This window comes from Cupressus sempervirens, chromosome 7 (assembly GCF_028749045.1).
Source record: "Cupressus sempervirens isolate cs-2001-9-10 chromosome 7, ASM2874904v1, whole genome shotgun sequence".
Lineage (NCBI taxonomy): Eukaryota > Viridiplantae > Streptophyta > Pinopsida > Cupressales > Cupressaceae > Cupressus > Cupressus sempervirens.
Window position 1 is genome coordinate 559,442,151 of NC_143124.1, and position 288,358 is coordinate 559,730,508.

Consider the following 288,358-nt stretch of genomic DNA (forward strand, 5'->3'; position numbering starts at 1 on the left):
TTTGAGCTACACTTGCCTAGGTTTTGCAGAGCCTGGAGTAGAAGAAGGGTCTAGCCTTATGGTTGGCCCAGTGTCTAAAAGGATATGTTAAAGATGAGAAGTAGCTACCCCTAGATGTATCTTATTCTCATTGGGGTGATTTGAAAGCATGTTTTTACAAAACACCAACAAGATGAAATTTTTCTCTTGACTCTAATTTTTGTGCCAAGACACCTGTTTGCCAAGTTTTCATCAAGGCATCCATTTTCTCATGACTTTTTTTCACTTTTTTCTTTTCTTTTTTCATGACTTTTTTCTATTTTTAAAATATTTTTTTAGGACTTTAGATGGAATCATGAAATGTTGTTGATGAATGTTGAGAAGAAATCTATTGTTGGTATTGCTAGCTAACAATCTCTGGATCCATGACTAATCATAACTACATAGGATTTGTTCTAAGTCTATAGCTAAAATCAAACCACTTGAAAGGCCTTGAGATATACCATCATGTATTGTATGTGAGATAGTGTCTACTTCTTATGAATCAGGGCATCTCAGGATAATTGGGTCAAAGGATTCTTTGTATGGGATTTCATTGATGATGATGTTTGTAAAGGCTTTTTGGATATAGGTTGTATTCTAGGTGTTGGAAAAGTTAAGTAGTTGGACTTAGGGATAAACAACTAGATATAAGGAAGGATTGGGAGAATCAAGACCAACATCTTCCCACTTGAAGGTTGATCAAGAGAGATCAAAAATATGTCATGGAATGTTGAGCATTGGAACATTGACATTCACGACATCATATTTTTCATTTTGTATCTTTGCGAGATGCTTGGCTTTTTCATTTTCAATGTCTAATGGTGCCTTTCAATTTTCATCAAGAGACCTATGCATGCTATTTTTTTCCTTATTTTCAATTTTGCATCTAAAAGATGGGGTGACTCCCCAAAATATGCCAATTGTTCACTTAAGGATAAATTTTTTCTTTATGATTGTGAATTATAATGCCTTCATAGATTTCAAAGTCTATTACAAGAGCATCATCATTTTTGAATCGATAAAAAATTGGTGTTACATGCTGGTTTCAATCGAATAGTTTTGTATAACTTGAGGGGATGTCATCATCAATATGGAATGGGCTCTAATTGAAGGTATATATGTGGATAAATTTTTTCTTTATGATTTTGAATTATAATGCCTTCATAGATTTCAAATTCTATTACAAGAGCATCATCATTTTTGAATCGATAAAAAATTGGTGTTACACACTGGTTTGAATTGAATAGTTTAGTATAACTTGAGGGGATGTCATCATCAATATGGAATGGGCTCTGATTGAAGGCATATATGTGGATATCAAATTTAGTTATATTATTGGGGTAAGTAAAGATATGGTTAAGTGCATAAGGATTATTGATTTTAGGTTGGGTTTCCTGGGATGCATTTTCATCATTCAAAATATTCATACTCTCACATGTAGTTACCTTAGTACTAGGAGGACCTATTCATGAAGAATGGTTTGAATCCAAGCCCCAAAATAGGAAGTTGTCCTTTTTTAATGATAGGTTCAAGTATTCCTTGTTTCTAAGATCCAAGACCACTATGTTCAGCATAGCCTTGTTTCTACATTATAGTAAACCCAAGTCCGTACTTGTTAGGAGATATCAAAGTGGGTTCTTGTTCTGCTTTTGCTTTCTCAATATATACAGATGTATTCTCATTGATAGAAGTATCATTTTATGTACTAATACCATAATTTTGTTCTTACAATGGTTGTGATTTACCATAAAATTGGGGAGAAAGTGGTGACTCCCTAATGTGGGATTTTTGAGACATAAAGTATTCCTCACACATGTTGTCTTCAATCTTCAGCTTTTGCTTGTCCTTACTGAGGAGTATATCAATGTCCACATATTTGGAGGAATCTATGGGCTATGCTTCATTATTAGTTGGGACTTGGTATGTAGTAGAATCTCTCAAATTAGCTCATAACTAGAAAGGACCTAGATCCCTAGGGATGGTAACCTCCACATTATTGTAGGCAAACTTTAGACATTGATGAAATGTAGATGGCACCACTTTCATAGCATGGATCCAAGGGCCTCCTAGTATCATGTTACAATTTATTTAGATATCTAGGACATGGAATAACTTGTCTTCAATAGCTGGACCAATTCTTATGGGTAATATGATAATGCCCTTGGAGAAGTGTCCACCATTATCATAGGCTTTTATTGTGATTTTGTGAGAGGGATCTACATATTCTTTAGAATAACCTAGACCCTTCACAACTTTAAGGGTTCAAATATTTAGTCCTACCCTGCCATCTATCAAGACTCATCTTACCTTGGCATTATGGATAAAGACTTTGAGGTAAAGGGGGTCATTTTGGTTGGGTTTTTCCTTAGGAATATCCTAAGGGGAAAAGGTGATATGTTGTAATGTGGATAGGTTGCCAACCATGCCCTAGAACTTGGCAACATCAATGTTACCTAAGACTACTAACTCTTTGAGGGATCGATCCAAGATGTTTTGATGTTGAGGGGATATATGTAGTAGGTCCAAGATGGATATTTGTGTAGGGGTCTTGCTAAGTTGTTAAACAAGGCTATAATAAGATGAAGTAGGAGAATTAGGTCTACTAGGAGGTGCAAGTCTAGTAGAGGAAGTAGGTTTAGAAGGAGCTCTAGGTAGGGTGATCTTGATATGATGCATAGTGATAGCTCAATTAGGATCTTTAGCATTTAAGGTGAATTTGGATATATGGGAGTTAGACTCATTGAAACAATTGATGGTGTAGTCATATCTAGTGTGTGTGTAATTGGCCTATGAGTTAGATTTTGAACTAGAGGATTTCACTTTGTCATGATTACCCAAAGGATCTTTAAAGATGGTATGTTTAGCATTGGATGCTAGCAAAGAAGGATCTATAGTAATTATACCATGATCAATGAGGCCTTGGATTTCATGTTTGAGCTAAAAAAATGAGGTACTCTTGTGTCCTTTAGTATGGTGATAATCATAGAATTTCTTTTAATCCCACAATTCTAATTTTGTTGGTGGCTCATCCTTGATTGGGGATAATTACAAGAAGTTATTATTTAGTAATTTTTGAAATGAAGTGTCGAGAGGTATCACCAAGGGTGTGAATTTATTGTCCTTGGTTCTAGGACATCTTCAAGATTTTTCTTGTGTGGAATCCATAGTTCTATGTTGTGGAGGTGGTGTTTGATTGAGAGTTTGTGAATTTGTAGGTTTTTCACCTTTCAAAGTTAGTTGAGGTTTTGCTATGCTAATTTTTCATGCATCCACAATACCATTTTTTGTTACATTCTTGTTTTTGGAAAAAAAATTTTCCTTTTCATTAGATGAGTTGGTGTTTTTTTTTCCTTGTTAATTTTGGGTATTCCATTACAAACAAAAGCATATTCAATACTAGCCCCTTTTTTCATTAGTTTGGAAATGGTGCTTGGAATTTTGATCTTGAGTTCATACATTAAGTTAGGGACTAGATTTTCAATGCATAGATTAACTCGTTCAGGAATGTTTAGTGAGCATTGATTGACTAAGTTTCTCTAGCATAATAAGAATGTGATAAATGGTTCTCCTATATTCTATTTAGTTGAGAACATATTAAAAATTGTCACCTCATTTGTAGTGTTGAACACAAAGTGGGAGATGAATTTCTCTGCTAGTTTTGACCAAGATTTTATGGTACCAGGAAGTTTGGAGTACCATTTAGTTATGGGCAAACCTAGAGAATGAGGGAATAGTTTCATAAGGTAAGTGGGCTCATCACTAAGTTTGGTACAAGAGGCACAAAATTCCATTATGTGATCAATGGGGTTGTCTTTTTCCTTAGTATTTTTCAAATCTAGGTGCCTCAAAGTATTTTGGGAATGGAGGCATATACAAACATTTATCAAATGGATTAGGATATAAGTCTAGTTATGTATATAGATTCTATTTCTTCTAGACTCCCAATTCCTCAACTTGTTTTGAAATTTGTTTGAATTATTGTAGTAACTCTTCAATAGGGTTTTGCATGATATTCTTATGTTCAAGTCTTTTATTTCTATGAGTAGATCGTTTTCTATGGCCAGAACTATGTCTACTTGGTTCTAAATTTTTTTGTGTCTGAAGAGTCATGTGATGTGTCACTATGTGGTAGAGGTATGTTAGTACCTTGAAGACAAAAAGGTCCTTGTTGTGGTATATGTTGGGGTACTTGTTGTGATATTTGTTGTGGTGCTTGTTGTAGTATCAACTATAATTTTTGTACCATGTGTTGTTGGTGCATCACTTGTTGTGGAAGTTGTTGTGCCATTTTATGTGGTTGTTGTTGAGAAACCTTTGTTGGTTGCATGTGACACCATGTATGTGATTGTTATTGTAGAGGGATCTATTAAGGTTGTTGTGGCAGATGTTGTTTCTGTAACAAGTGTTGTTGATAGGGAATTTTCTGCTCAAGGCATCTTTGGTATTCCAACTATTGTTTTAGTTTCTCTTCTTGTTTAACAAACAAGGCTTGTTGCTGTTTGAATTGTTGTTAGTATATTATGTGAAAGTCAAGTGGATTTACATTGGGTTGGGTGCTAGGGATGTTGGATCCTTGCACCACTTGAGGTTTTTATTGTGGTTGATGTTGTTATTGATATGTTGAATTTGTGTTAAGTGGATTTTGACTTGGTTGTGTGCTAGAAATGTTAAGTCCTTGTGCACTAGAATGGGGTAAAATATGATTTAGGAAATTGTAAATTTCCATGGTTTGTGAATGATGAATCAATTAATTAATAAAATTAATTAATTGAGGATGCTAATTAGGAAGAATAGATAGTAAAATGACATAGGATTAAAGTATGGGTTATTTAATCTTATAGAGAAAATTAGTAGATGATTGGCCAATTTGATGAAAATGCAATGATTATGTAGATTGACAAGGTTTGATGATGATGGATAGACAAAAGGTATGGTGAAATAGATAGATTGATTAAAATTGATAACACTCCAAAGACACATGACATAAATTAAGGACATGTAACATTTAACCGATATCATAAATGTTATAGGATCAAGATTGATTGATATGGTTAATCATAATAACATTTACAAACATTGTCAATGCTACCAAAATGGTTTGATGATGTCATTATTTCACACTAAGGGACTTGAAAATGTCAATGATCGAATGAAAAGAATGTCAATTTGACCTAGCACTAAGAGCCATGACAGTACTAAAGTCAAATTGATAAGTTTGATAGATTGATAGGTTTATAAGGTACAAAAAGCCACAATAATGCCTAGGATTGGACAAATGATGATTCATTTAAGGTATTTGACATGTTTTAGGTTGATTCCAAGTGAGTATGGGTAGATTTGGTGTGATTCCATGTTGATTTGATATGATTTTTGATGATTTTGAAATAGTTTGAAATGATCTACAATTGATGTGAAAGAGGATACGAATGTTAATAGAAACTATTGAGATATAATCAAGTTGCCCAAAAGATTATAATTAGTGGAATGAGAAAATGGGATGAGTTAGTATGAAAATGTGATAAAACCATAGACATGAGCAATTTTTTAGTGTCTACAAATCCCTCTCATAGAATCACAATAAAGGCCTATGATGATGGTGAATGCTTCTCCATGGGTGTCATCATATTACTCATCAGAGTTGGTCTAGCTATTGAGAATACATCATTCCAAGTCCTAGATATCAAAATGAATTGTAACATGATATTAGGATGCCCTTGGATCCATCCTATGAAAGAAATACACCATTAATGTCTAACATTTTCCTACAAAAATATGGAGGTTACCATCCCTGGTGACCCAAATCCTTTCGAGTTTTGTGGTAATATGAGAGATGATATTGCATACCAAGTCCTAACAAACAATGAAGAATAACCAATAGATTCCTCTAAATATGTGGACACTGATATACTCCTCAGTAAGGCCAAGAAAAAGTTGAAGATTGAAGACAAATAGTGTGGAGAATAGTTTATGTCTCAAGTATCCCACATTAGGGAGTCACCACTTTCTCCAAAATCTTATGGTAAATTGCAACTATTACAAGCACAACATTTTGTGATCAATGCACAAAATTTCACCTTTATCAATTTTCTTAGTAGCGGTGGCCTACATAAAGAACATGTCTAAGAGAATACATCTATTTTTATTGAGAAAGAAAAACTATAACAAGATCCCACTTTGATATCTCCTAACAAGTATGGACCTAGGTTTACTATCATGTAGAAACAAGGCTATGATAGATACAGTTGTCTTGTATCTCAGAAACAAGGAATAATTGAACCTATCACTACAAAAGGATGACCTCCTAGTTTGGAGCTTGGATTCAAGCCAATGTAAATATGTCCACCTAGTACTAAGGTACCTACGTGTGAGACTATGAATGTTTTGAATGGTGAAAAGGCATTTGAGAAAACCTAACCTAAAATCAATAATCCTTATGCACTTAACCATATCTTTATTGACCCCAATAATACAACTAAATCTGATATGCACATCTATACCTTCAATTAGATCCCATTCCACATTGATGATGACTTCCCCTAAAGTTATCTTGAACTATTGGATTGGGACCAATGTGGACCACTAATTTTTGATTGATTCAACAATGATGATGCTCTTGTAATGGACTTTGAAATATATGAAGGCATTATGATTCACAATCTTAAAGAAATAAATTCTCCTAAAATGAATACATTTGTATATTTTAGGGAGTCAAATCAATCTTCTAGATGCAATATTGAAAACAAGGAAAGAAGTAACAAGCATAGATATCATGGTGAAAAATGAAAGGTGCCATTAGACAGTGAAAAAGAAAAGGCTAAGAATCTCCCAAAGATACAAAATGTAAAAGATGATGCCATGAATATCAGTGTTCCAATGCTCAACATGCCACAACATATTTTTGAGTTCTCTCAATCAACCTTCATGTGGAAAGATGTTGGTCTCAATCCTCCCAATCCTTCCTTATATCCATCTATTTATCCCCAAATCCATCTACCTAACTTGTCCAACACCCAGAATACAACCTTTATCTAGCAAGCCTTTACAAATGTCATCATCAATGACATCCCATCAGAAATATCATTTGGTCCAACTATCCTCTGTGTCTTGATTTGTGAGAGGTAGACACTATCTTACATACAATAAATGATGGTATATCTCAAAGCCTTTCTAGTGGTTTGATTTTAGCTATAGACTCAGAATGAATCCTACATAGTTATGGTTAGTCATAGATCCAAAGATTATCAACTAGTAGCACCAACAATAATTTCTTCTCAACATTTTTCAACAATATCGATGATTACATCTAAAAGTCCTAAAAAAATAGGGAAAAAATGGTAAAAAGTCCTTAAAAAAAAGAGAGAGTAAAAAGTAAAAAAAGTCATGAAAAAATTGATGCCTTGATGAAAACTAGAAAACAAGCATCTTGGCATCAAAATTTGAGTCAAGAGAAAAATTCTATCCAAAAGTGAAAACCTAGGAAACATTCACTTTGGGCAAGTACCATGGTGAAAACTTGGAAAATAAGCACTTTGTGTAATCAATTTTTTCTCCTTCATCTATCGAGATTCCATCTAGTTTTTTCCCTTTTGTCATTCCCTAATCATGTCCTTCATATTGCAAGACATCCCTAGTCCTTGATCATGGCCCACAAACTAGTTAATATCCACTATTATCTTTTCAAAGTGTCACAACTCTATACATACTCTTTTTTTGGCCTTTATACATTGTCTATGTCTTGTCTAGGGGCATATTACCTACATGGTGTGTGAGTTTGAACTTAAACTAGGGGTATCTTTGTAGTGCCTCTCCCATTTGACTTCTGTAATTCATCCTGATGGATGCAACCTTGTTGATCTTTTGTTGTGATGGGATCATGATTGTGACCCTGGGTGGTCTACACCATAGAGGTGTTTGGATTTATGTTTCTGTATTAGTTGCTTTGTTTATGCTTTTGACTGATCTATGAGATTATGTTGTGATTTTTGGTTCTCTAAGGTTTATACCAGTGGTTACCAAGATCAATGTGGTATCATGAGGTTGTTCCGTGATTACCCTGAGATGTGTGCAGAGATTGCACTATGTTCTATTACCATGCTACACTAGACTACGTTCGTGTAGCAGTGGTTAGTCATGTTTATGACTATGTTTTCTTATGTGTTTTAATTTTTGTTGATTATGTAATCAATCATTATTAAATGCTTAAGTAATTAGAAATGGATTGTTCATGTGGGATTATTTGGTTATGTGCTACGGACATTTACCTTGTTATATTTTGATCTGAGAGATATCTGTTCTTATGTGATGCTTTATATTTGAGAGAACTTTAGGGTCAGATGTTACACCTTGAGCCCAGTATCATAGATTTTAGACTACTATGCTATTTAGTTAATCATATTGCATGATGATGCCTTTTTGAGATGACAGTGTGTTTTATGATGATATCTAGTTATTTGATATTTGGACATACCTCTAATTATGTTATGTGATGGATTTAATGCTATGGTTATTTACTTCATTCTTGCGTTGTTATGCTTTATGCGAACGTGAGTGATGTAAATAGATTATTTAATATAATTAATTAAATGGTTAAATTAGGTGATTTAATGCATTTATTGCTTTGGCTATGTTATTAAATACAATTGCACTTGATCGTGTTGTTTAGTGTGTAGGATTTATATCCCTGGTAGTGGCACATGGAGTTAGTGATTCAACCATTCATATTTTACCAATGTCATCCTTATATGGTCAATGTATCCTTTATTAAAATATTTAAATTAAACCTTTCGATGATTATTAAATTTGAAATCATTTGCATTATGTGATTAGACTAGTAAGCATGTTTGTGCATTTAGAAGTTTGCATTGTGGCGAAAGTTATTAAGGAGATTTATGTGTTTTTGGGTTTTCGAGCTTTTTAATTGATTTATTTTAATTTTTGGCAGCTTTGTCATAGATGAATTCCTATTTATAGGAATAGCCTATTTTTTGTTTGGGTTGATTTGGGGTTTAACTAGATTGGCTGGTTAAATGCCCTAATCGATTATTCACCCAAAAAGTGAATAAGTATCCAAAAAGGAATTTAATTCCTCACTTCTCACTTTCAAATTGGAAAGTTGGAGAGTAAAACCCAAAATCCTCTTCATGAGGATTTACTATTTTTTTCATTGTGGGAGCTATGGGTGTGAGATCGTTGCAAGGTTGAGCTCATTGGATCCAGCATGGGGAAACCTTGGATTGCTGCAATTTTTAGCTACTTCTATGAGAAATTTGTTTTATGGTTCAGATTCCCGTTTTGCCCTTTTGGTTGTGAGGTAGGACTTTCTCATTTTATTGTTTTGGCTTCGTTTCTACTTTTTTTTTAAGTAGCCATTTGTTTGGAGGTTGAGAACTAGTGTTCCCTCCATTTTTGTATGCTAGTTCTACCTGGTTGGGTGTGTATGAATATTTCCCTATTTTTTAGGATGACGGTTTAGGTTTTTGGGCTGTTATGCTGGCCATTTTTGCATACAGTGTCTGATTCCTTTTATTTTTGAATTTTTGGGGTTTTTCAACCCAAAGGCCAAATGGGTTTTAATCTTGAAATTTTTCTAAAATTTGGGGTTTTTACCTCATTTTGCGTACTGCCCTATTTTCTTGGGTTTTCTTGGCACAATGTGGGTCGTGGACTTGGATGATCCATTTGGATATCAGTCAGACCACTTCTGCACTTTTATGTTGCATTGGGATACATTTTGCATTGATACTCTCGACGTTGTGTTCAATTGAGTGATTTTATACATGTTGTTATAGTTTGTTTTGGACCTTTGCTTTGTTTCATGGACACTAGGATTCGTGTAGAATCCATACTCTTGGATTGAGGCTAGTTGAGTAAGTTCATGACTTTTGGTCTTGTTACATTATTGGAATTCGTGTAGAATCCATACTCTCAGGTTGAGGCCGGTTGAGTGATTTTATGATGTATGGTTTTATTGGCTTTGGGATTCATGTAGAATCCATCTTCTTGAGTTGCTTTCAGTTGGGTGTTTTGTTTTGCATTGTGTTCTCATTCCTGTCCTTGTGTTATAATCTTCATGATGGTGGTGCTCCAAACATGAGTATGTGCACATACATTTGTTGGGTGACTTGCGAGGCCCGATCTTCTATGGATTTGTTGGAAGTTATGATCATTGGGGTTGGGATGGGAGTATGCATGCCCACAGAAACTTGTCATAGAATGAGCATGGGTAGGATAGGGTAGAATATGGAGGGGGCTTCTATCTCGCAGCCCAATGATCATGATGCCATGGGTATGGCTAAGAGGATCTTGATTACGTGGTAACTAAAGAAAATGTGTGAATGGTAATAAAACTTAAGATAATAAAACTTTGTGTGATGGTTCCAAGGGAGTACCTCAAGAGGGAAGTACCTTGTGAGAGTTTCCACATGTAATTTGAGCTTGGGCTTGTCGATGCCAAGTGACTCTCCATTATGTCAGCCCCTACTTAGTAGCCTTTGGTGTGTCTGACTAGGACCTGTACTCCTTGCATTGTCTTAGGTTCTTGGTTGCAACTATCATACTGTCTGGCGTGAGTGTTAGCCTTGAATGTTGTGCTTTATGTGTGTTTGTGGTTGGATCATTATCTCCATCAGCACAGTGGGTGTGGACCTATGGGTGCCATGTGGTTGGGAGACGTAGCTACTTTCACCACTGCTAGGGATCAGTGTATAGAGATGATCTTTTGTCCTAGTATGACTGTTGCTAGATGCCTTCACTTGATACTTCAGGTTTTGAAGTATGCTTTCTTATGATTTGTGCTTTCATTGGGATGCTTTTATATCATGTTTATATGATGTTAATTTATTTGATGCATTCCCTTATCATGATGTTTAGCATATAATTAGATGATGTTATTTAATTTAGTAGTATATATGTTGCTTACTATTGTTTAGCATGTGATAGGTGATGTTATCTAGTGTAGGATTATCTTATGCGTTATCACTAGCATGTTAGATTTCCTTATGCTGATATTGTGCATATTTTTAGTAGTGACATCCCTATTATGATAGTATCAACAATTTGGTCAGTGGCTTGGGATGTTACGCGCGGGGGATGGCTAGGACCCATGATGGTCTTATGGTGCTATTGATGGATGGGAGGATCTGTATACTTAGTTTGGTTATTTTGTTCCTGAGATGTATTTGTGTACATTGCAATGTTCCTTTTGTTCTCTTCGATGTTTATTTCAGTATGTTCTTTGCTATTGTAGTTTAGATGGATAGATGTTCATCATTTTGTGTTTTTCTTGCACTCAAGTGTTCATTCCGTGAGCCTTTTTGGATTCAGTACTCCCTAGTGTGGAGGTTCTTCGCTCTATTTGGGTCAGTTGTTGGTCTTTTGTGTTTTTGTTTTCTTTGGGTGACATTTGTTCAGCATGGCATGACATTAAAAATGTATCGCATTCCCATGCAAACTATGTCATATGATACTATAAAGTATCACATGCCTTTTTGAGAAATATCGTACGACATTGGAAGAGTGTCGCACGCCTTCTTGAGAAATGTCATATGACATTGGAAGAGTGATGGGGACACAACCCAAGAACAAAATGGACACAACAGAAAGGGAAAATTATATTAACTGAGAAAATAAGCTAGTACAACAGTACAGAGAAAATAAACTTCAAAAAAAAGCCCTAAGGGCTTACAATAGTATAAATCTGGAGATAATTTCTCCTTACAGTACCTCCTCTCAAACCCCACTCTGAACTACCTTTTACAATGCCAGGAATCTCCTTAATTAGACCCCAGAGGGTTAAGGACTAGGAGTACATTCTAGAAAGTGCTAGTAGGCATCCACCGACCAAATAGAAGGTTCCAAAAGCTACATTAGAAGTCGGTGCAAATCTAGAAGAATCTAGAAACAGTAACTGAACTTTCGGGAGGCATAACTTTTGAACCGTAGCTCTGATTGATGAACTGTTTACATTTTTGGAAAGCTCTCAAAGTGTTCTATAGCCCTATGGACCAGCTTCACTTGTCCCCCAATTTTGGCCCTATACAAGATCATTTAATGCCCCTAACCTGTCTTTGAAGCATTCTTAGGAGGTCTCCAAAACTTGAAAAACTGCAATAACTTTCAAACCGTGGGGCCTTTTGACCTGATTCTTTTTCTGGAATGCTTTAAATCACAATCACATTCATCTGGCCAATTCACACCTTCTAGGTCACCAAAATGATGGCCAAATTGCATGCTCCTATTTTTTCAAGATTTTCAAACACACTTATAGTGGAACTGTGAGAGTTGGAACCTTTATTTGACCCAAATGGGTATCCAAAAATGAAAATACATGAAATAGAAACTAAGTCTAAGTACATTTTTTTGGGTGACACAGGATTGCCCTTATACCTCTGGATGCTCCTGCATCAAAGAGTGTCACACACCTTCTTGAGAAATGTCGTATGACACTAATAAAGTGTCGCATGCCTTAAGGAGAAGTGTCACCCTCCCTAAGTAAGAAGTGTTGCATGATTTTTTGTAAAAACCTGCGCGGGTAGACATTTAATTTCTTATACTTAAGATATATTTTAATATATGAAATGAATCTTTTGAGATAGGTTTCAGACCTCTTGGAGATAAGTTAAGGATTTTAAAAAATTTTAGGCCTTCATAAATCCAGACTTAGCCAATTTTTAAGGCTTCAGGATTTCAGGCTTAGCCAAATTTCAAGATTTTGCATTTTACCCCAGCTCGGTGTTTTGTTGATGAGTGGTCATTTCTTGAGCCCTCATCTTGTTGTGGTGGTTGTTGGCTTTTGTTCATGTGTGTTAGTTGGTAGTGGTATTTGGAGATCTGTTGGTTGCCGAGATTGTGGTGAAGTCTTTCATTGCGATCATTGTGATCTTTGTATGATGTTGTCATGTTTATTCATACTAGTAAAAAAAAAATTATTGGCTTGTATTTCATCCTTGTTTCCAAGGACCTCCGGGTGGGGCATTAAAATCTCCTTTAGCACATCTTATCCATTGGATTTAACACATATCAGATTGGAGATAACACTTGTGAATAGTTTATGATCCTAAAAAATCCTAAAAATTCAAATACAACCCTAGGAAAATCTTACAAATCAAAAAATGATCGTGAAGAAATCACTGAAAAATTAAACATCCTAAAGTAAATTACTAAAAATCATATAATATCCTAAAAGGACAATAAAAAAAATAAAATGGCATGAATAAACTAGTCACACAAAAACATAAAATATTCTAAAAAATCCCTAAAAATCATAACAATAAAAAACATAAAATGGCATGAATAAACTAGTCACACAAAAACATAAAATATTCTCAAAGATCCCTAAAAATCATAAAATCCATCATAAATTGTAATAAATCTTGTAAACAATCACTATGAATAATCACCACTTTTTCTTAAACACTTGCATTTTCACAAACTGAAACTCAAAGCACTGCACTTCAATGACAAATCACACTATTTGAGCAATGTGAACAAATAATCAATCCAACATATCACCATGAACCTATCAACCTGAACCAATAATCAGACCTATCACATTGTCAACCTATCAAACACTATCTATAAACCTAAAACACTAAAAGACAAGTAATAATGGACAAGAATAGCTATTGGCTCATGTTGTTTAGGGAGTGATTTATTTTTTCTTTATTTTTCTTTGATCACGTTCCTATGCCACTCGATGATATAAATTGATCTAAGAGAGTGGTCAGGATAGTTCATGATCATCTTTTATTTTTTCTTTATGTTAAACATGTACCTTTGAGAGTCTCGGGCATGTATCTATGCCTTAGGAAGGACAAGGTCATTTTCTATCTACGTCATGCTTTTTTACACAAAAGGGTTGCATTTTCATTCTAAACCTTTATGCCATGATACATTGCATTCCATCTGCCATATCAAAATAAATCTCCTTTGACATATAGTGCATTGTTTGAAAACAAAATTCTTCACATCATACTAAATATTCCTCATCTCATCTCCTCTATCATTCGTGTCTCCTTCATCTGTTGCCTTGGTCTCATACTCTGATACATCAAAAGCATTGTTATCCTACATTCTTCCATATGTCAAAAGTCTAGAACAATCTAAAGTAATACATCTATGAATAAACATGACACTTATATTATTTCACAATTCATTTGCATTCATTCCATATCATTTTACATTTCATTCACATTCATTCCATATCACTTACATTTCATCAAGAATTTATTCATGAGAAAAACATGTGGCAACAATAAAGATGTCATTTTTAAAGCATAACATGTGATAAATTAGTGCATGATGTCATATATAAAAGTCCACAAAGAAAAGCATAAATGCATCCATATAAAACATATGCATAATCTATCTAATACAGTCATCATAACATAGTTGCATCTCATAAATGTCTCACAAAAGTATTAGAGTACATGGCCATGGTTTACATCAATACTAACTACCTATAGGCACGAACCATGAAAGATCATAATAGAAAACAAAAAAAAAATAGAGAAGCCACTCTATGCATGAGAATACTTATGTCAACCGATGCTATCCCTAGCCTTGGAGCCTCTATCCGACCTTGAGGATGATCCTACTACTATCTATGGTGGCCTCATCAGTCCCATCACCCCTACTCTACTCTATGTCCTATGTGTCCAATGTGAGTGAGATCTTGATGTATGAAAGCTCTCTACCCTCCTCTCATTTTTGGTCCTCCAAGTCCTCTAATCCTAGATCCTAACTTCTTAGTCTCTTTATGCTTCAAATAAATTCTTCTAATACTCTCATATCATTATCATTATCATAGAATTTTTCTTCCTAATTGTTTGCACTATATGCAATTGGAGCTACATCAAATGGAGAAGAAAGAAGGACATGGGAGATACAAATGAAAGAGGGGTTTTTAAATTTGTGTTGCTTTCTTTATTTATTTGGCTTTCATGGTAGACTAGAGGGTATCAATGTATATTCATTGAGTTTGTGATTTTCTCATAGTATGTTAGATATTAAACTATTCTCAGGTCCTATAGAGGGATGCATAATGAGGACTAAAATGATGCAATATGAGGCCTACAAAATAAAAGTATGAGTTTGAAAGGATGATAAATGCAAGTGGATTGTATGCAAAGGTAGAATCTAGGTCATGCAAAGAACTTCTAGGGTTACAAGTTGCCATGTTTTCCAAGTTTCAAGTATTTTTGAAAAAGTTTGCAATGTTTTGACAAGAGGTGTAATGTTGGACAATGTTTAATGTTTTGAAAAGGTTTGAATAGTATCCAAGGTGTAAGTTTTCAAGTTGGCTTTACCTTGATTAATGTTTTACATACACACAAGACATAATAAGAAATAATAATTATTGCTAAAGTGAAAAGATACACCATAACCTCAGCTTTAATACTTTATCCACTGAATTCCACTTGAACCTAAGTTTAGCTACATTTATCTAGAGTAGACAACCTAGAATCTTTGCACCATAGGCTCTCCCTTACAGTGCACTCACTTCTCAAGGATAATAAGATTCACTTCCCAAGGGGCATGACTTCTAAATAGACTATTGTCTCTACTAAGGACTACAAGAATGTGGGATATCTTCATAGGCATGGATGAACCCCTAAGCTAGTGGATAGAAAGGTTTTTGACCTCTAAAACAAGGTATTTAGTGTGGGCATTCTATTCGACAAGTGAATTTTAAACTTCCTCAAAAGGTCTCTGAACCCTAAGAATTAAGGTTTAACACACCAAAATGGTATTGGAGGAGAGCTACCATGCAACAATACCATCGACACACCATTAAAGGTATCAAGTTTGTTATAGAAGCTAGAATGTTGACCTAGCTTTGGCCCATTATTTCTTTGAGGTCATCTCCTATGACTCATCAAGTTGTGAGTCTTGGGTCCAAGGTAGGCCTCTGTATAGAAGTCACACAAATTTCTCTTACACCCAAGATCCATAAATGGAAAGGGAAGATGATACATCCATGTAGCACCTAGGGTTTGAAAATATGCATGGACACTAAGTAGAATAGAAAGATCTTTTTGGAGAACCAAATGAAGTGTTATCTAATCTACAAAAACTACACATAGAGTTTGGACAAGTACATAGGTCTTTAGCAACGTCTTGCAAATAGGAACTAGTAGTTTTTTAATGAATGTCTTCTCCCAATGAACACCACATGCTACAAATAGATCATCAATAACATGAAATCATCTACTCTGGGTTCTAACATGAAATAAAAACTCTAGATGTAGATTCTAATCAAACTAGGTGCTTTCTATGAACCAACTATGTTGTGAGAGAGCAAACTGCACCTCGTAAGGCTAGAATTACTTAGGAGACTCTTGAGTGATCTTAGATATTGTAGACTACACCCATGCTACACTTGGGGCCTAGAAGGGCATAGTTGGTAGTATCTAGGTGTAGTTGGGAGAGTAGAAGCAGATTATGGGGAAATAGTGCCTAAACAATACCCAAAAATTGAAATTTTGAAATCTATTTGACCAAGTGTGCCCAAAAAGTATAGATTATGCCCATGGTGAAATTGGGGCCTAGAAGGGCACAATTGGTTTTTTTGAAGCATATTTGGTAATCTATGAACAACATATGGGGGTTATGGTGACTCCTAGGGCCCTCAAACTACTTCCTAGAGGTATCAAGTGTGCCCAGAAAGAGCATAGTGCACCCCAAGATAACAAGCTAAAAAAATGTATAAATGAGAGCTTAAAATCATATTACTGGGCTTCCTAATTAATCTAGGTGTGATAAGTAAGTGCAAAAAGCCATTATACCCTTCCCAGTGAGCTCTACCTTGCACGTACAAGCACAGACACAAGGAAACCCAACTTAGTTAAGCATGATCTTCACATCAAGTTCACCAATTATAGGACAATAAAATGGGTTAATGCTTAGCATACTATGAGAAAATCACAAACTCAATCAACACATACTAAAAACCATCTAGTCTACTATGAAAGCCAAATAAATGAAGAAAGAAACACAAAGCAAAACTGCCTCTTTCATTTGTAGCTCCCATGGCCTTCTTTCTTCTTCATATAAAGTAGCTCCAATTACATATAATGCAAACAATTGAAAAGAAAATGCCTATGATATGATAATGCTATGAGAGTACTAGAAGAATGATTTGAAGTTTGACAATTATGGAATTATGCATTAGGACCAAGTACTTGAAGGACTTGAGGCACTAAGAATCAAGGGAATTCAACCACCACAAATGAGAGGAATAATGCTTAATTTACATCCATCATGCAAGAGGAGAGAATTGGGCTTGTCACCTTAGATATGCAACTTGGCAAGAGATTCCTTTTGGAAATCCATGACCCATATGACACAAGATGCCAAATGTAAGATTATATGACACATGGAAGTCAACATGGAAAAAAAGGTGGAGGATCTATGATGCATCATGTGACACCTCAAATCCACTTAAAGCATGGAATCTATGAAGATGATGACTAAATATAGATATTCATAAGGAATAAGAATATATAGATTATGACATATCCTAGCCAAGCATAAGGATAGAATCCATGATGTAAGATCTCCATGTGTCATGATGATGCCAAGATTATGTCAAGATTATGAGGAATATTTGAATTAAAAATCCATTTATTGACACAAATAGAAATTAGTAATTTGGAAATTAGAGGTGGAATATTAGATAGGAAATTGAGAATTTTCATAGTTTTGTAAATGATGAATCAATTAATTAATAAAATTAATTAATTGAGGATGATAGTTAGAAAGAATAGTTAGTGGAATGACACAAGATTAAATTATGGGTTATTTAATCCTATAAGAGAAAATTAATAGGCGAGCGGCCTATTTGATTAGATAAGTGCAACAATATCCTTTGATTAAATGTGATGAGTATGCAGATCAACTAGAATGATGATGGGTAGACCAAAGCCATGGTCAAATTGAATGATGGATTCAGATTGATAACATACCAAGGACATATGACATGGATTAAGGAAATGTAACATTTAATTGACTTTGTAAATGCTACAGGATCAAGATTGATTAATAGGGTTGATCATAATAACATCAATGGAAACTATCAATGTTATTAAATTAATATAATAATGTCACAATCTAACACTGAGAGACTTGACAATGTCAAACGTTGGATGATGTAAATGTTAGTTTTGACCTAGCACTAAGAGCCATGATAGTACTAAGGTTAGATTGATAGATTTCCAAGGCATTGAGAGACATGAAAATGCCTATGGTTGGAAAAATGATGGTAAATTTGGGATGTTTGACACATTCCAAGTTGATTAGGACTATTCTAGGTGATTCCAAGTTGATTTGAGGTGATTTCAAGTAGATTTGATATGATTCCAGGTTGATTTGAATGTTTTTGAAATGATATACAAATGATACGAAAAGGGGATATGAATGATGGAGGATATATTCAAATGATAATCAAGTTAGCAAAAGGATTAGAATTAGTGAAATGAGAAAATGGGATGAGTTAGTAGGAAAATGTGATTAAATAGTAGACATAAACCAATTTTGTGCATCTACACCTGATACAAGACACTTGACTATGGAGACTGCTAAGCCCTCTAAGAAGGGAGAATTGAAGAAATGTTTGGAAAAGACTTCACATTGGATTCTATAGACCTTAGAGAAGTTTGACATGACACCAAGGTGGGCCTTTGGAAATCAAGAAATGATGTGTTAGAAGGACAACTTGAAAGCCTCAAACTAGGTAAAGTCAGAATAAAGGCAAAGAATCATGAACATAATTTCTTCATTAGGAAACTAGTCACCCCACTAGAAAGCATCTCAGGAATGTGATTCACCAGTGATCCTATGGCCACTAACATTCAAGCTATCATCTCTAGTTACAAGAAGACAACCACTTTGGGAAAATTGGTAAGGAGTGGACTAGAAAACTAAAGTCTGAGGGACTTGTAATCATAAGGAAACTCGGTAATGTAGTACTAAGGCTCAAAATGGAGAAAGATATTATCTTGGCTAAATAGGCTACCCTATCAGTAAAGAAAGCCAAGAGTGAAGATTATGTTTCCTTATTGAAAATGATCATCCACATGAAGGGTAAGGAAGCTGTAGAGGCAAATATTCTACCTAAGGGAGAAGAACCCTTATTTGAATGGCTATAGAGCATGAAATTAAAATCTAAAATGATCCTAGTGGCAAAAGAAAGATTAAAGGAAACTAAGATTAAATTTTAAGGAGGATCAAGATAGAGACTATGAATTACTAAGAGGTCTAGATACAAATTCCCAATCGAGTGAAAAAGGGAAGGGGATAGTTTGAGTTTGTATCATTCAAGAGAATTTATCTAATTATTTGGTTAGCCTAACAGATAAGTCTTTTGATCATCAAAATAGAGTGTCAAAGCTTCAAAAGCTTGGTAGGTGTATACACATGGCTATCTAAGAAATAAAGGAGTGATTGAATGCCATCAAAAATCTAGCTAGAGAGCACTCCAAGTGGCTCTTAAGATACAATAACTATTGGAAATTATTGAAAAGCTCATGAGGGAGGTTGTTGGAAATGACTAAAGAGATCATACATAAAAAGTAATGGAACTGGTAAAGAATGTTCTCAATCATTATTTTGTCATTGATCTCAAACTTGCTACTTGCAGGAATGACAATTGCTTTAGTGATCCAAATACTATCAATTGGTTGATTGATAAGGAGGAGGAAATCAATAAGATGTAACTAGAACACCTAGAGAAAGGTTGAAGTTATGATGTTGTAATGAAGTAGAAGGATCAGCTAAGCCATTGATGAAAAAGTGTATTGATGACATACTCTAAGACATAGAGAATGGGCACATTGAAACATATCAAACATGTAAGGTTTTAGCTAAGTCATTTGTAAAACTTAACTAAGTTCATTAGAAAGAGAGAGCCAAGTAAATACAAATGCTGAGCAGAAACAAGTGCCAAGCAGATACAAATGTCGAGCAGATACAAGTGCCGAGCAGATACAAGTGCCGAGCATAAACAAGTGCCAAGCAAGAAATAAGTGCTAAGAAAATACAAGTTCCAAGTAACATAGAGGTTCCAAGCATTAGTAAACCAATAGTGCCGAGTTGTTGCATTATTTCAAAAATTGAAGATTCGTTAGATCTAACCAGACAAGGTTATTATCTTGAATTCTATGAATTAAAAAGAAGATAAGAATGATGAACTGGTGGCACAAAACACCATGTAGAGCATTTTTGTAGAATACAACTAGACTATAGATGAAGTTTCTAGATAAGAGCAAGATATGGGGTAGATACATTGTATCCTACCTAATCCATTTGAAACCCTAAAATTGGAGAGGGAGAATCGAGTGGCAAAGACAATCTAGATTTCTATTTAAGGAGTCATAAGGTCATGAAGCAAAGAAAAAAAGAGAGGAGGTCAAGCATGAAAGCATAAAGTGTTGAAGGAGGTGCTAAGGAGTAAGAAAGCACAGTTGCTCTACTTCAATAGATGACCACAGATATGGTTGCATTGGTATGATGAGTAAGAAGACACAAGGAGGTGAATCATGAGATGAAAAGTTGTTAGAGCTGAAGTGATCAAAGCCAAGAAAAAGGATTGAACTAAAGTGTGATCTGAAATCTGCAAATTATGTTGTAAGTTGTATTAGATCAACAAGCCATTATTGTTACTTTCTAGCAATTGTAACAGATAGTTTAAATCCTATGGACTTAGGTTGGTTTAATAGCCATGTTGTAAATATTTTAACAGGGTGATAGTCCAAGTGAATGTTCTAAATTCCTTTGATCAAGCCCATTCCTAACAGTATGGTGAAATCCTCTAACAAGGTCACATTTAATAGTGTACTGTAAGCCTTTAATAGGGCAAGATTTTAATAGGGCATCACTTTAGAAGAGTGTGAATTAAGTAGCATGTTACTGGTGGTTTTTTCAAAATTGGGTTTCCACATAAATCACTCTGTCATGTGTTGATCTTTCTTGTTTTATCTCTGCATATTGATTTACTATAATTTGCTAGGATGATTGATTTAAGCTTGGATGGATGAAAAGTTTATGGATTCACTATAATTTGTGAAAAAGTATTATTAGGACATTTGGACCTTGGATAACTAATTCACCCCCCTCTTAGTTATTCTAAAGAATTCTAACAATTGGTATCAGAGCCAAACTGTTGATTCAGTTTAAAGGGACTATAAGAAAAAAAGATCAGAATGCCTAAGAGAGAAGTTCTGAAGCTCAAAAAAGACAACTTTGTTGCATGGAAAAGTTTGATGAAGCTACATCTTGGATCTGTAGGAGATTATGCCCAAAATTCAATTGTTACTAAACATGTTGATACAACTGGTACTCTTACTGCAAAAGATTTGAAAAAAAAAACAAGAACACAATCAAACAATGTTGGAGATTGCTTCTACACTCAACTATGCTGAATTTGATGATATCAAAGGATGTGACACCACATTCAAAATGTGGAAAGCCCTATCAGACATCTATGGAGGAGATTAGAATGTCCAAAGAGAAAAAAGAGAAAGCCTGAGAGGAAAGTTTGATGATATGAAAATGGAGGAAAGTGAGAATGCTGCTCAGTATGGTGCTAGAATAAAGGAAGTGGTAAGTGCAATAAGATGTTTGAGTGGTCAATTGGATGAAGATACTATTAATAGTAAGTTCTTAAGAACCTTTCTCCCTATCTATGCTATTAGAGTATCAGCAATACAAGAACTGAGATGTGTGCCAAGAAACAATCTAAGTTTTGAAGGTACAGTGGGAAGACTAACTGCATTTGAGTTATCCAACTTTGATAACTATAGACCTAAGAATGTTGAGTTTACTTTTAAGGCCAAGCTATCATTGAAAGATGTTGAACAGGTGAAATCAAAGAAGGGAAGAAAAATGAAATATGTATCTAGTGATAGTAAAATTGATGAGGAAGATGTGGAACAATTGGAAACATTGCTAGCTAGAAGATTTCATAGAGGCAAAGGAAAATTCAAAGGTAAGATGTCTATCATTTGTTTCAATTGCAATGAAGTAGGACATATTTCTGCAAGGTGTACACAAAAAAAGGATTACAAGGAAGGCAACAAGCACAAATATAGAAGAGAAGATGATAAGAAAGATTACAAAGACAAAGGCAAGAAGTGTTATATAGTTGAAGAGAATTCTGATGAAGTTGTTTATGTAGCCATGAAGGATTAGTCTGATGAAGAAGAACCTATAGCACTAGTAACATGTATGAACAAAAATGACAGATGGATCATAGATAGTGGATGCTCACATCACATGATAGGAGACAAAAGTAAGTTTGTTAACTTTACTTTGTATGATGGAAATAGTGTTAGATTTGATAATGATGCTCCATGTAAAATAAAAGGAAAAGGCTCCATTAAGCTCACAGAAAAAATTTCATGTGATAATGCATACTATGTTGAAGGATTAAACTACAATTTGTTGAGTGTCTCACAGTTAGGCAATGTAGGATGCAAAGTAGAATTTGGAAACAAAACTACAAAAATCTATGGTACTGATTGTAAATTGATAGGAAAAGGAGATCAAAAAAGAAGTAATCTGTTTTATCTTTATATGGATGATGTTTATTGTTTTGTTGCAAAATTTGATGATGAATGGTTATGGCATAAAAGGCTATGTCATGTCGACTTTGACAATCTACTCAATATCAGTAAAATGAAGAAAGTCAGAGGTTTACCAAAATTGAAGAAACTTGATCATATCATGTGCAAACAATGTCAGCTAGGAAAGATGACAAAGTCAAGTTTCAAAAGAAAAAACTATACATCTAAAGAAGTACTTGAGTTAGTTCATACTGACTTATGTGGTCCAATGGAAGTACAAAGCTATAAAGGAGATAAATAGATAATGTTATTTATTGATGACTATTCCAAGATGATGACTGTTATGTTCTTAAAGAAAAAATTTGATGCTTTTCAAATGTTTAAGTGGTATGTGGCTAGAGTTGAAAAGGAAATACAAAAAAGTTTGAAATGCTTGAGATCAGACAGAGGTGGTGACTTCACATCAAATGAATTTGAGATATTTTGTAATGAAAAAGGAATCAAAAGAAAAATGTTAGCTCCTAGAGCTGCCCCACAGAATGGAATTGTTGAGAGAAGAAATAGATCTATGATTGACTGTACCAAAACATTAATGATGGAAAAGATTGTTGCTCTAAAATACTGGAGAGAAGCTGTAAGTGTAGCTATTCATACACTAAACTGAGTACAAGTTAAGCAAGGTACTAATACAATACCTTCTGAATTATGGTATGGTCACTTACCCAATGTAAAACATTTCAAAGTATTTGGTTGCAAATTCTTTATCCTTAAAGATGTTAGAAATGGAAAATTTGACGCAAAAAGTGATGAAGGTATATTCCTTGTTTACTCCACTAGAAGTAAGTCATACAAGTGTTTAAATACTAACACTAACAAAATTGTGAAAAGTGCAAATGTAAACTTTGATGAGCATACAGAAGTCCAAGCTGAAGAACCAAAGAGAATGAATGAATACAAAGCCTTTGTGTATTCTTATGAAGGAATGCCTGTTGATGAGGATGTTGTCAATCAAATTGGGATTCATCAACAAATTTTAGTTTCAACCGAGTCACAACCAATGAATGTCGAGTTACATTTAGAAGCTAAGTTACAGAATGAAAGAAATGCACAATCTGATCCTAAAGTCAATACACATGAAAGAGATGAGGAACAATCTAACAACTCAGTGCATAGTGACCCTAAATTTGAAAGATCAGACATGGAAGCAAGGATAAAACCAAGATTATCCAAACATGTAAAAAGACATCACCTTGCTGAACAAATAATTGGTGATAAAGATGCAAGACCAATGACAAGGAATAGACTAAGACATGAATCATGTCTAATCAGAAAATCTAAACCTAAGACAGTATATGGTGCATTACAAGATGATGACTGGTATAAAGCTATGGAAGAAGAGATTGATCAAATAAAGAAGAATAAAGCTTGGAGTTTGGTTGCCAAACTAGTTGACAAGAACGTGATGGACACCAAGTGGGTATTTAGAAACAAGTTAGATGAGAATGGTGAGATTACTAGAAACAAAGCTAGACTAGTATGCAAAGGTTATGCTCAAGAAGAAGGATTAGACTATGGGGAAACATTTTCCCTTGTTGCTAGAATGGAAGGAGTAAGAACTTTACTTGCATATGCTACATATAAAGGTTTTAAAGTCTATCAGATGGATGTAAAGTCTACTTTTTAAAATGGTATACTAGAAGAAGAAGTCTATATTGAACAACTAGATGGATTTGTTGATGAGAACAATAGGGATATAGTTTGTGAATTACATAAAGCACTCTGTGGTCTGATATAAGTACCCAAAGCATGGTATGAGAGACTTCACAAGTATCTAGTGCAAATAGGATTTGAAAGAATTGATGATAATATCAACATGTACATCAAATCAGAAGAAGGTAAGAATATTATTGTATCTGAAATCTTTGTGGATGACATAGTTTTTGGAGGAAAGGAAGTGCTTTGCAAAGGCTTTGCTGACAAAATGAAACATGAGTTTGAGATGTCTATGTTTGGAGAGATCAATTTTTTTGTTGGATTGCAAGTACATCAACTAAAATATGATATATTTGTGACACAATCAAAGTACATCAAAGAGATACTTAAAATGTTTGGATTGGAGGAGTCCAAACCAGTCAGCACACCAATGGCAATAGGAAATAAGCTATCCAAAAATGATGTATCAGCTAAAGTCAATCAAACAATGTATAGATCCATGATTGAAAAACTACAATATGGTGTACATAGCAGACCAGACATAGCATTAGTAGTTGGAATAGTGGCTAGATTCTTTGCTAATCCCAAATAAAATCATCTCATAGCAGTAAAAAGAATAATGAGGTATCTCAAAGGAACTGATAACTTTGTTCTATATTACAAAAAGAATGAGAAGTTTGAGCTCAATGCATATATAGATGCAAATTGGGGAGGCAACATTGATGACAGAAAAAGCACAAGTGGAGGTGCATTATTTTTAGGTAAAAGGCTAGTTACTTGGACTAGCAAGAAAGAAACATGCACATCCCAGTCTATTGCAGAATCAGAATATGTGGCAGTAGTAGTTAATTGCACAAACATTGTGTGGCTCACACATCTATTGAAAAGAATGAAAGAAGAGGTAACTAAACCTATGATATTGTATTGTGATAACACAAGTGCTATAAACATATCCAAAAATCTAGTAATGCATGCAAAAACCAAGCATATTGTAATCAAGTATCATTATGTCAGAGAATTGGTAGAAGACAAACAAGTGAAGTTGGAGTACATTCACACAAAGGAAAAAACTGCAGATATCTTCACCAAACCATTGCCCAAGGATTCTTATGAATATCTTAGAGGCAAGTTGGGGGTAATACCCCTAACTCAAGCAATATAAAATAACAAGGAAGCTGCCTTGCATCGATAGGAATAAATCATTGAAATATCTGAAGAATGATGTAGAGGATGACAGTAGGAGCAAAAACTCCAAATCAGTCACAAGCATGGTAACCTAGGGAGAAGACATCATAGCCAAAGCTTATATTGTGTATATTAAAGATGCTACATCTTTTTCATTTATGTCAAAGAGGGAGAAATATGCAAAAAACTAATCAATACAAAGAAAGAGGGAGATATATGAGATTAGTAGTAAGGATGCAGCAATCAAGAAAGTAGCAAACAATGTATACAATCTTGGTGGTAACTAAGTTAATCCATTGATCAGTTTGGTTTGCCATCAATGCCAAAGAGGGAGATTGTTGGAAATGATTGAAAAGCTCATGAAGGAGATTGTTGGGAATGACTAAAGAGATCATACATAAAAAGTAATGGAACTGGTAAAGAATGTTCTCAATCATTGTTTTGTCACTAATGTCAAACTTGCTACTTGTAGGAATGACAATTGCTTTAATGATCCAAATACTATCAATTGGTTGATTGACAAGGAGGAGGCAATCAATAAGATGTAACTAGAACACCTAGAGAAAGGTTGAATTTATGATGTTGTAATGAAGTAGAAGGATCAGCTAGGCTATTGATGAAAAAATGTATTGATGACATACTCTAAGACACAAAGAATGGGCACACTGAAACATATCAAAGATGTAAGGTTTTAGCTAAGTCATTTGTAAAGCCTAACTAAGTTCATTATAAAGAGAGAGTTGAGCAAATACAAGTGTCGAGAAAAAACAAGTGCCAAGCAGATACAAGTGTCGAGCAGATACAAGTAACGAGCAGAAACAAGTGCCGAGTAGATACAAGTGCCAAGCAAATACAAGTGTTGAACAACAACAAGTGTCAAGCAAGAAACAAGTGCCAAGAAAATACAAGTGTCGAGTAACACAGAGGTGCCGAGCATCAGTAAAATAATAGTGTCAAGTTGCTGCATTGTTTAAAAAATTTGAAGATTCATCAGATCTAAGCTAACAAGGTTGTTATCTTGAATTCTATGAATTAAAAAGAAGATAAGAATGATGAGCTGGTGGCACAGAACACCATGTAGAACATTTTTGGAGAATACAACTGGACTATAGACAAAGTTTCTAGATAAGAGCAAGATATGGGGTAGATACATTGTATCCTACCTAATCCATTTGAAACCCTAGAATTGGAGAGGGAGAATTGAGCAGCAAAGACAATCTAGATTTCTATTTAAGTAGTCATAAGGTCATGAAGCAAAAAAAAAAGAGAGGAGGTCAAGCATGAAAGCATAAAGTGTTGAAGGAGGTGCTAAGGAGTAAGAAAGCATAGTTACTCTGCTTCAATAGATGACCATAGATATGGTTACATTGGTATGATGAGTAAGAAGACTCAAGGAGGTGAAGCTTGAGATGACAAGTTGTTAGAGCTGAAGTGATCAAAGCCAAGAAAAAGGACTAAACTGAAGTGTGATCTGAAATCTACAAATTATGTTGTAAGTTGTATCAGATCAACAAGCCATTATTGTTACTCTCTAGCAATTGTAACAGATAGTTTAAATCCTATGGACTTAGGCTGGTTTAATAGCCATGTTGTAAATCCTTTAACAAGGTGACATTCCAAGTGAATGTTCTAAAGTCCTTTGATCAGGCCCATTCCTAACAGTATGGTGAAATCCTCTAACAAGGTCACATTTAACAATGTGTTGTAAGCCTTGAATAGGGCATCACTTTAGAAGAGTGAGAATTAGGTAGCATGTTACTGGTGGTTTTTCCCAAATTGGGTTTCCACATAAATCACTATGTCATGTGTTGATCTTGCATGTTTTATCTCTACATATTGATTTAAGCTTGGATGGATGAAAAGTTTATGGATTCACTATAATTTGTGAAAAAGTATTATTAGGGCATTTGGACCTTGGATAACTGATTCACCCCCCCGCCCCCACCCCCTCTCAGTTATTCTAAAGAATTCTAACACTAATATTCATGTTCATAGACATGAGGATTTTATCCCAATCATTGGTATTGCAAAAGCCTACAAGGTGAAGTCAGAAAAAGGAAAGAAGGAAAAGTGATTCTTATCCCACCCTTTCATATTTTCATGTAATGATTGTAACTGAGAATTGGCTCATTTCCATTTGTCAATTTTGAGGAGATGAATCAATTTAAGGGTCATCTTAGAATCCTATATTTATCTAATTGAAAGATTAATAGAAGGGCAACTAATTTTGGGGATAAAATACTTCATGGTGTAGAGACAAATTGAATGTATTTTGTGTCAATTATTTACTATTCCATTGTTCTATGATATCTTAGGATATCTATTTCTATTTAATTGAGTTAAGGAATAAATAGAGCTTTTTTCTCCTATTCAATGCAATAAGCTATATATAGTAGTAGTCTTATTGAGAGTTTAAAGATATTTTGTTTTGTGTTTTTCTTCAAGTTAGTCTTTTCCTTAGTGGAGTTAGAAGTTTTTGATTAAGTGGTTGATTCATAAATAGAATCCATTAACATTTCATAAATTTATATGAGTGCATAAGATGTGTGAGTTCATAGCCTTGATTAGTTTTAAGACCCAAATATTCACCTAAGTTTGTTTCTATTTCGGCCTAACTTGGTAACCTTTCCTATTCTCTTGTCAAGAACAAACCCCATTTAGATTTAGGAATAAATATGACTCATTGCAAATCACAAAATTTGAGGGAGTTGTGCTTAAGAATTCAATGGGAAGTCAATCAATTAGCTATGATTTCCCAACTATTGTAACTAGATATTTTGAAGAATACTGGGCATTCGAAGAGTAGAATAAAAGAACAATTTGTTTACCAAAATATTTTTGGTGACTCTGCTAGGGAGTTAAATAGTCACTAGACCAATAGACCTATAACATGATGAAAGATGGTGTTACCTCATGAGAACATAGTCCCAATACTCCAACCCAATCTTGGATTCCAAGAAAATCAGGAAGACATAATTGGATCCTTGAATACATTTGTTTGGAGGAATATGAGAAATATAGAGCACTAAAAAAATGCTAGCTAGGTGTTAGAAGAAGAAGAAGCTAGGGCCAAAGCATTGGAAAAGCTATTCAAAGGAGAGAACTCTAAAGAACATAAATGCAAGTAGATTGTGAAGCTTGGAGGAAAAATTAACTCACAACCCTAGAATAATCAAGATTTCTTAGAAGCATGAAAGATCAAGATGGGCAAGACCCAATTTTTGAAAAGCTTACAAAACTTGGTTTCCCTATCCTAGAAGTACCTTAGTGAAAGGGTGATAAGAAGAGTAGGATTAGGCCACCTTCACCACCCATAAAAAAAAATTCATTAGACAACACTTGCCAAGTATTAGCCTTACATGGAGTAGTTTCTCCTCTTGTTGTCAATTTTACACCATACCTTGCTAGGACAATTATGGCTGCCCCCTAGGCCACAATGACTGGTCTACTAGCACTTACGACATATCATCCACTCCCATCTAGTTCAAGAAATAAATTTCCCAAATTCTTAGGTGATGGAAGTGTCACCACTAATGAAAATATCAAAGCATTTTTCCCACCAAGTCATATCCTAGGAGTGGCATATGAAGATGTAGCCATAAGACTATTTGTAGAGACTTTGATAGAGAATGTAGTAGATTGGTTTTATCATCTAGTTGATGCCTCAATCATAGACTAGGATATGATGAGGACAATGTTTGAAACAAGATTCAACACTACAAAATATGAGCATGTCCTACTAACATAATTGACATCTATAAAGAAGCAACCTAATGTAAGTATGAGGGATTTTGTTGCTAATTTCAATAATATCAATAATACAATCTGTACTACTTATATACCTATTGTGGGTAATTTGAAAATATTCTTCATAAGCTCAATGCCACCAAATATCAACTATGACCTAAGGAGATCCCATTCCATGAACTATAATAAGCAAAAAATATAACTAAACTAAGATTGAATTTAATTGTCTTATGTTTTGGCTGAATTAATTTCAATAAGTCAAAGAAAAAAAGTTTTATAATTTAAGTGGACAATATATTTAGTAAAAGTAAGCTTTCCTATTTCTAAAATGATTATATATTGTATCTCTCATATAGAGCACTTAAATTTTTTTACTTGATAGTTTGGGTGTATATATAGATAGATTTAATTATTAAATTATATTTATATTTTAATTTTTTAGTTAAATTTATTAATTCATAGTCTATTATTTACATAAATCTATATTTTTTGTGATTTATTTTTCTAATATATATTGCATTCAATTTATATTTATAAAGGTGAAATATTTTCTTATAATGGCTTGCACATGATGTGTCATGCTCTAATAACTGGATATTGATTACAACTGGTTACTTTTCTTCTAGATCATCAATTTGAGTACCCACATCCACTATTGTAATTGGTTGTTCTTGTGCCACATCACTCATTTGAGTAGCCATGTCAACTATCATAGTTGGTTGCTCCCTTTTTCTTTCTTCTATTCAAACTAGTGCATCAATTATTTGTAACTCATCCTGGTCCACATCCATTTTTTTAACTTCTTCTAGTAACAACTAATTTGTTAAGGAATATTCTACCATCCACGTATTAAAAAGTTTGTTATCTAGACTATTCTTTATGTCTTTTCATCTTATTTTCATGTTTAATCCTCTTTTGTACTTCCTTATTGTAGGTATCTAGGACTTTTTCATAGTTCTCATGTAGCTCTTGTATAAACATTTTCTCTTTCCTCACAATAGCTAATTTAAGAGTCATTATTTCAACATTTAATTATGTTGCCTCTTCATTTGGAGTATCCTCCACTCTTTTGACAATCAAGTTCTCCATTAATTTAGAATCATTAGTTTCAGAATAACTAGCTCTAAATCCTCTTTTTAAGGACCAAATAACAAAGGAAGCATGGTCTTCACTATATTTAGCACAACTGAGTGTCCTTTTATTTTTCTCCTAAGTACTCAACTTCTTGGTAATAATATTAAAAAGCATTGCATCTACAATGTCCCAATTTGGAAGAAGTAAAACTCTAGCTGATCTAATCATTTTTCTTCCCTCTTCAGGAGTCACACTACTAAATTCTTGCATCATTTCTTCCTTGATCTCATCTTGTATGATTGAATCTTCTTTTTCTGGCTACTCAACTTTAACTTTACAACATCTTTCCTCAAAGTTTTCAATATTTATTCTACATGCAAATTGGTAAAAGGCCCTTAACTTTATAAAAATATCATCAAATAAGAATTGATGGATAGCCAAGTCATTGTGAAGGTTCATTATACTTCTCTTAGTCAAGTGACCACATGACTGAGGCATTACTAACTATGTCACTCAGTCCCAGGCTAAAAGGTATTTAAGTAATTAACTGATGTGACTCAGCAACCAGGGAAACTTTACTACTTCACTAGGTTGTGCTACAAAATGTTGTTGTCTTTTGATAAGCTCTATGTGATCAACTTGTTTGCAAGGTCATACACTTAAAATATTTGAGCTTAGATCAATAATCCTAACCCTTGGAGATTTTATTTCATTGAATACTAATTATTTTAAGACCAAGAATGGGTATATCCCCACATTATGAAGTTGCACAAGGTTTAAACAAAGTGGAGATGTGAGGTTGTGACACATGGATGTGTGGGTCCCTTTTTCTTAGTTTTAAAGTATTGTATATCATGCAAGTTCTTGATCATCGATCAAATGATGATTGACAATTATTTCTTCCCTAGATTCTAAATATGTGCAAAGTTTAAGGAAAGAAGGGAAGAAAGAAGTTTCCATGTGGACAAAGTGGGATCAAGTTTAGTATGTGGGCAACAAAAGGAAAACTATTAGAGCAATTGATGGATTGGCATCTTCCTATTGGTTGAATGTTTCTTACTAGGATAGTGGAGTGTCATTTTTGTAGAACCATCAATCAAATGATGATTGAACATCATCGCTTCCCTACATTTTGAAAGTGCATATAGTTTAACCAAAGTGGGGAGGCAAGGTTGTGATACATGGATTTGGTTGGGTCAGCTATGTCATTAGTTGTTAGATGACACTGAGTTGGATAATATGCTAAATGTTTTGTTCTAATTCACCAAAGATAATGTGTAGGAAAAGGTGGATGTTGAGTTGGAATTAGTGGGCCTGATGTCTTTTAAGTGAATGTAGTAATAATTGGAATCACTCAGGATCATCTATCAAATGATAATCGATGATTATCACTTCCTTGGATTTTGAAGATGAACGAACTTTAATTAAAGAGGGGAAGAAACACATTGACATGTGGCCAACTTTTGAAAAACATAATGCATCTTTTAATAGTTTTAAAAGGAATCATCCAATTTGGCATAGTTTTAAAAGGAGTTGTTCAATTTGACATTAGGTTTCAGCTCTTATGGTGCAACTTGAAATATGACTATTACAACATTAATTTTGATCAATGGAAGTTCATGTGATGCCAATTGCCATAAAATTTAGGATTCCTCTCATTATCGAGTACCAAGTAGATTAAAATTTTTAGAGTGCAAAACTATTTAGAATTTCAAATTACATTTCCTCAAAGCAATGAATTATTGCAAAAAAAATTCGCAGTGGAGAAAACAAGTTTATATGGGTGAGTACTAAAAATATTTGGTTAGTTGAGAATTCATAGTTGTAATTGAGATAATATAGATTAAATACCTCCATGATGGAATTTCTTAGGATAGGTAGATTACCAGTTGGGAATTGTGCATGACAATGTTTGGAACAATTACCACAATCAACTAATAAGTCTTCCAAAGGAAGATAACTAGTACCTAAAAACCCAAGATTGCTGGTCAATGAGGGTTTCTATGAAAAGGCCAATTGGATAAAAGATTTTGAAACATCTTGTGGGGGTTTATAGCTTCTCCACAAATTATTTTCAAAGAGAAAACTTGATACTCCTCTAAATAATGTATGAGAGTTCAACATTGGTAAGATAGATGTCCTAGGTATTTTCTTTGATGATGATTTATTAGGCATGATAGAAAAGAGATATGACCTAGTATGAAGGATGGTCAAGAATCATAGTGGAGAAAATCTCTTTAGGGTTTCACCAGAGCTAATTAGGGATGTTTTTAGGTTAAAATCTAATCATGCAGTACATAAAAAAATGGACATGGAGGAATTTTAAGAAAGATATGATGCAAAATGGGTATACCTAAGGAGATAACTATTGCAGGAAGACTTTGTTAAAATAGGTCAATTACCATTGGTGACTGGGAATACCCTAGAGTCATTGTTAAGGAAATATTTCAATCCTAGGGCTCAAGAACTATATTTTTCTCTCTATAAAATATATGGCATGGATGAGGATCACATCCAAGGATCAATTTTTTTATCATTTCTTAGACATTGCAATATGGCATGGGCTCAATTTTTTCTTTCACTGCATATTTATTAGAAAAAATCCATGATGGATTAATAGGCATAAATAAAGCTAAAGTTGTAAAACCATTCTATTGGTACTCGATGTTGATGTACATATGTTGGTACAAGGGTGTTACCTTTTTCTACAAAGAGATGAAGTTAGAGATAGAGAAGGATGCATAGAAATTATTATTGATCTTAGATTGGTTTTGACAATTGAGTGTCAACACACTTAAGACATTTACTAAGTTCATGCAAAACTAGTAACACATGCTAAGTATAATATGTATAGATTCCAAGTTTCAATGAGTACCGAGTCACTCATGTGCTAACTGAATAGTTGATGTCAAGCAAGTTCAAGTGCCAAGCAATACATAATTATAGTAAGTGCTAAGCATCAATATTATCAAGTCCTAAGTAACACATAATGGACCTAGTTATTTGTGATGGCACAAAAAATTATGTAAACCATTTTAAAGCTGACTTATGGATAGCTCTCAAAAATTTCAAGATAAGATTGAATCTATTTGGATTCCCTATGTGATCAACAAGCAACCAATCAGAAAAATGGAAGGAATTGAGTAGAAAAAATGAATGAATCTTAATCATAGATTCATACCTAACCCTAAGCCAAATTTTTTTTTTTAAAGGATATGAAGCCCCATAATTCAATATGAATGAGGAAGTTATGCGAGAAAATATTTGAAGGAAGTGAAAGGGGTGGATTATCCAAGGTGACTTAGAAGTGTGAAAGAATTGTAGAATTAGTTTGTAGAATAGAAGAGAAAACTATACAACATTGATATAACTTATCAAGAGGATCAAGATGGATAGAACTATGATCTAAAATCTGCAAGGAAAAAGTTGTAAGTGTATTAGATCAAAAATTCTACTATTAATTTCTAACAACTATATCAATAGGGTGAAATCCTTTGGACTAAGGTTGATTTAATAGTCATTGCAAAATCCTTTAGCAAGGTGACATTCCAAGTGAGTGTTCTAAAGTCCTTTAGCTAGGCACACTTTTAGCATGGTGTTAGAATTGTTTAACAAGGTGGGATCTAACAATCCTTTGTAAGGCTTTAACATGGTAGGCCTTTCATAGGGTAGATCATGAAAATGGTCAAACTATATAACCTTAACAGGTGAACTTTATTGCTATAGTAGTGAAGAATTGTGCACATCATCCACACCCCAATTTTACCTTCTCATTGGAGGGTTTCAAGGTAATCATATCTAGTGTCAAGTGTTTATGTGGATGCATTTACTTTACATGTTATTTCAATATATTCATGCATGTATTATTTTAAGTTAAAAGTTTAATTAGTTAAAGACGTGTACTTCTAATTCACCCCCCCCCCCCCCCCCCTCTCAGGTATACATTTCCCATTTGTATTTCCAAAAATTGGTATCAGAGCTGAGTTCTCATCAGGATAAGCATTATGGCATGGAGAAAAGATCTTGAAATGGAAGTTTACAACTTTTGAAAGACCATTGAGAATCAAGAGATTGAGATACATCTCTTACTAAAAAAACTAAATGGAGCTAGAGATGCCCTAAGAAGTTCACTAAAGAGAAGGAAAGAGATTACTATGGAAGAAAATGACACACAATACAAAGAGATTGACACTAAAAAGTTATTTATAGATGGTAACTCCTATGAATTTGATGAGCAATTGTAGATCTCATGGACAAGAACAGAGCACAAGCTAAGGAAATTAGAAATCTCAAATTGGAACAAGAATCACAAGCTATACTACTATGTGAGGTGATTGAACAAAAGAAGAAAGCTATAGAAGACAAGGCCATGATTGGAGAAGACAAAAGAGTTTTGGCAAACAAATTGGAAGAAAAGTCAATAGAGCTATCTAGGATCTCAAACATGCAATTGGACGCCTTAAGCCAAATGATGAATGCTCATCATGAGTTGAATGTAAAGGACATTGAAATAACTACATTGAAGTTGCAAAATGAACAACTACAGAATGACCTCAAAAGAGAAAAGGAATTTGCTGAAAGTTTCAACAAGCCAAATGAAGCCATCAAATAATTTGAGCAACTACTAAAATATCCTAGATCTAGTAAAGACACATAAAGATTAGTCTACATAAGCACTGAAGAAGGAGAATTGTCCAAAGCTACTGAGGAAAGAAACAATAAAGGTAAGAATTCTAAACCTACTTGTCATCATTGTGGTACGAAGGGACATCCAACTAATGTTTGCAGGAACAAGAATGTTAGTCAAAATGTTAAGTCTAAGAATATGACTCATCGTCACAAGTGCAATGAACAAGGTCATCAGGCACATGAATGTAGAACTAGAACCATGCATGCACCAAAATTTGAGAGACACTACTACAATTGTTAGAAATTTGGACATAGAGCCTTTGAATGCAGATCCAAGTCCACATTATCATCAAACAAGGCAACAAAGGGAAGAAGCTATGAAAATTCCTATAGCTGGGATTACAATACAAGACATAGTTTCATTATTGTCAAGAATATGGACATATCCTTGAAAATTGCATAAGAACACACTTTAGTGATAACTACAACAGATGGTTGAGTCAAACTACATGCTTTAGCTATTTGAAGATAGGTCATATCAGCAAGCACTACCCAACAAGGAAAAAGGCACCTAACTTAGAGTTCAACAAAGGAAAAGGCAAGGTAGATGTTGAAAACATGAAAGGAGAGATGAAAAAAACATGGAGAAAGAAAAATGGATGCAATACATCAAATGAAGGGATCACTTCACTTGATAGGTCAAGTGATCACATCTCATCAAACTAAGCAAAGGAAGGTATGTGGGACTGATACTTTAAAATGTTTTATCATATGTTAGTTCCAAAAGAAGTTAGTACTGGAATATATATATATTAGCATGAAGAAAGATGCAAGATAATAAGTAAATTTCATGGTTAAATCATTAAGTTTTCACATTACTTCCAAGTGTAAAAAGTCCTCTTCAATTGCCAAGTAAAGCACTAGTATGTGTCATGTTGTCAGCCAAAGTTAGTTGAAGTTGAGCCAATAGGAGCTATCAAGTCAAGGAAATTTCTATTGGTGCTGAGTAAGGGTAATTCTTATAGCTGTCAAGTGATGATAGAACCAATGAATGTGGAGTGAAATAGAAATTTCTTTGAAGCTAAGTTTAGAGCTATACATGTACCATAAAATAAATGCTACTACTTGAAAGGGTATAAGGGAAAATTTCACATATTTTTTTGTCATTATGAACATAGATCAAGAGCAAGTAGAGTGAAGAAGTTATTTACAAGAAAGGGAAAAGCATTTGCATGGATCATAGTGGAGATCAAGCATCAGTTCATCAATTTTTAAGGTATTCTTCATCTACTGAGCTACATAGTTTTCATATTTGCTAAACCCTATCTTACACAATGGCCTCTAGTTCAAAGAACATAAAGGAGAAGGAACCTTTTGAAGTTCAATTAGTTAGCAACAAGGTCAAACTACTAGATTTTAGGGCAATACTAGAAGTTGCATACAAGAATGATCCAGTGGGTGCATTATCTATTATTATGCATAAGGTTGTTATGGTTCAAGATGTGAGGAAGTGTTATAATTGCAAGTTAGGAGGGATTGGAGATATGAAAATTAGACAAGCATATGATAAATTATGTGAAAATGGGGTATTGAAGGAAGAATTCAAAATTGTAGAGAGGAATGGCTTAACCCATGCACTAGATTTTCCAACTATCTCCAAAACTGAATGGATCAGAATTGTCTTGAGAAAAATACATGACAATTGTCTATGGCTGGATGGTGGAAACATCAAAATTTCAAAGAGAATTGTACATAGGGTTACTAGATACCCAACCCTAGATCAGCCCAAAACTTTGAGGAGTGACTCTAAAGAGGTGATTGAGAGAAATATAGGAGCCAAGTGGAATAAGCAAGGTATGACTATTGACACTATCAAAGATTCACTTCTTGAATTTTTAGTTAGAGTCATATCACACAAATTCTATTAGTCAAGCCAACTAAATAGTGTTCCATGTATAGCAGTTAATGTAGGCTATGAGATAGTCAAGAAAGATCACACCTGTGATCTCGCAGAACTCCAGTTGCAACAAATAATTGAAAACCTAGGAGCAATAATGAAATCTAAAAGTGCTCAATGTAAGTTTGGTTCCATACTAATTTGTATATTTTTCTATGTTCAAAATGAATTCCCATATTTTGGTAGAGTAGGATGGAAGACAAATAAGTTAGTTGGTATATAAATCAATGGGTATATTGTGCAAATGGGTGTGAATTTTGAGTCAATAATGACTAGTTATTTTGAAGATTTCAAGTAGTCCATGAAACAAAGGTTGAGAATTCCCATTTCCCTAGTTGAGAAATATTATAATGATATTTTATTTTTAGTAGACATTGACTATACCTTCATCCAAGCTACAATACCTAGAGTTAGATGGTTAAGGCCTCTAGGTTATGAAATAAATATTGATGAAGCTTCAAATACAATCACTGTACTTCTTGCTGAAAAAGTTGATAAAACTGGTAAATTTTTGGTAACTATGATGTTGTTAAATCAAAGGTGGAAATGGAACTAAAGACCACATCAACCTTGAAGAAGAAAGACAAACTAGTGAAGAAGCTAAAAGCTAAGTTTGGGGAAGGTGCAGAAGGCAATGATGGAGAAGATGATGCAGAAGAAGAAGATGAAGAAGAAGAACAAGGTCAAGAACCTCTTGCTTTGACCCAAGGAATGAGTGAGGATCAAGAAGAAGAAGGTGAAAAGGGAGGAGATTTTAATGAAGCATCATCTGAGCCTCAAGAAAAGAAGAGAAAAGCAAAGACATAGCTAGATGTACAACCTAAGGCAAAGAAGATGGAAAATCCTAGTGCAATAGAGCCTATAGCTCCAACACCTACAGTGACTACAAGGGAAACCACTCAAAAGGCCAAGGAGCAAGCAAAAGAGAAAACCAAGGCAACTAAGTAGACTGGTCCTATGTAGAAGAAACTAAGAAGAAAATATGTAGCACAACTAGAGTCAAATGATGAGAAGATGAAGTTAGAGGACACAAGCCAATTCAGAATGGTAAGTCATTCTCCCAAATCTAATCTAGAAAAAGTTTTTGATAATGTTAGAGATAATGCATATTTGATTGGTTTAAAAAACATTGAATTTGATAAACTGAGTAGAGAAGATCAGAATATGGTTGAAGAATCTGTATATGCCATGATAGAAAAATTCAAGAATACCCTCTTAAATTTGATAACACAATGGCCAAAGATTTATATACAATTGTTGAGAATAAATGTCACTATTTCCTAAATATGGAGAAAGAAATAAGAGAATCTACATTGACATAAGTGATGCTAGAATTGTCAAAAGGACAATAACCAAAGCTAATAAGAAATATGGTAGGAGATTTGAATGAAAACATAGGGCGTTTAGCATTTTATTGAATAAAATTGAAGATGTTGTGAAGAAGTCCACATAAATGTGGAGATTAATATATGGATTAACAATTATCAAAGAAGGAGAGGCAGATCCCTTTAAGGGAAGGAATAATGAGGAAGAAGGTGAGGAAAAGGAGGAAGAAATAGAAAAAGACAAATAAAACACTACTGTGGAGGAGATGAAACAAAAAGAAAGTTGAGATGGAAATAGCTGAGGAGCAACAAGCAAAATAGAGTATTGAAGACTCCCAATTGCTACCCATGAGCCCTCCACATGACACAAACACAACTATAGAGAATATAATAGTGAAAGATGTTCCTAAAAAATCACCTTAGAACATCAATCCATTAACTATAGAATATTTTAAAAAGATATTAGACCAATCCACATTACAAGCAAGGCTACGTGAAAATCTTGTATTGGTCAATATGGATGAACTACAAAAGGTTGTCACTAACATAACAATGGAAAAGATGAACACACAAGAACCACCTATTGCCATCCCTATAGCTACTAGTGTTCAACCATTAATAAAAATAGAGGAAAAATCCTCAAAGTTTGACACTTGTAAAAGTTGATGAAGTTCAAACTGCAGAAGCAAAGGAGCCTACAAGAGAACAAGTAGGATAGATAGATGTTTCTATACCAACTACAAAAACACAAGGTGCACCACAATTGGTCATAATTGATCAAGGAAAATCTGATGAAGGGAAAGACATGCCCAAGGAGAAGGAGCAAGAAGCCATTTAGACATAGGTAAACTTACCAACAACTAGCACTCCTACTAAAGTCCTTTAGATACCAAGAACCCATTGCATATTTTAGCAACAAGCTCTAGCTCAACAAAGGTTGCTAAGGTATTCCACTATGGTGATGCATTGTAAGATGAAGAAATAGTGATACCAAAATATGATTATGCAACCATGAACTTAGAGTAGATTAATATCATGCAAGAGGCATTGGAAAGAAATAAGAATCAAGTAATACTTAGGAAGGAGTATAAATAGAGGCAAGCACTTTAGGAGATCAAAGACATCTTTTTAGATGCTTTTAGCTTGCAAACACCTAATGAATCAAAATGTATATTAGAAAAACTATTAGATATTGTTGAATAGGTGACAAATGAAGACCAAGAAACCAATGTTAAACTCAAGGAATGATTTGAAAAGAAATTTCAAGAAAAAGTCAATGAGAAGATATTTAGTGAGATAACACTATCAAAAGTTGAGTTGGCTAATAAAATTGAGAAAGTGAAGAAGGTACTTGAAAACATATTCTCATTGTAAACAAAATTGTGTGACCCTACACTCTTCACACAAGAAATGAGCCACATGATTTTGGTCTAGAAATGAATTTGAAGATTTCAAGTATGGGACTGCCTCAAAATCTAACTCAAGGTGAGAAGCACTTTCATTTAGTGCTTCATACACAAAATCAACTAGCTATATTAACATTAGAAGAGTCTAGCATAAGAGCCAAGTTTATTAATATACAAGCCTCCCTTACCCTCCATATGGAAATGCTTCAAAAAGAACTAGTCTATGCAAAAACAATAAAGAACGACCCTAATCTTTCAACATTGGATGATTTAATTCATCTTGCAGCAGAGACAACCATCTAGATAAAATCCTTAAATGTTGCATTAGACAATTGGGATGCTACTTTGAAGATCATCATGGAAGTCCACAAGAATTTTTTTGACAAAAACATAATCAATGTATAGACCCTTTGATATCAGTGTCAAAAAGGGGGAGATAATAGAAGGGGGAGAAGTATATGAAAGGGGGAGATAATAGAGGAGGAGATAACCCAAAAATGGGGGGAGAAAACTTTAGGGGAGCAACTAGCCAATGAAAAAACAAAGTATATCAGATAGAAATAGAGTATTAGTAATTTTAAAGATAAAGAGTATAAGCATGAAGCAAATCTTCTTTGAGAAGAGAAGAAATTATGGAAACATAATGGGAAAATAAACTCAAGAGGAGTTAAAAAAATTTGAGGTATATGAGTCTATTATAGAGTTTTTAAAATTTTGAAGTTTTGTACATATGTCAAACTATATGTATATATACTTGAGGATATTAGATCTATTATGCACGATTAAGTGTTTTTTCCACTCATGTCAAAGGGGGAGATTATTGATCTTAGATTGGTTTTTACAATTGAGTGTCAACACACTTAAGACATTTACTAATTTCATGTCAAACTAGTAATACATACCAATTATAATATGTATAGATGTCAAGCTACAATGAGTTTTGAGTCACTCATGTGCTGAGCAATTCAAATGCCAAGTGAATAGTTGATGCTGAGCAAGTTCAAGTGTCGAGCATTAGTATTATCAAGTGTTGAGTAACATAGAATGGACCTAGTTGTTTGTTATGGCACAAACAATTATTTAAACCATTTTAAAGCTCACTTATGCAACCAATTAGAAAAATGGAAGGAATTGGGCAAGAAAAATGAATGAATCTCAATCGTAGACTCATACCTGACCCTAATCCACCAAAGTCTTTTTAAAAGGAGAGAAAGCCCCATAATTAAATATGAATGAGGAAGTGATGTGAGTGAAGATTTGAAGGAAGTGAAAGGGGTGGATTATCCAAGGTGACTTAGAAGTGTGAAACAATTGTAGAATTAGTTTGTAAAATAGAGGAGAAAACTATACAACATTGATATAACTGATGAAGAGGATCAAGATGGACAAAACTATGATTTGAAATTAGAAAGAAAAATTTTGTAAGTGTATTAGATCAAACATTCTACTATTACTTTCTTACAACTATATCAGTAGGGTGAAATCCTTTGGACTAAGGTTGATTTAACAATCATTGTAAAATCCTTTAATAGGGTGACATTCCAAGTGATTGTTCTAAAGTCCTTTAGCCAGATACACTTTTAGTAGGGTGTTAAAATCCTTTAACAAGGTGGGATCTAACAATCCTTTGTAATCCTTTAATAGGGTAGGCCTTTCACAGGGCAGATCATGAAAATGGTCAAACTATGTAACCTTAATAGGTGAACTTTATTGTTGTAGTAGTGAAGAATTGTGGATGTCATCCCAACCCCACTTTTACCTTCTCATTGGAGGGTTTTTGGGAAATCATATCTTCTGTCAAGTGTTTATATGGATGCATTTACTTTACATGTTATTTCAATATGTTCATGCATGTATTGTTTTAAGTTAAAAGTTTTATTGGTTAAAGACTTGTACTTTTGATTCACCCACCCCCCCCCCCCCTCAAAAGTATACATTTCCCATTTGTATTTCCAACAATTACTAGTCCAGATGTGGAGCATTGATATGACTTGGGAGGTCATTAATGCAATTTTCATAAGATTTGATAGGTATTTAGCTTCCAAGCTAAGAATTATATTGATTGGAGATAACCCTAGAATACCTCAGTCATTTCTCAAATTGATTAGACCAAGGCATCATGCCAAAGGACTAAAGATGAGGCATAATTGGGGAGACATTATCCCATATTCAGTTTCTACTATGTTAAGAGTGTATCATTTCCTAGGGAAACTACATGTGTTTCCATATCAAGTACCTTTGAAGGTGGGGATTGAAGAATTCTTATAGCAAGTAAGAGGGTTAGAAGAAAAGGAACTATTAGGCAGATCTAAAGGTACTTTCTTCCCTCATATTATTGTTGTCTACAATTTTGTTTCTATCAAGAAGGGTAGAGTCAATTAGAATTTAAAAAAAAAAATACCAAATGGCCCAGTCCCATTCTTGTTTTATAGATCTTGAAGGTTTCTATATTTTTTTAAGGAGAGGGCAAGAACCAAATCACATGAACATATTGTTTATTTTCCTGAAGATATAATTAGAAATCAATTTTCACTACAAGAGAAAGATGTTAGAAAAGAGAAATGCAAAGTGTATAGTAGGGTGCTTGAATTTGTTAATGCCTTTGAGGCAAAGTATAATCCCCTTGCTGATAAAAAAAAATCGGGGTGCCAAAATAGATATGCTTATGAACAATTTTTCTTGGTTTATGAAAACCTTAAATGAAAAGAAAGAAATTTTCACTCAAAATTATCTAGACAAGGCTATTGAAGTAGAAAATAGGTTTGCTAGCATAGTATTCATAAACTTGGGCTAGTACACAATGTAGAAGAGAGCTAGTTATATTATGGCAAGAAATATTCGATGTGTGCCTCTTTATAAGAGACAACTATCAGAGAGTCCTCCCACTGCACCTAGTGCAAAGAAGTAGAAATTAGAATAGGGTTACTCTTCCAAGATTTAAGAGTGTTCTTCTTTACAAACCCCTATCCAAATAAATGTTGAAGACTCCTTAAGGGAGAAACTAAAATAAATGGGAGATGATAGGAATATTGTTATAACTATAATTGAGATAGAGGAAGGAGCACCTAAAGAGCCTCCCATGCCATCATTAGCTCTTACTATAGGAGAATTTCAAGGTAGAGAAATTGACCATATGGTGGAATAGGCATCTAAGAAGTTTTTTGATGATGAAATGTTTGTAAAGTAAAGAGCATTTACTCAATTTTTGTGGAGGAGAAATATTAGCAATTTTGAGGCAAGGTGCAAGAAAATTAAAATACATCAATGTGATAAGAACAACTCTAAAATTGAAGAAGAGGTCAAGGCTAGCCTCATAGAATATTTTGAGAAAATAACCACTAAGGGGGGGAGGTAACTACTAAAGGACTCAGGGATCATGATACTTCCTAAATGGGATATTGCTAATGCAATTATATTTGATGTAGTTAGAAAAGAAAAAGACACCTAGTTCAAAACTAAGGAGGAAGTTTTGCATGCCCATAAAGGGTTTAAATATAGTGATGACCATCAAGCCTTGGTCATATAGTCTATTAAAAAGAGAGACAAAGCCAAAATTGAATAGGTCTCAAATTTTGAGCACATAGGCAGTCTCATGGTTTATAGGGTAGAAGGGGTAGATAGTGACAAAGTGGCTTGAATGACTAAAAAAATGGCTGATTTTGGAGTTGTGGTTGTTGCTAAAGACAAGAATAAATTAAGAGTTAAATAATAAATTTTAAAAGGTATTGGATGCCTACAAAGAAAGAGGAAAGAAGATCAACCAATTGGAAAGCATGATTGCACAAATGGATAAATAGTTTGGGAAAATAAAGGTAGGTACACAATTTGGTCAGCTCAATATTGCTTATCCTCTTCCTCTAGTACCACCTTTTAATACCATCCCAATTGTAGAGATTCCTAGTACTCCTTAAGAGCTAGAAATGAATACAAAAGAGGATCTTGATGAGGATAAGGAAAAAATATGGTCATTGCATGTGGAATTGGGCATTAAGCATGTAGATAAGAGATACAATTTTTTATGTAGTGGATAGAGTTGGTTGGCCTTCATTTTATTTAGAATTGTGAAAACTAGTAGAGATACGGAATGAATTAATTAATAATGAGGAAACTTTAAGGAAAATTTTGTACGAATGGATTAGTAGGGATGATATCATCACAACTCTTTGTTGTCATGTGATTGAGTTTTCTAATGAACAAGTTGATAAAACTTTTGACTAGGCTATTGATCTCTTCGATTTTGATTGTAAGAGAAAGTTTTAATCAAAGAATAATAAATAATTATTTCCCAAAATACCTTGGTAAAAAATTTAATCTCTTTCCACATGTACTTAAAGGTATAGGCTAGATAAGAGAAAAGGAGGAATGGGCTAAATAATTGAATGAATTAATGAGCATCAAGCTTAATATAGTTGTAAATTATAGAAAGTATATTTAGTTTGCCAAAACTATAGAGGAAGTGGTAAAAGTACAATTTTATTTTTATTCTTTTAAACAAGATTTTGAAGAAATAAGGACAATTGGAGGAAATTTCTTGAGAAAAGAGCAAGAAATATTGAGTTTCAATTAGTCTGATGATAAACTATTTGACAAGTGGGTAGTTGATTATGTTTTATCATTAACACAATGATTGAAAGAGGGAGTTGAAGGAGAAAATGTGGATAAGTCTACTGCTATAGAAAAGGTGTAGTTAATTGAAGTATTGGTGCAAATAGAGAGATTAGATAATAAAAAACCAATTGCAACTATGGACATGGCAATTCAAAATGATGGTATGGCAAGGGATCAACTAATTGTGATAAATATCTAGTTCACTGAGCCTGATACATCAAGTATAAGCCAAGTGGTTCCATAGTTGGAAGAGCAACACATGCAACAAAGCCAATCACTAGATGTAGTAGATCAACAATCAATTGCTACAATAGAATTGGTCCCACCACAAGACGATTAGTGATAAAGACATTCTATTGTAAAGTTGCAAGAGAGCACCAAATTTTTTCTTTTTTTGATAGCAACAACTTTTTTCCTTTTTTCTTTCTTTTTTTCTAAGGAAAACTATCCTTTTCCCTCTATGATCATAGCTTGTTGTATCTCACACTATATAAGTGAGTTCCCAAGGCTAGAGGAGGGCCTGAAGTCTATATAACTTATAGTGTTTATGCTATTGTTTGTAGCTGGTCAAATTTTATTTGTGTTAATTATATGATGTATTTGATTTTGTAAGTCTAAGAATATTGAATAATAAGTCTATCATATCTAGAGTTGTTATTGAATTTATACTAGTAATGTACTAGTTTCAAAGAATATTACTACAAGGAGGGAGTTGATTTTGTAATTCTAAGAATATTGAATAATAAGTCTATCATATCTAGAGTTGTTATTGAGTTTATACTAGTAATGTACTAGTTTCAAAGAATATTACTACAAGAAGGGAGTCTTCAATATCTATGTCTCTAAATTTTTTCTCCATTTTCATATGCTTGTTACTTTGGGATTGAGTAATCAAAATTCATGCAATTTAACACAGCTTATATGGATTGTACGTCAATTTATTGTTTCTTTTTATTCAAGGAATTAAGTAGTTGCTTCCATAAATAGGGTTTCAAAGCATTTGAGAGGGATATCATAAGTATGGGGTTTAGGGTTAACAACTAATAATTTTAATTGTAAGGAAATTACATAGGTCAAGTATTTACTGATGTGACTTTATACAACAAATGGATAAGGCACTAAGCATAAGTTGTTATGCAAATTGATGTAATTGTTTGGTTGCACAAAGCAGATATAAATCAATTCAATCTTACTTTTATGTAATGAAGAATAAAATTGTTGGTCTTCATTTATTTGAAATAATATTTCTCTACAATATAGGTAGCTACAATAATCAAGGAGTTATTACAAATCTAAGAAGAACTGCAACCAATATGTTCTATAAGGGATAGATCTAGATAGATTAGTGTGAATGAATGAACTGTGGAAAAGAATATTAGAAAATATCCAGTCATTCTCATCCCTAAGATCCACCTACCTTGGTCCTATAGAGCCTAAAGTGTAGAGAGTCCATATGATTTTTTTGAATTTGGTCTAGATCTGAAGAGAATTCAATTGAATATAGGAAGTAGCTAACCCTTAAACTGAGTCTTCATTTATTACCATGCAAACTTGATAGGGGTACATAAAAACCTAATTCATTCCTTATATCCCTAAGTCCTTTTCCTTTGCATTAAATGAAGGATTTGAATATGTGACAATATGATTATCTTTTTTCACTCTGTTAGGGGTTGTGAAGGCACAACATAGTCATGTCACTAGTCAGCACAACTTCATAGATTAGAAGGATATCATCTAGTTTCAAATAGTGAATTTGTGACTAAGCATACATCACATGGTCACAAGTCAAGTTTTACCTTAAGAATACCTTAAGGGGCCCAAAATTTTCATAACTATCATATCTTGTTAGTTCAATGGTTGGTGTGTTCATGCTTTCTGAAGATGTGAAAAGTTTATATAGGAATAAAATATTTCAACACATGTCTTTGTGGGCTAGGTGCATATGAGATCCTCATCGAATCACCACAAGGTTTAACAACAAGTTAGGACTTAAAAAAAATGGGCGAGAAAACTCTCGCACATTCTTAAAAATGTGAACAACGTAAACAATGTGAAAAACCAAGCGAACATCCTAAATATGGATGACCTTTGAATGCACCTTGCATCCATATTTTATTCCATGATAACCAATATACCTTTTGTCAAAACTCCTTGCAATTGACAACCTCTAAACTCACCTTCAATTAAATCTATACATACATACATACATACATACATACATACATACATACATACATATATATACATCAAATAATTTCATATAACCAGCTAAATTTTGTATCTAAATAATGTAGGGAGCCATGACAAGATTTTTTGGATTCACAAATAGTGTTCTTGCAAGCCCTATAAAGAAATTTTCAATGCGTAGTCCTGTTTCTTATCTAGATCATGTTACTTCTCCCATATCAAGAACTACAATAATAATCAACCTTGATCAGGTACCTTTTTGTAATTATTTGTTAACTACATTTCTATACTTTAATTTTGATTTATACCAACATTCTTTAATACATGCCATTTTTACTAACATGTATACTTGTCTCTAGGCATCTATGAATACAATACATCAATGTAAGTTGCATTATCATCTATTTAATACCAATACAAATTTATTAATACAATACAATAAAAATTTATGAATATCAATATTTCATTTTATATTCTCTCTTTTACATTGATTTAATAATTCCTTAAATCAATGTTGGGATTTTCCATTTATTTTATGGGAAGTAGTAGCTAGGGATTTGAGGCTAAGGATCTACAGATTCTTCCAGGAATTCAAAAGATGTTGATCTTTAATAATTGGTGAGCATATAATAATTTTTGATATATGTTTCTTTGTCTTTTAGATTACATATGTCTAAGCTTATGAGTGCACTACTTCATAGGCTGGGAAGCTAATAGGTGGGAGCCAAAGGGAAGAGTGATTGAAATTTATTATCTTTTCTCATTCTTTGTAAAAAAATCATTTGAAAAATACTTTTTTTGTGCATAACTTTTATTTGATGTATGGTTGTAGCACTATTGAAGAGCCACCTTAACTTAGCAATCATTGAGATTATCTTAATTTGAGATAGCTACATTACTTGGTTATTAGAAAAGGTTTTCATATTCAATTTTCGAAGGAGTATCCCTTTGATAGATGCAGACTAGTTAATATACAATTTTCAAAGGAGTATCCCTTTGATAGATGTAGACTAATTCATATTCAATTTTTGAAGGAGTATCTCTTTTATAGATTTAGACTAGTTCATAGTTAGTTTGTGAAGGAGTATCCCATCGATAGATGTAGACTAATTTTGATTGATACATTCCATTGAAATGAGCTATAATCAAGTTGGCCAAAAGATCAAAATTAGTGGAATGAGAAAATGGGATAAGTTAGTATGAAAATGTGTTTAAACCATAGACATGACCTATTTTTTAGTGTCTATAATATGAATATATACCACCATTATTGGGGCATGCTCTTTTGTCCTTTTCATCAGGGTTATTTGACACAACACTCTAAATCACATTGTATCAAAGAGGGGGAAAATGTAGACCCTAAAAAATGGACTAAAAGAAGTGATTTAAAGCTTAAAGAGACTAAGAAGTTTAGAATTGAAGGATTTAGGACCAGAAATAAGAGGAAGAATGCTCACTTTATACTCAACATTCAAGATGAGAGCATTGGACTTGTCACCTTGGATATGTAACACATGAAAGGACCAGATTGACAACATATCCAATTGTAGGACCAAAAAATAGGCTAATATCTAACATACTATGAGGAAATAAAAAACTCAATAAACATACATTGATACCCTCTCATCTACCATGAAAGCCAAATAAAAAAAATAAAGCAACACAAACTTAAAGCCCCCTCTTTAATTTGTAGTTCTCATGTCATTCTTTCTTCTCTATATGATGTAGCTCCAATTTCCTATAATGCACACATTTGGGAAAGAAAAGTATATGATAATGATAATGATATGAGAGTACTAGAAGAAGTGATTTGAATCATAAAGAGACTAAGAATTTAGGACTTTAAAGACTTAGGACTGGAAATAAGAGGAATAATGCTCAATTTATAATCAACATGCAAGATGAGAGCATTGGACTAGTCACCTTGGATATGCAACTTGGCAAGAGTTTCCTTTGAGAATCTAACACATATGCCACAAGATGCCAAATGTAGGATTGTATGACACTTGGAAGTCAAACATGGCTTAAAATGGTGGAAGATATATGATTCGTCATATGACACCTCAAACCCACTTCAAGAAGAGTCTATGACAATGGAAGCCCAATTATAGATATGCATAAGGAATAAGAATGTATTAATTATGAAAATTCTTAGCCAAGTATAGATAGAGAATGCATGATGTGGCATGCCCTTGTGTCATGAAAATGTCAAGATTATGTGAATATTATGTGAAATAATTGAATTAAAAATCCATCTGTCCACACAAATGTAAACTAGTAAAATGGAATTTAATGGTGGAAAATATGACTTAGGAAATCATCAATTTCCATGGTTTGTGAATGATGAATCAATTAATTAACAAAATCAATTAATTGAGGATGTTAGTTAGGAAGAGTAAATAATGAAATGACATAGGATTAAATTATGGGTTATTTAATCCTTATAGAGAACATTAGCAAATGATTGGCCAATTTGATTGAATAAGTATGACAATATCCTTTTATGAAAATGTGATGATTATGAAAATTTCTTAGGATGATGATGAGTATACCAAAGCCATGGTCAAATTGAATGACTCTTTAGATTGATAACATGCCAAGGACACATGACATGAATTAAGGACATGTAACATTTAACTGACATTATAAATGTTATGGGATATAGATTAATTGATAGGGTCAATTATAATAACATCAGTGGACACTGTCAATGCTATTAAATTGATATGATAATGTAATGATCTAATAGTGAGAGACTTGAAAATGTTAAAGATTAGATGATGTGAATGATAATTTGACATAGCACTAAGAGCCATGATAGTACTAAGGTTAGATTGATAGGTTTCCAAGGTATTAAGAGATGTAAAGGAATGGACAAATGATAGTTGATTTAAGGTATTTGACATGTTTTAGGTTGATTATGGTTGATTTTAGCTAATTCTAAGTTGATTTGGGGTGATTTTAATGATGTTGAAATGCTTCCAAAATGATCTACAATTGATGTGAAAGAGGATGTGAATGATGACATACACTATTGAGATATAATCAAGTTGGCCAAAAGATTAGAATTAGTGGAATGATAAAATGGGATGAGTTAGTATGAAAATGTGATTAAACTGTATATGTAAACCATTTATGAGCATCTACATTTTCCCCCTCTTTGATACAATGTGATTTAGAGCGTTGTGTTAAAGAATGACTAATGAGAAAATCATAACAACATGCCCTAGTAGGAATGATATATATGTGTTCCCCCTTAAGAAATTGACTAAGATATGCATATGATAGGTAAATTTTTGGGCAATGAGACAAAAAAGCCATAGCAACTAATGGATTACAAATTAGAGTTCAAATGCAAAAGTTATGGGGTCCAGAGTGCAAAGTAGGGTTAATTGGGCCCTCGAGAGTAGCTTCACATGTTACCACTAAATAAAGTGACCAAATGATGAAAATTATAGGTCAATTTTTTCATAATGAAGATATGAATCCAATGCAATTGATGGATTGAAAATTAGAGTTTAAATGCAAAAGTAATGTGCTCTGGAGTGCAATATAGGGGTTCTAGGAGTAGTTCTGGGCATCTAACTACCCCAAGCGCACCCAAAATGCTCTTATGTGTGCCTAGGGAACATTTTTCAATGTCAAAAAAACTAAAAAATTAGCAAGTTCACCCTAAGCATACTTGGGAAGCCCAACTATTCTTTGATAGTGCAGACTATGCCCTAGAAGGCTTTGGGGGCCAAAATCAACTCGACTAGACTTGAAATAACTTGAAAGTTTGTGTACATGCCCAAAATGATAGAAAGAGGTTATAACATGGGTGAAATTAGTTGAAAATAGTCAAATATGGTCAAACTTGGTCAAGAAAAGGTCATATGTGGTGGAAAGCCATAAAAGGTTGACATATAGTTTATGAAGTTGCAGGAATGCATGAATGCAAGATGAAGATGATTTGGCATATCGGAATACATGATCATGGTGGTTGATGAAGAGATGAATGAAAGAAGACTAAGGAGATGAGATGAGTACTAGTTAGAATTAGGTGAGGACTTTTGCTTTTAAAAAGTGCACTATATGTTAAATGGAGCATTATTTTAATATGGTGGATGGAATGCAACAAATCATGGCATAAAGGGCAATAGTGCAAATACAAACCTTTGGTGTAAAAAAGCACAGCGCAGATAGAAAAATGACCTTGTCCTTCTTGGGGCATATATACATGACTCACACTGTCAAAGGTACTTTTTAATAGATAGAAAATAAAATATGACCATGAACCATCCTAGCCACTCTCATAGATTAGTTGATATCATTGAGTGGCACAAGAACATGATCAAAGAAAAATAAAGAAAAAATAAGTCACTCACTAAATAGCATGAGACAAAAACTATTCTTGTTTATTATTACTTTCTTTTACTATTTGAGTTCTTCATAGAGTGTTTGATAAGTTGATCATGTGGTAGGTTTGATTGTTGATTTAGTTGATAGGTTCATAATGATACATTGGATTTTGAGTATTTGTTCACATTGCTTAGATAGTGTGATTGTCATGGAAGTGTACTTTGAGTTTTAGTCTATGAAAGTGCAAGGGTTTAAGAAAAAGGGATTATTATCCATAGTAACTATTTACAAGGTTTATTACAAACATTTGGTGGGTTTTATCATTTTTAGGGTTTTTTAAGGATATGTGATGTTTTTTTGTTGCTCATTTCTTCAGGACATTTTACAATTTTTAGGATTTACTTTAAGACATTTTATGATGTTTAGTATTTTTTTTGGGACATTATATGATGTTTAACTATTTTTTCAAGATATTTTATGATTTTTATGAATTTGTTCAGGGCATTTTATGATTTTTGCGATTTTTTTAGGATCATATTTAAATCTTTAGGATTTTTTCAGGATCACATTTGAATTTTTAGGATTTTTTTAGGATCCTAAAAGCATATACAAGTGTTAGCTTCAATCCATTATGTGATAAGTATGGTGGATAAAAAGTTCTTAGGGATATGCCCCCAATTTAAGTTCAAACTCGTGCACCATGTAGGTAATATGCCCCCAAACAAGACACAAACTATGTACAAAGGCCAGAGATAGAGTATGTACATGCTGGTGACACTTGGGTAAGATAACAATGGACATTAACCAGTTCATGGGCCATGATAAGGGACTAGGAATGTCTTGTAATATGAAGGATATGATTAGGGAATCACAAAAGAGGTAAAAACTAGATGGAATCCTAATATATTGAGGAGCAATAACTAATTATGCGTGGCACCTATTTGCCACTTTTCAACCATGGTACTTATCCAAAGAACCTATTTTCTAGGTGTTCACTATTGGATGAAATTTTTCTCTTGACTCAAATTGTTGTGCCAAGACTCCTATTTGCCAGGTTTTCGTCATGGCATCCATTTTTTCATGATTTTTTTCATTTTTTCTTCTTTTCTTTCTTTTCATGACTTTTTGCCATTTTTTCTTTTCTTTTTCATGACTTTATCTTCTTTTTTTAAATATTTCTTTAGGACTTTTTTCCATTTTTTATATATTTTTAGGACTTTTAGATAGAATCAAGAATGTTGTTGACGAATGCTGAGAAGAAATTTGTTGTCAATGTTATTAGCTAATATCCTCTAAATTCATGACCAATCATAACTACATATGATTTATTTAGAGACTATAGCTAAAATCCAACCACCAGAAAGACCTCTAGATATACCATCATGTACCATATGTAAGACAGTGTCTGCTTCTTGCAAATAAAGGCATCTAAGGATAATTGGTTGAAACGAGTTGTTGTATGAAATACCATTGATGATGATATATTCAAAGGCTTGTTATATAGAGGTTTGATTTTGGGTATGGGATTAGTTGGGTAGCTAGATTTGAGGATAGACAATTGGATATAAGCAAGGATTGGGAGGATTGAGACCAATGACTTCCCACATGAAAACTGATTGAGAGAGCTCAAGAATACTTTGTGGCATGTTGAACACTGGAAAACTTATATTCATAGCATAGAATTGTTCATTTTGTGTCCTTGGGAGATGCTTAACTTTTTCTTTTTCACTGTCTAATGCCACTTTTCAGTTTTCACCAAGAGACCTATGCTTTTTATACTTTCCTTACTTTTAGTTTTGCATCTGGAAGATGGAGTTGACTTCCCAAAATATGCCAATGTGTTCTCTTTAGGATAAATTTCTTCTTTGTGATTGCCAATCATAACACCTTCATAGATTTTGAAGTCTAGTACAAGACCATCATCATTGTGGAATCGATAAAAAATTGGCAGTCCACGCTAGTCCCAATCCAATAGTTCAAGATAACTTGAGGGGATGTCATCATTAGTATTGAATGAGCTTTGGTCAAAGGTATAAATATGGATATTAGATTCAATTGTATTATTGGGGTCAAAAAATATATGGTCAAGTGTATAAGGATTATTTATTTTTGGTTGGGTGTCCTCAAATGCCTTTTCATCATTCAAAACATTCACAGTCTCACATGTAGGTACCTTAGTACTAGAAGGACCTATTTGCAATGTTTTGAATCCAAGCACCAAACTAGGAGGTCATCCTTTTGTAGTGATATGTTCAAATATTTATTGTTTCTAAGATCCAAGACCACTACATCTATCATAGCCTTATTTTTGCATGATACTAAACCTAGGTCCATACTTGTTAGGAGATATAAGAGGGGATTCTTATTCTACTTTTTCTTTCTTACTAAAAAAAAATGTATTCTCATAGACATGCTCTTCAGGTAGGCCACTTCCACTAATGAAATTTATGAGTGTGTCTTTTTTTGTATTGATATTGGATTTTTGTGCTTGCAATAGTTGTGATTTATCATAAGATTGGGGAGAAACTGGTGACTCCCTAGTGTGGGATACTTGAGACATAAAGTATGTTGCACACCCATTGTCTTTAATCTTCAACTTTTCCTTGGCCTTATTGATGAGTATATCAGTGTCCACATATTTAGAGGAATCTATGGGGTGTACTTCATTATTTTTTGGGACTTGGTACGTAGTAGCATCTCTTAGATTAGTGTGAAAATGGAAATGATTTGGATCACCAAGGATAGTAACCTCTACATTGGTGTACAAAAAATTTAGAAATTGATGATATGTAGATGGCACTACTTGCATAGCATGAATCCAAGGCTATCCTAGTATCATGTAGCAATTCATGTCAATATATAGGACCTAGAATAATGTATTCATAGTAGCCAGACCAACTATGATGGGTAATATGAGAATGCCCATGGAGAAGCATTCACCATCATCAAAGAGCTTTATTGTGATTCTACAAGAGGGATCTACATTTTCTTTAGAGTAACCCAAACCCTTGAAAACTTTAAGGTATAGATGTGTAGTTTATCTCCACCATCTAACAAGACACATCTAATTTTGGCATTATGGATAAGATTCTTGAGGTGAAGGGGGTCATTGTGGTTGGGTTTGTCCTTAGGAATATCTCAAGGGAAAAAGGTGATATGATATACTGTGGATAGGTTCCCAACCATACCCTAGAACATCAATGTTATCTGGTACTACTAAATCTTTGAGGGCTTGATCCAAGATCTTCTAATGTTGGGGAGATGTATGTAGGAGGTCCAAGATGGATATTTGCATAGGGGTCTAGCCAAGCTATTCAACAAGGCTATACTAAGATGAAGTAGGAGCATTAGGTCTACTAGGGGGTGCAAGTCTAGTAGAGGAAATAGGTCTAGAAGGAGCTCCAAGTAGGGTGATCTTGGTAAAACAAATAGTGACAATATAATGAAGATCCTCACCCTTTAAGGTGAATGTGTATATGGGAGAGTTAGATTCATTGAAAAAATTAATGGTGTAGTCATAACTAGTTCATGTGTAGTTAGCCTATGAGTCAGAGTTTGAACTAGAGGTTTTCCCTTTGTCATGATTACCTAAAGGATCTTTAAAAATAGTGTGATCAAAATTGGATGCTAGTAGTGATGGATCAATTATGATCACACCATGATCAATGAGGTCTTATATTGCATATTTTAGCTAGAAACATGAGGAGCTCTTATATCCTTTGGTGCAATGGTAATCACAAAATTTGTTGGCATCCCATGAAGAGGCCTTAGTTAATGGTTCATCTCTGATTGAGGGTAATTGCAAGAAGTTATTACTAAGTAATTGTTGAAGTGTAGTCTCAAGATTTGTCCCCAAGGGTGTGAATTTCCTGTAATTGGTTTGAGGATATCTTCGAGGTCTATCTTGCATGGAAGTCTCAATTTTCTATTGTTGAGGTCAAGGTATTTTTAATTGGCTAATATTCACAAATTGGCCAATTTTAGATTTTTTGGGCTAGTAATTTGGATAATAATTTAAGATTTGATACAACCTAAATCACCACAATTTTATAAAATTTAGTTCTAGAATATTTGAAATCACTCAATAATTTATTTTACTAAGAAATTTAAACTCAAATATTCGCCACAATATTTGTTACATGATTAGATTTTAGTCACCTTAATATAATATATTATTGGAGAAACTAAATTGAATTGTCCAATAATTATCATAATTATTAGTTACTTTAAGGAGATATCACCAATATTTAGTTTTCACTATTGATTTAAAGTATATGTAATGATCCTCATAATATTCCATGAGGTAAAAAAATGTTCAATTTTGATTTGTAATATTCCATGGTGATTGATGGACTTCCTATTATTATTGAGATTTGTCAATATTTTATACCAAAAACAAAATGATTCGAAAATAATTGCCAATCTTAACCATATTTAGAATACAAAATTGAGAGATTTAGGAATATAAATAATTTTGTTTTTTTCAAAATAATGAAAGATTCACCAATATTTTATATCTTTTTTTGGAGGCAGCTCTCTTAAAGTTTACCTTGGTTGAGGTTTTGTTTGATTGGGAGTTTGTGAACTTGTAGGGTTTGCACCTTTTAGAGTTAGTTGAGGTTGTACTGCATTGATTGTTCATGCATCTACAATTCCATCATTGGTCACATTATTGTTTTTGGAGAAAAAATTCACCTTGTCATTAGATAAGTTTGTGTTTGTGTTTTCCTTGTTCATTTTGAGGATTCCTTTATGGATAAGAGTGTCTTCAATACTAGCCCCTTTTTTCATCAGCTTGGAAATGGTGCTTGGAATTTTGATCTTTAGTTCATACATAAAGTTGGGGACTAGGTTTTCAATGTATAGATTAACTTGTTGTTCTTTAGGAATGTTTAGTGAACATTGATTGACCAAGTTTCTCCAACATAATAAGAATGTGATAAATGGTTCTCCTATCTTCTATTTAGTTGAGCACAAATCAAAAAGTGTCACTTCATTTATAATGTTGAAGGAAAAGTGGGAGATGAATTTTTCTTCTAGTTCTAACCAAGATTTGATGTTTCTAGGATTTCTTGAGTAACATTTGAATGCGGGCCCACCTAGAGAATGAGGGAACAATCTCATGAGGTAGGTGGGCTCATTATCGAGTTTGTTACAAGAGGCACAAAACTCCCTGATCTGATCAATGGGGTTGCCTTTTCCTTGATATTTTAAAAATCTAGGTGCCTCAAAATGTTTTGGGAATGATGGCATATACAAACTTTTATCTACCTTTCTGTGTATAGGTCCTATTTCTTCTGGACTCCCAATGCCTCGACTTGTTTGGAAAGTTGTTTGAATTATTGTAATAACTCTTCATTAGGGTTTTTTATGATATTATTCTCTTCAAGTCTTTTTTTTCTATGAGTATATCATTTTCTATGGTAAGAACTATGTCTACTCAGTTCCAACATTTTTGTGTCTAAAGAGTTAGGTGATGTGTCACTAGGAGGTGGAGGTATTTTAGTACCTCAAAGACAATAGGGTATTTGTTATAGTACATGTTGGGGTACTTGCTATGGTACATGTCATGGTATTGATTGTAATTGTTGTATCATGTGTTGTTCTTGTTTCACTTGTTGTGGTTGTTGTTGTGTCATTTTGTTGTAGTTGTTGTTGAGATACCTTTGTTGGTTTCATGTGAGACCATGTATGTGATTGTTGTTGTAGAGGTATCTTTCGAGGTTGTTGTGGCATATGTTGTTGTTGTAATAAGTGTTGTTGATAGGAAACTTTTTCCTTAAGGCATATTTAGTATTCCAATTGTTATTTGAGTTGCACTTGTTGTTTAGCAAACATGCCTTGCTATTGTTAGATTTTTTGTTAGTACATTGCATGTAAGTCAAGTGGAGTTACATTGGATTTCATTTTAGGGACATTGGATACTTGTACCACTTGAGGTTTTTGTTATGGTGGATGTTGTTGTTGATATTTTATATTCATGTTAAGTGGATTTAGACTTGGTTTTGCATTGTAAATGTTATGTTCTTATACCACTATAGGTTGTTGTTATCTCCGAAGTTGGTTATGCCCTCTAGAGTTGAACATCATGTTTGGGTTGTTTTTTCGATACCTTTGTGTGTTATATGTTTCTCTTTGGGACATCATATTAATTTGGAAATGATATGTGTTCCTTTTGGGAATGGGTGAAATGTCAATAAGGCTCTTCCTTTGTATGTCAACAGGGGTTTTCATGATTGATGTTTCACATGATATACTCATGGGAGGATCCATAACATTTGATGTCATAACATTTGGTAAAGTTAGGAGCAAGGGTACACTTTGTTCATTTTCCTCCAACGGATGTATGTTTGGCATAACTATAGTACAAGCCCCTTTAGGAACATCATGTTGTTGCATTATGTGATTGAGATCAAGTCTTAACATCATTTTTGGATATTTAGGAAGACTTTTCTTTTTGTTGATAGATGGTGTGATGTAGAAGCAACGGGGCCAAGAACAAGGGTCTATGAGGAAACTAGGGTCATTGAATAGATCCTAGGGGAATAAAGGACAAGCATGACCTTGAGAGTTCATTGGAATTGTAACAATACCTTAATGGTCATTTAATCATGTTTTGAATAAGTTTTTGATCACTTTGTAAAAAGACCAATATTGCAAGCCTTAATAGCATTTGGGGGGATAGTATAGGTTTAAATATGAGGATTGAATTCCTAAGAGGATATTCAGAAGGCATTTAAATAATGATAAAATTTAAATATACCATGTATGGGTTGAATTGACAAGGGTAGTTGGCAACTTGACAACTTTTATAAACTTGCAAATTGTAAATAGACAGGTTTAGACTCTTGTAGGGAGTTGGGAGTTTGTTATTTGGGTTGCTATCAATTTTTGGGAGTATAAAGTATCCATTTAATGAGGATCCACATGAGTATGAAGGTAGGAATATTGGAAGGGAGTTTGAGAGATTGTTTGTGTTGAGGAAAGAAATGTAAAACAAAGTTTTGAATAAATGGAAATCAAGTTTGTATTGATTGTTCTAGATTAACCTTGTGTGCAATCAAAAAATTATTTTGAGCATTATATGATGCCCTAGGCTCTCCCACTTTTTGTTATAGATGATCCTTGTGGGGGATACCTATTAAAATTTATTATATGTTCTATTAGATGTTTGTATGTAGGAAAAGCCAGATTCAGAAGAAGATGATTATTGATTGAGCAAGTGTGAATGAAGGACTTTCTCAAAATAAAATAGTCCCAATACAGGGGCCATATCTCCCTAATGAACTATTAGATTAGGGAAAATTTGAAATATGTTGGAGAGGGAAAAGTTGTGCCAAATATAACTAGAGAAATTGATGAAATTTTATTGGAGTCAAAAGTTATGAGTGACTATATTTAGGTCTATGTAAGGGACAACAACATGGTAGTTTGTGGTGAATTTCCTTCATGAACATATTGGGGAAGCTTTATGAAGGGATTAGGTATTGTGTGGGGATGAGATGAAACTATTGATTATTTGGGGGGACAATGGTGATGTTAATAAGATGCATCAAGCCTATGGTGGCACAAGACATTGCATGTACACTTTGATAAAGAAGTAGTTGAAGGGATCAATGACAAGGATCCTAATGAAGATGCTTGATAGTTGTTGTAGAAACACTTGGGTAGTCCCTTATAGTATGAATGGTTGTATGTCCACCTAGGGTCTCTTAATCAAGTGATATTAGAGGGAGAGAAAGGTTTATGATTTGGAGGATTAAAATCCCTTTGTTAATGCTTGAAGTTGAAATATCCTCCTTGAGTGTTTCAAAGTGGTGGCTAGAGATCTAATTAATCCTAGATTGGTGAGAAGAGATGGCTTTGATGAGGAGTGAAAGAGAATTTGTTAAGGCATTGAAGGAGTACCTATATGGTGATAAGAAGGGTAGAGAAGATAAAGAAAGAAAGAAGAAGGAAGAAAAAAATAGAATAGAAGAGGCAAGAAGAGTTGAGAATTCTAAGAAGGGTTTTGGAAGAGCAAGAAGAAGAGAGAAAAGAGAGGGAAGAAAAGATAAAGATTGTAGAGAAAGCCTTAGATAAAGGTAAAGAAATATTGGAGAGACTTGAGGAGATACTCAAAGAAGCTACAAGTTGGCACTTAAGGTTCAAGAGGAAGAAGATATGATGGCCTATTAGAGACTAGTTGCAGCAGCAAGGATGAAGAGATAGGAAGAGGGTACTAGGATGGGTACTCTTTTAGTAGAAGATGCACCTATTATGAGAGGTATAGAAACTTGTGAAGAAGTCTTGGTAGATGCTAGAGGAGGTAGCATAGAGGAAGGCCTAGAAGGTCTTGAAGATGAGTTGGATTTATGGAATGAGTTTGTTGCTATAGTTGAAGAATGACAAGGTTATGGATGTAGTTTATAGGCACATAAGGGAGAAGCCTTCAAAGAGGACACTATGTTTGTAGAGATGGGCCATGAGGAGGCCCAAAACATGAATTTTTTTTCTCCTAGAATGGAGTTAAGACAAGATGAATCAAAAATATTGATTGACATGATGGTGAGTATGAAGATGTAACGTGGACAAATGTTGATGATAGAGATCAAGCCAAGATGTAAGATGAAGTTGCATAGAATTACATGGGTCCATGAGGATCTATATTTTCCAAAGGTTAAGATGAAGACCTCAATTTTTTATTGACATGTGTTTCTTTGTAGGTGTCCATGAGGACTTGGCAATGTTTTAAAGTTGTGGATTATGGTGTAGGAGCACCAGGGCCAAGCACAAGAGCCTATGAGGAAAATAGGGTCATTGAATAGATCCTAGGGGAATAAAGGATAGAAATGATCTTGAGAGGTCATTGGAATTGTAATAAGACCTTAATGGTCAGTTAATCATGTTTTGAATATGTTTTTGATCACTTTGTAAAAAGATCAATATTGCAAGCCTTAATGGCATTTGGGGGGATACTATAGGTCTAAATATAAGGATTGAATTCCTAAGAGGATATTTAGAAGGAATTTAAGTAATAAAAGAATGCAAATATACCATGTATGGGTTGAGTTGACAAGGGTAGTTGGCAACTTAACAACTTTTATAAACTCAAAAATTGTGAACAAACATTTTTAGACTATTGTAGGGAGTCATGAGTTGGTTATTTGGGTTGGTATCAGTTTGTGGGAGTGTAGAGGATACATTTAATGAGGATCCACATGAGTATGAAGATAGGAAGATTGGAAGGCAGTTTGAGAGATTGTTTGTGTTGAGGAAAGAAATGTAAAAAAAAGTTTTGAATCAATGAAATTAAATTCCTTACAAAGTGGTTATTTGCTGCCATAAGGAATAGTCATCCTTCTTGGCATATTTAAAATCTATTTTCAATACAAATTTGATTATAAATAGAGTGAAATGTTATTAGTTTAAGTTTTTTATCATTTCCATACAAGTTTGTGTGTTTTTATGAAGTTTTGAATCAAGGGAAGTCAAGTTTGTATTGACTATTCTAGATTAACTTTGTGTGCAATCAAAAAATTATTTTGAGGATTATATGATGCCCTATGCTCTCCCACTTTTTGTTATAGATGCTTGTGGGAGATACCTAATATGATGTATCATATGTTCTATTAGATGTTTGTATGCATGGAAAGTTAGATTGAGAAGAAGATGATTATTGATTGAGCATGTGTGAATGAAGGACTGTCGTAGAATTAAAAAATCCCAATACGGGTGCCATATCTCCCTAATGAACAATTCGATCAAGCCAAAGTTGAAATATGTTGGAGAGGGCCAAGTTGCACCAAATTTGACTAAAGCGATTGACAAAATTTGATTAGAGTTAAAAGTTATGAATGATTGTATTTTTAGTGTAAATAATTAATTATTATTTACAATTTACTTAAGTTTACTTAGGTCAATGTATTATTTTATTATTTATTAGTTAGACACTTAGGAGTATGCATACTTATATGAGTTTTCATGTTGTAAACATAAGAGTTAGTAGCTCTATTTTAGCACATGGTGTCTACAACATAATTTTACATGACACACCTTTATAGGCTTATCCTCTCATCATCACACTAACTATTGTGCCTAATGGAGGATAATAGTTTTAAGTCTTATCATATTGCTAACTCCTAGACATTCTAGAAAAATTCTAGAGGTTTTTATATCTAGGAACTCCTAGTGTACTTTTACATCAATATAATTTCATACTGTTATTCTGATCATACTCTATTGGTCTATTTTGTGCTAGTTATTGAGCTTCTTGTTCTTGGGTGATTTTTCCCTAAGGCAAATTCTTACATTGTATCAGAGCCATACGAGTGTTATTTCATATCCATTGGAGACCATTCTTGTTTCACCTCTCTAAGGACACCTCAATTTAGATTCAAAGTATCCACAACTATTAGGAGCATCTAGAGCCAAAGCGAACCTCACCATTGCATTCAAAGCATTGATTCAGTAAAATTTGACTATAAATTTGCCTATGTTGGGCCATACTCAAAATTGAGGATTTTTTTTTTTGAAAATTGCCACCTAAAGGCCCAATTTGTAAATTTGGTATGATCTATGAGATCTGCACATTTATTTTATTTTAGATCTGAATTTAACTTTCTTTACATTATTGCATTTTTTCAGATTCTATTTTTGAAAATTTTCTTTGGCCTATCAGGCTTGCAAAGAATTTTATTTTTTGTAGGAACTGGGTGGTCAAATCCTAGCCCTTGTAGGATATTTAGTAGCATCTACAACTAGTCAACCACTTTACAAATCAGGTGTTACCACCATACGAGCATGACATATCCACTAGTGGCAGTCTCTTCACAAACCTTTGACAACCATTGCATTTTCTTTAGTGATTGTGGCCAAGTGTTTTTATACACTTCTTTAACCCACAACATAGCATATGTGGGATAAAAAGTCCCACATCCCTCATGCAAGTTTTCAAATCTAGCACCACTCATAACACCAACCATTACTCTAACTCCCACTAGTGGTGACTCAGTACCCGACATCTTTCTTACCAACAATTTCTCAAAACACTACCACCAATGCCTGTTCTTCTTTGAAACCACCTATGTAAGCCTCCAGTCCACCATGTGGAGTCATATTTTCCATAATCTTCCCACTTAGCAACAACTCTATGATGCCCTATCAATAACAGTGAACAAAACATTAGCAAGGACATAGAGCCTCTACGTTAGTGCCAATGAAGTAGTCATACCTAGCATGATGTCATTACCATGTAGACTATTTCTACATGAAATGTCACACATCTGTATAGTATGCATATGGTGACATCACCTACCATGTCACCCAGGGCAGCTTTTTTCATTGACATCAGTCGATCACTAGTTTAAAATTGATGGTCATTTGATTGTCATTAGCAAGCCATATTGCACTACTATGATAGCCATTTGGATATCAAATTTAACATAGTGTTTTGATACTAAGGCCCCTCTTCGTATTCCATTTTGATTTGACAATCCAACTTTGGGAGGCCATATCTTAGTCATCCAAACTCCAAATTAGGTGCAATTTTTTTTTTGGTTAAAATTTCCTAAACATTTTAGTGGTGCTATTATTTTATAGTTTTGATACACAAATTTGTCATAAATTGTAGTTTTTAGTGACTATACCTATCTAATCCTGCATTTTGCAACTTTAAACACTCCATATGGGCTCATTTGGACTCCAAATCAAGTTCTATTTTTTTTGAAAGTGAATAATTTTCTATCTACTTTCTAGATCTGCAAACAGATTATAGACTTGTGTGGATACAAATATTACTTTTAGAATTAGGTCCTTTTTTATATTGTAATGCTTTGATAAAACTTCAAAATTGTGTATTTCTAAGTTGCATTGTAAATTTTTAGAATTGAACTATTAGAAGAGGTTGTAAATAGAAAAATTAGAAGTCCACTAAGTCCATTTTGACAAAGTGGCCTATTGTAATTACACAACGTATGAAGTGCCAAATCATGCATTAGGGGGGTTGATTAATTATTTTTGCATTTTGCAGGGTGCATATATTCATTAATCTCATGGATTTTTGTTTCACATGTTAGTTTTGTGTTAGACCAAGGTTGACAAAAAGGAACTATCACAAATGGAGTGTTTTAATAATTTATCATCTAAGAAGAGAGCATAAGGAAGTATTTCCTTATCTATGTTCCAAATAACTACCCTCTTCCATTGGTTTGCCACCTATTAAAATAATTTTAGATTTCATTTTTTTCAGTCTCAAATCTCATGGTTTATCTATCATTGGTAACAAAATTGAACCTTATGACATTTGGATGCATCTTTGGAAAGCATATGGAGATCCTATAGTTCCTCCATTTCCAAAGGACATTCTATCTTTAGTCACTCCAGTTATAGTATCTTCAACTCCTGTTGCTACTACTAAATGATTTCCAACCACAGATGCTCTTGATTCAATGCAACATGATATATCATGTCTCCCTACTTCAACTTCATGGGATGACTTGCTTCCTTAACATTGCAGGGTTGTCCATGGAGTCTCACATTGTAGATATGGGAGACATCATCAATAACATCAATCTTCTCTTTGTTGAGGAGACTTCTTCTTCACTCATTATGAGGACACACTCTAAACCTCAACCACTTGATCAATTTGACATAATTGTTAACATTTCTTTACAATAGATGGAGAATGATTCTTTCACTTTAGAGGAGACATATCAATCTTTGGATATTGTATTCTAGTTTCCTCAGACATCATATTTTTGGAGGGTTTTTCCTACTAGTTGGGGAGCATTCTCTACTCCATCTATGGTACACTTCTTCCTACAAGGAGGAACTTCATTCAACTTTCATGGTGTAGTTTCTTCAGTCATCAAGGAGCTTCTATCATGGGTGTGTATATGTCATTGAGTGGAGCAAAATTGCTTCTCTTCCTACATCTTCTTTTTAGGATGCTTCATCCTCTTTGGAGATTGATTCAACATCATATCTAGACATCTTACCTTTCTTGCCACTTTCTTTTGGGTAACCACTAGATTGGTTCATGGCATCTACATTCATCAAGGACTTTTTGACATATGAGTAGACTTTAGAGGCAACATCCACACCATACTACATATGGATCCCTCTTCCATCTTCCTATCGATAGTGGGAAGCATATTTGCACCTATACTCGTATCTTCTTCCTAAAGGGAGAAATGTTGTTTTTTGGCATTGGATTCTCTTTTGTCTTCAAGCACTCATCATTAGGATATCCTTCACTAAGGGGGTGATTTAATGGAGGAATTATCTTCTACATATGCATGATGTATGTCACAATGGGAGGGTCTTTATTACTCCATCCATACATGCATCTTTCTTTATTTTACTTATCTCTCTTTTTGGGGGAGGGTTTTTCCCATGAGGTTTTCCCTCTTTCTCCATTTTTAGAGAGATTGCATTTTCTTGCATTGTATGTACATCGTTACATTTGTACTTGGGTACCTAACATGGTCTAGTAGTTGGGACCCATTATGCATTTCATCATAGCTTTTGTAAGCTTAAGTGCATTCCCCTAAGTTTTACTTAAGGGGGTGTTAGTGTAAATTATTTATTGTTATTTACACTTTACTTAGGTTTGGTTAGGTTAATGCATTATTTTATTATTTATTAGTTAGACAACTAGGAGTATGTATACTCAAATGAGTTGTCATGTTGAAAACATAGGAATTAGCAACTCTATTTTAGCACATGGTATCTACAACACTGGAGTTTTCATATTTATCTAAGTTGTCATGTAGACAACACAATTATTTGCACTCTTAATTAGTGTCTACAACATAATTTTATGTGACACACCTTTGTAGGTTTATCCTCTCATCATCATACTAACTCCTATGCTCAATGGGGGATAATCCACTCTTGGTGGACATGTGCTTAGTTGTGAAGATTATCATATTGCTAACTCCTAGACATTCTAGAATCATTCTAGAGGCCTTTATATTCAGGTTCTCCTGGTGTACTTGTACATCAGTGGAATTTCATATTGTTATTTTGATCATACTCTATTGGTCTATTTTGTGCTAGTTATTGAGCTTCTTTATCTTGGGTGATTTTTTACTAAGGAAAATTCTAACATATATTTGGGTCTATTTAAGAGACAGTGACATGGTAGTTTTTGGTGAATTTCCTTCATGAACATGTTGGGGAAATTTTATGAAGGGATTAGGTATTGTGTGGGATGAGATGAAACTAGTGATTAGTTGCAGGGACAATGGTGATGTTAATAAGATGCATTAAGCATATGGTAGCACAAGACATTGTATGTGCACTCTGATAGAGAAGGAGTTGAAAGGATCAATGAGAAGGATCCTTATGAAGATGCTTGATGGTTTTTGTAGAAACACTTGAGAAGTCCCTCATAGTATTAATGGTTGAACGTCCACTTAGGGCCTCTGTAACATGGTTGTTTGTCAAACAAGGGATTGATGTTGATGTGTTCAAATGTACTTTGGAGGATTTCAATGATTGATTCTTTAAGGGATCTTATAGGTTTCATCATTGTGTTTGGAAATTCCAAAGGTTTTTTCCCTTGTCCAATTCTAAATTAATCATGGGTTGTATGTTTTCAAGTGTTGGGTTGCTTTGATGTTTGGCCTTCAGTCCCTCCAAGTGTGGATTCAATTTGACAATTTCTTGGGCTATCAAAAGTTAGAAGTTTTTGTGGATAGTCTTATCATGGCAAGCCCTGGCCATTTCTTCATCATTGATGCCATAATTTGTGTTGAAATCATTAGTTAGGTATAAAGTACCTTGTATGTTTAGAGGATTAAAGGTACTTATTTTATGTTTATTAAATTTGAATGGGTGAGTCTCTTCATCTTCAAGAGTTGTAGGTACACTTCCACATTAGGGTGTTTTAAGTATGAACATGGGTTCAAAATTGGGACTACATTGAACCATTCCATGTGCTTGAAGGAAACCTCATAAGAGGTGTGTTATTTTGAGTTTTTGGTATTAGTCCTTGGTGGCTATGATCTTGTAGATACATGCTTAAAGGGTCCATAAGTAAAGATTGTGATGCTATAATTTGGTCTTTGTCAAACATTTATTTGGGCTTCTTGTGCTTCTTTGGTCTTGTAAAAGGTTTTGGTTGTGTTTTTACCTCAAAAAAAAGTGTTGATATAGTTCTTCATGTCTCTAAGTTAATTGTGTCATTGTAGGTGTTGGCATGATACCTAAGGATGTAGTTGCAATGGATGAAAACCTAAATGGACTCTTTGCCTCCCAAATGCACACCTAAAATATCAATATGTTCCAATAGTACCAAGTGCATCATTGGTGCACTTGGTGACCTTAAGATAAGTAGTTGGTAAGAAAAAGGTATGCAGTTGATAAAAAGAGGTGTTAGGCTGACCAATATGTTGAATGTGAATGATCTAAGTACTTTTCAGTGTTTTCTAAGGTATAAGGATGTAATGCAAGCTATGGAAGTGCTAATTAGGGTTTCAAAACCTAGAATAAAATCCCTAATTACCAAGTGCACTCTGAAGCTACCAACTATACACTTGAAGTGTGCAATTAGTAAAATAGGGAAATACTTAGAAATCTAGAAGTGGGTATGCAAGATATGAGTGTTTTTTGGATTTTTAGGTGTTCAGGAGTGTTATGCAACTTAAGGAACTAAAAAATGATCTAGGGTTTTTATATGCAAGGTGAAAATGTCATAGAGAAACTATGAAAATGTAAATGTAAAGTGATGTTTTGGTTTTTGACTAAATGAGATGAAAATAACTCTATGGTATGAAAAATGAAGATTAGGATCAAATCTTGGACTTGATAATGATGTTAGAGGTGGATGTATGTAGGTTGGATTATGCAAAAGATCTTATGCTAAGATTGATAATGATGTTTAGGACATGAAAAGTGGTGATATGAGATCATTGAGACAAATTGATTGATAGGAAAGTTAATGGGCTTTGCTATTAGAAATGATGCTAGGGTTTTGAAAAATGCAAGATGAAGGGGACATGAAACTAAGGTAAGTCAAAATGAAATTTATGGAGACTAGGAATGTAATAATGCTATGAAAAGGGTGTATGCAAGGTTTTGAACTTAGGGACAATGGATCTTGACCAAAAAGAGATAAAAGACAAAAAGATCATGTTGATAAAGACAACAAGGTCAAATCCATCAAGACATAGATAGATTTTGACCAAAGAAAAATGATAAAATGGAAAAATGTTGGTGTAAATACTTATTTACTATTTACACTTACTTAAGTTTAGTTAGGTTAATGCATTTTTTTATTATTTTACATTATTTTATTATTTTATTTTGTGAGACACTTAGTAGTTTGTGTACCTTTTTGAGTTGTCATGTTGACAACACAAAAGTATGCAACTCTATTTCAGCACATGGTGTGTACAACATTAGAGTTTGGATCATTCACTAAGTTTTCATGTAGACAACATAGTTATTTGCACTCCCTTTTTAGCACATGTTGTCTACAACATTGATTTGTGTGTTACACCCATGTAGGCTTATCCTCTCATCATCACACTTACTTCCGTGCTTAATGGAGGATAACCCATATCTAGTGGACATGTTCCTAGTTGTATGACTTATCATGTAGCTGATTTCAAGGCATTCTAGATGTGCCTTAGAGGCCTTTATATATAGGCACTTCTAGTGTACTTTAATAAATTAATATTGAATGAATATATTGTCATTATGATCATACTCTCTCTTTTTGGTCTACAGTTGTGCTTGTGTTTGAGTTCATAGTTCCTAGGTGAATTTTTCCCTAAGGAAAATTCTTACATGGTATTAGAGCTCTTGGAGATTTTCTCATCTCATAGCCATTCAAGACCATTATCACATCAACACCATAGCCCAAATCTAGAGTACTACATAAATTGGGAGTGTCTAGAGCTAGATCTGACCTTGACATTGCATTTGAAATGTTGATTCGGTGAAGATCAACTATAAACTTAGCTACCCTAGGAAAAAGTTGACTGTGAGGAAATTTTTGTTTGCAAATCATCACTTGGAGGCCCTCATTTGCAATTTAGGTATGGTCATTTGTAGATCTATTTGATTCATTTTTGGATTTGTAATTTATTTTTTCTCTGCATTTTTTTTTTCAAATTTCTTTTAGGCTAGGTAGCCTTGCATAGAATTTTTTTTTGGTATAAGGACTAGGCTATTAGATCCTAGCCCTACACTTGTCACAGAGAATATCCTACATAGAGGAATATTTAATTCGCAGCCGCATAATACAAATTCCAAATAAATTCACTAAATTCTAACTTCAACAAATACACCAACCATAGCCCTTTCAAATTCGAAAAATTATAGTTGCCACATTCTGATTACATCCTCCAACTGCCAACCAAATAAGCCTCACTATTTGGCTGCTCAACTACACTAGGGTCTTGTGTTTGTTGAACATCTCACAGGTTATTCCATTTAAATTGTCTACAGACCCTTTCCAGAGCACATGTGGGATTATTTCCCACAATAGCAATGTGGTTTAAACATTCATTGGCATGTGGTAAAAGAAACATAGTGGTAAATATAGTCAACCCATGTAATTCTAATGATCACAACAATTAACCCTGATAGCAATTGAGGATTTTTGACCAAGGTTTCACCATTTTCTAGCCACACAGTTTTAAAGAGCAGCCCGCATTTATCATCCCAACAATGCAACATATTCCCTCATTGAATGAAGATTCCATATCAAGTTTGAAACTCTAGTGAGCTTTGAATTCAGCCTGTGGACCACTACATTCACCATGTAGCACATAGAGATGTTGCCAAGTGTCACTCCCATCTCATAGTGCCATGCAAGAGTATAGTGCCAATAGTGCCATGCGTCAATAGAAGATTCACCCAGTGCCACATCCTCTACACTTGCAACAATGTCCACATGGCACCCCCATAAGCCACCTCACCAATAGTTGGTAGAGACACCCAATCCCCACATCAATGCCAAACATTATGTCATCCACATACACGTGAATGTTCGAGTCAGTGCCTGTGTCAATGGACACATCAGCATGCATCACCTGCATGTAAGTAGCCAGTTGTACCGATTTCATACCAACACATCATCTATCACATCTACAACCTTCAATAAAATTTTGTATGACATATCATATGTACATTCATACAACCCTACTACATCAGCCTAGGGGACTATTTTTTCACTAACATTAGCCAGTCACTAGGTTAAATTTGATAGTCATCTGTCCATCATTCCTAGTATTTTTGAATTGCTATGATGGCCATTTGATTGTCAAATTTAAGATAGAAGTTTTCCTACCAGAACCCTCTCCAGATTTCTTTTCGATTTGGCAACTTGACTTTGCGAGCCCATAACTTGGTCATTCGGACTCTGATTTAGATGCAATTTTTTTTGAAATTGGGTAGAATTTCGTAAATTTTCTAGTGGTGGTGTTCTTTTCTAGCTGTGGTGAAATGATTTTTCAAAATTTGTGTTTTTTGGTGACTGTACCTACTTAATCCTACATTTTGCAACTTAAAATGCTCCGTATAGGTACATCTGGCCATTTTTTCAAATTTTTTTTTGAAATTGTGTACTTCTTCATCTATTTTCTAGATCTCTATTCATATTTTAGGGTTGTGTTGACAAAATTTTCACTCTTAGAACTAGGGCTTTTTCTGCATTGTAAAGCTTTGATTACTTTTTAGAATTGTTGAACATTTGAGCTACAATGCTTAGTGAAAAATTTAGGCCTCAAAAGGAAATTATAAATGCAAAATCAAAAAGTTCACTTTGTTCATTTTGACAAGTGGCCCATTGTACATGCACTAGTTATAAAATGTCAACAACATCTTTTTGGGTGGGGGTCTTTTGATTAAGTGAAAGGTGGGGAGGGGGGGGGGGGGGGGGGGGGTGGGTGGGGTTGTACTATGTTCTTGTGTCTCTTTTTTGTGCTCTTTTCAATTTTGGCATCATGGGTTCATTTAAATGTCCACCTCTAACTTCATGCAATTATTCTATATGGAAAGATATTGCAAGGAGTAGATTAATGAAAAAAGGTTATAGCCTTTATTTTGATGGTACAATTACCAAACTTATTGATGCTAAAGAACTCATTGAATGTAAAAAACAAGACCAATAGGCTTTAGGAATTATTAGGATTTATGTACATAGAGATCTCTTCTTTCACATTACTAGTTTCATAGAATCCAAACCAGCTTGGGATAAACTTGAATCATTATATGATAAGGTGGATGAAGAAAAGGGATTTTAGATTGAGGATGACCTACTTCTCTTAGATCCAAAGAACTTTGACTCAATTCAAGATTACATCAACAAAGCCAATGAGTATAGGGAACTTCTTAAAGATTTTGGAGATCCCATGAAAGTTGACAAGTTGATTCATCACATCCTAAAGAGGCTACCTTCAGAGTATGCTTCATTTGTTTCAAGTTTTAATACTCACAAGTTAACCATGGGATCTACTTACTAGAAGCCTACATTTTATGCATTTGCAAAGATGTTGATTGTTGAAAAATCTCACTTGATGGATTTAGGACTTCTTATGACATCAAAGACCAAAGCCTTGGTGGCTAGTGATGAGCACCAATCAAGTCAAGGAGGGAAAAGTTCTAGAATCAACAAGAAGAACTAGTGGAAGCATAAATCAAAAATTGAAATACAACACTCCTCCTCAAAAAAAAACAATTCTTCTTCTAAAAATAAGGGAAGAAATGAAAATAAGGACAAAAATTTTTGTTCATACTACAAAAGAAAAATCATGATGAGCATCATTGCAAGACTAAAAGAATCAATGAGTTGGAAAACCTACTCAGGAAGAACAAGATTCAACTGCTAGGTACTTCCAAGGATTCAACTCCAACCTCTTCAAATGGAAAAGGGCAAGCACTTATGGTAAACACAAGTTCTTCTTTGAAATGGATACTTGACTCAAGTGCCTTCTACCATATGGGTTGTTCAAAGGAAGACTTTTCTTCATTGAAGTAGTCATAGGTACCAAACATCTTCATGGGAGATGATACCAAAATGGAAGTTGAAGGAAAAGGACATGTGGAAATAGAAAATGAGGAATTAAAAGATGTTCTCTACCTTCCAAAACTTAGCTCCAATCACCTATTAGTTTACCAAATTTCTCACCTTGGAGATGGTCATAAAGTTGAGTTCTTTCCAAATTTTGTGATGGTGCCTAGTCTTAGAAATGTTTCGTTGGTTGTAGTGGGGAAATTAAATGATGATGAGAGGCTTTATTCTTTATCCCACTTTGTGCCTAAGTATCCTTCTCAATCCTTGTTGACTCACTCTACTTCACATTCTAATCTATGGCATGAGTGTTTTGGTCATCTTGACTTCCACTCTCTTCAACAACTTTTCTCAAAACACATGGTCAAAGGTCTACAAAATATCAAATTTTATAAGGAAGAGTGTTAATCATGTTTAGTGGATATGCATCTTGAGGAGAAGTATGAAAAAGCCAAGTCTTCATGAGCACCAGTTTTCTCTAGTTGGTTCACATGGTTTTAATAGGTCCTTTTGCAGTGTTTTTAGTCAGCCAAGGCTACTACATCCTTACTTTTGTTGATGACTTTTCAAGATTCACTTGGGTCTACTTCCTTAATCATAAGAGTGAAGTGGTTCATAAGCTTCAAGCCTTTAAGACTTATGTTGAACATAAATTGAGGAAAGCCATCAAGGTTCTATGGGTGGACAATGAGAATAGATATGTGAATAGAAGACATAGGGACTTTTGTAAATTTGAGGGGATTGATCTTTAGAACCCACCAACATTTAGTCCACACAAGATAGATTTTGTAGCACTGAGGATTAAGAATCTGAAATCCATGACAAGTTGCATGATAAAAGACAAGTCTCTTGATCCTACATTAGAAATTGAAGCCATTAGTAGTGCCACTCACATACTTAATAGGTCTCCTCATAATGAATTAGATAGAAAAAATCCTTTTGAGGCATGGTGCAGAAGAAAAAAAGTTGTGAGTCACTTCAAAGTCTTCAATTGTCTAGCATCAAAAAATCTATCTTACAAGGGATGCAAGGCATAGTCACCTAGGCCTTGTACTTTCATTAGGTATGAAGAAAATGTTAAGGATTATAGACTTATGGATCCAAAGACTCTTTGTGGAGAAGGATGTTCACTTTGAGGGAAGTTCACCCAACTTATCCTCTACTCTTTGCACTTCATACACTATGGAAACTGATAGTAACACTAGTGATGGTACTTCAATAGATTCATACACATGGGTTCTATTGATAGTTGCAGTGAGAGGTCACATCATCAGTATAGTCCACATGCTTATATTACTAGAGTTAAAGGTCCATCATATTAAGTTACATGTTGTCTTCTGGTTATAGCTTTAGTTGATGACTACATGGTAGACACTATAGGTTTGTTCATGGAGCCACATACCATAGACTTACAAGATAGCCTTGATGATTTTGATCTTCTCTTTGATGAAGGTGATCCTTCTACAATTGTTGTGAGGGCTCACTCTGACCCTCATGCCCATTCTCTACATGATCAATCTTTGTAGGTTGGCATGATTATGGATCCTTAGGAAGAACAATTGTTGGAGGTCTCTTTGTCAGTTGAGGAGATAGATGGTTCATTGGAACAAGTTCAACAGACATCCTTGCTACATTTGCATTCATTCTTTTCAGCACAATTGAAAGGGGCAAACATTATTATTAGCACATGGATACTTGAGCAAGTTTCAGGGCCCCATACATCTTCAGGATTGTACCTTTGCCATTGTTTCTTCCAAAGGGGAGGAAGATCATTCTGCACTCTTGGACTAGCTTCTTCCTTGGAGTGGCTTTCACTACAGGCATTCTTCATTTTGGGGGGGGGGGGGCGGGACTACCTTGTCTCTCTTCCTCTTCTTTCTTATGGGGGGTGGGACTTTTTCCTCTTGTGAGTTTTTGTTCTTCTCCTTCTTCACTTTGTATATACTAATTTTTTTTCATAATGGGGGGGTCTTGATTACTCCATCCATCCATGCATCCCTATTTATCTCTTTTTTTGGGGCAGGGTTTTTCCCATGATGTTTTTTGCCTTTCTCCACTTTATGAGAGATTTCATTTTCATTATGTACATGCATACCTAACATGGCCTAGTAGCCAGGACACATCTTGCATTTCATCCTATTTTTCCTAAGCTTAAGGGTATTCCCCTAAGTTGTACTTAAGGGGGTGTGTTGGTGTAAATACGTATTCACTATTTACACTTACTTAAGTTTACATAGGTTAATGCATTATTTTATTATTTTATTTTGTGAGACACTTAGGAGTTTGTGTACCTTTTTGAGTTGTCATGTTGACAACATAGAAGTATTTAACTCTATTTCAGCACATGGTGTCTACAACACTAGAGTTTGCATCATTCACTAAGTTGTCATGTACAACATAGTTATTCGCACTCTCCTTTTAGTACATATTGTCTACAACATAGTTTTGCATGTTACACCCTTGTAGGCTTATCCTCTCATCATTGCACTTACTTCCATGCTTGATGGAGGATAACCCATATCTAGTGGACATGTTCCTAGTTGTATCACTTATCATGTAGCTTATTCGAAGGAATTCTAGATGTATCATAGAGGCCTTTATATATAGGCACTCCTAGTATACTTTAATAAATGCATATTGATGAATATATCGTCATTCTAATCATACTCTCTCTTTTTTGTCTATATTTGTGCTTGTGTTTGAGTTCTTAGTTCCTAGGTGAATTTTTCCCTAAGGCCAATTCTTATAGGACTAGTTAAGATCCTTCATCCATCAGAAATAGGAGATACTCTTGGACTCATACTTTGTTTTAATTTTTGACTAAAGTCAAAGGTTTTTGGTTCAAAATGATGTTTAGGGTGATCAAAATTATGGTTATGTCAATTAGATATGTAATATGGAAAGGTCCTAGGATGAAAAATGAATTTTTGGGTGCAAGATGACCTTTTGAGTCATGTGTAGGATGAGGACCTACAAAGATTTCTAGATAGAGTTTTGGGGTCCCAGAATGTAGTTTGGAGGCCCAAAATGGTCTTGCTACTCACCAAGATTTATTTGAAAGCCCCAAGTGTGCTCTAGTAGTACCAAATATGTCTATGGTGAACTTGGGGGTAGTTTGACTGTAGTTGGTAGTTTCATGGAACAGTTGGGAGACTGGGTTGAATGTTTGCTAATTCTAAGTTGGGTGATTGCTAAGTTGTTATACTAGAGAGCTAGGATACTGGGGATGATATTATGATTAGATAGGAGATGTATAATTAAGGATATGACCTAAGGAATGAATTCTTAAGTGAAGAAAATGATGGTTAGGACATGCAGAATGTAGATCAAGACATACTAAGACAGGGGTGTCTATCTAGGTATCTAAGGACACTCCTAAAATCCAAAAATGTTACCTTAAAGTCTAAACTAGGCTCTTAGACTACCAAGTGTACTTAGAAAATACCAAATATACCCATGGTGAAATTGGGGATAGTTAGAGTGTAGTTGATAGTTTCAGAGTGTATTTGGTAAGCTAGGTTGAAACTAAGGTGATTTTGAGTTCTGTTATTTCTGGATTGATGTTCCAAGGAGCCAAATGGTAGAGGCCAATGTTAAGACTAGAATAAAGGTGAAAAATTATGGTTAGGACACATGAAATAAGGGTTTTATTGTGAAAAATTAAGGTTGGGTACACAAGGATGCAAGATGGAAGATCTAAGATGCAAATTTTGATGTTCAAATACAAAGACTAAGGGATGCAAAGTAAACCCTAATGAATGCAATATGAAAGATGTGGGATTCATAATGAGGACCAAAAATATGCAATATGAGGCTTAGATGATGCAAGAATGAGGCTTAAGCTATGGTGAATGCGTGTATGCTATGAAAGAGTAGAATCTAAGCTATGCCAAGCACTTCTAGGGTTACAAGTTGCCATGTTATCAAAGTCTTAAATATTTTTGGACAAAGCTTGTAATGTTTTGACAAGATTTTTTATGTTTTGGTAACGTGTAATTTTTTGGCAAGGTTTGAATAGTAGCTAAGGTGTAAATTTGAAATTTTTCTTTATCTTGATTAATTTTTTACACACACAATACATAATAAGAAAGAATAGTTGTTGTTAAAGTGAAAAGACACACCAAAACCTAGGCTTTAAGACTGTATCCACTAAATTCCCACTTGAATCAAAGTTTAGTTTTTCTTATCCAAAGTAGACAAATTAGAATTTTGGCACCATAGGATCCCCCTTGCAATGCACTCACTTCTCAGGGCTACCAAGATTTTCTTCCCAAGGGGCATAACTTCCTAAGGGACTATTGTCTCTATTAAGGACCACAAGAATGTGGGATGTCTTCATATGCATGGATGACCCCATGAGCTAGTGGATAGAAAGGTTTTTGGCCTCTAAAACAAGGTACTTAGTGTAGGAATTCCATTTGGCAAGTGACTAATAAACTTCCTTAGAAGATCTCCTAGCCCCAAGAACTAGGGTCTGATTCACCACAAGGGTACTAGAGGAGAGCTATCACATAGAAATACCACCGACATGACATTAAAAATATCAAATTTTTTATAGTGGTTGGAATATTGACCTACATTTGGCCCATTACCACTTTGATGTTGTCCTTTAGGGCTTGCCAAGTGGTGAGTTTTGGGTCCAAGGTAGGCCTCTCTATAGAAGTCACAAGGATTTCTCTTACACCCAAGATCGACAAATGGTGAAGGGAGAGGATATGTTGACATATCTCCTAGGGTTCTAAACAATGCAAGGATACCAAGTAGCATAGAAAGTTCATTTTAGTGCACCAAATGAAGTGTTATTTAATCTAGAAAAACCACACATAGAGTTTGGACAAGCACATAGGTGGTCAACAACATCCTACAAACAAGCATTAGTAGTTTTTCATTGAATTTCTTCTCCCAAAAATAACCACATTTTTGAAGTAGATCATCAATAACATAAAATAATCTACTCTAGGTCCTAACATGAAATTAAGCCCCTTGATGAAGATTTTGATCAAACTAGGTGCTTTATGTTAACCAATTGCACTCTAACAAAATAGACTACACTCTAGAAGGCTTGAATGACTCAAGAGACTCCAAAGTTCACTTAAATAGTGCTAACTATGCCCTTGGGTCCCATTAGGTTGTAGTTGGTATTTTCTAGGTGTAGTTGGGAGAGTGGAAGTAGAGTGTGGGGAAATTGTGCCTAAACAAGATCCAAAACTAAATTTTTTGAAACCTAGCTAATCAAGTGCACCGAAATAGTATAGACTATAGCCATGGTGCATTTGGGGTCCAAAAGGGCTTAGTTGGTTTCTTCTAAGCATATTTGGTCAAGTGTGAAAATAAGATGAGGGTTGTGGGGACTCCTAGGCCCCTAAAACTACTTTCTAGAGGTTCCATGTGTGTTCTAATAGAGTAGAGTGCACCCTAGCACAAGCTAAAAAAACGCATAAATGAGAGCTTAAAATAATACCAAAGTGCAATCTAGATGTGATAAGGAACTATAGATAGCCATTATACCCTTCCAAGTGAGCTCCTTCCTTACACTTACAAGAAAAAACACTAGAAAAACCAAGTTAGTTAAGCGTGATCTTCATGTTAGGTTCACCAATTGTAGGACCAAAAAAATGCTAATATCTAATATACTATGAGAAAATCACAAGCTCAATAAAGATACATTGATACCATCAGTGTACCATGAAATCCAAATAAACAAAGAAAGCAACACAAAGTTAAAACCCCCTCTTTCAATTGTAGTTCTCATATCCTTCTTTCTTCTCCATATGATGTAGCTCAAATTTCCTATAATGCACAATTAGGAAGCAAAAGTCTATGATAATGATAATGATATGAGAGTACTAGAAGAAGTGATTTGAAGCATAAAGAGACTATAAAGTTAGGACTTGAAGGACTTAAGACCTGAAATGGGAGGAAGAATGCTTAATTTATAATCAACATGCAAGATGAGAGCATTGCCCTTATCACCTTGGATATGCAACTTGGCAAGAGATTCCTTTGAGAATCCATGACACATATGACACAAGATGCCGAATTTAGGATTGCATGACACTTGGAAGTCAAACATGGCTAAAAATGGTAGAATATCTATGATGCGTCATATGACACCTCAAACCCACTTAAAGAAAAGAATCTATGACAATGGAGGCCCAAATATAGATATGCATAAGGAATAAGAATATATGAATTATAAAAATTCTTAGCCAAGTGTAGATGGAGAATCCATGATGTGTCATGCCCATGTGTAATGAAGATGTCAAGATTATTTCAATATTATGCATAATATTTGAATTAAAAATCTATATATCTAGACAAATAGAAATTAGTAAAATGGATATTTAATGGTGGAAAATATGACATAAGAAATTGTGAATTTCCATGGTTTGTAAATGATAAAAAAATTAATTAATAAAATTAGTTAATTAAGGATGTTAATTAGGAAGAATAATTAGCAATGTGATATGAAAATGATTGTGATGACCTAGGATCAAATTATGGGTCATTGAATCCTATAGAGAACATTAGGAAGAATAATGATGCGTCATATGACACCTCAAACCCACTTAAAGAAAAGAATCTATGACAATGGAGGCCCAAATATAGATATGCATAAGGAATAAGAATATATGAATTATAAAAATTCTTAGCCAAGTGTAGATGGAGAATCCATGATGTGTCATGCCCATGTGTAATGAAGATGTCAAGATTATTTCAATATTATGCATAATATTTGAATTAAAAATCTATATATCTAGACAAATAGAAATTAGTAAAATGGATATTTAATGGTGGAAAATATGACATAAGAAATTGTGAATTTCCATGGTTTGTAAATGATAAAAAAATTAATTAATAAAATTAGTTAATTAAGGATGTTAATTAGGAAGAATAATTAGCAATGTGATATGAAAATGATTGTGATGACCTAGGATCAAATTATGGGTCATTGAATCCTATAGAGAACATTAATAAATGATTGGCTAATTTGATTAGATAAGTGGGACAATATCCTTTGATAAAAATGCAACAATTATGTAGATTGACTAGGATGATTATGGGCAGACCAAAGCCATCTCAAATTGATTGACTTAGTAAAATTGATAACATGCCAAGGACACATGACATGGATTAAGGACACGTAACAATTAACTAATACCATAAATGCTACAGGATCAAGACTAATTGATAGGGTTGATCATAATAACATTGATGGACACTATCAATGTTATTAAATTGATATGATACTGCAATGATTTGAGATTGAGAGACTCGATATTTTCAAAAATCAAATGATGTAAATGGCACTTTGACCTAGCACTAAGAGCCATGACAGTACTAAGGTTAGATTGATAGGTTTCCTAGGCACTAATAGACATGAAAATGCCTAGGACTAGAAAAATGATGGTTGATTTAAGGTATTTGACATGTTTTAGGTTGATTATGGTTGATTCTGGGTGATTTCAAGTTGATTTGGGGTGATTTTGATGATGGAAAAATGGTTCCAAAATGATTTGCAATTGATGTGAAAGAGGATATTAATGATGAAAGACACTGTTGAGATATAATCAAGTTATCCAAAAGATTAGAGTTAGTAAAATGAGAAAATGGGATGAGTTAGTATGATAATGTGATTAAATTGTAGATGTGAACCATTTTTGAGCATCTACATTTTTCCCCTCTTTGATACAAGGAAGTTGGTGTAATATTATAAAGGCTAAATATCTTGGAAGATTGTCTCCTTACCAATTCCCTTGGAAACATGCTCTCCCCCAAGGCTCCAAGATCTAGAAGAATTTGGTTAACTCTTGAAAGATCCTAAAAATGAGGTGTCATTGTATTATCAGGAATGATATTTCTATTGACTTCTGGAAAGATCAATAGATTCATGATAACCCCCTCATGCATATTAAGCTCTTACCTCTACATGAGATGTGTACTAGATTATATGGCCGTTGGACTTGAAACTTTATAACCCCTAATAGATAATGGATAAATTTCTAGAATCTTGAGCGTATGGAGTTGGGGCTTGCTAGGGAGTTTCAGCTTCTTCTCCATAACTATAGGATTCCTATCACCCCAATTGAGGACTCCTTGGTGTGGAAACTCACACCCTTGGGGGAGTTAATAGTTAAGTTTTCTTATCTCTTTTTTGTAGGGGAGGATTTTTCCTAGGCTGATTGGAGAAAATCCTAGCATCCTTGGATCCTAGCAAAGATAAACTTCTTTTGGTGGATGACTTTACATGGGTCGATCATCACTATTGATGACCTCCAGCATAGAGGGTGCCAACTTAGTAACTATTGCATTTTATGTCTTTAAGAGGCTGAATCTATTCCAGACCTAATTATCAACTACCCCTTTGCCACAAATTTTTGGAGGGAATTCCTTTCCTTATGGGAGGTCTAGTGGGGTATGGAGAGTGAGTTGAAGTAATTTATTCATTGGGACAATCTAACTCCTCAACCATACCTCTGAAAATTATGGTCAATTATGCCCCCATACATTACATGGAAAATTTGGAAGGAGAGGAATAGTAGGATTTTTAGTAAACAAGCCACTACTAACTTGGGGGTGGCCCAATAGGTTATTAGGCTCCTAAAAGAATACAACAAGATCTAGCATTAGAAGCCCACCTCACTCCCTCCTCTTTGAACCTCCTGAGTGGACTACATATGAAATGTGAATTGGCTTGGAATGTTGGCTCAATTATGGTACAATTTGATAATTCCAAATTCTTGTCTAAAAAGAAGATGGTGTTGCACCCCCCCAAGTCTTCAATCAAGTTAAATTTCAATGGCTCATCCATGATGTCTAGCACTATGGTGGAGGTTTCATTTGTAATAGTATGGAAAATATGGTGGTCGCCAATATTGGAAACTATAGAGGAGGCTCAAAAAATGAAGTTGAAGCACTGACACACTTGTGGGATTTTAGGATTGGGAGAGCTCATGGAATTAGTAAGCTTTCCATTAAGGGGGCCTCTATGTTAATCGTTAAGGTTGCTAAGGGTGAGGGCTATTACAATTGGTCGATTAAACTTATAATATATGAAATCCAAAGGTTTATGGAAGATTACCATGAGATCCATGTCGCCCACATATATTCGGAAGGGAATGATGTGGTGGATGAGTTGGCTAAATTTGGCCATGGTGCCATGTGATTAGTTGAATTGGAGGACATTAGATTGTTGTCATCATCAACACAAGTTACAATGGAAAGGGAGTGTACCTTCAATAAGGCCATATGAATAATCAAAATAAGTGGTAGGCCTTCAATTTTCCACATGGTTGTGAGGACAAGGTGCTCCATAAAGGGATTATTTGGAAATATTATATGATGATATTCCTTAATGTTTCAATTTCCATGCATATCGATTACTATAGAAAAAGGATGTAGAGGGTGGATTTAGCGAGATGTAGAGAATGTTCTACTAATGATCAAAATGACAAGTTGTTGAATTTCTACACAAATTATAGCTGGTAACAACCATTTATGGATGGAAAGAGATTGCTTGCATGTGTCACAAAGGGTGGATTTTTTTTAGGAAATCTTGGGGAATTATGATGGTTATGCACTTCCTTTTCATTTTAATCATTGAGGCTTTTCATTTTATATTTAGTAACTACCTACCTTGCAACAAGGCTATGTCTTATGAAAAATTGGTGGTTAAAATGGGTGATGACATGAGCACTAGTGATTTTATTGAAGTAGTGGGTGTGGAGTAATGTATCTATAGAAGTAAGGTGGTAATGTTTTACTTGTAGGAGGGTATACTCTTACTATATATGGAGGGTATGGTGAAGCATGATGAGAATGTCTTGATGTAGTTGTTCCAGAATTGGAAGGATAAAAAGGTTACTATCAATAGAATGAGATTTGAAATCTCTATAGAAACCTTTACAAGGGTTGGAGAATTTACTATGAAAGGAAAGAATTAGTGGAGTCAGGCCAAGGCTAATGAGGAGCCCAGTTTGTGGAAAGTTTTCAAATTCAAGGAGGAACCGATGTGAATGTGCAAAGGGTTTTCATGGGAAGCCCTTCCTAAGCCTTGAGACTCCATATTCTATGTGATTATGCAGTATATCACCTTGGAGGACTACTTTTAGGCACTCTATTATTACCATTTCCCTATTCTAAATCAGTTCAAGAATCTAGACCACATTTCTTTCTCATTTTTTTTGTTGCATTTTGCTAGAAGATTGTATAAAAATGAGGGTAAAAATTTCTACCTTATCCATCAAGGGCTTATGAACAAATTGTATATCCAACATCTAGCCCAAAATCCATCACTCTTGGTTAAACCTCTGGCCTCTATCACCCCCTAAGTCTCCTTGGACCTTGGCCCTAGCCCTAGCCATAAGAAATTCAAGAAAATCCTTGGCCCTAAGGTCAAATTGACCCTAAGGTTAAAATTAACCTCATAGATTTGGATTCAAATACTAGGAAGGGTACACAAATTGCTAGGAGAACTAGTAAATGTCTCTAGTTGGAAAAATTTAACCCCCCCAAGTATGACTCCACCTCTAATTCTTTTGAAAGTGATGTCAAACCTGGAAGAAAGAAGAGACTACCTTAGGACACCAAGCTTCCCCTCAACCTGCTAAGCCCCTCCCATATGTTTGACACTCTCAGGGCTACCCTGGATAGAAGTGAGTGGGAAGATATCACATCCCCAAGGAAAGAAACCAAAAAAGGTGTTGAGAAGAAAGGAAGACATAGCCATAGTAATGCAAGACTGGAAATGCTTGAGTAGTCTATGAGGGACTTGATAGATAATCAAATTGGTATCTACTAGAGAATTGAAACTTTGATAGAGTTTTTCACCAAAGTCATGCACTCCATGGCCATTACCCTCTACTTTTCTAAAGTGAACAAAGAGGAGAAGGACCTAGGCAAGGCTACCGAGATAACCAAATCCATCTATGGGTTTCTAGCATAGGACTAGCTAAAGACCATCTTGGACAAACTAGTTAAGTTGGAGGGGGAGGATCTAGATAAGGATGCACTTGAGGAAAAGAAGGAGGACAACCATGGGTAGGAAGAGGGCAAAAAGCCCTAAATTTGGTTTTTATTTTTGTTGTTTTTATGCTTGCACCTATGAACTTGGTACCCCATGGTGTTGGAAATATAAGAGGAGTTAATGAGAGGGGGGGTGAATTGGTAACCACTAAAATATTTCCCAAATCCCTTAGATGTCAACTATAAAATTCAGATTGATAAAATAGATTACTATTGATACTTGGTAAACACACAGAGATTGTTGTAACTCAATAAATGCGTAGTGTGAATTACTTAAGCAAATCTCAAGATGTTATCAGTAATTTCTTGCAAGCATGAAGGAATTAAAATGAACACATGAGAAATCAAGATTTAATGTGGAAACCTAATATGGGAAAAACCACCAATGTAACTAGTTACTATTTTTTATTCTTTTCAAGTAAGCCCTATTAGGAGCCAACCCTGTTAAAGGTTACAAAACACACTGTTAGGTGTGATCCTGATTGTGATGTAACTAAATTGCTGATTATAGATCTCTGCTCTAGTTCATACTTGATCCTTCTTGATTGAATGATACTTTTTATGCTCCACAAGGATATCTACTTATCCTTCAAGTTCACTTCCTTTCTTATCTCTTTCAACTCATTCAACTTGCATATGCCACATGCATTTGAAATCATAACTTGACCTTTTACTTATACCTTTTAGATTGTTAAGTCATCTCAACTAAAAATTAGAATAATCAATATTCATCACCTTAGTTGGCTAGAATCAATAGGTAAAATAATTAAGCTTTACATGCCAAAAAATAAAAATCCTTTGCTAGCCGACTTGGCTCGGTAGAAATTGATTCTAAAGCAATTTCTTGTGTTAACCAACAAAGCTCAGTTAACACTACAAACTTTTAAAATTCCTTTGCATAACTGAGTGAAATCAGTTAACACTAACTCTAATCAATTTTCCTTTTGTTAACCAAGTGAGATTAGTTGACACTCTTTTCTATGTAACTTCCTTCGATGCCCAAGTGAACTTGGTAGAAACTAACTTCTACACAAAATAAACTCAGGAATGCTTAGTAGACTAGGAAAACTATCTTCACTAACCAAGTGAGCTCAATATGCTCTAATTGACAACTGATATGACATTTGTGTAACATCAAGGACAACACACAATTAATCAATTATATCCAACAATATCCCTCTTTGGCATTGATGGCAACACAACATGTCATAGCACAATGAAATTTTGAGAACAAGATTCCATCTGTCAAAAAGTTTCTCGCTCTTTGATTTTATATAGAAAACTTTTCTTTCAGTGTTCTTCCTCTATGAAGGAACTATTTAACTTCTCCTTCTACAAAATTTCAGAAGGATATGATAGTAAACTTCTTCCTCTTTGAATACACATGCCAAAGACATTTCTGATTAGTGGCAATTTACCTTGAGTACTGATTCATCAGTAATATGTCTTTTTCAATACTACATCAACTGAATGATCTTTGACCTGGTTCGTGTTGATGCATTACTAAACTTTATTTAGTGATCTTAAAATAGCAGAATGACCCCTATCTTACCTCTTAGATAAAAAAATGCATCCTTAGGTAATGGCTTTGTGAATATATCTGCAATTTGTTCTTTTCTATACACATATTCTAATCGAATTTTTTTGTCTTATACTAATTCTCTTACAAAGTGATTAGGGTTTTACATTTTATGCTTATGTTGATTAATGGGACTAATAGTAGTGATTTATTTTAGTGTTGCTAGTTTAATTTACAATATTTTTGGCATATTAGTTCAAGGACTAATAGTACTATTAATTCAGCTATGGAAATATCTTATTTTTAAAATTTAATGTTGTTATTGGTTAGATGACTGGGAGGTAACCTCCAACTAATTCTTAAAACTTTTTATACTTTGGGGTCAGCTCCCCATTTTTTTGGCTGCTATCTAATACTTCATTTTTTTATGGCTTGAGGGTTTATTTAATGTAACTCACTAGGCTGACTTTTGGCTTAGTTGGGTATAAGTAGGGGGTCTTGTGGAGTATTTTAGTCATTCATTTAGTGGAGTGAGTCATAGAGAGTGTGGGATCCAATTGGAGAAAACTATGAAATGTAGAAGCAAACTTTGAAGGGCTAGTAGTTGAAGCTTGGTAAACCAAGAGATTTCTTGGTGTGCTTGCAAGCACAGGTTGATATTTCTTTGGTGTTTCCTATAAGAGTGTGGATCTAGACTAGCTAGGATTTTATGGAGTTTGATCTTGAGGGATCTTGTTGAACTATGTTGTAATTGATTTTTGTATTTGGCCCTAACCTAGAGGGTCTTATAGCCAAGCATATTTCATGTAAATAATTATTTTATGAATCAAGAGTTGCATTTTTTATTATATTTGGAAGTATTGTTGCGTTTCTGATGTGTGGTTATTTGTAGGGATCCAAATTAACTGTAGCAGGGTACGCTAAGATTCTTGCTGCATTATGTTAAGACTTTTTAAACCCTTTCCATAATATCCTTTTTAGACCATAGATATAACTATGCTTGATATCTTTTTCCCCTATCTTCTGTCACTTTCCACCCTATTTATTCTTGTATCTACCTCTTCTTTCTGTGACACCCTAGACCTAATCTCTACAACTAGGATAACTTAAGGTTGACCTATTCTAGACTAAATCAACCTCAAGTCAAGCTATTCCCTAGTGATTTTGGGTGATGTAGGAGCATCCTAGGGTAGTAGGAAATCCTACATGTTGGAGGGATTTGGATTTGGAGTTAAGGACTCAGTCACTAAAAGAGTGTTGCTCAATCATTACTAGATGTAGTGGTGGCCAATGAGCTCAGTCACTAAAGGAGCTTAGTCACTGAAGGATTACTTGAAATCTACACTAGGTTACTCAACTTATACTATGTTTCTCGACAATGCTTGAAGGAGCTTGGAAATGCTTGGATGGTGTTTGTTGATGCACCATAGTTTGGTCTTTCCAAATAGAATTATTGTGGATTGGATCAATTGACTTTGAGAATTTAATGTGTGTAGCATGAGATTGTGATGTGGATCAATCATGGGTGTTTTTGGGGACTTTCTTGGGTCTTGGTTACTTATTCTATGTGTATTTAATCAATGTTGTATGCCTTCTAAGATATTTGGTATTTAATATTTGTTGTAGGTTGACTTGTGGTTCAACATGTATTTAATGTAAGGATTTATTTAATATGCAACTTTATAGGCTGACTTGTGGCTTATTTGAGTATAACTAAGGAGCCTTGTGAAGTCTTAACTAATAATCATCCAGCTTGGAGAATAGGATGTGGAAGAGGAGAAAATTTTGAGAAGAGCTAGTAGTTGTGGCTTGGGAAACAAGGATATTATTTTGTGGCTTGCAAGAAAAAGTTTATCTTTCTTGGAGGTCTCTATTAGAGTGTTTTTGCATTACACATCTAGAATAGCTAGGGTTTTTGGGTAGGATCTTGAGGGATATTGTAGAACTATTACTTTCTTTATATTTGGTCTTAGCCAAGAAGGTGTTATAGCCTAAAAAATTGCATGTAATTTATTGTTTTTATGAATAAAGAGTTGTGTTTGATATTAAATTTCATATCTTATGTTATGTTTATGCTATGTGATTTTTTTTCGGGGGGCTGAGACATATCCTTTGGGGATTTCCTTACCTTGTACTATGTTAGGTGGTATCATAGTGAAGGTTTTCCTAAGTGTGTAGACAAGTCATCAAAGTCAAGGTAGTTTGCACCAAGATCTAGGTTGAAGATCATTAGAGTGAGGATCTATTTGATCTTGGAGATTTTGTGTAGATGGTTTGTGAAGATCTTGGAAGATTCCTTTAAGAAGATTTGACCCTAGGGAAATTCAAGACCTTTTTCATGTTGTGGTAGTGGGGATCTCAAAGAAGGTTAAAATAAATTTTAAATCTAAGATGGAGTTGATGAAGAATGAGATCATGAGAGCTATTGATGGTGTACCTTAGCATGTGGGTACTGAAGACAACTATAAGGAAGCTACTATAGTGATGCAAAAAGGAAGGTACCCTAATTGGAGGTCAAATGGATCCTTGCAAATAACCACAGAATGGAAATACAACAACAAAGAAACAACAATGCAAGATTTGATACCAAACCATAACTCTTTATTCATAGATGACTAATTACATACAATATGCTAGACTATAAGGCCTTCTAGGCTAAGAAAAAATATAATAGAAATTACAAAAGTGTTTTGGAAGATCCAACAAGATGCAACTTAAAAACACTAATCCTATCTAGTCCAAATCCATAATTTGATAGAAACATCGAAGGAGATCTTACCAATCATAATACCTAAAGACTCTAGAAAACCCCTTACTTATACCCAACTAAGCCACAAGTTGGCCTAGTTTATTACAAATTATATTAAATCCCTTAGATTAAATATATGTTGAGCAACAAGTTGGCTATAACACAAACTAAATACCCCAAAGTTAGCTACAACATGAATTAAATACCAAAAATTGGGCTCATAGACAACTCAACACCTTCAAGAGACAAGACCAGATTGAGCATCAAGAAGACCAAGTTGAGCATCAACAAATTCCCAAGCACTACCTACCTCTCAGTGCATTTGAGAAACCAATACATGTCAAGCTTATAGAGAGTGTCAAATAAAAAGCATATGTTGAGCATTGAAACAAATGTTGAGAAAATAGTACATGTCAAGGTCCTTCAATGACTGAGCCCGTTCAATGATCGAGATCATTGGCCATAACTATAACCTTCAGTGACTAAGCACCACTATTTGGTGATCAAGTCCAAAAATAACCAAAATACCTCCAATCATGCAGGATTGCAAGAAATCCTAGGATGCTTCTAAATAAAACAATCTCAAGTTCAAGAAGATGTTCTAAATTGGTGGAGGAACATCTTCTAGGATTCAACACATAAATCCCAAATTGATTCGTCACATACGTATCCTCCAAGTCTTCAACTTGCACACTCTTTCCCTTGTTCTTCTTCTACTTTTTCTCGTCCATCCTAGGTGTGCTCTAGGTCTACTTGCCATGCTGATCCTAAGCCTTCTCAAAATACCTCAACTCTACTTGACTACTAATACTTAGGTTCCTCCTATAGATCTCTTCATTCTATAAAGGAATCAAGAAATTTTTCTTGCCACCTTTCTTAGTAGTAGACACATTCTTGACACAATCATGCATAGCCCTACAATCATACTACCTAGGTCTACCAAACACACATGATAACTATTTATTTCCACAATATCACACAACTCTTGATCCTTATACTAACCAATCTAGAAATCAACAAGGTATTTCTCCCTCACCTCCAAAGCATGCTCAACTTGCAACTAGCCAATCCTATAAGGATAAGGATGTCTCATTCTCTTCAAACCAAGTTTCTAAACCATCTCCTTAGCAACAAGGCTATCAATATTACCACTATCTACAATCACCTTGTAGACTTTACCACCTGACTTACAACATGTCATGAATAAATTAGTCCTCTAAGAAGAATCTAGTGTCCTTTGACCAAACAATACTCACCAAGCTAGAAAACTCTCTCCTTGATCAAGTTGATTGGCCTAGATCAAAACCGCATTTGCAACAAAGGATTTCCTACCATGAAGAAATTCAAATGATATTTTCCCTTCTTCACCACATCTAAAGAAATTACCACTAAACCCACATCCACCTGTACTCCTTCTCTGATCAATAGGTTTTGGTTCACCTTCACACTCAATTTAGCCTTTTCCAAGCTATCTAGCTTCTCCTTCCCTCTAGCATTACCTTGACTTTTCCTCTTCATCTTATCCTATTCCTTCAAATAATACTTATAAGTAATTTCAATTGAATGAATATTCAACATACCAATTTCATCCTAAATATTTAATCACAAACCACTAATGTAGCAAGCTACCTTCTGCTTTGATAATTCTCTATGCCTAGACCAAATAGTCAACTTTTAGAACTCCTTAGTATAATTATTTCACAATCATATCCCTATGTTTTATATTTTGCAAATTTTTAAAAAAACTCAAGTTCATAATCATCAAGAATAAACTTAGCCTTAAACTTAGTCACCATTAACCTCCATCTAGTGATCTTCATGTCACCTTCCTCCTCTTTGTCTCTTTGTAGTTCTTTCCACCAAAGAGTAGCATGTCCTTTTAGCTTAGTTTGTGCCCACCTCACTCTAATGGATCTTCAATATCCTCAAGCTAAAAGTAGTCTTCCAATTCACTAATATAGTCAATTGGGTCTTTAGGGGTCAAAGTACCTAAGAAATTAGAAACCTCCATCTTATGATTCAACTTCAACTACAATCTAGTTATAGAAAACTAACCAACCCTAGATCAAATAATTCTCTCCACATGATTAGTTCTATCCTTAGCACTAGATCTAGTAACTTCAAAGTTTTTAGCAATTTCCTCATAACCATCTTTAGTACCCACATGCTTAGGTACACCAATTAAAGTAGTTACAATTTTAGTAATCATGTCACTCTTCATCAATGCAATCTTAGATCTAAATTTTCTTCTAATCTTCCCTAAGATCCTTTCTTCAAAAACATTACTTAGATCATCAATTTCCCTAGGGTCCAATCTTTTTAGAACCATCTTCTATCTTTTTTCAAACCTTAAGAAATAGATCCACAAATCCATAAGATCAATCAACTCCACTAGATCAACATTCTCTTTTGACATTCACTAAAGTCATGGTGCAAACTACCTTAACTTTGGCAATCTATCTACACACTCAAGAAAAACTTCTCATTGATACCATATGATGTAGTGAGGATATAATAGTACTTGTATTAGAGGTAAAATTGATCCCTACAAATAACCACATATTGAAAACACAACAACAAAGCAACAACAATGCATGATCTAATACCAAACTACAACTCTTTATTCATAGATAATGGATTACATGCAATATTTCTAGTTGTAAGGCCTTCCAAGTTAGGGACAAATAAAATATCAATTACAAAACAATTCTACAAGATCTCACAAGATCCAACTTACAAACACTAATCTTAGCTAGTCTAGATCCACACTTTGGTAGAAACCTCCAAGGAAATCTTACTTGTGCATGCAAGCGCACCAAGAAATCTCATAGTTTTGAAGCCTTAACTACTAGCTCTTCAAAGTTTCCATCCTCTTCTTAAATACTGATGATGATACCTAAAGGCTCCACAAAACCCATTTACTTATACCCAAATAAGCCACAAGTAGGCCCCATTCATTAAAAATTAAACTAAAACCCTTACATTAAATATATGTTGAGCCACAAGTTAGAAAAAATACAAATAAATACTCCAAAGTTTTCTACAATATGAATTAAATACCAAAAGCTAGCTCACAAAAAACTTGACACCTACAAGAATAAAGATGAAGTTGAGCATCAAAAAACTTCTGAGCTCCCAGTGCATGCTGAGAGACCAATACATGTCAAGCATATAGAGATTGCCAAGAAACCAACATATATCAAGAACTGTAGTGAATTCTAAACAAATAGAATCTATCAAGATCCTTTAGTAACCAAGCCCCTTTAATGAATGAGCTCCTTAGCCACAATTAAATCCTTTAGCAACCAAGCACCACTTTTTGGTGACCAATTCCAAAACACTTTTCCAAAATACCTCCAATCATGCAGGAATGCAAGAAAGTCTAGGATGCTCCTACATCATGAAGAATTTGAGGTTGTTATGTGTAGTGGTGAGGATAGAACTTATCATGTGGAGAGACCTATGGGAGATAGGACTAGTCTATTTTCTAGATCTAAATCTTAGTTGAAGCTGAAGCATAAATGGAGGCTTCTAATTCTTAGGTACTTTAAATTATTAAGACCTAATTAATTGGATTGGTGAATTGGAAGACTTGTTTGAGTTAGATGATATTGGAGATCTTCTAAGGGTGAGGTTGGCATAGACTAAGTTGAAAGGGCATGGTGCTCTTTGCTAGAAATAATTACAAAGAGATAGAAAAAGAGGGAGGTTAAATTAAGATCACTTGTTGGAGATTGGTGGTGACAAAAGTAAAGGCTAAGTTCATTCTTGTTGATTATGAAGTTGAGTTGTTTAAGAGATTGCAGAATCTTAAGCAGAAGAATATGTCTATGAAGGATTATACCAAGAACTTCTACAAGATGACTATTTAATCTCAACATAAGGAATTGTATAAGGAGAAGGTAGCTTGGTAGGTTAATGGTTTGACATTCAATATTTAGGATGAGATTGGTATGATGAAGATTGATTCAATTGAGGATTCTTATTAGTATGCTCTAAAGGTAAAAGATAAGTTGAATAGGAGAAATCAAGGAAGTTCTCAAGGGAAGGAGAAACAAGATCATTGGGAAAAGGATAAATTGAGTGAAAAAGATGAAGAAAAACCTATTGAGATGAGGAAATAGATGGGTAAGGTTTCCTTTAAAGGTAATTTTTTTTGTTGTCGTGAAGAAGGGCATCAATCTTGTGAATTTTCCTAGAAGACTAGTGATAGGAGAACTACTAGGGTGAATGAAGTTAAAGCCCATGTCAATGAACTTAAGGAAGCAGAGAACTTTTTGGATCAACGAGTATTGTTCTGTAAGAGGGTACTGGAACCATGTTAGAGGAGTAATTTTTTAGGACTCACTATAAGTTTGGTGGTAATATTTTCAATGTGATTTTGGATGGTGGTAGTACTGGTAATTTTTTTGTTGAGGAGATGGTTAAGAAACTTGGTTTGAACAAAATGAGACATCTTATTCTTATAGGATTGGATGGTTATAAGATGATCATGCTTTGGAAGTAAGGGATCAATGTCTTGTTGATTTTCAGATTTGGAAATATAAGGATCAAGTATTGTGTGGTATTATGGACATGAATAGCTGTCACATATTACTTGGTAGACCTTGGCAGTATGATTATAGGGCTATGCATGATTGTGCCAAGAATGTGATTACTATTGAGAAAAGTGGTAGGAAGCATTCCCTAATTCCTTTGGAAAATGAAGAACTTGGTAGAAGGAACCTAATTATTGGCATCTAAGTTGAGTTGAATCATTTTGAGAGCATTAACAATCAACATGAAAAGAAAACCTATGGCACAACAAGGATGGACTTGAAGAAGAAAAAGTGAAACAAGGAAAGGAGTGTGTAAGTTGATGATTTAGAGGACATGTATGTGAAGAACTAGTTTGGGATTTATGTGTTGAATCATAGAAGATGTTCTTCCACCTACTAAGAGCATATTTTCACACCTAGGGTGTTTGATGTAGGAGCATCCTAGGGTAGGTGGAAATCCTCCATGTTGGAGGGATTTGGATTTGGAGTTGAGGACTCAGTCACTAAAGGAGTGGTGCTAAGTCATTACTGGGTGTAGTGCTAGTTGTGGGTCATTGAATGAGCTCAATTTCTAAAGGCTTTCTTGACATCTAAAATATTTTTCTCACCTAATACTATGTTTCTTGATAATTCTTGAAGGAACTCGACAGTGCTTGGCTGGTAGTTTTTGAAGTTCAATGGTTTGGGCTTGCCAATAAGAAATATTGTGGATTTAATCAATAGACTTGGAGAATTTAATGTGTGTGGTGTGAGATCATGACATGGATCAATCATGGGAGTTTGTAGGGACCTATTTTGATCTTGGTAGTGAATCTCATAATCCTTATAAGGCATCTGGTATTTAATATTTGTTGTAGGTTGACTTGTGGCTCAACATTTATTTAATGTAAGGATTTATTTAATTTGTAACTTTCTAGTCCAACTTGTGGATTAGTTTGGTATAAGGGATCTTGTAGAGTCTTAAGTAATAATCATCTAGCTTGGAGAAGAGGATGTGGAAGAGAAGTGAAGTTTGATAAGAGCTAGTACCTATAGATTGGAAAAGGATATTGCTTGGTGTTTTATAGTAGGACCAGAAAATGGGCCGATATCTAACATACTATGAGAAAATCAAAAAATCAATAAACATACATTTATACCCTCTAGTCTACCATGAAATTCAAATAAACAAAGAAAGAAACACAAAGTTAAAACCCCATCTTTTTTTTTTAGCTCCCATGTCCTTCTTTCTTCTCCATTTGATGTAGCTCTAATTGCCTATAATGTACACAACTAGGAAGCAAAAAGTGTACATGATATTGATAATGATATTGGAGTACTAGAAGAAGTGATTTTAAATCATAAAGAGACTAAGAAGTTAGGACCTCAAGACTCAGGACTTAGGACTTGGGACCAAAAATGAGAGGAAGAATGCTCAATTTATAATCAACACGTAGGATGAGAGCATTGGACTTGTCACTTTAGATATGTGGCTTGGCAAGGGATTCCTTTGAGAATCCATGACAGATATGACACAAGATGCCAAATGAAGGATTGTATGATGCTTGGAGGTCAAACATGGCTATAAATGGAATAGGATTTATGATGCATAATGTGACACCTCAAACCCACTTAAGGCCAAGAATCTATGACAATGGAAGCCAAATATAGACATGCATAAGGGAATAACAATATATGGATTATGAAAATTCTTAGCCAAGTGTAGGTGGAGAATCCATGATGTGTTATGCCCATGTGTCATGATGATGTCAATATTATGTGAATATTATGTGGAATATTTGAATTAAAAATCCATATATCCACACAAATGGATATTAGTAAAATGGAAATTGATGGTGGAAAATATGACTTAGGGAATTGTGAATTTCCATGGTTTCTGAAGATGAATCAATTAATTAATGAATATCAATTAATTGAGAATGTTAGTTAGGAAGAATGATTAGTACTAGGAGATGAAAAAATTATTGAAATGACATAGGTTTAAATCATCGATTATTTAATCCTATAGAGAAAATTAGTGGATGATTGGCCAATTTGATTAGATAAGTGTGAAAATATCCTTTGATGAAAATATGGTGATTATGTAGAATGACTACAATGATGATGGGTAGATCAAAGCCATGGTCAAATTGATTGATTTATTAAAAATGATAACATGCCAAGGACACATGACATGGATATGTTAAATTTAATTGACATTGTAAATGCTATAGGATCGAGATTGGTTGATAGCGTTGATCATAATAACATCGACAGACACTATCAATGTTATTAAATTGAATTAATAATGCAAAAAATTGACATTGAGAGATTTAACAATGTCAAAGATTAGATGGTGTGAATGACAATTTGACCTAGCACTAAGAGCCATGACATTACTAAGGTTAGATTGATAGACTTGATGGATTGATAGATTTCCAAGGCTTACCATGACAATGCCTAGGGTTGAACAAATAATGATAGATTTGGGATGTTCGACACATTTTGGATTGATTAGGATTGACTTTGGGTGATTCTAGGTAGATTTGGGGTGATTCTGTGTTGATTTGATATACTTTTTGATGATTTTTAAATGGTTCCAAAATGAATAGTAACTGATGTGAAAGATGATATGAATGATGATGAACATTGTTGAGATATAATCAAATTGGCCAAAAGATCATAATTAGTGGGATGAGAAAATGGGACAAGTTAGTACAAAAAATGAGATGAAACCATAGACGGAAACCATTTTTGAGCATCTACACTTGCAAGAACAAGTTTAGATCTTTCTTGGAGGTTTCTACCAAAGTGCTTTTGTGTTATAGATCTGCACTAGCTAGGGTTTGTGGGCTAGATCTTGAGGGATCTTTTAGAACTATTACTTTCTTTATATTTGGACATAATTGGGAAGGCCTTACAGCCTAACACATTGTGTGTAATCAATTTTTTTATGGATAAAGAGTTGTGTTTGGTGTCAAGTCTTATATATTGTATTGTGTTTCCATTGTGTGGTTATTTGCTGGTGTGAGGACATCTCCTTTGGGATATATCTTACCTTGTTCTATATCATTAGGTTTTAGGACCTAAAAGGCCTCATGAGTTTAATTAGTTTCATTACATTTTTGGTCATCCTCTATTGGTTTCCCACCCAAAAACTCATTTATAAGGAGAATTGGAGTCTTCATTTTCATAAAATACTTTCAAGTAATCTAAGATATTTCTCTCGGGTCAAGATTTATGCCTTTTTCATTCAAGGAGTTCAAGCATTTGGAGACAATCAAGCATTTTGAAGCATTCAAGAAAGAAAATTTCTATCTAGTATTGAAGGATCCTTTGTGGGAATTTCCTCTTCAAGATATAACTTATTTTTTGCTATCAAGGGAGGAGATATACATTAAAGCATTCATTATCTTTTTCATTGATGCACACTTACATCCATGGCACCATGATGGGATTATAGTAGCTTATATTCCTATATCTATTTCATGATCTAGAACACATTTACATAAAAAATCCTTATCAACAAGGGTTTTAAGCAAGCTGAATCCTAACATTTATCTTGTTTTTAGGAATTTGCATTTATCTTCCTTAGTTATGGTTAATTATTTAATGTAGTGCTCAACCAAGGAAATCCCACATCTAGCCCAACCACAAAAACCCTTATTTTCTATGTGTAGAAACATGATATTAGTTCAAGGATTATAGATCTGGAACCTTCTATGTGGAAGCCTTATGGAGTTGTTTTCTATAGTGTTTTTGGATAGTGAAAACTCTTTTGTAGGATATCCCTCCAAAAGGTCAACCTAGTCCTTTTTACCTTCTTGTTGGATGATTTCTAGGTTTTTTCTCTTTCTTCCTTTGATTCCAAGGACCCATAATCAGATATTAATAAAGAGGTTTAGATCCATGACTTTTAGAGCTAAAATACATCTTCCTCTATGTATTTCAAGTTGAGTCTTGTATATATTATTTTGTTTCATAGATATTTAACATTAATCTATATCTTAATTAGGCTAATTATATACACATAATATCTAAATTAAAACAATTAAAATAATTGATTCAATTTTGCATAGACATTATCATATAAGGGCTAAAGTGTACATTTCCTTTTATTGCATTCATCTTTATAGTTTGAGTTTGGAATTGGCTCCCTTCTTCTTTTGGCTTCTAGCTAATATAATTTTCATTATAAGTGGAATTATATTAGGAATTTGCCTCTTTCCCTCACATACATATTTGAATGGCTTAGTGGCCTAGAAAAGTAAAGATCTACAATCCTATTAAAGTGTTTCCCTTTTCCTCCTAAACATAATTGTGAACCTGACTTGTTTTCCTTTACTTTTGGATTTAGATTGGTTTTTTTAGGTGTTTACCTTTCTTTTTGGGAAAAAATGACCTTCTTATTCTCCTTCTTGGATTTAGATACTTCTTTATTGCTTTGGGTGTTTAATCTTCTCCTCTTTAGAGTTATATTTGGCTATCTTGTGTGTGATAAGTAGGAGATAATTTACATAGCAAAGCAAAGTGTGATATTGCTATCAAGATTTAAATATGTGAGATTTTGAGTCAAACTCATTTAAGCATGTTTCATGAGTAGTGGTTCAACATGAAACAATATCTCATGAGAATAAATGGAACACTTAACATTCATTGGATCTAGGTGATGCTCATAGGGGTGAAGCATCAGAACTTCCTAGGAAGTCACCCATCCTAGTACTACTCTAGCTTGAGCACACTTTACTATGGAGTTTCCTCCATGGTTAAACCCAAAGATTATAACCCCATTTGAAAAAACTTCACCAAGTGCTGTGCCTTATGAACCATTTCTTAGAAATCCCCTTAAGCTCATCAATTGAATAATTTTACTTTTTATAGAAATTATCTCCTACTTATCAATTGATAAGCTTAAGGGGCTTTGTAATGAATGGTTCATAAGGCACAATACTTGGTGAAGGTTTTGAAAATTAGGTTGAAGGATTTGGGTTTAACCACAGAGGAAACTCTATAGTTAAGTGTGCTCAGGTTAGAGTAGCATTGGGATGGGTGGCCTCCCAAGAAGTCATGATGCTTCACCCCTATGATCATCACCTAGATCCAATGAGTGCTAAGCGTTCCATCTATTCTCATGAGAGATAGATTCATGTTGAATCACTACACATGAAACATGGCTCAATGAGTTTGGCTCAAAATTACATAGTTAAATCATGATAGCAATATCACTATCTTGTTTGTGGTTAAATATCTCTTTTATGCTATTTATCATGTTTACATGGTTAAATCTCATTAGAATTATATTTTGTGATCTCCCCTTTTCTAAGCTTAAACACACAAATTAAAACCTATAACATTCTAGTTAGACCAAGCCTCAGACTTATGGGCTCCATTGATCACATTTTCTCTTTTCCTCCTAGCACTCATGATAAAAATCACATATTTTCTCACCATCATAATCCTATAATGAAGCATAGTTATTTTTACTCATCCCATGACAAATATGAATCTTTAAGATCTCCTCCTTTATAATTTGATACACTTTCTCATGAAGTTGATAAAGTGGAAACTTGCCTTGCATAAGAAAATCATAATCTCTATAGTGTTTTTGTTGTTGGAGCTCCTAATCAGCTTTTTAACAATGATGATGATATTAACATTTATATCTTTCATGGTATATCTCATCGTATTAATACTCACACTATGTCTTTGACCTAATGTTCAGGATACCCTCCTCCTTCCACATATATTGAACCTTCCATTCTAATTTCTACCACAATTTCCAGAATACCTACATATTCTCTAACTCTTATGACTACTTCTACACAAGTGTTCACTCCTTTAAGTATTGGTCTTCCTAACCTTTTAAATCCCACGAGTTTTCCTCCTACTTTCATTCCTTCATCATTACCTTTTATATAATGTGGTCACTTTTACTTATTCAAAACCTTTACCCATTTCTTTTAGTCCTCTTCCAACATCTCTACATATTCCCTCCAGTTGTTATAAATTTTCCAATCTATCTAGCATACATATAGTTACTAATGCATCTTTTGATCCTATCATTAGTAACTTAGTTCAAACCCTCACTACATTACAACAAAAACTAGCTTTTTTAACTCAATCTAAGTACATTATTCCTACATGTAGTATTGCTAATCCCCTTTCCTTAGATATACCCTTCATGCTACTATCCCACAACATGTTGTGGTACCTTGACTTGAGACTTGTATTGGTAAGGGAGATTCTGTAATTCATGTTAAAACTTTCCATGCTATATGTAGTGATTTTTGTCATGCCTATAGGCTTATAGCTAAGTTGTTTTTGCATACATTTAGGAATAGAGCATTGTAATGATATTGATCTATACCTCCTTAATTTATTGATTTATTTCAAACCCTTGCTAATGCTTTCATTCAAAAAAATTTAGAATGATATTGGTCCTCAAATTTCTTTAACCAATTTAATGCATTGGAGGAAAATTTTTAAGGAGAAAGTTATTAATTTTATGGATATATTTAAACATTTGTATGCTCATATTTCTTATCCTATGCTTGATCATAATATTCAACTCATCTTTATTTCTAATTTTCAAAGAGACATTAGAGATAAGATTATCGTTATCAAGTAAACCTCCCTTTCACATTTATGTGAAGTGCATGATCATTACTTGTTACAAGTGAGAAAACTCAAGAGCTCTATTTCAATGGCTCCTCTTTTTAGTGATAATATTTATGCCACCAAAAATTCAAAAAGTTCTCTAAAGCTAACAATTTCATCCAAATCATGTAAAAAAATACGAATCTTCATCAAGTGGCTACTACTTCAAAAGGTCAAACTACTTTTTCCTCTGTATATCATTTTAATTGTAAGTACACTTTATTATCTAAACCTTTTTATAATGTGATTACTATATGGATTCATGTTTAAATCCTTAATATTCTTCCTATTCATCCTATTCATACTAGTAAACCATTTCCTAAATACTTTGATTCAAATGTTTTCTATCAACACCACTATCAAGTTGGTCATGATACTGAAAGGTGTTAGGGTTTGGAGAATTTGTTAGAAATATATAATACTAAGAGGGGAGGGGAATCAGTATATTACAATTTTTTTCCCACAATTGAATATTGTTAATAATTTTATATCTTGCATATTCAAGTAAACTAATAATACTAAACATTAACTATAACCATGCACATAGAGAACTCATAACAATTACTTGTTAGCTAGGGAAACCCTAGCCAAGGGAAAACCCTAGTGGGGATGATACCCACTAGATGAGGCATTAAACAATATGATCCTATGAAGGATATTGAACCTATTAGGACTCTATGAAGTACATATAATGTCTTGAAACCTTGCTAGAAGCCTCAACCCTATTTGGAGTTGCTATAACAATTACAATGTATGCAAGAAGAGCTCACTGCCCTAACATACAATTATACAATTCAATTCCTTCACAAGATATGTATAAATACAATAGTTACTTTTCCTTCTATAACTCACACTTTCTTTGATCTTACATCAGATTTTGCATCACATAAGGCTCACAGATAGTTTTCATAATAGTTTTCATATCACATCTCATCATGCAACTTCCCTATTTTCTATGTAAGATAAGATCTTTACTTATACCTTGCACAATCACAAAACTCTATACTATCAGCCTTCAAGTTATCACATGCTTGACATAATATAAAATAACTCATTGAATGATATCCACATAGTCAAATCAACATAACTTAGTATTTATTTTGTAACCAAAAAAATTGCTTAAGCTATACAACTTAGTTTACTGCTATGCTCTGCTTTGCAATATTAAATGCCTACATTGTTAATCTTAGTATAACTTGCATTGTAATATCCATAAACACAAGCACACTGGTACACATCATCATGGAAATATCACAAAACTCTCCTAAACTATGTCTAAGTTAACTCTTTTTGCATTGTCTATACTCTTAAAATATGTACTCTATGTTGATGCAAACTGTCTTATACTTAAACAATTTTTAATCTCTAAATACATAAATGAAATGATGAATGTATGTTGCCATAAATGAAAACCATCAAGATATCTAACTAGCCATATTGTTAAAAATATCCCCTTTTGTCATTGATGGTAAAATTTGGGAAAATTTATTAAGTCCCAAAATGATTTCAAGCATAACAAAAACAAATAAAAACAACTACATAAAAATTACCTTCAAAACATAACAATTTTATTCATATTTTGATGGATCATTATATTACTTATCATTACTTTACATTGACATGTACATAAAATCCCCTTTACATATAAATTTATGTCTATACAAATTTTTATCCACATAATACTCCCCATTTGACATCAATGACAAAGGTGCCAAAACTGTATCACAAAAACTTGTTGCCTACTATTGATCGACTCATTATTCTAGATATGCAATCTAAAAAATAAATCTTCATTATGTTAAAGTCATTCTTTGAATTACCTTTGATTATATATGATATATTGATGAGTGCACAAAGTGCATAAGATACAACTTCAACTATGCTCAGGTCAATATAGGAAAATTTGTCATAGGAATTCATTGCTAAAAGACATTCCTCCAATTGCCTCTACAAAATTACAACTTTAGGTGCCTTATATTCTCTTAGAATAAAGAATCTTATTATTACCTTCTCCTTGTCACATTCAATGCTTCTAACAACATTTTGGATCTTCTCAATGTTATTCTTAGAATCTTCAATTCTGATCTCAGGTTTTTGCAATCTTGTAGTGAGTGTCTAAAGCTCACTCATATGGCCTTTGATTTTAGCATGAAAATCTAATAGGTAAGCATAACATATAGTGCATTGTACATACAACTTATTACAATCATTAATACATCATATCAATTCATTTATATTTCCATCAAGTTCCTTCAAATTATTGTGCACCTTAGCCCACACTATGTTAAATTGGGTTGCTTCAAGATTTGTTTGCGCTTGCACTACTACTACTTTAGCCAAAGTTGTGAATTATCCATCAAACATCTTCACCAACTCTTTTTTCTTAGCCTACAAGTTTGGAATTGCTATAGTTGTGGAAACTATCTTCTACATGTGTTTTGAGACTTCAACAAGAGTCTTCTCCAAAGACTTAACAATTTCATTCTTCTCTCAAATAAATTTCTCAAGGTGCCCATTAATTATTTCTAATCTTCATCATTAGATGGAATAGATGCTATTGAAGATGTCCCAACTACTAACACTACTAAGAGTACAATAGCCTTTACCTTATGTTCTTCTATTCTCTTCTTCTCCTCAACCTCATTCTTCACATCTTCTTCTTTCTTCTTCCTTTCTTCTTCCTTTCTTCTTCTACTTTCTTCCTCATTTCCTCTTCTTTCATTCTGCATTTTGTTCCCTCTTTTCTTGTTCTTACTTCTCCTTTTTCTCTTCTTCCTCATCATTAAAACTAGAGTAGTCATTAATATTACTGATATTGCCAAAAATATTTTTCTATACCCTAAAAATGGGTTTTCATTAGTCTCCATAGTTATGTGCATACTATCCACTTGCATGGATTCAATACCCATAACAATCTGGGGTGGTGATAGTGCTTTTTGTGTTTCCTCTGCTTCTTCCTTTGCCTTGGAAGGTGTATGGACTTCCACATATACTGGGCTATCATCTTTAGCTTGCACACTCTCCTTAGGCACTAAGGACATGTACTTTACTATTGACTCCTCTATTTCTTATCTAACCTCTTCATAATTGCCTCCCATTAGAAGAATTGTTGTTCTTTTGTTCTTCAACAAGGGCTTTGTTCATGCTTTTATAGTATTAAGAAATAAAACACTTAATACCAAGATAATAAATATCACAATAACCTAAGGATTAGCTATTTCCCATAAAAAATTATCCGTTCTTTAGATCTAGACCCAACTTCAACAAAATCATACAAGATTTTCTACTCTTTTGGCTCTACAAAACTAAGGTAGGTGCACCTGAGGGATAAAAGATTTTCAATTTGATACTACATACATGTTTCACTCATTCCATGACATTTTACAACAATACACATCCCTTATAGCATATTGGTCACAATTCTTCTTAGATTTAGATGTAATTCTGGGCAATAGCAGCTAACTAAGACTCAAAGGTTAAATGTAAACAAGTGTTGACTAGCTTTGACATTCTTCAAACATTAAAGTAAATTTGATTTGATTTGATTTTAAGCTTAATTCTTATTCATTTTTTCTCCATCTATAGAATAAACTAATAGATCAGTGCCTCATCCATTAGGATTCAGAGTCTACCCAATTTCCAAACCTAAATAACTACATTACAATCAATATTATTAGCAATTCTCACTAAAACTCATTCTTATACACATCCTTCCTACTACCATGAAAATCCTATCAACTTCACTAAAGCATTTATTTAATTCATTGAATTGAAAGCAATAGTGAAATGAAATACAACTTAATTTGAGTGCATTCAATTGAGCAAGATTTTCTTACATGATTTCAAGATATCCAATTAATAAAAATGGAGACAAGATTTGGGAAGAAAAGATATGGGGACATTTTAGCTCTATATTAATTTCCTTTGAAATTTCATAACAATTGTAATAGGACCCAAAATAATTCAAGATAAGACATCAAGATTCTATAGCATCAATGTATTCTCAGATACTTGCATAGAAAATACATCATAAAGTTTACATCAAGAAACTAGACCAAACAACACTTGGTAACACTAAAATTGTGAATGACTCAGACCCTTTCTCTAGCTTTGGAACCTCACTTATATAGTATGAGATGCAACAAGCTTCAAACATAGAGAACTAACAACTATCCTTAAGATAAAAAAAATATCTACAAATTTACTGTCATAAAGGACAAAAAATTGTGCAATAGAATGTCTTTAATCATAACATTCTTTTGTGGGATCACTTTCTATTACACCCTTTGTTGCATTTCTTTGTGAGTGAAAATTTTGATGATTGACCTTATTACTATTATAGCTCCTTGAGGGTTGTAGCCAATGGGATTGATTTTGATATATCTAACTTTGCTTGTTGCAGGCTAACATCCACTTGAGGCTCTCCATGTATATCATTATGAATTGATAAGACAATATTTATATCTGATTTCTCTTTTGCCAAGTCACCAATCTAGGTTTATGTGCTTGCAACTATAGTTGGTTGCTCATCTTTATCCTCTTCTTTTCTTTCTAATGTGTCAATAATTTGTACTTCATCTTGTTCCATATCTTCATCATTAGTTTCAACATGTTCTAACTAATTTGCATCAATGAATTCTATCATCCACTTGTTAAAAAGTGTGTCATTTGGCCAATTAAATTGTAGAATCTCCTATTGCATTTTCATAACATACTCTACAAATTTATCAATTTCAACAAATCTTGTCTTAAAGAATCAAATAATAATTGAACTTTTACAATTTCTTTAGTTGTAGGAGACCACAATTCATTTCCATTCTCATTTATTACTCTATTCATCCTTAGAAAAAATTGGTCATCTAGTTCCTAGGCCCATTCCTCCTTATTTTTCAATATATTCTTTTTATCTAAAGCATGTGGGAACAATTCAAATTTAACACTCTTATATTTGTCTAGATAACTAACAATTCTCCTTTTTAACCCAACTCTTTTATCATCAAATTATGAGAGATCATTGGCAATATCAAAGTCATTTCTATATGTTCATATGATAAACTGATGATAGAAAAACATAAAAGAGTAGCCTCTTTACTCTTTTTACTCCATTTGTTGACAATTGGCTTCAAGGCTTCATTATTTGCCTTTATCTCATCCCATGTATTTACTGTCTTTGTTAATTTCTCATAAAATGAGGGCCAATCAATTTTATTAACTAAATACATGAGAGCTTTCCTTAGCTTATCCTCATATTGTACATTTGATTCCAGATGCAGTGCCCATAATTTTCTTTTCTTTTTCTTCAAAGTCTTCTGTAGTATAATATTATGGCCTTTGTGGTGTGTCTGGGATTTCAATGAGAGAAGTGGATTTAAAAGGCTCCACTAGTGGGAAAGGATAAGTAATGCTTGGCCTGGTGCATTATCCCATCAATTTATTCTCTATTTCAATCCTCTTTTGAACTTCTTTATTATATGCAGCTAGAACTTTCTCATTTTTGTCTTGTAATTCCAACATTTCATTAGTTGGATATAATTAATTAATTTTGTATTTTCTTTGATGTTACACTAATTTCATATCATTATCAATTAGTATATGCTAAGCTCACTCAAGTAGTAAAGATAGTTTCCTATGTCTATCGAGTGTTCCTGTGATTGCCTAGTTCAAAAGGCAATGTCTACCAAGTTCACTTAGGTGTCAAAGCAAAGTATGCAAAAAATGAGTTTTAATTGAGCTCACTTGGTTAATTAAGGAAATTTGGATGGAACTAGTACTAATTGGGCTCACTCATTTGCCAAAGGATCTTTGCAAGTTTGTAGTGTTAATCGAGCTTTTGTTGGTTAACACTAGAAATCATTTATGAGTTAGTTTCTATCAAGTTAGGTTAGCTAATGAAGAGCTTAATTGATTTATCTATTGGTTTGAGCCAATTGAGGTGATGAATATTAATTATTCTAAGTTGTATATGAGCTGACTTGACAATATGAAAGATATAAGGTCAAGTTGAGAATTTTAAAGTATGCAAGTATGAAGATGTTATTAAAGATTTAATGATGAAGAGAGGAAGTGAATTTGAAGGATAAGAAGAATATCCTTATAGAGAAAAAAAACTATATTTCATCAAGAAGGATCAAGTACAAACCAAAATAGAGATCTATAATCAACAATTTAGTTACATTTAAATTAGGTCATCTCATTGTTACTCTCTAACCATTGTAGTAGTAATTTAAATCTCCTAATAGAGTTGTCTTAATAGCTATTTGTAAATCCTCTAACAAGATGGAAATTCTATTTAATTGTCTTAAGACCTCTAACAAGGCCACTCCTAATAGGGTGATTAAATCCTCTAACAGGTTCACACCTAATAGTATGTTTTGTAACCTTTACTAGGGTTGGCTCCTAACAAGGCTCACATTAGAAGAGTGAAAACAGTAACCAATTGCAATTGGTGGCTTTTCTCAAATTGGGTTTCCATGTTAAATCTTGCTGTCAAATGTGTTCATACTATTTTATTTTATGCATTTGAAACTAAGTTAAAGTAATGGTAATCATAGATAACATCTAAAGTTTTTATATTAAGCATTTACTAAGCACTTTTAATAATTACCGACTTACAACATTTTATGCATCAATAGTATTCAGTATTTAGATTGTATTTTTGTACTAACATCTAAGGGATTTGGAATTTATTCCTCTCAATTACTCTTATATTTCCAACAATTGGTATCAAATATTTTGGTTCTTGTAGAGAAGGTTTCAAGGACCTAAGGTAAAGATTGGGATGTCTTATAGAAGAGAGATTGTCAAGCTGAATAGAGACAATTTTGTAGCATGGCAAGGACTTATGAGGTTACACTTGGCTACCATCAGTGATTCAAGATGCAAATATCTAGATATTGGATACAAGACTCCCACTAGAATATTTTATTTCAATATATTGCTATAAAGAAGAATCATAACATCATGATGATTCATATTGCATCTGCTCTTCATTATGTTGAATTTGATGCAGTCAAAGATTGCAAGACAACTCATGAAATGTGGATCAAACTAAAAGAAATATATGGAGGAGATGAAAATGTAAGAAGAGCTAAGGCTGAAAGTCTTAGAGTTCATTTGGATTAGATGAAAATGAGAGAAGATGAGAAGATTAAAAAATATGTGGAAAGGATCAAAGAAAGTGTAAGTGCAATCAAAGCAACTCAATGAGACATTGAAGAGAAAATAGTTGTAGGCAAGGTACATAGAACTCTTCTTACTATTTACACAATTAGAGTATCTACTATTCAATAAATGAGATGTGATCCAACTAATAAAATATATTTGGATGCTCTAGTTGGAAGATTGACATCATTTGAGTTAGATAACTTTGATAACAATGTTCCTATTTCAAAGGTTATTGAGTCTTCTTTTAAAGCTAAACTCTCACTCAAAGAAAAGAGCAAGAAATCAAAGTCTAGTCAATTAGGAAGTGAAGAAGAAGAATCAAAAGAAATTCTAGATAGTGATCTTGAAGTTGTTAAAGCCCTACTTGCAAGGAAGTATTCCAAAGGAAGAGAAAAGTACAAAGGTAAAGTTCCTCTGATCTACTTTTCCTATCAAGAAGTTGGTCACATTGCTACAAGGTATCCAAATAAAAAAATCAAAGATGAAAAGAAAAGCAATAAGCACAAAGGCAAGAAGGATTCCAAAAACTACAAGAACTACAAGGACAAAGGTAAGAAATTTTGTTTTCTAGCTAAATATTTTGATAACAGTGAAGATGAAATGGTATCCATTTCTATAAAAGATGAATCTAATGATGAAGGAGATAAGATGGCATTTATCTCTCATATTAGCAAATAATGATATATGGATTATTGACAGTGGCTATTTACATCACATGACTAGAGACAAAACAAAATTTGAGCCCATGGAATATTATGATGGAGGTAGTGTGAGATTTGGAAATAATGAACCTTGTAACATAAAAGGAAAAGGGTGTATTTCATTAACTAAATAACTTATATGTGACAATGCTTATTGGGTTGAATGACTAAAGCATAATATATTGAGTGTGGCATAGTTGAATAACATTGGATTCAAAGTAGAATTCATAAATGGATAGGCCAAACTACTAGATGGAAAAAGAAATCTGGTTGGATCTGGCAAGCAAACAAAAGGTAATCTATTTTATCTTGATCTCAGTGATTGTTCATGTTTTATTGCTCAAGTAGAAGAAAGCTAGTTATGGCATAAAAGGCTATGTCATGTAAAATTTGATAAAATAGTCAAGATAAGAAAACATAAAAGAGTAAGAGGTACTCCTAGTTTGAAGAAGCCTAATATGGGTCTATGCAAGAATTACCAAATTGGTAAGATGGGAAAGACTAGTTTCAAAAGAAAAAACTATTAGTCAAAAGAAGTATTAGAAATTGTTCATAAAGACCTATGTGGACCTATTGGAATAGAGAGTTATAGTGGATAATTTTTTTTCATTCTTTTTGTTGATGACTATTCTAGAATGATGACTCTAATGTATATAAAAGAAAAATTAGAAGCCTTTCAAAAACTCAAGTGGTATTTGGCAAGAGTAGAAAAATAAACTAGAAGGAGGTTGAAATGTTTAAGATGAGGTAGAGGTGGTGAATTCATCTCCAATGAATTCAAAAATTTCAACATTGTAAGGGGAATTAAAAGACAAGTATTAGCCCCTAGTACACCACAACAAAATGGTATAGCTAAACGAAGAAACAAATCTATCATGGACTGTGCAAGAGCCCTGATGATTGAAAAGAATGTTTCTCTCAAATACTAGAAGGAAGCTATCAACACTACAATTCATACATTGAATAGAGTATAATTGAAGAAAAATTTAAATAAAACTCCTTATTGACTATGGTATGGCTACAAACCTAATGCAAGTTAAAAGTACTTGGAAACAAATTTTATATCTTGAAAGAATCTAGAAAAGGAAAATTTGATGTAAAAGGTGATGAAGGCATATTTCTAGGATACACCAATAGAAGTAAAGCATACAAATGTTTGATTTTTTCTACTCATAGAATAATAGAAATTGCACATGTTAGAATTGATGAGTCTACAGAAAAGAGCGAAGAAGAAAGCAATAAGGAGCTAGAGGATTATAGAAGATTTGTTTACTATGAACTCGATACCCTGCCAAACCTTTCTGAAAGAAAGGAGGCTTCATCTCCCAAGTTCTCAAAATCTCCAATAGTTACTAAATTGTAGACAGTACAACCTGAGTTATAGTCTAATGGATCTAAGTCATAATTAGAGGCTACCAAGCTAGTTCAAACTAAGTCTAATGAACTTGAGTCATAGATAGAAGGACTCGAGCTTGAAACTAAGGTTTGCAATGAAAATATCGAAACTCATTAAAGCCCAAAGAGCTTGTGTTAGCAAGATATGTCAAAAGGCATCATCCACCTAATCAGATCATTGGAGACAAATCTAATGGAAAAATGACAAGAAGCAAATTTAAAAGGTACATGTTTACTTGTAAAATTTGAACCTAGAAATGTTAAAGATGCTCTAGTTAATGAAAGTTGGATTGAAGAAATGAATGAAGAGATATAATAGATAGAAAAGAAAAAAAACTTGGACTCTTGTTCCTAGACCCAAAGATAAATATGTAAATGGCACAAAGTGGGTATTTAGAAATAAGCTTAATGAAGATGGAAAAGTTTCAAGAAATAAGGCAAGACTGGTATGTAAAGATTATTCAAAAGAAGAAGGTATTGATTATAGTGAGACTTTTTCTCCTATAGCAAGATTAGAAGGTGTTAGAACTTTACTAGCATATGCAGCACATAAAGGATTTAAAGTATATCAAATGGATGTTAAATATGCTTCCTTCAATGGAATTCTTGATGAGGAAGTCTACATTGAACAACTAGAAGGTTTTGTAGATCCTAGAAAAAGAAACATGGTCTACAAGTTACACAAAGCATTGCATGGTCTCAAGCAAGCTCCCAAAGCTTGGTATGAAAGACATCATAATTACTTGGTACATATTGGCTTTCAAAGAACAAATGATAATATTAGTCTATATATCAAAGAAGGAGTAGACAAGAAGATTGTGTTGGTAGAAATATTTGTTGATGATACTCTATTTATAGAAAATGATGAATTATGCAAAGAATTTGTAAAAGAAATGAGTAAATAATTTGAGATGTCCATGTTTGGTGAGTTAAAATCATTTTTTGGGTTGCAGATACAATAGAACAAAAATGGTATCTACATCACTAAATATAAGTATATCAAGGAGATGCTAAAGAAGTTTGGAATGAAGATTCAAGACTAGTTGGAACTCCTATGTCTATTGGACATAAGCTTTCCAAAAATGATGATTCCTAAGAATAAACTAGAGTACATATAGATCAATGATTGGAAAATTGTAGTATATAGTACATACAAGGCCTAATATTACTCTAGAAGTCGAAATAGTGGCAAGATTCTCAACAAATCCTAAAGAAAATTACATGATGGAAGTCAAGAGAATCATGCAATATCTAAAAGGTACTAAAAACTATGGCTTATGGTACAAAGTTGGAGGTAGTTTGGACTTAAAGGTATTCACTAATGCTGATTGGTTAGGAAGTATTGATGATAGAAAAAAGCACTAGTGGTGGAGCATTCTTTCTTGGTAAAAGACTAGTGTCCTACACAAGCAAGAAGAAAAATTGTACATCTCAATCCATAGTAGAGGCAAAATATGTGGCAAAAACAATTAATTTTTCTAACATTGTTTGGATCAAACAAATTTGGAAGGAATGAAGATAGAGATCAAGGATCCAATAGTCATATACTGTGATAACACCAGTGCAATCAACATATCAAAGAATCTAGTGATGTATACCAAAATAAAGCACAATGCAATAAAATATCACTTCTTAAGAGAATTGGTGCAAGATAAAGAAGTTAGATTGGAATATGTTAATATAAAAGAATAGTTGTAGACATATTCACCAAACCATTACCTAAGTATGCATTTTTGTATCTACCAGGTAAGCTAGGGGTCATTTCTCTATCTAAAGCTCTCTAAATAAAGCTTAGTGAAGTATCAACAAGAGATAAGTTGAAGATTAGTCAGTTGGTGCATAATTGACAAGGGCATATTGTAAATGAATTAGTACTTAAGCTACATTGATATTAAAATAATTATTGTCTTTGGCATGTGTTGTCAATGAGGGAGAAGTATAATATCATATCTCTGAGAATTATTTTTGTCATTCCAAAGAAGGAAAAGTTTTTTGTAAGAGGGAGAAATTTTGGTGAATAAAGAATCAACTTGGTATAAGTTGTTGGAGATACAGGAAGATAATAGTGAAAGGAAGAGCTCATACTAATAGAGGGATTTCTTAAGAATAAATCAAAAATTTCATTGTGTTATGACATGTTGTGTTTCCATCAATGACAAAGAAGGAGATTGTTGGATACTATTGATTAATTTTATATTTTCTTTTCTTTTACACAAGTGTCATATCATTATCAGTTAGTAAATGCCAAGCTCACTTGAGTAGTAAAGATAGTTTTCTATGCCTACCAAGCTTTCCTATGATTGCCTAGTTTATAAGGTAGTGTCTACCAAGTTCACTCAGGTGTCAAAGGAAAGTATGTAGAGGATGATTATTAACCAAGCTCACTCAATTAATGAAAGAAATTTGGATGGAACTAGTGCTAATCAAGCTCACTCAGTTGCCAAAGGATCTTCATGAGTTTGTAGTGTTAATTGAGCTTCTGTTGGTTAACATAGGAAAAAAAAATTTAGTTAGTTTCTACTGAGTTGGGTTGGGTAATGAAGGATTTTCTTATTTTGGCATATTAAGCATAATTGATTTATCTATTGGTTCTAGCCGTCTGAGGTATGAATATTAATTATTCTATGTTGTATGTGAGCTGACTTGACAATATGAAATATACAAGTATAAGGTCAAGTTAAGAATTTTAAAGTGTGAAAGTATGAATATGTTATTGAAGATTTAATGATAAAGAGAGGAAGTGAATTTGAAGGATAAGGAAAATATCCTTGTGGAGTAGAAATGCAATATTCAATTACGAAGGATCAAGTACAAGCCAAAATAGAGATCTATAATCATCAATTCAATTGCATTAAAATTAGGTCATCTCATTGTTACTCTTTAACCATTGTAGTAGTGATCTAAATCTCCTAATAGAGTTGGCTTAACCACTAGTTTTAATCCTCTAACAAGGTAGTAGTTCTATTGAATTGTCTTAAGACCTCTAACAAGGTCATTCCTAACAAGGTGATTAAATCCTTTAATAGGTCACACATAATAGTGTATTTTCTAACCTTTAATAGGGTTGGCTCCTAATAAGGTTCACTTTAGAAGAGTGAAAATAATAACAAGTTGTAATTAGTGGTTTTTACTAAATTGGGTTTCCACATTAAATCCTAGTGTCAAATGTTTCATGCTATTTTATTTTGTGTGTTTTCAACTAAGTTAAAGTAATGGTAATTAGATATAACATGTAAAGTTTTTATGTTAACAATTTACTGAGAACTTTCAGTAATTATGGAGTTACAACATTTTATTCATCAACAATATTCAGTATTCAGACTGTATTTTTGTACTAACATCTGAGGGATCTAGGGTTTATTTTAGAAGTAACTAATTCACCCCTCCCAACTTAGTTACTCCTCTTATATTTCCAACATCCTTTTCATCTCTTTGAGTTATGGCTAAGGTAAAGTTGTCTAATCCAACACCTAGATGTGTAGCTTCTACACTAGTAGTTTCTTTGACTCTTTTCACAATTAGGCTTCCTATCAAGCCAGTATCATCAAGCTGGGAAGAACTAGTCCTAGATCCTTTTATCATTGGCCAAATGACCAATGAAACATGTTCCTCACTAAATTTGGCACCTTTCATTTATTTCTTCCCCTTTTCCTCTACACTCATTTTATCTATAATAGAATTAAAAACCATATCATTTGCAATATCCCAATTGGGTAGCAATAATACCCAGATGGTTTTATCATTTGTCTCCCTTATTTAGGGGTCAAGCTCTTGAATTATTCCATCATTTCTTCTTTAACTTGGCTTTGCACATCTACCTCTTCCATCTTTGGATGCTCTATTTTCAATTTGCTACATCTTTCCTCAAACATTCCAATGTTTGTTCTCAAAGAAAATTGGTAAAAGGTTTTGGATTTGACAAAATCATCATTAGAGATGAATTCATGGCAAGCCTATTCTATCATAGGGTCCAACTCCCTTCCTCTATAATCTACCATAGTTAACTCAAGGCTTGGCACTAGAGGTTCCTAAGGATTTCCCTCTTCTAATTCTACTTAAGCAATGAACACTTCCCCTTGGGATCCCAACTGCTCCAACTGCTCTCTAGTAAGTTGTTCATCTCCTATTTGTAATGGGGATTAAGTGGGTGAATATTCCTAAATTTGAGATGTTTGTTCCTTTTCTATTTTCTTCTTCTTGGGTGAGGGCTCATTAGGTCTTTCCTCAAGAACAACATTGGTTGATCCCATTATCTAGTTTCCTTTATTTATAGTGGTTCTTTTATTTTGGATCACACTATAGCTAGGTCTCTTTTGAACAATCAACTATCCTAATCCTACTATAGAAGTAAAAGATAATCTCCTCATGACCTCTTTAGCTTTTTTTGGAAAAGAATTGATAAAGAATAGTTTCTTTTCATTTAGGACCTCCATGATTTCAGGAAAAGTGGTTATTAGTTTTTTTAACCTATCTGCCTCTATTTTTGCATCAACTAAAGGCTTGTAATTATTATCAAAAAAATGAATGAATTCCAAAACTCTAGAACAAACTCTCCATTTTTCTTTCTTGATCTCTTTCTCCTGTAAAGAGAGCTCATTTGTTATTATATCTTTAGGAAAGTAGGATTCATGATTTTTTGAACCAACTTTAGCCCTTCATCTAGACACATCAAAAAATCCCTCAATATCACAAAAATAAGGATGAGACATAGCCATATTGTACTGGTCTAGTAATTTATACAAGAATAACCAACCACCCTTTGTGATTGTGAAATGGTTGGTCGTAATACAAGTGGGGAAAATTCAGCCTCTATTTCTTCTAGCCACTTGTGCTTCCTCCAATCCCCCTATCTTCCATAGCATCTCAACTATATGTACCTGCAAAGGCACATAATAATGAAGTACACAATGAGTCCCTTAGAAACCATAACCCTAAAAAAAATTGGAACAAGGTATGGTATGATATTTTCCCAATTGTGGGACACTTTCAAATCAAAAGGATTGTCCATAGGTCTGATAAAATCCATCATTACCTTGGGGACTCTAGAATTGTCCCTTAACAAGATGCTTCTCAATCTAGAGGCAAAATAGCTATCACACCTAACAAAACTAGGCTCCTCTACATCCCATGTCATGTATGCACTCTACAACTTGACTGGTAGACCCTCTTCTTCATATTTTTGGTTTAGGACCATCTCCTTGTCAAAATATGTAACCCCTTTAAATAGAAACATGTGCATTAACAATGAATAATGGCCAAAAGTCTTTTCCACCTTTCTCTTTGCAATTCCAACTAATCCTATGTGGTTCTCTTCTGCTATATAAGATGCAAAATCAAAAATAATATCAACACCAAAAGAAGAGATCTAAGTCAACATATACATAACTTTTATTGGCACAAAAATTTTCTTATCCTCACCAAAAATCCTACACAAAGTCATATATATTTCTATGAAAAGTGAAAATTTCCTTTTTAAATGGTCTTTGGTAGATGCTACAACCAATGAAATTTTTTCAATTGAACCCAAGAGTGTCCTTAGTGCATCCTACATGATCTTATCCCTCTTAGACAAGTATTCTTTCTCCAGTCCTTGCAGGTCAATGGTTACATGATAATCTTAAAATGGTTCTAAACCTAAAATTTCTTGAATTTCTTCAGCATTTATTCTTACCAAGCATTCCCCATCTATTCTTCTCACTATCCTGGTTGTTTGGTCATAATTTTGGGCAATGGCCATGAGTAGGTCAGAATCCATAAAAAACACCAAGGACCACTAATTTTCCCAAATCAAAATGGGGAGCAAACAATTTTCTTTCTAAAAAACACTTCTTAAAAAGATGGAGCCCTATTTTAGTAGTAGTAGCAGCATCTCTAATGCAATTCCCTCTATCATATAGGCCATCTTCAATCTTGTGCATATGATTTACAAAAATTAATTTTTTCATCTAGGTGGACTCATTTGTAGAATCAGGAAATAGTTCATGAAAGTCATCATGTATATTTCTACTCACATAATCTACCTTTCTTGAGAAAACTTTCTTTGGAGGCATGTTTACTAGTGATGCATAATACCAAAATTCTTTATTGTCTAATGGAATCAGATACTTACTTGATTGTTTTTTACTCTTTCACTTCAATTCTACAACACACTATGGATACTAGAAATTCTTTCATACTTCAATCACACAAAGAATAATTCTTCAATGGCTCTTAGCTCTCTAAAATTCTAAAAAAAATTTGCATAAAGAAAAAATTGCAAAATCTTGCAATATATCTCTGGTTCTAGTCTGCATGAGGAGCTTTCAACTTTCATAAATAAATTTTAAGGAGAAATAGGGTGGCATCACCTTCTAATTTTGAAAACACACCATTGATTCTAAAAAATCCAATGATCTAGGAATAAAATCATGAATAACTCACTTTCAATTTGACAAGTTGGCAGTCAACCCAATCAAGTTTCTCCATATAAGCATTTCCATCCACTGTCAGCCACTTATTATGGAACCACTGGCACTTGTGGACACATTTCACACTCTCACTATGTCTCTATGCATAAATTTCAAGAAACTTATGCATGAGATATAGCGACCATCGTTGGTGCATCCTTGATCTAGCGATGTACATTTTATGAGTGTTTTATTGCAATTGTGGTGGGTCCTCCTATTTTTCTTATGGTCACCATGTTGCATGCAATAAAGGTAAAGAAAGTTATTATATTGACATGGCACCCACCATTGATCTAAGAGAGATCTAATAATGTTAATCAATGAAAACCCTCTTCTAAGTGTGAACCCCAATGGCATATGACATCAGAATAATTTGACATGCTAGCATGGTTATTTATAACAGTTAACCCTTTTGGTGCTACTTTTTGAAAAAAGGTCCCACCATGTTTTTCCTTTCATGGGAGGTCGCTATGTCACAATCAGTGAAGTTCTTAAAAATTTTGGTGGTGACATAGCAACCACCATATTTGTTGAAGAAATCTGGCATTGTGAAGTAACACACATTCATTTCATGGTTCACTCTTTACTGCACCTAACACATCTAACATTCCATAATGATGGCAAGGCTTATTAATGATAGATATAATTTATGGTGTTGTATTTTCTTTAGGCCCCACCATGTTTCTCTTTTTTGAGAGGTCACCATGTTGTGACTGGTAAAGATTTTGCAATTCCTAGTGGTGACATAGCGACCATTGTTGATCTTGAAAGATCTGATGACATGGGCAATACACATTAAAATCATTCTTATTTTTATGGGTCCCAGTTGTAATACTTACTTGGTTGCTCTATTGCATGAAGTAAAATGAATGCAAGTTTTTATAGTGATAAGGTGACTACCATAGATCTTAAAAAGATTTGATGGTGAGGAACTATTGTCACTTAGGTTTGCACCCTTGTCCAAAGCCTATGCACGAGGGAAACCTAGTGAAACATGGAAACAACCTCCAATTTGTGGGACTTGAACGATGAGGTTGAGTCTTCGAAGAAGGACGGCTTCCTCTTACTATCAAGATGCACCTAACTACTCTTGGAGAAGAAAAGGGAGGAGGAGAGCATGAAAGAAAATCTACCTAACCTAATCTAAAGAGGTGATGCACCAAAATAGAGTCCTCAGACCAATCTCTACCCATATATGCACCATTGAACCAGAATGAAACTAAGGATATACACATTCAGACTTGCTTTAATCTAATAATCACATGCAGATCAAAAGACCAAGATGAATGACACAAGGAAAGGGATATTCACTTATATTATCATTCACAGATCCAAGAAGATACAGTCATACAGATCATAGATCTCTACAAAACACTAGTAAGAGGCAAAGAATTCTTGCACTTTCATACCAATGGTTGAAGGAGATAAGGCAGAAATCATATAGTTCAGAGCCAGAGGGGATTTTACACTAGAATTGTAGAGCAACAGTAGAGAACAATAGAGAATGATCCAACCTTTTTAAAATTCACAAAAATTGCCTTTATAGTTCAGGCATAACTGAGATTTTCCCTCCAACTGTAATTACTTTGCAACTAGTGCATATATCCTATAGAGAACAATCATGCAAAAAAATTGATCTAAGTAATAGCCTTTTGGTACCATGAAATCTGATTTTTAACAAAATAGGGCCTTGAGGAGATAGAGGTAGTGCCATAACTATGCTCTAACCAAGTAGATGGATTGGATTGGAGGTGGAGTGTTCTTCCTTGTCTCACATTCAATCTAGGTTGGTTGGAATCGATCATGAAGATAAGATTCATGCAAAACACTTGATCTCTTATCATTTTGGTGCATGAATCAGTAGAGTTAGTGAGTCAACTAAACTCTGCAAGCAAGATGAGCCACATGGACCAACAATCTTATTTCTTTATTCCACCTTGCAGAGTCTCCCGAGTTGACCATATCTTTTAACTAACTGTGCTAGCTTGCAAACCTTGACCACAATGGGCTTGCTAACTACCGGCCCTCACTATTAACACCTAGTGTTACCTTCTTAGGCCTACAAGGATACATGTCCTCAAGTTGTTATCACACTATGCATATCTTTTGAGCTCCTTTCCATAGCAAGATCGCAAGGACCATTGATCTGCCATCATTTGACAGACTTGAAAGTATAATAAAATCTGTCAGGTAGCCCTACATTTTTGCAACTCGCAAGGAAACAAGACCCACAATCCATGCATCACCAGGTCACTAACTCGCTACACATATCCTTTGGGAACTTTTCCATAGTGAGATAGTGCCCACTATGGATTTGAATTGATCTAACAATCATGAAGACTTGCCACAATATTGTATTATCTCGTTAGAACTTTTGGGCCCATGAAACAACTCAACACACTTGGCATCTAACTTGGCCCAAACTGGTACCATCCCTGTAGTTTCATAACACTCAGCCCAACCCTACTATGTGTCAATGAGGTGCTATGTTGCTATGGTTAAAATTTTCATAGCTTTCCATAGTGAGATAGCACCCACCATTGATCTCCACAAGATCAACGATGGTGGAAGATCTGCACTTGCCTCCATAAGGTTTCTGATCCATGAATCCACTTGGCAACCACCTGGCACATCCTAGTATATCCATCTTAGTGAGACCAAGCCCCACTAATCCATATGGTGAAAGGGCACTATGTCACTATGGTTAAAATTCTCATAGTTTTCCATAGCGAGATAGCGCCTACCATCGATTTCCTTAGATCTACGATTGTGAGTAGAATTGTACAATTGCACACTGAGATGGCTGAATGAACTAATAAAAAATCACCATTGTACTTGACCCACTTGACAAATTCCACTGACGATGAGTCATAATATTTCTTTGGAGAAGGATGGGCCCATTACATCATACGTGCCATGTGTCGCCTAGGTGTTATGTCTCTATGGTTAAAATTTTCATAGCTTTCCATAGAGAGATAGCACCCATCATTGATCTAGACTGATTTGACGATGAGCAAGATAGATTTGACTTATCAGTGTACCAACCAATGAGAACTGGCTACGTGCCAACCTATCTGACAATTCCTCGCTTGCGACTGCCAAGGGAAACATGACCCACATTTCACACAATCATTTTTTAGCCAATGAAACAATTGACCACTACCAATGTGTCTGAAAAATTCATCCCTAGTATCCAATTGAGCATACTTGGGATCAACCATATTTCCAAACCTTGCCACAGGATCACTTTCCATCTGGGCACTTTGTCACTAACGGTGAGAAGCATGGATTTTTTGATAGTGCCATAGCGCCCACTAGAGGTTTGTCAAAACTCAACACCAGAGAAATGATCAAGGGAAAGGGATAACCCACTTGACACATGACAAAAAGGTGCTATGTCACTATGGCAAAGTGATGCGCAACTTCTCATGGTGAGATAGTGCCAACCATAGATCTGGGGAAGATCTGACGGCACAAGAAGTTACAGGCTAGCGGAAGGAAAAAGTGGAATACACTAAGGTTTTAATCACTTAATTTTTTGGTATTTCTTAGGCATTAAAATAACATTAAACCTAGGAATTAGCCATTGGGTGGGGTTTGTATTTGAATTCAAATTTTGGTGGGGGCACAAAAATAAGCAACATTTCTGGTGACTTATAGGGGATGCGAGCCCACTATGCATATGACCAGTGGCCTAAAGCATCCATTGGGCTATAGAGTCGAGAAAAATGTGCGTCCTGAGCACTATGAACCCTAACCCTACCTCTTAGAGGAAAACCCTAAAACTCTTGTCTCTACAACTGGAACCAGAGACCAAAACCTCCTTTCTATAACCACAAAAATTCAAAACTTGTTGTCTCACGCAGACAATCCTGTGCTCGTGCACTTCTTGGAAAAGTAGGGAACAAATAGGAAAATAGAACTAAGCTAACTATATACATGGAATCTCAAACCCTTAAAAACATGGTTTGAGATAGATCCCATTAACTGGGATGAGAAAAATTTCACCACTAGGCCTGCTTAACTAAAAAGCATTGGCCTGCTTACAACTGACAATCAGATAGGGGCCACTCCATACTGCATCAAACTTTGAGTGTCCTCCTGGTTTTGCCCTATCTGCATCCCATTTTAGAACCAAATCTCCTTCTCTAAAAGTTTTGACCCTAGCCTTCCTATCAAAACTCTTTTTTACCTACTGCTGGTGTGTCTCTAGGGTCTGCATGGCTTTACTTCTCTTCTCTTCCAGCTCCATCAGCTCTGCCATTCTTATTATCATGGAATCATCTTCAATAAATTCTAGCTAATGGGCTAGCTCTAGGGAAGGGAACTCTAATGAAATAGGAAGCCTTGTCTCTCTACCATATACCAACATGAATGGTGAATTCCCTATTGATCTTTTAGGCATTATTCTGTTAGCCCACGGTGTACTCTTCAATTTTTTATGCCAACACCTCTGGTTATCCTCTATTGTCCTTTTTATGATCCTAATTAGGTTCTTGTTGGAGTACTCAGCCAAACCATTACCTTGAGGATAATAATTTGAGGATGTGCTCAAATAGATATTATGATCCACTGCCCATGCACAAATCTGAGCTCCAACGAAAGACTTTGCATTATCTAAAATAATAGTTGAAAGGGCACCAAACTTGGTCACAATTCCATCAAGGAACTCAAAAACTAAAGATTATATGGCATCCTTCAATGCAACTGCCTCTATCCATCTGGTGAAGTAATCTGTAGCAGCTAGAGTCCATTTGTGACTAGAACTAGAAGAAGGATTGATAGGGCCTATGAAATCCAATCCCCACTGAGAAAAAGGCTGGTCCACCTAGATAGGATGAAGGGGAAGAGCTACAAGTCTTTGTTTGCTAGAGAAGAAGGCACATTTCTCACACTTCCTTACATACTTATGAAAATCATGAAACAAAGATGGCCAATAATAACCAGCCCTCATGATCTTCATTGTAGTTGTCCTTGCTGAGAAGTAGCCACCATCAGGACCATCATGAAGTTCTTTGATCATTCTTTCAGCTTGGTTTGTATCAAGGCATCTTAATAGGGCTCCACTAAAATCTCTTCCAAAAAGGATACCATCAAATATGACATAGGGAATTGACTGTAATTTATACTATCTCCTTTTAGTTCTATCTAATCCTTGAAGGTATCCATTCCCTAATAAGAAACTCTTCATATCATCCATCCAATTCCTTAGGTCACCATTTCTTACCTCTTGTTGCTCTGTCAGTATCATAGCAGCTTCCTCATCAGGTTCCTAAGATGATAACATCTATTTACACAACCCCTTCCCTCTTACCAGCTTGGTAATCTAAATGTCAACATCATATTCCATTACCTTTGTAATCCAACCAGCTCTTTTCTCACCAACATATTTGTTCAAAAGGAAATCCTTCACACTAGAATGGGGTACTAACAAATGAATCTTATTATGAGATAGGAGGTGTCTAAATCTCTTTAAAGCTCTGATGACTACAAGGGCTTGCTTCTCTACATAGCTATACTTATCTTCATATTATTTAAGCCCTTGACTAAAGAAGGTTATATGCTGCTCTTCATTCTTGTCATTTTCTTGAGTCAGGACAGCAAAAATACTTGACTCACCACCTAGGGTATAAAGAATGAAATCCTTCTCAAAATTTGGGTTCATAAGAGTAGGGGTTGAGGCTATGGCTATCTTGATCTCTTCAAAAATTTCCTTCCCTTCCTTGGTCCATGCATAGATCATACCTTTCTTGAGAATAGTTGTAAGAGGTTTCACCATGGTAGCAAGATTTGGAATAAATCTTCTCACAAAATTTATCCTACCTAGGAAACTTTGTAGCCCTTTCTTGTGTTTAGGAAGAGGGAGAGCAAGTATCACTTTTGTTCTCTCTGGATCAATGGTTAAGCCATCCTCAGATACAATATGTCCTAATCATTTTCCTTGGTTAGTAGCAATGACACACTTGCTTGGGTTAAGAGACACCCCAAACTCTCTGCATCTTAGGAATACCTGTCTTAGATGATCAAAATGATCTTCTACATTTTTTGAATACATGATGATATCATCAAGGTAAACCAAGAAAAAACTTGTCAATCAAATTCTTGAAGGCCATCTCCATTGCCTTCTGAAATGTAGCAGTTGGATTGGTTAGCCCAAATGGCATCTTACAATAAGCATAGGTACCCCATTTAGTGGTAAATGCAGTCTTGTACCTATCAAACTCTTTAACTAGTACTTGATTGTAACCAAAGAATCCATCAAGAAATGAAAATCTCTCTGAATCACTGACCTTGGACAAGATCTACTCCATGGAAGGAAGAGGATGGTGATCTTTAAGGGAAGCTTGGTTAAGGTCCCTAAAGTCCACACATAATCTAATTTCTCCATTCTTCTTCCTAACAAGGACAATGTTTGCTACCCATGATGAGTGTTTGATGGGGAAAATTATATTGGCCTCAATCAACTTGGATAGCTGCTTTCTCATTAAGGGTTCAATTTTGGGATTCACTGGCCTTTGCTTTTGTCTTACTAGTTTTACATCATTAATTAAATCTATGGTATGCTGAAACAACCTTGGGTCAAATCCCTTTAAATCATCATATGTCCAAGCAAATACATCATTACATTCTTGACATAGATGAATAAAATTTTCTTTTTCAATTTCAGAACATACCTTCCTCATGTTTAAGGATTTTCCATTAGCAACCATGACTAGAGTATAGTCATCTTCATCAGTAGCTAGGTTCATGGGCCTGCCTCTTGCTTGATCATTAGGATTGAAAACACTCTCTAAGGTAATGAGACCCTTAGGCAATTTGTTAGAACTGAGATGAATGATCTGATCACCATACTGATTCTGCAATCTTGATTGATTTCTCTCTAAAAATTTTGCCTCATTCTGCAAGAAGCTCCCAATTTGCTCATCAAACTCAAACACTTGCCAATGGATGTTGTTATTAGGGATAGTAGGCCTTACTACCACTTTGATTTGTTGCTTCTTCTCCTCCCTGCAAGTCTATCAGCATGCCTATTTTCTTTTCTAGGGATTCTTTGAATATTAAATGCATTAAAACTTTCAAGAAAATCTCATACCCTATTTTTATAAGACTTGAGCAAACCATTCTTGGTGGTATTCTAATTTCTCACTTGACTAACCACCAACTCACTATCTCCATACACCCTTAAGGCCTGGATTCCTCTTTTTTGAGCAAGTAGGAGACCTTGAATCAAGGATTCATACTCGGCTACATTATTAGTGCAACTGAATTGGAGCCTAAAGGATAAGTAGTATCTTGTGTAGGAGAAATCAACATCACACCAACCCCTGATCCATTCTTATTTCTTGAGCCATCAAAGTACATACTCCATATCCCACTCATATTTTCTTTAGCACCCACAAGATTGGGAACTAGAGCATCTTTTTCCAATATATAGTATGTACTGAGACATGTCTCAAGGGTCTCTGATGTAGAATCAAATTGATATGCATCAGCCCATTCATCCAAGAAGAAATCAATTATCTCTGCTAGGGGAGTGGCAGGCTCATTCACTATGTCATTCTCATCCATCTCTAGGATAGGGCAATTCATGTTGATGAGATTAGGGGTGTAGGGTTCAATATGATGGAGGGCTTGAGGCTCTACTCTAATTGAAGCTTTGGCTCCATATCTTGTTCTAAAAAATATATATGACCAGTCAGAAGATATGTAACCACCTATTTGGGTAGTAATGTCCCTTGATAGACAAATGGAAAAATATGGCTTGACTTCAACAACAGAGATATCTTGGGTCACAGTACAACCAGGGCATGCATGTAAGGCCATCTCCACATTCCTAAGTATCTCTATAGTCTTGATAGTACTACCACCCAACTGTAATACATCACTAACAATGGGCTCATATTTCATTCCCAAAGCATCAACAACACACCTAGGCATCACTGAACTACTAGCCCCTGAATCAATCATGCAATTATAGACTAGTTTGCCCCCTATAATTAGAGAAACATAAAATGGAGGAGGTCTAACCTTTTTACTTGTTTCTACCTCCCTTGATGGTTGTACTAGGCTCGTGGCACTCTCCATGTTGAGTGTCTGATCCTTTGGTTCAATCCTTTCCAATTATTGCTATAGCAACCTCTTTTGCATAGGTATAGTAGCAACAATATCCCACATGGAGATTTTCACATTTGTCTTCTTCATTTTCTCTACCACACTAAATGGCATAGTAGGTGTCTTGGTAGAAACTTTGGGAGCTGCAATTGTATGAGGTTGAGATGGAATAACCTAAGGATCACTTGCATCCTTTCTGCTATGATTTTGTCTTTATTGCTAAAAGGTACTTGACTGATTATTTATTCCTTTCTCATGAGATATTGCATTTGAAGTTGAGGCCTGATTGGGAGGAGGAAGAAAAAATCCTTCCATAGCTCTTCTTTTGCTTCTAGTGTTATGAGAAATGTAATCCTAGTTTACATTGCAATGCTCCTCCATCTGATGATTCACAAAATAACAACTACCCTGTCTTTGCACATCTGAGGCATCCTTAAATTGGTCCTCCTTTTATAATGGTTTTGCTTTAGGTTCTTGGACTATCAAAGCCATAAAAGATTCAACCTTCTGACACATGCAATAGGCATAGGAGTAGTTATAAAAGGGACAAAAATCTTGATCTTGAACCATATTGTTTTGAGGGACTGTGGCCCTACTTTGGTTTACATTTGAGGTCAAAACATGGCCACCCTGCCTATTCTGATCAAAAGAATTGTTCCAATGATTAGGATTTGGAGGCCTACCACTACCTAGAGTTTGATATTGCAATTGATGAGGCTTACTACCTTGATTTTTTTTTCTTTCTAAAGTCACCACCTTGTTTCTCACTTTCTACATCATAGAGAAATTATACTCTAGCCTCTTTCCTTGATCTTCTAACTTCTTCCCTTGATCTTGCAATTTTTTATCAAGATTCTTCTCTCTTTTGTCCATGGTTTTCATTAGAGATTGCATCATCTCTTTGATTTCATCTATCCCATTTGAGGATGTGGAAGCTTGAGGGACTGGGACAAGGGATTGTGATGTAGAAGTTGTGGGAAGAGGAGCCATTGCTAGTTGATGGTTTGGGACATCAGGGAAGAAGGGCATAGGAGGCCTTGGAGCTAGCTTATCTCCTTGTATTAGGATGTTCTCTCATTTTATTGATATTTCATAAGCATCAAGCAAGGTAACTCCTCCCATAGTTTGGATTGTAGTGGCAATATCACTATTAAAAGATAAAAGGGAATGCAAGAAGGCATTACCATGGGTAGGCTTCACTGCAGTAGGTATTCTATCCCATGTCTTTTTAAATCTATAACTAAAATCAGTCATACATTCATGGGAGGCTCTTTTTATATTAGTCAACTACTCCAAAAGTGACAAATAGTCACTTTTATCCTCAAAGTGTTTGCACAATCTTGCTCCTAATCCATCCCAATCTATTATAGAACCATGAGCTAAACCTCTATACCATTGTAGTGCTTTTCCTTTCAAAGATGAGGCTAGGAGCCTAAATGCAACATCATCCTCTGTAATACCATGGATATTGCAAACATTTGCAACCTCTTGAATGTGTTCTGAGGGAGAAATATAAGTTTCACTAGTAAACTCCGATATTCTTTTGAGGCCAGCTATTGGTATGTCATGTCTTTGGGCTAATAAGAGAGGGCTCCCACCATTAAAGGTGGCAAAAGTATGAGCTCTAGGCAACACCATACAGACAAGTGATCTATTGATATGTATTGATGGTAGTCTAGGCTAAGATCTAATAGTAGGAGGAGTAGAGATAGATCTTGCAGGGGTATTTGTTACTATTGCACTCCCAACTGGTGATAAAGATATTCTAGTCCTTCTTCTTCTAGGGTTTGACAATGAAAGCTCTTGATACTGAAACTTACCTCTAGAAAATGCATTTATTTCAGCTCTAGGCATGAATCACTACAACTTTGGCTTGGAACTAGATATGTATTGAAGCTCAGAGTTGCCAAGTACTTTGAAGAAAGAAACCTCTTGAAGGCTTAAACACCAAAACCAGTACTATCCCCTTGGTATTGATCTTGAAATCTTCCCTTTTAAGACTAGTAGGCTTGAAATTTTCAAAAGGATTATCCCATAGGGCGTGCCAAAAACTGTTGTCACTTAGGTTTGCACCCTTGTCCAAAGCCTGTGCATAAGGACAACCTAGTGAAACATGGAAACAACCTCCAAGTTGTGGGACTTGAACTGTGAGGTTGAGTCTTCAAAGAAGGCTGGCTTCCTCTTACTATCAGGACGCACCTAACTACTCTTGGAGAGGAAAAGGGAGAAGAAGAGCATGAAAGAAAATCTACCTAACCTAATCTAAAGAGGTGATGAACCAAAATAGAGTGTTCAGACCAATATTTTCCCTTATATGCACTATTGAACTAGAATGAAACTAAGGATATACACATTTAGACTTGATTTAATCTAATAATCACATGAAAATTAGAAGACCAAGATGAATGACACAAGGAAAGGGATATTCACTTATATTATCATTCATGGATCCAAGGAGATACAGCCATACAGATTACAGATCTCTACAAAAGACCAATAAGAGGCAAAGAATTCTTGTATTTTCATACCAATGGCTGAAGGAGATAAGGCAAAAATCATACAGTACAGAGCCATAAGGGATTTTACACTAGAATTGCAGAGCAATAGCAGAGAACAATAGAGAATGGTTTGACCTTTTTAAAATTCACAAAAATTGCCTTTATAATTCAGGCATAACTGAGATTTTCCCTCCAACTATAATTACTTCACAACTACTGCATTAAGTCCTGTAGAGAACAGTCATGAAAAAAAATTAATCTAAGTATAGCCTTTTGGTACCACGAAATCTAATTTTTAACTAAAATAGGGCCTTGAGAAGATAGAGGCAGTGCCATAACCGTGCTCTGACCAAGTAGATGGATTGGATTGGAGGTGGAGTGTTCTTCCTTGTCTTGCATTCACTTTGGGTTGGTTGGAATTGATCATGAAAATCAGATTTGTGCAAAACCCTTGATCTCTTATCATTTTGGTTCATGAATCAGTAGAGTCAATAAATCAACTAAACTTTGCAAGTAGGACAAGCCATGTGGAACAAAGAGCTTATTTATTTATGCCATCCCGCAAAGTCTCCTAAGTTGACCATGTCTTTAACCTAATTGTGCTAGCTTGCAAACCCTAACCGCAATGGCCTCGCTAACTACCAACCCACGCTATTAACACCTAGTGTTACCTTCCTGGGCTAGCAAAGATATGTGTTCTCAAATTGCTATCTCACTATGCATATTTTTTGAGCACCTTTACATAGCGAGATAGTGAGGACCATCGATCTACCACCATCTAATAGCCCTGAAAGTACAATAAAATCTGTCAGGTAGCCCTACATTTTTGTAGCTTGCAAGGAAATAAGACCCAAATCCATGCATCAGCAGGTCACTAACTTGCTATACATATCCTTCGGGCACTTTTCCATAGTGAGATAGCACCTACCATGTATTTGAAACCACAATACTGTGCTATCTCCTTAGAACTTTTTGGCCCATGAAACAACTCAGCACACCTAGCATCTAAATCGACCTAAACTAGTACCATCCCTATAGTTTCATAATACTCAGCCCAACCCTGCTACATGTCACTAAGCATCTATGTTTCTATAGTTAAAATTCTCATAGCTTCCATAGCGAGATAGCGCCCACCATTGATCTCCATGAGATCAATGATGGTGGAAGATCTGCACTTGCCTCCATAAGGATTTTGATCCATGAATCCACTTGGAAACCACTTGGCACATCCTAGCATATCCATCTTGGCAAGACCTAGCCCCACTGATCCATGTGGTGAAAAGGCACTATGTCACTATGGTTAAAATTCTCACAGCTTTCCATAGCGAGATAGTGCCTACCATCGATTTCCTTAGATCTACGATTGTGAGCATAATTGTACAACCACACACTAAGCTAGTTGAATGGATGAATGAAAAATCACCATTGTACTGTGACCCACCTAAAAACTGCCACTAAGGATGAGCCATAATATTGCTTTGGAGAAGAGTGGGCCCATTATGTCATTCGTGCCATGTGTCACCTAGGCGCTATGTCGCTATGGTTAAAATTCTCGTAGCTTTCCATAACGAGATAGCACCCATCGTTGATCTAGACTAATCTAATAGTGAGAAAGATTGATCTAACTTATCAATGTACCAACCAATGAGAACTCACCATGTGCCAACCTATCTGACAAGTCCTCGCTTGTGACTGCCAAGGGAAACAAGACCCACATTCGGCATAGTCATTCTTTAGCGAATGAAACAATTGACCACTATCGACGTGTCTAAAAAATTAATCCCTCATATCCAATAGAGCATACTTGGGACCCACCATATTTCCAAACCTCACTATAAGATCACTTTCTATCTAGGCACTTTGTCGCTAACGGCAAGAAGCATGGATTTTTCAATAGCGCCATAGCGCCCACTGTAGGTTTGTCAAAACTTGATGCCAGAGAAATGGTCAAGGGAAAGGGAGGATCCGCCTAACACATGGTGAAAAGGTGCTATGTCACTATGGCAAAGTGATGTGCTACTTCTCATGGTGAGATAGCACCAACCATAGATTTGGGGAAGATTTGACAATGTAGGAAGTTGCAGGCTAGCGGAAGGAAAAAGTGGAATACACTAAGATTTTAATCACTTAATTTTTTGGTATTTCTTAGGCATTAAAATAACATTAAACTTGGGAACTAGACATTGGGTGGGGTTTGTATTTGAGATCAAATTTTGGCAAGGGCACAAAAATAAGCAATATGAACCTTTTGGTGAATAATGAAGCAAAACAAAAAATTCTTTAAAAAGTCCTTAAAATATAATTATTTCAAAAATGATTTGTCTCACTTGATTTAAAAGGTGAAGCATATGACCTAAAGGGATTGCTTAGGGCACAATTCTTATTTTAATTAGGTTTTTTCTTAGGATTAACCAATTTTCATAAGAGAAACCCCTAATTTATTCATAAAAATAGGAATATGCATAGAATGACATATTCAGAAAAACATGAGGCTTAAACCATGACCAACGGGCTCAATACTCTTCAAAATTTTGTTAGATTCTTCTTTTGATCCAACATCACATAACTTGTTTATGGATGTGATCTTGATGTTGAAATTTTCCTCTACTACTCTCCTCTTCCTATTAATCAACCTATTGTATAGGTCTTTATGAATTTTATTATAAATGCTATCAAATCTCTTATTGGCATTGTCTAATTACCTCCTATCCATACTACTATACATGCTATAAGCTTTATTCAACTATACAAAATTGTCATCATTTATAATCTGCTTGTTTAGCTTCTCTACCTTTTTTTTCCATGCCTTCTTTCCTATAGCTATTGTAGCTTCCTATGCATCTTGTTAAATAGGTCTATCTTTGGTATCATCTTATGAGCTTTTATAACTATTCACTTGCATGGTTTTTTTCTCATTCCTAGTCTGCTAGTAGTATATTTGACTCTTTTCTTTGTAGATTCTTTTTTAAATTTGTACTAGTCTTCCTAACTTCCTCTACACAGTAGGTGCTTCCACATTTGGTTGACTCCTTGATTGTTCATAGCTAGCTCTAACTAGTTTCATTTGTGCAACTACTACATATGGTGCAGTAGGAGTTTTCACACATGATTGTGCCACTAATACTTCTTCTGAGAATCATGCTACTATAATAGGTGTTTCTACTAACAACTCAGACTATCCACTAGTCTATATTTCTAGTGCAATTCCCTCCAACTCATTGAATTTCTTACTTGACATGCCAGATTCCTTGAGGATGGAATCTATCTCATTCTTTACTTTCTTCTTTCTCTTTTTTCTATGGAGCTTAGACTATAAAATCCTTAATCTTTCATCATATATACCCCATCTAGCACATTTTGTGTCTTTCCCAAATTCAAGTATAATATGCGCATACCCTTCTACCAATTTTGCACTCATCTCATAGCCCATAGGCCTAATGAACTTTACTCTTGGTACCATTCTTCCTACTTTTTCTACCAATCTCCACCATGAAGCACAATTCATCCTTATATTTTTCTACCATAGAGGGAAGTATCCTATACCATAGTTTCATTTTACACTAAAATTTCTTCATCATTCTGTCAATATCAATGTCTCTGACATTCTTAGGTTTGGATTTGTAGCATTGAGTTATCATCTTCATTGTGTACTCATTGCTATCCCAATTGATTACTCCTAGAAACTTTGTTAGAACATAGAAGAAAAAATGAGTCAATATGAACTCAAATCTAAACACTGCACTCTTTTTTTTCTTTTTCTTTGCAATATTATCCAATAGTTGCAATCTGATAATGTTACAAAAATTCACTTTCTTCCTTTCAACAGCCATCACATATGCTACATAAAGAAATCTAGTTGGTACAGAGTTAACCCTTGATCCATGGTTGAACTTGCACCCTAAGTAAGATCTTAGTCAAACTTGGTTTTCAAGTTTGTCTCCACCATTTTCCTAACATTTCTCTAATTGATAGGATTACAACCTTCATTGCTTAATCACGTGACATTGTGAATTAGGTCATTGTCAATTACAATCTATTCATTATCCAACTAGAACATATCATCATCTATTCTTCTCAAAATAATTTGATTCCACTCATGATTATCAAATTATGTGTAGAACATGTACTTCACTAAATTCAAATCTTCAATGTACACATACTCAAACTTTAGGGCTAGGTCATTGTTACACATCTTTCCAAAATCTTTTTGAATCTCCTCATCTCATATGCTCTCAATTATACAATGTATATAACTCCTTATATCTTCTACATATAACACACTTTCTAGAAATTGCAAAAATTTGCCTACAAATGTTAGAAATAGGGATTATCAAGAAGGGGCATGAATCAATAATGTACAAACTTAAGTTGCCAACAAGATATTATCACTTACTTTAAACAATGCATAACAAAGAAATAAAGTAATGTTGAATAGTAATAGTAACAATGCACAAAGATAACTCATAACACCATATTTTGTTAACTATGGAAACCTTGGCCAAGGGAAAACCTCAGTGGGGATGATACCCACTAGATAATATGTTGATATATATGTTCCTTGTTAGAGGATGCACCCTATTAGGAGTTAATGAGAAAATTTAGTATAACAGCCCCTATTAGGGGACTTTGAATCCCTGTTAGGAGATTCCAACCCTATTAGGAGTACTAGTGTAATGTACGCATGAGGAACCCACTGCCCAAACATGCAACTTCAACTACATGAAGAGCTCACTACTCAATCAAGTAATCTATTGTTATTTTCCTCACTTCTTTGATCTTTGATCTTCACCTTGATCTTGGATACCTAGATAGTTCATACAAAACTTCACATATATTGCTTTCACAAAAGTTTGCTCACAAGTTCGCACACTTGATACAATAGCATAATCATGAGCACATACATTTCTTATCACAAGAAGTCCTTTGCATAAGTACCATGCCTTTACATAAAATATTTCTAGGTTGGCTAAGACCACAATTCACTTTTTTGAGTTAGATTAAATATCTCGGATGTCAGTTGTAATTGGACAAGTAGTTGTTTTGGAACCAAAATAATTCTTTCTTTCAATTCCACTATCATGCTTCATCAAAACATGATTAACTCTATTTTGTATAGTTTGTACAAACTTTCAAGGTTATACATGTAATCACCAACATGTATAATATCTCCATGAAACTTTTCTTGTCATAATATGACATCTACAACATGTAATAAATAAAAAAATACACTTCTATAAACCAAATTCTATACTTAGACAATTTTATGATAACGAAACACTAAGTATCTTTATTTTTTAGGTTTCCTATCAACATGTACATCACGTGTTTCCATTAATGACAACAATTACATATCACAATTAGCCAATTGTGAACAATCTACCCCTTTGGCATTGATGGAAACTAAATAGGAAAATTTGGCTTGGTGACAAAAACAAACTATCAAAACAAATATTAAACCTATTACAACTTTAGAAATATGCTCCCCCTTATAATATACTTCATACTACACATGTATCTCTCCCTTTTTCTATCCAAATTTTTGGCTTTCCAATTTTCTTCTACTATTACTCCCTCTTTGACATCAATGAAAAAGGTCTCAAAATGTCAAGATTCTATTCAAAACTATCAAAACTACTTGTCCTTGCCTTTATGCTGAAATAATCTTCATACAATCATCAAAAATAGCCTTCAAATTGTCCATACATGTGTTCCATGTTTTCCTAGTAGACTCTACTAATGTGAGAATTGCACATAATGCGTATGATGCAATCTCAACTACATTTATATCTAAATAAAAAAAATTTGTACATGTGTCTTTGGCCTTGACACAATCTTCTAACTACATTTCAACAAATGATAACTTTTGAGCAAGAGATTCTCTGAAATTAGATGTTCTCTTCAATATCTTCTCTTTCTGAAGTTCTAGTTTCCTAATCTCACTATGAACACTAGCAACTTGACTCTCAATATCATCAACGTTACTTGATGGGTGTTGTATTAGGCTAGATAAAGCCTCTAACTCATTCATCTTTTCCTTTAACTAACTATCCAAATCCTTAGTCAGTTTTTATGATAAGGTAAACTTAACATACAAGAATTTTCTTTCCTGCTGACACTTTTGAAGTTCTTTGATGCATGTATCAAGGTTGACTATGTCATTCTTGATATTCTGGAAGATGGTGCTAAAAAATTTAGCATAATGGTAAATCTAAGCTTTTTCCTTTGCAACATTTAGAAAATTTGTAAACTCTTCATCAAAATATTTTAGCATTTCTTGTGCTCTCAATTTAGGATCTAACTCAATATGTTGTACTGTCAAAGTATTGTGCCATCTATCAGTTACTTCCATCAATTATCTCTACAAACTCTTCACTATCTTATTTTTTTGTAGAATTTTGGATAAGGATGAAATAAAATTAATTTAATCATCATCATCAGTGGCCAAACTAGCAAGAGAGAGTGGAGTAGATGAACTAGATGGTTTAGTCTCATCCTCCCTTTGTTTCTTTGCTACTTCCTTATCTTTCCTCCCTTCCTCTTCTTTCCTTTCCTTTTCTTCTCTTTGTTTCTTCTCTTCTTCCTCAAATTTATTTTTCATTTCTTCTTCTGCAATTGTCCTATTATCTTCATCTTCCTTTCTTTTTCTATTATCATCAAGCAATTTTTGCTTGGCTTCCTCTATCTTTTGCTTTTCAATTTCTATGAACCTCTTTTACTCCTCAATTTGTTTCAACTTATCTTAAAAATCTTCAGTGTTAGGTACATTTGATTTAGAACCACCAAATAGGTTGGTATCATCAATGTTGATTGTAACATTAGTTTGATCAATCTTCATAGTATCACCACTAACAGATAATTCCACAGTTCTAGGAGCTGGAGGAGTTGCTTTCTATGATTTTGGAAGCATCTAGCTAATGGTTACTAATGTCTCCTTCCTCAACTTATCCTTCTCACCAACCATAAATAACAATGGCCTCAACTTATTTCTCAAGTATGGTGCAAGGTTATTAAGAAATCTCTTAATCTCATCTTCATCATGAGTCTTGTAGATTTTCCTTAGCATAGACTTCCAAAGTTGAAGGTCTTCTTCCCTTGCTAGAGTTTTCTTCTCTATAAGTCTCTCATAGAATTTCTAGTTCACTACTCCTTTTATATCCTTTATACTTAAATCATTCAAAATGATATGTCTTACAATACATATATCAATCTGATCCTTCTCAAAATGATTATAAAGATAATAAATTTTTTTTATCTTAACAAAGTTTCCTTTATTGGCAATCATTGTGTTAATCTTCTCAATCTTTGGCTTCCATGGTTGTCGAGCTTTTCCTATTGCTTTTTTAGGTGGAGTCACCTTTTTAGCTTGCTTGATTTCCTATTCCTCAATCTCTTCATCATTGCTAGATTCAATTGTCAACATTTCTTTTTGCTTCTTTCTAGGTCTTGAAGCCATTTGTTTGACTCTCTCAGTCTTTATAGGCACTTCTTTAGCTAATTTTTTTGATTTTCTTTTATATTCACTGGGCTAAACATCAGAAATTACTACATATGTTATACTTTATCCCAAAGTTGTCTCTTGAACTAAAACTAACAAGGGTTTAATATTCAATACACCTTGTTTCAATGTTAGTCTCACTACCTCAGACTCACTTTCTATCATTTTGGCCTCAAATAATGATTTCTTCATAATTGACTCAACTTTCTTGTGAGATTCCTTTTGTAGGGTCGCTTGATGAGCATGTTGTGTGATCTCATCAAATGTGCCAAATCTATATTCTACCTTATCTTTCTTAGAATTCAACAATAAATCTATGTAGCCAACTATAATATCATCACTTAACTCATAGCTCAAAGGATCCAAAAATGTTTCTCGAGGTTCTACTACTTGAATGTATGTATAGTCAGTATTAAGTAAAATACATATGTCTTCCTTAAACCTATCCACAATTATAGGTGAGATCCTAAAACTTTGTTTCATCTCATTTTGGAATGTTCTCATAATCAAATTCCCATTGTCCAATACCTTGTCTCCAGGGTGTCTTCTGCATACCTCTGATATCTTCTCCATAGTGCATCTATCACTACTCATTATATTTGTTACCAACGAGTAGGGGAATCTCTTCAGAACATAAAAGAATATGTGATTTATCAATGACTAGAATCTAAATACAATAGTATTTGTCCTCTTAATCTCTTTGAGGTTCTCTAAGAGTTGCATTCTCAGTATTTCACTCAAATTCACTTGTTCTTTCTCAATAAAAATCTTGTAAGGTACATATATAAAACCTATTGAAAGTTCATCTATCTTAGAAGTTGCACAAATTGAATAAGCTATTATTTTGCTAAGAAATCTCACATCATCCTACTTGATGGAGCTTATTATCATAGCCTTCCCATTTTAAACTACCTTAGCGTAGTTTTCTACTTTCTTCTTAACCATTTTGTCTCCTATGGGTAAACTTCCTTGTTTGCTAAGACCACTTACCTCATGTATAAGGTTGGCAAAAATGTCTACTACATTATCTTGCATCCATAGTTTGCCATCATGAATCCTACTTAATATGATTTGAGTCCATTCATCTATATCTAGTTCATGGTAAAAATGATACTTAAACAAGTCCAATTCACTTAAATGTTCAAATCCAACCTTCACTATCATGTCATGGTTAAAGACCAATTTCATATATTTGTTCATATATTCACTGCTAATAGACTCAAACTTGCAATTCAAATAGTTGTCTACATCTTCTAGATAGACTATGTTGTTTAAGTTGATAGACAATTTAGAATTAGGGTTTTGATCATTAGGTTTTATAGAAACTACATTAAACTTAGGTCTATCCTCATACTAAACATTGTGAACAACTAACATATCCATAATTCTTGTCAACAATATCTTTTGTTGAACAAATATTGTGGAAAAATGATAAGATACCTCTTTCTAAAAATAGAGTTTCTTTGAAATTTCTCTAAAAAGTCATTTTCAAATGCTCTTCACTTTGAATATGTCCATAATGAAGTAAAATCAATTTTGTACTCCATTTATGCATCAACTTGAAATTGCATTAATTGCGTACTTTACAAATATTAAAGAGCTGCTATTTGTGTTCTATAATTAGATAACTATCCAAAATCATCTATTTGATCTTCAAATTTCATCTAAGGTTTACTATAGCCTCCTTCCATCATGAAAAACATACTCAAAACTTTGCATCACAAAATTCTCTGCAAAAATGTACTTTTCATCTTTTATTATAGAATTATTGTTTACTGTAATACTAGTAACTCTAAAATTCATCATAACTTGTTTAGATGAGCTCCAAATCACAAGCAAGATTAGGTAACATCTAAACACAACTAGATACATCATTTCCCAACTTTGGTACCTCTAATTTGGTCTTTGACTAAGGTTCTCAAATTTTGATGTTGTGAACAAGGTTAATTCAACTTTATTGAATCAAACTCAACAACTAACTTTGATCCTCATGTCTCATCATCATATAACTTTTATTTTGAGATATTTTTTCCTTTCAAAAATGCTTCATTAATTTCTTCTCAAAGTTCACTAATAATGTTTCTTTGTTCTTGATTGCTTCTACTAGTTTTGGAGTTCCTTTCTTGGTTCCTTTTGTCATTTCCAAAGTTTCTTCCATCATTCCTTCCATTCCCAAAGCTTCTTCCATTTTTCCTTCTATCTCCAAAGTTTTTGTCCATTTTGTTGTACCTTTCTATGTGTGCAAAGTTATTGCATAACTGACATATAGGTGCCCTGCTTCTAAGATTCTATTGATCATCATGTGCATGACAATTCCTAGCAATGTGTCCTATGTTGTTACACTTATAACACACAATTTTTCTTTTGTCAACATAAGATCTTCTTTCACTCAATGTCCTATCATTAGATCTTCTTCCATTTGTAGGGTTAGTATATCTAGACATTCTACAATTTCCTCTATCATTATCATACTTGGGTTTCCTCCAATCAATTGCATTATGACCCATACCATGACAATTATGACAATAAAAGTCCTTAACATGATTAAATGACTTATTAGTACAATCTCTTTTCATATGACCTATTTCATTACATAAAAAGAACTTACCTCTAAATTCATACCTGGTTTCCTTGGGAGTCTCCACTTTCTTTGGTTCATCCAAGATTTCAACCTCCTTGATTTGCTCAATTTCCTTAGGTTTTTCAAAAGATTGACTTGACTCACTTGTATCATCAGATTCATCTTTTTCTTTTGGATCTAATCTAATCTCAATTTTCTTCATAGACAAGTTAATTAAATATCCAAGACCAGTCTTTTCATAAGAAGGTCTCTATATAGACATAGAATCATCAAGCTTTTCTCTACTAGAATAAAGTTTCTCAAGTTGCTATTTGCATTGTGTCAATTCACCTTTCACAATAGTATTGTACTTATGGTATTCTTCATGATCTTTTTTTAATGTTTCAAACTCAAATGTTTTCTACACTAGACTTGCTCTTAGATCTATAATTTCAGTCTTCAAATCAGTTTCAACTTTTCTAGGATCACTTCTCAAAGTCAACTTTAGATTTGTAATCTTCAATTCATGCTTCAAGATTTTGTACTCTATCTTCACCTTTGAATAGTCATCATCAGTAGTTTTAGATTCAGTAGATTCAAGATTAGATTTCATATGTTCAATATTTTCTTTCAACTCACCAATGTATACTTTGGAGTCTTCATATATGTCCTTGAGCATATCTCTTTCTTCAATAAGGAGATCAATTTTTTCAAGAGCTTCTTCGAGGTTCTTCATCAACTATTCCATATCCATAGGGATCTTACTTAAGTTGTTAAGCCTATTCAAAGTAACTATGCTCTGATATCAATTGTTATAAATAGGGATTACTAAGAGGGTGGTGAATAAGTAATCTAAAAACTTTAGTCGCCAATTGGATATTATTACTTAATCATACATAACAAAGCAATAAAGTAATACTGAAGAATAATAGTAACAAGGCACAAAGATAACTCATAACACCATATTTTTTTAACTAGGGAAACCCTAACCAAGTGAAAACCTTGGTGGGGATGATACACACTAGATAATAGATTGATATATATATATGTTCCTTGTTAGGGGATGGACCTTGTTAGGAGTCAATAAATTTTTTTAGTATAACAGTCCCTGTTAGGAGACTTTGAATACTTGTTAGGAGATTCCAATCCTGTTTGTAGTGTAATGTATGTAAGAAGAGCCCACTTCCCAAACATGCAATTTCAACTACATGAAGAGATCACTGCTAAATCAAGTAATCTACTATTATTTTGCTTCCTTCACTAATATTTTTTCTTTAGCTCAATCTTGGATCACCAAATAGTTCATACAAAACTTCACATATATCTCTTCCTCAAAAGTTTGCTAACAAGTTCCCACACTTGATACAATAGCATAATCATGAGCACACACGCTTCTTATCAGAAGAAGTCCTTTATATAAGTACCATGCTTTTACATAACATAGAGCTGGGATGGCTAAGACCACAATTCACTTTTTCAAGTTAGAATAAACATCTAGGATGTCAGTCATTGTAGTGCCTGCCCTAGTTTACATTTTTCTAGTTACATTGTTACTATCATTGCCGAACTCTATTAGCCCAATTTATGTTGGTGGTTAGTGGCATTATTTAGAGACTATTAGATATTGTGTTATAGATTTAGTTGATATATGATGTGATTATTTAAACTCTACTTTTCATGTATGCATGATGATTATTACATTTTGCTTAGTTATTGATGATGTTTAGCTAAATGGATTATTATATGTGTGTGTTGTCTTATGGATACTTACCCCATACTGAATGTGTATGGTGTGTATGTTTATTTTCTATATGTGTGGCATTTCTAATGTGGTTAAGGAAGGGAGTCGTAGTCACCTGCTAGTCAAAATCTACATGATGCATCATTTCTTGCCATTGCTTGTTTAGCTTAGCATACACACACACACACACACACACATATATGTATGTATGTATATATATATATATATGTATATATATGCATGTATATATATACATATATATATATATATATACATTCATATATATACATATATATATATACATACAATACACACACACACACACACACACACACACACACACACACACACACACACACACACATATATATATATATATATATATATATATATATATATATTGTATGTACATGCATGGATGTTATGCAGGTTGCAAGTATTGGGTATCAACTTCTTTGAATTGCCAAGATGAGCGTACTCTATAGCACTATCTCAATGGCAAGAGAGGGGAGATAAATTTTCAAATCCAATTCCTAAACCCTTAAACCAATTTGTCCTAGAAAGGTAGGACAAGTATCTAAGATGTTTTACCCACCGAATGCATCGGATGATGTAATTCGTAATTTTAACCCCTTAGATTGATTTTGTATGGATTGTTCTATGATGGGTTTTCATATTTTATTTTGGAAGTCTATGGTGAATTTTCTATTAATTAAGTCTAAAATTAAAAGATTTAATTAATGATTTAATTATTTTGGAAAAATTAATATAATATTATGATATTTTGATTTATGATTTTAATTAATTAAGTGGGAAATTAATTGAGTAAAAGAATTAAATAAAAGAAATTAAAAATAATAATAATAAAAATAATAATAAAATAAATAAATAAATAATAATAATAATAAAAGAATTAAAATAAAATTCATAAGTCTATCTAGAGTAAGTGCACCTTGATTGCATGTATGTCTACAATGCAGGAGTTAGCGCACAAATTAAGCACATGGTGTTTACAACCTTGTGACTCATCTAGAAGGTTAGAAAAGACTTGTGCTTAGTTGTCAACACTCATCTCATCTTTTGGTTGTTTCTAGAAACATTCTAGGTGCTTCCTGAGAGGTCTTTATATTCAACACTCCTAGTAGCTTTGGGAGCATTATTGGGTGGATCCATGAATGTTGGAGAAGGAAGGAGCTTGCTTTGCAGATTCTAAGGAGAAGTGAATTAGCATTAGTGTCTAGGTAGACACTCATGATTTTTGCATATGATATTTCACTTCTTCCACTTCTTGTCTTCTTCCTATTTTCTGAATGCTTTTTGAGGATTTCATGTGTTGAATATCTTGGTTGTATGCATTCTTGTTTTGGATATTTAAATTCATGTATGAGAAACCCCACATGCATAGATCTGAGGAATATATGGGATTAGGGTTTAAATGCTTATAGAAAAACCTATTAGATGGATTAAATAGGTAAATATAAAGAATGATCATTATAGGGAAAATTCTTATTTTACAAAATTGGAAAAGCCCTTTTTGTTTAAAAATTATGTATATGTTCGTAGGCATTATTGTAAATGTTTTCTTTTAAAAATATACATATATGTTTACAAATCTGAAAATGTTTATTAATAACATTGCATTTTATAAAAATATATAGTGGAAAAATGTTTTAACTTTGTTGTAGATGAAATTGCTTTATATATATATATATATATATATATATATATATATATATATATATATATATATATATATATATATATATATATATATATATATATATGTCTACGAATACGGAAGCATTTTATATAAACTTTTATTGAAAAATATTTTAATAAAATTATTTTGAATCGCTTTTGGGAAAAGTGTTTATTAAAAACATTTAATTTTTTTTTTTTTAATTATAAAATTGCAGTGAGAGGGACGAAACCTGTGCCCCATGCACTCTGCAAGTTGCAGACTACCTACTGTCATAGGTACTACAATGACAGTGGTACTCTATACCTGCTATGGCCATAGGCCCTACGACAGTAGGGTACTATGTACCACAGCAGTGGATTTATTTTTATTTGGTTTTTTATTTTTAAACATTTATGATATATGTATTATGAAACCATTTTTTAATAATTTGATTATCATAATTAATATTATTAAATATTATATACTTTATTATTAATAATTAATAATTAATAATTAATATATTTATTATAAATGTAATTTTATTATTAGTTTTTCTTCTTTAATAATTAATTTTCTTATAGTATTTTAGATTATTAATATAAATTTAATTCAATTGTTTAATTGAATCCAATATTGTTCTAGAATAAAGGATAATACTGAGGAGAACTTTGTAATCGTTCATGATTAATTGGATCACGATGAGGGTTATTGTCCAAATACATATTTATCCTTTGGGCACTTTAGGAAAATTGATTTAAATGAGTTAGGGGTGGGGGAAAATCTTTAACTTATTAAAACTAATACATGTGTTAGTTATAAGGAAGACGAACAATGTTCGTTCACTTGATATTTTAAACTGAAACAAAAATTGAAACCCCACACTTAATTCAACTATGTGATTTAAACAAACCAAAACATGTGCTTGCATTTTGTGTTTTCTCTATGCTATCTATTTTGGGTTTTTGGGTTGACTAGATTTTTGACCAGTTATAGGATGTCTACCAGAGGCTCGGGGGTTATGATTTGTGATGTCTTGATGATTTCCTTTGATCTCGATGTTTTTAAACCCAACCATGATTATGAGATGGCATGTTCTATGGTGCATGTCGTTTATTGATTGATATTTCTTCCAATCTTATTGTATAAGCTATGATATATGTAACCATTTATGAGTTATTGATCAATTGTATTTGGATTACTTTCCAGTCACTTTGATATGACTGAAGTGTTTATCTAATCTTGATGATGTCATGTTGTGACATGTTTTGACTTGACCATTTTGGAGTCTTCGATCAATATTACTTGTTTGATATTCATTTTTGGTTCCTTGTTGAGAACCAATGGATATTGTGATTATCATTGATACCTTCAGTTGCCAATAGAGAACTGTTATGGTCATGATTATCAAAGGATGCTTTTCAGTTGCTCATGGAGATTTTATGCTCTTATTGTGGATTATCTTTTGGTATTTTTCTAGTTTCTTGTATAGGACTGTAGTGATTTTGTGATTTATGATTCCATGAGCCTAGAGTAGGTTATCTACTTGTAGTGTCAGGAAGTGGCTTGCAATGGGGCCAGGGCCCTAAGTGGTTGCTAGGGTAACTCATTGTAAGTTGTTTAATAAGTGAAAACATTACACCTAATACTAACTTAAATGAACCTAATAAGATAATTGCTTGTTCTTCCCCATGCCTTGAGTGCTAGTATAGACTAGGATGGGAGTAGAGAGCATGCTTGGTTGTGACCTTGCATTCTCTAGTATGCCTCATTAGTATGAGAGGATACTAGTGGCCGCATAGGGATCACTAGGGGGCTGAGGTTTATAGAGAGACTACTAGGATAACTCTAATGTGATCTATGTGATGACACTTTTCCACTTACATAGTAGGTTCCTACATGTCTTTGTTGTGCCTCTGGGATTAGATGTTAGTTTATGTTGGATTCTTTGAGTTAGTATACTTTTAGGATTCCTAGACTTAGAGAGTACTTGTGTTATGTGATTTGATATCCTATTTGGGACTTGAGACTATCTCCTCAGCATGGTGGGAGTGGGCCATTTAGGTCCCACGTGGTTAGGTGGTAGTGCTTTTTTTCACTCTTACCAATTGAGATCCGTTTGAGACATCGTGGCTGAAGTATTCTTTTTTGGCATCTATCTTTATTCTATTCTTGGATTATGATGATGGACACATTATATCCTTATGTTGATGATTAGCATATGATAGATGATGTTATTTACTTATCTTATGTTTTACTTTGCATGATTAGATTTCTTATGCATATTTTGTAGTATGTTAGATTTCTTTTTGCATATGAGGTAGTATACATGTTTTAGGAGTGACATTCCTACTATGATAATACTGATGATCTCTTTGGTAACTTGGGATGTTATGTACGAAGGGATGGCTAGGGACCACGATGGTCCAATGATGCTATTTACAGTTGGGAGGAACTGTGCACTTAGATAATTATGTGTTATGATTTATGGTTATTTTATACGATGGATGTTATATCTTTTATGATGATGTACTTTATTTTCACACATGTATATTCTTTTATGTCTTTCATACCCTATGACATGTATAGTGGATGATTAAGCATTCTGAAAGTTAATTTACTAAGGACATTTGGAACAAAAGTACATTGTTTAATAACATTGGACTTTTCTTTATTATTTCATGTGGATGTGGTATTAGATGGAATTAATATTAGTTAATTAAAAGTGATTCAATGTTAAGGGATCCTCAAGGAATGTAACCTGCTATGTATGTTTATGTATACTTTTAGTTGAAATGTTGTTATTGCTTCCACTACCATGTGTATGTTGTGAATGGTTTAACTTTTATGTTTTAAAAAAAAATGCTACCAAACTTAGTGAAACTTTATGTTAATTTTTTTGGATCCCTTGGCAGGGCGTTACAGTCATAATTGGACAAGTAGTTGTTTTGTAACCAAAAAAAATCTTTCCTTTAATTCCACTATCTTGCTTCATCAAAACATGGTTAACTCTATTATGTATAGACTATACAAAATTTTGAGGTCATACACATCATCACCAACATGTATACTATCTCCATGTAACTTTTCTTGTCATAATATGACATGTGCAACATATTATAAACAAAACAATACATTGTTGTAAACCAAATTCTATACTTAGACAATTTTTTGATAACCAAACATTAAGCATGTTTATTTTTTAGGTTTCTTGTCAACATGTACATCATGTGTTGCCATTTATGACAACAATTACATATCATAATTAGCCAATTATCAACAATAGGATCATTTAATAATGAAAAAAATGGGTATTTCTTGAACTCATATCTTGGTCTATCACTAACATCATGCAATTTTTGAATAGCCATTTCTCAATAACTATAAATACTACAATGAACCAGATTCAATACTCCATAAAATACCTCAAATTCATGATTTTTAGGGCTTCTAAAACTTTTGGCTTCACAAACTTTACTATGCACTTCAGTTGTTAATTTCTGTTCAATTTGCTCAAGACATTTCACATGAACAAATGGTAAAATCTTGTTCATGATCCTTAAATCATTTGAAAATAGACTGTGCAATAAATGCATATCTACCACAAACTCAAAATACTATCTTTGTTTACTAGTGACCTTGTTCTTACAATTCCCACTTATTTCAATCATATCAAGACTTGTGCACCAAACCATAGCTTTCTCTCTATGTCTTCTACCTTCTATTAATTATGCAATCTCTAACTCACTCTCTAAAATTAGTTGTAACCAAATGATGTTTTTTTGCTTCTACAATAGCTTAATTAAGATAGGTTGAGCCATAGACAATATGTGACTTCAACTTTCCATCATGTGCATCAAAGAATTATTCTTCCAATATTTTATGTGAACTTTGTCGATTATAAGCCTTTATAAATGCTTCCTTTAATTCCTCTACATGTTCCTTGACTCCTTTCTGACTGTTGTTACCTCCATTTTCATTCCTTCTATCATTCATATTATTTTTCCTTCTATGATTAGGGTTCCTATTAATTTTCCCTCTATGTATTCTATAGAATCTTGTTGTGTGTCCAAAGTTATTGCATAACTGACATACAGGTGAATTTCTCCTCTAATTGTTTCCATTTTGATTTTATGTGCTTTGCAATTTCTTACAATGTGTCAAGGATTGTTACATTTGTAACAAACAAACTACTTTTTCTCACCATTAGGTTTCTCTCCATCATTAGATCTGCTCTAAGATCTACTTCTTCCATTACCTATAGGATTAGTATTCCTAAACATTCTACTATTCCTATTATAATGAATAAACTTATATTTATTACATTCTACTACCTTATATCCATAACCATGACAATTATAACAACAAACATTATTAATAGGTTTAAAAAGCTTCCTATGCACTCTTTCTTCATATGTCCAAATTAATTACATATATAACATCTACTTTAAAATTCATGTCTTCTTTAGATAAATAATCTTGCTTAGGTTCTTCAACTTTCTCTATTGTTCTAGGTTCATCAACTATCTTTGTCAATTTAACTCTCTCAAATTGATCAGAACACTTGAAACTTTCTTTAGGGATTTTTGTTATAGGATTTGGTTCTATCCTAATCTCATCTTTCTTTTCTAACTTCTCTCTAAGAAGATATCCAAGGCCTGTCTTGTCATGAGAAGGTCTTTGATGAAATATTTGTTCATCAATTTTCTCAGAACTTATGTAAAGTTTCTCTAGCTATTGTTTAGCTTTTTTCAACTCTCCTTTCAAAATGATGTTGCATCTCTCAAACTCTTCATGCTCCATCTTAATAGAATTTAATTTAGATGTTTCTTGAGTTAATTAGGATCTATGGTCTACATTCTCATATTTTAGATCATGTTCACTCTTATTACCACTAGTGTTAAGACTCAACTTTAGTTCAACAATTTTTAACTCATATTTCAAGATCTCTTTCTCTTTCTTGAGAATTTTTTGTATCATCATTAACACTAATTTTTGAAAAAGGTTATTTTCCATATTTAAGATCATCAATTTCATCTTTTAGTTTTCTAATGTAAACTTTTGCATCTCTGTATCTATCTTTCAAGTTATCTCTCTCTTTAGTAAGAAGGTCAATCTACTCAAGGGCTTCTTCAATATTCTTCTTTAGCTATTCCATATTCACTAGGATCTTACTTAAGTTGTTAAGCCTCTTTAAATTAAGTGTGCTTTGATACTAATTTTTATAAATAGATCTAATACTAAGAGTGGGGGGCTGGGGATGGGGGTGAATCAATATATTACAAATTTTTTCCACAATTGAATATTGTTAATTACTTTATGTATTTCATATGAATGTAAACTAGAAATGCTAAATTTTAAATATAACCATGCACATAGAGAAATCGTAACACCATTATTTGTTAACTAGGGAAGCCCTATCCAAGGGAAAACCCCAATGGGAATGATACCCACTAGATGATTCACTAAACAATAGGATCTTGTTAAAGATATTGACCCTATTAGGAGTCTATGATGTACATATAGTGTCTCGAGTCCTTGTTAGAAGCCTCAACCCTTTTAGGAGTTTCTACAACCCTATTAGGAGTTTGTATAACAATTGCAATGTATGCAAGAAAAACCCACTACCCTAACATGCAAATATACAATTAAATTCCTTCACAAGATAGGTATACATACAATACTTTTTTTTCCTATTCTAACTCATACTTCTCTAATCTTACATTATATTTTTAATCACATAAGGCTCATAGAAAGTTCTCACAATAGTTCACATGTCATATCTAATCACTCAACTTCCCCATTTTCTTTGTAAGATATCTTTACATATACATATACATTGCACAATCACATAATATCCACATTGTCAACTCAACATAACTTATTAATTAATTTGTAACAAAAATAATTTCTAAAGATGTACAACTTAGTTTACTAATAAGCTCTACACTATTAAATGCCCACATTGTTAATCATAGTGTAATTTATGTTGTCTGTACACACATGTGCACTGGTGCACGTCATCATGAAAATATCAAAAACCTTTCCTCAAATATGTATAAGCTAACTCTTTGTGTATCATCCATACTCTTAAGATCTATACTCTATGCTACTGCAAACTATCTAATACTTAGACAATTTTCTATCTCTAAATGCATAAATGAAATTTTGAATGTATGTTGCCATAAATGACAACCATCAAGACATCTAATTGACCATATTGCCAATAGAATTCTATTAAAAACATTATTGACTCTAATGATATATCTATTGACACTCAAGTTAATAATGTGAATAAGTATGTTGCACCACCTAATCAAAATTTATAGATTTACATTATTCCTTTACCTTTACACTTAATGAATGTTATAAATTGACCTTCTTTTTTCTCATCATGTTAATTATGATGAGAAGATATAAGAAGTGAATCATGTGGTTAATCATTTTGAGTTGGAACCTAAACCTCTAATTTCTTCTCCACCTAAATCTAAAGAGATACCTCTTATTAACTTTAGTTAGTTTGGTATACTTAAGGCACCTAATGGTGCTCTTTACATCAATACCAATGTTTCTCATATTACTTTTTTTGATACTTTTGTTGATCTTTCTTTCCATGTGAATGTTATCACTAAAGAAAACCATTTTAATAAAGGCTTGTATGTGTAAGATAGTGGGAGATTCAAAAGGCTCTACAACTATACAAATCCTAGAGGAATATAATGGCCCTGGCACCCTTCATACAGCCAGAGACTAATGGTGATCTTAGTGTGTCCTTGTTTTTTCACCATCTTCTTGAGTTTGATTAATTTTCTTTTAGTTTACTTAATTTATTTTCCCTTGAGTGTTCATAATTTTTTCTTTAGGGTGGGCTAGGATTTTTGGTTATTATTCCTTTAGATCCGAGTGCACTCGACTCTCATCTTGGTTCACAAAAACCATGATTAGTAATGATGATGCACTATAAGATATGGAGGTTTATAAAGCCTACAAGCCAAATGGTTATGAGGGTGGCAAAACCAAAGTTAGCAATAGCAATGGATCTTCTAGTGGCAAACCCTCATATAAAGCTATAGATTCTAACCAATCCATGCAAGAGTGTCCCCCTTTGGTAGCCTTTAATGGATTCCTTTGTAGAGAAAAGAGTAGTGATAGACTATAACTGATGGAAAAAAACAACGTGGAGATGGGGTGGAGAAAAATACAACCAATAGAGGTGGAGATGGTAGGTCCCCTCCCCATAAACCTAGAACTCTCTCTCTCTCTCTCTCTCTCTCTCTCTCTCTCTCTCTCTCTCTCTCTCTCTCTCTCTCTCTCTCTCTCTCTCTCTCTCTCTCTCTCTATATGAGTATATGGTCTAGGTGATCTGTAAGGAATAGTCAAGGTTAAGAGATTTTTCCATTTACTTTATTTTTATAGATAAATATTCTCTTCCCTCAAAAATATTTTTTGATAACTGGATTGCTAACATTTGGGGGAGGAAACTTGGTATTCAAATTAGTTTTTACAAGATTATTCATGATGAGTCAAATCTAAGGCTTTTATAGTTCACTTTTTATATGTTTTTTATTGTTAAAGACTTTAGAACTTTATGAGATTTTGATAAACTTATCCAAACTACTTATAATTATGTTCTTATATGTGTGAATTTTGATAGGAATAATATTCTATTTATACGTGGTTATATAGAATGGAATGGCGTATCTTACTCTTACGCATTAATTGGGTGATTTCTCCTATAGACATTGATGAGACAAAAACTTATATGATTTTATGGTTGTTGCATGTACACACTAATCTTTTACAAGAAAATGGTGAGTCAAAAATAGAAGGAGAAGTCAAGATTGAAGATAAAGTATTGATAAGAAAGTGGTTGACTCTTTTGAATTCATAATGATTCTATGACCTTTCAATTATTATATATTTTTGTGGGTTGGGTCAAGGCAGTTGTAAATCATTATGGAGTAGATCTAGAAGCCATGAATTTAGGATTTCATGTGCAAGAAAAGTCCAACTTATTTCTCAATTAAATAATCTTGTTTGATGTCAATCTTTTCTATTCTTGGCATTCAAGGACCCTAGATTTTTGGAGTTCTAATTGATGTCAGTATGTTAAATAAGATGGAAGTTTAGATTTTGATGTTAAGAAGAATTATTAAGACACTATTTTGTAATCCAATAGTTGAGATAAATACAACTCTATTTCTAGAAACTTATGTACTTATGAAATGTTCTTGAATGAAAATGATATTTATAGTTCTTAATCTTTGAGTTGTCAATTATTCATTCTTATATGGGAACCCACATGGTAGGTGAATGTATCTTGTAGTTAGGTACAGATCAAATTTTCATTCCATAAAATAGAAGCACAAGTTTTAGAGCTCCCTTGTTCCTACAACTATACAATAATAGAACTTTTGGTTGTTTCCAGTAGCATAAGTAAATATCTTAGTTTAATGTTTGTAATGTCATTTCTAAGTGTGGGTTAAGTTTTCATTTCATTTCCTATCTTAGTTTCTATTCCAATAATGACATGTCAGGAAAATTAGAGCATATACTTTGCAGGCATCATTACAAGCTTACATTCCCTAGTATATAATTTATTGAGCTCATTATGACATTCTAGTACATTACTTGGTGCTAATCTTATGTAGAATGAACATAAAGAGGGTGTATAATCCTTAGATACAAAGTCATTGTGTTGACCAACTAGTTTTAAATCGATTTCCTAGGATGGTATCAATTTAATTCATATTTAAATTCATTGCTAAACTCTTTAGTTTAGTTCATGCATAGAAGAAGAGATTGCCTTGGGAGATTCCTGCCCCATAATTCTCAATTCAAACCTTAAGGTATCTTTAATATTTCACCTCAAGAACACAAGTTGAGAACAAAGAATTTTTTCCATTATCCCTTGTTTTTTATCCATTCAAACAAGTTGTTCCACCTCCAATGATGGCTTAGCCTACATCTCCTTTGTCTATCCTTGACCTACATGATAATGATAACATGAAAATATACTTGCCTTATTATAAATGTTTTAAAATAACTAAGAGTGGGGGTGGGGGGGGGGGTGGCGGTGGTGAATCAATTATTCAAGGTCCAAATGCCCTATTCAAACTTTCCTATTTAGTAAGTTACTATAAATCAACATGCAAGCATAACATATAAAAAGATTAACACATAACATAGTGATTTATGTGGAAACCCAATTTGAAAAAAACCATCAATAACATGCTACTCAATTCTCACTCTTTTGAAGTGATACCCTATGAAAGGCCTGCCCTTTTAAAGGCTACACCACATTGTTAAATGTAACCTGGTTAAAGGATTTAACTACCCTGTTAGAAGTAGGCTTGGTTAGAGGACTTTAGAGCATTCACTTGGAATGTCACCCTGTTAAAGGATTTACAAATGGTTGCTAGACCAACCTAAGTCCATAGGATTTTCTTCTAAGCCAATTTGGGTCTCTAGTCTAGAACACGGAAAATAAGATGGAGCCAGATTGGTAGATCTTGGCACAGGGGATCGGTCAAAAAGTGCGGAGGGGGGCCTAGCTGTCCATCTCAAGGATGTAGCTAAGATTCCTTTGGTTTCCAAAACAAACAAGCTAGGAACTACAAAATGGTCTTTTTTATTCGGGGTAAAACCTTCAAGTAAGTCCTCTTTCCCACCTATTAAAACTATCTAGGATTTTAAGAAAGGTTCTTGCACGATTGCCATTCCAGATGAGATAGTGGATCACAACATACAGGCCATGGCTTCTACTTTGGTTGGGAGATTTTTGGAACCTAGACTGAACATTGATGATATCAGGTTTTTTATCAAACAAAAATGGGCTCTCAAAGGTCACGTCTTAGTCACGTCAATGGTGAAAGGTTTCATGTCTTTCAATTTTACATGCTTGGAAGACCTTGCCAGCATTCTATGTGAAGGGCAATGGGCCTTTGGCCGCTCTACCCTTGTGCTTCAGAAGTGGTCATCTAGAATGAGCTTGAATAATTATTTCTTTGTTCAAGCTCCTGTGTGGGTTAGACTGCCAAAATTTCTATTAGAATACTAGAATGAGGACATCTTTTTGGGGATTGCAAGGACCTTTGAGGAACTCCTCTCAATGGATTTGATCTCTACCTCTAAACATCATCTCAATTATGCTCGCATATGCATTAGGGTGAGTGAAAGAATAGACATGCTTGAGTTTGTTGCTCTTTACTCTAAACTAGTGATGCACAACTAGAAAATCATTTACAAAACTATCCCCTTTGCATGCTTTCTTTTCTTGAAGGTTGGTCATAAGGCCTACCAGTGCCCCAGTGCAGCACAAAACCAATCATCTCTAACTAAGCCAAGAAGCAATCATCATGCCCTTCCGACAAGGGTAAGATGAAGTTGCTCTAGAGGTGCAAAATTTCTGTGGCATAGGGGAGGAAGGTCATCAGCTAGAAGGATAAAGACTTGAAGGATATTCCTAAGAAGGAAATTCCCAAGGAGCAGGCAAGTGCTACCCCCCTCAAGAAGGGTCCTACCTTGGAGATGCCAGTCTTAGCCTCAATGGAGGCTCCAAAGATGTAGGCAAGTCCCCAATCCCAAGACATGGGACCTGTAGAGGAGCAAGCTCCACCTTTGGATGCAACAAAGCAACTTTGTTCTACAGAGGAGCAAGCTCCACTTTTGGAAGCAACAGAGCACCTTAGTTTGGGGCAAGAAGCCCCGCCCTGGATTATTCCAGAAAAAAAGGAGACCCAGGATAAGATTCTTTCCCATAATATCACTGATGACCACACCCCTTTAGGGTTGAAGGGGGGAGAACCTTTTTCTCCCAAAGGGCTAGAGGCCAAGCTCCATCTTCTCATTAAAAACACTAATCTAGACTAGATCGCCCAGTGGGAAGGTCGATTAGAAAGTAGTCCGACAGTAAGCCTAGATGATTGGTACATGGTGTAATCACCTAAAAATGGTCATCTAGACTATTAACCCTCTTTTCAACATTTTTGCTAAATTAATTTAATCATTTACCTAGACCAAATTGCTAATAATCAATTTATTTGATTATAACCTATAGTTTGACTATGTTATCCTAAGTTCATTATTTGATTGAAAGAACATGTCCCCTTTTAATTAAATAAAAGACCCCATTCTTCTAACCCACTTAAAGTGCACACATAAAGTCCTTTTACTATTTTGAAATTAAAAGAAAAGGCTTTGTGACTTTTTTCTTATATGACAAGTCAACTTATATTCTATTGGTTGACTTGTGTGTGCACACGGATCACTCCTCTTTTCAAATTTCACCATTGATCATCCACCATCTTCATCTTGATCTCTACCATCCATACAACTTTAAAAGGGAGAGAGCTTTCCCCCTCAAAGGATCCATCCTCATTTTGAATATTGTTATGTTGCAAGTTTTCTAATAGGTTTCTTTGGAGCTTTGTGGAGAACTTCTCTTTCTTGTCTACATTCTCTCATCCATGGCATTCTAGCTTAGCTTAGCTTTCATTTTTACATGTAGCTTAAATCATATAGTCTAATAGTTGGATTGTAACACTCTTATACATGTTTTAGCATAGCTATATTTTGCATTATCATCTTAGCTTAGTTTCCATACTTGCATTGCATTCTTGAGGAACTCCTTGAGACATTTGTATTTTTTCATCTTGTCTTTGGAACCTCCCATTGCATGGTTTACTAGCAAGAAGAGTATTCCTAAGGCTCAGTTGAGAGCCCTTGAACTTAAAATACACTCGCTTGCACTCTGTGGATAGGGAGCTCTAAGCTGGCATCCAAGCATTCCAAACTCATGGAATCGTTTGGATAGAATGGTTTAGAGTGTGACACAATTCGAGTGTACATTTTTGGTGCCCACCATGGGACATGAATCAAGTTTCTAGCTCCATTTGCTTTCATTTCTTATCTTTGGTTTTTTTATAGCAGCATATTGGATCTAATCAAGTGCTTTTGTAGAATTATCACTTTGGTTTTAATGCCAACCCATAAGTAGATTGCTTTGAAGGCCAAAAATCTAGTTGGTTTAAAGATTTAATCATATCTTTTAAACTGCTTGGATTTTGGTTCTAAAATTTTTTTTCAGGTTGGGCATGTGTTCAAAATGTCTCAGTCCGATTTTCAAATCATTTTGACATGATTGGCGAGAGTTATGATTTTTTCTTTTTTTTTCATAAAAAGGAAATTTTGATCACAAATCAGTGCATTTTTTAGAAAAAATTACATTTTCAGAAATATTTTTGAATTCTAAAAGGGGTATTATCTTTGTGTTTTGACTTTTGATGTTATATTAGGGATCAAAAACCCAATTTGATAAATCTGGCCTATTTTGACAAAATCGGTCTCTAAGGTGCAAATGAAGAGATTTTTTTGAATTTTTTGCATTTTTGAAAAGCTCTCTAATTTTTAGTAGGGGTCTCTTCTTTTCATTTCTATTTTTGGATCCGAAATAATATCAGAAAAGTCTAATCTTGTTGACTAGGTCAAACGCAAAGAGTAAAAATGAGAGCATTTGTGATTAGTTTGCACTTTCTTTTCATACACTTCATTGGAAGATAACTTGGATATTTGAGGCAACTAACCAATTTTTATTGCAGTATTTTATGTTATTTCACACTAACTTATGGTGCTAACAAGTTGTGATTGCAAGTTGCCATCCTTGTAAAAAAAAATTGAAACATTGCATAAAAACAATGCATGTCAAAGCTTCAAATGCACAAGGGCTACTAATGATTGTTTGCAGGGTTGCCCAACACATAAAAACCCAATTTTGCTTGTTCTTTACTTTTACATGTGCGGCATATACTAGTTTTTTATTTTTAGGCATATTAAAACTTACAATTGGGATCTTTTGGTGATAGGAGAGTATGCTCTTCACCCTTGTGGTGAATCAAAAATCTTGACTTACCATTTGGTTTCAAGAGTAAGAGGCAATTGAATCTTTCTGGTGTGTTTGGGAGAAAATTATTGGAATAGGAGAGTATGCTCTTCACCCTTGTGATGAATAAGAAATTTTGACTTCCGAAAGTTGATCCACTCTTTGTGTAGTTAGAATCCTTTAGAGGGCCTACCCTCGGACAACCTGAGAGGAACGACCCAAGTGGGGACAAGCAGATTACCCAGCTCTTCCAACCCACTATAAAATCAAGGCTATCAAGGACACAAAATCTTGGTAGACATAGTGATTATCTTCACCTAGTGTGATCGCTTATGGGATTTCGACCATGGGGAGATCACTAGGCAAGAATGCTTAAAGTACTCTTGTGGTCACGAGATCGGTTACTAATCGCAAGGTGAGGTGTCCCATAATTGGGAGCAAGAGGAACACTATGAATGGAAGCCCTATCTAAACACCCTAAGTTAGTAACTACCTTTTTTAGCTGCTCAACTTCTTGGTGCAAGGATTGATCCTAGTGGACTACCCAGATCACCCCAAGATTTTACACTCACCATCTGTGTTCCCTTGGTTATGCTTATGGCATTTCCATGAAAAAGCCAATATCTCTTGTGGGAAACCACTTGGTATGAGGCAAAGGAGCATCAAGTGTGAGCAAAATTGTTGAGTAATGAACCATGTCCTTTAGGTAGATATTGCTTGATGTGTTCTTGAATGTGCTATACCTATGAAAATCTTTTGAACATACACATGATGATAGTTATATGGCTTTCTTTTAAGACCTCACATATGTTTCTATCATGCAAGGTTGCTTTGTCACTTGCTTGATTGTTTGAATAATACTCCATGTGTCACTATCTTGCTTGGAAAGAAATTTCTTTTAAACATAAAATTTGCTATGCTATCAATTATTGTCAAACTTTGTCAACCAAGTCAAAATTTCAAGTGCAAACATTTTCTTGTGTTACTTATTAAGGGGGATTTCATCATTTGGTTGTGATTTGTTATGTCTCTAGTGCTTAAACATGCTTAAAGTGGCTCTTTGGTCTTAATGCTCTTGGTTTTTTTGTCTTCATGGTCTATGTCTTCTTGCTAGTTATATTTTTGCTGAAATGGTTGCCTTGATTTCTTGACTACACTCTTGGGTTGGAGAGTTGTTCACTTGTCACCCTGCTTGCTCTATCTATTTGGCTATTTGGGCACCTTGCCTAGCTATTGACTTGATTCATTCATGTCATAAGTTTCTTGGACATATTGTTTAACAAGTCACTTTAATCTCTCTCTACTATCTTGGCAAGTAAACACTCTACCTCCTATAGTTTCAACATCAAGTTATCTTCTAGGCTCTTTTATGCTTGGCTTTGCATCTAAAATTATGGGATCTAAACCTTGTGCCATCAAACCTTGTCCAAATCTAGATGATCATGATATCCTCCATGTCACTAAAGAGTTTCAAGATCTATATGAACAATACAAAGAACTAGAAGAGACAAATGATCTTTCTTAGCTTCGTCTCTCTAAGTGCATGATGGAAATGAAGTCTAAACTTGAGAAAAGGTTAGAGGAGAAGATTGCATCATTATATGAATCTTCCTTAAGGGGTTTACATGCATGTGAGTCACCTTCTTTGAGGTCATCCTCTTCTTCTAGGTCTACATGCTCTACTTCAAGACATCAAATGTCTTTATCTTCTAGATCTAAAGACCTTTGCAGAGAACAAGCACTTGAGCCTATGCCAAAATTTCATGATGGAACTATCTTTGACAAAGATAATGATGAAGACATGAACGCATGGTATTCATTTGAGAAACAACAAGAAGATCCTAGACATATTTTTGAGAGGACTTTTACTCCCTCGGAACATTCTTATGATGACATTTTGTAAACACTTCTTGAAACTAAGCTTATCATGTTGCTTAAGTCTATCTCCTATGGAAATCCTTTCTTGGATGCTTATTGTGCTTATCATCAATATAATGACCATGCTACTTCTAATTGTATAGAGAAAAAACATAAAATCCAAGATCTCATTGATGATGATATTGTTGATCTTGGAACCTCTAGTGACTCATGTATTGAGGATACTTCTCTTGAGCAAGATTACATTGATGAACCTATGTCTAGTAGTGGCTCCATTACATTATTCACTTCTTCCAACACTCATGCATCTCCCAACACTTCAAATATCAAAAAAGGAACCTAATGCTTTCCACAATGACAGCTACGTGTATCCTCAAGGGCTACCTCTAAAAGAAACTCAAGCTAACCTTCACTTGCTTGAAAACCTTTTCCATGCTACTAAACTTAAATATCCCCAACCTTCATGCACTACTATGTTTAATCCAAACACTACTCCATTCACTCTTCATTCTCCCTAAGTGGCTCCATGTCAAGAGGACTCTCAAAAAGAAAAAGCTATAAATTTCAAGAAATATCAAGATCAAGCACCCTTTCATCTCTTTCAATAATTTTACCCTCCATATCCTATATCTTGTCCACCCCCCAAGTATGATGAAGATACCACTTACATTATCTCCCTTGAGCTTATTGAAAATTATGAGAAAATTTCTTTTCATATGCTATCCAAAACTACTTGTCAAGATCAAAGCATCCCCTCATGTTCTACTTCTCCACATCCACTTCAAAATTGTGCTCAAGCTTCAAGTGCTTCTATTAAAAATGTTGTTCCTATCAAAGGTACTTATGAGTCTATTGATGGCTTTGACCATGTTTCTCATTCTAAAGATGTTGATATCCCTTCCCACTATCCCTTTGCATCTTCTAAATATATCCTTGGTCCTTATCCATCTAAGCTAAAGCATTCAAACCTTCCATCCATATTGGGGCCTTATGTTCCTCCATCTCCTAAATTCACTCATAGCTCATTCCCTAGCTCTCCTATAATACCTCAAGATCAACAAAGACACTCATCCTTGATGACTTTTCACCCATCTATACATCTAAACTAGTCATATCATCCTTATTCATCCACAAATCCCAAGTCCTTTGGAAGTAAGAATAAACATAAGAATCCATTGAAAAAGAAAGATCACTATGTCCCATCTAATCGACATGTGAATGCTAAGAAGGAGAATGCACAAAAGAGACCGCAAAGGTCCACTACTCAAAGAGCTAAACCAAAAAAAATATGGGTTCCTAAATCCATCATTATACAAATGCACTCTCAAGCACCCAAAGAATGAGGAAAATCTAAAGCTATGTGGATTCCCAAGTCTCTTTTAAAAGACTTGAATATTGAAAATACTTCAAAGTTGACATTCAAGCTTCCAAAGGCTTCCATTCCATCTTCTTCCAAAACTCTTTCTAAAAATATTCCAAAGCCTTCCACTCCACTTTTTTCCAAATCTCTTCTACCACCTCATACATCTAAACCTCAAGCTATTTCATCCATGATTCCTCCATTGTTCCAATACTCTTCAAGGTGTGTGTCAATGTTGATCTGGTCCAATATTTCAGCTACCCTCATGAAATCCTCTAAAGCTTACACTTACTTTCTATACATGAACTCTTATCCTCCATTTACTCTTCCTACTACCATTTCTCTTTAATCACCCTATTAACATCTTTGAGCATACCTTTCTATGGTCTTGGCTTATCATGACTTATCTTTTCTATAGGAGCATTATCTACATTCAAACAGTTTCAGCTCTTTCTAAAAATTCAAAAAAAAAAGAGAAGAAAAAATAGAAAAAATGAAAAAAATGAAAATGTGTCTTAGTGAAAACCACATCATGTAGCACTTTGGTAGCAAAAATAAAGAGAAATAAATTTATCCTATGGTGAAAACTACTTCTTGTGGCACCTTAGATAAGTACCATGATGAAAACCTGGCAAATGGGCATCATGTGTAATTCTTCCATCATCCATCTATCCCTTCTTCTCTCTTTGATCTTGACAATGTTGAGCTATCTTTCCATATTGTCTATCTTATCCACTAGATTTTATAGTGTGCTCTCCCATTCACTCATAGCCTCTATCTTGATCTTTATTCTTATTTCTCTATCCCATTTCTATACTATCTAGTTGACCCCTTGGTCTTGATCATAATAAATGAAACATGGTTCTCATAGGTCTCTTGACATGGATACTCTTTTGGACTACACACCTCATGCTATCTCACGTGTTGGCTTCATTTCTTATCTTACATGCTATCTTTCTCATTACTTCCATTGCTTATCCAAAATATTCTTCATATGACTATTTCACCTCTTTCCCTAGCTTGGGTACTCTTGAGGAGTCAGTCCTTGAGGATCACTTTCACTTGCTTCATACTCTTTTTTCATCCATCTTTGTTTATCCACTGGCTTGTTGCTCCATCATATCCTATACCTTGCTAGACATTGGGAGAAAATGATGTGATCTTTCTTGAGAACTAGTGATATCTAAAACCTTCTAAAAAATTCCAAAAAAAATCATATATGATCCTAAGAAAAATCATATATGATCCTAAAAAAAATCCTAAAAATCAGAAAATGTCCTGAAAAAATGATCATCTTAGTGAAAACCTAGCAATAGGTGCTTTGATGTATCGCCAAAAAAAATAAAAAAATTCAAAAATGCAAAATTTTTTTTTAAAAAGTCCTGAAAAAATATGTCAAGTGCTGAAAACCTGGAAACAAGCACTACTTGAAACCCTTGCACCTATGTCTATCAGTCTTAATCACCTATTTTGCTACACATTTCCTAGCTTGGAATTGTTTCTTATCCTCGTCTTGGGGGCACAATTTCTTAGCCTATTGAGGTATTCTTGTGCATTAGGGTTTCTTGGACAACTCACAAAATAGTGTTTCTCAACACTTCCCCCACCTTGACATCAAGTGTTTTTCAAAACTTTTTAGATAGTTTACCTACGGTCTCTGATGTCGTGATATTTCTCACTATTAGAATCAAGTCTTGAAGAAATGGTCAAGTGACTTACACACACACACACACTTTAACACCTAAATGACTGAGCCATGGTGATCTTTATGTACTTTGCGTGCTATGTATGATGATTTTTTTGCCATGTGTTCCCTCCCTAATAGTCTTTCAAGGATGTCACTGATTAGAAGACTAGGGGCATGGGACATATTTTCTTGATTTCTGCTTGTGGGTATACTTTGTTTGTCTATAGTGTTGTAAGAATTTATGCTTGTCTTATTCAACATTTTGACTTACAAATGTATCATCCTTGATTGTTGTGCAAGACCTCACTCAGGGTTTATCTTGGTGCTTATGCCTTGATACAAGTGTAATCTTGCTAAATTAAACTTAGGGAATCTAATCTTGTAGTTATCTTGACTTACATGTCTCTGATGCTTAGATTGGATTTCCACATACCTATCTGATATCGATCATATTCATATCCTTATAGTTATACCAGTGATGGTTGTATGATCTCATGATGTCCCTAATAAATGCTCAATGATGAAATTAAGAGTCTAAATGCTATACACTTCTTGTTGGTAAACCAATTTTCATATTAGCTTGCATTTTAGGTTCATTTTCTAGCTTAGTCTTTCATTCTTGCATATGGGGAGAGCTCTCTCTTCATCTTTTTGCGGACATATCAGCTAACTCCTTTCATATATTTCTTTATTTTCTTCTTGTTCATGTCTTTTCACCTTCTTAATCTTTCACTTCATCTCTTTTCTATCTTATCATCACATTATATAAAGTTTTGACCTCTTAAATAATTTCAATGTACTAGATTCGTTTTTGAGATCAAAATCCAAATTCGAGTTCATCTTGATGGTCAAAATTGTCTTTTAAAATTCTACTTTCTTCTGAGCATTTAGCTGACCTTTTGAGGTCTAATCTCTGAATCATCACTAGGGAATATTCATTTCTTCATGTCTTCACCATTTCCATACTTCATATCTACTTCAATTCACTATTTTATGTCTAAAATCGTCTTTTTACTAGATTTGACCTAATTTTTATGCTATATCCTTCAAGGTCAACTCTAGTCAAACTAGGGAATTTTATCAGTTTTCTATAGTAATTCTTGTGTTCTAATCATTTATCTGTCATATCAGACATTGCTATATCTCAATTTTCTCATGTCTAGCTAGTTTCTGTATCCCCTTACCTCATTTCAATTTCGATCCCAAGGGGGCATAAATACTCTATCACTGCTTAGCAGCATTTGTTTTCTCACTTGCTCTCTACTTTGCTAAGTGTTAGCATTCTTCTTGAATTCTTACATCATCTTTTCCTAGTGTTTAGTACTACCACTATCAGGTTGTACATTTAGGACTTTCTATCTTTTTCTACATTTCATTCTTCAAAATCAGATATCTATATCTATCACCCACCTACTTGGCTTTCTATTTTCTTTGATATAATGTGTTCCTAGATCAATCACACATTAGTCAAAGAGGGGCAAATGTAATCACCTAAAAATGGTCATATAGACTATTAGCCCCCTTTTCAACATTTTGGCTAAATTAATTTAATCATTTACCTAGACCAAATTTCTAATAATCAATTTATTTGATTATAACCTATAGTTTGACTATGTTATCCTAAGTTCATTATTTTATTAAAAGAACATGTCCCCTTTTAATTAAATAAAAGATTCCATTCTTATAACCCACTTAAAGTGCACACATAAAGTCCTTTTTCTATTTTAAAATTAAAAGAAAAGGCTTTGTGGCTTTTGTTTTATATGACAAGTCAACTTATATTCTATTGGTTGACTTGTGTGTGCACATGGATCACTCCTCTTTTCAAATTCCACCGTTGGTCATCCACCATCTTCATCTTGATCTCTACTGTCCGTATGACTTTAAAAGGGAGAGAAATTTCCCCCTCAAAGGATCCATCCTCATTTTGAATATTGTTATGCTGCAGGTTTTCTAACAGATTTCTTTGGAGATTTGTGGAGAACTTCTCTTTCTTGTCTACATTCCCTCATCCATGGCATTCTAGCTTAGCTTAGCTTTCATTTTTAGATGTAGCTTAAATCATATAGTCTAATAGTTGGATCGTAACACTCCCATACATATTTTAGCATAGTTGCATTTTGCATTATCATCTTAGCTTAGTTTCCATACTTGCATTGCATTCTTGAGGAACTCCTTGAGACATTTGCATTCTTGCATCTTGTCTTTGGAACCTCCCATTGCATAGTTTACTAGTAAGAAGAGTATTCCTAAGGCTTAGCTGAGAGCCCTTGAACTTGAAATACACTCTCTTGCACTCCATGGATAGGGAGCCCTAAGTTGGCAGCCAAGCATTCCAAACTCATGGAATTGTTTGGATAGAATGGTTTAGAGTGTGACACAATTCAAGTGTACACATGGTAAAGAAGAAAAAGAAGAACCAGAAGAACTAGAATAATGTCCTCCCTCCTTTATCTCCAGTGTCTACCAGAAGTAGGGTCAAAGCTGATATTGGGATAAACCCCAAGGGAGTAAGAAGAAAGAACTCAAATCAGCTTCTACAAGAAGAAATAAAAAGGTACCTGGTAGATGGGAGCCAGAGAACCATCAAGGATTTCTCAAGAAGTAAGAAATGAAAGTCATTTCATGGAATATAAGGGGCCTAAATGGGGCTCATAAATAGGATCTAGTCAGAAATATGATTAGAGACCATAGACCCAATTTTCTAATGATACAGGAGACTAAGATGAAAAGGGACCTAGTTAAGAGGATATCCTTCAATAAAGTTTTTAGCTGTGAAGGCTCGGATTCAGAAGGTGCTCCTAGAGGAGTACTAATCTCGTATAACTTCAGGGCCTTCAAGTTATCTACTCTTTTCAACTCTTACAATGCTCTTTTGTGTGAGGTATCTCACATCCATAGCAATGATTCCTAGCTAATCCTAAACCTGTACGCCCCAAACACCAAGAAGGAAAGGAATTGTTTTTGGGTCAGGCTCCTCAAAATCCTTTCCAATTGCAATGTTAACAAAGGGATTATCATGGGGGACTTCAACTTGCCTCTCTCTGATGCTGACAAATGGGGGGGTCTTGCCCCAGATCAGGATAGTAAGTGTGACCTCACATTGTTCATTCAGAATCTTGCCTTCTTGGATATGGACCTTCAAGGGGGAAGTTTCGCTTGGTCTAATAGGAGAGTTGGGGGAGATAGCATTCAGGTTCACCTCGATAGAGCCCTCATATCTCCTGAATGGCTTCTTTCCCATTCTTGCAGATTATCCCTCCTCCCTAGGGTGGGTTTCGATCACTCCTTGATTTCTCTCTCTGTCTCCCCCCTATCTAGCAAAAGGGCCTTCCCTTTTTGCTTTGAGAAAATGTGGCTTTCCAATCCAGTACTGGAAGGAAAAATCTCTTCTTGGTGGAACTTTGAGCTAGATGGTACTACTATGTACAAAGTTGCCCAAAAGTTAAAAAACATGAAAAGGAACATTAAATTTTGGAACAAAACTGACTTTGGCCACATTTTCTAGGAGAAAGACTAGAAAATTGATCAACTCAACTCTATCTAGAAAGAAATCTAGCTCTCTGAATATAATGCTCACAATAGGTAGGAGGAAAAGGCTATCCTCTCAGATTTGCATAATATCATATCTAAGGAAGAGCTTAATTGGAAACAAAGATCTAGAGTCAGCTGGTTGAAAGAAGGAGATCATAACACCAGATTTTTTCACCTGACCACCCTTAAGCATTGGGATAACAATAGGATATCTAATATCAAAAAGGGTCAGGTTGTAGTTTCTAAGGAAGAAGAGATAGTAAAGGAAGTTGTTAGCTACTTCTCCTCTCTCCTCACAACTGATCCTTCCCTCTTTGCGTCTAATCAAGAGGATATATTGGCAGCCATCCCCACCCTACTACAAAATCATCATAATTCCTTGCTGAAAGCTATTCCCACCTTGGAGGAAATTCACCAAGCCCTCTTTTTGCTCTCGAGGGATAAAGGTCCAAGCTTGGATGGCTTCCCTACCTTCTTCTTTTAGACTTATTGGAATATGGTTAAGAAGGATGTGGTAAAGGCGGTTCAAAAATTCTTCGAGGCTAGGAATCTGCTCAAAGAACTTAATGCTACTTTCCTAGTCCTCATCCCCAATATTTTGGGAGTTGACTCTTTGGACAAATTCAGGCCCATTAGCCTCTGCAATTATTTATACAAGATCATCTCCAAGGTTCTCACTTCTAGACTCCTCAACATTCTTCCCTTGATCATCTCACCCCAACAAACTGGCTTTGTCCCAAGTAGGCAGATCCTTGATTCCACTGTCTTGATTCACAAAGTCATCCACTCTCTTGAGGCAAGCAATAAGGAAGGTTTTATTCTCAAACTAGACTTGTCTAAAGCTTATGATAAGGTTGACTAAAATTTCCTCTTTGTTGTCCTATGGGCCTTTGGTCTTGATGCTCAGGTATGCAAGTTCATCTCTCAGCTCATGTCTTCTCCCTCTTTGTCTATTCTGGTTAATGGTCTCCCCACTCCTTTCTTCTCCCCCTCAAGGGGTTTAAGGTAGGGTGACCCCATTTCTCCTATCCTTTTTTTCATCTTGGTGGAATGCCTAGGTAGTCTCATCTAGCAAAAAATCTAGGATAGGATTTTGAAAGAGTTAAGGCCTTCTTCAGGACCCTCTACTTTCACACACCAGTAATTTGTTGATGATACTATCTTGGGGGGTGAAGCCTCTATCTGGGAGGCCAAGACTTTCAAAAGCATTCTAAACTCATACACCAGGGGCTCAGGATAGGCTATCAATTTGGATAAGAGTTTGGTTTTCTTCCTCAACACCCCTTTGGAGAGGCAGAGAAAAATTGCTCCCATCCTGGGATGTGGCATTAGGTCCCTGCCAGTGACTTATCTTGGGCTACCTCTTGGAATGAAACCTTTGGATTCCTTTTGGATTAGCATTATAGACAACTTCAATAGGAAACTTGTAGGTTGGAAAGGTGTCACCCTCAGTCAAGCTGGCAAATGTTCTCTGGTTAACTCTATTCTCTAGAACCTCCGTACCTATGCCCTCAATTTTTTTAGGATTCTAGTAAATTTTTCTGATAGGATGGAGAGGATTCATAGGGATTTTTTCTAGACAGTGACTGATGACCACAAGAGATACCACCTAGTTTCCTGGGACCTAGTCTGCTAGCCCAAAAGCCAGGGAGGTCTTGGTATTAGAAAAATTTCTCACCTCAATCAATCCCTTTTAGCTAAACATCCTTGGCACATCTTCCAAAGCACAGATTTTTGGAGGGATATTTTGGTTGAGAAATATCTGGGTAGAATGTCTCTTAACTCCATATTTCAAGGGGCTGAGCTGCCAATGGGATCCCACATTTGGAATGGAATCTTGAAGGCCCTCTCCCTTGGTAAATCTAAGGCTAAATGGAAAGTTGGAATGGGAGACAAAATTTTTTTTTGGTAGGATAGCTGGCTATGTCAGGAACCCCTCATTAATCACCTCATATTTGGTAGGTGGGTTGATAAGTGTATTGGCAAATACGGTAAGGAACTACATAAATGGTAATGAATGGCACAATGTGGCTGAACTTTCATAGGACCTTAAGCCTTTAATGTCCTCTTTGAATACCATCTACATCAACCAAACTAGTGACTCTTTAGTTTGGGGAGATTCTTTAGGGGGCCTTTACTCTGTGGCCTCTGGCTATCTTTCCCTTGTGAGTAAAGAGGAGAAACCTATATGGGCAAAAGCCTATATCCCTAGGCTTATGCCTAAGATAAACATTTTCTTCTAGCTCCTCTTACAAGATAAAATCCTCACCCAAGATAATTTAGCCAAGAGAAGTCAAATCTTACCTAATAGATGTTGCCTCTATAAGCAAGATTTGGAAATGGTTAGTCATATGTTCATCCACTACCCCTTCTCCTCCAGGGTGTGAAGCCATCTGACTACTAACCTGGACTTCAACTAGTGCCCCCCAGCTTGCATCTAGGATTTCTTTAATCAGTGGAGAAACCACCACCAAGGATTGAAATCTCAATTATTGAGCTCTTAGATCCTCCCACACTTTTGTTGGGGAATTTGGAAGGAGTGCAAAAATAGGATATTTAGAGATAGAGAAGCTCTTGAGGTTATAATAGCTAAGAAAACTGAAAGCCTTATGACAGAGAACTATGCCATAACCAGAGAAGGAGACATAAAGGTTGGAGGGAATAGTAAAGCTAGGAAAGAAGACAAGACCAAAAGAAGATAGGAGGGTATTTGGTCTTTTCCCCCTGAGAACTGGCATAAAGCCAATTTTGATGGGGCAACCAAGGGGAATCCAGGTCCAGCTAGATGCAGAGGTATCATAAGAAACAGTTCAAGAGGTGGAATTGCTGCTATCTCTTCCCCTATTGGCCACCAAACCAATCATCTAGCTGAAGCCAGTGCTGCTAGGTTCACTATTAAGCTAGCCCTGGCCTCAAGGATTGAGCAGTTGTGGCTTGAAGGTGACTCCTTAAATATAATAAATTGCATTTTAGGAGTCACTAAACCCTCCTGGACCATCGAAAGCATCATTGAGGACCTAAAATTAGACTTAAGGAAATTTAAAAACTTCCATGTCAACCATGTTTATCCTGAAGCAAACACTGTCATTGCCTGGTTTGCCAACGAAGTAGTTGCTAGCAACTTGGTGATGACGTGGGGAAGCAACAATGATTTTTTTGGCGGCAGCGATTGAGCTAATTCGAAAGGAGCAAATCCACGACACCAACATAATGTCTTTTTAATGATGATAGGATTTGCAAAATCATACTTCAAAAAAGGAATTATTTGGAGTTATGCAGAACCCCCTTTACTCCATAATCACATGTATGGAAGACATGAGCTAAAGGAAGCCATAAATAAACCCATAAAGATGCAAAATATTATTTTTGCTCTCAGTGACTTTTGCTACTCTGAACTTGACAATACTACTAGTGGTTTAGGGTTAGTTGAGCCAAAAACTGCAATGGTGGGAGAAAGGATCAGAGGAGAGCCATGGGGAAAAGTGGAGGTATAGAAAGAGAAGAGGAAGGTTAGTATAACTAGATTCATGGAGAAGCTTCATGGATTTGATACGGGGGTTACTAAAGTTATGGTTGATTCTTGGTGAAATGGCAGGGTCAAAATTGATGGTATTTCCCACCAAATCACTGAGGGTCTTATTGCGGAGGTGACTGGCTTTTCTTAGGATGGCTTAAACTTCTACAAGGACAAGAAGATGTCTGCCAACACTATCAACAACTTTGTCAAGGATGATAAGGAGAAAAGAAAACTGGTCAAGATTGAGACCTACTACGACATTGATTCCATCAAAAAGTTTTGGAGGTATGTTCTCAAGATTATCATTGAATATGTCACTCTTGACCCTAGTTTTGATAGAATCAGGACTCATCATTTTGTTCTGTTAAATCATTTTAGACACAAAGTGAAAATTTCTTTTCTCGGTGGCCAAGAATATAGATGGGTTCAAGAAATGCCTATCGAAAATCTTGGCCTCCATAGGGGTCTCTTCCTTCTGATTTATGTGTTCTTGAAAACCCATACTAGAGGTAAAAACATGGGGGATTCGAGTAGTGCCTCAGAGGACACTGCCAGTTCTGATTCTAGAGATGATCTTGTAGTGAAATTAGAGAAAATTGACACCCCAAGAAAATCTATCCCTGTTACTTGTGATCCCCACATCCCTAGTAGGAAGAGCCCCAGATGTCTTCCGCCTATCCCCCCCTCTCCTCATCCTAAGGAGGTGAAAGAGGCCAATGTTGATGATGTGGAGTCTAATACAAAGTTTGAGGAGGAGGATTCAGAGATGGGGAAGGAAAGTGAGATGGAAGAATATAAGGGGAGCGAAAATGACAAGGAGGTGGTGACCCCTATGGACCGCAAGGTTAACCCCAAGAAAAGAAAAGTGAACTAGGCCCTACCCCAGGATCATCCCAACAACCATGTTGATGTGCCTCCCAGCCTCACCCCACCCAATTGGCCTCAAGAGGTTCCCATTTCACCTCAAAAGGAGATGATTGAAATCATGGTTGAAAAAGGAGGGGAGGTAATTAGAAAGAACAAGAGGAGGGCCTAGAGGAACTTCTATGGGGACAAGGTCAGTTTGGGTATTGTTAGAGAACCTGCTAAAATCTAGGTGCTAGAGGACCTTGATAGAAGTACCCACTATGATGAGCTCATTGACTCGGCTCTTTTGGTTATCTCTGACAATGTGCGAGAAACTGGCTTCAACTTCCTAAACAATGCAAAGAATAGTCTGATTGATAACTTTCATTCCATCAAGTGGCTTTTTCAAGAAATTGAGGCTTTGAAGGACAGAACCAACCAGCCCAAAAACTAGGGTACTGACAAGGACTAGGAAGCTAGAGGAAGTAATGACTACGTGGGTAGCCTAAAGAAAGATAGAGGTTAGGTCTCCAGAGACGATCAGGATGACAGACTCACCCAGCTTGAGCAAAAGGTCCAAAGGCTGGATTCTATCCACCTGATAATCACCAAATAGATAGTGGACACCGTTCACACCTTAAATGAGAATATTGCCAATCTGGGGGACTATCTGACTACAACTGGCCTTGAAAGGGATGTGGAGCAAAACAAAAACCAAGGATTCAACCGAGATGAATCTTAGATAGAGGCCAATGACCAGGTGAATCAGGGGAACCATATGAACACACCTACTGGGATTCAGGAGGGTGTGGCTAGTGAGAAGGACAATGATGCTGTAGAAACCCTATAGACCATGGACACAGACGACCACTATCCTGTTTGCCTGGATTTTCTTTTCTATCTTTGGCCTTTTTTCTTTAGCTTTGGGCCTTCTTTTATCTCTGGCCTTTTGTGGCAATTTTTTGTTTGTTTAGTCTGTTTCATCTTGCTCTTTTTGCTGTAAAACTTTGGGTTTTAGGATCCCTTTAAAACCCATTTTATCTAATAAAAAATAATAAGGGGTTTTGACTTGATTATAGAATACAACTCAACTTGTAGATCTCAAATCATTTCTTAGCTCATGGCATTGCCTAACTTATAGCCTCTACAACTCTGATAACTTTCCTTCCTTTCAAGCTTAGTCTCCTTGAGTCTCCATGCTCAAAGTACTAGTGCAATCCTCTTTTTCTGACCACTTGTCGAAGTAGAGTCTCTATTCTTTGTTCTTCATTCTCTTAGATGTCTACTCCTTGACACCCTTTTAATCACTTCACAATTTGGCACTCTAGTAGCTCTTGCTTCTTGGTTTGTGAGTTCTTAAATAGAAGTCTAGAATTCCTTTTCCTTCTTGATTATTCCCTCCTTTCATTTCAATTTGTATGGATTAGGTAGGATTCATTAAATCTAACCCATATTATGTTTCTTCTAGAAACATCATGAAGAATTCTCTAAATATCACTCAAAAATGGTTTACATAGAATTTTTTTCCACCAACTCATCATCCTTGTCCTCCAATTGGTTCAAAAAATTCAAGGTAACAACTTTGTCAGCTCAGATTCGATGAATCTTTGACATTTCCAATAATGCAATAGCTCAACACTATTGAAATTCTAGTGCTCGACACATACTGTGCTACTTGGCACCAACTACAATTTTTTGATGCTCGACACCTGAAGTTCACTCGGCACCTACTAAGATTTTTGGATGCTCAACACCTAAAGTTCACTTGGAACCTGCTAAGATTTTCTAATGCTCGGCACTTGTTACTTTTCTTAGAACTTGAACTTCACTCAGCACCTAAAGTTCACTTTGTACACACTAGATTTTCTATCTGCTCAACTCCTACTAAAAATTTGTTTAGCTTAAACTAGCTTGCTCAACACCCACTTATGAACTTATTTTAAGCTTTGTAGTCAACCTTGTTACAACTTATACTTCTAGTATTTCTAAGTGTGACCAACCTCTATATCTTCAATTATGTTATCAATACATCATTTAACCATTGTCTTAGCTAATCTTTGCACTTCATTACAAAACCATAACTCAACCTTTCCATTAGGTGCTCTTGTTCCTAAAGTAAGTATCATCTGCATCAGTGTGTAATATTTCAACAATCAATTCCTCTAATGCAAGGTAGTCTTTTCTTATTTAAGTAGCCTTGGCTAGGGGTATCACCCCTAACTCACCTCTAAGATATGCAAAAGAATCTTTAGGTAGTGTTTTTGTGAAGATGTCAGCAATTTGTTCCTTTGAGCTTACATATTCCATCTTCACTTGTCTGTCTTCCACCAATTCTCTTACATAGTGATACTTAATTGCAATATGCTTGGTTTTGGCATGCATTACAGGGTTCTTTGATATGTTGATAGAACTTTTATTATCACAATAAATTATCATAGGCTCATTTGTCTCTTCTTTCATACCTTGCAACAAATATTTGATCCATACAATATTGGTTCAATTGATAGCAACTGCAACATATTCAACTTCTGCAGTGGACTGTGAGGTACAACTTTTCTTTTTGCTAGTTCATGTGATCAATTTTCTTCCCAAGAAAAGTCTTCCTCCACTTGTTATTTTTCTCTCATCAATATTACCTCCCCAATCTACATCAGTGTAGGCTTTTAGCTCAAACTTTTCACTCCTCTTGTAGTAAAAACCAAATTCATCAGTTCCTTTTAGGTACCTCATTATTCTCTTTACTACCATTAGATGATTTTTCCTTAGATTAGTAGAAAATTGTGCCACTATTCCAATTGCTAATGTAATGTCTAGTCTACTATGTATAACATATTGCAACTTTCCAATCATTGATCTATATAATGTCATATTCACTTTAGCTTACTCATCATTCTTGGATAACTTGTGTCCTATTACCATTGGTGTGTTGACTGGTTTTGAATCTTCTAATCCAAATGTCTTGAGTATCTTCTTGATGTATTTTTATTGGGTCACAAATATTCCATTCTTCAATTGATGTACTTGCAATCCAACAAAGAATTTGATTTCTCCAAACATTGACATTTCAAACTCATGTTTCATTTTATCAAAAAAATCTTTGCATAGAACATCTTTTCCTCCAAATATTATATCATCAATAGAGATTTTAGATATCAAAATTTCTTAACCTTTTTCTGTCTTGATATATAGGTTTCTATTTTCATCTATTCCCTCAAATCCTATCTTTACAAGATATTTGTGCAGTCTTTCATACCATGCTCTAAGTGCTTTCTTTAAGCCATAAAGTGCCTTATGCAGTTTGCAAACCATATCTTTTTTGTTGTCATCAACAAATCCCTTTAGTTGTTCTATGTAGACTTCCTCTTCTAGTATACCATTCAAAAATGTAGACTTTACATCCATTTGGTAGACTTTGAAACTTTTGTAAGCAACATATGCAAGTAATGTGCTTACTCATTCCATTCTTGCAATAGGGGCAAATGTTACCCCATAATCTAGTCCTTCTTCTTGTGAATAGCCTTTGCAAACTAATCTAGCTTTATTTCTAGTTATCTCACCATTCTCATCAAGTGTTTTCCTAAACACCCATTTTGTACCAATTACATTCTTAGCAGCTAGTCTAGGAACTAGGGTCTAGGTTTTGTTCTTCTCAATTTGATCTATCTCCTCTTCCATAGCTTTAAACCAGTCATCATCTTGAAGTGCATCTTTCACTTTTTTGGGCTTAATCTTGCTTAGTAGACATGATTCATTTCTTAGTCTATTACTTGTCATTAGTCTTGCATTCTTATCACCAATTATTTGATCTCTAGGGTGATGTCTTCTTACATATTTGGCTAATCTTGGTTTTATCCTTCTTTCCATGTTTGATCCTTTAGCTTCAGAGTCATTTTTCTCTTCTTCATTTGGCATTTCATCATCTCTTTCATGTATACTATTTTTAAAGTCAAAATGTGATTTTTCTTCATTCTGTAGCATAGCTTCTGAATGTAGCCTAGCATTCACTGGCTATGACTTGGTTGATACTATAATTTGTTGCTGATTTCCAACTTGATTGGTAGCATTACCTTCAACTTTCATTCCTTCATAAATGTATACAAAATATCTATAATATTTTAATTTCTTAGTTTCATCAACTTGGACTTTTGCATGCTCATCAAAATTTACATTTGTCGTTTCCATTATCTTGTTATTGTTAGTATTCAAACACTTATATGCTTTGCTTCTAGTGGAGTATCCAAAGAATATGCCTTCATCACTTTTTGCATCAAACTTTCCATTTCTAGTATCTTTAAGAATATAGCATTTACAACAAAATACTTTGACATTTTTTACACTAGGTGAGTGACCATACCATAGTTCAAAAGGTGTTGCATTTGTTCCTTTCTTGACTTGGACTCTATCTAGGGTTTAAGTAGTAGTACTTACAGCTTCTCTCTAGTACTTTAGAGCAACATTTTTTCTCCATCATCAAGGTTCTAACACACTCTATTATTGATCTACTCCTTCTTTCAGCAATACTATTCTAAGGTGGAGTTCTTGGTGCTGATATTTTCCTTTTGATACCTTTATCATTACATAATATCTCAAACTCTTTTTATGTAAACTCTCCTCCTCTATCTTATCTTAGACATTTTAGACTCTTACCTGTTTCCTTCTCAACTCTAGCCAAATACCACTTGAACATTTTAAATGCATCAAATTTTTGTTTTAAAAACATAACAATCATCATCCTCGAATAGTCATCTACAAATAGCATTATGTATCTATCTACTAGGTAACTTTGCACTTCAATTGGACCACATAAGTCTGTATGTAATAGCTCTAGAACTTCTCTGAAAGTATATGTTTTTCATTTGAAACTAGACTTGGTCATCTTCCCTAGTTAACATTGTTTGCACATTGTATTTTCAAGCTTCTTCAATTTGGTCAAACCTTTGACTTTCTTCTTTTTGCTAATGCTAATTAGATTGTCAAAGTTAACATGACACAATCTTTTATGTTATAACCACCCATCATCAATTCTAACAACAAGACAAGTTGCATCTTCCATATCTAGGTAAAATAGATTGCTTCTAGTTTTTTCACCTTTTCCTATCAAATTTCCATCATTGTCATAGATTTTGGCAAATTTGTTTCCAAATTTTACTTTGGAACCTACATTGCCTAACTATGATACACTCAACAAGTTGTAGTTCAATTCTTCAACATAATATGCATTATCACATGAAATTTTCTCTGTAAGTTTGATTGAGCCTTTTCCTTTGATTTGACATGGAGCATCATTACCAAATCTAATGTTGTTTCCATCATATTGAGTAAAGATAATGAACTTACTTTTTTCTCCTATCATGTGATGTGAGCATCCACTGTCTATGATCCACTTATCATTCTTGTTCACATAGGTTACTAGTGTTGTAGCTTCATCTTCATCTAATTCATTCTTCATGGTTACATAGACTACTTCATCATCATTCACATCAGAATCTTCTTCAAGAATGTAGCATCTTTTTCCTTTGTCCTTGTAATCTATGCTATTATCTTCTCTTTTGTTCTTGTACTTGTTTCCCTCTTTGTAGTTGTTTGCTTATGTACATCTTGCAGTAATATGTCCTACTTCATTGTAATTAAAACAAATGATAGGAAACTTACCTTTGAATTTACCTTTGCCTCTATGGAATCTCCTAGCCAGTAGTCCTTCCAATTGTTCCATATCTTCTTCATCTGTACTACTATCACTAGATGCATGTTTTACTTTTCTACTCTTCTTCTTTGATGTTATCTCCTCAATATCTTTCAATGTCAGCTTGGTCTTGAAAGAATATTCAAGGTTCTTAGGTCTGTAGTTATGAAAAATTGATAGTTTAAATGAAGTAAGTCTTCCCACTATTCCTTCAAAGGTTAGTGTATTTCCTTGTATAGACCTTAGCTCTTGGATGGTTGAAACTCTAATAACATAGATAAGGAGTAGGATTCTCATGTGTTTTCTATTGATAATATTTTCTTCTAATTGACCACCCAAACTTCTTATTGCACTTACCAATTCTTTCATTCTAGATCCATATTGAGTAGGATTCTCACCTTCCTCCATTTTCATGTCATCAAACTTTCCTCTGAGGCTTTCTCTCTTTTCTCTTGAAATATTTTGATCTCCTCCATAGATATCTATTAGGGATTTTCACATTCTGATCTCCTTCCTTTTGTTCAAATCATCTACAGCAAGAGGTCCAGCTAGCTCTACAGGTTCTATTACAATTTTGGTTTTTGCATAATCACCTATTGATCCAAAGTGCAATTTCATCAGACTCTGCCATGCAACACAATTGTCTTTGTTGAGCTTGGGAGCTTCTCTCTTGGACATCTTGATCTTCTTGCTTCTAGTACCTTGAAACTATATCAACATATGGCTCTGATACCAATTGTTAGAAATGCTTTAGAATAACTAAGAGGGCTAGAGTGAATCATTTATTCAAGGTCCAAATTTTATGTTCAAACTTTTTCATCAAGTAAAGTGTGCCCATTTAACCATTTTTTCATCCAAGCTTTAACTTTCCTATTCAACAAGTGAGTGTAAATCAACATGGAAGAATAACACATAAAAAGATCAACACATAACGTAGTGATTTATGTGGAAACCCAATTTGAGAAAAATCACTAGTAAAATGCTACCCAATTCTCACTCTTTTGAAGTGATGCCTTGTAAAAGGCTTGCCCTATTAAAGGCTACAACACACTGTTAAATGTGACCTAGTTAAAGGATTTAACCACCCTATTAGAAGTGGGCCTAGTTAGAGGACTTTAGAACATTCACTTGAAGTGTCACCCTATTAAAAGATTTACAAATAGTTGTTAGACCAACCTAAGTCCATAGGATTTTCTTCTACCCTAACTGATACAATTACTAGAGAGTAACAATAAGGGGTTTTGACCTAATTATAGAATACAACTCAACATGTAGATCTCATATCACTTCTCATCTCATGACATTGCCTAGCTTTTAGTCTCTACAACTCTAACAGTTTGCCCTCCTTTCAAGCTTAGTCTCCTTGAGTCTCCATGCTCAAAGTACCAATGCAATCCTCTCTTTTTGACCACTTGTCAAAGTAGAGTCTTTATGCTCTATTCTTCCTTCTCCTAGATGTCTTCTCCTTGACAACCTTTTAACAACTTCACAATTTGGCACTCCAGTAACTCTTGCTTCTTGGTCTATGATTTCTTAAATAGAAGTCTAGAGTTCATTTTCCCACTCAATTCTTCCCTCCTTTAATTTTAATTCATATGGATTAGGTAGGATTCATTGAATCTAACCCATATTATGTTTCTTCTAGAAACATCATGAAGAATCTTTTGGAATTTTATCAAAAATGGTTTGCATAGAATTTTGTGCCACCAGCTCATCATCCTTATCCTCCAACTAGTTCACAAAGTTTAAGGTAAGAACTTTGTCAGCTCAGATTTAGGGAATCTTCAACATTTCCAATAATGTAGTAGCTTGGCATTATTGAAATTCTGGTGCTTGGCACATACTATGTTACTCAGCACCAACTAGAATTTTTTGATGCTTAGCACTTAAAGTTCACTTGGCACCTACTTAGATTTTCTGATTCTCAACATCTAAAGTTCACTTGGCACCTACTAAGATTTTCTGATGCTTGACACCTATTACTTTTCTTGGCACTTGAACTTCACTTGGCACCTAAAGTTCACTCTACACATACTATATTTTCTATTTGCTTGGCTCCTACTAAAAATTTGCTCAGCTTAAACCACCTTGCTCAGCACCCATTGATGAACTTAGTTTAAGCTTTGTAGTCAACCTTGTTATAACTTATACTTTTGGTGATTCTAAGTGTGACCAACCTCCATGTCTTCAAATATGTTATCAATGCATTATTTAACCATTGTCTTAGTTGATCCTTGTACTTAATTACAAAAACATAACTCAACCTTTTGCTTAGGTGCTCTTGTTACATCTTGTTGATCAAATCCTCTTAATCAATCAACTAAGTGATAGTGCTTGGATCTTATAAGCAATTGTCATTCCTACAAATACAAAGTTTTACATCAATGACAAAAAAATGATTGAAAACATTCTTTATCAACCAACTTCCTTCTTTGAAACAATCTCCCTCTTTGATCTTCAAAATTGATCTTTTCAATCAGATTTCCAACATGCCTTTGTGCTTCCCAAGTTTTATGGCCCTATCAGAGAAGACCCTGAAACCTTCCTTTTTGAATATGACATACTCTATAGGAGATATGATTATACAACTAATTTTCATAAGTTAAAATTGTTTCCATCTACTCTAAAGGAGGCTAATCTAAGATGGTTCATGGGATTACATGCAAATATTGTAAGAGATTGGGATATAATGTAAACTATTTTTCTTGCTAAATACAAGGAGTATCATAGGGGTCATGATATGAAAGGAGATGATATCTTCAAGATGTGACAAAAAGAAGATTAGACCTTAGAGGACTTGTTAGAAATAGATAATACTGAGAGGGGGGGGGGGGGGGGGGGGGGGGTGGTTCAATCAATGTTCTACAAACTTTTATGTTAGAGTAATTATTTGTTCGCACTTATTAATTATATCACTTTGATTTAATTAAATAAGTTTCCTATTACTCTAGTTTGCTTAAGCTATTTTTTAGGTGCATATAATTAATATTTTATTAATTATATTGTGTAACCTAGCTTTTTTATGCTTTAGGTTACCCTTTTCGGGTTTTGATCTCCTTTTATAAGGATTGATCTCTTTGTATTTTTATTTTATGAAGATATGTTGAATAATATTTTCATTGTCTGCATTTTTTAGATCAAACCCTTGCCTCTTCTTATTTTTTTCTTCTCTGTGACAAGATTTCTGCATGCAGGTTTTCTTGGGCTTCATGGATTTATTGTGCACTTTTGCTCAAATCCTACATGGTATCAAAGCTAGATCTATTGTAGCTTGTTTTGTGTTTCAAGAAAAAGGGAGAACAAGGGTTTGGCAAAAAAGATCTGGTGTTTTTTTGGATTTTTCTGAGAAAACAAGGGGGTCACAAATTTTTGAAGTAGTTTGAGGCCAAATAGACATCACAGATGGATTTAGAAGGTGTCAAAGCCCCCATTTTGATATAAAATTTGTCCAATTTGGACAACGTTGATCTGAGAGGCAAAAAAACTTTTCCTGATAGGCTCGTACGACCCTTAGCATGTGGATCAAGGAAGATAATATTAAAAAATCTACTAAAAAATGGTTTTCAGCAACTGCGATTAGCAGAAACCACTATCGGTCACCAAAATTGCTAGCAGCTATGGTAAATTGCCGACAGTTATCGCCAAAGGTCCCATAGACTGCTAGCGGCTTGGTGACCATTGTGGCTCCATCGCTGTCGACGAACCACCCACCCTCCTCCTCCATTGGTGTAGCTGTTTCCAAACTCGCCACCGCTTGTAGTGGCCAGCGAAATTTTTTTGTTTTCTATTTTTTTAAATTATTTTTTTATTAAAAAAAATAAATTTTCATGCATTTGAGGGGCCCTATCATTTTTTTCCATAACTTGAGCATACAGGCATATTTTTTCGATCTGAAAAATGCATCAAAAAGTTAGTTTAGAGATGGAGATGATGGTATAGGTTTTTTGGGGTTTTGATGCAGTTTGGTTGCCTATTTTGGCAGTCAAAGCTAGATGTTATATTTTGCACTCCAAGAGGCATATCTTGAGCATCTGATCTCCATTTTTGGACTTCTTTATATCACTATAAAGCTCTTTTTGTGCTCTTTATAGTGATGTTGCTTGTTGTTCTAGATTCTATTATAGGCACATCTTATTCAATATTTTGCATTTTAGCATTTTGGTGGATATCCTGATTGATTCAGGTCTGGGGATCAATTTTGTTGCTTTGGATGCTTCGTTTTGGGCTCTACCTTTTGTTGTATTAGCCTTCTACCTTTTTTGATCATTGTTGACATTCATTGTAAGCATCTTTATGTAACACACTAAGATAAAGTGCCACTCTTGCATTTTAGGATCCTTTTCATCATTGTGATTCATTGTACTCACACTATTTTATAAAGTGCCATGGGGGGGGATAGTTGTTTGCCGCCTATAGGCCCTCTTTCTCTTTTGCCTCATGTAGTGTCAATTACATGTGCCTTTATTGGTGTCTATACCTCACTTTCAATGTGTCTAGTTCCTATGTTGTAGGAGATTTTTGGGCCCACCTTTTTAGCTACCTGTCACCTCACCTAGCTTAAGGGGGGGTTATATTGTTGTTCTATGCTTCCTTGGTTGATGGTTCATTAGTGTGAGCTATGTATTTAGTAGTTGATCCTACATAGTAGGAAATTGCAGTGGCTAGCTAACTATGCATTTTAGTGAGATGGATCATCTACCATATAGACATGCTTGGTTCATGCCTTCTATTTCCATGGCAGTTCTACAAATCAACATTTTTGATAGAGTTTTGTGGCTTCTTTTGCTTTAGTGGTTCTCTTCATGATCTCTCTTTGTTCCTTCTTATGAAACATTCTTTTCTATCTCTTTTTGGAGTAGGGTTTTTCCCATGTGGTTTTCTCTATTTCTTCTCTTTATAGAGATTTTGTTGGGATTGAGTACCTGATCAGGCCTTGTTGTTGGGAGCTAATTTTTTTTATTTCATAACTATGCTAGGTTAGCTTACCTCTTGAGCTTCACTTAAGGGGGTTGTTAGAGTAATTATTTTTTTGCACTTATTAATTAAATCACTTTGATTTAATTAATTAAGTTTCCTATTACTCTAGTTTGCTTAAGCTATCTTGTAGGTGCATATAATTAATATTTTATTAATTATATTATGCAACCTATCTTTTTTAGGCTTTAGGTTGCCCTTTTCAGGTTTTGATCTCCTTTTATAAGGATTGATCTCTTTGTATTTTTATTTTATGAAGATCCATTGAATAATATTTTCTTTGTCTAAGTTTTTTAGGTCAAACCCTTGCCTCTTCTTGTCTTTTTCTTCTCCATGACAGGTTTTCTAAATGTAGGTTTTCTTGGGCTTCGTGGATTTGTTGTGTGCTTTTTCTCAAATCCTAAGTTTTTCTCATAACTAAATATTGTTAATTAATTTTTAATTTGTATATGAAAGTAAACCAACAACATTGAATAGTAAATATAACCATACACATAGAGAACTCAATAGTTTTAATTGTTAACTAGGAAAACCTTAGCCAAGGGAAAACCCCAATGGGGATGATACCCACTAGATGATTCACTAAACAATAGGATCCTATTAAGGATATTGACCCTTTTAGGAGTCTATGAAGTACATATAGTGTCTCAAGTCTTTGTTAGAGGACTAGGCCTTGTTAGAAGCCTCAACCCTATTAGGAGTTTCTACAACCCTGTTAGGAGTTGGTAGAACAATTACAATGTATGCAAGAAGAGCCCACTACACTAGCATACAATTATACAATTCAATTCCTTCACAACATAGGTATACATATAATACTTGCTTTGCTACTACAACTCATACTTGCTCTGATCTTACATCAGATTTCACATCACCTAAGGCTTGTAGATAGTTCTCACAATATTTTTCATGTCACATATAATCATGCAACTCCTACTTTATCTGTGCAAGATAAGATCTTTACTTATACCTTGCACAATCACAAAACTCTACACTATCAGGCTTCATGTCTTTGTGTGTTTGGTATAATATTAAATAACTTATATAATAATATCCACATAGTTGGCTCAACATAACTTAGTAATTATTTTGTAACCAAAATAATTTCTTAAGCCATATAACTCTATTTACTACTATGCTTTGTTCTGCACTGTTAAATACCCACATTGTTAATCTTACTATAACTTGCATTGTATTATCCATACACACATGCATAATGCCACACATCATGATGATAATGTCATAAAAGAAACTCTTTGTGCATCATCCATACTCTTATGATCTTTTCTTTGAACTATAACAAACTATCTAATACTTGGACAATTATCTATCTTTAAATACATAAATGAAATGCTAAATGTATGTTACCATATATGACAACCATCAAGACATCAAACTAGCCATATTTCCAAAAATATCCATCTTTTTCATTGATGAAAAGATTCAAGAAAATTAGCTAAGTCCCAAAATGATGTAATACATAACAAAAACAAATAAAAGTAATTGCACAAAAATCACCTTCAATAAATAGCAATTTTATTCATGTTTTGATGACTCATTACATTCATTATCACTCCTTTATATTGATACATACATAATATTTCCATTACATATACATTTACATCCATACAAAAATTCATTTACATAATACTCCCCCTTTGATGTCAATGGCAAAGGTGTCAAAACTATATCACAAAACTTTTTGCCTAATGTTGATCAACTTGTCATTCTGGAAACTTAATCTACAAAATCAATCTTCAGTCTCTCAAATTCTTTCTTCTAGTTTCCTTTGATTGTATTTGATAGACTAATAAGTATGGGAAAATTTTTTATTGGAATTCTTTTTTGAAAGACATTCCTCCATTTGCCTCTGCAAAATTACAACTTTGGGTGCCAGATATTCTCTAAGAATATAGAATCTCCTAATTACCTTCTCTTTGTCAAATTCAATGCCTCTAATAGCATTGTGGATCTTCTCAATCTCATTCTTAGAATCTTCAATTCTAATATCTCATTGTTGCAATCTTTTAGTGAGTGTATGAAGCTCACTCATATGCTCTTTGATCTTTGCATCAAAATATGATAAGTGTAAGACATTATGAAGTTTCCATACAACTTACTTTCAGCAATACAATTTCTCAATTCCTTGATGTTTGCATCAAGTGCCTTAAAATCATTGCACACACATTGGTACACACTATGTTGAATAGGGTCACTTCATTATTTTTCTATTCTTGCACTATTGCTACTTAAGCTTAAGTTGTGAATTCCCCATCAAAGGTCTTCACCAACTCTTTTGCCTTGGCTTGCAAATTTGTATTTGCTATAGTTTTGGAAACTATCTTTTGCATGCACTCCAAGGCTTCAACAAGAATCTTCCTGAAAGACTTAACATTTTCATTCTTCATTAATAACTTGTTGAGGGTGCCCATTAGTTCTTTTCGGTCTTCATCATTAGAAGAGATGGATACTACTATTGATGTTCTAGGTGATGGTATTGTTGAAGGTACAATAGCCTTAATCTTTTATTTCTCTTAATTCATCTTTTTCTTAGCCTCTTTCTTGGCATCTTCTTCTTTCTTCTTCTTCCCCTATTCTATTTTTCTCTTATTTTACTCTTCTTCTTTCCTCTTCCTTTCCTCTTCTTCTCTCCTCTTCTTTTATTTGCTACAGTTTTGGAAACTGTCTTCTGCATGCACTCCAAGACTTCAACAAGAATCTTCTTGAAAGACTTAACATTTTTATTCTTCATGAATAACTTGCTTAGGGTGCCCATTAGTTCTTTTTGATCTTCAGGATACTACTATTGATGTTCTAGCCTATGGTATTGTTGAAGGTACAATAGCCTTAATCTTTTATTTCTCTTCATTCATCTTTGTCTTAGCCTCTTTCTTGGCATCTTCTTCTTTCTTCTTTTTCTCCTATTCTATTTTTCTCTTATTTTACTCTTCTTCTTTCCTCTTATTTTCTTCTTTTTCTTCTTCTTCTTCTTTATTCTTCCTTTTTGCTTCCTATTCCCTCTTTTTTTGTTCTTCCTTCTTATTTTTCTATTCTTCTTCATCATCAGAACTAGTATCAGTAGTGATATTGTTGATATTGCCAACAATATTTACTCCACACTCTACAAAAGGGTACTTCTTTGCATCCTTAGTTATGTATGTATTATCCATTTGCATGGATTCAGTACCCATAACAATGTGAGGTGGTGATAGTGCTTGTTGTGTCTCCTCTATTTCTTCCTCTTCCCTAGAAGGTGTATGGACTTCCACATACACTGGACTATCAACCTTTACTTGTGCACTCTCCTTAGGCACTAAGGAAATATATTTTACTATAGCCTCCTCTATTTCTTGCCTAACCTCTTCATAATTTCCTCCCATAAGAAGAATTACTCTTATTTTGTTCCTTAGCAAGGGCTCAATACCTTTCAAAATTTTATCAAATTCTTCTTTTCATCCAACCTCACATAACTTATTTACTGATGTGATTCTTATATTCAGATATATTTCTACTACTCTTCTTTCTATTAATTAACATATTATATAGTTCTTTAAGAATTTTATTCTAAATACTTTCAAATCTCTTATTTCTCAAAATCATGTTTCTTATGGTGGCATTCTCTAATTGCCTCCTATCCATACTACTATCCATGCTATAAAATTTATTTAACTAGATAAAATTGTCATCATTTATAATATGTATGTTCAAATTCTCTACCTTTTGTTTCAATGTCTTTTTTCCTATATTTGTCTTAGCTTTTGTTGTATCTTGTTAAATAGGTTTATCTTCAATATCATCTTCTGAGCTTTCAAAATTTCTCACTCACATGAATTTTCTTCTCTTACCAGGCTTGTTGGTGGTCTTCTTTACTCTTTTATTTTCTTGAGGTGTAGTTTCTTTCTTAACCTTCACCAGTATTCTTGACTTCCTCTGCACAGAAGCTAATTCCAACTCTGGCTAACTCCTTGATTTTTAATAGCTAGCTCTTACTAGTTGCATTTGTGCAACTACTGCATATGGTGTAATGGGATTTTGTGCACATGGTTGTGCTACCATTACTCCTTTTGAGGGTCCTCCTATTGTAATAGATGTTTCTGCCAACACTTTAGACTACCCATTGGCCTTCATTTCTAGCACAATTCCCTTTAGCTTGTTTAACTCTTGTCTTGACATACTAGATTCCTTGAGTATGGAGTATATCTCTTTTTCTAATTTATTTTTTCTCTCTTTCCTGTGGAGCTTAGATTCTACTATCCTTAACCTTTCATCATAGATTACCCATCTTAGACATTCTATGTCCTACTCAGATTTGAGTATGATTTGTGCATAACCTTCTATTAACTTTACAGTCATCTCTTGGCTCATAGGCTGAATAATTTTTTTCTATCTATCACTTCTTCAATGTAGGCATTGTAAGTCTCCTCCAGGAAGCATAAATCATCTTTATATTTTTCCACCATAGAGAGAGGTATCCTATACCTCAATTTTATCTTAGACTAAAAGTTCTTCATCATTTTGTTTATATTAATGTCTCTGGCATTCTTAGGTTTGGAAATGTAGCATTGAGTCACTATCTTCATTACACACTCACTACTATCCCATTTGATTGTTCTAGGAAATTTCTTTGTAACATAAAATATTAAATGAGTTAGTAAGAATTCAAATCTAAACACTGCATTCTTCATTTTCTTTATCTTTGCAATATTATCCAATAGTTGCAATCTGATAATGTCACACAAGTTTACTTTCCTTCTTTCAACAACCATGACATATTCTACATGAAGAAATCTAGCTGGTACAAAGTTAACCCTTGATCCATGGTTCAACGTGTACCCCCAAATCTTGGTTAACAACTTAACTTATTTATCCTAAATGGGATCAACTTTCATATTTCTTCCATCAAACTTAGTTTTCAAATTTGTCTCAACCATTTTCTTGACTCTTCCCTCATTAATAAGATTAAAACCTTCATTTATAAATCCTAAAACCTTGTGAATTAGGTCATTATCAATGACAATCTATGCATCATCCAACTAGAACATATCATCATATATTTTTCTCAAAATGATTTCGATCCATTCATGATTATTGAATTCCATGTAGAACATTTAATTCACTAAATTCAAATCTTCAAGGTGTGCATATTTAAACTTTAGGGATAAGTCACTATTGCACACGAATCCTAAGTCCTTGTGAATTTGATCATCTCCTATGTTTTGAATCTTACAATGTATATGTAGAGCCTAGAAAATAGGTTCAATGCATAACATAATATGAGAAAATCACAAAACTCAATCAACATATGATAGCACCCACTAGTCTACCATGAAAACAAAACTAATAAAGAAAGCAATAGAAACCCCCTCTTTCATTTGTAGCTCCCATGTCCTTCTTTCTTCTCCAAATGATGTAGCTCCAAAGTTTCCTATAGTGCACACAAAATTGAAGCAAAAGCCTATGATGTGTATAATGCCATGAGAATACTTGAAGTTGTGATTTAAGCTTGAGAGAAAATGGTGTGAAAATGCAAAGAAGCTAAGGACTCAAAGACTCAAGAATTATGACTCTGATGACTTAAGGAATTAAGAAGAGAAATGAGAGAAAGAGTGTCCATTTTATAATCAACACTCAAGGTGAGAGCATTGGATTTTTCACCCATAGATATGCAATGTGGCAAGAGATTCCTTTGAGAATCCATGACACATATGAAAAAATATGCCAATTGTAAGATTCTATGACACATGAATGTCAAACTTGGCTAAATGTGGAAGAGAATATATCTTAAAACCAAGAATATATGACAAATAAGCCAAATATGGACATGCGTAAGAGAATAAGAATATATGATTATGAAATATTTTATCCAAGTGTCAAAGGAGAATCCACAAGGTGTCATATCCAAGTGTCACTATGATGCAATATTCTATGGAATATTTGAATTAAAAATCCTTTTATTTCACAAAATAAGAATTAGTAGAAAATGGAATTAATGATGGAAAATGGAACTTAGGAATTTGTAAATTTCCATGGTTTACAGATAATGAATCAATTAACTAATACAATTAATTAATTGAGGATAATAAATAGGAAGAATAATTAGAAATAATAATAGGATTAAATTATGGGTTATTTAATCCTATATAGAAAAATTAGTAAATGATTGGCCAAATTGATTAAATAAATGCGACCGTGTCCTTTGATGAAAATGTGATGATGATATAGATCGAATGAGATGATGACAAGTAGACCAAAGCCATGGTTAGATTGATTGATTGAATTTGATAACATTCCAAGGATGCATGACATGAATTGATTGATATGTAACATTTAACTGATGTTCCAAATGCTATAGGATCAAGGTTGATTGATAAGGTTGATCATAATAACATCAACAGACACTATCAATATTATTAAAATGGTTGGTGCCCTGATCCAACATTGAAAGCCTCAAAAATGTCAAATATTGAATGACATGAATGATAGTTTGACCTAGCACTGAGAGTTGGGATAGTACTAAGGTCAAATTGATAAGATTGATAGGTTGATAGGTTTCCAAGACACTTAAAGCCACAACAAGGCCTAGGATTGAATAAATGATGATTGATTTGGGATGTTTGATATGTTTTGGGTTTATTAAGACTGATTTTGAGTGATTTTGAGTTGATTTGGGGTGATTCTAAGTGATTTCAAGTTGGTTTTGTGTGATTCTAAGTTGATATGAAATTGATGTGAAAGAGGATACAAATAATAAAATATGATCAATTTTGGCCAAAATTTCAAAGTTAGTAGAATGAGAAAATGGGACAAATTAGTATGAAGAAGTGATGAAACTATAGATTTGAACCATTTTTGAGCATCTACATTTTACCCCTCCTTGATACAATGTGATTTAGAGCATTGTGTCAAAGAATAACTAATGGGAAAGCCACAACATGCCCTAGTAGGGATAAGATATATGGGTTATCCCTAAATAAATTGAGTAAGATAAGCATATGATAAGTAAATTTTTTGACAATGATAAGACAAAAATATAGCAATTGACAGATCACAAATTAGAGCTAAGATGTGAAAGTTATGAGGTCTAGAGTGCAGAACAGGGTCAATCGGGAGCCTAGGAGTAATTGCATGGGTTACCACTCAAGAAAAACACAAAATGATGAAAATTATAGTTTATTTTGTCCAAAATGAAGATATGAATCCAATGTAACTGACAGATTGAAAATTTGAGTTAAAATGCAAAAGTTATGGGCTCCAAAGTGCAGCATAAGGGTTCAAGGAGTAGTTCTGGACATCCTACTATCCCAAGTGTGCCCAAAACTCAACCAAGTGCATCAATGATGTAGTTGGAACTGCTAAGTTCATCATGATAGTACCAATTTCATCCATGACACACTTGGGAAGACCAAGTGGACTCATAAAGTGCAAAATGTGCTCGAGAAATCTCTAGGGGCCAAAATAAACATGATGGGGGGCAACAAGGAGCCCAAGAGTAGTCTCAAGGATTACCACTCCATATAGTGACAAAATAATGGAAATTATATATCATTATGCTCACAAGAAAGATATGAGTCCAATACAACTAATGGTTCATAAATTGGAGTTGAAATGCAAAAGTTATGGCCTCCAGAGTGCAACATAGGGGCTTCGGGAGCAATTCTAGGTACCCTAGGTCCCCAAGTGTGCCTAAAACTCAACCAAGTGCATAAATGATGTATTTGGCACTCCCAAGTGCATCAATGATTCATTTGGTATGACCAAGTGTGTCAATGTTGTAGTTGGGAACCCCAATTGTGCCTTAGGATGCTCCGGGGCCAGAATTAGCCCGATTGGACTCATAATGACCCAAAACTATGCGTGCATGCCCAAAATGATGGAAAGATGGCAGCACATGAGTGAAATAATAAAAAATTGTCATATTTGGTCAAATATGGTGAGAAAAATTTTAGAATGAGGTTGAACCAGGTGGAAAGCCATAGAAAGTTGATTGATAGTGTATGATGATGCAGGGGTGCATGAATGCAAAATGAAGATGATTTGGTGAATCAAAAGACATTATCATGGGGGTGGATCAAAAGATAAATGATAGAAGATTGAGGAGATGAGATGAGATGAATACTTTTTATTTTAGAAAGTGCACTATATTTCAAATGGAGCTTTATTTTGATATGGAAAATGGAATGCAACACATCATGGCATGAACAGCCAGAGTGCAAATGCAATCCTTTTGCGTAAATAAGCACGATGCAGATAGAAAATAACCTTACTCTTCCTTAGTCATATGTACATGCCTCAAATTCTCAAAGGTACACTGTAACAGATAGAAATAGAAAAAGATGACCATGAACCATCTTAGCCACTCTCATAGATCAGTTTATATCATCGAGTGGCATAGGAAAATGATCAAAAAGGAAACAAAAAAAAAAAAAATCAATCACTGAATAGCATGAACCAATAGCCATTCTTGTCCATTATTGCTTTATTTTTAGTGTTTTAGGTGTTTAGATGGTGTTTGAAGGGTTGATGGTGTGATAGCTCTATTTATGGATTTAGTTTAAAGGTTCATAGTGATATGTTGGATTGATTGTTGGTTCATGTTGTTTAGATAGTGTGATTTTCATGCAAGTGTAGTGCTTTGAGTTTCAGTCTGCAAAGTGCAAGTGTGTACATAAAAGTGATGGTTATCCACAGTGAATATGTACAAGGTTTATTGCAAACTTTTGATGGATTTTCTAATTTTTAGGGTTTTTGAGGATATCTAATGTTTTTGTGTGAGTGGTTTTTTCAAGACATTTTATGATTTTTAAGTTGTTCTTCAGGACATTTTATGATTTTTATGTGATTTTCTCAGGACATTTTATGATTTTGAGTGCTTTTTTCAGGATTGTATTTGAATTTTTAGTGATTTTTCAAGATCATTTTATGATTTTTAGTGCTTTTTTTAGGACATTATGTGAGTTTTAGTATTTTTTAGGACATTATGTGATTTTTAGTGATTTTTTCAGGACATTTTATGATTTTTATAGATTTTTTCTATGACATTTTATGATTTTTAGGTTTTTTTAGGATCATAAAAGCATGTACAAGTGTTAGCTCCAATCCGTTATGCGATAGGTCCAATGGATAAAAGTGCTTAGGGATATGCCCCCAGTTCAAGTTCAAACTCATGCACTATGTAGGTAATATGCCCCTAGACTAGACACAAACTATGTACAAAGGTCAATGATAGAGTGTGTGCAGACTGGTGATGCTTTAGGTAAGATAACAAAGGATATTAACCAATTTGTGAGCCATGATAAGGGACCAAGGATGTCTTGCAATACGAAGGATATGATCAAGGAATAACAGAGGGGGAATAGACCAGATGGAATCTCGATAATGGAGGAGCAATAACTAATTACACATGGCACTTGTTTGCTAGGTTTTCACCATGGTACTTGCCTAAAGTGCCTATTTGCCAGGTTTTCATCAAGGTATCCATTTTTTCATGACTTTTTTCACTTTTTTATTTTCTTTTTTTAGGACATTTTGCTATTTTTTTGATATTTTTTTAGGACATTTAGATGGAATCAAGAATGTTATTGTTGAATGCTGAGAAGAGATCTAGGGTTGCTGCTCCACAACTAACCATAACTATGTAGGATTTTTTCTAAGTCTATAGCTAAAATCAAACCACTAGAAAGGCCTTGAAATATACTATCATGTATCATATGTAAAATAATGTCTACCTCTTGTGAATCAAGGCACCTAAGGATAAATGGGTCAACAGATATGTCATGTGGGATGTCTCTAATGATGATATATGCAAAGGCTTGGTGGATAAAGATTTGAGCTTGGGTGTTGGGAAAATTAGGTAGCTGGATTTGGGGATAAACAACTAGATATAAGGGAGGGTTGGGGGGGGTGAGACCAATGACCTTCTGCATGAACACTAATCGAGAGAGCTCCAAAAGACTTTCTGGCATGTTGAACACTGGAACATTGATATTCATGGCATCATATTTTCATCTTGTATCCTTGGGAGCTGCTTATCTTTTAATTTTTCATGGTCTAATGGCACCTTTCAATTTCACCAAGAGACCTATGCTCATTATTTTTTTCTTTGATGTGAAATGGAGTTGACTCCCAAAAATATGCCAATGTGCTCAATTTAGAAGAAATTGCTTCTTTATGATTGTCAATTGTAATGCCTTCATAGCTTTCAAAGTCTATTGTGAGAGTGTCATCATTGTCGTATTGATCAAAAATTGGTGGTCCATGTTGGTCCCAACCCAATAGTTCAGGATAACTTTAGGGGATGTCATCATCAGGGCTGAATGGGATTTGGTGAAAGGTATGGATACGGGCATTAGATTCTATTGTATCATTGGGGTTATGCTCAAAAGTGAGAAGATTGTTGGTTTTAGATGGGATATCCTCAGATTCCTTTTCATCATTCAAAACATCCATAGTCTTACATGTAGGTACTATGGTACTAGGAGGACCCATTCATAATGGTTTAAATCCAAGCCCCAAACGAGGAGGTCATCCTTCTATAGTGATAGGTTTAGTGATTCCTTGTTTCTAAGATCCAAGACCACTATAGCCATCATAACCTTGTTTCTGCATGATAGTAAACCCAAGTCCATACTTGGTAGGAGATATCAAAGTTCGTTTTTTTCCTACTTATGCTTTCTCCATATAAACAAAAGTATTCTCATTGATAGGAGTGGCATCTTGTGTACTAATGGGAGAAAGTGGTGACTCCTTGATGTGGGATATGTGAGACATAAAGTACTCTCCACACCCATTGTCTTCAATCTTCATCTTTTCCTTGGCCTTACTGAGGAGTATATCAGTATCTATATACCTAGAGGAATTTTTGGGTTGTGCTTCATTGTTTTTTGGGATTTGGTATACAGTAGCATCTCTTAGATTGGCATAAAATCAAAAAGGATCTCGATCACAAAGGATGGTAACCTCCACATTGTCATAGGAAAACTTTAGACATTGATGATATGTAGAAGGGACTGCTTTCATAGCATGAAGCCAAGGGTGTCCCAGTATCATGTTGCATTTCATTTTGATATCTAGGACATGGAACAATGTGTCTTCAGTAGTTGGGCCAACTCTGACAAGTAATGTGATGATGCCTATGGAGAAGTATTCACCATCATCATAAGCTTTTATTGTGATTCTTCGATAGGGATCCACATCATCTTTAGAATAACCCAAACTTTTGAAAACTTTAAGAGTATAGATATTCAGTCTTGCTCCTTCATCTATTAAGACATGACTAAATTTGGAATTATGGATGAAGACTTCGAGGTGGAGGGGATCATTATGGTTAGGTTTGTCTTTAGGAATATCCTAAGGGGAAAAAGTGATATGCTATGAGGCAGATAGGTTCCCAACCATGGCTTGGAACTTGGAAACATCAATGTTATCTAGGACTATTGACTCTTGATGGTCTTTCTCCAAGATTTTTTGATGTTGGGGAGATGCACATAGTAGGTCCAAAATGGATATTTGTGTAGGGGTCTTTTCGAGTTGTTCAACAAGGCTATAATCAGATGAAGTAGGAGTAGCAGGTCTACTAGGGGTGCAAGTCTAGTAGAAGTAGTAGGTCTAGACGGGGCTCCAGGTAGGGTGATCTTGCTATGGCATGTAGTGATAGTGCAATGAGGGTCTTCAACCTTCAATGTGAATGTGGATATGTGGGAATCAGACTCATTAAAGAAATTGATGGTGTAGTCATATCCGGTGCGTGTGTAATTCACATTACCTTGTGAGTTTGAGTTTGAACTTAAGGGTTTCTCTTTGTCATGATTACCCAAAGGATCTTTGAATATAGTTTGGTCAGAGTTGGATGCTAATAGTGATGGGTCAACCATGATTACACCATCATCAATAAGTTCTTGTATTGCATGTTTCAACTGGAAGCACGATGAAGTCTTATGTCCTTTGGTGTGATGGTAATCACAATGTTTTTTGTCATCCCACCAATCTACTTTAGTTAATGCTTCATCTTTGATTGGGGGTAAATGTAGGAAGCTATTACTCATTAGCTATTGTAATGCAATCTCAAGGGGTACCCCCAATGGTGTGAATTTTCTATCCTCGGTTCTAGGATGCCTTTGAGGTTTGTCTAGTGTGGAAGTCTCATATTTCTATTGTTGAGGTACTATTTGATTAGGACTTTGTGAATTTGTAACTTTCAAAGTCAGTTAAGGTTTTGCTATGCTAATCATGCAAGAATTGACAATGCCATCATTAGTCACATTCTTGTTTTTGGAGAAATTTTTTTCCTTGTCATTAGACGAGTTGGTTTTTGTGTTTTCTTTGTTTATCTTGCAGATTCCCTTATGGATAAGAGCATCTTCAATACTGGCCCCTTTTTTCATTAATTTGGAAATAGTGCTTGGGCTCTTGATTTTGAGTTCATACATTAAGTTTGGGACTAAGTTCTCAATGCACAAGTTTACTTGTTGTTCTTCAAGAATGTCTAGTGAGCATTGACTGACTAAGCTTCTCTAGTGTAGTAAGAAGGTGATGAATGGTTCTCTTGTCTTCTATTTAGTCAAGCACAAATAAAAAAGTGTCACTTCATTCATAATGTTAAAGGCAAAGTAGGATATGAACTTTTCTGTGAGTTCCAACTAGGATTTGATATTACCAAGAATTTTGGAGTACCATTCAAGTGTGGGCCCACCTAGAGAACGAGGGAACAATCCCATGAGGTAAGTGGGCTCATCACTAAGTTCCATACATGAGGCACAAAATTATTAGATGTGATCAATAGGGTTTCCTTTTCCTCAGTATTTTTCAAACCTTGGAGCCTCAAAGTGTTTTGGGAATGGAGGCATATAGAGACTTTTGTCAAATGGATTAGGCCGTAGGTCCCTTTCTGTATATAGAGCCTATTTCTTTTGGACTCCCAATGCCTTGACTTGTTTGGAAAGTTGTTTGAATTTTTGTAATAGCTCTTCATTGGGATTTTTTGTGATAGTCATTCCTTCAAGTGTTTTGTGTCTATGAGTAGATCGTTTGTTGTGGCGAGAACTATGTCTACTTGGTTTTGACATTTCTATGTCTGATGAGTCTAGTGATGTGTCACTAGGTGGTGGAGGTATGTTGGTACCTCAAAGATAGAAGGGTCCTTTTTGTTGGGATACTTGTTGTGGTATTTGATGTGGCACTTTTTGTGGGATTGATTGTGATTGGTGTACCATGTGTGGTTGTTGCACCATATGCTATAGTTGTTGTTGGGATACCTTTGTTGGTTGTAGGTGAGACCATGTATCTTCTTGTTGTTGTAGAGGTATTTGTTGAGGTTGTTGTGGCACATGCTGTTGCAATAAATTTTTTTGGTATGCAATTTGTTTCTCAAGACACCTTTGGTGTTCCAACTATTTCTTGAGTTGCTCTTGTTGTTTAGCAAACATCACTTGTTGTTGTTGGAATTATTGTTGATACATTGCATGGAAGTCAATGTTGGACTGCATATTAGGGATGTTGGATGTGTGTTGGAAAGATTGGATCCTTGTACTATCGTAGTTTGATGTTTTTGGGGTGGTTGGTTATGTCCTTGAGAAGTGATCCTCATGTTGGTATTGTTGCTTTGGCTCCTTTCTGTGTTAGAGGTTCCTCCTTGTGACATCATATTGACTTGACTATGAGATGCGTTCCTATTGGGAATGGGTGTAATGTCAATAAGGCTTTTCCTTTGCACCTCAATAGGGATTGTTGTAGTTGATGTTGCACATAATGTACTTGTGGGAGGCTCTGTAACATTTGATGTCACACCACTTGCTAAGGTTAGGAGTAAAGGTGCACTTTGTTGACTTGCCTCCAAAGAAGGTATGTTGGGCATCCCTAGAGCACAAGTCACTTTAGGTGCATCCTTTTGTTGCATCATGTGACTAAAATAAAGTCTTAATGTCCTTTTGGGGTGTTTAGAAATTGGTTGTATTTCATCAAACAAGAGGTTAACATTGATGTGTTCAAATGTACTTTGGAGGATTTTGATGGTTGATTCTTGATGGGACCTTATAGGTGCCATTATCATGTTTGGAAACTCCAAAGGTTGGTTTCCCTTATCTAAGTCAAAATTGATCATGGGTTGTATGTTTTCAATGGTTGTGTTGGTTTGATGTTTGGACTTAGGTCTTTCCACATGTGGGTTGAACTTGAAAATTTCTTAGGCTACCAAGAGTTTAAAGTTCTTGCAAAAAAATTTGTCTTGACATGTCCTAGCCATTTCTTCATTAGTGATACCATAATCAATGTCAGAGTCATCATTGAGGTGTACAGTATCTTGGTGTATGTTGGATGTGTTATAATTGAAGGTACTTGTGTTAGGTTGGCTGAATTCAAAGGAGTGTGATTGTTCATCTTTAGGTGTGGTTGGCACACTTCCTCCTCCTGGTGATATTGGCACAAATATAGGTTCAAATTTAGGACTCCATTAAACCATCCCATGTGTAGGGGACATGTTTTAAGGAAACATCATAGAAGGTGTATTACTTAAGGTTTTTTGTGTCATAGCTTGATTATGATGATCTTGTGGATACATGTTCAAGGGGTTTGCAAGTAATGGTTGTGATGCCTCAATTTGGTCTTTTTCAAAGGTTTTTTGGGTTTTCTTTCTCTTTCTCTATCTTGGACGAGGTTTTGGTTGTGCTTGTGCCTTAGAAAATAAAGGTTGATAGAGTTCCTCGGGTCTCTAAGCTGATTGTGCCCTAGTAAGTGCTGGCATGATACCTAAGAATGTAGATGCAATGGAGGGAAACCTAAATGGACTTTTTGCTTCCCAAGAATGCACCTAAACTACCAACTACAACCTAAAAATACCAACTACACACTTTGAAGTGAGCAATTGGTAAAATAGGGTTGTGATTGGTAAAATAGGGTTGCGATAGGTAAAGGAGGTCAAAACTTGATAATTAAGATGTGGGTATGCAAGATATGAGTGTTTTTGGAATTTTTAAGTGTTTAGGGATGTTATGAAATGTGAGGAAATGCTAAATGAACTAGGGTTTTGATGTGAAAATTGAAAATGTCTTAGGGATGTTATGTAAATGCAAATGCAAAGTGTTGTTTTGAAGTTTGACTAGAGGGGATGAAAATGACTCTAAGGCATGCAAAATGACAATTTGGGTTATGTTTTGAATTTGGTAAGGATACCAAATGTTGATGTATGGAAGATAGACTATGAAAAGGATGGTTTCCAATGGTTTATAATGACATTTGGGATATGAAAAATGAGGGTAAATGATTAAGAAGGTAATTTGGTTGATGGACAATTTTGTAGGGTTTGCTGGTGAAAATGATGCTAAGAATTTTGATCAATGCAAGATGAAAGGGATATACCACTAGGGTGAGTCAAAATGAAATTTAGGGATGCTAGGGATATGATTATGCTATGAAAACGGTATATGGAAAGTATTGAACTTAGGTAAAACCTTTAGAAAGTATTTTGTTTAGGAGTTTAACCTTGTGAAAAAGGACTTTGGATCTTGACCAAAAAGTGATAAAAGATGAAAAGACCAAATTGATAAAAGATGAAAAGGTCAAATCTATCAAGAAATAGATATATTGTGGCCTAAGAAAGTAATAAGAAAAGATAACAAGACTAGTCAAGATCCATTATCTACCAATACTAGGAGATACTCTAAGACTCATACTTTGTCTAGATTTTTGACTAAATTCAAAGGTTTTGAGGGTTCAAAATGATGTTTTTGGGACTCAAAATGGTGGTGATGCTAAGTAGATATGTAATATGGACAATATGTATGATGTAAAATGGGATTTTGGCTGGAAGATGTGGTTTTGAGTCAAGTGCAGAATGGGGAGGTATAGAGGCTCCTAGATTCAATTTTAGGGTTCTAAAGTGTAGTTTGGAGGCCCAAAATGGTCCTGCATGTGCCCAAGTGTTTGTTAATAGTACCAAGTGCACCCTAACAGTACCAATTGCATCATTGATGTATTTTGGGCTAGTTTGGGCACAATTGGTAGTTTTTGGGTGCAATTGGTAAGTCAAAATGAAGGTTCGCTAATTTTGAGTGGAATGGTTGTCAAACCGATATGCCAAGAACCTAAGATGTTGGGGTTGATGTTAGGATGGGTTAGGAGATGAAAAAAATAGGTTATGGTATATGGAATTATGTCCTAGGTGATGTTAATGAAGACTAGGTGATGCAAAATGTAGATCTGGGCAAGCTAAGGCAAGGGGAGCTAACCAGGTACCTAAAGACACAGTGGAAGCCCCAAAATGTTATCTAGAATCCAAAACTAGGTCTAAGGACTACCAAGTGTGCCCAGATAGTGTAGACTATGTCAATGATGTAGTTGGTAGTTTAATGATGCAGTTGGTAGTTTCAGGGTGCAGTTGGTGAACTAGGTTGAAACTATGGCAATTTTGGGAGCTATGTTTTCTAGATTGATGCTACAAAGAGGTAAATAGTAGGGGATAGTGTTAAGACTAGTATTAATGCTCAAAATGATTCTTATGACACCCATAATGATGGTTAAAGTGGTCAATATGATGAATAGGTATGCAAAGATGCAAGGTGGTGAATGCAAAGTGCTGATTTTGAGATTGAAATGCAAAAACTAAGGGAGGTAAACTAAACCCAAATGGATGCAATATGAAAGGTAATGGATACTAAATGAGGACTAAAAGGTGAAATATGAAGCCAAGCACATTTAGGAGAACAAGTTGCCATGTTTTCCAAGGTTTGAGTGTGTTGAACCAAAGTTTGTAAAGTTTGATAAAGCTTGTAAAGTATTGACAATGTGTAATGCTTGGAGAAAGTTGAAGGTGTAAATTTGAATTTTGTCTATTATTTTGATTATGTTTTACACACATGCAAGAAACATTAAGACAAGAATAGCTGTTGTTAAGAGTGAACAAACACACCACAACCTAGGCTTTTAGGACTGTATCCACTAAATTCCCACTTGAACCAAAGTTTAGAAGCCCTTATCCAGAGTGGACAACATAGGATCTTGGCACCATAGGCTCCCCCTTGCAGTGCACTCACTTCTCAAGGCTACCAAGATCTGCTTCGCAAGGGACTGTTGCCTCTACTAAGGACCGTGAGAATGTAGGATGTCTTCACAAGAATGGGTGACCCCTTGAGCTAGTGGATAGAAAAGATTTTGGCCAATAAAACACATTTCTTAGTAAGGGCATTTCATTTGGCAAGTGAATGATAAACTTCTGTATAAGGTCTCTTAGCCCTTAGAATCAGGGTTTGACACACCACAAGGGTACTAGAGGAGAGCTATCATGCAGCAATACTGCTGACATGGCTTTCACCATAATCAAATTTTATATAGTGGTTGGAATGTTGAATTGGCTTTTGGCCCATTACCACTCTGAAGTCATCCCTTGGCATATCCAATATTGAGTATCTTGTTCCAAGCTAGGCCTCCTATAGAAGTTACACAGATTTCTCTTACACCCAAGATCCATGAATGGTGAGGGGAGAGGATATGTCCAATGTAACCTCTGGGGATTTAAACACTATAGACATGCTAGGAAAAAAAGAAAAAGTCCATTTTAAGAACCAAATGAAGTGTTATCTAATCTAGGAAATCCACACACATAGTTTTGACAAACACACAAAGTCTTCGAAAACATCCTGTAAAGCAAGCATTAGTAGTTTTTTATGATAATTCTTCATCCCACAATCACCACATGCTACAAATAGACCATCAATAACACAAAATCATCTAATCTAAGTTCTAGAAGGAAATGGAAACCTTATGTGCAAATTCTAATTAATGTATGTGCTTACTGTGAACTAGGTGTGCTTTGGCAAAGCAGATTGCACCCTAGAAGGCCAAAATGGCTCAGAACACCCCCAAGTGCACCCAGATAGTTTAGACTACATGAGTGACATATTTTGGTCCCAATTGGGCATAGTTGGTAGTTTTTGGGGATAGTTGGGAGGTCAAGTGCAAACTGTGGGGAAATGGTGCCTAATAGAGACCCAGAAACTAAATTTTTTTGACACCTATACTACCAAGTGTGCTCAAATAGTGTAGACTATGTCAATGATTCAATTGGTAATTTTGTGATGCAATTGGGAAGTTAGAAACAATAGAAAGAGGTTTTGGTGGCCTTTGGACTCCTAAAACTGCTCTTAGGAGTCCCAAGTGTGCCCTGATAGAGCAAAGTGCACCCTAAGACAACAAGCTGAAAAAATGCATAGAATGAAAGGATTTAACCATAATAGACCCCCTAATTAATCTAGGTGTGAAAAGGAAGAGTAGATAGTCATTATACCCTTCTAAGTGAGCTCCTTCCTTGCACCTACAAGCACAAAATAAGAAAACCCAAGTTAGATATGCATGTTCACATCAGGTTCACCAAAATGTAGAGCCTAGAGAATGGGTTAAATGCATAACATACTATGAGAAAATCATAAAACTCAATTAACATATGTTAGCACCAATTAGTCTACCATGAAATCCAAACTAATAAAGAAAGCAATAGAAACCCCCCCTTTCATTTGTAGCTCCCTTGTCCTTCTTTCTTCTCCAAATGATGTAGCTCCAAAGTTGCCTATAGTGCACACAAAATTGAAGCAAAAGCCTATGATGTGAATAATGCCATGAGAATACTTGAAGTTGTGAATTAAGTTTGAGATAAAATGGTGTGAAAAAGAAAAGAAGCTAAGGACTCAAAGACTCAAGAATTATGACTCCAAGGACTTAAGGAATTAAGAAGAGAAATGAGAGAAAGAGTGTCTATTTTATAATCAACACTCAAGGTGAGAGCATTGAATTTTTCACCCATAGATATGTGATTTGGGAAGAGATTCCTTTGAGAATCCATGATGCATATGAAAAAATATTCCAATTGTAAGATTCTATGACATATGAAAGTCAAACTTGGCTAAATGTGGAAGAGAATCTATCTTAAAGCCAAGAATATATGACAAATAAGCCAAATATGGACATGTGTAAGAGAGTAAGAGTATATGATTATGAAATATCTTATCCAAGTGTCAAAGGAGAATCCATGAGGTGTCATATCCAAGTGTCACTATGATGCAATATTCTATGGAATATTTGAATTAAAAATCCTTTTATTCCACAAAATAAGAATTAGTAGAAAATGGAATTAATAATGGAAAATGAAACTTAAGAAATTGTAAATTTCCATGGTTTGTAGTTAATGAATCAATTAGCTAATACAATTAATTAATTGAGGATGATAATTAGAAAGAATAATAGGATTAAATTATGGGTTATTTAATCCTATATAGAAAAATTAGTAAATGATTGGCCAAATTGATTAAATAAATGTGACTGTATCCTTTGATGAAAATGTGATGATGATATAGATCAAATGAGATGATGACAAGTAGACTAAAGCCATGGTCAGATTGATTTATTGGAGTTGATAACATGTCAAGGACACATGTCATGAATTGATTGATATGTAACATTTAACTGACATTGCAAATGCTATAGGATTGAGCTTGATCATAATAACATTGACAGACACTATCAATATTATTAAAATGGTTGGTAAGGCCATGATCTAACATTGAAAGCCTCAACAATGTCAAATATTGAATGACATGAATGATAGTTTGACCTAGCACTGAGAGCTGTGATAGTACCAAGGTCAGATTGATAGGTTGATAGGTTTCCAAGACACAGAAAGCCACAAAAAGGCCTAGGATCAAATAAATGATGATTGATTTGGGATGTTTGATATGTTTTGGGTTGATTAGGACTCATTTTGAGTGATTTTGAGTTGATTTGGGGTGATTCGGAGTGATTCTAAGTTGGTTTGGGGTGATTCCAAGTTGAACTGAAGTTTGTAGAATGAGAAAATGGGACAAATTGGTATGAAGAAGTGATGAAACCATAGATGCAAACCATTTTTGAGCATCTACAATATATAACTTCTTTTATTTTCTACATTTAACACATTTTTTTGAACTTGAAAAAATGTGCCTACTAGATCATCTAATAAAGAGTGAAATAGGTGTTTCTTGAACGCATACCTTTGTCTATCACTAACATCATACACTCTCTGACTAGTCATTTCTCTAGAAATGTAAATACTACAATAAATTGGATTCAATACTCTATAAAATACCTTAATTTAATGATTTAGGTCTTTTGCAACTTTTGACTTCACAAACTTTATTTTGCACTTCAGTTGCCATCAAAACTATCTTTAATTCTCTCAAGACACTTCACATGAACAAATGGTACGCTAAATCTCACATGCAATCCATAAATAATTCCAAATCAAACTACACATTAAATATATATATATCTACCACAAGCTCAGAATGCTATCTCTATCTACCATTGACCTTGTTCTTATAATTATTGACTATTGTGATCACATCAATACTTGTGCACTGAATGATAGCTTATTCTCTATGTCTTTTACCTTCTATTAACTACACAACCTCTAACTCACTCTCTAAAATTAGTTCTAACCAACTAATTCTCTATTTCTTTTGTAATAGCTTAATTCAGATAGGTTGAGCCACAAACAATCTCTAACTTTAACTTTCCATCATGTTCATCAAAGAATTTATCTTCCAATATGAACTTTGGATTACAAGCCTCCACAAATACTTCTTTGAATTCCTCAACATGTTCCTTGACTACTTCTTTCTAATTGTTGTTACTACCATTTTCATTCTTTCTATTTCCTTTTAAAGTTCCCTCTTTCCATTCTATAGAATCTTACTATGTGTCCAAAGTTATTGCATAACTCACATACAGGTGCATTTCTCCTCTAATTGTTTCCATTCTAATTTTTAGGTGATTTGCAATTTCTTGCAATGTGTTCGAGACTATTGTATTTGTAACAAACAAACTACTTTTTCTCAACATTAGGTTTTTCTCCATCATTAGATCTACTCTAAGATCTATTTCTTCCATTACCTATAGGGTTAGTATTCCTAAACATTCTAATATTCTTATTGTCATCAATAAACATAGGTTTTTTATATTCTACTACCTTATGTCCATAACCATGACAATTATAACAATAGAAATGTAATTGTTAGGATAAACTAGGACATAAATAAAAACTACATGCAAATATCACCAATAATAGAAAATAATACATCACATAGAAATGAACACAAGGCACCAAGATTTAACGTGGTTCACCCAATCTCGGGGCTACATCCACCAAACTACAAGTGTAATATTATTACAATCTAGTGATTACAACCTGATTACAATCTGTAATCCCTTACAGCTCAATACCACCACAAGAACCAATTTTGCATCACAAAAAAATGAAAATACCTAACCCTAAACCCTTTTATACAAGCATTTTATGCCATTTTAGGGTTACTACATGTCGGCCATATGTCATCCATATGTCAGCTACAACATCAGCCCTAAACCCCACTAATTATGAAGTATGTATTGTACTTTCTTGATCAGTCACCATAATCTAACAATCTCCCACTTGGGGACTAATCAAGCTCCACACTAAACAATAATCTCCCACTTGGAGACTGACCTTGTAGCAATACCACTATCACATGGGGCTCCCATTGGATCAAACCACCCTGGACTATTTTGTTCTTTGATTCATGTTCAGTCTAAAAGACCAATTGAAGCTGAAGAGGAGTTTAGCTTCTCCCTTGTTACAACCTTTGTCAACATATCTACTAGGTTTTCATTTGTATGGATCTTCTCTAGCTTTAGCTATCCATCCTCCAAAACTAACCAAATGAAATGGTACATCAACCATATGTGTTTGGTCTTAGAATGCAAAGCTGAATTCTTTGTAAGATGAATGACACTCTAACTATCTGTGAACAAATAATTATCCTTCTGAGGATGTCCCAATTCTTCCAAGAAGAACTAAAGCCATATCATCTCCTTGGTTGCCTCTGTAGCAGCAACATACTCTGCCTCTGTAGTGGATAGAGCATTAATCTTCTATAACCTAGAAACCCAGCTCATAGCTGCCCTACCAATAGTAAAGACATAACTTGTAGTACTCTGCCTGGTATCAATATCCCCTACCAAATCTGAGTCAACATAACTCTATAAATCAGTAGTAGATCCCCCAAAGTGTAAAAATTTATTGGATGTTCCTCTCAAACATTTGAGAATCCACTAGATATCATTCCAATGCTCAAATCCTAGATGACTCATATACTTGCTAACAACTTAAACTGCATGTGCAATATCTAGCCTAGTACATACCATAGCATACATCAAGCTTCCTACAGCTGAAGCATAGGGTACCTTAGACATCTTATCCTCCTCTTCTTATCTCTTAGGACACATCTCCTTAGTCAATTTCAAATGACTAGGTAAAGGTGTGCTAACAACTTTAGCATTCTCCATAGAGAAATGTTGCAACACCTTCTCAACATAATCAATTTGAGATAGCATTAATATTTTGTTCTTCCTATCTCTACAAATCTTCATACCAAGGATTTTTTTTGCTGCCCCCAAATCCTTCATAGCAAATGCATGTGCTAATTAGAATTTTAGCCCCTTAATATGATCCATGTTAGACCCAGGTACAAGCATATCATCAACATATAAACATAAAATAATGTAGCTATCATCATCCAACCTCTTAAAATAAACATAGCAATCTGAATGACACCTATTATATCCTTGCTCATGCATAAAACTGTCAAATTTTAGATACCATTGCTGAGGTGCTTGCTTCAAGCCATATAAAATTTTCTTCAATTTGCACACTAAGTTCTCCTTACCTTTGACCTCAAAACCCCGTGGCTGAGCCATATATATTTCTTCATCCAAATCACCATGAAGAAAGGTTGTTTTAACATCCAACCACTCTAAATGCAAATCTTCAGTAGCCACAAGACTTAAAATAGTATGAATAGAAGTCATTTTAACAATAGAAGAAAATATCTCATCAAAATCAATTTCCTTTTTCTATGCAAATCCTTTTACAACTAACCTGGCCTTAAATCTTTTCTGATTCAACCTGTAAATCCACTTATTTTGTAAAGCCTTTTTACTTGTAGGAAACTTGCATAGATCCCATGTCTTATTCTTTAGTAAAGATTCCATTTCATCTTTCATTGCAGACTCCCACTGAATCTTAGTATTCACCTATACAGCTTCATCATAACTTTCAGGTTCACCGGCAGTAGTAAGTAAAATAGAATACAAAGAGGGAGAAAATCTTTGTGGAGGTCTAATTTGCCTTGTTGACCATCTAATATTCACCAGTGTGTTTGGTATTTGTTGTTGCAGTTGTTGCACATCATGAGGAATGGGTGGAACATCAACTTTTGGAGTATCATCTAGCACTACATAATCATCTTCTTTCTTCTCATGTTGCTGCAATAGATCTTTGTACAACACTTTCTCATTGAATATGACACCTTGACTTCTAACAATTTTAAGACTTTCAAAATCCCAAAGCCTATAACCAAATTCATTAATGCCATATCCAACAAAGACACATTTCTTTGATTTAGCTTCTAGCTTGGTTCTATTTTCAGAGTGTATATGAGAAAAAGCTTCACAACTGAAGGTCTCGAGAAAAGAATAACTCACCTTCTTACCAGTCCATGCCTCCTCTAGAATACCATAGCCCAAAGAAGTAGAGGGACCTCTATTAATCAAATATACTACAGTATTGATAGCCTCTACCCACATGTGTAAGGGCAACCCAACATGCAACCTCATGCTCCTTGCGTGCTCCATTATAGTCTTGTTCATGTGTTCAACCACTCCATTTTCCTATGGAGTCCTTGGAATAGTTTTCTATCTATGAATAACATTAGTGGAGAAATAATCTTCAAATTCATGACTGTAATAGTCACCACCATTATCAGATCTAAGACATTTTAATTTCTTACCAGTCTCATTTTTAACCAAGAATTTCCATTTTTTAAAAGTCTTAAATACATCAAATTTTTGTCTAAGGAAATAAACCCATACTTTTCTAGTTGCATAATCAATAAATGTAACATAATAATGAGAACCACCAAGGGAAGATATCTAAGCTGGTCCCCATACATCTGTATGCACAAGCTCTAATTTTTCCTTTTTGTTTTCCTTCCCAGTCTTTACAAAACTCACTCTCTTTTGTTTTCCATAGACACAACTTTCACAGAAATCCATATTAACACATTTTAGACCTGGTAAAACTTTCTTTGAATGAAGTACTTTCATAACTTTCTCACTCATGTGCCCAAGTCTATTGTGCCACAATGCTACATTAGAATCTACAACAACTATTTGTTCTCCCTGCTCAACTACACCAATTGTTCCTAAACATTCATTTTTCTTTGAAACAATCAAAGTAGAAGGAAAAATATGACCTATACAAAGATATAAGGTGTCTACTTTCACACCTTTTGCTACTACAAGGAACCTTTTGAAACCTTCCAATTTTTATCATTAAAAGTAACTACACAACCCTCATCACTGAGTTGCCCCATTGAAATTAAATTCTTACTTAGTGTTGGAACATGTCTTACCTCATGTAGTAGCCAATGATTCCCATTCTAAAACTTAATCTTAATTTTTCCCTTTCCAACAACTTGATAGGGTTCATTATCCCCCAAATAAACAAGCCCAAAATCCCCTTGGACATAATCAATGAAATAACCTCTATGAGGTGTAGCATGAAATGAAGCACTAAAATCTAAAACCCATGAATTATCAACAATTTCTAAAGATAGAAGCAAAGCATCCTCTTTGGATTTGTTACTTACCACATTTTTCTTCTTATCTCCATCTAATTTATCTCCTTCAATTTTCTTTTGATTCTAGCAATCTTTCTTTTTATGCCCTAGTTTCCCAAAGTACCAGAAGTCATTTGGTCCTCTCGATTGAGACCTTTTCCCCTTTGACTTTCCTCTTGATTTCCCATGATTTCCAAAGTGACTTCCTCTCTTAATTGTTCTACCCTTTCTTTTTGCATTCAAAGCACTTCCTGATGTAGATCCACCTGAGGATTTCCTACGACTTTCCTCACTCAAAACAACACCGATCACATCATCATATTTTAGGGTACTAGATCCAAGAATAGAATTACTCACCGCCATTACCAAACCATTTCAACTTTCAAGAAAAGAACAAAAAATCAAGAGAGCTCTAATTTCTTCATCAAAATTTATACCCACAGAAGATAACTGACTAGTAATAGTATTAAACTCATTTAAATGATCTACAACAGATCCACCTTCTACCATTTTCATATTAAATAAATGCTTCATGAGAAATACTTTGTTTGAAGTGGAGGGCTTTTCATACAGTGTCGCTAGTGTTTTCATTGACTCTTCTATCATCTTTGCTTTTGTAATATTAAATGCCACTGATGGTGTCAAGCATAACCGAATTCTTTCAAGTGCCTTTCTATCCAAAAGATCTCATTCAACATCTGACATAGATCCCTAATTCTTGGCTTTGCCTTCCAATAGTTTCCATGAATCCTTCTGATACATATAGTCTTCCATTTGCATCTTCCATAACTGAAAGTTCTTCCCATTAAACCTATCAACCCTCAGTTTACCCTCATTTGCCATTGCTCCCACTCAACTGTGAGACTCCCACTTAACTGTGAAACTTTCTTACAAAGAATAACTAAAAGCAACTAGGCTCTGATACCACTTGTTAGGATAAATCATGGATAGAAATAAAAAGTACATGCAAATATAACCAATAATATAAAATAATAGATCACATAGAAATGAACACAAGGCATCAAGATTTAATTTGGTTCACATAATCTCTGGGCTGCACCCACCAAACAGCAAGTCCAATATTATTACAATCCAGTGATTACAAACTTATTACAATTCATAATCTCTTACAGCTCAATATTGCCACAAGAACTAATTTTGAATCACAACATAAGGAAAATACCTAACCCTAAACCCTTTTATACAAGTATTTAATGCCATTTTAGGGTTACAACATGTTGGCCATATGTCGACCATATGTTGGCTACAACATCGACCACGAACCCCACTAATTATGAAGTATATATAGTACTTTCCTAATTAGTCACCATAATCTAATAGTAATAGGTTTAAAATACTTACATGTGAAATCTTTCTTCAAATGTCCAATTTCATTACATATGTAGCATCTACCTTTAAATTCATGTCTTCCCTCTTTAGATGAATCATCTTTCTTAGGTTCTTCAACTTCCTCTATTGTTCTACATTCATCAAATTTCTTTGTTAATTTTATTCTCTCAACTTCATCATACCACTTGAACTTTTCTTTAAGCATTTCTATCATAGAATTTGGTTCTATCCTAATCTCATCTTTCTTTGCTAACTTCTTTGCAAGAAGATATCCAAGGCCTATCTTTTCATAAGAAGGTCTTTGATGAATTTGTATGCATGAATTTGTGGGCCTCTAAACCTTACACACACTTCAACATGGTCCTTACTTGTAGATTCATCATGGAATGAACATGAGATAGTTCATCCAAGAGGTTTGATAGTGTGACTAGTTGCCTTCTATATAGAAGGATTTTTCCTATTTATGCTCTTAGAGTTGAGATGCAGGCAACTAGACCTTTCTACAATGAATGGTTTAAATGCAATTAAGTCTATATTAAATGCAATTAGTCTAAATGAGACATGCAATTATTCTAAGAACATATAAAATAAACTAGATTATATGTATGCATATTAAAGCTATATGGCATTTAATCTAAGAATGAAAGCTTATGCTAATAATGAGTGAGTGAGTGCATGATTTAGTAGAGATTTGATACAAATTTAATTCAATCTTTGTAATGAGGAATTATGTGTCCCTTAAATAGAATCTAGGAATGAATCAATGGTCAGGATCGACCTTGATGAACGGTTAGGATTAGATAGAAGATTCAATTAAGATGGAAACTTCCTTGTGTATGTGAAGTGAACTGCTTCAAATCTGAGTGTGATGATTAGTTAACTATACTTGTCATAAGTGTGAGAGTGAGTTAACTAGATTGATTGCATTTTTGAGAAGTAGTTCACTCAAAGTTTCCATTTAGGACTGAAGAGAGAATTTTGAAGATACTATTTAATTTAATAGGTGAGATATGACCTCAAAATTGCCTTTTTCATTTAATTGAATAATCTAATTCAATTAATTAAAATGGGCATAATATTAAATTAAATATTTTAGTTCCCTAGTACATGAGCCTTAGGATATAATTTAATTTAATTAAAGTATAAACACTTCAAATTAAGTTAAATGTTAATCACTAGGTTTAATGTGACTAATATGGGTCAATATTTTAGGAATTAAATAAAGAGTATGATGAATGGAGATTTAGGGTTTCCTACATTTGATAATTAAGTCAAGTAGCGAGTTGTAGAATAAGAATTTCCTAGTGACAAAGGACTTAGGATTGATTGAAATAGACCAAAATTGGTGATCATGGCAATGAGCCAATTTTGGGGTATTACATTTTGCCCCTGTTTGAATGAATGTGCAAGAAACACGTTCGATTCAAAGAAAATCAAAAAGTATGATGCACACATTAGAAAATAAGATTGGTTCCAAAATTGATGTTATGGATACCAATTGATAAGCTTTTAAGGACCATCTCTAGAATAGAGCCTAATCCTAAGGAATCCAAGGAGAGCACCTAGATACTTGAATTGATAAGCATTTGGAAGGTTTTCTCCAAAATGAAGTTTAACCTTTAAGGATCTAGAAAAAACATCTAGATACCCAAGATTTGATAAGCATATAAAAGACTATCTCTAGAATGAAGCTTAATCTTTAAGGATCTAGATAGAACACCAATACCCAAAATTGATAGCATTTAAAAGACTATCTCTAGAATAGAAATTAATCTTTATGGATATAGATAGAATATCCAAATACCTGAGAGTTGATAAGCATTTAAAAGACTATCTCTTTAATGGAACTTAATCTTTAATGATCTAGATAGAACACCTAGATACCTAAAATTGATAGCATTTAAAAGACTATCTCCAGAATGAAGCTTGATCTTTAAGGATCTAGATCGAACATCCAGATACCTAAAATTGATAAAAGATAGTAAGATCAAAATTATGAGTCATAGAATAATCCCTAGAATGGGGCTTGATCCTTAGGAGTCGAGGTTTAGATTATATCGATACCTATTTGATATTGATACTTATGAAAAGATTAAATAGATGACAAAGATGGTAGACAGAGGGGAACAAGATGCCCCTAGCAATGAGATGCCCCGAGCAATAAAGATTCAGATTGATTTGAATTTCAAGTTCAATGATTTAACCATCCTACCCCCTCAGGAGTGAAATCAAAACATGACACCCTGGAAATATGATTTAAAGTAGTATGTGGAGAGATATAGAGGAAAGATGAGATTCAACAAAATGTAGAAGAGATTCGAATGATTAGTAGAAGATTCAAAGTCAATTTTAGTGTGATTTGAAGGTCTAGAAGACCAAGTTTGAGTAAAAGTTGACTAGAATTTACCACAGTTGACTTTTTCCAAAATAAAATTTGAAAACATGAAGAATTTTGAGTTGAAAAGATTCCAAGAATCACAAAGTATCAAAAAAAATGGACTACACAAGCGTTCAACTGTGTCAGTCCCAAAATTTTAAATTGTGTTTTTGAGTTGCTTAGGTCAACTTTTGAATTTGATTATGAAAATGGATTCAAAATGGTAAATTAGCCAGGGGGTGATTTTTACGCAAATTGAACTAGTTTGAAAAATTAGGTCAAACCCTATAGAAGGGCCCAAGGGGTCATATTCAAATCATTTGAACCTTTTGTGTTTAGTGAATAGGAGCTCTGAGAGGAAGATGATAGTCGATGTGAGATATCACTATTTTGAGTGCTCTTGAAAACACAACCAACCAATGGACTATGAACCACTGGTGAGTGGTCCATAACCTTACTTTGTACTTTTGTTTTCATGCATTTTGAGGTCATTTATTACATTTTTAGCATGTTGTAGGAGGTCACCAATCAATTTTGACATGAGACCATCCTATCTCACACAAAGACAATCTCTTTTCGCATGAATATTCACCAACCTGGTGTTTCTTTATGCATGTCAGTGGGAATTCTCATGTGGGAGATACCCACTTCTCATGTAAGAAGCATGGGAATTAGAGCAAACTTCACATAGGTTGTTGTCACCTTTCATGAGAGAACATCTTTCTACATGTGAGGAATTGATTTCTCACATGAAGATGTACAATCTTGTGCAAAGAAATGAATTCTCATGTGAGGAAATGAATCTTCATGCAAAAATTTGGTACATGTAATTTAAAACTTGCATTTTTGATGTTTTAGCTTCAATTTTTTGTTTATTTTGTCATTATTTTGATTTTCTGAGCAAGTATTGACTATTTGCACATTGTTGTTGTTTGTGTGTGTAGGAGGTATTTGGTGATGTCATGTTTAGATCACATTATCTACCATATGAAGCTCTGTTGTGGAGCCTTAATGTGGCAGACATGGCCCACATTGATAGATTGGGTTTCACTTCTCTATGTTGAATCCCAACAGTGCTAGTGAATCATGTCCTATTGACAACTTTGGTGGAGCATTTCAATTCCAAGATGAACACCTTCCACCTACCCCAAGTAGATATGACCATCACCCTTGAGGACATCTACAAGATTCTACAGATCCCCTTCCATGGGTCAAGAGTGACCTATGACATGGTGCCCCAAGTAGGTACAGAGGCATTGTGTGCCATCTTCCAGAGACAACTAGTGATTGGATGAGCCACCACATGGGATGAGCTCATTCATACATATGGCTAGATGCACAAGTTGGTTTCAATTTTGGCTATATTCATTAGTTGCTTCCTAGTGCTAGACAAGGAACAACATGGGTTAGAGTGTAGATGGAGGATCATGCTACAACATATATCTTTGATTCTCCAGAGTTATTTGGATGGCGCGAATGCATGTTGGCACACATATTTTATGAGATGCATGAGATCATGTATCATGAGCAAAAGATCATGGCCACTAAAGTTTATGTTCTTCAAATTTGGGCATGGGAGCACCTACCTATTACATGATCCATTTTTGAGGATACATGTGAGCCCATGGAGCCATAAATATGTAGATATAGGGGGCAGATTACCTAGGAAGGCTTGGGAAAGATAGATCATTGGAGGACCTATCTCGATGACCTGGTCTCCATTATATGGCAGCCCTAGCAAGAGATAGAGGATTGGGACAATGCTCCTAGGGAGCTAGGTTGGATGTTCTACTCATGATCGCTGGTGGGTAGGACCACATAGATCATTGAGTAGTTTGCTATGACACAGGTTTGGAGACAATATGGGAGGTAGTAGGATATCTACCAAGAGTATTGTGCCTATGCGAGGGTAGCCCAAGACTTGATATAAGGATGGCCAACAAGATTAGATGTTGGGAGATCAATGATTGATGTGTGCAACCTAGATGCAACATAGTGGGACTTCCTTCTGGACGTATCAGTTGTAGGGGTGATGCTAGCATATTAGGCATATCTTATTAGTCACCCCTTCCCATGCTTCATAGATCCCTTGGGGGTAGAAGGATAGGCTCCTTAGTAGGCACTAGTATAGGGACCTATACAGCAAAACAAATCACCACAACAGTAGTAGCCATAGGGTCCACCACCACAGGTGAGAGAGAAGTGTGACAAGTCTAGATTCTTGTATGGTAGATGGGGCTATACCCAGCTATAGGAGGTAGTGGTCGAGAGCAAGGTTGATGTCAATGATTGAGGAGCAGGCACTGGAGATGATTGATGAGGAGATGCAGGAGTAGCCTACTATAGGATCTTAGGATGCACTGTAGTGATAGAGAGTGGATCTAGTAGGCCTCTTGATAGATTGGAGAGCTATAGATATAGGTAGCTATCAGGGATGCACAAATCTCTAAGAGAGATTAGGAGATTTAGAGGTTAAGAGATTGAGTGTAGACTACTGAGCAGAGGGTAGAGGTGTTATAGGATGAGGTCTAGCTGCAAATGGCCGAAGTGGCCTACCATTTTGCAGCATACTTTATAGTGGTGCCTGATGAGGCTCACTAGGTGCCTCATTTCTCATAGTATGCCTAAGACTTTGGAGGTACACACCCACTAGCGAGACTAGACATGCCACCTCCTCCTTCTCCTCTAGCAAGAGGTGATGGTGTGGGTTAGAGTTAGTCACATGATATGCTTAGCACTAATTTTGATTCTAGCTATGTATTGATTGGTGTGCCAACACCATTTGTATCATTTTTTATCAATATTCCTTGAGTAGTGCTCATTTTTTTGTATTGACACTAATGTAGGACCACTCTGATACCATTGATGAAGGGCCACACCGCCCTTACCAACTCACAACAAAGAATGAAGACCAAGAGAAAATAAAATGCTTCCCAAAGAAAACTTTTATTATACTTTAAAATCCAATAGCAATTACATTAACATTTCTACAAGATCTCTCAAGATCCAATCCAAACCCAAGCTAGTCCAGATCCACACTCTAGTAGAAACCTCTGAGATCTCAACTTGTGCTCGCAAGCCACCAAGAAACCTCCTTGTTTCTAAACCGCAGTCACTAGCTCTTCTCCAACTTTATCCAAGATCCAAGTGTAAACTGCCTCACATTTGGTGATCTGTCTACACTCACAACTCCACCATAATCCTACTATAAACTGCCTCATGTTTGGCACTCTATCCACAGACTTAGGATAACTCACTCTTCACTTCCTCCTTCTCTTTCACACCTTGAAGCCTTCCAAGCTTTCCAAATTTCACATATTCAAGCTTTTCCCTCCAAAGCTTTCACCTTCTTGAGCTTCTCCTTCTCAAGCTTCTCCTCCTCAAGCTTCCACTTCTCAAGCTTCCACTTCTCGAGCTTCTCCTTGAGCTTCTCCTTGAGCTTTTACTTCTCAAGCATCCCATTGAGCTTGATTTAGAAATGCTCATATGCCTTGCTTAAATAGGCACTTACCACACCATGCATGACTTATCCATAACCTTCTAGAATTCCTCCACAACCTTCTACAACTTCCACAACCTTCTACAACTTCCATAACTTTCTACAATATTCATAACTTTCTAGAATTCTACCCACACACCTTGATAAATGGAATGATGACCATTTATTTTTTATTTTTTCTATTATGCCACCTATGCACCTCGAAAATAGAAATCCTCTTTTTCTTTCTTTTCTCCTTTTTCCCCTTTTTTTATTTATTTATTTATTTCTCCTCTAATTTTCGTCACTTTCTCTCTCCTCCACAATTTTTTTTTTTTTCAAATTTTTTTTTCCCCAATAATTTTCCCATGCAAGATGCTCCTGCATCAGACTCCCCTGGTAGATAGAAAAGTGTGTCCCACACTTTGACGCCAAAAGAAAGATCTACCACCATCTTCATCTTCACCAAAGGCTTCCACCTCAATAGGGACAACAAAACCACCATACAAATATTCCACATCTGCATTACTCTATCAAACACCCGAATCTCAACCATCCAATCAACATGCTCACACTAAGAAACAAACTGAACATAATGCTTCATTACCAAACTCCCATTCACATCAACAACTAGTGAATCCATACCAGCAATAACAAGCTCAGCATCAGTATCAACATGTAGATCTCCATCAACACAGTCCACACTCACAACATCAGCAACCTCATTGCTCACAACAAGATGCTCTGCAACATACAAGTCACCACCAACAACAACTAGATCATCCACAACTGAGTGCTCCACAATCTCCATGTCAGACTCAACTGACTGATCATGAGAACCAATCTCCATCCCAACATCAACAAGGTTAGGAATATCATGAACAACAACCTCTATTTGCTCTACAGGTTTTGCATTACGCTCCACAAATTGATTAGCAAAACTATCATCTTCCAGCTTGACCTTCTTAGCTTGATCAGCGAATCTAGCATCCAACTGAGAAATCATCTTAGAAAAATTCCTCTCCACAATATCATGGATTTTTGTGATCATCTTAGGGTCCAATCCTCTTGGAGCCATCTTCCAAGATCTTTGTAAACCCTCTGTAACAAATCCTTCCCATGCTCCTTGTGACAACCAAATTCTTTGCAAGTTAGATCGCAACCTGCCACCTCACACAAACAATTAGGAACCACATCACAAGTCTAGGACAATGGATCTGCAATCCACCAACTCTCCACAATCATGCCTCAACAAGTTCAATCTTCCATCTCCACATCAATCTATATATTTTCATGTCCTCCCAAGGTCCTAGTGCAAGCTGCCTCAGCTTCGGCGATTTGTTTACATGCTCAAGAACTCCCACTCTAATAAACTTCACCCAACCAAGGTCCTAGTAAAAACTGCCTCACACTTCAGAAATTTTCTTGTACACTCAGGAACTCCTACTCTGATAAACTTCACCCAACCAAGGTCCTAGTACAAACTGCCTCACACTTTGGCAATCTGCTTGTACACTCAGGAACTCCTGCTCTGATACCACTAATGTAGCTCTACTCTGATACCACTGATAAAGGGCCACACCACCCTTACCAACTCACAACCAAGAATGAAGACCAAGAGAAAATAAAATGCTTCCCAAAGAACACTTTTATTATACTTTAAAATCCAATAGCAAATTACATTAACATTTCTACAAGATCTCTCAAGATCCAATCCAAACCCAAGCTAGTCTAGATCTACACTCTGGTAGAAACCTCTGAGATCTCAACTTGTGCTTGCAAGCCACCAAGAAACCTCCTTGTTTCTAAACCGCAGTCACTAGCTCTTCTCCAACTTTATCCAAGATCCAAGCATAAACTGCCTCACATTCGACGCTTTGTCTACACTCACAACTCCACCATAATCCTTCTATAAACTACCTCACATTTGGCGCTCTGTTCACAGACTCAAGAAAAATCACTCTTCACTTCCTCCTTCTCTTTCACACCTTGAAGCCTTCCATGCTTTCCAACTTTCACACATTCAAGCTTTTCCTTCCAAAGCTTTCACCTTCTTGAGCTTCTCCTTCTCAAGCTTCTCCTCCTCGAGCTTCCACTTCTCGAGATTCTCCTTGAGCTTTTACTCCTCAAGCTTCCCCTTGAGCTTGATTTAGAAATGCTCATATGCCTTGCTTAAATAGGCACTTATCACCCCATGCATGACTTATCCACAACCTTCTAGAATTCCTCCACAACCTTCTACAACTTCCACAACTTTCTACAATATTCATAACTTTCTTGAATTCTACCCACACACCTCGATAAATGGAATGACAACCATTTATTTATTTATTTTTCTATTATGCCACCTATGCACCTCGAAAATAGAAATCCTCTTTTTCTTTCTTTTCTCTTTTTTTCCCTTTTTTAAATTTATTTATTTATTTCTCCTCTAATTTTCATCACTTTCTCTCTCCTCCACAAATTTTTTTTTTTTTATTTTTTATTTTTTTTTTCAATTTTTTTTTTCCCAATTATTTTCCCATGCAAGATGCTCCTGCATCAGACACATTCATGGATATATATATATATATATATATATATGAGATTTTGAGCTAAGTAGCATTGTGTTCATGTTATTTTCATTGTCTGTATTTTCCTTTGATGTACATGAGATGCTTATATGATGATTATGAGATGCAAATGTGATGTTTGATGTATGAATCTATGTTTTATGTGATATAATTTGATTTTGTAATGTAAATGACATGAGTATATGGATGTAATGCATATGGAAATGAACTGACACCTCATGAAGTGTTGTATGTTTTTGCTTGACACTGACAAGAGTCCCCAATATGAACCAAAGAACCAAATGTTTGTGTAGCCATGGAGAATCCTAATATGTTTGAAGAGATCCACAATCCCCCCTCACAAAGGATGGAAATAGATTTTTAATTGAATTGTGTGCTTATGTAGGTGAAGTATGTAATGCAAGACTATGTTAAATGCAACCCTAGGTCTAGTTACCAAGCCTCGACAATTTATCATCACTAAGCATAGAAATAAATCCTATATGTCCTAAAACCCCCACTAATAGTGCAATCAATGGGAATATGAATAGGAAATAGGTTATAGGTTTGTTAGGATGAGATGTAAGCATTCAAGGCACAAGAAGCCAGAATGACCAGAACATTCATCCCTTTTGATGTAGCAAGTTAACATAAGCATCAAAACATAAATGTTAGGATGACCCAAATGTTGCTTGCATGGAAAACACACCAAACACATGAGAGATCCATCTTACACTTGGTATTCAATAAGTATTCTATTTGCAATAACCCTTGCATTCATAACTTGAGATAAAAATGTGCTAGGTATACTTGCAGTGACCCGTACGTTTACTTAGTAGGACAAGTATCAGTGTATACTATAGCATGAAGAGTTCACTCCAAGAGACAAGAAGAAGAACCATCATTATTGATGTATTCATATAAAAGGAGTCAAGGTACACCTAGCCATCTAATATAAGATGGAGGCTCTTATAGTAGACACCCCTCTTATAGGAATACATCAACTAATTGGAACCAAACCGCAGATAGAAAGCAAAGAAAATATCATGCACCCAATCATTACTTCTCTAGTCATAAATGACATCATCAAGTTACTAAAGGAGACATGATAAAGGGAAAAAAAAAAAAAAAATTCTTAGCATATCTAAACAAGTATGTCATTTTGAGTTCAATGTTTGTCATGGTCAAATGTCAATGTCCAAAACATGGATGAAATAAATCTCTTTAGTAGGGTGAGCATAGTAGGTAGACACAGTCAGAATGACTGGTGACTAAGGTTAAGGAGAAATATTTGAGGTGAAGAACCTAAGAGGACAGAGTGATAGTAGAAAGACATATCTAGGATGACTAGTGATTGATGCAAGAGAGATTTTACATAAAGTAATCTTGAAACATTACTTGAGCAACAATAGGCAGACACAAATGAAACAACTAGTGACTATTGCGAAAGAGATTTAATGAGGCAAATCTTGACAAAGGGTGACACTGGTGATCATAGGCATACATAGCTAGAATGATTGGTGACCATTGCAAAAGAGATTCTATGAGGAGAATCTTGAAAATATCAACATTGGTGATAATAGGCAGACATAGCCAGAATGACTAGTGACTTTCGCAAAAGAGATTCTATGACACTAAAGGGGAACACCCCTGAGTTGTGACAAGACTCAATCTATGGATATACGAGTAGAAATTAGGAAAAGTAGTGAAGAAACTATAGAGAAAGCCAAAAGATGTGCTATGAGATGGAGCATTGGGGAAAAGAGGTGCCTATTTACCAGGTTTTCACCATCTTGGTAGAACTTCTCTTTTTTTGCTACCATGATGCCTATTTCTAGGTTTTCACCAATGGCACTTTTCTTTTTTTTCAATTTTTTTGTATTTTTGTATTTTTCTCTTTTTTTTAATTTTTTGGAAATTTTCAAGTTTTTTTGGTGTTACCAAGGCACCTATTGCTAGGTTTTCACCAAGGTAACAATTTTTTTCCAGGACTTTTTTTTATTTTTAAAATTTTTTTTGGACATATAGATATGTACAAAGAGCTACTAAGATCAGATCAACTGTAAAACCACTTTAGGTGGAGAGTGTTGACAAGTTCCTTGAGCACTTCTCCCCTGGCTGTAGAAATTTGGTAAGCACTAGATCCATACATTTTAGTACTAATGTAAGGACCAAGCTAGTTTGGTTCAAACTTCCCTTTTTGGACTTGCTATTGTTGATTCTTAGGATACTCTCTCAGGATGAGATCACTTAGCTAGAAGTCACGTGGCCTAACTTTCTAATTGTAGCTTCTTGACATTTGTTGTTGATATGCTCATAGATGATCACATGCCACTTGTTGAAATTCATCTAGTAACACTAGCTCTTGAAGCTGAGCTATCTTGTAATATTCATCAGTAATAAGGCCCTTCATAGAGATTCTCAAGCTAGGAATCTTGACCTCTATTGGGAGCACAACATCTACTGCATAAACCAAAGCAAAGGGTGTCATACCTATTGGAGTCCTAATGCTTCTCTCAAGGTGCTAGTCTCCCAAATTTGTTGACTGTGCAATGAAGGATCTTGAGAATTTCCTTATTGGATGCCTCAGCCTAGCCATTACCCTGGGGATAATAGATAGAAGAAAAATGTTGTGTGATTTTGAATCATTTCCATAGTTCCTTGAGGTCTTTATTTTTGAGTTGTCCTACATTGTCAGTAATGATTGAGGATGATACACCATACTTATAGATGATGTAGTTTGTGATCAAAAGAGCTATGGTTTTTCCATTGGTGACTATGATAGGTACTACCTCTACCCACTTTGTGAAGCAATTTGTAGTTGTGATAATGTACTAATGTCCATTAGAAGAGGTTGGGTGAATCTAACCCACCAAGTTGAAGGCCCACTTTTTGAAGTTTTAGTAGAGGAAATCAGCTCACTGGCTAGAGCATGGATTAGATTCCCATGGAGTTGAGACTACTTGCAGGACCTAGCATACTTGATTTCTTCTTACTCCATTTTAGGCCAATAGTAACCATCTCTAATGATTTTGCAAGCTAGTATCAAGCCCTTTGAGTGGGATTCACAAATGCCCTCATGAACATCAATTAATGTGCATTTGAACTTTTTTGGGTTCTAAACACCTAAGGAGTGTTTTGTTGAGACCTCTCCTATATAGGTCATCAACAATAATGACATAATGTGAAGCATTATGGATAAGGTAATTTTTCTCATTCTAGGTTAGACCTTCAAGAATGGTTTGATTATGGAGATAGGAATAGATGTGATGGTAGCAGGATGAGTCTTATCCTACAATAGAACATATCATCCTAGAATTAGGGGTATCATAGGCTAGGTAGTGTAACTCTTCCACCAAGAACTCATATCAAAGATCATTTTGAGGCATATATAGCAAGGAGGCCAAAGTATCCATAGCATCAACCACTTTATTATCTACTCAAGGAATCTATTGGAAGGTGATGTGTGAAAAATACTTCTTGAAGTCATCAACCATGCATTTATAAGGAACTAATTTCTAATCCTTTATTTGATACACATCATTAACCTGGTTGATTAAAAGCTAAGAGTCTCCAAAGATGTCTAACTAATCCACTCTCCATCTAGCTACAAATTTCATGCCATTGATCAAAGCCTCGTATTCAACAATGTTATTTGTACAAGGGAACAAAATCTTGTATGCTTTGGGAAATGAATATCTCTGTGGTGTTACAAAGAGTAATCTAGCACTAGATCCCTGTTGTGTGAAGGATCCATCAAAGAACATGACCCACATTTGGGGTGTGAGTGTACAAATTGACTCATCAGGGAAATCAATGTTCATTGGTAGGAGACTCTGCTTAGGTGCATCTGCTAGCTAGTTTGCAATTATCTGTCCCTTTATTCCTTTTCATTCAACACACTAGATGTCAATTTTTTTGAATATCATGACCCAATTAGCCAATCATCCTATGAGAGCTACCTTACTAAGAAAGTACTTTAGTGGATCTATTTTAGCCACATGCCATATAGTGTGGGCAAGGATGTAGTGTCTCAACTTCTAGGAAGCAAAGATGATTGCCAAGCAAGCTTTCTCAATGATGTTGTAATTCCTCTCATAAGAGATCAGTGTGTGACTCAAGTAGTAAATAGCTTTCTCTTTATTGTTTTTATTTTCATGAGGTAATAGGATTCCCAAAGATGTTTTAGTTACTAAAATGTACAAAATCAAAGGCTTCCCATAAATAGAAGGCATCAGGCTTGGTAGATAAGCAAGATATTATTTGATCTATATTAAGCTTTGCTCATAATCTTGACTTTGGTTGAATTTAACACTCTTATGTAAAGTCTTTGTGAAGGGTTGTGATCTATGTGCCAACTATGAGATAAACCTACAAATAGATTGGAGTCTACCTTGTCGACCTCTTATCTGGCTAATGTTTTGAGGTGGAGGCATAGCTATAATTTCTTGAACTTTCTTCGGATCCACCTCAATTCATTTTGTAGACAAGATGTATCCCAAAAACTTTCCTGATGTGACACCAAATGTGCATTTCATAGGATTGAGCCAAAGACTGATTTTTTCCATGCAATCTAGGATAGGTCCCAAATCTTGCAGATGAGTATTGCATTTTGCACTTTTGACCAAGTTATCATCCATGTAGTCCTCCATGGTCTTATGCATCATGTCATGGAAGATTGTAGTTACTATTCTCTGATAGGTCACACCAGCATTTTTCAATCCAAATGGCATTACATTCTAGCAAAAGTTTCCCCATGCACATGTAAAAGAAGTCTTCTCTTGATCTTCTAGCACAATTTTTATCTGATTGTAACCAGAAAACCCTTCCATTAGTGAGTACATCTCATAGCCTTCCATCATGTCCACTATCATATCAATGTTGGGAAGTGGAAAATCATCCTTAGGACATGCCAAGTTGAGATCATGGAAGTCAATACAAACTCTAATAGATTTATCATGCTTAGAGACTACAATAATGTTGGATATCCATTCAGCATAATCAATTACATGGAGGAATCCTACTTTTAGGAGTTTCTCTAGTTCTTCTTTGACAAGCAATGCAACATGAGGATGCATTTTTTGAAGTTTCTATTTAACTAGTTTGATGCCTGGTGTGATGGACAAGTGATGCATCAGATTATCAAGATCTAGCCCTAGCATGTTTGAATATGTCCAAGAAAAATTTCTCTTCTTCTCTTGGAAAAAGGAAATGAACTCTTCCTTTTTTTTAGGAGACACTGACTATGATATATATATCATATGAGGATGTTCTTCTATATCTAGGTTGATTGGCTATGTTGGCTCTATCAACACTAATGATCTCTCTTGAAAGTGACTTAGAAGTGCATCAAATATCTCATCTGCAAGAACCTCAGAGAGTTTTTCACCCTTGGATACATCTTTTTTTTTTTACTTTTTTGGGTTCTGACGCTATCACAATGTGGTTTTCATCATTGAACCTTTTCCATTTTTCTTTTTAATTGTATGATTGATATACTTGATGTCAGCTTTAGTCATGTTGATGCTCTATTTATTGGTGGAATATGTTACGTGTTCGAGAGTTTTTAGCTAGTAGGCAAGAGCATAGTCATTCTAGAATGTGGGAACTTCACTAGATACATTAAGGTTCCAATCTATAAGCTCAAGATGTGTGAGTGCAAGAGTAGTGATAGGTTTGATTGTGTTCATGGTATAATCATTAAGTGCTTGGACCAACAATTCAAGACCTATGGCAACTTTTTCCACAAGTGTGTTCAAATGCCTTTGAGTACTAATCTTAGCAATTGGCAACTCTAGGACACTAGTTGGATTAGACCCATCTAGCCTAACCCTAGACATTTCACTCACTTTGATTTGGTTTTCATAGACATGAACTTGGTCAATGCCTTTATCAATAGTCACTTCTGAAAGAGATTCAAACTCATATTCCTTAGAATCAATGCTACATGGTGAAAGACTATAAATTTCCCCAATAGTGATAGTGACATACTTACCTTCATCATCTGGGTTCTCACATAGGTACTCAATATGCAATGACTGACTAGACTCTCCATTTTCTAAATGAGCTTTGGGTTGATCAGTATTGTTCTCAGAAGAATCACTAGTATCATCCATAGTGCTAACACATGGGACAAAGTCATCTAGCTCAGCAAAGAATTTAACAAGATTGTGAGGAATAGGATAAGAATAGGGATCCTCATTGTTAGATTGTTCCTCTTGAGTATCTAACTTGGCTTATGACTCATTTCCAGATGAATTCTTAGGTTCTGGTATGAATTTGTTAGCCCCTAAATGGAAGGGAACCTTCTTAAAGCCTATGCCAATTGTATCACTATTTCTTCGAGCTATTGCCTTGATGGGATCAACTAAGCTATTGTTATTGCACCCAATAGGCCTAGTTTCCTTGTAGCCAAAATTCTTCATGAGCATAAGACTAGGTCCATATTTCTTAGGAGTGATTTCTTGAGCTTACTCTATTAAGTTTACTGGAGTCTCTTCTCTATAAATCCATGCAAAAATGGCTCTATTTTCACTTTCATCCTCTAGGGGAACTATAGCCTTGACAAAAGTTCCATTATACTTGGTTTGATGCATCAATGCAAATGGTTTCTTTGCCTCTGAGGGTCTCCCACAATGACAAGTAGACTCTAGAAGAGATGTTAATGACAACACTAGTTCAATATGGTACTCTCCGATGCTATTTTATTTTAGTTTGAATGAATAATCAATTTTTTTTCAACTTATTGTCATGATAATCAGTGGACTCCCTATTAGTGGGGATAAAAAGTTTAGCAACTTTAAGCATATTGCAGGTATAGTTAGTAGTGGTAGGAATAGTGACCTTAGAGCCATGAAATGGGAATTTGACACATTGGTGATATGTGGATGGAACAACATGCATCTCATGTATTGATGGCCATCCTAGAAAAATTTTATAAGTGAAGGGAATGTTGAACACTTGACAGGTGACATCCCTTTCTATAGGACCAATGCGAATGGGTAAGACCACAAGACCTAGAGACTTTCATTCAACTTTGTCATATGCTTTGATAATGATTTTGCATCAAGGATCAATAGAGTCCTCAGAATAATTCAATTTTCTAAGAAAAGCAATAGAGACAATGTTTAAACTAGTGCCATTATCAATGAGTACCCAATGAACACATGTCTAATGTATCATGACCTCAATATGTAGAGGTTGATTGTGTGGGTAACTTAGTGAGTTATCATCCTCCATAGAGAAGGACATAAAATAAGGTGAGGTCAAGTGACCTACTATGGATTGAAATTGGTCAAGATCAAGATCTTAAGGAATGTTTGCCTTAGTGAGGGCTTTGTCCAAAATCTGCCTATGAGCAGGTGATATTTTAAGTAGCACAAAGATGGAGATCTGAGCATTAGTTTGTTTCAATTGATCAAGAATACTATAACTACTTTCTATTGAGGTTGTTGTGAGTTTTTCACCTTTTCTAAATGGACCAATATGGGCTTTGTCTTTATGTTGTTTAGGATCAAGAGTAGAAGGTGCAGGGCCTTTGAGCACCAACTTGGCACGAGAGTGGGTAACAACATTAACATAGTGTTGTAAAGTTGTGTTGTCTATTGTGTTGGAAGTAGAGCCTCTCAAGACAAATGGTGTCTTGGATTTATCATTATCTTGTTTTCCCTTGATGGTAATGACATCATAGTATTCAAAATCCATAGGTTCAACCATGTTAATCACATTGTCATCATTGGAATATACATAGTTGACCTTGTTGTTGGGTTTTGGTTTTGAACTCTCTCATTTTTAATAAGCCAAGAAAGACTTTTTGAAGGCCTTGTGATCCAAGTTCTTGTTATGTCCATCTACCACAAGTTCACCAGCATCAATCATGTCCTTGACTTTGTGGTGCAAGTTTATGTAGTTGCTAGTTTTGTGCCCCTTATTTTGGTGATACTCATAGAATGAGGTTTCATTCCACCATGGTGGGCATGGTTACGGATCATAGGGGTTAGGGTTGTCCAGTTGTGAAATAAGCTTGTGTTGTAATAATGTTTTGTAAACAACATCCAAAGGTTCACCTAGGGGTGTATACTCTTTCTTAGAGTGTGTGGCCCATGAGTTTCACAATTTGTTCCTAGATGTCTTATTGTTAGGAGGAGGCTTCTTAGCATTTTTTTCTGCACCTTAACAGGTTTAGGAGTGATATTGTCAACAACCCCATCATGCACAATTTCTTGGTTCTTGTTGACATACTTTTTTTTGTCTTTATTTGAGGTAGAGCCTTGTTTTGTGTCCTTCTGAAGAGTAAGTTCACCCTTTTTACCATAAATTCCTCAATGTGAATGGCTTGTGTGATCATGTCTCAAAAATATGTACACCTTGAAGTTAGATTCTATACCCAAAATTAGGTAGGAGATTATTAGTTAAAATGTCAAGCTTTTCTATTGATGGAATTTTGTGTGAATACTTAGTGTAAAGTTGTCTCCATCTTTGGAGGAATGTGAGGAAGGGGTCCCAAAATTTTTTCTTAAGGTTACATAGATCTCGAATATTGACAAGGTGTTGAATGTTATGAGAATACTACTAGACAAACAAGTTGGCAATTTTGTTAAATGTCTTGATACTAGGAGGCAAATATGAGAACCACTCCAAAGCCTAACCACCTAGACTTTTGGGAAATAAATGCATGAGCTTTGTCTAGTTATGCATAAATTCCATGGATAATGCACCAAATTCTTGTAAGTGATGTTGGGGATTAATGGATCCAAAGTATTTTTCATACTTAGGTAGTTCTACTCCTCTTGGGAAAGGAGGCATGTCTATGCTCTTGTCAAATAGAAATGGACAAAGAGCATCTAAGGTGTATGTTTTGGTGGGTTTGTCTTTCTCTTGCATCATTTGAGCTAGTTGGTCTTGCATAATTTTAGTTGTTTTTGGAGTTTAGAAGTCTTGTTTTCTTCTTCAAGTGTGATGATGGTTTCCACATTGAAATGAGAGGGTAGCTTAGCTCCCCCTAGGGCAAGTTGGAGAAAGTAACTTTCTTTCTCTTCATTGAGTAGAATTCCCATGACCTTTTGAATGTTTTTGTCTCTTCAACATTTTTCTATGTGTTCAAGAAGTATTTCCACCTCTTCTTATTCCTCATTAGTGGCATGGTCTTTCTCTTTGTCATTCCTAGGTGCTTCTTGATGTCTACTATGACTACCATGTTTAAGTTCATGAACAGTCATTATAGGAACGTGTTTAATTTTGGTACATTGTGATTCAAAAAATCCTTTGAAAAAGAAGTTTAACATTTTTTTTAGAGATATAGGACCTCTACTAGTCTCAAGATCATCTTCATACAAAGGGTTCCTGGTTTGCCACAAGTTTATGGAGAATGTTCACTAGAATCGAGGTGACCAGACGAGTGAGGGAGATCATGAAGATGCCTCACTAGATGAACTGGATGCAGAACATGTAACAAAAGGAATGCAACCTCTACAATAATTATGACCCCTATCATGACCTCATCTAATTTTAAGAGGATAAAACATGTTTTTTCTCCTTGTTGTGACTGTCATAGACAAGGACAAGAAGCAAGAACCTGGACAAGGACCGCACTAGAACTTAGTCTCAATAGAACAAGATAAGAGTGTTCTATATGAAGGCACAAATAGTCTGATTTGAAGGCTAGGATAGCCAAATATTATTACTAATGTAACATAGAGTATGAAAAGAACTAAAGAATGAGAATCAAGACAACTAAAGGATGAGACTATTCAAAGTATAGATCAAAAATCTTTAGCTAGATAAATGCCACTATTTGGGGACTATTTACAAATAAAGAAGGGACAACTAGATGTAGAAAGTAGACTAGATCTAGATCATAGATTGCTCAAATAAGCTGATTTGATAGTTTTAGAACAAGGTCTCATGCAAAGATTCTCTATGAGGTGTGCAAGAAAGTACACTAGGTGACGCAAAATCTCATAACAATAATTTAAAGTCACGTGAAGAGTTGTTCATGGTCACATGAAGAAGTGATAGGTTCAACAAAGACACTTGGCAAGATATCACGTGGGCATATGCAAGTTCTTGCATGAAGACCTGGATAGGACCGCACAAAGATGTGACTGCTTGCATGAAATGTTGCAAGATTGCACGCAAAATTCTAGACCAAACTGACAATAGAGTTGTATTTTGAAGATATTTTCAATAGTTTTTGATAGATTGCAAGTTTGTTTAACTAATAATAGGTAGATTACAAGGTTGATTTTCAGACTTGTGAAAGTGATGTTGGATTTCAAACAAGACAAGGTGTTTTCAATAGGACACATGAAGCAATCAATAGTCAAATACAATCCAACTAGGGGCAAAGCAACTTAGAGGGATAGGGGAGTCTTGACTTGTAGTTTATTTAAGCAGGTTTGGACATGTTTAGGACTCGATAACAAACATAGAAAATGGTAGAGAAGGAAAAACCTTTGTCCCACATCTTATGTGCATGCGTGTGCCACACATAGCCATGTCACCCCATAGAGGGTGTCTATATTTTTGGTATATTCAAAGGACTCAGTAGTATATGCTAAATAAGAACCCTTTTTGTAGGGGACAAGTGTGTATATGACCTTCTGACATCTAGCATGCCTACGGTGAGTTCTACAGGAGAGATTCTTCCCCCTCCTTGAACAAAGATTATGCCTCCTTTCAGAGATGAACTAGGTAGCTTCTAACTAAGAGGTTTTTACTTGGCTTCCATTCAAATTAATCCCTGGTGGCTCCACAAGAAAAGTTGAGACCAGCAGCCCACACCAACATCTAAGAGTGCACACACTTGGTTAGCAAGACTGGGGCTAGTGCTGACCAGTGCAACAGACAAAGCTTCCCCTTGATAAGCGATATCAAGAATCATAGGAAAGAAATTAATCTAGCTTTGGAGTCTTTCGATCTACAAAGCATCTTGATTATAGTGAGGTGGAATCTCTAGCTAAAGGAGTGTGCTTAGTTGGGTCATTCCCAAAGGTTGGATCACTCTGGAAAGCCCTTTAAAGGATTGACTTAGACTAGTGGTACAAATGCAAGGGTCAAAGTTTTTGATTTCCCTCAAGGGGAAAGAGCATACTCCTGTACCTTACTTTCTCACCCAAAAACATAGAATAGGTTAATTACCGACTTAGCTTAATCAATCTAGACTCACCCTTCCTAAAGATTTTTATTCCCTTGAAAGGAAGCCATCATCTCATCATAGAAAAGGATTAGCACTAGAGAACCACTAAGTTTCTTTCCTTCTTTGAAATGTCATCTTTCAAAAGCATCTAGGTTTTTGATTCACCCTTGGTCATGACCTCCAAGTGGTGAAGAACATAATCTCTTATTCTTTTGTCTTGCACCCTAGGAAGTTTACAAGCTCGAATTAGACTATGTTTTGAAAATACAAAAGAAAACACATTGTTTCATGAGTTTTAAAATCTAATCTTTGACAAACATATCCTTGAAAATCATCCTGCAAACAAATAGTCAGTTCATGTTTGAATGGTTAATGTAAAGGAGTCTTTCTCAAATGTCTTGTAGACAATCATTATGTTGTAGAAAACTAGAAAAATAAAACAATCATGCTTTAGAGGAAAACACATTAGTAAAATATAATGAACAACATGCTGAAAATGACAAAATTAATCTTGTTGTTTCAAAATTTTGCATGAAATTTTGCATAGGACTATGAGAGATCTTTCACTGACCCACGTGAGAAAATGAGGTGCCATGTGAAGACTTACGCAATGGGGCACTTTTTCATGTGAGAAAGTGTATAGATTCAGATGAGACCCTTCAAATATTAATGCAAGAATGAAATTTCTCATGCAAGAATTTAGAAAATTGTATGGAATAGTACGGACAAAGTGATAAAAAATGATAGAAATTAATGTAAATGAGGCCAAAAAACTATATTTTGGGCCCCATAGTGGGCACTAGAAATGTATGTGTGAATTTGTGGGCCTCTAAACCTCACACACACTTCAACATGGTCCTTACTTATGGATTCATCCTATAATAAACATGGGATAGTTCATCCAAGAGGTCTAACAGTGGGACTAGTTGCCTTCTATCTAGAAGGATTTTTCCTATTTATGCTCTCAGAGTTGAGATGCAAGCAACCAAACATTTCTAGAATGAAGGATTTAAATGCAATCAATTCTATATTGAATGCAATTATTCTAAATGATATATGCAATTATTCTAAGAGCATATAAAATAAACTAGATTACATGTATGCATATTAAAGCTATATGGTATTTAATCTAAGAAATGAAAACTTATGCTAATAATGAGTGAGTGAGTGCACAATTTAGTATAGATTTGATAAAAATTCAATTCAACCTCTATAATGAGGAATTATGAGTCCCTTAAATAGAATCTAGGAATGAATCAATGGTTAGGATCAACCTTGATGAAGGGTTAGGATTAGATAGAAGATTTTGTTAAGATGGAAACTTTTTTGTGCAAGTGAAGTGAATTGTTTCAAATCTTAGTGTGATGAGTAGTTAACTAAACTTGTCATAAGTGTAAGAGCGAGTTAACTAGATTGATTCCATTTTCAAGAAGTAGTTCACTCAGAGTTTCCATTTAGGACAGAAGAGAGGATTTTAAAGATATTATTTAAATGAATAGGTGAGATATGACCTCACAAATACCTTTTTCATTTAATTGAATAATCTAATTCAATTAATTAAAATGGGCATGTAATATTAAATTAAATCTTTTAATTCCCTAGTACATTATCCTTAGGATATAATTTAATTTAATTAAAGTATAAATACTTCAAATAAATTAAATCTATAATCACTAGGTTTAATGTGACTAATATGAGTCAATACTTTAGGAATTAAATATAGAGTATGATGAATGCAGATTTAGGGTTTTCTACATTTGAAAATTAAGTCAAGTAGCAAGTAGAAGAATAAGAATTACCTAGTGACATAGGACTTAGGATTGATTGAAATAGACCAGAATTGGTGACCATGGCAATGAGCCAATTTTAGGGTATTACAGAAGTATTTGTTCATCAATTTTCTCACAACTTTTGTAAAGTTTATCTATCTATTAGTTTTCTTGTGTCAACTCTCCTTTCACAATGATGTATTTTTCCAACTCTACATGCTCTATCTTAATAGAATCTAACTCAGATGTCACTTGACTTAACTGGGATCTAAGGTCTACATTCTCATATTTTAGATTAGGTTCACTCTTATTGCCATTAATCTTAAGACTCAACATTAGTTCAACAATTTTCAACTCATGTTTCAAGATCTCATTCTCTTTCTTGATTTTTTCTTTATCATCATTATCACTAGTCTACATAAAAGGTTCACTTCCAAATTTAAGATCATTAATTTCATCTTATAGTTTGCCAATGTAAACTTTTTCATCTTTGTATCTATCTTTCAAGTTACCTCTCTCTTGAGTAAGAAGATCAATCTACACAAGGGCTTCTTCAAGATGACTGAGATCTTACTTAAGTTGTTAAGCCTCTTGAAAGCAACTAGGCTCTAGTACCAATTGTTGGAAATAGATGATACTAAGCAGAGGGGTGAATCAATATTCTACAAACTTTTTCCCACAACTAAATATTGTTAATTACTTTAAAACTTGCATATGAAAGTAAACCAACAATGTTGAATAGTAAATATAACCTTACGCATAGAGAACTCATAACACCATTATTTGTTAACTAGGGAAAACCTGGCCAAGGGAAAGCCTTAATGAGGATGATACTTGTACACTCAAAAGTGTCTCACTCTAAACCCTTATATCCAAATGATTCCATGAGTTCAAAATGCTCTAATGCTAGCTTAGAGCTCCCTGTTCACAGAGTGCAAGAGAGTGTATTTCAAGTTCAAGGGCTCTCAGATGAGCCTTAGAGATACTCTTCTTGCTATTAAACCCTGCAATGGGAGGTTCCAAATACAAGATGGAACAATGCAAATGTCCTAAGGAGTTCCTCAAGGATGCAATGCAAATGAAGATTAAGCTAAGATGAGAATGCAAAATGCAACTATGCTAAAACTGGTATGAGAGTGTTACAATACCATTATTAAGCTATTTGAGATTAAGCTACATGTAAAAATGAAAGCTAAGCTAAGCTAGAATGCCATGATGCCATGGATGAGAGAATGTAGACAAGAAATAGAAGTTCTCCACAAAGCTCCAAAGAAACCTGTTAGAAAACCTACAGCATAACAATACTCAAAAGATGGATGGATCCTTTGAGGGGGAAAGCTCTCTCCCTTTTAAAGTCATACAGATGGTACAGATCAAGATGAAGATGGTGGATGATCAATGGTGGAATTTGAAAATAGGAGTGATCCATGTGTACAGACAAGTCAACCAATAGAATATAAGTTGACTTGTCATATAAGACAAAATTCACAAAGCCTTTTCTTTTAATTTTAAAATAGAAAAAGGACTTTATGTGTGCACTTTAAGTGGGTTAGAAGAATGGGGTCTTTTATTTAATTAAAAGGGGACATGTTCTTTTAATCAAATAATGAACTTAGGATAGCATAGTCAAACTATAGTTTATAATCAAATAAATTGATTATTAGCAATTCTGTCTAGGTAAATGATTAAATTAAATTAGCCAAAATACTGAGAAGGGGGCTAATAGTCTAGATGACCATTTTTAGGTAATTACATATGCCCCTCTTTGACTAATGCATGATCAATCCGAGAACACATTATGTCAAAGAAAATAGAAGCCAAGTGGGCATCAATAGAAATAGATGTCTGATTCCAAAGAATGAAATGCAGAATTAGATTCCAAGTCCTGAATGCACAGCTTGATGGTGGTAGTACTAAACACTAGGAAGATGATGTTAGGATCGAAAAGGAATTCTAACACCTAGAAAAGTGAATAGATCAAGAGCAAGTGATAAGGTCAAACAAATACTCCTAAGAAATAGATAGCTGTAACAATCAACAATAGAGTATTTTTGCCCCCTTGGGATCGAAATTGAAATGAGGTAAAGGGATGCAAAAACCAACTAGACATGAGAAAATTAGAATATAGCAATGTCCAAGATGATAGATAGTTGATTAGAGCCCAAGAATGACTATAAGAAATTGATAAAATGCCCCAGTTTGGCTAGAGTTGACCTTGAAGGATATACCATAAAAATTAGGTCGAAATGAGTAGAAAGGTGATTTTAGACATGACTCGATGAATTGAAGTAGATATGAAGTATGGAAATGATGAAGACATGAAGAAATGAAGATGCCCCAATGATGATTCAGAGATTAGACCTCAAAAGGTCAGCTAACTGCTCAGAAGAAAGTAGAATTTTAAAAGACAATTTTGACCATCAAAATGAACTCGAATTTGGATTTTGATCCTTAAAATGAATCCAAGATATTGAAATTATTTAAGAGATCAAAACTTTATATAATGTGACGATAAGATAGAAAAGAGATGAAGCAAAAGATTAAGAAGGTGAAGACATGAACAAGAAGAAAGTAAAGAAATATATGAAAGGAGTTAGCCAATATGTCTATGAAAAGATGAAGAGAGAGCTCTCCCCATATGTAAGAATGCAAGACTAAGCTAGAAAATGAACCTAAAATGCAAGCTAATATGAAAAGTGGTTTACCATCAAGAAGCGCACAACATTTAGACTCTTAATTTCATTATTGAGCATTTATTAGGGACATCATGAGATCATACAACCATCACTAGTATAACTATGAGGATATGAATATGATCGATATTAGATAGGTATGTGGAAATCCAATCTAAGCATCAGAGACATGTAAGTCAAGATAACTATGCGATTAGATTCCCTAAGTTTAATTTAGCAAGATTACATCTGTATCAAGGCATAAGTGTCAGGATAAAGTCCGAGTGTGGTCTTGCAAAATAGTCAAGGATGATACATTTGTAATTCAAAATGTTGACTAGGTCAAGTATAAATGCTTACAACACTATAGACAAACAAAGTATACCCACAAGTAGAAATCAAGAAAACATGCCCCATGCCCACAGTCTTCTAGTCAATGACATCCTTGAAAGACTATTAGGGATGGAACATATAGTAAAGAAATCATCATAGACAACACACAAAGTAGATAAAGATTATCATAGCTCAATCATTTAAGTGTTAAAGTGTGTATGTGTAAGTCACTTGGCCATTTCTTCAAGACTTGATTCTGATAGTGAGCAATATTGCAATAGTGGAGACCATACGTAAACTATCTAAAAAGTGTTAAAAAACACTTGATGTCAAGGTGGGGGAAGTGTTGAGAAACATTGTTTTGTGAGTTGTCAAAGAAACCCTAATGCACAAGAATACCTCAATAGGCTAAGTAGCTATGCCCCCGAGACAAGGACAAGAAAAAATTCCAAGCTAGGAAATGTGTAGTGAAATGGATGATTGAGACTGATAGACATAGCTGCAAGGGTTTCAAGTAGTGCTTGTTTCCAGGTTTTCACCACTTGACAGATTTTTTCAGGACTTTTTTTTTTTTTTTTTTTGTATTTTTGAATATTTTTTTGGTGATACATCAAAGCACCTATTGCTAGGTTTTCACTAAGATAATCTTTTTTCAGGACATTTTCTAATTTTTAGGATTTTTTTAGAATCATATATGATTTTTTTGGATTTTTTAGAATAATTTAGAGATTACTAGTTCTCAAGCAAGATCACATTATTTTCTCCCAATGTCTAGCAAGGTGTAGGACATGATGGAGCAAAAATTTAGTGGATAGACAAAGATGGATAAGAAAGGGGTATGAAACAAGTGAAAGTGATCCTCAAGGATGCACTCCTCAAGAATATCCAAGCTAGGGAAAGATAGCCATATAAAGTAGGTTTTGGATAAGCAATGGAAGAACTAAACAAGATAGCATGTAGGATAAGCAGTGAAGCCAACAAGTGAGATAGCATGAAGCATGTAGTCCAAAAGAGTAGACATGTCAAGAGACCTAGGAACCATTTTTTATTTATCGTGATCAAGACCAAGGGGTCAACTAGATAGGATAGCAATGGGATAGAGCAATAAGATTAAAGCTCAAGATAGAGGCTATGAGTGAATGGGGGAGCAAAATAGAAAATCTCGTGGATAAGATAGCCAATATGAAAAGATATCTCAACATTATCAAGATCAAAGAGAGAAGAGGGGATAGATGGATGATAGAAGAATTATGCATGATGCTTGTTTGCCGAGTTTTCATCATGGTACTTATCCAAGGTGTCACAAGAAGTATTTTTCACCATAGGATGGATTCATTTTTCTTTACTTTTGCTACCAAGGTGCCACAAGAAGTGGTTTTCACCAAGACACACTTTCATTTTTTTCTTTTTTCTTTTCTTTTTTTGAATTTTTAGAAAGAGCTCAAGCTATTTGAATGTAGATAGTGCTCCTATAGAAAACATAAGTCATGATAAGCCAAGACCATAGAAAGATATGCTCAAAGATGTTGATAGGGTGATGAAAGAGAAACGGTAGTAGGAAGAGTATATGGAGGATAATAGTTCATGTATAGAAAGTAAGTGTAAGCTTTAGAGGATTTCATGAGGGTAGTTGAGATATTGGACAAGATCAACATTGACACACACCTTGAAGGGTATTGGAATGATGGAGGAATCATGGATGAAGTAGCTTGAGGTTTAGATCTATGAGGTGGTACAAGAGATTTGGAAAAAAGTGGAGTGGAAGGCTTTGGAATATTTATAGAAATATTTTTAGAAGAAGATGGAATGGAAGCCTTTGGAAGTTTGAATGTCAAATTTGAAGTATTTTCAATATTAAAGTCTTTTAAAAGAGACTTGGGAATCCATATAGCTTTAGATTTTCCTTTGGATACTTCAAAATACATTTCTTCAATAATGGGTTTAGGAACCCATATTTTCTTTGATTTAACTTTTTCAATAGTGAACCTTTGCAGTCTCTTTTGTGGATTCTCCTTCTTAGCATTCACATATCGATTAGATGGGACATAGTGATTTTTATTTTTCAATGGATTCTTATGTTTATTCTCACTTCCAAAGGATTTGGGATTTGTGGATGAATAAGGATGATATGACTAGTTTAGATGTATAGATGGGTGAAAAATCATCAAGGATGAGTGTCTTTGTTGATCTTGAGGTATTATAGGAGAGCTAGGGAATGAGCTAGGAGTGAATCTAGGAGATGGAGGAACATAAGGCCCCAATATTGATGGAAGGTTTGAATTCTTTAGCTTAGATGGATAAGGACCAAGGATAGATTTAAAAGATGCAAAGGGATAGTGGGAAGGGATATCAACATCTTTAGAGTGAGCAACATGGTGAAAGCCATCAATTGACTCATGAGTACCTTTGATAGGAATAACATTTTTGATAGAAGCACTTGAAGCTTGAGCAAAATTTTGAAGTTGATGCAGAGAAGTAGAACATGAGGGGATGCTTTGATCTTGACAAGTAGCCTTGGAGAGAATATGAAGAGAACTTTTCTCATAATTTTTAGTAAGCTCAAGGGAGATAATGGAAGTGGTATCTTCATCATACTTAGGAGGTGGACAAGATATAGGATATGGAGGGGAAAAATCTTGAAAGAGATGAAAGGGTGCTTGATCTTGATCTTTCTTGACATTTATAGCTTTTTCTTTTTGAGAGTCCTCTTGACATGGAGCCACTTCTAAGGACAAGGGAGAATGAAGAGTGAATGGAGTAGTGCTTGGATTAGGCATAGTAGTGCATGAAGGTTGAGGATGTTTAGGATTAGTAGCATGGAAAAGGTTTTCAGCCAAGTGAAGGTTAGCTTGAGTTTCTTTTGGAGGTAGCCCTTGAGGATACACGTAGTCGATGTGGAAAGCATTAGGTTCTTTATTAGATGGAGGCATGCTGGAAATATTTGAAGTGTTGGAAGATGCATGAGTTTTGGAAGAAGTGAGGTATCAAGGAAACCATCACTAGAGATAGGTTCATTAATATGATCTTTCTCAAGAAAAGTATCCTCATCACATGAGTCATTAGAGGTATCAATAATTCCATTATCAATAAGATCTTGGATTTTATGTTTCAGCTCAATGCAATCTGAAGTACTATGCTCATTATGTAGATGATAAGCACAATAGATATCTAAGAATGGGTTTCCATATGAGCTAGACTTAGGTAACATGATGATCTTATTGCCAAGAATTTTTTGCAAAGTGTCATCATAAGAGTCTTCCAAGGGAGCAAAAGTTCTATTAGAAGTATATCTAGAGTCCTTTTCTTGTTTCTTAAGTGAATGGTATGCATCCATGTCTTCCTCATTATCTTGGTCAAAGATAGGTCCATCGTGAAATTTTAGCATAGGCTCAAAGGAGGTATCACTTTCTTGTTCTCTAAAGAGGTCTTTAGATCTAGAAGATGAAGACATTTGATGTCTTGAAGTAGAGCACGTAGACCTAGAAGAAGAGGATGACCTGAAAGAAGGTTACTCACATGCATGTAAATACCTTAAGGAAGATTCATGTAATAATGCAATCTTCTCCTCTAACCTTTTCTCAAGTTTAGACTTCATTTCTGTCATGTGCTTAGAGAGATGAAGGTAAGAAAACTCATTTGTCTCTTCTAGTTCTTTGTATTGCACATATAGATCTTGAAACTCTTTAGCAAAATGGAGGATATCATGATCATCTAGATTTGCCCAAGGTTTGATAGCACAAGGTTTAGATCCCATAGTTTTAGATGCAAAGCCAAGCATAAAAGAGCCTAGAAGATAACTTGATGTTGAAACTATAGGAGGTAGAGTTTTCACTTGCCAAGATAGTAAAGATAGAGTAAAGTGACTTGTCAAGAAAGTGTCCAAGTTACTTACTACACTAGTGACTCAAGTCAAGAGCTAGGAAATATGCCTAAATAGCCAAATAGATAGAGCAAGAAAGGTGACAAGTGAACAACTTTCTAACCCAAGAGTGTAGTCAAGAAATCAAAGTAACCATTTCAGAAAAAAGATAACTAGCAAGTGGACATAGACCATGAAGATAGAAAGACCAAGAGCACCAAGACCAAAGAGCCACTTTAAGAATGTTCAAGAACTAAAGACATAGAAGATAAAAATAAAATGATGAGACTCCCGTTAGCAAGCAGCACAAGAAAAATGCTAAGACTTGATGTTTTGACTTGGTTGACAAATTTTGGCAATAGTTGATAGCATAGCAAGTTTGATGTTCAAAAAGAATTTCTTTCCAAGCAAGATAGTGACACATGGAGTAGACTTGAAACAATCAAACAAGGGAAAAAGCAACCTTGCATGATACAAGTGTATGTGAGGTCTTAAAAGAAATCCCTAGAAATATCGTCATGTGTATGTTCAAAAGATTTTCACAGGTTTAACACATTCGAGAACACATCAAGCAATATCTACCTAGAAGGACATGGTTCATTACTCAACAACTTGGCCCATGCTTGATGCTCCTTTTCCTCACACCAAGTGGTTTCCCACAAGAGATATTATCTTTTTCATGGAAGTGCCTTAAGCACAACCAAGGGAACACATATGGTGAGTTTAAAATCTTGGGGTGATCCGAATAGTCCATTAGGATCGATCCTTGCACCAAGAAGTTGAGAGGCTAGAAAGGGTAGTTACTAATTTAGGGTGTTTAGATAGGGCTTCCATTCATAGTGTTCCTATTGCTCCCAATTAAAAGACACCTTACCTTGTGATGACTAACCGATCTCATGACCACAAGAGTACCTTAAGCATTCTTGCCTAGTGATCTCCTTATGGTCAAAATCCCATAAGCGATCACACTAGGCAAAGACAAACACTAAATCTACCAAGGTTTTGTGTCCTTTATAGCCTTGAGTTTATAGTGGGTTGGAAGAGCTAGGTAATCTACTTGTCCCCACTTGGGTCATTTCTCTTAGGTTGTCTGAGAGCAAGCCCTCTAAAGGATTCTAACTACACAAAGAGTGGATCAACTTTTGAAAGTTAAGATTTTTGATTCACCACAAGGGTGAAGAGCATACTCTCCTATTCCAATCATTTTCTCCCAAACACACTAGAAAGATTCAGTTACCCCTTGCTTTTAAAACCAAATGGCAAGTCAAGATTTTTGATTCACCACAAGGGTGAAGAGCATACTCTCCTATTACCAAAAGACGTCAATCACAAGTTTTATGTGCCTATGAAAAATGAAAAATTAGTCAATGCTGCATATAAAAACAAAAAATCAAGCAAGTTTGGGTTTTTATGCTTTGGGTAGCCCTACAAACAATGTTAGTAGCCCTTGTGCATTTGAAGCTTTGACATGTGTTCTTTTGTATGCAAGGTTTCAATTTTTCTTCACAAAGAGGGCAACCTGCAATCAAAACTTGTTAGCCCACAAGTTAGCATGAAATAATTTAAAAAAAAACTACAATAAAAATTGCTTAGTTCCCTCAAATATTCAAGTTATCTTCCAATCAAGTGTATGCAAAGAAAGTGCAAGTTAATCACAAATGCTCTCATTTTTACTCTTTGCTTTTGACCTAGTCAACAAGATTAGACTCTTTTGCTATGATTTTGAATGTAAGAATAGAAATGTAAAGCAAATAATCCTACTAAAAACTAGAGAGCTTTCCAAAAATGTAAGAAATTCAAAAAAATCTCTTCATTTGTGCCCTAGAGACCCATTTTGTCAAAATAGGCAAAATTTATCAAATTAAGTTTTTGATCCTTAATACTACCTCAAAATGCAAAATACAAAGAAAGAACCCCCATTAGAATTCAAAATTATTTCTGAAAATGTAAGTTTTTCTGAAAAAGATCCTAATTTGCGACCAAAAAAAACTTTTTATGAAAAAAAAAGAAAATATAATAACTTTCGCAAATCATGTCAAAATGATATAAAAATCGTACTAAGACATGTTGGATACATACCCAACTTGCAAAAAAAAAATTAGAACCAAAATTCAAGTGGTTTAAAAGATATGATTAAATTTTTAAACCAACTAAATTTTTGGCCTTCAAACCAATCTACTTATGGGTTGGCCTTAAAACCAAAGTGATAATTTTACAAAAGCACTTGATTAGATCCAATATGCTGCTGTAAAAAAATTAGAGATGACAAATAAAAGCAAATGGAGCTAAAAACTTGATTCAATCTCCACGGTGGGCGCCAAAAATGTACACTCGAAAGTGTCTCACTCTAAACCCTTCTATCCAAATGATTCCATGAGTTCGAAATGCTCAAATGCCAGCTTAGAGCTCCCTATCCACAGAGTGCAAGAGAGTGTATTTCAAGTTCAAAGGTTCTCAAATGAGCCTTAGAGATACTCTTCTTGCTAGTAAACCATGCAATGGGAGGTTCCAAAGACAAGATGCAAGAATGCAAATGTCCCAAGGAGTTCCTCAAGGATGCAATGCAAATGAAGATTAAGCTAAAATGAGAATGCAAAATGTAGCTATGCTAAAACATGTATGAGAGTGTTATAATACCATTATTAAGCTATGTGATATTAAGCTACATGTAAAAATGAAAGCTAAGCTAAGCTAGAATGCCATGATGCTATGGATAAGAGAATGTAGACAAGAAATAGAAGTTCTCCGCAAAGCTCCAAAAAAACCTATTAGAAAACCTACAACATAACAATACTCAAAAGATGGATGGATCCTTTAAGGGGGAAAGCTCTCTCCCTTTTAAAGTCATACAGATGGTAGAGATCAAGATGAAGATGGTGGATGATCAACGGTGGAATTTGAAAATAGGAGTGATCCATGTGCACACACAAGTCAACCAATAGAATATAAGTTGACTTGTCATATAAGACAAAAGTCACAAAGACTTTTATTTTAATTGCAAAATAGAAAAAGGACTTTATGTGTGCACTTTAAGTGGGTTAGAAGAATGGGGTCTTTTATTTAATTAAAAGGGGACATGTTCTTTTAATCAAATAATGAACTTAGGATATCATAGTCAAACTATAGTTTATAATCAAATAAATTGATTATTAGCAATTTGGTCTAGGTAAATGATTAAATTAAATTAGCCAAAATGTTGAGAAGGGGGCTAATAGTCTAGATGACCATTTTTAGGTGATTACAATACCCATTAGATTATTCACTAAACAATAGGATCTTATTAAGGATATAGACCTTGTTAGGAGTTTGTGAAGTACATTTAGTGTCTTGAGTCATTGTTAAAGGACTAGGCCTTGTTAGAAGCCTTAACCCTATTAGGAGTTGATAAAAACTAATTAGGGGTTGGTAGAACAATTACAATGTATGCAAGAAGAGTCAATTTCCCTAACATTCAATTATACAGTTCAATTCATTCACAAGATAGGTATACATACAATACTTGCTTTGGTGTTGTAACTCACACTTACTCTGATCTTACATCAAATTTCACATCATATAAGGCTTACAAATAGTTCTCACAATTCACATGTCACATCTAATCATGCGACTCCTTCTTTATTTGCACAAGATAAGATCTTTACTTATACCTTATACAATCACAAAATTCTGCACTATCAGCCTTCATGTCTTCACATGCTTGACATAGTATAAAATAACTTATAAAATAATATCTACATAGTCAAATCATTATAGCTTAGTAATTATTTTATAACCAAAATAATTCCTAAAGTCATACAACTTTATTTACTTCTATGCTCTATTTTGCACTATTAAATATCCACACTATTAATCTTACTATAACTTGCATTGTACTATTTGTACACACATGTGCACTAGTACATATCATCATGATAGTGTCACAAACCCTTCCTTGACTATACATAATCTAGCTGTCTACAAATTGCCCATACTCTTAAGATCTATTCTCTGAACTACTACAAACTATCTAATACTTAGAAAATTAGCTCTCTTTAAATGCATAAATGAAATGTTGAATGTATGTTGCCATAAATGAAAACCATCAAGACATCTAACTGACCATATTGCCAATAGGACTATTTTTCAAGGTTTATGTTTAACTTGCAATTTAACATATTTTTCTAAAAGGTGTAAGTGATGCAATTATAGAGGCTTTAGAACTTATGGAGGGAGGAGACATAACTTAGAGGAACTAAAATAATATACAAAAATATATGTTTGGACTACTCAAGAGCTACCATGGAGAAGGGTAGAGGACATAGGGCCATGCTTGGTACATCTAATGGTTTAGGAGTATATAAGATGGAGTTGTCCAATCTATTACCTAATCTCAAACAAGACATCATAAATGGCATTGCTACTCATCTTGACAACATGCAAGAAAGAAGGAAGAAGTAAGAAGATGATGCTATGCTAGCTTAATATTGTCCACACTATAGAGAAAGAAAGAGTAACTAGAAATGCAAGACTCTTGCAAGCTTGGAGCCACAATCAATGCAAACATAATTTAAGGCTATTGATGAAAATGGAGAGGTGCTATATGTTCCTCAAAGAAGACCATGGCCCAGAGACCATGTATGCCACAAGATCCTCTTCAAAAAAAATTTAATAATAGTGAATGGAATTTTTTTGAAAATAGTGGCCCTCAATGCTTTAGTAGTAATATTAGTTGGTAGCAACCCTAGCAAGGTTTGCAGCAACCTTTGCAATGGTAAAACTAATCCAATCAACAATCCTAAATACCACCACCTTAGTAGTAGGAAAATATGCCTCCTCCTTTTGCTAGTAATAATCAAGATAAGCCAAACCAACTGCTAGCTTAGCCTAATCCAAATCCTAACAAAAACAAGACACATGCTCAATGTAAAAGTTATGATATCTCTTTGAATGACATCCATTTAAGGTCAAGAACTATTCTAGCCTCACCTCAAAAACTATAATCAGAGAGTTTGAGGATCCTTATGATGAAAAGAAATATTTTCGTACACAACAAACCTCTCCTATAGAAAAAGATCCACCATTTCCTCAAAGGCTTATAGACTCAACTGTGACTGTGTAAAACCAAGTTGTGATAGATTTACTTAACCAACTAAAGCATATAACTATTAAGATACCATTTTTAGATTCTATAAAAGAAGTCCATGCTTACAATAAGGACATCAAGGAAGATTGCATAAGGAAACTAGGGAAAACAAGAGAAAGATCCTAAAACTATTCATGTCCTAGGAGAATTATCATAACTTATGTTAAAAAAGTTAATAGTACCTAAATACTCTGATCCTAGTAGTCTTTTGGTCACTATTACTATTTATGGAATTCAAGTACAAAATGCCCTATTGGATTTAGGTGAATCCATTAATGAAATGAATAAGAAATGTATATCTTACTTACACATTATTGGCCTTAGGGAAACATGAACCATCTTTTAGATTGCTAATAATTCTACCATCAAGCTAGATAGAATGATAGAGGATGTTATAGTTTCACTAAATTAATGGGAATATCCTATAGAATTTCCTCTTCTTTCCCCAAAAGTGAATATGGGTGGTTATCCTCTCATCCTAGGAAGATCTTGGTTAGCTACTGTTGATTCTTATATAGCCTATAGGTTGGATAAAATGACAATATCTAATGGGATGCATACCAAAAATTTTACATTGTATTCCCACGCTCAACCTCTGATACAAGATGATCAAGAAGTATGGAATGATCACTTCACTAGCTCATGATGATAACTAGGGATCCATTTGTAACCTCTCAAGAAGATGATGAAGTTATCTCCTCAATTGTCACCAATTAATATGGAGTCAATTCTCATGAGTGTTCACAACATAACTATATCTTGGAAACTATTTGACCACTTCCTAATGCATATCAATTTTCAGTATCCTCCCAATTCCTTCACTCATTGCATCCAAATTAGATTCATTCAAATCTAGTTTCTCAAATATCCATGATGGAGAAAGTAAAAAAGGTTTCAGTAAGCCAAGGAATAGAATTGAACATTAGTAGTGCTCTATCATATACATATTAGGAAAGCATACTAAAACTATTGTAAGAGAATCAACAAGCATTTTGTTGGGATTACATAGACATGAAATGCTCTATATTTTAAGCTTTATGCTCATAGGATCTATATTATCCCTAAATATAAGCATGTCAGACAACCTCAGAGAAGGGTTAATCCTATCTTAAGAGATATAGTCAAGATTGAATTGCCAAAGATGTTAAATGTTCATTTTATGTAGCCAATCTATGACAGTCTATGTGTTTCACTCGTAGTCATTATGCTAAAAAAATTGGGAAATGGATAGTTTGTGTAGATTACCAAGAACTCAAGTTAGCTACCAAAAAGATCATGCTCCTTTTCCATTCATTGACCAAGTACATGACAATCTAGTTGGTAAAATGTATTTCTCTTTCCTGCATGGTTTAAGTGGCTATAATTAGATCCAAATAGCTCTAGAGGAGTAGGAGAAAACAACTTTCACATACCCATGGGGAACCTTTTCCTACTTAGTCTTACCTTTTGGCTTATGTAATGCTCTAGCTACCAGAGAGTTATAATTAGTACTTTTTCTAACGTATCTTATGAATGCATGGAAATATATATGGATGCTTTTACTACCTATGGGACTACTTTTGAAGAAACTAAAATGAATTTGGAAAAAGTCCTCAAGAGATGTTAGGAGTACAATATTTCCCTTAACAGTGAAAAGTATTTCATAATGATGGAGTAAGGAGTTATCTTGAGTCATTTCATTTCATCACAAGTTATCTAGGTGGATCTAGTAAAGATTGAAGTGATCAAATAATTGTCCTACCACAGAAAAACAAAAGGATGTAAGAAATTTCTTGGGACATGCAGGGTATTATAGGAGATTCATTAAGGATTTCTGTCAAATCACAACACCTTTTTACAACTTTTTCAAGAAAGACTTTAAATTTTCTTGGGACTCTGAATGCAATAAGTCTTTCATGTAGCTTAAGGAGGTTCTTACAATAATAGTAGTATTGAGAGGGCCCAATTGGGGATTTCCATTCCACATTCACATTGATGCATCTAATTGTGCCATAGGGATGATGTTGGGATAGAAAGAAGGAGTGGTGGAGCATGCCATTTCTTTTATCCATAAAAAATAGCAAGGAGCTAAGTTTAATTATACAATAACTGAAAAGGAGATGCTTGTATTTATTTATACACTAAATAAGTTCAGACATTATATTACTGGTTATGAGATATTTGTCCATACTAGCCATTCAATTATTAAATACTTGATGAGTAAACCTACCATATTAGGGAGATTAGCTAGATGGTTACTACTTATGCAAGAATTTGATATCACCATTGTGGACAAACTAGGCAAAGCCAATGTAGTCCCTAGCTTCCTATTTTTTTTACATGTGCCTAAGGATCTTGCAATCATTGATGAAAATTTTCTTGATGAACATATTTTCTTACTATTAGCACAAAATCCATGGTATGTTAATATTGCAAATTATCTAACAATAGGAAGGACACCAGTTCATTTTTCTCCTAGGTAGAAGAAGTTGTTAAGAGAGAAAAGTTTTAAATTTTCTTGGGCTATTGGACTAATTTTCTATACTAGGCCTAATCAAGTAATACAAAGATGTGTCAAAGAGGATGAAACATATGATATTCTTAAGCCATGTCATGATAAACCCTATGGAGGTCACTTTGTAGCCAAAAGAACAACTTTCAAAATATTGACTATAGGATATTACTAGCCAAAACTTTACAAAGATGCAACACAATACATAAGAAACTGTGATAAATGCCAATGCATGGAAAGACCTACAAAATCAAAGGAGATGCCTCTACAACCCTAGATTTTTGTGAAACCCCTTGCTAAAAGGGGGATTGGCTTTGTTGGACCTAATTAACCTACTTCACAAGGTAAATCATGCATTCTATTTTGTACTACTTATGTTACTAAGTGGGTTAAAGCCAAGCCAATGAAGTAGCCTCAAGATAATATTGTTGCCAAATTATTATATGAATTTATTTTTACTTAGTTTGGTGGTTGAAGAGAATTGGTATCTTATCAAGGTTCTCAATTTGCCTCACATCTCATCCCTACTCTGCTAGAAGAATATAAAATTTGACATGGAAAATATTACCCCTATCATCCTCAAGTCAATGACTTGGTGTAGGTCACTAATAGGGAGCTCAAAGAAATCCTTACTAAAATAGTGTTAGTACACAAGAAGGATTGTGCTACAAAGTTACCTAAAGCACTATGGGCTTATAGAACTACATGAAAAACTACAATTGGATATACTCCTTTTCAACTTGTCTATGGAAAACCAATAATGATGTCTATGGAATTTGAGCATAAAACCTTATGTACATCATTGAAACTCAATCTAGATCTTATTCTTTCCCAAAAAGAGTGCATTTTAACATTGAATTGATCATATGAATCAAGGAAATATTCTTTGCATAACACAAAATTATTTAGCAGCAATGAAAATAGTGGCATGATAAGTTTATCAAAGAGAAGTAGTTTGTAATTAGTGATTGGGCCATATTTTATGACTCTAGGTATCAACATACACCTAGAAAATTTAAAATAAGATGGTTCAAGATCTGGTCTTGAGAATTTTCTCACACTAGCTCTTTTCTTTAAGTGTTTGTATCATTTCATAATAAATACTTTATTTTTTAAAGTAAAATCTTTATAATAAAATCCAACTCATCATTCCATCTCATCTCACATCTAATATCACCTTCTCACCCCATCATTACATTTCCACCTCATTGTTCTTCATCATTGTATGACAACATGTTGCTTCCATCACCAATATGCTAGGTTTGTAGATACTATCCACAATATTTTATTATTATTTGTTTACTTTATTGGAAATGCTCTTGTCATGTGTGCAATTGTGGGACCAACTACTAAACTAAGCTAGAAGGGAAAAATATATTATTTTTGTTTTATATGATTATATTAGTATGTGCTATTTATTTTCCAACATTCCAACATTCCACATATCCAGTTTCATTTATGACATAATAGTTATTCACACATATTTTTCTAAGTTGGGTAGTACATAAAGTCTGAGGAGTTTTTATGGAACATGAGCTTGAATATTTGCAATTATTATTCAAACAAACAATTTAACTTCTATATATTTTTCATTTTCTCCTATCAGTTTTTCTTTTTGTCTCCTTGTTTCAAATTTTTCTCTATTGAAAACCCTTGTTGTGATCTTATATCTCATTTTTTGCTACCAATTTTTGAGTTTGTGTGTTAGATATTGTGATAAAATGGGGGGAGGTTTGGTTCATCATGAACTTACCATTCATAACATTTTCTTAGAGGATCAAGCATGTTGATCATTGTTTAAAGATAAGGGATGGCTTGATTACATCTAGAGGCTCACTAGTTGAGATTATGAAGTGGCTATTCAGTTTTTGAGCATATTAAGAGAAAATGAAGCCATGGTAAAATGGTTCCATTCATAGAATAAATTGGATCCGAAGTTATGGGATTGACACAAGAAGGGGATGAATTTTAGAGAATTTTGACCCGACATAAGCCAAAGTTCAATTCATGCTACACATAGACCCACCTATGGATATAAAAAAGAAATATGGTACAAATATATTTTCATTGCCAACAACCTATAGAAATTGTGCCATATATTGTTAGAGTGGGGTTGTTGTTGCACCAAAAGACCAATCTATCAATGCCCAATACAACCACTCAACTTATAGTACACAAGAGGTAGTAAAGCCCTTGTCACAAATCTTGAGAGGAGTGCTAAATAAATTTATAACAATTTCCCCCTCAAAAATACATGAAGGTCGGAGGATTCAAACCCATGCTCTGATACTACTTGTTACAAGCTATAGTGGGGTTTTCATAGCACCAAAAGACTGATTTTAAATGCCTGATACAACCACTCAACTTATAGCACATAGGAGGTGGTAAAGCCATTGTCACAAATCCTAAGGGGAGTGTTAAATTTTTTTATAACATATATATCATATGATACATTACCTATGAGGGATGACAAAAATTTCTACATTTTTTTCATTTTAAGTTTCTAAGTTGTTTACACCATAATAATCACACTATAAATGTCACCAATTTCTTGTTCTATATTTTGAAAAAGAGGGTTTCACTAGTTCAAGGAGGAAAGCTTAATGTTGTCTCTCACCATTGTCTAATTAATCTAATAGTGGAAAAGACATTAAGAGAAACATGAATTTCATGGGAAAACTTTCACTTGGGGAAATTAGAAAATTAGACCCTAATCCCTATAGCATAGAGAGTGGGAAAATGAGTTTGTGCTAAACATGGGATTGAGAAGGTAGTTGAGGAAATAGGATCAATTTATTTCTCTAAAAAATGTAGAAGCTCTAGGTCTAAAATCCTTGAGAGTTCTCCTAGAACCTCTACATCCTTATCATAATAGGCTAAAGGCAAAAGGAAAGTTAAATTTTTTGAACCAAAGATTACACCTTATTCTTTGCAAACTAGGACCTCTCTAAGGAAGAAGAAGAAAGTAAGTAAAAAACCCCCTAAGTCTTGACAAAAGATACATGAAGATGCTCTTGTAGCATCTCCTATCTTTGAAAAAAAGAAAAAGCGTAAGAAAGAAAATAAGATGTTAGTAAGGAGGAGCCCTAGGCAAAAAAAAAAGAAGTGCTTGCTGCTAAGCCAAAATCTAGCTTCCTAGTTCATTTTAAATCCTTTGAGCCCTTGCAAAAAGAAATAGGTGAGCCTTATGGTCAAAAAAATTTTCTAAATTTTTCATCCAAGGTTGAAGTAGAGAGACCTCCTAAAGCTACAAAATATGAAGAACATGTGATAATTGATTATTCTAGTTCTAATGAACAAAACTATATGTTTGGAAATGATGATATGATGGAGGAAGACTTCCTTATGGAAGTAGAAATTCCAAAGCCACCTCCTATAGAATTAGGTAGAAATTTTAATGAAACAAATTTTGGGGTTAACCTATTTTTTGTAAATGAAGTAGTAGAGAAAATACTAAAATAAGGTATGGATGGATTGGCCTTAGCTGCCAATAAGTTTGACAAACTCGAAGAAATAGAGGTAATAGAGACACACCCTAAAGGGATTGAAATTGTTATAAAAAATGGAACTGATGTTCCAAGCATAACAAAAGGAAATATTAGTATGAATACTAAGTCAGGAGCCTCAATCTCTATATCCTTATTCTCTTTTTTCTTTTAGTTGTCTAACTAGTTGACCTTGGAATGAGAACAATGGAATCAACAAAAGAAATAGTTAAACCAATTAATTGATAATGAGTATCAAGATCTCTTGTAGAAGGAGAATGAAGTAGAGCATTTGTAGACCAAAATTACTAAGCTAACATCAATGATACCTAAACTTATGAATTTTCATTCCCCCTCCCCTATCTATGCACTATTTTTTAGATAGCAATTCTTGCATTATCAAATGACTTGTGTAGTAAGGAATAAAACCTCATCCTTATTGAACCTCTTGAATTTTCACAAGATTTCCATAGCTCTCCTTTAGCAATACAAAATTTATTGTGTGAATTCTTCCTTCATAATGTTGTAGTACCTAATAATAGAGCTTGTAATCCCTTATACTATGTTGGTGATATTCAACTCAGAGCCCTAATATTGTGGATTCAAAATGAAATTAGTAGAGAAGCATAGGATAAATATTATAGAGAATTAGAGGATAAAATTCCTATGTATAAATTAAGGCTTGAGATTAAGAATCCTAGAACTTGTTATTTTGATTGGCTAAAAATTGCCTCATCTAACATAGGATGCCATGCCATAAACCCTCATAGAAATGTTTCTTTTGATGGATATGAATAGTTGGATGAAATAGAATTACCAAAGGTTATGAAGGCTTATAGTGGAGGTTGGGTAGCATGATAGAGGATCTTATGAATAAAGAACTGCAATCACCCATTAACTTCATTATGGCTAATAAGCAAGCTCCTTAGTATATAAAGTTAGGTAGAGTTTGACATAGTTTTTAGCTTCCTCTTACCTTCTAGCCATCTATGCTTATGCATCCCTTTTTGGTTAATACTTAGAATATGAATGATCATGATATGGCTGAGAAAGTAAGAAGATAGAAAAAGAAAATGGATACAAAGGGCTTTTATTGGAGCTTTGCAAAAGGTGGTATAGGGAAAAAGATAGCTATAGATTGAAAAATGTCTACCAAGATAAATAATTTCATGTTTCTTGGAGGACCAACAAAGAGAAAATCTAGGGAGAAATGATGAGTGCAATATAGGGTCTATTTAGTTCATGTTTTTATATTATTTTTATAGTTAAAGACTTTAAAACTTTATGATATTCTAATAAACTTATTCAAACTACTTATAATTACACTATTATATGTGTGAATTTTGATGGGATTAGTATGCTATATATATGTGGTTGTATAGAATGAAATAATGTATCTTCCTATCTTGCATTAATTGGGTAATTTCTCCTATAGCCATTGATGAGAGAAAATTAAATATGAGTAAATTTTTATAAATTTTATCTTGGATATGTATTATGCTTGTTGCATGTATAGGCTAATCTTTGGTAGGAAAATGGTAAGTCAGTAATGGAAGGAGAAGTCAAAATTGAAGATAAAGTGTTGATAAGGAAGAATATGACTATTTTAAATCCATAATGATTCCATGAACTTTTAGTTATTTGATATTATTTCAAACTAGGTCAAGGAGGTTGTAAATCATTATGGAGTGGATCTAGAAGCCATGAATTGAGGATTTCATGTGCAAGTAAAGAACAACTTATTTCTAAATTAAATGATGTTGTTTGATGTCAATCTTGTCATATTCCTAAAATTGAAAGGCCCTAGATTTTAGGAGTTATATTTTATGTTAGTATGTTAAATAAGCCAAAAGTTTAGATTTTGATGTTAAGAAGAATTAGTAAGACACTCTTTTGTAATTGAGAAATTTAGATAAATACAACTTTATTTCTTGTAGCTTATGCACTTATGAAATGTTCATGAATGAACATGATATTTATAGTTCTTAATCTCTAAGTTGTTGATTATTCATTCTTTTGTGGGTCCCACATGGTAGGTGAATGTAACTTGTAGGTAGATAGAGATTATTTAAATTTCATTCCATAAAATAGAAGCACAATTTTTAGAGATATGTTGTTCCTATAGCCATACGGTAACATAACTATAGGTTGTTTCTTGTAACATAAGTAAATAGTTTAGTTTCATGTCTATAATTTCACTTTTGAGTGTAGGTTAAGTTTCCATTTCATTTCCTAGATTAGTTTCTATTCCAACAATGACATGTCAAGAGAATCAGAGGATATACTTTGCATGCATCATTTCAATTTTACAATGCTTGGTCAATAATTTAATGAGCACACTATGACATTCTAGTACATTACTTGGTGTTGATCTTATGTAGGACCAATATATAGAGGGTGTCCAATCCTGAGATACAAAGTCATTGTACTAACCAACCAATTCAAAATGGCTTATTTGTTGTGTTGGTATTTTTACACTATTAAGAAACAAAATACTTAATAGCAAGATAAAAAAGATCACAATGACCAAGGGATTTGGTGAATTCCTATAACTAGTTAAGTGTGCTTCAGATCTTGACCCAACTTCAACAAAATTAGAAAGATTTTCTACTCTTTAGGCTTTGTAAAACCAAGGTGGGTGGACCTGAGAGATGAATAGTTTACAACATGATGCTACATACATATTTCACTCATTCCATGACATTCTATAACAATATACATCCCTTATAGCATAATAGTCATAATTCTTATTAGATTTACATGTAGCTTTGGGCAATAGCATCCAACTAAAACTTAGAAATTAAATGTAAACAAGTGTTGACCAGCTTTGATATTCTCCAAAAATTAAAGTAAAATTGATTTTGAATTTTAAACTTGATGTTTATTCATGGTTTCTTCATATGCAGACTAAACTAATTGATGAATCTTTATCCATTGGGATTCAAAGTCTATTCAATTTATGGACCTAATTGATTGCATTACAATCAATATTATCAACAATTCTCACTGAAAATCATTCTTACGCATATCCTCACTACTACCATGGGAACCCTATCATTTTCACTAAAGCATTTACCTAATTCATTAAATTAAAAGCAATAGTGAAAATGATATACAACTTAACATAACTGTATTCAATTGAACAAGCTTTTCTTATGCAATTTCAAGATAACTATGTAATAAAATTGGAGACAATATTCAAGAAGGAAAGATATGGGGACAACTTATCTCTATATTAATTTCCTTTGAAATTTGTATAAAAAATGTAATAAGAATCAAAATAACTCAAGATAAGATATCAAGATCTTGTAATATCAATGTATTCTCAAATACTTGTAGAGAAAATACATCATAAAGTTTGCATCAAGATAGGACCAAACAACACTTAGTAGAAACTAAAATTATGTAATGACTCAAACCATTTCTCTAGCCTTGAAATCTAACTTCTATAGTATGAGATGCATCAAGCTTCAGGCATAGAGAAAATGATAGTTGTCCTTAAGATAGAAAAATATCTACAATGTTACTATCATAAAAGACAGATTTGTGCAATAAGAAAAACTTTACATCATAACATTCTTTTGTGGGATCACTTTCTATTACACCTTTTGTTGCATTTCTTTGTTAGTGAAAAATTTGATGATTGGCCTTATTACTATTGTAGCTCCTTAGAGGATGTAGCCAATGGGATTGATTGTGATATATCTAGATTTTCTTTTTGTAGGTTTACTTTCACCCAAGGCTCTCCATGTATATCATCATGAACTGATAAGACAATAGTTATATCCAATTTCTCTTTTGCCAAGTCACCAATCTAGGTTTTTCTGCTTTTAGCTGCAATTGGTTTCTCACCTTTGTCATCTTCTTCTCTTACTGATGTGTCAATAATTTGTACTTCATCTTGTTCCATATCTTCATCATTAGTTTTAGCATGTTTGAACTACTTTACATCAATGAATTCTGCCATCCACTTGTCAAAAAGTGTGTCATCTAGCTAATTAAATTGTAGAATATCCTATTGCTTCTTCATAACATATTCAACAACTTTTTCAATTTCAACAAAATCTTGTCTTAAAGAATCAAAGAATAATTGAACTTTTACAATCTCTTTCGTTGTAATAGACCACTATGCATTTCCATTATCATTTATGACTCTATTCATCCTTAGAAAAAATAGGTCATCTAGTTCCTAGGCCCATTCCTTATTTTTCAATTTATTCTTTTTATCTAAAGTATGTGGGAACAATTCAAATTTAACACTCTTATATTTGGCTAGATAACTGACAATTCTCCTTTGTAGCTCAACTCTTTTATCATCAAATTCTAAGAGATCATTGGCAATATCATAACTCTTTTTTATATGTTCATATGATAAATTGATGACAAAAAAAATTAAAAATTAACTTTTCTTTACTCCTTTTACTCTATTTGTTGACAATTGGCTTCAAGGATTCATCATTTCCTTTATCTCATCCCATTTATTTACTTTCTTTGTTAGTTTCTATAAAATGAGGGCCAATAAATTGTATTAACTGAATTCATGAGAGCTTTCCTTAGCTTATCCTCATATTGTACATCCAGTTCCACATGCAGTGCCCATAATTTTCTTTTTTCTTCTTCAAAGTCTTACGCAATGTAATATTGTAGCCTTTGTGGTGTGTCTAGGATTTCAATAAGAGGAGGGGATTTAAAAGGCTCCACTGGTGGGTGAGGATATGTGATTCTTGGCCTAATGGATTGTCCCATCACTTTATTCTCTAGTTTAATCCTCTTTTGAACTTCGTTATTGTATGTAGCCAAGACTTTCTCATACTTTTCTTGTAGCTCTAGTCTTTCTCTCTTTTCTCTTTGGGTTGTGGCTAAGGTGAGGTTGGCTGATCCAACACTTAGCTTTTATGTCTCTTTAGTGGTAGTTTCTTCAACTCTCTTTACAATTAGGTTACCTATCTAGCCATTATCATTAGGCTAGGAAGAGCCAATCCTTGATCCTTTTCTGATTGATCAAATGACCAATGGAGTATGATACCCTCTAAACCTAGCACCTTTCAATTCTTTCTTCCCATTTTCCTTTGTACTCAATTTATTTGCAATAGAATTGAAAGCCATGGCATCTGCAATATCCCAATTGGGTACGAGCAAAACTCCAGATCCTTTTATCATTTGTCTACCTTCCCCAAGAGTCAAGCTCTTGAATTCTTGCATCATCTCTTCCTTTATTTGATTTTGCACATCTATGTCTTCCATTTCTAGATGCTCTATTTTTAACTTATTGCATCTTTCTTCAAACATTCTAATGCATTTCCTTCAAGAAAATTTGTAAAAGGCTCTAGATTTGACAAAATTATCATTAGAGATAAATTCATGGCTGACCTATTCCATCATAGGGTCAAACTCCTTTCCTCTATAGTCTTCCACTGTTAACTCAAGGCTTGGGATTAGATGTTCCTGAGGATTTCCTTCCTCCAATTCTATTGCAATAATAAAGACTCCCCCTTGGGACCCTAGTTTTTCCACCTGCTCCCTAGTGAGTTTTGCATCTCTTATTTGTAATGGGGACCATGTGGGTGAATATTCCTTAATTTGAGGTGCTTCTTCCTTTTCTACTCTTTGCCTCTTGGGCATGGGCTCATCTGGTCTCTCCTTAAGGGCAACATAAGTTTATCCCATTATTTATTTTCCCTTATCTATAGTGGCTCTTTTATTTTCAATTACACTGTAACTAGGTCTCCTTTGAATAGTTAACTACCCCAATCCTACTGTAGGAGTAAATGATAACCTCCTCATAATTTCTCTGGCCTTTTCAGGAAAAGAGTTAATAAAGAATAGCTTGTTTTCATTCATGACCTCCACAATTTTAGGAAAAGTGGTCATTAGTTTATTCAACGTATTTATTTCTATTTTTGCATCCTTTAAAGGCTTATAGTTATTAACAAAACAATTAATGAATTCTAAAACTCTGGAGTACACTCTCCACTTTTCCTTTTTGATCTCCTTCTCTTATAGAGAGAACTCATTCCTTATTATATCTTTGGGGAAGTAGGGTTCATTATCTTTAGAACCAACTTTAGCTCATTGCCTAAACACATCAAAAATACCCTTAGTATCACAAAAATGGGGATGAGATACAACCATCATTTACTAATCCAAAAATTTATACAAAAATACCCAACCACCCTTAGTGATAACAAAATGGTGAGCCATAGTACAAGTTTGGAAAAGTGAGCCTCTAGATCTACCAACCAATTGAGTGTCTTCCAACCCACCTATATGCCATAGCATCTCAGCTATCCTTACCTTTAGAGGTACTTGGTAGGGAAATACATGAGGAGTCCCTTGCAAACTATATACCCTAAAGACTATAGAAATAGGGTAAGGTATGATATCAGCCCAATTGTGGGACACTTTCAAATCATAAGGATTATCCATAGGCTTGATAAAATCCATCAGCACCTTGAGGATTCTAGGATTGTCCCTTAATATGAGGCATCTTAATCTAGATGCAAAATATCTATCAATTCTAACAAAACTAGCATCCTCTGCATCCCAAGTCATGTCTATACTCTACAACTGGACTGGCAGATCCTCTCCTTTATATTCTCAATTTAGAACCATCTCCTTTTCAAAATATGTTATGCCCTTAAAAAAAACATGTGCATTAACAGTGAATAATGGCCAAAAGTCTTTTCCACCTTGCCTTATTCAATTCCAACTAATCCTATGTGGATCTCTTCTTCTATATAGGATGCAAAATCAAAATAATATCCACACCAAAAGAAGAAATTTGAGTCATCATATACATAAATTTTATTGGCATGAAATTCTATTCATCCTCACCAAAAACCCTATACAGAGTCATATATATTTCTATGGCCCTTAAAGTGAAAAATTCCATTTTAAAGGGCTCTTTAGTAGATGTTGTAACCACTAGAGTCTTATATACCAATTGGTTCATTGTCATTATACCAAATCTAGTCTACCTGATCAAAGCTAGAGTCTTAACTCATTAGGCAAATTCTTGTCCTGACATTCACTACTTGACTTAATTGTCAGATGCAAAAAATTCTAATCTGCATTCATCATAATATTTATTTAACTCCTATAGTATTTACTCATATTAGTCACATGAAACTTATTTGATTTAAATTTAATTTAATCTAAAGTATTTATACTTTATTAAATTAAATTATCACCTAAGACTAATGTACTAAGGGATTAAATTTATTTAATTTAATAATTGTGCTTATTTCAATTAATTGAATATGATTATTCAATTAAATGGAAAATGCATTTATGAGATCATATCTCACTTATTAAATTAAATAATATCTTAAAAATTCTCTCTTTAATTCTAAATGGAAACTTTGAGTGAACTACTTCTCAAAATTAGAATCAATCTAGTTAACTTACTCTCTCACTCATGGCAAGTTCAGTTAATTGCTCATCACATTTAGATCAGAAACAATTCACTTCACCTGCACAAGGAAGTTTCCATCTTAACTGAATCTTTTCTTCAATTCTGACCGTCGATCTGAGTTGATCTCACCCGTTGATGGATTCTAGGAATTCTATTTAAGGGACTCATAATTCCTCATCAACGAGGTTTAATTGAATTGATATCAAATTGCTATTAAAATTCATACTCACTTAGCCCATGTATTTGGACATGTTTACATTCCTAGCTTAATCTCATTTAGTTTAAATATGTATATGCTTAATCTAGTTCATTTTATATGTTCTTAGCTTAATTACATAACACATTTAGAATACTTTGCACATTCATTTAGACTAGCTACATTTCTTTAAATCCTTCATTCTTAGAGGGTCTAGTTTCCTATACCTCAAATCTAAGGGCATTAACAGGAAAAATCCCTTTAGATAGGAGGCAATGGTTCACGTTGTTGAACATTCTATATGAATAATTCAATGTTCATTTTAGGATGACCTCACAAGGAATGACCATGTTGAAGTGTGTGTTAATAAAGGCCACATTCCACACATAGATTTCTAGTGCCCATCGTGGGGCCAAGGAAATCAATTTTTTTGGCCTCATCTGCATTTTTTTATGTTATTTTAGTATCATATCCATACTATTCCATACCAATACTTGAATCTTCGTGTGAGACATTCTATTTTCACCCGAGGATTTTAAGTTCTAGCACGAAGTTTTATACCATATCACACAAAAAAGTGCCCAACTGCACAAGTCTTTGTGCTGCATATTATTTTCTCGTGTGACTTGGAGAAAGATTTTGTGCAATGCTACACAAGATTTTGTACGAAGATCTGCAATAGCAAGTTCAATTTTAAGATTTTTAGCACTATGTTCATTCAATTTTGCTAACTTTTTTTCCTTGGAATTTGTGTTGTTATGTTTATCTAATTTTCCACAGATTAACTGTTGTTTGCAAGATGTTTTGACAAAGATTCCTTATAAAACCCACTCAAACAAAAATTGATCCTTGTTTGTAGGATGATTGTTTAAGATATGTTTGATGAATATCATTTTTAAAACCCACAAAATAGCATGTCTTCTTTATTGCTTTCAAAACATAGATTAATTAGGGCTTGTGAACTTCTTAGGGTGCAAGACAGAAGAATAGGGGATTATGCTCTTCACCACTTAGAGGTCATGACCAAGGGTGAATCAAAAACCTAGATACTTCCAAAAGATGACATTTTGAGGGAGGCAAGTAGCTTAGTGGTTCTTCAGTGCTTGTTCTTTTATATGATGAGATGATGGTTTTCTTTTTAAGGGAATCAAAATCTTTAGGAAGAATGAGGCTGGATTGATTAAGCTAAGTGGGTAATTAATCTATTCTACATGTTTGGGCAAGGAAATAAGGTAGAGGATTATGTTCTTTCCCCTTGAGGGAAATCAGAAACTTAGACCCTTAAATCTAGACCACCAGTCTGAGTCAATCCTTTAGAGGGCCTACTAGAGTGATCCAACCTCTAGGAATGACCCAAGTGAGCACACTCCTTTTGCTAGAGATTCCAACTCACTATAATCAAGATGCTTTTTAGAGTGAAAGACTCCAAAGCTAGATTAATTTATTTCCCTTGATTCGTGATATCGCATATCAAGGGGAAGCTCTATCTATGCACTGGTCAGTGCTAGCCCCTAGCTTGCTAAGAAAGTAGTGTGCACTTTCAAATGCTGGTGTGGGCTACTGGTCTCAACTCTACTTGTAGAGCCACCAAGAATTAATATGAATGGAAGCCAAGAAAAAACCTTTGCATAATCTTTGTGCAAGGAGGGGGAAGAATATCTCCTATAGAACTCACCATAGGCATGCTACTAGATGTTTGAAGGTGGTATATGTGCTTGTCCCCTACCAAAAGGGTGCTCATTCAATGTATACTATTAAGTCCTTTGAATATACCAAAAACATGGGCACCCTCTAGGGGTTGAAACAACTGTGTGGGGTACATGTATGCACATAAGATGTGGGACAAAGGTTTTTCCTTCTCTACCATTTTATATTTCTAGGGATAAAGTGTGTTTATTATCAAGTCTCCAACATGTCCAAACTTCCTCAAACAAGCAAGGAGTCAAGATTCCATTGTCCCTCTGAGTTGCTTTGCCCTCAGTTGGATTGTATTTGACTACTGATTGTTTCCCACTGCTTGGTTTAAATGCTTTTCCTAATTATGACTAAAATAATTGGTTAAATGATTTTAAGAGTTAAGCTTGTTGTCCATTCAATAAACCAGTCCAACTATCCTATCAATCCATCCAAACAGTCAAGAAATCTCTTCAAAATCCAATGTTGTTGTCAATCTAGTCTTGATTTTCGCATGCAGATTTGCATTTTTTTGCGTGAGAATTTATCTCTTCATGTGAGCCTATTCATTCTTCACAAAAGATCCTAAATATACTTGTGTGAGATCTTGCCAACTATATTTTTTGTCCTATCACTTTTTTGCACGAGCTGAATAGACTCTTTGTGCAAATTTAAATTGTAGCTCCGAGTCTTCGCACGACCCGATAAACTTTCTCGCGTAGCTAAAAGAGAATCTTCACATGAGACCCTGCTATAAAAATGTCAAATGAATTTATTTGACCAATCTATGATCTTTTTTCATTCTGATTCCTACATTGAGTTGTCCCTTTTCTGTCTGTACACAGTCCTAAATAGTGGTATTTAGCTTAAATTGAAGATTTTGATCTGCACTTTGACCTAGTCTTGTCCTTTAGTTTATTTTGGATTCTTGTTCTTTAGTGCTTGTCATACTCTTTGTTATGTTAGTCATAACATTTGGCTATTCTAGCCTTTAAATTAGACTACTCATGCCTTAGTATATAGCATTCTTGTCTTGTCCCATTGAGGCTTAGTCTTAGTGCAGTCCTTGTCCAGGTTCTCACTTTTTGTCCTTGTCTATGACTGTCACAACAAGGAGCGATGACATGTTTTATCCTCTTAGACTTAGGCAAGGTCATGCTAGGGGTCATAATCATGGTAGAGGTGGCTTACCTTTCATTACACAATCTGCATCTAGTTTTGCTAGTGAGGCATCTTTATGACCTCGCTCACCTATTAAGACACATCAAGTCCAATGCACATTCTCCATAAACATGCAACAAACCAGGAATCTGTTGTATCAAGAGGATCTTAAAATTGGTAGAGGTCCTATATCTCCAAACATAATGTCTAACTTCCTTTTCAAAGGACTATTTGAAACACAACATACTAAAATTGAGCATATTCCTACAATGAATAATCATGAAACTAAACATGATGGTAATAGTAGATGTCAAGAACCACCTAGGAATGATAAAGAGAAAGAGAAAGACCATGACACTGATGAGGAATAGGAAGAGGTGGAAATACTCCCTAAACACATAGAAAAATGTTGAAGAGACAAAAACTTTCAAAAGGTCATGAAAATCCTACTCAACAAAGAGAAACAAAAGTACTTTCTCAAACTTTCCCAAGAGGGAGCTAAGTTGCCCTCTCATTTCAATGTGGAAACCATTATCACACCTGAAGAAGAAACTGAGACTTCTAAACTCCAAAAAAAATTGAAAATTATGCAAGACCAACTAGCTCAGATGTTGCATGAGAAAGAGAAACCCACAAAAATATACACATTGGATGTTCTTTGTCCATTTCCATTTGACAAGAGTGTAAACATGCCTCCTTTCCCATGAGGGGTAGAGCTATCTAAGTATGAAAAGTACTTTGGTACCACTGATCCCAAAGATCACTTGCAGGAATTTGGCACTTTATCTATGGATTTTATTCCATACAAGCCTAGGTGGTCAGGCTTTAGAATGGTTTTCACATTTACCTCCTGGTATCAAGACTTTTGATGAAATTTACAATTTAATAAAATTCAACATCCTGTCAACATTCAAGATCTATGCAAATTTAAACAAAAAGTTGGAGAACCTTTTCTCACATTCCTCCAATGGTGGAGACAACTATACACTAAGTATTCTAGCAAAATTCTAGAAGCAGAGAAGCTTGACATTTTCACTGATAACCTCCTACCTAATTTCAGATATAGAGTCCAACTTCAAGGTCCACATACCTTTGAAGACATGATCACACAAGCTATCCATATTGAGGAATTTATGGTCAAGAAAGCTGAACTCACTCTTTAGAAGGATGCAAAACAAGGTTCCACCTCCAATAGTTATAAAACCAAATATGTCAATGAGAATCAAGAAATTGTACATGATGGAGTTGTTGACAATGTCACTCCCAAACCTACTAAAGTAGCATTTAATCTCATAGATAGCCTCAAGGTGGCCAAGAATTTTGGGAAACCTCCTCTTGACAACAAGAAATCCAAGAACAAAATGAGAAACTCATGGGCCTCATGTCCGAAGTGAGAATATACATCCTTGGGAGAACCTTTGGATGTGGTTTACAAAACATTGCTAGAACATAAGCTTATTTCACCAATGGACAACCCTTATCCCTATCATCCACAACCACATCCACCATGGTGGAATGAAACCTCATTCTATGAGTATCACCAAAATAAGGGAAATAAAACTACCAACTACATTAAATTGCATCATAAATTCTAGGACATGATTGAAGCTGGTGATCTTGTGGTAGATGGACATAACAAAAACTTGGATCATAAGGCATTCAAAGAGCCTTTCCTAGCCTATAAAAAAGGAGAGACTTTGAAACCACAACTCAACAACAACTCAAGGTCAACTATGCACATTCCAATAGTGACAATGTGATCAACATGTTTGAACCTATGGATTCTGAATATTGTGATGTTATTACCATTAAGGGTAAACAAGATAACGACAAACCCAAGACGCCATTTGTCTTAAGGGGCCCTACTCCCAACACAATGGATAATACACCCTCACAACACTATGCTAATGTTGTTACTCAATCTCATGCTAAGTTAGTGATCAATGGCCTTGCACCTTCTACTTTCAATCTTGAAAAACATAAAGACAAAGCCCTTATTGGTCCATCTAGCAAAGGTACAAAACCCACAACGAACTCAATGGCAACCAGTTATAGTGTTCTTGGTCAATTAAAATGAGCTAATGCTCAGATTTCCATCTTTAAGCTACTTAAAATCTCACTTGGTCACACGAAAATTCTAGACAAAGCCCTTGTTGAGGCAAATGTTCCTCATGTCCTCAACCACTCCGCGCACAAAGGAATTATCCTTCAACACAGGAGCTTTTGGTAAAGCCTCCTTATGAGAACCATCTAAATCAAAAATCTTATCCTCTATTAATGGAATCTCCAAAGCTTCAAGAGTCCTTTGTGTGTAAACATTCTTAGGAACCACCAGAGGATCCTAGGAAGGGATAGCCATATCAGCCATCACTTGTAAAGGTATAGTAGAATTAAGCTCCTTTGATAGACCAGATATGACACTATCCTCCCCAACTTGATTTCTCAAGTTAGTATTCTCCCTACTATCCTTGGAAACATCATGCATTACTGGAATATCTTGGTAGATAGCAACATCTACTCCAACCACATCTGCTTCAACCACTAGATTGCTGCAACTATCCTTATGAGCTTGGTCCTTAGAAGGATCAAACACCTCAACTACTACCACAATACCCTTAATAGATAGATCTTTCTTTTCAACCACCTGAGTGCTTTAGCTGACCAAATGGGCTTGGTCTTTTAGAGGAATAAGAACCACAACTTCCTCCACCACCTCTTTAGATAGGTCTTTCTTTACCCAAACTTTCTTACTCTTCTTAGCATTCTTTTTAGCTTTTTCTTTCAATAAAGGAAATTTCTTAGCCCAGTGACTCACTTTCTTATAGTGGAAGCATGAAAAAGGGATAGATTCATATTCAATCCTCTAGTCCCAAACACCAACTTTAGATTTCAAAGTAATAGATTATGGGAGATCTACCCCATGGGATACTCCAACATAAAACCTAGCAAAGTTTAGTCTCCTCATGGATACCGTCACCAAATGTATAAAGACAAGTTCCTTGAAGGTGTTGGAAATGTCCTTGAAAACATCTTCCACCCAAAAATGAAGAGGGAAACCATGAAGTTTCACCCATATAGTGGCTTGAATATTTGAGTCATCCAGAGAGTAAAGATTGGGGGCCCATATTTGTAACAAGAGGGTATGCTTCCCCATAACCCAAAGACTGCTACATAGGATATTTCTCTTATCCTCATTACAAGAGAAACAAAAAGAAAGATAGCCTTTGGCCATAGTAGAAATATCCACTCGACCCTTCAGACACCATTTTCTCTAGACAAAAGTGCACACATCTTCAATATTAGGTCATGCTCCAATGAAGCACCCTACTAGAGTGGAATCCATATAAGAGATGTTTCTATCAATGATCTAATTAGGAATTTAAATAGAGAACTTACCTTTATCCCTCATAGATATGTCTTTGACTAGTGGAAAAGAAGATTTTCCAATAGGTCAAATCCAAAACAAACTTGACCATTTTTTATTCTGCTTGGGCCCCCCTCCCGCATCCACCAAGAACTTGCCATCATCTACATCCCTATATTTTCCATCCCTAGACTTGACAAGGGAATCCCTAGAATTCTCACCAAGTATAGGGGAATTCAAATTTTGATTCCTGCCCAAACTCTCACCACTCCCACTCGCCATTCTCATTGCATATCACAAAGTTTTTGAAATTGGAAATAGTTATGTTATAGTCAATGTCTAATGGAATTATTTGGATGGGTATAAGTATAAGACATTTTTTTTATCCAAAATATATCATTCAAGCTCTAAGAAAATATGGAAGAGCAGATTATTTGAAGGCTACAAGCATTACAAGGAAAGGAAGAGACTCATCTATCACAGTTAGGTGATCAGTTTACTTCAAAGGATATCAATCAACAATCATAGTTGCATTTCAAAGATCAATCCACTAATTCATCGTAATAGGTATTTTAGTCCCAAATCCTTTAATTAGGTGGACCTAAGAGTGCTTTACATAAACTCCCAAAAAGTACATACTTAATTGTATTGTATAAATCCTTTCACAAGGTTGGCTTAATAGTCCTTATTGCTCTTAACTGAGTAAGTTCATTAGAAATGATCATTTGTAAGCCTTAACAAACCCAATTAATTACTACACTAGTGAAGCATTGTGGGTCTCATCCCCCCCTCTAGCATTACCTTCTACTTGGAGGGTTTTTGGGTTACCAAAATTGTGTTATGGTGTTGTCACTTTACTCCTTTATGTTTCATGCATGCAAGTAGATTAGAAAACTTAATAAAGTGGTTCATTTCAAGAATTTTAAGTGGTTCCTCATTCACCCCTCCCCCTTGCCCCCTCTTAGTTACCTAGCTTGCATTAAATTTCCAACAACATCATCTTGCACATACACCAAGTTCCCCACACATCATTCATTTATTAATTTTTTTACTTGAATAAATAATCACATGTAGAGAGATTCTACTTAGGGTCCTAGTCTCTATTACATAGGATCCTCTAGTGACCACGACTGGGTCCTAGCACCTAATTTGAATCACTCACCTATTCTGAATCACTCACCTAAGAAATCTAAACCTACTCACAAAACCACAAGCACAAATATGTTTAGGGCACATTTCTAGAGTCCTATACACCTAGGTCAATCCTATAAACCCAAACTCAACATATAATAAATATAATGAACACATTATATAAATGATAATTTGTAGGAAAGAATGAAATGATTAACAAACATGTTACACATATATGATAAATAAAATGTCTATAGTGACATAAACTAGTATTGCAACATAACAAAAAGATCAATCAAGAGGTTTGATAGATTGAAAAACCTAAAGTTGGTTTAAAACCTTAAAGTTATGTATTTATTCAACAATTTTGTGAATCTATGCAATAAACCACATAGTCATTAGATTTTGGTGTGCATCTTTTGAAATTGCACATTTGTAAGAAGAATTTGTGCATATATGGAGTATGGTCATGTATCTATGAAACTTTCATTATTTTCACCAACTTTGTGCATTTGTGTAACTTTTTGACTACTAAGAAAAAATCATGAATGATATAAAAAATTCACATATGTGATGCCTTTCTATGTACCAATGTTTTTCTTTTGCACATCCCACACTATGTAAAAATATAATTAATTGATATGGGTTAAAACCTAGATCAGATATGGACATGATATGACATCCATTTCTACCCCTAGGTTCTATTCTAGTTAGGAATCTCCTATCAAGTCTAATATGTTCTTTTAACTTCAACATAATCAATCCTTATACTCTAATAATTTTATCTATTAAATACCCAACATTTGAGGAAAATTTAAGATTATAGTCACAATCACAAAGAGAGCACATTAGTGTTATAGATATATGTAGAATTAACCATTAAACACATAATATATTAATTTTAAATTATTTTTCTTTATTTCTCCTCGAAAACTTAAGTCTTATTTTTAGGTTTAAGGGAAATTAGATCTATGAACCTACTTGCAAGCCCAAAATATGTTTAATGTGATTTTTTGAGACTCCTACAGATCCCCTACTTGTTGGTAAGCCTTCTCTCCTTCCTCTTTTCTTCTTTATGATTTTTTATGATTAAAACTTGAAATTGCTTCTAAATTCTCCTTGGAATATTTCCTTAAAAAATTAAGGATAATAATTCAATTCTTTATAATTTGCTTGGTAGCCTAGGTAGTAATGGCTTTCTAGGAATATTACAATTTAAAGGTAATGTTATAGTTAAGTTGGTTGTATGAGTTTCCAACTATGCAACCATAAGGTTTGATTTAATAAATAATCACATTTATTAAATCAAATTATTTAATTAATATTTAGTTTTAAAAAGCTCTTATGTTACTGAGATTCACTATATTTCTTGACATTATAAGGGTATTGTCTTCAAGAAAAAAAACCCACTGGCTAAGAACATCCCCATCTAACTCATATGTCAAGGGTTCAAATTGCTATAGGGCATGTGTAGGATCATGGTGTGCCAAAAAGTGGCAATGGGAAAAAATGGAGTTTAAAATGTTTAAAAGAAATTCAAAATCCAATCCAACTTTTTTCCATCCATCTTAATACCAAGACAAAAAAGTTAGGCCAAACCTTATCGAGTAGCCAATCCATTATTGGGTATTCAATATGAGATTGAATACTTGAAACCTACAACTTGGAATGAAAAAAAAAAACACCCAAGAACCAAAATAGTCATTTTCAGCTAGTAGTGTTTTTTGCTTCTATTCAGGTATTAGATCTGAGAATGGGTATAAGATTGAGGTAAGTAAATTTTTTATGGTTTTGATGAATTTGAATGAAATTTATTTAAAATTAAGTTTTATTTAATGGAAATCAATGAATTATGTATAAATATGATTTTTTAAAATTTTATTTAAAAACATAAAATATTATTTTGCAATTTAATAGATATGTCTAACCTGAATGATATTGATGACATTCAACCACAAAATAATCTTCCTCAAAATATTTTACCAAATTATCTAGTACCCCCTCAAAATCATCCATCCAACGATCCCCTACCCCCACAAAGCCCTCCTCAAATTGAAGATTTGATACAAGAAAATATTATTGAACTAAGGCATTTACAAACCATTTCTAACACTATACTTGCATTGGCTCCCATGCTATCCATGTTAAACACCATAGTGGATAATATTCAAACACTTACCAATGAATAAAATTTTGTTTTTCACTGGTGTGAGAAAATACATCCCATGTTTGATGATGGTTTGGACTATGATGAGGTTGTGGCTCTAAACATAACTAAAGATGATATGGTTAACCTTTTGTTGGACCCAAAAAATGGTAAAATTGTAGATTGAAAAAAGCCTAAATTATCAATTAAATGGTGCATGAATGAGGCTATGCATCTAAACTTTCAGGATCATTGGTGGATGGTTTTTGACAAACCTCCACATAGCAATCTAGAGGTGGCATTCTATTTTATTAAAAAATTGTATGCTCAATTTGTGTTGGGCCTCAAGGTGAACTACTTGAGCATGAGGCCCAACATGCGTGTAGGAGGAGGAGCTCTTCAGGATAGACCCTTTTCCTAGTGGAAGAAAGCTAGAACTTTTGTCCCCCCTACTGATCTCTCCCCTGCTCTTATAGTGCAACATCCTGATATCATTGCAAAGGTTAGCTCTTAGACTATTAGATTTATCCATAGATTGAGTAGGCTATTAATATCCAAGGATAGGTCAGTATTTCCTCCATGTGTTGATCATGGTGGCATGAGTTCATCATCAATGAGATAATCACATGTTTTTGTGCCCCATACTTGTATAAGATGCAAAAATATTTGTCTAGGTCCCATAGGTGATCTTCCTAAGTATCAATTTCTATTTGAGTAGGATCACACACTAGACACACCTATAGAGACTACACACCTTGACATGAGAGAGGAGGGGCATGTAGAGAAATAAGGTCCTTCTATGCTAGTATGTGTATACATTTTTTTGTTACGACATATGTGATTTAAAGCTAATCTTTATAATATAGTAATTTTAACACATAATGACTTATACATGTATGTTATTATCATTCATGTTTAGTTTATGATTGAGGAAGAGCTTAGACAAGTTATTTCATTTGGGCTTGAAACATCTATGGAACATTATGTTATGTTCTCATTATTTTTCTATTTGATACTAGAACATATATGGTTTCTAATCTTTCTTTTCTCTTGTAAGTATTACCTATCACTGGGGGGTAGATTAGCTAGGGTGAGGCACAACTCATTGATAAGTGAAAGGTAATTAGGTGCTATTAAATTGATTAAATATCAATGCATTCTTGTAAAAAAAATTTACTAATAAAATTTAATTACATTCTTTATTGTATAGGGTATGGCTACTGATGACAAGTGTAGGAAGATTCAACATCACAAACCCTCTGGCATTTCCATTTACAATGAGAACCCCATTATATGTATAGGTGTCATTTATTTATTATTTTCCTTATTTTAATAAAAAAAATTCAAAACTAATTTCCATGATATTAACAACTAGGATTTTGTATCTCATAGGAAATAACTAATGCATAGGAGGTTGGACATTAGAGTTTTGTATCTTTTCTCAAACAACCATTATATCTAGAGGAGGAGTTGATAGAGGTAAGTTTGAGTTTGAGTTCTTGATTATATGTTATAAATTTAGTATTCTATGAATTATAATGTTATATTTTAAGTTGTAGATCCATTTTAAAAACATACTTGAACATATATATACCACAACCAACTAGGTTCAACAAATATTGACATATGAGCCAACTCCTAACTATTGTAGGAGGTCAATGAGAGAGGTATTTATGATGAAAAATTAAAACTATAAATCTTCATTGAGAAAAGGATAATTATGCACTTGAGTAATTCAATTTTAGATACATAGAATCTTATAAATTTAGTAGTCTAAGTTTGGGTTTACCTATTTTATTTATGTGGGAGGCATTTGATCTACCTAGTTTACTGAAGAGATTGTATTTTGATGATCCACCTACAACATAAGATAGTATAGTTGTCATAGGATGTGTCATGAGATATTTTGAGATAGAATATGCTACATTGTATACACAAATATTGATATTATACACATTTTGATGGCATGATCAACCACATATTATATATGGATCTATGTATTTTCATATATATATTTGCATAAATTGTCTATGGATACATGAACTTTGATATATATTTGGGTAATTTGTATATGAATACATGTATATATATACATATCAATCTATTACAATATTGTTCAATTTATTGTGGATCTTGTATATTTTTCATGTTTATGGAATATCATTCATTTTGATCATGTTTGTTATATTTGATTCAAATCCAATAATTTGTGAAGAACATTTTAACAACCTTTATTATCAAATTTTGATGCTATGCTTAATTTGAAATTATATCATGTATGTTTAATTTTAAATAGGTGTGTCACTAGGTGTCACTAGATTATTTTAAACCTTGACATCACTATCTTGTACCATTCGGCATTCCACTGATAACTCCCATGAGCTCAAAGTTATAAACCTCCAAATATTGACCTCCAAATGTTCTTAGAGAATCTTTGAGACTCTTCAGTATGGGGTGGTTGTAAATTTTGTAGGCTCTCCATGGATGAAAGAAGGGTGTTACTAGGGTTCACCTACCCATCTAGAGCTAATGACATTGATGATTCAGTTTCAAGAAAAATGGTTTCAAAGTTACATAGTGACACACCAATGAATTGAGGTGCAATACATGTTTTGGCATTCAGTGACATTCTTCTACCGAATCCATATGGAATGTGATATCTTTGAAATGAGATAGTTTATTATAGACCTTGACATCACCATTTTGTAGCATTTTATATTTTGCTGATATCCCCCATGAGCTCCAAGTTAAGAACCTTAGAAGATCAACCTACAAAAGTACTTAGAGAATCTTTGAGACTCTTTGGTATGGGGTAGCCTTGAATGTTATAGGCTCTCCATAGATGGAACAAGGTTTTCAATAGGATATATCCATCATTTTGGAGCTAACAGTGCTGATGATTTGAAGCCAAGATCAATAGTTTCAAACTTATGTAGTGATGCCCCAATAAAATAAGGCACAGTGCAAGTTTTGGCATCTAGCAAGATCATTGTGCTGAATCAGAATAGAATGTGATCTCTAAAAAATGAGATCAATTATTGTAGACCTCAAAATTAGTATCTTATTGCATTTGAATTTTCATCAATAGACCCACAAGATCTAAGTTATGACCCTCAAAAGATCATCCTCTAAATTCACTTAGAGCATCTTTGAAACTCTTTAGTACAAGGTGGCCATGAATGTTGTAGGATCTCCTCAGCTAGAACAAGGGTGTCACAAGGGTTCACCAAGCCATGTAGAGATAGTGATACTAATGATTCAATGCCAAGATCAATAGTTTCAAAGTTATAGAGTGATGCACCAATTAACTAAGGCACACGATAAGTTTTAGCATCGAGTGAGATTGTTGTATCAAATCCAAATGGAATGTGATCTCATCAAAATGAGATAGGTTATTGTATAACTCAACATTAATGTCCTATAGCATTTGACTTTTCACCAATATCCTCCACAAGATCTGATTTAGGACCCTTAGAATATCAACCTCTAAATGCACTTAGATCATCTTCAAGACTCTTCGGTACATGGTAGTTGTGAATATTATAGGATCTCCATGGCTAGAACAAGGGTGTCACTGGGGTTTAGCCACCCATCTAGAGATAATGGAAGTGATGATTCAGTGCCAATATTAGTGGTTTCAAAGTTATGCAATGATGCACCAATGAACTAAGGAACACTATAAGATTTGGTATCAAGTGAGATCATTGTGCCAAATCCAAATAGATTGTGATTTCTTTAAAATGATATAGGCTATTGTAAACCTTGACATCATTGTCTTCTAGAATTCAAAGTTACATAGCTATCCCCCATGAGCTCTGAGTTAAAACCCTCATAAAATCAACCTCCAAACACACTTAGAGCATCTTTGACACTCTTCAGTATGGGGTGGTCACAAAAGTTGTAGGCTCTCTGCACCTAGAACAAGGGTGTCACTAGGATTCATCCTCCCATCCAAAGATACTAGCATTGATAATTCAATGCCAAGATTGGTGGTTTCAAAGTTACACAATGATGCACCAATGAACTAAGGTAGAATGTAAGTTTTTGCATCAAGCAAGATCCCTCTACCAAATACAAATAGAATGTGATCTCTCTTAAATGAGATAAGTTATTCTAGACCTTAACATCACCATATTGAAACATTCAAAATTTCTCCAATATCCCCCACAAGCTCTGAGTTACGACCCTCAAAATATCAACCTCCAAATACACTTAGAGCATCTTTGAGACTCTTTGATACAAGGTGGTCACAAACATTGTAGGTTCCCGGTTCACCCACCCATTTGGAGCTAATGGAATTAATGATCTGCTGCCAAGATAATAAGTTTTAAAGTTATGCAATGATGCACCAATGAACTGAGGCACATTGCAAGTTTTGGCATCAAGTGAGATAGTTGTGTTGAATCCAAACAAAATATGATCTCTCTATAATGAGATAGCTTATTATAGATCTTGACATCATCATCTAATAGAATCTAGTATTTCAATGATATCCCCCATGAGTTTCAAGTTACGACCCTCAGAAGATTGACCTCCAAATGCACTTAGACCATATTCGAGACTCTTCAGTACAAGGTGGTCATGAATGTTTCAGGCTCTCTGCAATTGGAAAAAGGGTGTCACTAGGGTTTTGGAACTAATAGATTTAATGATTCAATGTAGAGATCAGTCCTTTCAAAGTTATGGAGTGATGCACCACTGAACTGAGGCACATTGCAAGTTTTTGCATCAAGTGAGATCATTGTGCTAAATCCAAGAAGAATGTGATCTCCCAAAAATGAGATAGGTTATTGTAGAAATTGACATCACCCTTATGTAGCATTTGACATTTCATTGATAGCCCCAATAAGCTTTGAGTTACAATCCTCAAAAGATCAGCCTCCAAACACACTTAGAGAATCTTCATGACTCTTCAAACAGGGTGACTGCGAACATTTTAGGCTCTTCACAACTAAAAAAAGGGTGTTAGTAGGGTTTATTGGCTCATTTAGAGCTAATGAAATTGATGGTTCAATGCTAATATTAGGAGTTTAAAATTTACACAGTGATGCAAAAAAAGAACTGAGACACACTACAAGTTTTGGCATGGAGCAAGATCATTGTGCTAAATCCAAATGGAATGTGATCTCTTTGATATTATATAGGTTATTGTAGACCTTGATATCACCATCCTATAAAATTTGAAATTTGACCAATAGCTCCCACGAGATTTGAGTTATGACCCTTAGAAGTTCAACCTCCGAATGTACTTAGACCATCTTCGAGACACTTTGGTATGGGGAGGCCATGAATGTTGTAGGATCTCCATGGCTAGAACAAGGGTGTTGATGGGACCAAAAATTGAAGCCCTAATTTTGAGTACCATTGTAAATTTTGAGTCAAATTGATCCCCTATAAGAGCTTTTTAATTCATGTGTATGATCTCTTCCCCAGATTGAGTGAACAATGCAAGACCTATAGGCATATCCTGCCTCTCACCAAATTGTTGACATACTAGCTCCAATAGGCACATCTTGATCACTAAGTGTCTAATCACTATGTGCCCTATCAAATAGAACTCTTGTCTATAGTATAGAAGATGAACCTCATTATCATCCCACCCAAAGAAATCTCTATAAGGTCTCCATACAAAATGTGTCATCATGTCTAACTGATGCCTAAATAATTATGTATACCCTAGTGATCCTTGTGCTAGTATACCTCCTCTATAGTTATATGCATAATTCATGTCCTCACCCAACTTCCCTACACAAGTGGTCTAAATACAACAATATGTGTGTAAGCCCAAATATGAAGGAATGTACCACTAGTGTTAAATGTCAACCCACCTCTATATAAAATTTGGTGCATATAGTAGTATAGCATCCCAAGCATGCAAGGCCCCCATGCAAACATGGTCACATCCATAACCATCCTCTCTAACACTCAGCCTCAACCAACTAGGAATCCATGCCCTTTCCTATCTAGTATTTGTAGCCCAGCTATGACCTACCATATTAAAACAATAAGACAATCATAACATGCCACAATTAGCTCCCATCCAATCTCATAATCTTGAATCCCTAACTCCATGTCTCCACAACTAAAAATCTAGTGCAATGCTCCTTGTCCTATAGTAGGATTATATATATCCAACTGCTTGTGGATCAAAATATGAAGGATGTAGCATACATCCTCTAGGATTATATTGGCCTCTCTCATGTGTAGATGGGATGAACTAGTCTCTAAGTGTCATCTCTTTGTCAACATTATCAACAACCCCTTGTTCCCTCTCACCTTATTCATGAATGTAATGTGGTACAACTCGTATGTTCTAATTATGGGCCTCTAATTTAACCAAACACTTCAACATGATCCTTACATGCAAGGAACATCCCATAATGAACATGGGATTGTTCATTTGGAATGATCCAACAAATTGATCTATTGCCTTCTAACTAGACAGATTTTTTTATCCACTCTTAGATTTGAGACATCAACAACCAAACCACTTGTATGAAGGATTTAATCTATATGAAAAGAAATATTAGATTAGATGTGAGAATATTAATCTAAGAATAAAATAAGAAAATTAATCTAGATGTATGCATTATAACCTATACGAGAAAGAAATGTGAAAGCAATAAGCTATGAATGTAAATGATTGAGTAAACAATTTGGCATTAGTTTGATGCTATTCATGTGCCTCCCCCTAAATGAGAGATTGAAGGTTTCTTAAATATAATCCAAGAATTTGTTCAATGGTCAAGATCAAATAGAATGAACGTTTGAGATTGAAGACAAGATTTAGTCAGAATAGAAATTGGCCTTATGAAAAGGAAGTTAATCGATCATTTTTAAGTGTGATAAGGAGTTAATTGATCTAATTCCTTTTCTAATTCCAATCCACTTCGTATTTCCAATTTTGAACTAAGAAGAAAGAATAATAGAATATATTTGATTTTAAAATGTTAAATATGACCTCATAAATGAATAATCTAATTAATTGAATAATTAAATTCAATAATGAGAATAAGGATATTTAATTAAATCAAATACATTTAATTCATCATGTATATTAGCTAAAGGGTGAATTCAATTTAATTAAAGCACTACAACATAATTAATTTAAGTTGATTAATAGGTTTAATGTAGCTAATTCAAGTCAGCATAATGAAATTAAATAAATTATGTGATTAATGTAGATTAGGGATTTTTTGCATTTGACACTTAGGTCAACTAGAGATTATTAGAATTAGAATTGCCTATTACATTAGGACTTTAGGTAAGATCAATAGACTAAAATTCGTTTAGCACACTTATGTGCAAATTTAGGGGTATTACATTTCCCCCTCTTTGAATGAATGTGCACACAACACATTTGATTCAAAGAAATTAGAAGTTTGAGAATATAGACCAAGAAGTGAGATTGGTTCTGAGATTGATGATACATACACCAATTGATGAGATGTTTAAGGTTATCTTTAGAATGAATCTTAACCTTAGGGAATTCAGATAGAACACCTAGATACTAATATGAAAGAACAAAGATTAACAAACTTCATAGAATTGTTCCTAGAATGAGACCCAATTCTCAGGAGTAAAGATTAGATTTCCATAATACCTATCCATCAAAAGATGACAAGATCAATCATAATTCATAGAATTATCCCTAGAATAAGGCTTAATCCTTAGGATTTAAGGTTAGATTTCCCATATACGTGTCTATTAAATAGAGATTGAAAGCAAGAATTTATAATTATTTTCATAACATAGCTTAATTCTTAGCAAGAGTTAGAATTATCTCCAGAATGAAACTTAATTATCTAGAGTCTAGATAGGACACCTAAATATTGGTCCATAAAAGATAATAAGACCTAATCATGAGTCATAGAATCATCCTCAGATTGAGGATTGATCATCAAGAGTCAAGGTTAAAATGCCCTGATACCTATCCATTAAACTATGATATGGACTATTATGAGTGTGATTGGCTAATCAAAAGATGAGATAGATGACATTGTTGACATTCTATTCATGTTTATTATTAGTGACATACACCTATTTAGATTGTAAGCTTATACCAAGCATATTGTATAGTTAATTGTGTTAACCAAGCATTTTAGTTGTTATTGAGTTCTACAGTTGCTACTGAGTCCTTAGTTTGCACTGAGTAGTTACTATAGGGGTGATGATGAATAGTGTAAATTGAGCATCTTAGTGTATGTCAAGTTTACTAGTGCAAACTGAGTTGTGTAGTGCTTATCGAGTTTGCAGTTGATGTGATGAGAGTCTAGTGCAAGCTACTTAGTGTTAACCAAGAGACCTAGTTTATACTAAGATCATGGTGAGAATGTTTACTAAGCTATGTAGTGTGAATGAAGTGATTCAATTTATATGCCAAGTTTCATAGTATTTTTCGAGTCACCAATGCAAACTAAGTTTAAGACTACTTAGAAGTGATCAGTATGGACTAAGATTCTACATCTAGTGAGTGCATGATGATGTCAAGCATTGACAATAGATATCGAGTATTAGAACCTCATCGAGTCAATCTTCAAAGCCTAATTTTTTACACTTTGGTCAACTTTGTAATATTTATGTAAACTCGTATTGTGGTTGATTTTGTAATTGTGTAATTGGATTGATATATATGTAATGTATTAAATCACATCCAAATCATAATGTAAGGAAGTAATATAATCATCAAAGAAGAGTAGAAGAGTGAATTACAACGGCTACAATAGTATAAGGAGCAGAAAAGATTCATCTACCACAACAAGGTGATTTTTATACTCAGAAGAATCTCATTTAGCAAACCAAGTTGTAGATCAGAGATCAGCCACTACTTCATCCTAACAAGTGGGTTAGTTAAATCCTTTAAAAAGGTAGACCTAACAGTCTTATTTAAATCTATTTACCAAGTGCATACTTTATTGTATGTTTGTAAATCCTTTTTCAAGGTGGACCTAGCAATCCTTATTGCTCCTAATAGGGAAAATCATCAAAAGTGATCATTATAAGACTTAATAGGCCAACTTTATACTACATTACTTAAGATTGTGGGTATCATTCCCACCCTAGTTTTACTTTCTATTTTGAATGTTTCTGGGTCACCTAATCTTGTGTTAAAATGTTGTGTGCACTTTCATGTTCTCAATTTCTCATGTAGGTAGTTAGATACAAATTCATATAAAGGATTGATTTTAGAAGTTACTAATTCACCCCTCCCCTCTTAGTAACTTAGCTTGTAATAATATTTCCAAAAATTGGTATGAGCACATTGTGGTTCTCAGAGAAAAATTTAACAGCTTGAGAAAAGATCAAATGAAATGGAGGTATTTAGACTTGATAAAGTTATTGATAATGATAAGCTAGATTTGGAATTGGCCATTGGACAACTCAAGAAAGTAAAAGAGAAACTCTCTCAGTCACTAAAAAGAAGAAAATATCTTGCAATCCAAATGAATGATTCACTCTACATTGAAGAAAGAATTGAAGACATCCTTTCAAGAAATTCAAATGAAGCTAATGAGGTAATGAAAGAACTATTGGAAAAGAATAGTACTCTTCAAGAAGAAGTAAGAAAAATAAGAAGAGAGAAAGAAATTTAGTCAGTAAGATTATGTGAAGTCATGGAAGAGAAAAACAAGATAAGAGAAGAGATAGAAGGAAAGAACAATGAAATCCAACACCTATCCCTTCAGCAAGCAGACTTCATTGATCAACTCACCAATGTAAATGAAGAAATCATGAATCTAGGATCAAAAAATGAAAGATTGTAGAGTGATCTAAACATTGAAAGATGAACCAATGAAAGAATGATGAAATCCCAAGTAGACATGAATCAGTTGAAGGAGCAAAGTCACTTCAAACAAAAAGGAAAAGCATGTATTGGATATATAGAAGAAGGTGAAACATCCAAGAAAGGAACTCAAAAGAATAAACTTACTTGTAGTCACTGTGGAAAGATAGGTCATACTTCAAACAAATTTTAGAGCAATGAGAAATCAAAATTCAATGGAAAATGATACAATTGTAATCAAAATGATCATAGAGAAAATGAATGCAAAGAAAAACCAAAATTTGAAGACAAATGTCACAAATGTAAGAAGCATGGGCACAAGTCATCAAAATGAAAAACTAAGATATTAAATCTAGTAGAACAAATTTTGAAAGCTATTATTGGTTGGGACTATAACACTTGGTGTTGTAATACCCCAAAATTGGCTCATTTCCATGATCACCAATTCTGGTCTATTCTGATCAATTCTAAAGTCCTATGTTACTAGGCAATTCTTATTTTGATTTGCGCTACTTGACTTAATTGTCAGATGTAGAAAACCCTAAATCTACATTAATCAAACTACCTATTTAATTCCTAAGTATTGATTCAAATTAGTCACATTAAACCTATTTAATTAATATTTAATTTAATTTGGAGTGTGTGTACTTTAATTAAATTAAATTATATCCTAAGGCTAATGTACTAGGGAATTAGAAATATTTAATTTAATAAATATGCCCACTTTAATTAATTGAATGAGATTATTAAATTAAATGAAAAAGATGTTTATGAGGTCATATCTCACTTTATTAAATTAAATAATATCTTCAAAATCTTCTCTACAATTTTAAAATGGAAACTCTGAGTGGACTACCTCTTGAATTGGAAGTAATTTAGTTAACTTGTTCTCACACTCATAAAAAGTTTAGTTAACTACTCATCACACTCAGATTTGAAATAGTCAACTTCACTTGCACAAGGAAGTTTCCATCTTAACTGAATCTTCTTTCTAATCTTAACCATTCATCCAAATTGATCCTGACCATCGATCAATTCCTAGATTATATTTAAGGGACTCTCAATCCCTCATTAAAGAGGTTGGAATTTAATTTGTATTGAATTTTTGTTGAAATAGTCACTCATTCTAGCTCTCATATTTTCTTAAATACTTTAATGGCATTTACATTAAAGAATGCATACATTTAGCTTAATGCCTTTTATTTCTTAGATTAATACTTGCATTTTCATATAGATTAATTAATTCTCATTTTGCATCAAATCCTTTATTCTAGAAAGGTAAGGTCTAGTTGCCTGCATCTCAATCTAAGAGCACAATAGGAAAAATCCTTCTAGTTAAAAGGAAATAGGTCGCATTGTTAAGTCCCTTGGATAAATGATTCAATTTTTATTCCAAGATGAATCCACATTTAATGAGCATGTTGAAGTGTAGGTGAAAGATCTAAGGCCTCATTTTCATGTATACATTTTTGGCGCCCACCGTGGGGACGAGAAAAATAATTTTTCTAGCCTCATCTATCTTGTTTTCTATCATTTTCATTACCCTTTCATACTTGTCTATACATTTTTCTAGATTTTTGGACAAAGATTTGAGGGTCTTGTACGTCTCTATATACTTTCTCACACAAAAAAGTGCCCTATTGTGCAAGTTCTCACATGGCACATCATTTTCTTGTGTGGGATAGTGAAAGACTTCACACAGGCTTTGCAAGATTTCGTGTGAAATCTTGAAACAACACAATTAAAAATGCAATTTTTCAAAATTTTGTTTGTTATTTTATTCTAATATGTTTTCTTTGAAGCATCATTATTTCAATTCTCTAGTTTTCTATAGCCTAACAGTTGTCTGCAGGATGTTTGACAAAGACTCCTTTATACAAACTTTCCAAAACATGAACTGACTATGTGTTTGTAGGATTCTATCAAAGATATGATTTTCAAAGACCAAATCTTAAAACCCACTAAAATAATGTGCCTTTTTCTTTCTTTCTAAGAATAGTCTAACTAGGGCTTGTGAACTTCATAGGGTGCAAGAATAAGGAACTATGCTCTTCACCACTTGGAGGTCATGACCAAGGGTGAATCAGAAACCTAGAAGCTTCCAAAAGATAGCATCCGAGGGAGGCTAGCAACTTAGTGGTTCTCTAATGCTAATCACATTCTATGATAAGATGATGGTTTCCTTTTAGGGGATCAAAATCTTTAGAAAGGATGAGTCTAGATTGATTAAGCTAAGTCAGTGATTAACGTGTTCTACATGTTTCAGTAAGAAACTAAGGTAGAAGAGTATGCTCTTTCCCCTTGAGGGAAATTAGAAACTTTGACCCTTATTTTTGAACCACCAGTCCAAGTCAATCCTTTAGAGGGCCTACAGGAATGATCCAAGTAAGCACACTCCTTTCACCAGAGATTCTAGCTCACTATAATAAAGAAACTTTTTAGAGTGAAAGACTCCAAAACCATATTAATTTATTCCTCTTGATTCTTGATATTACATATCAAGAGGAGGCTCTATCTATTGCACTAGCCGATGTTGGCACCAATCTTGTTAAGCAAGTGTGTGCACTCTTAGATGTTGGTGTGGGCTGCTAGTCTCAACTCTTCTTGTGAAGCCACCAAGGATTAATACAAATGGAAGCCAAGTAAAAACCTTTAGTTAGAGGCTACTCGGTTCACCTCTAAAAGGAGGCATAGTCTTTGTGCAAGGAGGGGGAAGAATCTCTCCTATAGAACTCACCATAAGCATGCTTCTAGGCATTAGAAGGTGGTATACATACTTGACCCCTACCACAAGGGTGTTAATTCAGCATATATCTCATTGAGCCCTTTGAATACACCAAAAAAGCAAGCACCCTCTAGGGGTTGACATAGCTATGTGAGGTCCACGCATGCACATAAATTGTGGGACAATGGTTTTTCCTTCTCTACCATTTTTTGTTTTTAGGGATAAAGTGTGTTTGTTATTGAGTCTTAAACATGTCCAAACCTATATAAAAAACTAAAGGTCAAGACTCCCTCTTCCCTCTAAGTTGATTTTCCCTCAGTTGGATTGTATTCGACTACTATTTTCTTCCCATGTCTTATTGAAAACACATTATCTTACTTGAAACCTGGTGTTATTTCACAAAGCTTGAAAATCAACCTTGCAATTTGTCTCTTATCTATCAAATCAACCAACAATCTATCCAGAATAGTCTAAAATTGTCAAAATCTCTTCAAAATCCAATCTTGTATTCTGTTTGGTTTCAAATTCATACATAGTTTTGCAAGATTTTGTGCAAGCCCCATTTGATCTATCACTTCTTCACATAGGTCTATCTAGATCTTCATGTGAAAACTTGCATATCTCTACACGAGACCTTGCATTTTGTCTGCCAAAACCTGTCACTTCTTCATGTAGCTATGAGAACATCCTCGCATTAGTGTAAATTGTTTTTCTAAGATTTTGCACCTACCTATGTACTTTCTTGAGTGCCTCCTAGAGGATCTTCACACAAGACCTTTAGTCAAGACTATCAAATCAAAAATTTTGAGCAATCTATGCTCTACATCTAATCTATTTCATACATCAAGTTACCTCTTCTTTTTTTGTAAAAAGTGCCAAATAAGTGTGACATTTTGCTTAGCTAATGACTTCTAGTCTACACTTTAACTAGTCTCGTCTCTTAGTGTCTTGTTCTTATCCTCTAGTGTTCATTATACTTTGTGTCACAATAGTCATAATCCTTGGCTATTCTAGCATTCACTTAGACTACTCATACCTTAGTATACAACACTCTCCCTTGTTCTTTTTGAGACTATATTTTAGTGTGATCCTTGTCTTGGTTCTTGCTTCCTATCCTTGTCTATGACTATCACAACAAGAAGTGGGAATATGTTCTATCCCCTTAGACTTGGGTGAGGGCTCATAATCATGGTAGAGGTCACCTTTCTTTTTTTACATGGTTTGTATCTAGTTCATCTAGTGAGGCATCTTCATTATCTCCCTCACTTGTTAGATCACCTCGAGTCCAGGGAACATTTTCCATAAACTTAAAAGAAACTAGGAACCCCTTATATCAAGAGGATCCTAAGACTATTAAAAGTCCCATGCCTTAAAAAAAAAAGGTTGAATTGCTTTTTAAAGGACCTTTCCAATCACAACATACTAAAACTAAACACATTCCTACAATGGTTGATTACGAAACTGAACATGGTAATCATAGTAAACATCAAGATCAAGCTAGGAATGACAAAGAAAAAGACCATGACTCTAATGAGGAACAAGAAGAGGTGGAAATACTTTCTAAACACATAGCAACATGCCACAAAGACAAAATCTTTTAGAAGGTCATGGAAATCCTACTCAACAAAGAGAAAGAAAAGTACTTTCTCAAACTTGCCCAAGAGGGAGCTAAGCTACCTCAGAGCTTCAATGTGGAAACCATCATCATTCTTGAAGAGGAAAATGAGACCTCCAAACTCCAAAAATAACTAAAAATCATGCAAGACCAACTGGCTTAGATGATCTGTGAGAATGAAAAACCTGCTAAAACATACATCTTAGACACTCTTTATCCATTTCCATTTGACAAGAGCATAGAAATGCCTTCGTTTCCAAGAGGAGTAGAGCTACCTAAGTATGATAAGTACTTTGGAACCACAAATTCCCAAGATCACTTGTGGGAATTTGGTGTCTTGTCTATGTAATTTATGCATAACCATACATATCTCATGCATTTATTTCCCAAAAGTCTAGGTGGTCAGGCTATGGAGTGGTTTTCACACTTACCTCTTGGTATCAAGACATTTGATGAAATTGCTAACTTGTTTGTCCAGCAGTATTCTCATACATTCAACACCCTATCAATATTTGAGATTTATGTAACCTTAAGAAAAAGGTTGTAGAAAGATTCCTTACATTCCTTTAGAGGTGTAGACAACTCTACACTAAATATTCATGCAAAATTCCTAAAGTGGAAAAGCTTGACATCTTCATTGATAATATCCTACTTGATTTTGGGTATAGAGTTCAACTTCAAGGTCCATGTACCTTTGAAGACATGGTCACATAGGCTATCTGCATAGAGATATTCATGGTCAAGAAGGGTGAACTTACCCTTTAGAAGGACACAAGACAAGGATCCACCTCTAGCAAGGACAAACCCAAGTATGTCAACAAGAACTGAGAAATTGTACATGATCGAGTTGTTGACAATGTCACTCCTAAGCCTACTAAGGCAGCCTTTAATCTCACAAATGGTCTTAATGTAGCCAAGAATGTTAAGAAACCTCCTCCTGACAACAAGACATCTAGGAACTGATCGAGAAATGCATGGGCTACATGCCCTAAATGAGAGTATACACCTCTAGGTTAAACTTTGGATGTGGTTTACAAAACCTTGTTACAAAACAAGGTCATTTTACCATTGAAAAACTCTCACCCCAATTATTCACAACCACACCCCCCATGGTGGAATGAAACCACATTCTACAAGTAGCACCAAAATAAAGGGCACAAAACTAGCAACTGCATAAACTTGCATCAAAAAGTCCAGGACAAGATTGATGATGATGACATTATAGTAGATGGACATAACAAGAACCTGAATCATAAGGCTTTCAAAGAGCCCTTTTCGGCTTATGAAAAAGGAGAGAGCTCAAAACCAAATCCTAAAAACAAGGTCAACTATACATATTCTAACAAGGATGATGAGATAGTCCATATGGTTGAACCTATGGGTTTTGAGTACTGTGACATTATAACCATCAAGGGCAAGCATGATAACAATAAACCCAACACACCATCTATCTTGAGGGGCCCTACTTTGCACACAACTAACAAGACATCTTTGCAACATTGTGCTAATGTTGTTGCATGCTCTTGTGCCAAGTTGGTGCTCAAAGACCCTATGCCTTCTATTCTCAGTCTTGAACAACATAAAGATAGAACCATTGCTAGTCCATCTAGCAATAGTGCAAAACTCACAACCAATTTAGTAGCAGCTAGCTATAGTGTTCTCGATCAATTAAAACAAACTAATGCTCAAATCTCTATCTTTCAGCTACTTAAAATCTTGCTTGCTCATAGGTAGATTCTAGACAAAGCCCTCACTAAGGAAAATGTTTCTCAAGATCTTGATCTTGAGAAATTTCAATCTATGGTAGGTCACTTGACCTCACCTTACTTTATGTCATTCTCTAAGGAGGATGATAACTCATTGAGTCACCTACACAATCAACCTCTACACATTGAGGTTATGATACATTAGACACTTGTTCATCAAATACTCATCAATAATGTCATTGGCCTAAACATAGTCTCTGCTACTCTACTTAGAAAATAAAATTACTTTGAGGACTCTATTGATCCCCACTACAAGATCACTATCAAATCATATGAAAAAGTTGAAAAAAAGTCTCTAGATCTTGTGGTCTTGCCCCTTTGTATTGGTCCTATAGAAAGGGATGTCACTTGTTAGGTCCTTGACATTCCCTTAGCTTATAACATTCTGCTAGTATGGCCATAGATACATGAGATGCATGTTGTGCCATCCACATATCATCAATGCATCAAATTCCTATTTCATGGCTCTGAAGTCACTATTCCTACCACTACTAGCTATACCTACAATATGCTCAAAGCTACTAAGAATTTCATCCCTACAAATATGGAATCTATTGATTATCATGACAATAAGCTAAAAAAAATTGAGCAATCATTCAAGCTAAAAGAAACTAGCATGGGTGAGTATCATATTGAACTAGTGTTGTCATTAACATCTCTTTTTGAGTCTCCTCATCATTATGGGAGACCATCTAAGGTAAAGAATCCATTTGTTTTGACACCTCAAACCAAGTATAACAACACTTTTTTCAAGGCTACAATCCCCTTAGAGGATGAAAGCGATAAAAAAGCCATTACTATATGGCTTTACAAAGAAGAGACTCCCGTAGACTTAACAGTACAAGCTCATGAGATCACTCTTGAGAAGTTATGTCTTGGTCTTAGACTTATGAAGCACTTTTGCTGTAAGGGAACTAGTCCTATTGGGTGCAATAACAATGGTCTAGTTGATCCTATCAAGGCAATAGCTCTAAGAAAAAAAGATACATCTAGTCTAGGCTTTAAGAAGGTTTCATTCCATTTGGGGGCTAAAAAATTCATACTATAGCCTAAGGGATCATCTGGAAATGAGTCACAAGCTAAGTTAGATACTCAAGATGATAATTTAGATGATGAGGATCCTTATCCTTATCCTATTCCTCATGATCTGGATAAATTCTTTGTTGATCTCGATGACTTTATGCCACATGTTAGCACTATGGATGATACAATTGACTCTTCTGAGGACAATACTGATCCACCCAATGCTCATTCAAAAAATGGGGAGTCTAGTCAAGCATTATGTATTGAGTACTTGTGTAAGAACCTAGATGATGAAGGTGAGTATTTCCCTATCACCGTAGAGGAATTATACAGCCTATCACCATGCAACACTGATTCAAAGGAATATAAATTTGACTCTCTTTCAAAAGTGACTATAGATAAAGACATTGTTCAAGTTCATGTCTATGAAAACCAACTCAAAATGGGTGAAACATCTAGGGTTAGGTTGAATAGATATGATCCAACTAGTTTCCTTGAGTCATCAATTGCTAGCGTTAGTACTCAAAGGCACTCGAACACACTTGTAGATGAAGCTACTCTAGGTCTCAAATTGTTGGTCCAAGAATTTAATGACTATACTGTGAATGCAATCGAGCCCATCACTACTCTTTCACTCACACATCATGAGCTTATAGACTAGAATCCTAATGTATCATGAAGTCCCCACATTCCAGAATGACTATGCTCTTGCTTGCTACATAAACACTGTCAAACCTATAACATCTTCCACCAATAAATATAGAATCAACATGACTGAGTCTAACATCAAATATCTCATTTATACAATTAAAAAGAAAAAATATAGAAGGTATGATGGTGAAAACCACATTGTGGCAGTGTTGGAACCCAAAAAACTAAAAACAAAAGATGTATCCAATGGTGAAAACCTCTCTAAGGTGCCTGTAGATGAGATATTTGATGCACTTCCAAGTCACTTTAAAGAGAAATCATTAGTGTTGATATATTTGACATAGCTAATCAACCTAGGGACAAAAGAACATCCTGATAGGATACATCTGGCATAGTCACTATCTCCAAAAGAAAGGGAGGAGTTTATTGCCTTCTTCCAAGAAAAGAAGATCAATTTTGCTTTGACATATTCTAACATGCCAAGACTAGATCCTAATCTCATTATGCATCATTTTTCCATCACACTAGGCATTAAACTAGTTAAACAAAAACTTCAGAAAATGCATCCTCATGTTGCATTGCTTGTCAAATCTAAACTGGAGAAGCTTCTAAAAGATGGATTCATCTGTGCAATTGATTATGCTGAATGGATATCCAAAATTGTTCTAGTCTCCAAGCATGATAAATCTATTAGAGTTTGTACTAACTTCCATGATCTCAACCTAGCATGTCCTAAGGATGATTTTCCACTTCCCAACACTGATATGATAGTGTACATGACAATAGGATATGAGATGTACTCACTCATGGATAGGTTTTTTGGTTATAATCAGATAAAAATTGCACTAGAAGATCAAGAAAAGACTTCTTTTACATGTGCATGGGGAACCTTCTATTGGAACATAATGCCATTTGGCTTGAAAAATGTTAGTGTGACCTATCAGAGGAAAGTCACTAAAATTTTCCACGATATGATGCATAAGACCATGGAGGACTACATGGATGATACCTTGGTCAAAAGAAAAAAAGACAATACTCATCTGCAAGATTTGGGACCCATCCTAGATCACATGAAAAATTTTAGTCTTAGGCTCAATCCGAAGAAATGCATATTTGGCATCACATTAGGGAAGTTACTAGGATACATTGTGTCTACGAAAGGAATTGAGCTAGATCTAGGAAAAGTTCAAGCAATTATGGATATGCCTCCACCCCCTAACATCAGCCAGATGGAAAGTCTGCAAAGAGGACTCCAATCTATCTATAGGTTCATCTCAAAGTTGGAGGATAGATCACAAAATTTTACAAAGACTTTACATAAGGGTGTGAAATTCAATTGGAGTCAGGATTGCGAGCAAAGCTTAACTCAGATAAAACAATATCTTGCTAATCCACCAATCTTGAAGCCTCCTATTTATGGGAAGCCTGTGATTTTGTACATCTCAGCAACTAAAACATCTTTGGGAATCTTATTAGATCAAGAGGATAAATATAACAAGGAGAAAGCTATTTATTATTTGAGTCACATGCTTATTTCTTATGAGAGGAATTACAACATCATTGAGAAAGCTTGCTTGGCAGTTGTCTTTGCTTCCCAAAATTTGAGACACTACATGCTTGCCCACACTACACAACTAGTGGCTAAAATAGATCCACTAAAGTACTTTCTTAGTAAGGAAGATCTCATAGGAAGATTGGCTAAATGGGTCATTATACGTAGTGAGTTTGACATTCAATATGTCGAACAAAAGGCTATTAAGGGACAAGCAATTGTGGATTAGCTAAAAGATGCACCTATGTAGAGTCTTCTCCTGATGAACATTAATTTCCCTAATGAGTCAATTCTAACACTCACACACCAAACATGGGTGATGTTCTTTGATAGGTCCTTTACACGACAAGGATCTAGTGTTCGATTACTCTTCATAATGCCATAGAGATATTCATTACCCAAAGCATATAAGATTTTGTTTCCTTGTACAAAAAACATTGTTGAATACAAGGCTTTAATCAATGGCATGAAGATTGTAGGTGAATGAAGAGTGGATCAGTTAGATATCTTTGGGGACTCTTAGCTCATAATCAACCAGGTTAATAATGTGTATCAAAAAAAGGATGAGAAATTGATCACATACAAATGCATGGCTAATGACTTGAAGAAGTATTTTGTGCACATCACCTTCCAAAAAATTCCTTGAGAAGCTAATAAAGTGGCTGATGCTATGGCTACTTTGGCCTCCTTGCTATGAATGTTTGAAAATGATCTATAACATGAGTTCCTTGTGGAAGCATTACACTACCCAACCTATGATACCCCTAATTCTAGGATGATCTGTTCTATCATAGGACAAGACTCATCTAACTACCATCACATCTACTCCTATCTTTATAACCAAATCATTCCAAATGGTCTAACCTAGAATGAAAAATATTGCCTTATCCATAATGCTTCATGGTATGTTATTATTTTTGACAACTTATTTAGGAGAGGTCTCAATCAAAAAATCCTTAGGTGTTCAGAACCCGAAGAGTCCAAATGTGCATTAATTGATGTTCATGAAGGCATTTGTAGATACCACTCCAATGGCTTGAAACTAGCTCACATACTCATTCGAGCTAGTTACTATTGGCTTAAAATGGAGTAAGAGGCAATCAAGTATGCCAAGTCTTGCAAGCAGTGCCAACTCCATGGGAATCTAATTCACAATCCAACTAGGGAGCTAATCCCATCTACCACAATGTGGCCATTTCAACAATGGGCCTTCAACTTGGTGGGTCAGATTCACCCAACTTCTTCTAATGGACATAAGTTCATTATCATAGCTACAAACTACTTCACAAAGTCGATAGAGGCAATACCTCTCACAATAGAAAATGGAAAAACTATAGCTCCTTTTATCAGAAACTACATCATCTGTAGGTATGGTGTACCATCCTCCATGATTACTAACAATGGAGGACAATTCAAAAACAAAAACCTCAAAGAACTATGCAAAAGATTCAAAATCACATAATATTGGTCTTCTATTTACTACACCCAATGTAATATTTAGGAAAAGGCATCCAACAAGGTGATCCCCAAGATCCTTCATTGCACAGTCAGCAAATTTGGGATGGACTAGAACCTCTAGATTAATCTAGCCTTATGGGCATACATGACAAGCATCAGGACCCTAATGGATACAATGCCCTTTGCTTTGGTTTATGGATGGATGTTGTGCTTCCAATAGAGGTCAGGATTCCTACCTTGAGAATCTCTATGAAAGGCCTCATTACTAATGAAGATTATAAAATAGGTCAGCATCAAGAGCTAGTACTACTAGATGAATGTTGACAAGTGGCATGTGATCATCTATGAGCTTATCAACAACAAATGTCCAGAAGCTACAATAGGAAAGTTAAGCTACATGAATTCCAACTGCGTGATCTTGTCCTACAAGAAAATCCTAAGAATCAGTAACAATGGGCCCAAAAAGGGAAGTTCAAACCAAACTAGCTTGGTCCTTACATAATTACTGTAGTGTATAGATCTTGATGCAGGAGCATCTAGAGGTATAAGGGCAATTCGGTGTCACCCAAAAAAATTTACTTAGACTTAGTTTCTATTTCATGTGTTTTCATTTTTGGATACTCATTTGGGTCAAATAAAGGTTCCAACTCTCACAGTTCTACTATCAGTGTGCTAGAAAATTCTGAAAAAATAGGAGCATGTAATTGGGCCATTATTTTGGTAAACTAGAAGGTGTGAATTGGCCAGATGAATGTAACTGTGATTTAGAGCATTCCAGAAAAAGAATCAAGTCAAAAGGCCCTACGGTTTGAAAGTTATTGCAATTTTTTAAGTTTTTGAGACCTCCTAAGAATGCTTCAAAGTCAGGTTGGGGGCATTAAATGACCTCAGAAAAGGCCAAAAAATGGGAAAAAAGCAAAGCTGGTCCATAGGGCTATAGTGCACTTTGAGAACTTTTTGAAAATGTAAACAATTCGTCAATCAGAGCTACGGTTCAAAAGTTATGCCTCCTAGAAGTTTGGTTACTATTTCTGGATTCTTCTAGATTTGTGCCGACTTCTAACGTAGCTTCTGGAGCCTTCTATTTGGTTAGTGGATGCCTACTAGCACCTTCTAGAATGTATTCCTAGTCCTTAACCCTCCGGGGTCTATTTAAGGAGATTACTAGCATTGTAAAAGGCAGTTTGGAGTGGAGTTTGAGAGGAGGTACTGAAAGGAGAAATTATCTCCACATTTATGCTATTGTAAGCCCTTAGGGCATGTTTTAAAGTTTATTTTCTCTGTAATGAATGTACTAGCTTATTTATCAGTTAATATAATTTCTCCTTTTTTTGTTGTGTCCATTCTGTGCTTGGGTTGTGTCCCCATCAGATCTGGTGCTTACCATCTTTCTATAGTTGAGGGAGAAGTGCCCAAGGAGCCTATCAACACTCTCCACCTGAAGTGGTTTTATAGAAAATATGATGTTAGAATCTCTTTGTGCATATCTATATGTCATGAAAAAAATCCTAAAAATTAGAAATTTTTTTGAAAAAATCTATTGTCTTAGTGAAATACAATGCCCTTTGCTTTGGTTTATGGAGTGGATATTGTGCTTCCAATAGAGGTCAAGATTCCTACTTTGAGAATCTCTATGAAAGGCCTCATTATTGATGAAGATTACAAAATAGCTCAACTTCAAGAGCTAGTATTACTAGATGAACATTGACAAGTGGCATGTGATCATCTGCGAGCTTATCAACAACAAATGTCCAAAAGCTACAATAGGAAAGTTAAGCCACGTGACTTCCAACTGCGTGATCTTTTCCTAAGAGAAATTCCTAAGAATTATAAACAACGGGTGCAAAAAGGGAAGTTCAAACCAAATTGGCTTGGTCCTTACATAATTACTATAGTGTATAGATCTAGTGCTTACCAGCTTTCTACAGTTGAGGGAGTAGTGCTCAAGGAGCCTATCAACACTCTCCACCTGAAGTGGTTTTATAGCTGATATGATGTTAGAAGCTCTTTATACATATCTATAAGTGATGAAAAAATTCCTAAAAATTAGAAAAATTCCTAAAAAAAATCTATTAGCTTAGTGAAAACCTAGCAATAGGCACCTTGGTAATACCAAAAAAATTCAAAAATTTAAAAATTCAAAAAATCAAAAAGAGAAAACAACAAAAAAATTGAAAAACAAGAAAAGTGCCATTGGTGATGTTGAGATAATGGGTGTTGCACACATTGCATAATATTGTTATTTTATTATTTTATTTTTATTATGTAATGTTGTACCTAGATGGACGTGCAACATATAAAGATTCCCATGGAATATTCTTGATGAGTTGTATTGTAACATTGTGATAATATTTCATGTAATTATTTAATATTGGGGAAAAGAATTAAATGCCCAATATTAAATATGGGGTCAGTTGGTTAGGTAGCACATGGTTTTAGCACATGGTTTATCTAATACCACTTGGTGGTTTTGTGGGACTTGCTACTATATAAGCAACCACAAGGGTAGTTGTTGTAGAGAGAGTGAGAGTGACAAGGAGAAGACAAAAGGCAAGAGTCGAGCAGGACAAGGCTTGACAGGTTAGCCAAGGGAGCATTTGTGAAGGTTGAAAGCATGGCATGGGATGTGTGGATTCATGCTTGTTCACATAGTTTGCTCGGTTATGGCTATGGCTATGAAGGCTTCCATGGTTGTATGGCAATGGTATTTTTTGCTGAATAATACATGGTGATGGATGCTTTTGGAGGCTGGGTTTTTCCCTCAATGAGGGTTTCCCAGGGTATATCTTGTGTCACAATTTTGTGAGTATGTTGTCTATTCTCTTGCATGTGGATTTTAATTTCATGTTTATTTTAGATCTATTATGGGTTATGTGGAAATGGTTATATTCTTTATTGCCAAGTTTCCTTACAAGTGGTATCAGAGCTATGGTTTTATTATTGTAACCCTAGATTGAATCCATGGGAATGCATGAGAGGACAAAAGAAAGGACAAGATATATGAATGATTTATTGCAGATCTGAGGGTTCTGGGTTTGCTATTATCATGAGATGTTAAAAGATTTGGGCATGTGAAATTGTTGGACAAAAAGATTTTTTGGATGTTTCATTTAAAATGAGGGTTTTGGAGGGTAGCTTGCAAAAATGACCTCCTAGGTAAAAATAGACCTCACCATTGGATCCGGGTCGACATTTCCATAAAATTTGATATATAATATGCCCTAGTTTGGCCATGTTCAGAGGAAATGAAAGAATTTTTTGGTTTCAGCTCATGATGGCCGTCAAATTTAATCCCGTCAGAATTTTCGTCACTGAAAAAAATAAAAAATGAAAAATCGTACTGAAAATGGTAAAAAGACTGTCTTAGTAAAATGGCCATAACTTTCTCTTAGAATATCGAATTTCTGAGTTCTTATAGGCGTTGGAAAGCTAATTCAGAGCACTGCAAGATAATGTAGGTTTGGTTCTATGATTTTGAAATTTTGTCAGGTTTTAAGAGCCCTAAAGTCAGATGTTGTTTATTTTGAGCATGAATTGGGGCATAACTTGGGCATACAGAGTCAGATTTTGGACTTCGAGTAGTCAACGGAAAGCTCTTGGAGAGCTCTACACATTGGTTTAGATTTGGTGCAAGTTTGACATAATTTATTTGGTGATATATTTATCTGAATAGTTTATGGTATATATTTTGACTTTGGTAACATTGTGAGTTTATGGCATTGGAGATTTAAGATTTGATGCCATTGTACACTCAGTTCGTATTGGTCTCATGATAATATGGTTATCAATGTTTGGTTTGGATATGCATGATGACTTTTTGGGTCTACAAGTTGTGCAGTGTTGTAAGCGGTTTATACTTACAGGTTACATTTATAGCTTGGTTATGGATTGTCTTTGCCCATTGATCTTTCATTATTGATGCATATTCAGATTGGTGGCTTGGATTTGGGTTGTCTATGCCCTAAGTCACATGATTTACTATTTTCTTCATGAAGAAGGGATGAGATGTTGTTACCAGGTACAGTCATGGCAGAGGATTGTGGTTGACTATGCTGACAGGTTGGACACACTTTGAGAGACAGATGCTTGGTTCATGGATATGATCATGGTGTCATGGATTTTGGCATGACATGATTGGTTATACAGGTACATCCTTGATGTTCATTAGCTTGGATTTTTTGATTTGGTTATGGTGGTATATCTTCTTAGTTGAGGATCATGGTCAATTGGTTTTTTTTAAGGAGCTCATGATGTGCACTTTGAGTTATTTGATGTTTGATGCCTTGGTTGATTCTCATGGTTAGAGAATGGTTTTTTCATCATATGTCATGGATAGCTTGGATACACAATTTAGTGGGAACTTGTGACAGTGATGGGGTGACAATGCAGGATTAGTTCTTGGTTTTGTTTATATCTTCTTGGTTTGGAGAGGATGGATTTTATGATGCCATGGGTGACTTGGTACCACAGTTGAGTGAGAGTTGTTGGCATTAATATATTTATTGAGTGTTTGCAGATGTTGGAGGTTTGTCTTAGATCCTGTTGCTGCAAAAGCATCTTTGACATTTGCATGGTGCACTTTTTATCTTCATGGTGTGTGAAGATGGTTAGATCTTGAGGACTCATGGAGTTCTTAGTTATCTTCATGGTATGTGGAGATGGTTCTTCCTGGTATATGGAGATGGTTTTCTTCATGGTGTGTGGAGATGGTTGCATCTTGAGGACTCATAGGGTTCTTGGCAAAGGTGTGGTTTATGCTTTTATTTGGCATGTTATCCTTGGTGTGAGGATGGTTTCATTATTATGTCATGGTATACTCTTGATACACATTTAGAGTTGTGACATGTTATGATGTGTTCATATGGAGCATGTTATCTCTTTAGTTGAGATGGTAAGATCATGTTGTCATGTTTATGTTTTTGAGGCCATGGTTGGAACTTTGACATTGATCTTGGTTTAGTTTCTTGGTATTGAGTACACTAATCATAAGCTAGATACTTCATGATATTGCTATGTTGCATTTGGAGTTCGCATGGATTGATTGGTTATAGGTGCTCATGGATACTTAGAGGTGGTGGTGATGTTGATTTCTCTTAGATTAGAGAAGTATTTGTTGGGATGGTTGATGGTTTCAGCAAGAAGTTCGAGGGGCAGTCACCTGATATGGACTTGAGAGGAGATTGTTCTTAGATGAGTCTTGGTTGGAGACTTGGGTATCTTGATGAGCATTCTCATTCCCCACTCTTGGTCTACTTGGTGGTTTGCTACTTGAGAGGTATAGCCCATTATTTTCTCTTAGTTGCATTATATTTATGCTTATCTTTCATGGATATGGATCTTGAGCTATGGTACATGAGTTAGTTCTGGAGGGTTCATTTGAGAGATGGTTTAGCATTGGTTATCTCTATGTGCATATGTTGTTATGCTGGTTGAGTTTGGGAGATGGTTTTATATTGGGCATATTCCTTGGATTAGGAATGGTTATTCCTTGGTTTAGGAATGGTTTTATTGAGTTTGATCTTCTTGTGAGAGGCTTACATCAATGATTAGTTATATGGAATGGTTTGGGTGTTGTTGAGGCTTCTTGTTAGGGTTTTATGGAGGAGATCATACTTGCACAGTTTACATCTAGAGGTGTGTGTAGAAGGACATGATACATGTTATGATTTGCATGGTTTCTCTAGTCTTGGTTATCTTCCTGGATGTTCAGTTTTTCCTACATTGGATTTGAGATTGGTTAGAGATTATGATCACTGGTTTGTGCTCATGTTTGTCATGTGAGAGATGACATGGTTATTTCTTTCTCTTTCCTCTGTTTGTTGTGGAGAATTTGGGAGACTATTGGAGACTTGTTATGAGAGTTATTCTTGCAAGATATTGGATTATGTATTGTGGATGTCCTTGATACTACATGGATTCACTTCTTTGAGATGTGTTGAGTGGATTGGTTATAGATTTGACATTATCTTTTGCAGTGGGAGCTTCTTGGTATATATGTGGCAGGTATTGCTCTTGAGGCTTGTGATTGTAGGTTATAGATTGGATATGTCGGTGATATAAGATTCACTTGTTATACCTTTGAGGTATGGATAGTTGGATGGGTTTGGCACTTTTCTATGGGTGCTATTTCAGCTATGGATATTTTGACAACTACGGATACATGTGATTACCTTTGGATCAGGTTTTTGTGCTTGAATTTCAGTTGGTACAGGATTTTATGATCTTCTAATGCGACAGGTTGGGTGGTTTTTCTCTTTGGATGGCTTCTATGTATGTCTAGTGGTAGTGGCATAATAGGAGGTGAGATCATTCATGTTCGAGATGTTGGATACTTTGATTTTGTTGTGGGTACCAGGATGGAGCACTTGGTGTATTTTGATCCATGATGGTGGATGTGCTGGGAGGGATTGTTCCCTTGTTCATTTATGTGGCTATGGATTGACCCTATGCAATGTATACAACAAGTGGGAGATTGTTGAGATAATGGGTGTTGCACACATTGCATAATATTGTTATTTTATTATCTTATTTTTATTATGTAATGTTGTACTTAGATGGACGTGCAACATGTAAAGATTCCCATGGAATATTCTTGATGAGTTTTATTGTAACATTGTGATAATATTTCATGTAATTATTTAATATTGGAGAAAAGAATTAAATGCCCAATATTAAATGTGGGGTCAGTTGGTTAGGTAGCACATGGTTTTAGCACATGGTTTATGTAATACCACTTGATGGTTTTGTAGGACTTGCTACTATATAAGTAGCCACAAGGGTAGTTGTTGTAGAGAGAGTGAGAGTGACAAGGAGAAGACAAAAGGCAAGAGTCGAGCAGGACAAGGCTTGACAGGTTAGCCAAGGGAGCATTTGTGAAGGTTGAAAGCATGGCATGGGATGTGTGGATTCATGCTTGTTCACATAGTTTGCTCGGTTGTGGCTATGGCCATGAAGGCTTCCATGGTTGTATGGCAATGGTATTTTTTGCTAAATAATACATGGTGATGGATGCTTTTGGAGGCTGGGTTTTTCCCTCAATGAGGGTTTCCCAGGGTATATCTTGTGTCACAATTTTGTGGGTATGTTGTCTATTCTCTTGCATGTGGATTTTAATTTCGTGTTTATTTTAGATCTATTATGGGTTATGTGGAAATGGTTATATTCTTTATTGCCAAGTTTCCTTACAGGTGAAAACCTAGAAACAAGCATCATGGTAGAAAATAAATAAAAGCTCTACCAAGAAGGTGAAAACCTAGCAAATAGGCACCTATTGTTCACAATGTTCCATCTTGTAGTGCATCTTCTAGTTTCCTATACAATTTCTTTCCTACTTTTGTTGCTTTTGCTCATGTATCCATGGATTGAGTCTTGTCACAACTTGGGGGCATTGCCCTTCCACATCATAGGGTCTTTTTGCTACAATCACCAGTCATTCTGTTTGTGTCTGTCTACTATTGCTAGTGTCACTCTTTTTCAAAATTCTCCTCATAGAGTCTCTTTCACATTAGCTACATCTACCTATTATTTCTTATGTCATGTCTCAATATTCCTTTATGGAAGATCTATCTTGTATCAGTCACCAGTCATTTTGGTTGTGTCTATCTACTATCACTTGGTTCTCTTTAGGTTCTTCACCTTGAAGATTCCTCTTTGACCTTAGTCACTAGTCATTCTGGCTATGTTTGTCTATTTTTTTCACCCTATTGAAGAGATTTCTTTCATCTATGTTCTGGGCATTAACACTTGAAATCAATGCCAAAAACATTAAACTCACAACAACATACTTGTTTGGATATGCTAAGCATTTTGTTTATTTGTTTTGTTTTCACTTCATCATGTCTCCTCAAGCAACTTGATGATGTCATTTTTGACTAGAGAAGTAATGAATAGGGGCATAATCTTTTCTTTGCTTTCTATTTGTGGTTTAGTTCCAATAAGTTGAAACATTCATATAGAAGGGGTGTCCACTATAAGAGCCTCCATCTTGTATTAGATGGTTGGGTGTACCTCGACTCCCTTTATATGGATACATCAATAATGTTGGCTCTTCTCCTTACTTGTTGGAGTGAACTCTTCATGCTATAGTATATACTAATACTCATCTTGCTAAGAGAACATATGGGTCATTGTGAGTATATCTAGCACAATTTTGTCTCAGGTTACAAACACAAGGGTTGTTGCAGATACAATACTTACTAAATACTTAGCATAAGATGGATCTCTTGTGTGATTAGTGTATCTACCATGCAAGCAAAATTTTGTTCATCCTAACATTTATGTTTTGATGCTTATGTTAACTTGTTATATTAAAAGGGACAAATGTTCTGGTCATTTTGGCTTCTTGTGCCCCAAATGCTTACATTTTAACTCAACAAACCTATAACATATGTTCTATTGATATTTCCCTTATTGCAATGTTAGTGGGAATTATATGACATATGGGATTTTTTTTAATGCTTAGTGATGATAATTGTTGAGGCTTGGTAACCAGACCTAGGGTTGCATCTAGTTTAGGGTTGTATATAGCATAGGATTGCATTGCTTGGTTTAGCATATGATTTGATTGAAAATTGACTTTCATCTTTAGAGATGAGGGATTCGTAGTCTCTTCAACGTATCATGATTCTTCATGATTGCACAAGCATTTGATTCTTTGGTTCATCCTCTTCCACTCCTCGATGACATAGCTATCATTGTCAAGCAAAAACATGAAACACAACATGAGATGTCAGTCCCTTTACCTGTGCGTTTCAGCCATAAATCCATAAAGTCATTTCATCTACATGAACAAATCAAATCAAACATGCATCCATAACCTCAATATCATGTTTTCCATCTCATAATCACATCATGAAACATCTCATGTAAATCAAATTAAAAGACAGACACTGACAATGACATAAACACAATGATACTTGGCTCAAAATCTCATATATATATATATATATATCAAAGGATGTGTTAGTACAAAAAATGAGTGCTATCGATAAAAAATGATACAAAATGGTGCTAGAACACCAATCAATACATAGCCAAAATAAAAAACTTGGAGAATGATATCAAAACTAACTCTAGCCTACACCATCACCTCCTAGAGGAGGAGGAGATGGTATTGGCATATACAGTCTAGCTAGTGGGTGTGTACCCCCTAAATCATGAGCATATTGAGAAAAATGTGGCACTGATGAGCCTCATTGGGCACCATAATGGAGTATGCTAAAAAATAGTAGGTAGCTTAGGTTGCCTATAATCTAACCTCATCCTATAGCATCTCCATCCTCCACTTATCTAGTTACACCTACTCTCATAGTCGATGGATCTTCTGATCATGCTCTACTATGCAAGTGTCCCACATGGCCACATGTATTTGTAAATCTCCTATTTTTTGGGAGGCCTATCTAATATGCTCCCTCACCCTCCTTAGTGCATCTTGGGCCCCAACAGTAGGCTGATCCTACATCTCCCCATCCAACATCTCCTAAGGCTACTTTGTTGATGCCTTCTCCTCCATCGGCAGTCTCTACCATTGACCCTACTCCACCCCACTACCACCAGTGCTTGTATCTAACCCCATCTAACATGGAGGAATCTACACTTGTCATACCCTTTGTCACACTTGTGGTGGTGGACCCTGTACTGGCTGCTACTATGGTGGCTAGTATTATGTTGGCCACTAGATTGGACCCTATACGAGTGCCTGTTGTTGTCCCTATGCTGCCATCCCCACTAGATCTATGAATGAGGGAAAAGGGTGACTAATAACATATGCTTGATATGTAGGCATCATCCTTGAATTTGCAATGTTTAGGAGGTAGTCCCACTATGTCACAACTAAGTTGTGCATGTCAATCATTGATCCCTTGGGATCTAACCTCATTGGCCATCATTGTTCCAAGTCCCAAGCTAATCTGGCATAGGCACAATACTCCTGTGAGAAGTCCTGTAGCCATCCATACTATCACCACACCCATGTGTTGAGAAACCTCTCTATAATATGGGTGGCTTAGCCTAATAGTGGCCACAAGGAGAATATCCAACCAAGCTCTCAGGGAGCATCATCCCAATCCTTTGTCTCTCTACAGGGCCACCATATAACAAAGACTAGGTCATCGAGATGCATCCTCCAATGCTCCATCTTACCCAGGCCTACCTGGGTAAGCTGCCCCCTATATCTGCATATGTAGGGCTCCATCAGCTCTTGATCATACTCAAAAATCAGCCGTGTCATAGGCAGGTGCTCCCATGCCTAGATATATAGTACATATACCCAAGAAGCCATACTCTTTTGGTCATGGTATACTATCTCATGCATCTCATAAAACATGTCGCAAAGCATGCATAGGCCCCATCCAAATCACTAAGGAGAATCAAGCATCCTCTATAACATAATACCCCACTCGCACTCTAATCTGTGTTGTCCTCTGTCAGGTACCAGGAAGCTACTGATGAAAATGGCTAACACTAATGCCAACCTATGAGTGGTCCCATACATATGGATGCTTTCCATGTGATGGCTCACCCTATCGCTAACTTCTGTTAGAATATGGCCCTTAGTGCCTCTGTGTCTTCTTGGGGCACTATGTCATACACCACTCACAATCCATGGAAAGGTATCTGTAACATTCTATAAATGTCCTCAGGGGTGATAGTCATCTCTCCCTATGGTAGGGGGAAGATGTTCATCTCCAAATGGAAATGCTCCACCAATGTTGTCAAAAGGCTATGATTCATTAGCACTACTGGGATTCGGCATAAATATGCTAAACCCAATCTATCAATGTGGGCCATATTTGCATCTTCAAGACTCTACAACAAAGCCCCATAAGGAAGAGAGTGTGACCTAAACATGATTTCATTAATGACCATCTACACACATGAGCAACAACAATAGGCAAATAGTTAGTACTCGCTTGACAAGTCAAAAAGACAGCAAAGGAAATGACAAAAAATTTAAAATGCACTTTTCAAATTTAGTTTCTACACCCAAATTTTGCATGGACATTCATGTACTCGCATGAAATCTTTCTTCTTCATGCAAGAAAACAAGTCCTTGTGCAAGAGGCAATGAAACTAGAAGCAACATGCACCCAACAATCTCGCACATCTTGTGCGAAAGGTGTGTGTGTCCCGCATGAGATTCCCCACTAGAGTGTGCAAAGAAACACTGGGGTGGTGGACCTTCATGTAAAGTTAGATTGGTTTCATATGAGGACTAAAACCCCTGTGTGAGAACCGATTGACCTATCCTACAAACATGCTAAAAATGTGCAAAAAGACATCGAAATACATGTAACATTAAATGTGAAGGAAGTTTTTTGATTACTCACTGGAGGTCAGTAGTCTATTGGACAACTATGTCATCAAGAGTGCTCAAATCAATGCATCCACACAAGAACTACCATTTTCCTCTCAAAGCTCTCTTCTCCACTAAAGACAAAATGCACAAATGATTTGAAAATGACCCTTTGGCCCCTTATATAGGTTTTGACCTAATTTTTCAAAGTGGTCCAATTTGCAAAAAAATCACCTCTTGGCTAATTTCACCATTCTAAATCCATTTTAGGGATTGAATTTGAAATCTGACACACTTAAGTGGTTTAAAAATGCATTTTAAAATTTTGGGACTGACGTGATCGAATGCTTGTGCAGTCAAATTTTCAATGATACATTGTGTATTTTAGAATCCTTTCCAATCACAATTCTTCAAATTTTCTAATTTTTTTAAAAAGTCAACTATGGTCGAATATGGTCAACTTTTGGTCAAACTTGGTCTTCTGGACCTTGAAATTGTGTTGAATGGACTCTAAATTTTCTTCTAATTTTTTTGATCTCTTATATATTCTGCTAATTCTTCAATTTCTTCTGTGTCTCTCTCTATATTGCTTTACATCATATTTCTAGTGTGCAATCTTTTGATTTCACTCCCAAGGGGGTAGGATGATTACATCATTAAATCTAAATTTTAAAATCAATCTAAAACTCCATTGCTCAGGGCATCCTATTCCCATCTTATGTCGTCATCACTTGGG